General features: G+C 35.4%; 13 protein-coding genes, 1 long non-coding RNA gene and 1 pseudogene across 30 annotated transcripts; 8 read left to right on the forward strand and 7 right to left on the reverse strand.

Moving 5' to 3' along the window:
• The first annotated feature begins 17,428 nt into the window (after positions 1-17,428).
• On the forward strand, positions 17,429-20,556 carry LOC113496096 (facilitated trehalose transporter Tret1-like). The gene is made up of 4 exons (XM_026875212.1): positions 17,429-17,637; positions 18,243-18,378; positions 18,878-19,023; positions 19,270-20,556. The coding sequence occupies exons 1-4, from the start codon at positions 17,593-17,595 to the stop codon at positions 20,455-20,457; spliced, it is 1,515 nt and encodes a 504-aa protein (XP_026731013.1). The 5' UTR covers positions 17,429-17,592; the 3' UTR covers positions 20,458-20,556.
• Positions 20,557-20,769: 213 nt separating this feature from the next.
• On the reverse strand, positions 20,770-22,517 carry LOC113496097. Its single transcript, XR_003400781.1, has 2 exons — positions 21,859-22,517; positions 20,770-20,998 (listed from the first exon to the last, which is right to left on the reverse strand). It is a non-coding gene; the product is annotated as an uncharacterized LOC113496097 (long non-coding RNA).
• A 3,407-nt stretch (positions 22,518-25,924) lies between these two features.
• Positions 25,925-37,274, reverse strand: LOC113495818 (facilitated trehalose transporter Tret1-like). 6 transcript variants are annotated; one of them, XM_026874782.1, is made up of 4 exons: positions 37,028-37,274; positions 34,478-34,610; positions 27,887-28,022; positions 25,925-27,637 (listed from the first exon to the last, which is right to left on the reverse strand). In XM_026874782.1, the coding sequence occupies exons 2-4, from the start codon at positions 34,517-34,519 to the stop codon at positions 26,301-26,303; spliced, it is 1,515 nt and encodes a 504-aa protein (XP_026730583.1). In that variant the 5' UTR covers positions 34,520-34,610; positions 37,028-37,274; the 3' UTR covers positions 25,925-26,300. The 6 variants fall into 6 exon arrangements, with proteins under 6 accessions (XP_026730583.1, XP_026730580.1, XP_026730581.1 ...); XM_026874779.1 differs by having other exon boundaries at positions 34,478-34,705; XM_026874780.1 differs by having other exon boundaries at positions 34,478-34,705; positions 36,994-37,274.
• A 3,585-nt stretch (positions 37,275-40,859) lies between these two features.
• On the forward strand, positions 40,860-47,263 carry LOC113496260 (facilitated trehalose transporter Tret1-like). Of its 2 annotated transcripts, XM_026875435.1 has the most exons (3): positions 40,860-41,099; positions 43,074-43,209; positions 44,235-47,263. In XM_026875435.1, the coding sequence occupies exons 1-3, from the start codon at positions 41,076-41,078 to the stop codon at positions 45,512-45,514; spliced, it is 1,440 nt and encodes a 479-aa protein (XP_026731236.1). In that variant the 5' UTR covers positions 40,860-41,075; the 3' UTR covers positions 45,515-47,263. The 2 variants fall into 2 exon arrangements, with proteins under 2 accessions (XP_026731236.1, XP_026731235.1); XM_026875434.1 differs by lacking the exon at positions 40,860-41,099 and having other exon boundaries at positions 42,951-43,209.
• Positions 47,264-47,340: 77 nt separating this feature from the next.
• LOC113496259 lies at positions 47,341-53,131 on the forward strand (annotated as a pseudogene).
• Positions 53,122-60,286, reverse strand: LOC113496261 (venom protease-like). 2 transcript variants are annotated; one of them, XM_026875438.1, is made up of 10 exons: positions 60,268-60,286; positions 56,714-56,796; positions 55,967-56,076; positions 55,600-55,667; positions 55,240-55,403; positions 54,856-54,968; positions 54,615-54,767; positions 54,266-54,392; positions 53,837-53,968; positions 53,122-53,381 (listed from the first exon to the last, which is right to left on the reverse strand). In XM_026875438.1, exons 1-10 carry the CDS (start codon positions 60,278-60,280, stop codon positions 53,124-53,126), a joined length of 1,221 nt encoding a protein of 406 aa, XP_026731239.1. In that variant the 5' UTR covers positions 60,281-60,286; the 3' UTR covers positions 53,122-53,123. The 2 variants fall into 2 exon arrangements, with proteins under 2 accessions (XP_026731239.1, XP_026731238.1); XM_026875437.1 differs by lacking the exon at positions 60,268-60,286 and adding an exon at positions 57,373-58,598.
• A 347-nt stretch (positions 60,287-60,633) lies between these two features.
• On the forward strand, positions 60,634-84,239 carry LOC113496262 (solute carrier family 12 member 9). 3 transcript variants are annotated; one of them, XM_026875439.1, is made up of 20 exons: positions 60,634-60,827; positions 63,559-63,706; positions 68,136-68,258; positions 70,819-70,953; positions 71,374-71,508; positions 71,963-72,165; positions 72,526-72,730; positions 73,339-73,518; positions 73,905-73,994; positions 74,609-74,810; positions 75,492-75,693; positions 76,455-76,586; positions 77,064-77,171; positions 77,617-77,765; positions 78,219-78,410; positions 78,981-79,177; positions 79,918-80,042; positions 80,682-80,776; positions 81,360-81,483; positions 82,691-84,239. In XM_026875439.1, exons 2-20 carry the CDS (start codon positions 63,574-63,576, stop codon positions 82,769-82,771), a joined length of 2,811 nt encoding a protein of 936 aa, XP_026731240.1. In that variant the 5' UTR covers positions 60,634-60,827; positions 63,559-63,573; the 3' UTR covers positions 82,772-84,239. The 3 variants fall into 3 exon arrangements, with proteins under 3 accessions (XP_026731240.1, XP_026731241.1, XP_026731242.1); XM_026875440.1 differs by having other exon boundaries at positions 79,921-80,042; XM_026875441.1 differs by lacking the exons at positions 60,634-60,827; positions 63,559-63,706 and adding an exon at positions 65,995-66,217.
• A 1,314-nt stretch (positions 84,240-85,553) lies between these two features.
• LOC113496263 (facilitated trehalose transporter Tret1-like) lies at positions 85,554-89,940 on the reverse strand. Its single transcript, XM_026875442.1, has 3 exons — positions 89,631-89,940; positions 88,643-88,778; positions 85,554-87,738 (listed from the first exon to the last, which is right to left on the reverse strand). The coding sequence occupies exons 1-3, from the start codon at positions 89,679-89,681 to the stop codon at positions 86,405-86,407; spliced, it is 1,521 nt and encodes a 506-aa protein (XP_026731243.1). The 5' UTR covers positions 89,682-89,940; the 3' UTR covers positions 85,554-86,404.
• A 1,876-nt stretch (positions 89,941-91,816) lies between these two features.
• Positions 91,817-99,616, forward strand: LOC113495841 (serine protease snake-like). Of its 2 annotated transcripts, XM_026874833.1 has the most exons (10): positions 91,820-92,169; positions 92,533-92,615; positions 94,960-95,075; positions 95,333-95,400; positions 95,603-95,766; positions 96,278-96,387; positions 96,951-97,103; positions 97,591-97,729; positions 98,696-98,827; positions 99,399-99,616. In XM_026874833.1, the coding sequence occupies exons 1-10, from the start codon at positions 92,085-92,087 to the stop codon at positions 99,564-99,566; spliced, it is 1,218 nt and encodes a 405-aa protein (XP_026730634.1). In that variant the 5' UTR covers positions 91,820-92,084; the 3' UTR covers positions 99,567-99,616. The 2 variants fall into 2 exon arrangements, with proteins under 2 accessions (XP_026730633.1, XP_026730634.1); XM_026874832.1 differs by lacking the exon at positions 99,399-99,616 and having other exon boundaries at positions 91,817-92,169; positions 98,696-99,391.
• Positions 99,617-99,673: 57 nt separating this feature from the next.
• Positions 99,674-113,485, reverse strand: LOC113495840 (keratin, type I cytoskeletal 9-like). 2 transcript variants are annotated; one of them, XM_026874831.1, is made up of 3 exons: positions 112,570-113,485; positions 110,651-110,752; positions 99,674-102,278 (listed from the first exon to the last, which is right to left on the reverse strand). In XM_026874831.1, the coding sequence occupies exons 2-3, from the start codon at positions 110,711-110,713 to the stop codon at positions 99,936-99,938; spliced, it is 2,406 nt and encodes an 801-aa protein (XP_026730632.1). In that variant the 5' UTR covers positions 110,714-110,752; positions 112,570-113,485; the 3' UTR covers positions 99,674-99,935. The 2 variants fall into 2 exon arrangements, with proteins under 2 accessions (XP_026730632.1, XP_026730631.1); XM_026874830.1 differs by lacking the exon at positions 112,570-113,485 and adding an exon at positions 110,925-111,493.
• LOC113495839 (keratin, type I cytoskeletal 9-like) lies at positions 104,933-109,893 on the forward strand. Its single transcript, XM_026874828.1, has 2 exons — positions 104,933-105,986; positions 106,489-109,893. The coding sequence occupies exons 1-2, from the start codon at positions 105,972-105,974 to the stop codon at positions 109,480-109,482; spliced, it is 3,009 nt and encodes a 1,002-aa protein (XP_026730629.1). The 5' UTR covers positions 104,933-105,971; the 3' UTR covers positions 109,483-109,893.
• Positions 113,486-114,061: 576 nt separating the features above from the next.
• Positions 114,062-115,690, reverse strand: LOC113495842 (probable small nuclear ribonucleoprotein G). The gene is made up of 3 exons (XM_026874834.1): positions 115,546-115,690; positions 115,050-115,197; positions 114,062-114,545 (listed from the first exon to the last, which is right to left on the reverse strand). Exons 1-3 carry the CDS (start codon positions 115,575-115,577, stop codon positions 114,495-114,497), a joined length of 231 nt encoding a protein of 76 aa, XP_026730635.1. The 5' UTR covers positions 115,578-115,690; the 3' UTR covers positions 114,062-114,494.
• Positions 115,691-116,210: 520 nt separating this feature from the next.
• LOC113495892 (transcription factor EB) lies at positions 116,211-225,770 on the forward strand. 5 transcript variants are annotated; one of them, XM_026874891.1, is made up of 14 exons: positions 161,129-162,148; positions 202,654-202,936; positions 215,801-215,903; positions 218,131-218,238; positions 218,624-218,725; positions 218,978-219,103; positions 219,429-219,600; positions 219,892-220,133; positions 220,594-220,746; positions 221,097-221,220; positions 221,632-221,756; positions 222,066-222,180; positions 222,635-222,757; positions 223,247-225,770. In XM_026874891.1, the coding sequence occupies exons 2-14, from the start codon at positions 202,881-202,883 to the stop codon at positions 223,429-223,431; spliced, it is 1,734 nt and encodes a 577-aa protein (XP_026730692.1). In that variant the 5' UTR covers positions 161,129-162,148; positions 202,654-202,880; the 3' UTR covers positions 223,432-225,770. The 5 variants fall into 5 exon arrangements, with proteins under 5 accessions (XP_026730689.1, XP_026730690.1, XP_026730692.1 ...); XM_026874890.1 differs by lacking the exon at positions 161,129-162,148 and adding an exon at positions 185,537-186,470; XM_026874892.1 differs by lacking the exon at positions 161,129-162,148 and adding an exon at positions 185,537-186,335.
• A 3,271-nt stretch (positions 225,771-229,041) lies between these two features.
• LOC113495894 (phospholipid scramblase 2-like) lies at positions 229,042-232,285 on the forward strand. Of its 2 annotated transcripts, none has more exons than XM_026874893.1 (5): positions 229,042-229,390; positions 230,271-230,470; positions 230,821-231,074; positions 231,532-231,667; positions 232,003-232,285. In XM_026874893.1, exons 1-5 carry the CDS (start codon positions 229,277-229,279, stop codon positions 232,097-232,099), a joined length of 801 nt encoding a protein of 266 aa, XP_026730694.1. In that variant the 5' UTR covers positions 229,042-229,276; the 3' UTR covers positions 232,100-232,285. The 2 variants fall into 2 exon arrangements, with proteins under 2 accessions (XP_026730694.1, XP_026730695.1); XM_026874894.1 differs by having other exon boundaries at positions 230,271-230,437.
• Positions 232,286-240,117: 7,832 nt separating this feature from the next.
• Positions 240,118-243,482, reverse strand: LOC113496150 (zinc finger protein 628-like). Its single transcript, XM_026875280.1, has one exon. It carries the CDS (start codon positions 242,442-242,444, stop codon positions 240,573-240,575), a length of 1,872 nt encoding a protein of 623 aa, XP_026731081.1. The 5' UTR covers positions 242,445-243,482; the 3' UTR covers positions 240,118-240,572.
• Between the last annotated feature and the right edge of the window lie 44,876 nt (positions 243,483-288,358).

The following is a 288,358-nucleotide window of genomic DNA, read 5'->3' on the forward strand; positions in this document are numbered from 1 at the left end:
TTGGGTTTACATGAGAATTTCGCCGCTCTACCCAAAAAAGGTATTTACGGTATTTTTATCATCCGGTTCCACTTCCGAATAAACGATACCTAACTACCTAAGCATAACTGGGTATGACATGAACTTAATTTATTTAACGTATCTCCCTCAGACTATTTTGAGGAATTTGTCAACACCAGGATGTTAAATACTAACGACCCATCTCGACCTAAAGAATCCTCATTTTACTTCACACGTATATAGTCCTCCGCAAACTACAATTACATCAACATTATATTTACTTAAAGAACATCATCAGTTGTAATGAAGTTTGACTGACCGACTGACTGAATGAAATTTATTTAAAGAAATAGACGGAATCAAAACATCCTTCAAAATAAACCTGAACAATAACAGCCAGTGTTCTCGTGGAGGCGTGGGGCAGAGATAACTAAATAAGGAACTTTATATACGTATTCAATAATATTATGAAACGGTAATCAATCAATACAGACGTTTGTTATCTTCAGAATTACACGCGTTTTTAATGTTAAGGTTGAATGTCTTGATAGTAAGTCATTAGCGATTTATTTATAAAAATATTGTATTTTCTATAGTAGCTTGCTGAACAGATAAATTTTATCTGGTTGAATAAAATAGATTTACCTTACTCAAGAGCTGATGAGCTCTATTCGACTCGCGACCGCGCCGCCGCGTTTGCTCATCATCGCCGGTTAGATCCGAAACCAAAGAACTGAGTAATAACCTGCTCACTATTCTGTATTGATTTTGATTTATGTTTATTTTTACTCATGTACCTGTTCAATATGGATCTCTGTTGTCCGAATAAATAAACTTTAATATTAATATTAATAGTCCATGGATTCTACGCTCGGATTATCATCGTCATTATGGCCTTTTCCCAACTATGTTGGAGTTGGTTTTCAGTATAACCAGATGCAGCTACGTACCCATGTTTAACAAGGAGCAACTGTCGCAATTTTTCTCATTAATTGGATAGTCGTGTAATAAAACCTATAAACATGGTGTGATGTGTTTGACGTCACAGTTTATTTTAACTTGTTTACACAGTTAAACTGTGGTTAAATCCAGTTATAGTTAAACCCGTTATACGTTTTAACGAATTCATTAAATTTAATTTGTTTTCTTCAACTTGAGTGGTTTGTTTACATTTTATAAAAATTCATGGAATGGAGTTGTGAATCAATTAACTTTTAATTAAACTGTCATGTACTTGTTTGTTTGTTGAGTTTCATTATAAAAAATATTTATTTATAGAATAGAAGATATCGTGAGAGGCGAAGGACATATGCAGGGCAAGAAAAAGGCGCGAAAAAAAAGAGTGAGATATAAAAATGATTACTAAGATTTTTAATCGTCATCCATGAAATTAGTGACGTAACATTAAAACGTAACTGTCACTTAACATCGATTTTATTGATCAGATATACATTATCTGTAAAAATGTAGCTCTATCTAACTATCATGGTTCGTGAGCTACAGCCTTATGAAAGAGGAACAGACAGCGGAGCCTCAATAATAGTGTTTTCACCGCCATTAATATATTTAAAACAAATAAAGTGATATCATAAAAGCTTGGAATCATCTCGTGCTGGAAGTCGGACAGTATCGGCAACCATTACTAAGAAACTATGGCTTTTTATCAATTGTTAACCATTAAGGAAGAACAACTCTCATTTTGTATAAGTTTAAACAATAACGTTTATTGTTATAATTTATCTCCATTCTATTTTGCAGAAGTGAAATCGCGTGTCACCCTCAATTCTCGGTAACGATAAGAGAATTGACAGCTGCTGTTGGCAAGAGCTTTCGAAGTGGAGCAAACAAATAATAATTCAACTTAGGAATATATTTTACTTGAATAGTATGTCTATCGAAATAGGCAAGTGTGTGTTTCAAGTTGCCTGTAAATGTGAATGGAGGCTTGCCTAAGAGCTTTATTATCTTTTCACGCTATTTTTATGACAGGTTTGGTAATAATCTTCGATTAAATTGTTAGAATGATTTAAGAGGTCTATCGTTCGTAAAGCAACGTTATTTATATAGCTGCACCTTATATATACTCACCAAATATACGACCACATAGATACTACTTAAATAATATATTTAATCAAAACATGTTAGTAATATACTTTGCCTATACGTTACAATACAAAAGACACGTATGGGCTCGGACCACAGTAGATATCACTCCACTGCGCTCGTACCTAGGAAATGCTTATAATCAACAAGTCTAACTAATTAAGTAATTATTGCATTATTTATGCTAACACATTTTTTTTTCTTTACATCTCACATTGACAATTCGTATAACGGAACGGATTTATACAAAGAAATTAGCAATGTTATAAAGAGAAAAAAAAATATATGAACAATATCAACACTCCTACAACGATTCGATTTTGGCTAAATAGCTTTTGTATAACCAAAGTAAACGAATATTATGTACAATCTACTAACTAATATAAATCTTCGACAACTAAGTAATCTCTATACAACTGCGTTTTTTTTTTTTTTTTTTATTTGTGTCTTTGATATATTATCAAACTTTTCCAGTTAAATTTATTTCTAGTTTCCGACTTAGCTGAAATTGTGCAAACATCGTCTCAAAAATTTATTTAATCCTATAACAAAAAAAGCTGGAAGATTGTTTATAAGAATCCTAATTTCACCGGAACAAACCAGTCAATTAGTAACCAACAACTTAAAATCACAGTGAAATCCTGACAACGTATCGAAGTACCTCCTCAACATCGACTTAACATTTCTACTTTCCCTCTAACCACACTGAACTTAAGTACACTTTATAACGTTTCTCAGAATCATGATAATTCTAAATCTAAGCACGTTCAAGAGGATGACTTGACGATTCTTAATATAGTTTGTGATCACTACAGTTTTTTGCCTAAAATATTTTACTCACTCTACAAAACTTACGTAATCAATGGTCAATCTGGTTCTAAGCCTATTTTTAAATATGATCAAGAAAAATTAAGCAAATCACTTAAATAAGGACTTTTTTCCAACTTTAACCATCAACACCAAATACCATATCAACAACTCGCTGATGTCAAACTATGAACTGAACGGACAAAATATGTAGATTTTAATAATAATAATAACTTATTTAATAAGATTTCGTCTACATTGGTAAGATTGCCCAATTGATTTATAATTTGATTAGGATTTAGGACAGTACTATTGTATGTAAAACAGCTTAATTATTACCTAACTAGTGTAGGAGGGTAGGCAGAACAATAGGAACTGTGAGTCAGGGAAAGATCCTGAAGGTCAGCATTACATACTCGAGGTTAGGTTTGCGCTTTCTAGTAACTGTTTGAGACGGTAAGTGTCAAGGATAACTTTTTTGGATTGCTTTTAATAGGGGCAGAATCTGATAAATGAGAACCACTAGATAACTTACTTAACTTAGACGTTATAATCAAAATTCATTTTTGAAAACAAAAAAAAAGCACCCTGTATCGTGTCCTAAGTGCTCTATCATATAATACTTGACTGCACATCTGATTCGAAGATAAATCTCATAAAGCTAAAGACAAGACAATAATTTAAATATTATACTCCTAATTTTCAAGTATTTTTTTAACTTTACTTATCTGCTACAGGTCTACTACACCTAATCTTCTGCCTATCCTGCTGAGATTTTCTCTTAGGTACTATCATAAACAGCTTATCATAAAATCGTCGCCTCAGGTGTAAAAACAACATTAATTTAACATACAATACAAAAATTGATTTTAATTGCCCTTTACAAAGTACACGTGTTATATTTATTATTTCTAGTAAGTATGTCTGTCTTGCTGTCAGGTTAATTAGTCGGTAGACTTGTTAATCAACTTATCTATGAACGAATAGTTTTTAATCGACCTGGTTCATGGTACTAGGTGTCAACCACCCCTCATATGATTGCAGTTATGGACGCGTAAAAATGCTTAGAGTGGCGTAAGAGAGACGCCTCTTTAAGCTGTTGGAACACTCACAATAGATAAATAAATAAATAAATAATAAATGCGGACAACATCACATACATTGTTCTGAACCCAAAGTAAGTTGCTAAAGCACTTGTGTTATGGAATTCAGATACAACGAAGGTACCACAGACACCCAGACCCGAGACAATATAGAAATGTGATTTTTTTACATTGACCCGACCGGGGATCGAACCCGGGACCTCAGAGTTAGCGACACCTTGAAACCGGTGCGTACACCACTCGACCACGGAGGTCGTCAAACGCGGCGATAGTTCTGTGGAGATCATTAGGGCTGATTGTTAGCCTCAGACGGCAAGATTGTCCTTAACGGGTACTGCGGCCCCAGTACACAAAAGTTCGGGCTTATGTCAATAAAAGTATGTTCCATTCGCTTAATCCAAAACGGATGGAGTCACTTCATTTCCATAACGTATGTAATATGAATCTGTGCCAGTAGTTAGTTTGTTGCTAATAACGAAGCCCCAGGTTAATTCGAAGCTGTTGATATTCAGTAAACAGAATGGTTGAATAAAAAGTCGAAACTTTTTTCTTGAAATACCTACTTGTTATTAAGTATACATGTAATAGAAAGTGCACTTACATTCGCAGACATTTTACATTAATATCTGTCAAGATCGAATTTAAAAAGTAGGTCTGTAATTTGTTTAGTGTATTTTAAAATTTAATATCAATTAGTATAAGCTAATGGGTGTTTGTACAGTCAGTGCCAGAAGTTGGTAGCCAGTAATTTATAGTGACATGTGGAAATTGTTGTCAGGTATGATTTCGTAGGTAATATTTTCTCCCGATGGATTTTGGTTGAAGCGGAAGGGAGTGTCACACCTACTAAGAACCTAACCATCTCTCCTCCCGCCTGATCTAGTGCAAGTACCTTCCGAATCAGCCGGAGAGGACCTGAATCAGGCGGAAAGTGAGGATGCCGTGGCGCCTCATTAGCGTATCCTCAAAAGGGAAACTTAATGCCAGTAGGTATAATGGTGTCTCCATTCTTTTTTAACCATTTTTTAGTCCACCTCGAATAGAAGTAAAGTTACTAACCTAGACTTCCCGCATCCATTAGGCCCGACAATCAGCAGATGAGTGCCGTTCGATGGCACACACACACAAATATATTCACTTAAGACACTTTATGTGAGTGTGTATGAAATACTTCTGTTCGTGACTGTATTTATTGATAACAATTGTAGGACAAAACGCTTTTACAAATATTGGTCTTACAATAACAAATGTAATTAACTAATTGGTAAATGTAGTTTTATATTTGGAGTTCAGAAAAGAGGTGAAAGGAAACCTCTTTGCTTTGTTGTGTTAAGATGTTGAAAGCTTTCAAATGTTGAAATGTTTGATAAATATGATATTCAATAGCTAACAAGTAGAGTATGTGGACAAGTTTAAAAGTATGATATTAACTAGTTAGCGGCTAGAATGAATGAGTTTGCAGATATTCCATTACATTATAAAAGGCATAGTTTTAAACAAATCACGTGCTACCTAGTGCCTTAAGGATACAAAAATGGATCAAATTTATTTCTGTAATTTTTGCTACTTCGTCTAATTATTATTTGTTGAACTAGTAAAAGATGATTTAAACTAGACAAAGGAGAGAGTGACTTCTTTATACTTTATTTAATGACCTGTATAGTCGAGCGTGAAAGAAATCGGTCAAGTCGTTTCGGATAAGTTCGATAAAAAATCGTTTATAACTGAATGGTGGCCAAGACTGGACGGCAAATCCTATCAGGTCGACAATAAGATGAGCTGTAGACTAGCGTAATATTCTACCGCCAAAAAAACCATTGACAACCTCCTTTCAAATAATAAAGACGGCGCGTCGACTTCGCTCCTGGTACGGGCTCTGCTCATTCATACTTTTTATTAGATTAGCACGATTTAAAAAAAAACGTGTCGCGTGATGCTAGCAGTTTTCCCAACGCCGATAAAGAAGTTAGTGTCTTCCAAACGTAGCAAGAATGACAAGGGACGGTGGAGCACACGAAGCATCAAACCTACTACAAGTCAGTGCTCTGTAGCTCAGCTTAGCTATGCGTACCTACAGGTCGGCACCCGCGGCAGTCCGCCACCTGAAAAAAACAATTAGCAATCAGTTAAGAATTTGCAACTCACGTGATTGGATACTCACTGGCCCCCATTCCTTGAGCTTTTGATCTCGTGTGGTAACATCTTACTCAACATTAAGATTCATTTCATCATACAAGTGATGCAGGTAAATTGAAGGTGTTACAACATCTGGAGATGCTGTGGTTGAAGTTATACATGACCCTGACCTTATAAAAGTGATGTGTGGAAGATTTTGTTTCGTGTTGCATCATTTTGTTTCATGATCTTTTAAAAAATATGATTATCTGATTTCATATCAATAGAAGCCTTTATGGTGACGAGACAACTGACACATGTACTTATTTCAATAAAGTAATGCCTTTTAATGGTACTTAATATTAATGAATGCAAGGATTGGACTTGAATAGGTCTCCCTAGATTCCTGAGTTTGGTAGCCAGTAAGAGAAAAGTTGACTCCAGCTAGCTTAAAAAGTCACTTGATCATTAAACCCATTTGTTACCTAAACAGTTTCATTTAATTTCGAAATATGACTGTTTCCACATTGCAATAGCATTCGAGACACCGGGCTTCTACAGCTACATCTTAAACAATTATTCTAACAGTTTTGGGAGCGTGACAGCGCACTACATGAAAAGCGGCATCTCCCTTACACCACTACAATAACATTACTTCAAGTGGTGGCAGTGGTACTAAGGCCCTCAAGACATACCTGTAGAACAATCATCATCATCATCGGCCTAGCCTTTACCCAAATATGATGGGGTCTTCCAGTCTAACCGAATTCAGCTAAGTACCAGTGTTTTACAAGGAGCGACTGCCTATCTGACCTCCTCAACCCAGTTACCTGGGCAACACGATACCCCTGAGTAACGACTGTCAACTATGTATGAATAACAGCCGGGACCCACAATTTAACGGTTCTTCTGAAACACGAAAACCTGTAATATAATACCTGTAGTATTTTAGATAAGACTAATAAAGGTCGAGTTACGAGTCTATAGGAGATACGTTTGTCTGGCAGACCTTGCGAAATATTGCCTTGCTGATTAATTCCTATCTTATCGGTATCTTGTATATGTAGTTTGTATTTCAATGTCTTACGTGAGTCTGGGTGACGTCAGTGACGTGTGACTCTGTTGGGGGTTTGTTAACATTGTTGTAGATTTGAAGTAGGTCTGGGTGTCGTTGGGCATGTAAATTGAATGATTGATACGAGGATTAAATTGATTAGAGTAGAAGTCCTTATTTGATCCCCGATGCAAAAAGAGAGGTGTTATAAGTTTGAAGGGTCGGTTTTGCCCATGACGTCATAGCTCTGGAACTTCTTATACGATTTTACCTTCGTTTATTGGAAATATGGAATATATCGAGATGAATTATGTGGGAGTGTTTTTAGTCATTTTTGATAAATTCGGTGTAAGTTCGTAAGAAATTATTTTACAAATTAATTAATTATCCCTTAGATATTCGCCGTTTATATTTATTTCCAAAAAGAGCTATTCACAGGTATTTTGACTGTTGGATCTTTTCTAATAAACATGGTTATATAGAGCTTTGGGAGAAAAGAAGTCCTTTCCTCAGCTGTGGGATCGGACACAGGTTATATAAAAAAAATGTTATCAAACCAAATTGACTTAACTCAAAACGTATTGGCTGTTCTTATAACATCAATAACAACTATTGCGGTCTCACAAAAACCGGTAAAAACCAAAATGATCAACGTTTTCTACAATATACAGAACAATGTTCCATATTTCCGAAAACTGGTATAAAGCTGATAATTGAGACATCACATGACATGATCTATAATGAAAACAGTCGTAACTGCGTAGTGTGAATTATAACGGGTTTGTTATATCACGTGGTCTGGGTATAAACATATTATTATAATAAAAACGTAGGCATCTGAAAGCTGTGCATTGTAACGTAATTGCTGCGTAAAAAATAAAAAAGTTCATAATCCCAAAATGTAGAATCACGTAGTTGACGAAGATATTTTTGCCCATGATAGTCCCAAAAAATGCTGCCCAAAGTCACTTGTCGATTCGAGCAAAGTCGTCGGCATAGCTAGTAGGTTATATACATTTGAAGACTGTTTTATTTACTTCTACGAAAGCTTGTCCTGAGTCTGGGTGTTGTGCATATGATTTATTTGTGAAACGCCCCGCGAGTCGCGACACAAGGATGAAATTCTTAATGCCGGTGGGAAAAAGACTATTTTATTTATCAAGTCTGTTCTTATCATAACAGACTTGATAAAATATAAAACCTTTTTCATCACATACGTACGTATTACCTCAAATTTATTTTTTACAACTCATAGGATATCGCCGAGTACTTAGCGCCACCATTCTAATTAATTTCAGGTTATCAGACCTGCATGCTGCCATAAACATTGCTGAAATACATTCTGTGAATAACTAACGGTAATTACTATTTAATTTACACCTATTTTACTTGAAACAGAGGCACTGTTGTCAAGGGCAATAGGGCAAATAGTGGAGGTGGCATAGTATGAACTAGGATTATAATAGCTCGCTGTCTCTGAGGTCCCGGGTTCGATGCCCGGTCGGGTCAATGTAAATATTCAAATTTCTACATTGTCTCGGGTCTGGGTGTTTGTGGTACCTTCGTTATATCTGAATTCCATAACACAAGTGCTTTCGCACCTTACTTTGGGTTCAGAACAATGTATGTGATGTTGTCCGCATTTATTATTTATTATTATTTATAGCTACTGACAAATTTTGGCGAACATCATACTAATGTTATAAATGTGAATGTATTTGTGTCTCCTCTTCACACTTAGACAGTTGGACCAATTTCGATGGAATTTGTTATGGATGTAGCTGACACCTTAGATTAGCACAGACTACTTTTACCCTTTTTATTAATAGAGGGTAATGTTTTGCAGTTGAAACCGACACCTAAGCAGGCGAACCTTGGTTATTAAGCGGAATGTTTAAATACCGGACTCATTAGCCCATAAAGGTTTTCGCCTAAAAAGCTATCCTAAAATGGCTATCCTAAAAATATTACAAATCGATCATTCTCGTATCTATGACTAAGATTTCGTTTCTATATTGACCTAAAGCTTTTGTAAGACATTCAAGCAGTTATTAAACCTAAGATTTGTAATGTGAGAACTAATTCTGCCATCTTCGGCGAAAACCAGGCCAACAGTTGGCGCCAAAATACCTAAGAAAAAAACAAATGACTGACGCATTGATGAGATAAAAACAAATACATTCCCAGTAGTCACACAAACAGTTTCATGATAAACGCACTTCACAATAATTGATCGATAACGTACCGGCGCGTGCGCACTATCAAGGCAAACTTATTTGTCTCAATCTTATTGACAAGTTGGAGATGATTGCGTCATTTTTGATAGGCGGTGAGAAATAGTTGATAATGTTTGGCGATTATTCGGTCTGAGTGGGCAGTTAGATACTGGATTATATTTAATGTTATTTCTAGTGCGTAAATATCTATATCTATCTATCTAGTCCGCTTCTCTGAGTCTGGTGACAGCGACCGATATTTTTTTTCTTCGTCTACTCGTAAATATGTATAATGTTATAAAACAATTCGCGGTTTAAAACATCGCGGTTCCTGACATACAGCTTGGTAACAGACGGATAGACAGCGATGCCTCAGTCATAGGGTTCCGTTTTTACCCTTTAGGTGTCACAACGGACTCTTTTAAATACCATCATAGGTACATACATGTATTTCCGATTCTTGAGTTTCATTTTCATTAAACTGTCAATGTACATAACTTATTACACAGATAGGTGAAAATTTATTTTGCACTTTATCATACTCTCATAGAAGAATGATATTTTTAATACATGCATATTTTTTAATGTTTTATCTACTCCTCTAACGTAATTCAGTTTGACCGAACTACAATAGTATTATTATAACATCGCAGGCGCCGTTATCATGTCTTCCGATATTATTTGTTTAACTTTTTACGCTTCTTATTCGATTTGCGTCACGTTTTATTGGACACTTTATTTTTTTATTAAATGACGTCAGTAATTTAATTTGTTATCACTAATATTCGCATGTCCACCCCCAGCAAGGCTGGGAACAAATGATTCCTTCCGCGCCTTTGTAAGTGAACATCTTTAACTTAATACTCGTGAAAGAGGTACCCATTATTATGGTTAAAGAGTCATTCTAGGATGTGGTCACCAAATGTCTAATGCGTGTGGTAAAAACCACGTCCCTGTTCACAGTGCAGTATTACTTTGAAAGAGAGAAGTTAAAAATTTACTTCAAAATACAATTTAAAGCTTTCTGCGTTTGACCTTGAAATTAAAATAATTAACTTGCTTAAAAGGCACTTTGAATATATTGCAGTTTTAAAAAAAACTCAACACATCTTAGCCGTCGTTTTAAATTATCAAAAGTGTTCATCTAAACAGATAAGGAAGCCATGTTAACCTGCAAAACGAAATAGAAATTTCGTCTGTCAGACTGACAGATTGCTGGCGTATCGACTTTCACTGCGCGTGCGCAATTTAATCATTTAGTATTCAAATATCGGGTGATCATCAATCAATGTAATCAAGTCGTTCTAGACTGTTCCAGTCTATACAATAGTATATACTAAGATACTAACATACCTACTTAGGTATGGTCTTAAATATCAAGAGCTTGCTTCCATAGACTTAGTCAGATAAAAAAAATGATGAATCATCACAGTAATGTATCGAAAGTGTGTCAGTTTGTTTGTATGTCCGTTAATAGTATTTGATACCTCTACAAGCTTTAGTAGGGGCTGAACATTTACATGAAATGTGGTATGGACTTACTTCGTATCCCGAATTAATACTTACTCATTGACGCAACAAAATGCAAAAATAAATAAATGAGTAAAAAATTTGTGTTTGGAGAGTTTTTTTTTTGTGTGCTAGTTTGTAGTTTCGTTTGTCAGTGTATCTGACAAAGGGTAACGACGCGGAGTACAATCTAGTCTAGTGCTTAGCGCTAGGTCCCTGTATTTTAAATGAGAGTTAATTTAAAGATTACATTTCGTTTAAATTTATATTATGTGTTTAATTAAGTGTTGCTAGGGTGAGCTTGCGGTGTCTGCTTTGTCATCCACGCAGTCAATGCGAAGCCACGACAAGAAGTTACTCTAAAATAATTACACTTTGGGTCTTGGGCAGCGGAACCTGCCCTCTTAGCATCTGGTCGACCATTCGATATTTTAGACTGAGATGGACATGAGATAGTCGGTCCTTGTTGTCAAAGGAGACCAAGAAGCGATAGCATCGTAACTAGATTCATTTATAATTGATAATTAATCATCCGAACAGACGAACAATTTGTTTTATTTAAACCTAGACTGTAATTAGATATGCTAACGTTCTCGCGTTACAGCAGACACTACAGATTGGTTTGCATCATCACTTAGTATCATAAACGGACAAAGGGCATAGTGACCTGTTTTGTGGATGTGTAACAAGTTAGAGCAGATTTAAAAATACTAGGGAATTTAAGTTGGACTGTCAGCTTTCTAAAAGTATTTAATTAATGATCAAAGACCAGCACTTTCCTTTCCTTAATTAGATAGATCGATCCCTTCGTTCATTCTGCACGTAGGACAAGCGTTTGGGTGATCCACCAATGCCTGCATTCAGTCTGGATGTCTTTGTGCATGTGATATTAAATGTTTCTAAAAAACCCTCGCGACATAAGTAGGTATTAATCCTTACTGCGGGAAAAATCCGTTTAAAAATAAATCCGGCAATAATTATAATTACAGCTAATTGTTACATAAGATGAACAGTTTACACCTTATGTAAAGCCTTAGCCTTGTTCATTTCCCACGATTACTCTAAGGAGCCCCTTAGAGTAATCGTGGGAAATGAACACAAACCCTCACTATGATGTAATACTTGCTTCTTAAGTACTTACACGTGGTCATTTTTTGCGTGACTTACAAATGCTTCGCAATTAAAATGTCAGTAGAAACTAGAGTTCAAATAAAGATTAATCGATCATCTTATGTTTTACGATTGACAATTAAGACAAGGACTTATGGCAACGCACGCACAAAATAGATTGACCTCATACATCTGTTGATTTGACTCAATCTAGATCGCGATCATTGATTTTGGTTGGGGATCGCGATCTAGATTGATAGGGAACGGGGTAAAAAGAAGTTTCAAGAAAGTTTTATTTTTGGATAGTGAGAGAAATAGACACCTTGCCTTTGCTACTATTCTTAGTTTTACTTCTATTTAAGTACTACGTTTAATATTGAATTTTTATTATTATTTTTTATATTAGGGGTGGTTTTATAAGATTTTTATTTTTCTTTTGAAACTCTGATGCCATTTCAACCGAATACACAGGTAATGTCTTTGTTATAGTAAGTATGTTTTTAATTATTTGCGTAACATGAAGGGACATTGACTCGATAAATATTTCATTTTCATTTTTGACAGGGGTTGCAGGTAGTTTGAAAATCTGACAACCACTAAGGGGTAAAGGGTGAGGAAGTCAGATAGCCAGTCGCTCCTTGTAAAGCCCCAACCATAGAAATCTAAATAACAACTTGTTATTTAGATTTCTATGGCCCCAACATAATCTGGAAAAGGCTCATAAGTATTGACTGCAGTAACTAATTCCAGAGCTAATGTGGCGTCTTCCAAATTCAAGATCAAAAAAGTGGAGCTCTCCAATTTATTTCAGAACATTTCGATCGTTCGGTAAACTTCGGCATTCTCCGCCAAGATTCGGATCCTTATGCGACGAGGTCGTAATGTTGCCTGCTAACCTACTCGACCGTTACTGAATAAATCAGGCCGAAATGTAGCCCAAGGATTTTAGTCTGGCTAAATATAATATAAGCCAGTTTTTGTTAACCTTTAGCACTTAGTAATTTAATAAGGTATTTGAAATTAAAGTTACGGCGCACCTAAAGGACTATTTATTTTAGTCTCTTATTAAATAAACAGAAGAGAGGTTTTAGATAATTTTATTTTAGCCCAATCACACTCAACCTGAGGACTGCCGTTAAATAAGCTGGCCTGTTCGCTACACATCAAAAACATTAAATCTGGAAAAATATCCTGTGTTAATCCGACTCTGCTATTTACAATGGCAATTGGATTAAATTAGAAACCTTTTTCTGTTTCTAATTTAATCCAATTGCCATTGGTTCTCTTAAGGATTTGGAAACACAACAATTGTCATTTTATTATTATATTCCGTGTTCCGCCCCGAACTGAATTTCCAATTATTGTGTTGACAGAATGCTTAAAATAATACGAATATTACCAATTTCATTGAATTTCCATTCATTCATCAGCCATTGTAAATAGCAGAATTGTGGCTTAGGTTAAAAACTATCTGCGTACCAGGTCTCGTCAAAATCCGTTCAGTGGTTTTTGCGTGGAAGAGTAATTAACATCCCTACATATTAACTTTCGCGTATATAATATTAGTGGGTTATACCTACCTTATATTTGCAGCGCAAAATATTACTACGGCCATGCGTTATTGTTTAAAGTACTCAGATCATAAACAATAGGTAATGCATAGACAAAGTGATCACGTTTGCGTGCAGTTGTTACGAGATGAGTTATCCTTGTTTATGGTCGGATTAATCTTTTATGGAATATAAAACGATAAATTATCGTCAACGTATTATAATGACTTGTGACAAAGGTATATAGATATCTTCAAACTATTTATTCTGTTAATAGGATCATCTTTGCGTGGATTAGTTACGTGTTTTAATAAAAATAATACTGAATATATATCAATAAATGTAAATAATTGTGTCACTCAACCATGAATGAATTCTCTATTTTTCTAGCTTACTTTATTATAAGTTCGTCACGGACAGCCTAGTATTTGAGCTAGCTGCGCCGAAACCAAGCTCGAGAGCGTAACGTCGCGGGTTCGATCCCCGCATAGGACAAGAGTTTATGTGCTCTACGAATTCTTGTCTGGGTATGTTTGGATATGAGGATATGTTTTTTGCAGGGGCGACGTTTTTTACATTTTTATTTTTTTACGAAGACATCAATCTATGTCTTGATCAGTTCAGCCTTATCCAACCTACTTTCCAGTAGACTTTTCCTTCCGAGACTTACACCAGAATAAAAACAATAATATCTATAAAAATTTGCCTAACTCGAATTTTATCGATATTTTAATCAATGAGTTCGTAGTTGTACGTAACTAATGATCACTGATCAACTCTTGCGCAATCGAATCCACTTTCCCTGAGCAGGAATCTTATAATGTTTTGTAGGTATGCGAATTTAAATACATTTGCATATAGTATTAGTTTTAACTATCCAATACATACCAGTTTATTTATTTCTTTCTATTAAAAATACTACAAAATTATTCAATGAAAAGTCTAGATGATTAAAACACATTCTGGGATTTAAGTCTAACAGAGAGTCCTTTTGTATGTAGTTAAACTTAAATCTTATATTCCATTACCAATCTTGGTGTTACCCACAGCTGGACGAAGCATCTCTCTTTGCTTCCCTTTCCCTATTGGTTCTGGTCATCTTCGGCCTATTTTAATTATTGTCCAATCTCTTTATATGGAAACTAGCTGTTCCGGCGAACTTCGTTCTGCCGAACCTAAATCATCTAGGCACAACACTACACATATACAAAAAACATTCGAATCGGTCCAGCTTCTATTGCCTATAATATATCTTCTTTATAGTGCATAAACCATATTGTTATGTCATTCAGCTTAAACCAACAAATCTAGAAAATTCCTGATTGCAATTGTTATTATCATAACAGACTCTTAGACGAGATGACCTAAATTAATAGAGCACATGTGCTCCAGAATGTTTAGCGATCTCAATTAAAGTGTCGCGGTGGAGAAGTGTGTCATGATCACAAATGATCAACTTCTAATTACATGTCAAGGACAGCTGAGATACAAATGTCTTAGCGAGGAGTTAGACTAAAACACTACTACGATATAAAATAAAGTATCTTCATACAATACAAGCTTACTCTTACTTAGCTTAATGTTTTTCTGGGAATTTGTGTTGTAGAAAACTCATACAACACTTTCTAGTCCCCAATTAAGTAAAGGCCTGCCGAAAATACTTCGACCATTCTCCATCCTAGGCCACTTGGAATCATGGATTTATATGGAAAAATATGTCAAAGCTAGCTTCAAAGTACCGCAGAATTTTCATGTCTTCATGCTTTTATTTCAAATTGATACTAACTAGGATTATTGGGGGAAAGAAAAACAATAAAAACGAAGACGTTTCGTCATCATACCACACATCATTGATCTTGTTAATTTTAAATCAAGGAGAAATTCACATCTAGACTATTTTGCTGTAACAAATGCCGCAGGCGTACTTATAAAGTGAAGTGTGTGAACACACCGCGAGCAATATTATTATTGTTGTTATGGAATCGTGACAGCGCAGCAGAAGGCGTAGAGCGGCATTTCCTTTTCTAAACTGCAACAACAAATCTTTGATTGGTGGTTAGAGGTCATCTGAAGTAATTCCATCTGAAAATAAGGACATTGTTTACATTAAAAAATAATCAGAACGTTTAAAATAAAGCAAGCCTTTATTGCTGAGTTTACAATTTTGTTATGAATCGGTATTTCTTACCCCAGCTTGTCCTTCGACATAGGCCTGATCCAAAAATTTCCATTTACTATCCCTCGCGATTCTCATCCATTCTTCAACAGTTTTCTTTAGGTCATCTTAACAGCGTTTTTGTTGTCGCCCTTTGCTCCTTTTTTCTGTTATTGTCCATTTCCTTTTTCCTAGCGGAACGGTTTCTGTAAGACTGGCATTTGATCAGCTCTGGTTCATCCCAGGAACAAAATAATCGTGACGAACCAATTGATAACTAGGTCTGTACAAAGTTAAGTCGAGGTTCTTACTTATTTGCTTAATATTATGGACTGGTCACGTTTGTAACTTGACACTATATTGATACATTATGAAATAGTCAGTTATTGTGTAAGGTACCGACACTTGAAGCATATTTAAGTATATGATGTGATCGTCATCTGTGAAGTGCGTGAAAGTTTCGAAGGATCATATTATTTTGCAGTGCCTACTGTAGTATTGAGGAGCATTGTAGTGTTATCTCGAAATAATTATACTAGCAAAAAAGTTAGAGTGTGAAACAAACGTGTTATTAATTTTTTAATTTAAGTTCCGGTAACCTTAAATTTAGATTGTTAAAGTTGCACAGCGACAGCACCCTCGCCTTTTATATCTTATTGAAACTTATTGGCGGAGAGGGAAACCTGTTTTCCGACTAGCTAACAGATTAATATGTGGTGTAGTCACCCATCAAGAAGTAACTGTTTACAGGAATTAGACCAGTCAGAGTGATATGCGCGAGGGATTACGTAACTATGGGTTCTGTAGCTGAAAGTTTCAAGGTGAAAAGTTTACACCGTGTACGGTTGAAGTTATTATCTTTTCACTGCTAGAGAAATGGTCTCTAGACCCTTAATCCGAATGGGCCCACGCCGTGTGGGTTTGAAGTCAGTAGCTTTTTACCACTGGAAAACCTCTAGACTCTTAATTTTATCCATAATCTAACCATTATGTAATTTTTTTTTAATCAGCAATCCGCATAGAGCAAACGTAATTATGTATTTTCTACATCTTTATTTTTTTATATCCTAAACACAGCCTCAAATGCTTTTTCCTATTTGGTCATTGCCTTCGGCCTATCCTGTTACAACGTCATGAGATACTACTACCGATAGTAGCGAATAGTAATTTCTTTTATTGTCACCACGAGACTGTCCTTATCACGAACAGATAACGTAATTTATAGAACCTAAAGTTTGGAACTAAAACTAAAACAAAATTTATAAAGCCGTGTATATACAATAGGGATGATGATAATATTCATTTGAATTTCCATCGTATATTATATTTTTTATTTTGTCCCGCAACGAATGAAACTTACGCATGACGTCACCTTTCTGTATAACTTTTGCGAAAGCATTACGCCACAACTCACAAGCTTCCTCTCGCAAACCTTAAGGCAGTTTCTTTTTTAATTTAATTCTGATATTAAGATAAGAATATGTGTCTAGTATTTCAATCAAAATGTCAAATAAGACATGACTTGACGAAATAAAAAAATCGTAATAGAAGCAGATTTCTCGAATTCAAACACCAAAAAAATCATTTGCTTTGAAGATTCGAGTTTTTTTCTATTATGAGTAGTTAGTTCTTGATATATCTATTAATTAATACATTAATAATGAATACTGTGTAGATAAGCCCTAAAAATATTCAGCTCAACAATAAACCACACAATTTTGATAAAAGATAACTACAGTACAACAGAATTATTGCGAATACTTAATATTTTATTGTCATTATTTAACAATTAGAAATAAAAACTTTATCCAACGAAACATGTCATGACATAGGTGGATAATAAAAAAAATAAGTGTTAAATTAATTTGTGATGTCGACATCAAAGAGAAGTAGATACTCGCCGTTTTTAAAACAAGTAAGTAATGTATTTTTCTATTTTTAACTCCAACTATACTGGCATCATATATTTTACCTATAATATGCTGAGCTGGCATTTTGTCATTTTTCCAAGATTTTGTCAAGGCTCCGCCCGATACATATCGAAAATGATCCCAAGAGAACATGGAACTGGGCTAAAATCTTTCCTATGTGTTAATACAGTAATATAAACTATCTATGGGCAAAATTTCATCCAAATCCGTTCAGTTTTTGGGTGAAAGAGTGTCAAAACATCCATCCATACTTACAAACTTTAACGTCTGTAATATTACGAGTAGGATACTGTCAAAGCCTTTCTTATTTCATGACTTACGTATTTTATTTTCATACTGTTGTTTTTTGTTATTTATTTTGTCGCTAGTTCTTGTCAATATCTATGGTTAGTTTTTCAAAAATACACTATCCTACCCTACCCTATTCAACATTTCGTATAAAAACGTCTCATACATTGAAAAATTTAATCTTTGTGTCGCGGGGCGTAGGAAAAGCATTTAAGTACGTACGGATTCGACGGACCGGGTGACCTCTATTTGCATAACCGTGCATTATAACAGTCCTTAATATTTATAATACATTTTCCAGTGCTTCGTGACAGCATCCGTGGGTAGCAACATCATCGGGCACGGGTGTGTGATTGGCTACCCCGCCATCCTGCTGCCACAGCTGCAACTCGCCAACTCCGAGTTCAAACTAGATGCCGTGTCTGCATCATGGATTGGTAAGTACCCATAAGTACTTAAGGGCCTAATTAACTTTTGAATTGAGATTGAACTATTAAAACTTTCGTGAAGCTTATTCATGACGCGGCAGTGAGGTTGTGAGTCAAAGTTTTGACTCAGCTCATGATTAAGGATTCCGGGTTGTTCCAAAAGTAGTCGTGTTATCCCGATAAATACGCGTGAGTGAAGCGGTATAAAATAAATAATAGTTTGAATTATTTATCTTGCTATTTGTTTAATGTATTTTTTAATGGGGTTCCCTGATACCATTCTATATACGTCCTACTGATGAGCACAGGTTTTCTTGCTGATAGGGAAGGTTTCAGCATTGATCGTTGAACACTGCGGGCTGGCGATCACTGATCAAAATGTAATGATACAAGTAACAATTTAAATCGATTGCATTTAGGACTTTTGTTTACCTACCTTTTACTCTATGTTTATTAAAGTAGAGTTCAAAGACCAAGTAAATAGTAAATACTAATTACTCTTTCGCAGCCTCAATCCTGGGCATCACTCAGCTGGTCGGGAGCTTCATCTCGCCGCCTATCATGGAGAGGTACGGCAGGAAGATGGCGCACTACGCAGCCACAATACCTAACCTGATCGGCTGGTTCATAGTTCCGATGTCTACTAATTTCGGGGTAAATGGAAATTATTGCTTTATTTAAAGGTTTTTTTTACAGTTATCTACCAGGTTCGTATACAATCAGACATCCTTTAGGTGAAGTTGTTAGCGCTGAAAAACTTTTGAACTGACACTTTTAAAATCACGTCATGTAATCGAAAGTAATATTATTGGTATACATTTAAAGTTTTCTATTTCAATGCGATATAACAATCGCTTGACATTTCTCTTCTCTTTTATTTACAGTTCTTGTTGCTTACAGGTTCTATTTGCCGCGAGAATACTTCAAGGTCTATCAATAGGAATGCTGTCACCTCTCCGATCCGTCCTCATCGGAGAATACGCCAGTCCCAAGAATCGAGGAGCCTTCCTCACCACAGTATCTCTATCCCAATCCTTCGGGATTTTCTTCGTCCATCTTATAGGATCCTTCCTAAGTTGGCAGCAGACAGCCTTGGTCTGTGTGTTCTTCCCATTTGTTAGCCTTGTAATGACTATATACTCCCCTGAATCACCCAGTTGGTTAGTAACCAAAGGAAGACACGAAGATTGTAGGAAAGTCTTCCACTGGCTAAGAGGTGACGATGAAGATGAAGAGTTAGAAGAAATGATTCATGGTCGAATACTCTTCGAAAAGGCAAGAATCTCAGAGAGTTATGGAAGAAAGACAAATAAAATTCAAGACATGATTTCTACGATTAGAAAAAAGGAGTTTTACAAGCCCATCATTTTGATGATGCATGCTCATGTACTAGTAAACTTCGCAGGTGGTACTACAATGTCTGCCTATTCTACACTGATTATAGGCATGGTTATGGGCCCAGAAGTAAACGCTCAGTTTTGGATGATCTTCTTAGGAGCTCAAAGATTCATATCCAACGCCTTAGCAGTCTTCGCCATCAACAAATTCAAGCGACGGACCATGATGTTCGCTACTGGAGGCCTTTCGATCTTCATTCAGTTTGCTCTCGCCGCTTACGTGTATTTCAAACAACAAGGAACTTTACCATACGATGCTTTATGGATACCAGTTCTACTCATCAATCTGAAATTCTTTGCCGTTGCTACAGGGATGCTACCATTACCAAATGTGATTGGAGGAGAAGTATTTCCTCTAGAATACAGAAGTATTGGAGGCACCATCAGTCTCGCGTCCTTCTCCGCCACATTCTTCATCGTCCTCAAAACCTTCACGGGCTTGGTTGACAGTGTGGGCATGCACGGTACGTACATGGTGTATGGTGGGATCATCAGTTACTGCATGGTGGTGATTTGGATCCTTCTGCCAGAGACCAAGGATAGGACTCTGCAGCAGATTGAAGATGAGTTCCGAGGTAGACCGCTGGCTCCAGAGGAGATTGAGGCCAGACAGTCCTTGCAGGCAGACCCTATTATAGCGTATAAGAGAAGAATGTCGGCTAGAAGACCTAGTAGTCCTATACCCTTCTAGGTTTTGTTGATTTATACTTAAGTTTATTTTAAGTAGTTTATTGCAGCTATGTCATTACGAGTTAATGTTCATGTGGTTGTAAAATTATTTATTTCCTAATTAATGTCTTTTAATTTTGTTCCTTTTTATATGATGTTCTCAGTTCAACTTAACTGTCGGTTTCCTTTAACTTATCATCGCTTGAGACTTGATAATAGATTATAGTAGGTAGTTATTTCAAAAAATGTCAGTGCTTCTATAATAATAAAACAGACAATTATATGTCATGCAGATGCTGTACTTGCCAAAAAAAATACAATGAAATAAACAGAAAACAGTTAAAAACTCTTTATTTAACACGAGTTATCAAAATTGTTGAGGACAGTTCAGCTTCAGACGTAGAAGTCCATTCAGTCAAGGTTCACAGTGCTGTTGACCTTGGGCCGGAACTTGGAGCTGATGCGGCTGCTGTTCCTGAAGGCCGTGGCGCTGAACCAGCATAGCACCACCACCAGAACGAAGACGATCCTGGACACGTTGCGACTGATGCTCTCCATGATAACTGTAGAAATAATAAAGTAATAATATTTATCGATTAAAGTTATTGATCGGAACTGGGGGGTTCTTACTACCATTTCAAGTGAGGCTGTTACAATCGTAATACTGATGGTGGAGGTTATAGGGGCCGATGCCTACCGGGGAAGCGGGCGCATTAGAAAGGGCAAAATAACATGGTCCACTCATGTTATTTAGGCGGTAAAAGTTTGAAACTCCCTTTCGCTTAACCCAAAGTGGGAGACGTCATTTAATGATTTCCCATCCGGAAAAAAAGAATGGTAGAGAGACAGCAGTCTACAACTTTCTAGAATTGTAATGATAGAAAGATATACTATTTTTCTTTCTTTTAAGGGAGGTACGCCCCTAAGAACTTCATGCAATTCCGATGATCGTTTTCCTATTGTACTCGACAAATATGGCACGCAATAAAGCACTGATACGACATAAAATATATTGATTAATATGTTTAAAAGAGGTAGGTTTAGGTAATACTAAAAGGTAGTTACTATTATAATTAATAGGAGTTTTTTCGTTTAGATTATAATTTAAACATTTACTCCAACTCAGAACGTCTATTGTTTTTTACATAATACTTCTACGTCAGAATAAACTGGATTCTACACAATTTTCGGTCATTGCACTGTGCATCGTGCACTGGTGAAACTACAAAACAACATTTTTCACGTTTCATCGCCGATCGCCTATTTAATAACATTGTAACGAATTTACGATATAAATCGATCCATAAAATAGTAAAATTTTAGGTGCCTACTGATTTTCGCTCAGCTAGAATTTACGTATAGACAAAAATATTTGTTATAAAGACTCTATTATAGTAGCAGTTCTTAAAGTAACGTTACTTACTTGACTTGATGCACTTGTTTCAACTTGTTCGACTCTCACTGACACACTGTTTGATAAAGCCTCGGCATCACCTTATAACTTGTTCACATAAACTTGGTTTTATTTTAATTACATCCGCCTTACATTTGCAAGTCGCAGTTTGTTGGTTGCTATTTAAATAAACTTATTGTTCTTATTGATTGTATTATGCAATTCTTATGTAAGATCCTTGTGGTCTCTCAGATGTGAATCGTTTGCTACTGCGATATTGTATGAATGGACTTTATCTTAAATATGCCTCAGATTGGCTTCTTGCGAAATTTTTGTTTGTAAGGCTTACATTGTGCAGTTTGGTACTTAATTATCGTCCTTCTCTGATCGGGAATCCCGTACTCCTCCCAAACTTTACAATGCGATTCAAAGGTTGTATGATGCATGATTTTACAATCTTGTGTATTTAGTATTGTATTGACGCTCGTAGGTAGGTCACCTATGAACAGTCAATAATCTGAGGTAAATCTTGACGTTTCAAATGAGATTTTAACTTGATGATACAAAGATTAAATTCAAACCCTAGACAGGACTAAGTTAACTAAGCTACTGTAGTCTGTTGGTTCTGGGGAATCCATTCAGATGTTGAATTGGTCTTCCGACATTAGACCGATATAAAATATGTCCTGCCCGTTTCCGTTTCAGTATTGTGGATTTATTTCCTACATCATATTTGTGTTAAATTGGTATAATGCGTTTAGTGTCTGTCTATTTAATGAAACAAAGTTTGTTGGATTTAAATTATTAAGTACAAACATATGGCGTAAAAAATATTTTTCTAGCTAACTCCACTAACAGGACTTGAATTTTTTTTTTCTTTGTTCATGCAACTGATTAACAGGCCATTATATGCCATCATTAATTTAATAGGATAATAAAAGCAAATTGTTTTCGATAATAATGTATTAAATCGTCGTTTTTGGACCGTATTTTAAATGCAACGAGCCACATGAACAAGTTTTTTTTAAACAAGGTCACTGAATTAAGTGACGTCATGTCTTTCTTTTGGATGATAATATAAGTATTATGCTTATCAATAATGGTTTAACCCAGAGATAATATTACCGTGCACTAGAGGTCAGTCCAATTAAGGTCTCATATTGGGTGAAACTGAAGGTGAAACCAGTCATGCAATCCCGAGAAAACGTGTGAGTAAACTGTCGTTGATAAATCATTTATAACATAGAGGTAAAATCCTCGAATTAGTGATTCGTGGGGGTAAAATGTGGAATTGTGGATTGGATTTTGAGTTTTTAAACGTATTTCAGGCCTCAGTGCTTGTCAGAGTTAGTGGCTAAATAATAACCTGAACTTACAAAATAGACACATGCCATTTTGCAGTTTAGACTGCACGGATAGTCTATTTAGCTATGACAAAAAAGTACGAAAGTTTGAAATAGGATTAAAATTAATATTTTGTGTCTATTTTATCCTGCCAAGCTAATCTACTAATAATTCACATTGACGGAAACAATAAATAAGACCACAGTCATAGTTTACTTCGTTTTTATTAAAACATCTCTAAATATGTTTTTAAACAGTTTTATTGGAAGAATATTCCACGTTTGATCTTGTTATATCTCAGAAACTTATTGCAAAAAAAAAACAGACACATCATCCTCTTAAAACTCTTCACAAAAATAATATCATAAATAATGTTTATCAATTCCTAGTCAATATATTTGATACTTTTTCAATAGGTGAGTCCTTTTTAAGTAATCCCTTTCTGTCGCAAAGCCCAAGTAGACGTATTATAGTATGGTAGGGATCGTTGCGATTCCGATGAAGAAGACAATCAACAAATAAATACGCCTGAAACAAAAATTAGAAAGAGTTAAATATCAAAATAGTTTTTAGTACTTATTTTAATTGTGCATATGTAGATCCTTAAAAGCAGCGTGCCGTTTCGCTTTCACAACTGCAATAGCCTAAAATTAAGGGGTGGTAGATACCCAGACATAGCGAGTTAAAGATAGCTGACCAAGAATCAGCTGAAGAAATATCTGCTACTGATGAACGACTTGGTAATGGTTTTCATTGTATCCAAAGCTTCCAGAACCCAGATCAAGAAGCTAGATAAACAAAACTGACTATTACCCTACATGGATAAGAATTTAGTAGTGCACTTTAATATTACAAATGTCTTAGGCTAAGTAGCCGAAGTAATTAGCGTAATCGCAGCGTCAACGTTGCATCATTTTACATACATTGATAACTGATCAATTTATGTAAAACGCGACTTTCCAAAGAAACAGATAGAAAAGAACCGAACAGATCCGCGTAGACCCTACGACAACACTCCGTGTTCAAGAAGCAACATAATTAAAAAAAAAAAGGAAAATCATACTCGTTGAATACTCATACCTGAAATAAATCGTTAGCAGTTTTCAAGTTGTTCCCCATAGGTCCTGCTATTTTATTGAATATTTCTGATGTTATCTCCTGTTGGGTTGCTACTTGACAATGCATCAAAGTAATTAATACCACCATTAGGATCACCCTTGTGTAGTTCATCCTTCTCATTATTAGCCTTGGTTTCTGTAAGATTTGTTTCAAGACGTCCCTTTGCAACTGTATCTTCTCTAAATATTATTTTTCGTGTAGTTTAAGTTTTCCTATTTATATTTTAATAGTTATTATTTTTAAATGCTTGTTTTTTTATATACACTTCTTCATGTAACGGATTGTCTAAGGTATGAGATATCTAAGTACTCTGTATTTATTTGTATTAATTTGGAACGAGGTTAGTACATACTTAAGGCATTTTAACTTATTCTAGCTATTAATTCGGTTTTATTTGTTCTTACTTTTGTTTTATCTATTTGACACACATTTTTTGGCATTGCATAATTCGTTAGCTAAACAGCTGCATCTTATTTGGTAGTTTTTATAATGATATTACTGACTTGGTGTTAGATGGTAAGTACTTGGTGTTGGATGGTAAGTACTTGGTGTTAGACGGTAAGTACTTGGTGTTGGATGGTAAGTACTTGGTGTTAGATGGTATTTATTTGGTGTTAGATGGTAAGTACATTTATGTTGGATGGTAAGTACTTGGTGTTAGATGGTATTTACTTGGTGTTAGATGGTAAGTACATTTATGTTGGATGGTAAGTACTTGGTGTTAGATGGTATTTACTTGGTGTTAGATGGTAAGTACATTTATGTTGGATGGTAAGTACTTGGTGTTGGATGGTAAGTACTTGGTGTTGGATGGTGAGTACTTGGTGTATATGGTAAGTACTTGGTATTAGATGGTAAGTACTTGGTGTTGGATGGTAAGTACTTGGTGTTGGATGGTAAGTACTTGGGGTTGGATGGTAAGTACTTGGTGTTGGATGGTAAGTACTTGGTATTGGATGGTAAGTACTTGGTGTTGGATGATAAGTACTTGGTATTGGATGGTAAGTACTTGGGGTTGGTGTCACGATGTTAGTAACCGTACTCCTCCGAAACGGTTCGACCGATTTTTATGAATTTTTTTATACATATTGGGTAGGTCTGAGAATAGAACAACATCTACTTTTCATACCCTTAAGTGATAAAGGTTGCCCACCCTAATTTTTTTTTCTCATTTTTTGCACGAAAATTATTGTTTTCTTTAATGTGGCATTAAAAAATACATACAACTAGTAATAATTCACTAAGCAAAACAACGTTTGCTGGGTCAGCTAGTATTAGTATAAGACTAATTCACCTATTTTCTAATCATAATTCATTTTGTTATAACTTTTTAGTATCGCTCACTACTTGTATCAAATTAATTATTTATCGCATATAGAGTAAATAGTTAGCTAAGTTAAAACTCATAAAAAGTGAAAGTTAGTCTAATACGAAATGCTTGTCTCAAATTTAAAGCATGCTTCAACAGAGTACTCATGACGTGTATTGCATAAATATTTTTAACTAAAATATTATACAGACAATCCAGAATGGATAGGGCCAATAACATGGCCTTGAGAAAGCCCTGAACATACTATGTGGAAAACTATTAAGTACTCCTATTGACGAATTATTTTGTAAGGAAACGCAGGAAAAATATCAAATTGCTTTATTATGTTGTGAACTTAACCTAAATTAACAGGTTATTCATAAATTAGTTACTTAATTAATAATACTACTATTGTCAAACGCTATTTACACATCTACTTATTACTTACAATTTTGTGTCCCATAACTTTTATCAAAAATATCATATGAAATAATACTGTGTCAGTATTCAAAATAGGAAGATTTATTATCACAAGACATAATATATTAAAACCTTAAATAATTAAATAAATTACGCTGTCATACATGACTGGCTTTAAAACATGATTTATTATCACACATTCGAAGCCATCCTTGAAATATTATTAACAGTTAAATATGCGTAAGATTCCTTTCAACCAGGACGTAAAATGGAACTTAATTTAAACGACAGGACTGCTACATCTTCTGTCCTTACTATGCAGTTTCCATGAAGCCAAAGATTGTGTAGACTTCACCTCATCAGGTGACAGAGGTCTTCCTCTAAACTCATTCTCAATGTCCTGAAGCGTCCTATCTTTAGTTTCTGGCAAGAAGAAGTAAGCTACCACCAGACAATACCCAACTACAGCAGCATAAATACAATACGCTCCATGTATTCCCAGGGTACCGAAGAAGAATGGTACAGTTTTGACTGTTATAAACAGATTGGATGAAAGGAACAGAACACTAATACCACCAGCTAAGCTCCTATATTCTAGAGGGAACACTTCTCCAGCTATGATGAAAGGCAACGGTACAGTTCCAGTTGCGATCGTGAACATGTGGATGTGGATAAGAGCTACTCCAACTCCTGGATGGTCAAGGAAAGGCGGTAAAGTGCCTTGCCCCTTAAAGTAAGTATAAGCAGCTGTAGCCAAGAAAGAAATTATATTAACAATCACGGTTGAAAACAACATCGTTCTTCTATTAATCTTCTTTATAACCAAGACTGCTAACGCATTTGAAATAATTCTCTGACTGTCCAAGGTAATGATCAAAAGAGCTGTATTAAATTCTGTGCCTATAATATTATGAACAATGTCTGTTGTATATGCGGCTAATATATTAGCACCAGCCCACTGGCCTAAAGTGTAAATGTGCATCATTAAAAAAATAGGTTTGTAAAACTCTTTCTTCTTTATAGTGGCACTGAAGTATACGACACCACTTTTTATTCTTTTACCAAGAGACTGAGATATATTAGCTTCCTCTTTAGATTCTCTAACTATAACGCTAGCTTCTATCATTTTCTGTAACTCTTCTTCTTCGTCCTCATTCCTAAGCCACCGGAAGACTTGCTTACACTCTTCGTATCTACCTTGATCTGCTAACCAGCTAGGAGATTCCGGTGAGTAAATGATAATTATGAGATCGACAAAAGCTATACAGCCACACACAAGAGCAGTCGTTTGCCAATGCATGAACGATCCCATAGTGTGGACTGTAAGCACTCCGGTTGCTATACATAAAGATATCATTGTTAAAAATGCTCCTCGGTTTTGAGGGCTTGTATATTCTCCGATGAGGACGGGTCCGAGAGAAGCGCTGATGCCCATAGCCATGCCCTGGAGGAACCGCGCGACGAGTAAGACAGGGACACTTTTCGCCAGGATGATGGAGAACCAGCCGACGAGGAGCGGCGTGACGCTCACAATGTTGGCAGTCCTCCTGCCGTAGTTAGCCATGATGGGGGGGACGATAAAGTTCCCCGCCACGAGTGCAAATCCAATGATAGAAGCTGAAAAAAACCAGTTACAACTTGAATGACTTGTTATCGGATAAATAGATAGACTGAACAAGGATTAGATATCGATAATTTCTAAGATAATGAATCGGCTTAACTATCTTTATTGCCAAATTTAGTGTTTCATTAAGTTGCCTAAATAACTATATTGCAATATACAAGGTCTTCATAGTTTATAGGGGGTGTTATCTCTATATCTTTAAGGTCAGGGGGTCTTTTAAAAGTGATGGGAAGATGTCTTACCAATCCATGATCCGGATGTATCATCTATGGGTATGATGGAGTCTGGTTGTCTAAGCTGCGGCAGGAGTATAGCATTGAAGCCCATGACGAGGCCGTGAGCCGCCATGTTCAGGCACACGCCAAATGTCACGAAGCACTGGAATATGATCAAAGAACTGTATTAGTTGAAGTTAAAAGTCATTATTACGTCTGAATGTTGCCTGAAAGTTGAATGATGATTCGACAATAAGTCAATATCAGTTTTTATTGAATGCAAAGGAGAAGATTATTTTGTAGCGTCAAATTTTTTTTTCCTTCTCTGTATATTTTTTCAACTCATTTATTTTTGCCAATTTAACATTTTCCGTTATTTAACGGTCCAAAAACTGTATAATGACTAAAAAAATATTTAATTCTTTATTTAGTTTATAGAATACGTGTGGATACATTTATGTATATATACATGTATGGATATATTTTTATCAGGGTCTAAGTCCTCATTCAAAGATACAATTAAGCATGACTGGATTAGTTTCCTAGATATCATATCCTAAGTCTTGGTGTTAGATCATTTTTATCATTGATACGTCTTAATGACTTAGATGTATACAATGATATCGAATTAGCACCTTCAAGGCCATTCAAATAACTATCCAACAATAATAATAACGATCCTCACGCAGGCACCTGTTACTTTTTTTCAAAGTAATATTTACTTTCTTAGCTATTATCCAAAGCCACTGACAATCGTTGAGGGAAAAAATCACGAGTAAACCTGGATTCCAAATACCGCCAATCCGCAGTGTGTTGACGTGGTCATCAAAGCTCAAACCTTCCCTATACAGGAAGGGCCCTGAGCCCAGCAGTGGGACGTAGGTGGCTGGTATAATTGTTATTTTACAAAAAATATGAATGTTCCAAACAGTGGCTACAAAAAACGTAATCAAGTAAAGAGAGCAACTCTTTAATTTGTTTGTCTCTCTTTCATTGACATCATAATGTACGTAACATTGACATCATAACGTAAGATATGGCATTGCTGGTGATGGCTATCTGACCTATCTGTCTATTGATAAATATACTCACTGATGGTCTGATATAAGCTATCATGCCACACGTTTAATCACAATATCCGGCTGATTATGTCATTGTATCCTTGTAGTTTTGATGCCTACTGTTTTTGTAGAGTTTTTCAATTGCTTGTGACATTTTAACACCCATGAAACAATAAAATGTGAGCCGGTTTCATTGACTTTATTCCAATTAATTTTATTATTTTTAAATTACTCCTGCACTAAGTATTATTTTGCGAGGGATTTAAAAAAAACAAGTCACGTGCACAAGACACTCAGACTCAGATCAAGCCTTCGTAGATCACACAAATGCTTGACCTACGCGTGGATGGAACCCGCGAAACGTGCACAGTGGATTTGCACGATGGTTACCTTTATCACTCGGTTATCCGTGCAGTCGTTGGTTATTGAAAAGACTATCCTTTTCTTAAAATGATTCTGTAAACTTTCTGAAATTGACAACTGTCTAACTAAGACAGCGGTTCATAAGATAATGGGTAGTGACGGACGGGCAGAAAGTGCTTCAGTAATTGGCATACATTTTGGGTACAAAACTCAAAGAATAATGTAAACTATTCAATATTTAAGTATCTCAAATAATCCTAAATCGTTGTCTAATTTCATTGCAATTCCATTTAATTAGCTTAGTAAATCTACCGTACACATTCAGTCAGCATAGTAAATAGTTCTAGAATTTATTTTGAGCTGAAATAAGCTAATATAATTGATTACTTTCAGAAGATTTCCACAATGTCAATATATTTCGGTCTGCACAGGAAACCAGCGTAGAATTCCTAAATAGTTTGAGTCTTGACGATTGATGCGCGTGATTTCAGCACATGATGGTATGAATGAATCAGTACTTATATAATTAGTATATTATTAGACGAGTGTAGGGTTCCGTAGTACGTACGCCGTAAACGTGACGGAACATTTGTCTCCTTGCCATAAACATTTGTCACGATTCCAATAAAATATTATATCATAGTAAGGCCTTAGCCGTAGTTTACTCAGTCGTTCTGAATGATATAAATACATTTACGTTAACGTCCAGGTAATTTAGCATTGTTCCTCGAAGAACTCCATCCTACTATCTTACCTATATTATAATCGCGAAAAATTGTAGGAATGGATGTTTGTTCCTCTTTCACGCAAAAAAACACTGAACGAATTTAGACGAAACTTACACGGATAGTTTAAAGCCAGGATTGACACATGGGATAGTTTTTATCCCGATTTTATATTCCCGTGGGATCATTCTTGATGTGTGGCGCGCGGGCCCGCGGTCACCTAAATAATTTCAGACAAATGGCAATCCTTGAAGTCCGGTATTTCTGTTTCAAAGTATTTTTGAGGTAAACACCTCAAAAATACTTTGAAAATTACAGGTAATGTTTTGAGGTGTTTACAGGTTTAACTATATGAAGTAACAATTTGACTGTTTAACCATTTAGTTATGGTACTCTATTCTCGCGTTAATATTTGGCACCGGCACCGAACCTGTGGTCTTTTGTATGCTTTTCACATGGTAATGTATGCAGCTTGTAAAATTACTCTAAATATAACCTCGTCACACGGCAATCTTCACGGTACTTGTCAATCTTTGAGAAAGCAAAAGAAAATGACTGTATGATAAAATATATAACGTTAAATTATTGCGTTGGGAGGCTTTGATCGGATTTATATGGACAAGGTTGTAGATTTGAACTCAAATATCCAGAGGTCTTTTTTAATACTTTTTATACATACGTACGTGTACGTAATAGCACTCCTCCTCAACGGCTCGAAAGTTTAGTTTAGTAGTCGATTCGACTATTTTCAATTTTGAATATTTTTAGGGGCAGATTCGCCCGAGACAAAAGATTACAAAATTTTGGTGTACCGGATTCGCGGGACCCCTTTTTTTTAATACTTACTTCCCCAGTTAGTGAAAATCGTGGAATTAAAAATACATTAAGAACTTTATGCCTTCGGAATTAACAAACGTGGTGTTTTTTTATATGGGAAGTTTAAGAAGAACACTTTTCCAAACGCTCTAAATAAAACCAGTACACCCTTGATATTAAAATGTACAACGTTACAAATCATTATTGTTCTATGTCAAGAATATCTACTTGACACACGCTGTACTAGGCGTTCCCAGCAAAGGGCTTTAGACGTTGTATGAGACAGATAGTGCTCTATACTACAGATAGCCGCATCTCACTCGTACAACGGCATCAGTTGTGTTATTAAGCTTCTGATACAGGCATTGACCATGTGTATAGGTTACATTGACGTGTACATTAATGTAAAAAATATGTATTTACCTTTGAATAACATCAAGTATGGCCATAGGTTTTGCTAATATGTTAAAGTTCAAACACACATGTGAATTAATGTTTTAAATTCAACTTTAGTGCTTTGTAATAGAGCTTACTTTTGAATTCAAAACGTTGGTGTAATAGGGTACACTGTTTATGATATTGGTTAGTTACGCTAATGATTGTTTTGCGTGCATTATGATGTAATTTACGGCTGTGATTATTTACTAGGATACATAGGTAGCCGTTTTATTTGAAAAATAATGAATCAAGTTTTGAGATTAACCGTAGGATATTGAGTGCCAAAATATTCTTATCCAGGAATCAAGTTATTAGCAAGGGATGATGGCATTTTAAGGAAGGAAGAAACACATTTTTTTTGAGATATCGATTAACACATACATATTGAAATAGCGAAGTTTTATGGTTAACCGTGACTTCATTTATTTTTGAAAAAAATATAATATCATTATCTATACTTCTATACTAATATATAAAGCTGAAGAGTTTGTTTGTTTGTTTGTTTGAACGCCCTAATCTGAGGAACTACTGGTCCGAATTGAAAAATTATTTTTGTGTTGAAAAGACCATTTATCAAGGAAGGCTATAGGCTATATAACATCACGCTGCGACTAATAAGAGCGAAGATACAATAGAAAATGTGGAAAAAACGGGGAAAATTCTAACCACGTGGACGAAGTCGCGGGGAACAGCTAGTATAAGATATAAGAAATGAAGTCAAAAGTTTTTATTTCAAGTAAGCCGTTCCTCAGCCACTTTTAAAACGTTACTATAACTACTTCCTGTGCACTAAGCTTTGATTATATAAAATATCCCGATTATCATCACCATCTACAGCCTTGGTCCTCCCACTGCTGGGCACAGGCCCTTCTTTGATTCCCTATCTTCAATATCATCATGAAGACCGCTTAGGAAGACTGATAGTCAAACTTCAGACATTGTGTACAAGAAGAAAAACAAATAGTTGTTTTAATATCAAAAAAACAAATGTTTCCTAAGTACTTGATAGGCATTTTATCATTCGCAAAAGATTTTCACAATCTTATCTTTACGAGAAAAAAGATGGTAGTAGTCCTACTATCTTCATAAACAGCTGATTATATAAAATATCATATTATACAAAAATACGTGACGTGAATTGTATAATATGTATAATGTTATGTAAAACTTGCAAATAAACCTCTACATGGACGTAAGTTAAACATTTTTGTGCTCGAATAACCGAGTGGTTGAGGTCATCACACCGAAGTTATGTGTCGCGGGTTCGATCCCCGTGTAGAAAAAGAGTTTGTATGATCCACGAATGCTTGTCTTAAATCCCCCTGTGGCTCTAAGATTAGTTTTGTCAAGGATTAAATAATCGAACACCTAATTATTTTTTTCAAACAAGATTTTTAGCTTTCTTTTTTATTCCTTGGGATGAATGATTTCAACGATAAGAGCCTTAACTGGAGAGGATCTCTGTTGTTTTACAGCCAAATCCCTACCACCATACAACTCCAGCATCTGATTACTTTCCAAAATTGCAATTGCGAACAAATATTGCCATAATTATAAATTCTATACTTACATCAAAAATATTTCCTCATGTAACGGGTTAGTTACATCACTATGTGATGTGCTTTTTGCATGATACTGAGAAAAACCAGTCAAGGATACTTGACTCAGTTCTAAAACTTTACTAGCTGTTGACCGCGACTGCGTCCCTGAGGAATTCTGTCACAGAGCGCGGTGGTTGCCCTCCAACCTCCATTAAAATCTTAATACCCAAAAACCAGTGCCTACACATATTATAGTACTTCAAGTATACCATATTTAAACCAAATTTCAAAGCCGTAGTCCGTTCCAAAAAATGTCTGACCCCAGTTACCTACGTCATTTTTTAGGCTCCGTACCAAATTTCATTACAATCGGTTCAGTAGTTTTGCCGTGATAGCAAGACAGAGATACTATCGCATTTATAATATTAAGTATTTATACGTAAATTATGACCTTGGCAGTACAAAAAGTATATGTATTGATGATCACTTTAAGTTTTGTTTCTCGTCTACATATTTCAAGGCCGATAATTAAAGACATTTGATTAAAACACTGCACTATTATTTAGGTTTAATAGCTTTAATAAAAAACATATTAAATGAGACATAAGGAAAATTGCTTGAAGATACGAATAATTTATTACCGTTCGGAGTAAGCGTCTTTAATACATGATACCCCTTTTTATGACACTTTGGAACCGTGCAACTAGAGTCAGTAATGTAACGTTTTAAAAGTGCCTGAGAAACGGCCTATTTGAAATAAAAACTTTTTGTTTATTTTTTTGATTGATGATTATTACTTGTCTAAAAATATCACACAAGTGTGCAAGGGTATTGAAATCGTCTTTTCCTTGGTTAGATGCAAAAAGAGATTTTATCTAAAGGTATGGTTATCTATCCCGCTGGTCAAAAATGATGTCCAAACTAATTCTGTCAAAATAATAAAACTTATGAATTCTAATATTTAAAACTTCCAGAATGTGTCAATAATTTCAGCCAGCCATTTTATTATTACTTAATCCCACAGCTGGACACAGGCCTCTTCTCATGCATAGAAGGATTGACCGACACCATACTAGATCAATGCCGACCAATATAAATTACAATATTCGATCAAAATACAAGGTTTTTTTGAGCATGACGTCCTTCACCGTTTGCTAAAAGTTTTATAATTAAAGAAAGGACATATAACTTTAAAAACATCACATGGGTACTTGTTTTATAATAAAAGACTTCCGCACCAAGGAGTTTAATCCTTGTACCGCTGCATAAACATTCAAGTCACATCACAGTTAAAGACACCTAGACTCAGGGCCCCGATTCTGCTATTTTACAATGGTCGATGAATGAGTGGCAATTGGATTAAATTTGAAATTATTCCTATTCTTTTAAGCTATTTGTCCATGCCTACTATAATTGCAACTTAATTGTATTGACCTTGAGTATATCGTCCCTTACTGAATTTACAAATATTGTGTAGAAAAATGCTTAAGAGGATACGAAAATTGTAATTTTAAGCCAAATTTCATTCATTCATCGGCCACTGTAAATAACAGAATTAGGGCCCAGGACAAGCGTTTGTAAATTACACAAATGCTTGTCCAAAGCTACTGCATTTAAATAAAACTTGTTTTACAAAAATCTAAATTAGTATAAAATATAATTAAATTATCTCACCTGCTTCTTGAACGGCGTTATCCATCCCTTATTTTTCGCCATTTTTGTTCGAATCACATTAGTTAACACTTGTACGTCCTGCGTGGAGGTCAACACTACTATGCGATCCACTCGAGCACATTATCACTGATACCTTTGATAACATTTATTTTATATTCTTAAGTTTTTTGATACGGAACGCACGTGGTTGTGCTGGCATGCTTGTATTTGAGCAAGGTTTTTGTTTATCTGTTGGGGTTTATTGTCTTAATGAAGTAATAAAAAAACGACTACTGCAGTAAGGAATTTAATCCTTGTGTTGCGGGGGATAAATGTCAAATACTCAAGTCACATGCACAAAACATTTGGCGCGGCATGAAAAACGCATTTGTAAGATCACACACGTCGTGGAGTACGAAACCGTGCTATCTTAAAGTGGGTTTGTCGTGGTGTCTTTTATTACAGGGTCATCCAGTACATTACAAACTCACTACCCAGCTTTTACATAACTCGGTTCTTTGTGATGAAAATGTATTATTGTAATCAGGTCGTTTGGTATTGTTTGAAAGATTAATTTTTTTATGTATACATAAGTAAACTGGCAGTCATCATACAGATGAAATTGACTTGCAATATCTGCGTCTGGGTATCAATATGGTCAGGGCAGAAAAATAGGCATCAACAATAACGAAAACAAGTTGACGTAAATTACTCTTAAGTACCAAAATTGCTCTTTAACAAGATACGTGATTAAATTTAATGTCACCCCAACGAAACAAATAATAAAAAGCTATTTCACTACTTCTAAGAGATCCCACACCCAGAATTGATCCTAATGAGTTACAATTAAAATCATTTAGAGAAATCTTAATTAATATTGTCTGTTAGGTACATTTGATGACTCTATCTGAGGACTGGACACGAGGAAATCTAATACTAGACAAATGATCACGAGGGCATCCATTGCGTCTGCGCATAACTTTGACTAATATTATGACTGCGTTAATTTTAGATTTAGTCTCTATCTATACCAGTACAAAGTAAAGATTTTAAGCTTCTGTACATGACAAACTTATCTTTATTTAAGCTTCTATTCTTTTATCTTCTTTCTTTTATTTTCATTAATCTTTTTTGTCTTTACTTTCGTATTAGAGTTTGAAGTTATCTTACTTGTCAGGAAGTACTTACTGATCCGATCGAATCGAATCTTTATCAATAGGAAACAAAGTTATTTGTGGGTGTCATACATAGGCTGTATATTGAATTAACCCAAAAATTCCGCCTAAAGAGAATGGGTACAATTTAGCTAGTCAAATTTATAAGTACACTAGCTGTTGCCCGCGACTTCGTCCCCGTGGGTAGAAGATATAAGTTATGATTTATATCTGCCCTGTTTTTTTCACCTTTTCCATTGTATCTTCGCTCCTTTTGGTCGCAGCGTGATGGTTTATAGCCTAAAGCCTTCCTCGATTAATGGTCTATTCAACACAAAAATATTTTTTCAATTTGGACCAGCAGTTCCTGGGATTAGCGCGTTCAAATAAGCAAACAAACAAACTCTTCAGCTTTATATATTAGTATCGATATGTTAAAGACTAAGAAAAAAAGGCCCTGCAAATTGAATGTCTTACTATTGAATCAGTAAGAAGCCAGGGACCGGGATAGCTGAAATTAATGTAGGGAGGTTTTTGTATATCAGTGCTTTAGAGCTAAGCACAACAAAATCAGTTAGGTACTTAATATGTATAAGGTAGTATGACTTAAATGAACATGAATTAAATTGCTTCAAATATAGATGAGGACAGCTTTTGCTTGATTAAATATCTGCTATGAATATTTTGCAAGGAGAAACATATATGTTATATTATTGCTCGCTAGGATAATAATTATTTAACTTATAATGCAGGTATATATTACTTGCGAAATAAAGGACCTTGGAATTCCTTTATTCAAGGGTCAGGGGTCAAGAAACAAACAAATTCAAATGTTTTTCTGAATAAATATTATGACGTCATCTTCAGCACTTCTCCAGTATTTAAATTGCATATGTATAAGAAAAAAATCGAAAATTATTTATTAAAATTTTTATAAACGATAATACTCTCGTCAATAAAAGGCATTTTCAAAGTTTTAATATATTTTTAATACAGAAGGCAAGAGTATACGTAATAGAAGAAAAATAAATCTTTGTTTAATTTCTAACCGCCATAGAATAATACTATAGCACCATTACCATTACACACATTGCTATATGTTTGTGTCAATTATATTTTTATAAGGTATTATATATTTAAGATCCAGTTTAAACAAAATTCATGCTCTTGCCCATCTAAAATGTAATTGTACTCCAGTGCAGCAGCGATTTAAGCCAGTAAGAGTCCATCCCCACAACATTAACGACCCATAATTTATGTCACGGATTAAAAAGATATGATGAGACAAACAAAGCAATATGGGGAGATTTCACAATTACGCCCGGTTAAAGTTGTCTCACGCAATAACTTCCAGATAAATAAAAACCTTACTCAAATATTCACCACAGTATATTCGGTACTTAATATTTATTAGTACCTAAAAAAGACTTCCGAGATGTCCATTCAGGGAAAAATACACTTCACAAAGTTAGAGCCAAAAAAATGTCACTACCGCATCAAAATTTTCCACTTAGCGAGTAAGACCGAAAATTTCCTAAAACGACTGTATAAATTTTAACATTCACGCACATATCTCTAGAATTAATTCAAATATTTTGAACAAATAAACACTGTCTTATACGGAATTTTTTGGACAACTTTAGGTTAGGTGGGTCAACCACCACACTTTGTTAGGAACTAAGCATTGACTGTGTACTTCACGATCGTAATTTTGCAAAATGTATATTTAGAATAGTTCGTGGCAAAATGCCATTTGACTGTTTTGAAACGGTTTGAAGATAGCTTCACATTTGTTTATATTTACAGTAAGTGGAACTAAACTAGAGTTAGCTGTGTAAACAATGTGTGATGTCTCATTACATATGAAACGAGCTGACAAATACCATGAACTAACCGCCATATCTATATCTATACTCTATACTAATATGTAAAGCTGAAGAGTTTTTTTGTTTGTTTGAACGCGCTAATCTCAAGCACTAGGGGTTCAAATGGAAAAATTCTTTTTGTGTTGAATATACCATTTATCGGGAGGTTATACACTATATACCGTCACGCTGCAACTAATAGGAGCGAAGATACAATGGAAAATGTGCCAAAAACGGGGAACAATATTCATCTTCGAGGGCTTCCGTTCAAAAATTCTAACTTATATCTTCTAACTACGCGGACGAAGTCGGGGGCAACAGCTAGTCTTTAAATATTTTTATTAAAACGGAATACAGAAGCGATAATGCAGATACATTTTAAGTCCGGACTAGTTTAGGAACAGGTTTTAGAAGATAATGACTATGTTACATATTTTGTATTCAAATGACACAAAAAAAACTATTCAATTATGTCATTCATGTACCAATGAAATACCAAAACGGAAGTTGTAACGAAATATGCAGCGATAGGAGAACACTTTTTTTTGTAATTGAAAAATTAACAGTTCAATCTGTTCATAATAATCTGTTTAATAATGATAATATTTATGTCATAAAATCAAACTGTAAGTAGTTATTTTTCTTTTATTTTAATGAATCCATTTACTTACCAAGTGCAGTCACACGTGCATTTATATCTTACAATCTAAACTAACAAACAAGTTTGTCTGTTTGTTTGACCGAGTTAATCTAAGGACCTACTGGTCAGTTTTAAAGTTTTTTTTCAGTGTTACAAATTCATCAGGAATAATGAACAACTGATAAACCGACTTGTGTACTTTTCAATACACTCATATTGTAGACATATTAAACCCAGACTCATAACACAAACAATGGTGCTGGGTGGGAATCGAACCCACAACCTCCGGTAAAGTACCTCTAACCACTTGTCTAACAGGCCAGTCATTATGAATTACTAGTGGTATTAATATTATTTATATCCATAATAACAACAATGCACTTTTATGGATAGATAAGTTTATTTATGTGTATTAAGTGGATATAATTTCACCTCTGAGTGACGTTTCAGATTAGATAAAGATGGCTGAACGCGACCTGTCAACGTCAATGCTGTCTGTCATCCATCATCGATGAGGGCCCCAATTCTGTTATTTTCCAATTTCCATTCATTCATCGGCCATTGTAAATAGCAGAATCGGAGAACAGGATTGGATTATCAATTAGATTTATAAGTTTGTTGTTTTAAAAAAAACGACTCCTTGTGTCTGAAGGAGAAAGAGTCTAAGAGTCTGAAACTAACTATTTCCTCCCCCGAGGGAACGGGTGTCCATGAGCATTCCCCGCCTTGCCGTGCCGAACTTGAACACGGATCGCTAACAAAATGAACTCATAGATACCCAAACGTAAACGTCTATCTATCTCTCTCTTTCCACCCTAAAATAACAGAGATAGCATAAGACTTGCAAGCTTACAGTGTAAATATTCAATGAAACATTTAATTAAGTCGTAACACTATTAATTTTCAAACACCAATACAGATTTAAACACATTTGCTAGTCTAGCGGATGTTATTAGCCTGTTACAAACAATACAGCCTTACTATATAGGCTTCCCGCACTGACTAGCTCGGGTATTGAACGGGCGACCCCTGCCCCGCCACCCGCTCCCGTACCGTGCCCTACAACGCACTCAGCCTGTAGACGTGTTCAATTTTTCCAACCGCTAATTCTCACGTAACGCTCAAATAGGTATCTACAATGAATTAGATTGGTTGACAAACTGTATTCTCCAATCTCCATCGTTGAGTTATCGCTTAAATGTGAGTAGTTAAATGTAGCTAGTTTCTGTTACATTTCTCCTAGTAATAACGCTGAGGAAATAAACAAATGTATTGAATAAACAGGTCAAAGTCAAGTCACTTTTCTGAAAGGAATATTTTCTCGTATATTTGAAGTCACAACCCCTGGCGGGCAATTCAAAACTTACATTTTAGGGTTGATTAACCAAAGGCAAAAACAGTAAGCTTATTTTCAATTTCCGTCTGTGAGCACACTCTACATCACGAACTGCTAGACCGTTGAAATCTTCAAGATGTAATTCAGTAGTCTAAATATAGAGTGACCAATTTTGTTACTTTTAGGCTATTTGTAGAGAACCTCATACGGTTTCAAATGATGTAACATTGCCATTGTGACAACAAGATTTATGAGAGCCATTGTAAAACTAACATAATTATTTATATAAGTATCCACGTGCCGACTCATACTATTACTGAAGCAAAGGGAAAAGTAATAATATTGTTTAAGAAAAAAATCGACTTCAATTAAAAATTACCTTCTAATCCAAACTAGAACGTTTGAAACGTTAGAACGTTACAAAGAGCATCTAAAGTCCACCCTGTGACACCGCTTCTTAAGCGCTCGATCAAGGGGTGGAGAAGAAACGGCTCTAGAAACTAAAGTGCACGCTACCTCTCATTTTACAAAACAAATATTCAAATTAGATTACCAAGTTACCGCACCAAGATAAGTGACCGCTTCCTTTCCAATTAATTTCTTGACTTTTAACAGGATATACATTAAGACGTTTTTGACAGTTAGATCCTACAGTCGACTGGCCTGTTGGTCTAGTAACTTAAGGCCAAGTACTTACCATCCAACACCAAGTACTTACCATCCAACACCAAGTACTTACCGTCCGACACCAAGTACTTACCATCCAACACCAAGTATTTACCATCCGACACCAAGTACTTGCCATCCGACCCCAAGTACTTCCCATCCAACACCAAGTACTTACCATCCAACACCAAGTACTTACCATCCAACCCCAAGTACTTACCATCCAACCCCAAGTACTTACCATCCAATGCGCATAAAAATAGTAAATACATTTTGATACTAGATGGCTTTGTGTGAAAGTTGTGAGATATTATCGTGTGATTCAAAGCTTAAATGCACAAGCCCCTATGGCTGTGTGACTCTATTTTATACATTTCACAAATGTAAATCAATCATAATTAATTAAAAGATAATAAACCACGTCAGTGCTCTTTGGAGCGATAAATTAGTAAGATTTATTTTGTTGTGATCATTTACAATAATAATTTAGTTTTAATTTGAGACATCGAGGTTTTGCGGCCACTCTAAGTGAGATAATTCCAGTTGTGGAAGACAGACGCGGCTCCATTCAGTGTTGCATTTCGGTCCTATCACCATTGTCTTAAAGTACTCTTAGAAAGGGACGACGCTATCACGTGTAGTGCGCTGTCACGTTCCCACAACTGCTATAATATTATTTTAAGATGTGGAAATGCGTTACCAGTACGTAATTATTAGTATATTTCAAAAATGGGTTTCGCACTTTATAAATTGAAAATTATGTCCATTTTATGCGGGAGTTTTTACATTATATTCTAATCATATTAAGTCAGAGTTAATTATCCAAATACACATAATTTTCATTCTAAAACCAGTTGACCGGTGATGACGTAGATTACTTCAGTTTATATAAACGCAAAGTTTTATAAATCTTGTCATAATATAATGTGGGTTTGTTACAGTGCAGGATGTTGAGAAAATGGACTCACCATTATTAAGACAGGTTAGTAAACGTATATTTAAAGTTAATTTAAATAATCGTATCAAGTAGACTGTACTAGGTTTTTTTTAAGCCCCGACGCAAAAAGACGTTTGTTATAAATTTGACGTTTCTCTGACTCTCTGTGGCGTCATAGCTCCTTCTTTTCTTTTTAAGGTAAATTATTTATGTGTTCTTGTTTGATAAAAATCGGTCTGAAATTAAAAAGTTGTGCGGGGGGGGGGAAGTTATTGCTGTCCGGATTTCTTTTTTCTTTTTCACAAATTGGAAATAAATCCCATGAAAGAACGGTTTATGAAAGCTTACAGCTTCACACCATACAGCTATTGTCTCGTGAATGAACTCAAGTGAAATGGTTTGTAGAGGTCAAATAGACTGTCTAGTGATCTAGCATTTTTTATTAACAACTCAAACACTAAGGACTTGGATCCTTGTGTCAAGGGGAGTTTAACAAACGTATTTCATTAAACTATGCGTTGGCTTTAGATTATCTAGGGGGAAATTTATGGGTGAAGCTTAATGCGAGCTTTGGATCAAATCTATATTAATATAATATAAAGTTAAATTATAAGAGTCTGTAACGTTGTTGGTGTCTTTGAGTCTGTAACTTTAATGTTATAATGGGACTTAGCCCGCCACACATGCCCGTCATTGCAACTAATGTAAGTCAGAAATTACAATGAAACCAACGAAAACCACCGAAAATCTTGAGTACGATGTGTCCTAGGGGAAACTCAATTAATTGCCTTGGAACCGCAACGGAATTAATCAGAAATAGTAAAAAGGAGGAGTAAGAAAATTATTCCACTTCCCTCCATAGCAAGCGGGTGAAAAAGAAGAAGAAATGATGTTTAATGTTTGTGCAAGCCCTACGATAAAGCTTTAAAGATTAGCACTTCAGTTTAGGTTAAGTCAGCAAGAGTCTTACTCTTCCAAGGCGGGGTACCCAAGTACCAAGTAACCCGCCATAGCGCGTTCACACTATATTTTGGCTTAACATCAGGATCACCACTTAAAGTAAAGTGCTTCTTATTACAGTAATTCGATCTAAACATTATTTAGAAAAAAAATTCAACAAGCTTGTAGCAAGGTTCTGTCGCATGCTCTACATTGTATGAAAATATCTGCTCGAATTTAATGAATAATATCCTCATATAAACACCGAGATTATTGTTAGATTGAGGTATAATGACATCGAACAATCAATAATTGCTTCAATTATAACAGACTGTTATCCTAGAATGCCTAATTAGGTTACATTGTTGCAAGATTACTTTGTTATTTTTTCTTGGAAGAGAGACATTGCTGACGGAGCAAGAAAAAAAATTGGTAGTTGATCGTTAATCGTTAATGGTTTGCTTCAATAAAGAACTCTCAAATCTATAGAAATGACATTTCGTTTCGATAAGTCATGTGACTTTGACCTGCCATCTTCATACATTCATGTTTTCTATTTAAGTTCATGATTGAAGACATATCTTGACTAGAAGGTTTAAACTGGCATGTCAAAGTCACGTCACTTGCCGAAAAGGAAAATCACTTTCACACTACTATTTAATAGTGAGAATATCGTGGCTAAGCTATAACTACACAAGGAATCGATCACAGGTTAAGCTGGCGCGGTTAGTCCGTAAATGAGTGACCATCTTTGTCATAACGAGGTCACCCGTGTTTCGGAAGGCACGTTACAGGTAGTCAGAAGCTTGAAAGTCTGACAACCTATCTAACTAAGGGGTATCGTGCTGATTCGTGCTACCCAGGTAACTAGGTTCAGAGAAGGTCAAATAATCAGTCGCTCCTTGTAAATCAATGGAACTAATCTAAATCCGGTTAGATTGGAAGCCGACCCCAACATAGTTGGGAAAAGGCTAGGCCAACGACTACTATATACTTGTCACTTTAATAGTTCCATTCTATTACGAAACAACGACATTCTAAATGATCTCTGGTGTGATGCCCAATTACTTCGTATTCCAGACATGGACCATGTCAGCTGTGCTGATCAACATGTTTGGGCAGGGCATGGTGCTCAGCTACACGTCCAGTCTCCTGCCAGGCCTCAACCACCCAGACTCACCCATCAAAATTGATCTAAATACAGGATCATGGCTCGGTGAGTAATCGGTAAAGTCGTTTTTTAAGGAAAACGAATGAACAACATCGTTTTATTGACAGAACATCCCAAGACTTATCCCAACGACAATAAATACGTCTAAAAGAAACCTTCGATTTAGCCAGCAATAGCAATCATCATTAACATCATCCACAGATTTTGTCCTCCCCTTTATCGTTACATTTCTGCAGTCTTGTGTTTACCTCATCCAGACTCGACAAGACCTTAACTACGTCATCGACTCATCTTGCTACCATGCCAGCTTGCACTAGCAATACAAAACACAAATGTTGTATAATTAATACTTAGACTTCGCCGCCGAGGTCCATTGCGTACTAAGAACGGTAGTCTCATAATCCAACCACGACCCCCTCCAGCTTAAACTTGGTGACCGTTGCTAACGTAGTAAATACTTTTATCTCTACCCTGTCTGAAGGCTTTTTAGTAAGGCTAACTAAAAAAAAACATAATAAAAAATAAATTTGCGTGTTCTTATATGAACGCCATAAAAAAATTAGGTAAATTAAACAATGACAAGTTAAAATTATGACATCAGACAATTAAAACTATAATTATTTATGTCTCTAATTATTATTCATATCTAATCTACGAGTAGTAATTATACGTAACCTAAATGAATATTTTTATAAAACCTAATCTGTATAGCATAGTGACGAAGATTAGCAAAAAAATGGGAGATGTAAGACTAGAATGCTCCAAGGACAACAGCATCCATGTTCTCATTCCATCAAAAAAAACAAATCAGTAGATTGATTCTACAATTGTGACCTCGTAGCATATTCTATATTAACATAATTCGATAAATATACGGGGAGCACTGTGCAAATCTAGTACGTAGGCACCCCAGCAACAAATACTATCATATCTCTCAATCTTGAACTCACAAATTAGACGCGATATAAAACAAAACACATTTACATAATCTTATCATTTTATATCATCATCTTATACTCATAAAATAAAACACTATTACATAATATATAAATTTTACTTTATATTTCCAGGGTCCATCGTTGGTGTGTCTGGCATCCCCGGTTTCCTGCTGTCCTCAGTCCTCATGGATCGACTTGGAAGGAAAGCAACTCACTTCATCATAGTATTACCGGGAGTAGTCGGCTGGTTGCTCATATACTTCGCGAACAACGTCAAAGCCATCATGATCGGCAGGTTCCTTGGCGGGCTGAGCAGCTTGGGCACCGTTTCTCTGGGGGCAGTCGTCATAGGAGAATACACATGCCCCAAGTACAGGGGAGTGTTTCTTTACCTCAAAAATGCCGCGGTGTGCCTCGGAGCTATGTTTACTCACATTATAAGCCGCTTTCTTCATTGGAGGACTATCACCTTAGTTGGCCTGATCCCTATGCTCATCGCCCTCACCATAATCTACACATGGCCCGAAAGCCCTGCGTGGCTGATCTCCAGAAAACAGTACGACAGGAGTAAGGAAGCATTCCTCTGGCTGCGAGGAGATAGTGAAGCTTCTAAAAAAGAATTAGCCGAAACAATCAATGCCCAAAAAGAAAGGATGCGCACAGCAAATCGAAAAATAACTTTGTCGTTCTTGATCAAAGACTTTTTTAGAAAATTTACACGTAAGGATTTTGTAAAACCGCTCAATATAATGATACTAGCAGCGCTTGTGCTGGAAATGAGTGGGAGGCATGTGTTCCCGGCATACGCTCCTCTGATCATGGCGGCGATCACCGGAGAATCTACACAATCATTCTACTACACTTTAGCATTAGACTTAATTATCACAGTGGCTTCCCTTTTTGCATCTATCTTAGTCAAACTGATGAGTAGACGAAAACTTCTTTTTACAACCGGATTTTCAGCTTTTGGGGTACTTACGTTGGTATGCTTGAATTTGTTTTTGACTTCGCAAGACATTATAGCTAATCGTCCGTTAACATCTGTTTCTATGTTAGTAGTTTACTTTATTTTCGCTAACTTGGGTTGTGCTCCTATTCCTCTAGCATTGGCTGGGGAAGTTTTCCCCTTAGCCCATAGAGGGGTGGGGTCAGCTGTAACAGGATTATGGATATCTGTTTGTCTGATAATAGGGTTAAAGTCCACGCCACACCTGATTGTCAGCATCTCAGTGTCCGGTTTTTTTGCAGTTTATGGCCTAGTCATGGGAACCTCGCTTGTCATCCTGTATTTTGTAATGCCCGAGACGAAAGATAAAACTTTGCAAGAAATTGAGAATTTCTTTAATCACGGGACTTTTACTGTATTAGATATAGTTGAGGAAGCGGAGGAACTGGAAATGATTCGGAAATGAGACTGAACGGGATAATGCATGTCTTTTATTAATGAAGTTGTAAATAGTGTAGTTAAATTAATTGCTGTGATTTGTCGATGTAATAAAGTCTCTGTTGGTAATAAATTCTCTTCATTGTTTATCTGTGGTCAGTTGTATATTTCGCCAATAATACATCCGACCAAAGGGATGAAGACAACAAGAAATACCGACCAAATTAAGAGCCTACTCTCTTTGAAGTCGTTTAAAAGTTGAAGAAGTAAAATTTCTTTGTTTTGACATTTATAGTAAGTGTGTGGCATTAAGGTTTTTAATGGATGGAAAAAATAAATACTACTTATAAGAAAAACTAGTTTATTCTTTCTATGCCCTTCATTCAGAACAAGAACAAAGAATAAGGATGACACCGCTGGTGATTGCAGAGTGCACCGATAATTTCAGATAAAATATAATAGTCATCGTCGTACACTGATTCTTCCTAGGACTCAAAATGCTACCAGACACTTTAAACGAGTTGGACTAACAATTCTACATTCCGTTTTATAGGAGAAGAGACTATAATTCACAAAAACAAACATCTACCACAGTATTATTAACTTGCAATGGTCGCGTACTCTTGATGATTTGTTGCTATAGTTGCAATAGAAACACACCATCTATAGAATGTTCAATGGTCGAACTATTACAGCCCTTGAGACACAGCCTGGTGACAGATTGACGGAATAAAAAACAACGGATCCTTAGAGCACATTTTAGATGTCGCGAGAAAAATCGTGTAAGTTGTAATACATAGCCGGCGATTATATACCACGGTAGATACCCGAGCTGGACGGCTGCACAATGTATTGTAACTGGTACTTCTTGCACCGTCTAAATGGGCCCTTAGTTATAGGATATCGCTTTTAAATTACCCTTTCCGTACGAAACTTGAACTTTTGAGCTACAGTTACCGAGGTGTAACTACAAAGGCATCACTGATAGTATCGTGTGAACATAGAGATTTTAGTTCAATTTAAAAACACTCAACAACTGCATAAATGTCGTGAGAATCTTTTAGACAATTAACTGAAAGTACGACGTTTGGATCATAAATTGTTTTATTCGTAACAATGTAAATGATGGATTTAATAAATATGTTTGAGGACGAATTTGACTGGTATATTATGTAGCGGTTAGTGACCCTGGTTCCTACGTAAGTTACCTACATATTTTTGGAGTTCCGTACCGCTCCGTTAAACACAAACTTGGTACATAGATAGGTTATAACTTGGACTAAATCATAGGATGGTTTTTTTCCTGTGATCACTGAGTTGGACATGGGAGTTCTTTCGCTATGACTAGTTTCCTCGGATTGGTTGTTTGGTTTGAAATTGTAAGCATTACATACAGGTTAGGCAGGGAGATGGATACTACACTGGAGATTAAAAATAAACACTAATATTTTTTATGGAAAATATAGGGACTTCTACGGAAGCGTATATAATCTTTGTGTGGTTTCACAAACATTCAAATCACTTGATGCTTGAACTGAATCAAGGTGCCCTAGACTCAGAACAAGCATTAGTGCGGTTTGTGGTACCCAATCACTTTATTTATCGCCCAACAAATTTATAACCTTTAATATCCAATATTTTTTTAAATTACTAATGGAGGACGGACGAAAAGACAGGCTGACGGACTGAGCTTATTAATAGGGATCAGTTGTCCAAACACAATGAAAAAAAATACGGGTTCCACCCGTATGAAAACCTTATACAATTAAATAAAACGAATAATTATTATAATATGAACAGACATACGAAACAGAACAAATCATAGTAGCATAGTTATCATTATCATTTTATTGTAGGCAGCTGATACCTGTCGACTAACCTGCGCTTAGTCGTCAAACGTCAGGCAAAGAGAGGCGTGGATTATGGTTCCTTATTTTTTGAGACAGGTAAACAATCGATTTTTATATTTAGCTATAACAAACAGTGCAAGAGAAATAGGTGAATATAACATAATATATATAAAGTGCCAGTGTTGTTCAGTGCGTTGATTTCGTGTGGGTTTTGTTTTAATAGCGCAAAAGCATATTTTATTGAATTTCGATAGTACTAAACATTGAAATAACTCAACAACACAGTGGGTTCCGGACGAAGGAAAAACTAATTTGCAAACAAAATAAGTCACCTATTAAGTTAAGACCGTGCCAACAGTCGCTTAACCTCGATTTTTATTCTGATTATTATATCAAATTTCTAGTTTTAATGGTTTTAGACTTACAGCCTGTTGATAGACGGTCAGGCAGGCAGTGGAGACTTTGTAGTAGTATCCGTTTTTACGGGACCCTAAAAAATCATATTGCGAATAAGTACACAGGGCTAAAAAGAGCTTTACAAGCCAAAATTAACTCTAAGTATGTAAAACTAAATCTAATAAAAATAATACTTATTACTCCGATACTTAAAGCGGTTAACAAATAATAACAATAAATTGTTTTTGTAATAACAATAGGCAAGTAAACAGTTAAATAATGTTATTGTTGAAATGAATGTTTAATTGATATAACGAGTAATTAAGATAATTTTATTGTACACACGTGTACTGTACATAAACATATACTTTATCCTTACTAATAACATAGTATATCTGTCTGTCTGTAGCGCTTTCACGCCGAAACTACTGAACGGATTTAAATGAAATTTAGTTTCGCTGGTATTCTAGAGCCTAAGAAAGAATTTAGACAACTTTATAATGCGCGAAAAACCGGCCAAGTACTACCTACTGTACTAGTCAAACTCGTGACACTGCGGGATCCATAGAAATCGTCTAAATAAAAAATAGTTTTATTAAACATTTGAGAGTTGGTAAATAATTAGCTGTTGCCCGCGACTTCGTCCCCGTGGGTAGAAGACATAAGTTATGATTTATACCTGATTTGTTTTTTTCACATTTACCATTGTATCTTCGCTCCTATTAGCCGCAGCGTGATGGTTTATAGCCTAAAGCCTTCCTCGATAAATGGTCTATTCAACACAAACAGATTTTTTTAATTTGGACCAGTAGTTCCTGAGATTACCGCGTTCAAACAAACAAACTCTTCAGCTTTATATATTAGTATAGATATAGATAAGTATAGAAGTATAGATTGCTCACCTACCAACAAATATAAGAAAGTGACAAACGTAGCTTAACCTCGATGTTTATAATTTGTTGAAACAGTGTAGTTATCACCACTGGATCAGCTTAGTGACAATCAGAATGACAGAGAGCGGATCCTTAATAGGTTTTCGTTTTTGTTTTTCGTGAAATGCTGACAAACATAATTAATATTTACCGTTTTGGATAAGAGATTTATGTTTATGCGAGTAATAATAATGATTTATAAGGACCTTATTTACAAAAGATTATCGCTAATCATGTAATATCGCAAATATCACTGAATCTCTTTAATGTACTGAAAATAATTCTGAAAAAAACTTATAAAGGAAAAGTTTAATATAAATATTTATCAAAGCCTAGTATTCTCAGGAGTGCGTGGCTAATTAAATCGATCGCAGGTTAACCTACGCTTGATACGGTAGGCCGTGGATGGGTGACTATCTACGTAATAACTCCTCCAACTTCCCTTTTATTTTGAAAGGCATGATAAATTGTGGCTATCGGCTGTTATTCGTACATCTTTGACAGTCGTTACAGGCAGTCAGAAGCTTGAAAGTCTGACAACCAGTCTAACCAAGGGGTATTGTGTTGCCCAGGTAACTGGGTTGAGGAGGTCAGATAGGCAGTCACTCCTTGTAAAACCTTGGTACATAGCTGAATCTGGTTAGACTGGAAGACGACCCCAATATAGTTAGTATAGCAGGCCGATGATGAAGTAGTCTAGAGCTTGACCTCGGTCTGACTCTGATCGTGCTATTTTCAAATCCTCGTAACATCGTTAGTTTAAGATAACAAAATACAACTGCCTAATGTGTTTGATAAACAACACAATAAAACAATCAATATCCCTTATTAGAAGCTAGAAACTGTTGATGTCATTGATATGGAACCGAAACTAAAAAATGTCTCAAATAAAATATACTCTGAATCCAGAAGCGATATAGGTAGATCTTTTGGATAATTTTCAAAAGGGGTGGAGTTTCAATAAATACATCACCATGACAGGCCGTTTTCGGCTGAGCCTGCAACAAAGGGCTAAAAATATTACAATTCATATTATATTTCGGTCGAAACAATCAACCCACAACAATAATCCCAAAATATTTATTATTCTTATAATACATCTGAAATCGAAATGACCAAATGAAATGAAAAAATGGACCAAAATATGTTTATATAAAATTTTCCTACCGCATTTGCGACGGATAAATTCATGTTGAAAAATAGCCCATTCAGGTCAGACTTGTCAAGGGCATAACACATAGCAATAATCTACGGTTAATCTCTATGATAAGCGAATTTTTGCGTTCAAACCAATAAATAATAATCTTAAACAGCTCATAAAAGTTATAAATTTTATGACTGTTCTCAAAGTAAGATTTACTATGCCGCTCAACGTAGAGCAGATTAAGGGAACACGGAACGACTTGTGTCATATTATTTTATCCCAATAATTATTTAATTACGGAACGGGTATATTTCTTTCCAAAAAGATCCCCGTCTTTTTCCTATTCTACTCCTTTCCTATGAAGTTTCCTGCCGGTTCTTCTCCATAAAAATGACATTTTAGAACCGCACTACAAGTGTCATTAGTTTCATAGTTTTAAAAGTGCCTGGAAAAGGTCTCCTTGGAAAAAGACCATTTTGAACGGATACCAAGAGAAAAACTTTATGTACCTACATCCATTCACTCCTTTAGAGAACTATATTGTTGTTAATTCTCCATTTTGTTTATCAACCTAATTCACTATAATCTCGTCTATTGTGTCTTATATCATAATAATATTATTACAATAAAACGATAACATTAAGTAGACGACTTCAATAAAATAAAGTAGGTCTTAAAATAGAGTTAACAGTTCTCTGGGTTTTGTTTTTCTCTCTAGTCATATTCCTGAGCATTTTATTAGGTATGTGTGAGACTCAAAGAAGAGCTAAGGCATTTTTTGTGTATAAGTAATTGCATCTCATCTAACTTACCACTACCTTAAGAGTAACTTTCTAAGCTACCATATTAATCAATTTTACTAGAATTGTATGGATCATGTTATCTATACTTCTATATACTAATATATAAAGCTGAAGAGTTTGTTTGTTTGTTTGTTTGAACGCGCTAATCTCAGGAACTACTGGTCCAAAAAATATTTTTGTGTTGAATAGACCATTCATCGAGGAAGGCTATAAAACATCACGCTGCGACTAATAGGAGCGAAGATACAATGGAAAATGTGGAAAAAAAACAGGGCAGGTATAAATCATAACTTATATCTTCTACCCACGGGGACGAAGTCGCAGGCAACAGCTAATCTGAAATAAAATGCTTTGAATTAATAAGGTCCTGATTTTGGCCACGACGGGTACTGTCACAATACACCAGTCAGGTAAACTGTCGCTTTCTTCACTCTCATCAGATTAGGTGCAAGACCCTGAGATTTACATGCCTTCCAAAATACATTAGCTCGGTCGGTGTAAGGTTCGAATAGTTGTTCGTGCCTTGGGATCGAATTATGTCTTGGCAATCTAATGGTTTTAAAACTAGACTATCAGAGCAACATTATCACACTTCATCTGAAACCCCTTTGTTCGTTTCAGTGACAACAATCTGAACGATATCATTCCGAGGTTTTAAGGTGCCCATATTCTTAATCTCATTAATTCGGAAGTGATTTATTTCAGGCATGGACCGTATCTGCAGTGCTGACCAACATGATTGGCCAGGGCATGATGCTGGGCTACACCTCCAGCCTGCTCCCCGGGCTGCAGGCCCCTGACTCAACCATCAAAACAGACCTCTACACAGCTTCGTGGATAGGTAAGCTTTGCAGCAAGTTAAAAGTTGAATCGATAAGAAAATAGTCATTAGCTAGCTTTGAAATAACACTCACCAAAATTACAAATTTAAAGAAAAATACAACATTCTTGTCTTTAACCTACTTTTTCTTCCACTGCGACGATGAGAATATTGATTTTAATTCCTCTAAAATGTATTTTCTTTTTCAGCGTCATCCTGTGGCCTGTCCGGTATACCAGGGTTTCTTATATCATCATACCTCATGGACGTATATGGCCGCCGGCTAGCTCATGGCCTCGTCATCCTTCCAGGGATTATCGGCTGGTTGTGTATATACTTTGCTACTGGCATCCCTGCTCTCATGACTGGCAGGATCTTGGGTGGTATCACAGCCGGAGCGACAGTCTCTTTGGGTGCCATTGCCATAGGAGAGTATTCCGATCCTAAGTACAGAGGAGTCTTTTTAAATCTTAAAACAGCATCAGTATGCTTCGGTGGCATGTCTGTCCATATTGCCGGGCACTTTTACCATTGGAGAACTGTGGCACTTATCGGCGCAATTCCTAACATCCTTGCGCTTTTAGTTAACTGCACGTGGCAAGAGAGTCCATGCCTGGCTAGCGTCGAAAGGAGAGTTTGAAAGAAGCAAACGCTCATTTTACTGGCTCAGGGGAAAATCAGAAGCATCCTGCAAGGAGCTGGATAAACTGATTGACGCTCAAATGGAACGACTCTCAGTACCACTTAAGGAATCAACAATCCAGCAAGAAATCATTGATTTCTTCTTAAAGTTCACAAGGAAAGATTTTATTAAACCTCTCATAATAATATTCTTTGGCAGTGTCCTTCTAGAGAGTAGTGGACGACACATTTTTCCCGCGTACGCGCCGCAGATCATAGGTGAAATAACTGGTGACAAGTCACGGTCTTTCTATTATACTTTGGGAATCGACTTGATAATTACTGCAAGTGCTGTTTTCTCCTCAGCTTTAGTCAAAATCTTTAAGCGAAGGACTTTGCTTTTCTCTACTGGTTTTAGTGCAGTTCTAGTCTTAATGATTGTCTGCACCTATCTCTTCTTGGTAGCTAGAAACTTGATTCCAAACGACAAACCATGGATACCAATAGTGATATTTGTCTTGTACTTTATTCTTGCTAACTTAGGTTGTACTCCTATTCCCTTAGCTTTGCTAGGTGAAATATTCCCTTTGCCTCACCGAGGAGTAGGATCAGCTGTGGCTGGAATCTGGATATCCCTAAACGTCATGATAGCACTACAAGTTACTCCATACTTCCTTCTCAACTTAAAAGTTTACGGAAGTTTTGCAGTGTTTGGTACGGGAATGGCAGTTGCCCTCTCGGTCTTGTATTTTATGCTACCGGAAACTAAGGATAGGACTCTTCAAGAGATTGAAGATTATTTCAACAATGGAACGTTTAAAAAGACTGACGACAGAGTAACGTGTGATGATGATGTCGAAGCAAAGGTACAAATGATAAAATAAGAACGGAAAGTGATTGGCGTAGTTAGCAGTTACCTTAACAAGACTCAAATATTTTTATGATTAGTAAAACTGAGATTAATGTTGATATTATCACTTCGAATAAGTAGCAAGATAAGAAGATTTCATTCTAAGATTTAAATGTAATATAAATTAAATGTAATCTATTTTAAAGAATAAAAGTACAATTTTACATAACAGGTTTTATTTCTTGCGACAAATTTGAGGGTTTTTGTAACCATTTGTCCAGCCATTCATCGTCCAGTTTCTTCTGTTGCTCAAATTCTACTGGCCATACGATGCTCTCGATCCAGGGCACGTAGTACGAGACCCTGGTGTACATGCCAGCTGAGCCGGGGATTCCACAGTCTTTGCCATATGATGTTATTCCAATAACGGTGTACAGGCATTTAAAACGATGAATTTGGAGAGGACCACCGCTGTCGCCCTGAGGAATACCAATACAACCTTTTTGAAACCTAATTAAAATCATCTTTTTATTAGGTTCCTGATAATTTTAAATTAATTTGTTGCTCGTACAATGCCCTATGCAACAAGGGTATCCAACTCGCATTACACTCGCACCCTTACATGTGGCGCTTGTGCAATTACTATAGTTATAATAAATAATAATAATAATATTGTTTTAATAAAATGACTTCCGCAGTCAGGAATCCTTGCAACTCGGGGGTTTCACAAAGACTCAGGACAAGCATTCGTTGATCGCCCAAACGCTTGACCCACACGGGGATCGAAACCGTGACCCGTCGCGCTCAGTGGGTTCGGCTTGGTGACCTTAACCATTCGGATATTCTTATTATGACAAGAATTCTTGAAAAATTAAATTTTAATATCATTGTGATACTAATGTTAGCAGTTGATGTTTTTCATAGTAAGAGTTACCTCGCACGTGTCAACAGCTGCATTATAAACTCCGTAGCACATCTGAGTCTTCCGATCATAACCATGCTCTAGCAGTCGGTGAGGCTTGTACATAGATGCACATTCTGAATCGTTATACTGTGTTATTTCAACCTGAAAAAGAACATAATATTATTTTCCAGTTAATTGACTAAGCCCAAGTGATTTGAATGCAATTAATTCGCCTCATAATCTGGTTGTTACGTAATTTATTTCAGTAGTTTGGCTCGTATTTGCAGTGGCGAGTATTGTGTTTTCCTGTAAAATTGAAGAATCATTCGCCGGCAGACTAAAATCATGAAATATTTAAGTTAAGTGGATGTGTGACAGCTCACTAAGCGGCATATAGTTGTGCGGTGAGACATCTTATCTACAATTAAGAGGCAGTGTTAAGCTGTCTCGTATACTCACTACTTGCAGGGTATTCGCTAAAGCCTGTCTGTATCCCAGACGCCCCCATCCCGAAGCCTCAGCTGTACTTATTTCTTCTGTTCCCGTATGAAGGCATGCTGGCAGCAGATCATTGCCAAAATTCATCCTGCAAGATTTTAATAAAGATTTAAACTATCTTTTTTTCTCCAAAGAAATGTATCAATTAGCACCTGGGTTTGGGTTGCATTTTCTACATTTTTAATAAAAAAATTGATGAAATGAAAAAGTAACCAGTGCGACGGTGAACAAAACCAGTAGTTTTTACAAGCAAGCTTCGTAAGTGCCCGCGCCATGATGGGAAAAGTAATACTAAAAACGTAATACTTACTCAGTCTCAGTCTCCAGGAGAGCTATATCATGATATTTGGAAGGTGGCTTATGCTCAGGGTGATTTATAATTCTCTTGACATTATGTATTTTCCAGTACTTCTTAGGGTCTGTGCGTTTTAACAGGCCGAGTGCCGCAAATTTTACGCTGCCCCTGAAAACACATAGTTGTCATAAATTGCTACTATTTTTCTTAAGGCACTATGATACACATATTTAGTTCTGTTAAAGTATTGACGTACAAAGCTCCAGCCGCTGTGCAGTGAGCTGCAGTGAGTATGAACCTCTCGCTGATGACGGAGCCTCCGCACAGCCAATCCGCTGTCTCCACATCATCGCCATACCCGATTAATGCCTGACAAACAAGTTTAGCTCAATCATCTGAAGTAATGATCGAAGATAACGGCAGAGTAAGTTACTGGTGAAGTTATAAATTAAAAATAAATGACGCGGTTTCTACTTTTTCGATGTGGCTTTTTTGAACAATATTAAATAACCCTCCTGGCAGTCGGGTAAAAATCAGCGGTTGATAGTTTGGAGTCTTGGGGCGATTTTTGTTTAAGATGTCACAAAACATGAAATTGATATTTGGATTTACTTTATCCATCAGTTTAGAAACAACGTACCGAGTGTGGGAACTCCCATCTCTCAGCGTCGCGTCCTCCCACGCCCAGAGCTCCATATATTTGTATATCGTAACATTTCTTCTCGTCATTCCAATCCCTCTTTACTCCGGCTACACCACTCCCGTGACATTTGTAAGGTAAACGCTGGAAGTAGTCTATGCATTCTGAAAAATAAAATAGACAAGAAAAAATATAGTTTCTTATAAATTTTATCATCGTCTAGTTTTCTTATGATTAAGGATTCCTGTTGTGACCGACATTAGTCTGGCAACCGAAACTAGGTTTATTATTGATAAGTTAAACTTAAATTAGTTCAAGCTTGAGAGATAGTGCAAAAGTAAATGAAAGTCGATTACTTACTTTTCCACGCGACTGTACCTTCTTTAGAACCGAATGTCCCTAAAGGTAATAAAGCAGTGTCATAGTATCTGAAAGAAGATCAAACAATTTTATTAAATGTGCTAGAAATAATTACGAATAGTTCTGTGATTAACAAATGCTATAAGTCCGAAGAAAATCAAGAAATTTTAGGTACATTCAAATTATTTTATAAGGCATGAAACAATTAATTAGTGAATTTAAAAGAGTAGAAGAGTTTAGACTTTTTGCAACTTTCAAATCTAGGTATTTTTTCCATTTGTTTTTAATTGCCTGCTAAAGGAAACTTTATTTTGCACATACATAAGCTTACGACAAATACAATCACAATGACAACAAACGAACTCACGGTTTTTCAGAAATGCTACAATCTGTACAGCACACAACTGGCAGCTTGCCGCTGTACGAACATATATCCGGTAACTCAGGAAACTGACTTCTTGGATAACCTGCTGTCAACTGAAAAGTATAATGAAGGAGTATGCCAAGGGTGTACGATAAGGCCCTTCTTTGAGTTCTGATAGTTACAGAAATATTGTACAAAAAAATATAATTTGTCGTAATCGATATAATGGGCCCCAATTCTGCCATTTACAATGGCCGACGAATTATTAGAAATTGGATTTAATGTGCACTATTGGTATTATTCTAAGAATTTTTCCAACACAATAATTGGAAATTCTGTCCGGGCGGATCACACACGGTCAATTCAATAAATTTCCAATTATTGTATTGGCAAACTGATAGAGAATAGGAATAGTTTCAAATTTAATCCACTTGCCTCAGCTGCCATTGTAAATAGCAAAATCGGGGCCCAGTCACGCCTACTTATCATATTTACTGCGTCGTCGGCCTACTAGATAACTAACTAGGCGAACTCTCCCGATAAATACGCCTGAGTAAACCGTTATTAAATAGATAATTAAATATAGAATATTATGTAATCATATAAGCAGTTTGGGTGTCAATAATATGTAAGAAACAAGGACATTAAATTGTTTTGAACAAAGAGTGGTCTGATGACCAAGCAGCCGTCAATGCCTGTGAACATTTTGTGGTTAGAAACTGATTGGTCTATAGATATAGGTACACTTACGAATAAATTAATTCTATTGGCTGAAGCACATCTGCCTAGCTCGACACATGTCCCGTTGGCACCCTGTGTGAAGCAAGACGCACCTGAAATTTAACATTTAATGTTGATGTTATATCATGTGCGTGTGTGTTCTCGTAAGAAATTTTGTAACATTTTAATACTGTTTGTTACTAAGCTACAGCTAATTATTTTCAAATGGTTTTTGGCAGTTGAAAAAAAATCTCTCTACAAATTGCTTGATTTCAATCATATTTTAAAAACATGCTTGAATTATCAATAATTGTACTTGCACGATTTCTGTTAGTACCCGCCAGTCAGCCTGGCATTGAGAAAAGGCTAAGAAGTGACTTCATTATGTTATAGAAACTTCTAGGAAGTTTGTTGCACTGTTTCTCTAGAACCAGAAGTCTTTGGAAGCTGCAGGGCATGAGCGATATAGGTTCTGTCTATTTGTCGTTGTTGGCGACTAGTAGTGTGCTTAGTGGCATAATTTGAATAAAAAGTTTGGTAATATTTTGATTGTAATTGATAAAAGTTTAATATAGTTCATATTCCTCATGAGGTAAGTACCAATGAAAAATGAAGCGGACATTTACTTATTAATGTATTTAAACCTATAACGCTCTGTTAAAACATGTTGGATTGCTAGTATAACTCACCCTCCGGCAGTCCGAGTTCGCAAGAGACATAACAGAGACTACACAGGATAACGACCAATGTTTTAACTTTATCTAAATACATGTTCACTAGACATGCAAGTCAGACCACTCAGAAACGCTCACTAAACTTTATTTTCCTTGACATTAACATATTAAAGACAACAAGCACAAAAACAAAAGTGCGAGCTCGTCTCCTTATACGGGTTTTGTATAAATCGTTTTCTTAAAAGCGTTATTATTTCGTCGTCTTTTCGAGACAATTTTAGACCAGGGCCTCGATTCTGCTATTTACAATGTCCGATAAATACATGGAAATTTGATTGAAGACCTCAAAATTTTGCCAGCTCAATGATTTAAAATTCATTGTAATGACAGTGAGTGTTCCGGAATTTCCATTCATCGGAAATTGTAAACAGCAGAATGGGAGCCCTGGTTTTGGCCAGAGCTTTTGAGCGGGCAGAATTTTCACCCCAAGTGAATTATTAAAATGAATAAGAGTATAGAGTTAAAAGTTCCAGAAAGTCTACTCGAGAAATAAATGACAAAAGGCATTTATTTGACCAGGGCCGCAATTCCGCTTTCAACATTATGTACGGGGCGGAACACTCACTGTCAATACGATGAAATTACCAATTATTGAGATGGCAATATCTTAGGAGAAAACGAATTTTGTCATTTTCGTTCTCTAATCGTTATGTAGAGGAATTGGGACCCAGAGGCAGCAATAAAGTATTTACAACGAGTAAAGTTCTAAAATATTTTATTTAATTCTGAAACACCTATGTTAATATGTTATATAACTCAGAAAATAAAGCAATACCGATTAGTAGTACAGTATGTGAGTAGAAAAAACATCATCAAAATAATCGAGAGATGAGATGGCGTCATTAAAACTCCGACGGAACCCTAGACAGCTATTCAAACTTAACTCCGTGTATGAGTCATGAGCTTCGAAGATATTATAGAATTGGAACAAAAAGATAAAGGTCCCTTTAACCTACTGTATATATTCTGTTTGAAATTATTTAAGAATACTTTTAGAAGAAACTGCTTCTGGTAAATGATAAATTCAAGTTTATAAGCCTATTTTAATAACATAAATATCTGTAGATGTTAGTACCAAGCTTCCAAACAAAACTAGTTGTACGAGAGCGATTAGATCCAGACTAGAAATCCTTACTAACCGGTTTGCCGACCTTCAGATGTTCTGTACGATTATGGTTTCTATTCATTTGTTTATAGTTAGGTTAAAATGTCAAAATCAAAATCAAAAAGTTTTTATTTCAAATAGGCCGTATCTCAGGCACTTTTAAAACGTTATATTACTGACTCTAGTTGCACGGTTCCAAAGTTTCATTCTTATGGAGAAGAACCGGCAAGAAACTCCATAAGTTACTCTTTTCTAAATAAAATTTTACAGTAGCATTTTACATTAAAATGAATGTCTGCAAAAACAGCGTAAATTAGCAAAACAAGTATCAAATAGCAAAATGATTATGATTTTCTATAAAAACTGACCTCCAGAGAAGAAAAAATAAAATAACGTTACAATGAAGTAAGTTTTACTGAGGTTTACACTGTTGATACATATACAAAGCATATCTCATAAAAAAAAGAGGAGTGAGGAGGAAAGTGTAAGAGACTTGTGAAGAGATGTCTATCTGATATGTGATTTATTATTAATTTACGTTTATTTTTCAATATTAATTGACTTTTACTAAAATATAAAACATTAAATTAACTAAAATATAAAACAAAAACTAGACTATTATAGTGTAGACAACACTTCAAATTATATAAAAAAAATTGCCAGAATTTTTTGAAGCGTTTTTGTCTTAGGGCCTAGACACCACTAACAAACGACTCCAAATATCGGAATCTGAACTTCCTCCCACCCTCTTTCCCTGATCGGCCCTGGGTAACCCGCTCAACTCAGTCCAGCTCCGCGCGCTCTAGATTCTTCGCCCTTTTCACGTAAAATGGATACTAAAATTAACAACGCTGGGATAATTAAATTAGCTAGCTAAATACAAAATTAAGTAAACGAAGTCACCCATCTTAAATGCCAACCAATACCATCCACCATTTTTATTATTCTGCCATTATGAACAACACCAGTTTGGACTAATATTTGTTTTTTTTTTTAAACTAGAATTGATTTAATAAGAGATGTGGTAAAGGTCGAAACGTTTATACTTATCATTAACTTTTAGGTCGAATCTAGAGGAAACTGACTTACCTACAACCAAAGAGGATATTACAAAAAGGGTAGAAAGAAGATAAATTTATAGTTTCCCGACATTGGCAGGGATGAGGATGTCTTTTTTGACGCTTTTTATATTGATATTTTTAAAAAGGTTTGGTATTTTATATATTTGCTTTTGCTGTATATTTAGATGCTTTTATGTTAAAAAAATCGTACAGTTTAAAGTCAGGCTTAAAAAAACGAAAAGAAAAGTATAACGTGTGTGAATACTGATAACCGTCTTGTTTGAGGGAAAACCTGAAAAAGTGTTAGCCTGTAAACGGCAAATGATATTTCGAACACTCACCAAAATAGCGGTAATGTAGGAAATCGTATGAATTGCAGGTGAAATAAGTTGGGATGATTTTTTTTTACTGTTACCGTTAAGAAATATCTGTATAATATATATTATAAATACATACCTAGGTATTTAAAAATGTGTCATCTTTCCTTTTTATATTTGAGTATATTTGTAGCGCTCATGTTTATTCCACTTGCTACTACAGCGCCCTCTAAATGAAATTGGTTCTCAACTAGCTCTCAACGGTTACTATTTACTACACTGAGACGGTTGGTTCTCCTTACCTCTACCCTCCATAAGATACCCACGAATATTAATATCACAGAGTCTGGCTAAAGAAATTACCTACTCATAGTACACATTTTTCAGCTATTCTATAAACTCTCAAAAAATAAGTCCAAAAAGTTTAAAATGTTATCACCAGTGGTTCAAACTTTTACTGTCAATTTTCTGTTTTGGAATCGGCACCTACTACAAAAAATAACTGCACTGAACGCGTTCGGGCGTCGCTAGTGCTGCTATGCTGTGTAACGCAAAGATATTTCCACTTCCAACGTATCTTGACTTTTAAATAACTGACTAATTATTTTCGTTAATATTTACCTGTATATAGACTTATAGAAATGCAATGATAGAATATTTACTTTTTCCGTGAATAAAAAGACGAAATTACTATTATCTTTAACCTAAACAAAAAAAAAAACAATTTGACACACTTCATTCGACTTTGACAGTGACACAGTTAACGTCAGTTCGGCGGCTGTGTTGTCGATGTGTGGTGTAAATATTTCCGTATTTAGTTTCTTTGTTAAATAACAAAATGATCAGTCACGAAGCCATGTTATAAGCAGATACAGATAATATTAAACATAATTTTAGAAGGAATTAATCTATTTGACTTTATAAGCGGTGAGTATTTTTGTTATTATGATTCATGCTAACAATAGTGATTGTTAGGTATAAATCCGTTATGCTAACTACTACCGAACAATTGGTGAACACCTGCTGAATGTCTGCAAGAGGGTAAATGTATAAAGCTAATTATCTATCTTGAGAATTGTCTGGAAAACTAAGTTAAAACTAATCCCTAGGCACAGATTCAGCCTTGATGATGTCACTAGCCATAATTTAGGTCAACAGAGATACTTATCACGCCAAATCGCACTAAAACATGATCTGTATGTTTATTTGTAGTTGTTACAAGTATTACAAGAGCCTGCTAATAGCTTGTAAAACAATGACCTAAGTTAAACTTTTTGTACATCTGTAGAATCCCAACAAGGCTGCCTGCCTTAAATATCTTAGATTATTTGTAGAAGTAACTAGATGAATAGGATTTGGTCTATTTAGAAATCAACAATATCATTTAACAACTTTATTTTTATTAACAAACACAAATTAAAATCTGAACTCTGGTATCTCTGATCATTTTATACTAACTATTGTGAGAATTATTCCTTATTAAATGATGCTACTTAGAACTTGATTAAGGACTTCAGTTGGGTCTGAAACTAGTCAGACAACCCTGAACCGCTAGAGTAAACTGTTGCATCATTTAGTAATCTCTGATAATGTTTTTCTTCAGGACATCTGCACTTAAGAATACATACGTATGCAAATCTAATTATGAAAGCAATAGAATAAGTACCTACTAAATATTAACAATAATGAAACAATACATAATATATGTAAAGTTGTTCAGTATTGCCTAGTTCACATAACTATTGTTTTTAAAGGAAGTGTTTGCGATTCATTGTTAATATTGTATTAAAGTATAATTCTCTTACAATTTTTCTTTTTATAATTTTTATAATACTCATGAGTAAGCTGTTACATCATTTAATAATCTCTTACAATTAAATAATAACTGGGAATAATAAAGGAATTAGGTACATTAAATAAATTTTAAGATTGTTTTTTTTTTTTCTATAGTTGATGTAGTACGTGAAATTACAGTTTTAAATTCCATGTAAGCATCTGATGTAGTTTTACATACCCTTAAACCCAAGGTTTTCTGGTTTTCTTATGAAGTTTGACTTGCATGTTATTGCTATGGCATATGCACATGAATTTCAAACAATTTAAAATGTAATGTTTGTGTCACATTATCATTTTTTGAATTATCTGCTCCCACACTAAGCTATTTAATCCTCGTGTCACAGGGAGAGTCAGATCCTCAAAGACTATGCTATGTCATATACTTCAAAGTAAATGAGAAGCCAAAATATTTTTTTTTTAACATTTGGGCAATCTCCTACCCACTAAGTTTCTGTGATATCAAAGTTGGGTAGGCTACTCAGTGTAGTATCTGTCGAGTGTAATGTTGATGTTCAAGAAGTTTAAATAGGGAGCTGTTTTTATAATAATAATAATAATAATAATAAAACTTTATTGGCATGAAATGTACAAAGCATACAACAAAATATTTAGTAAATCTAAATGAGGGTATACACAGATATATAGTTCTTTACCTCCCGTGCTAGTCAAGACTGTGTTACGGCAAGGTAAGATTCTCGCTCCAGGAAATACCAGTCGTATTCATAAAGACTTACAGAACATTTTTCTATGAATGTTCTTTCTATTGACTAATGAATAGAATGAATGCCGATAACAAAGTTTGCACAAACAAGTAGTATATGCAAAGTTAACAGACAAAAAGTACAACGCAAATCAAAACAATAAGATATTAAAATTAATTGGGTAAAAAAACTAATGTAAGCCACGTTTTTTTTTTTTTTTTTTTTTTTTTTTTTTTTTTTGCATTATTATTATTATTTATTTTTTTTTGTGTATGTATATATAATATACATTTTTTTTTTCTTTTTAATTTATTGTTTAATATTTGCATGTATTTTGGTAGAATTTATAATTTTAAATGTGTAATTATATAATGTTTTTTTTTTTTTGTATTATATATGTAATTAAATGTATATTTGTATATAGTTTATATATATAGAATGTTCTTTTTTTATATAGGTTATTATTTGTTAATATAAGTATGTGTTATGTGTATGTATTATTTAATATTTATTTATATATTTGTAAAAGTTCTTCAGTCCGCTCATAGTCTAATTTACACAAAAACTCTTCCAGTGCCTTTCCACAAACAAATCTTGTCATGTCTTTTAGCGGTTTAATTTTACTTATACGATTGTACAAAAATGGAGCTAGAAAGAAGGAAAAACAATGTGCAAAAGAAGTGTTACATGCTGGGACATCATATACTTCATGTGACCTTCTAATCGATTTGTTACAAGGTCTTTCACGGTAATGTTGTCTCAGGACTATGTTTTTAATAAATAGTTGGCGAATGTTAAGGGCTTCAAACTCCTTATACAATGCAGTCGTAGGATACCTAAAATTCTTAAAATTAATCACTTTTAATATACATCGATGAGCTCTTTCTATTTCTAAAAGGTTACTTTTCCTAGCACCACCCCATGCCGAGATGCCATATGTTATTATAGATCGACAAAGTGTAAAGTAAACAGTTTTGCTTATAACTTTATCCTTTAGATAATACATTAAAATTAGATTGACTGTGTAGAATATTGTAGTATCCCAAATTGAAATACAATCAACAGGGTATTACAAGTTACAATTCCGTTTTATATCAATTTAACACAATTCTTGATTTCAGTGACGAAGCCAAAACATGGCTGAGACCTTGGACCCGCTGTCGCCCAGCGTGAACAGTCAGGCGAATATATCTAGACAGGCGGGCCTTATGAACAAACTGAGAATGAGGATAGGCAGAGGAGGACCCTCCAACAGACCTGTTGGTGAAGGTAATATTAGAAATCAATTTACACTTTACAATCACTAAATAAATTGCTAAGAAATTGGTCTAGTGCAGTGTGATCTGATCACACCAAGGTTTTTGTACAAATAAGCTAAAGAAAAATATTTCTTGCAAAATAGTTTGTATTCTATCTAATATATGACTGTAACAACTGTTGTTTAAACTCCATTTCTATATGTTAAAGAGGCAATACAAACACAGTGTCTCTGAAAAAATTGTCATTGTATCAATTATGGCTTCAAAAGATACAGTCTGATGAACAAAGGATAGCGAAGACTTAGCATTAGGGTTCTTATTCAGGTATAGAACTCTATCTAATAGTCAAAATAATAAATCCCTATGTTCCCTAAGCTATTAATAAATCTATTAAGTCTAGTATGTTCCTTGAAACTTCATAGGTATATTAAAGAACTAGAGTAAGAAGCCATATAGTCCCAACATAATTATTCAACTAATTTGTCACTAAGGTTAAGTGTAATACCGTCCTTGGACTGCAAAATCAGCAGAAACTTTAATTTCGTTTTTGTTACTTATATTGTGCAAAACAACGAAACGCCAGTTGATTGTCCAAATGACCTTGACTTGGCAGCTGCAGTTTTGTACAGTTTGACTCTTTTAAACATAGGTACTAGTATTTTTTTACCGTAGTAAACTTGTTGGTAAAATATGATTGAAGGCTAGTATAAAACTGAATCCATGAATATCTATTTAAGTTTCATTTGAAAACAAATCCGTTTGCGACAATCGCGGCTCTCGGGTTCCGTAGCCGTTAACAGCTGTTAATGCCATTGACATGAATTAAACAAGAAAAATATTAAAAATTATCTTTAGCAGAATTCCCCACCTCCTATTTTATCATCAAACAAAACTGAGAACTCTAATGATTAAATCAACGGTATTTTATTTCGGTGCTCTTTCATACCCCACTCCTATTTACCCCACCCTTTTTAACGGCTCGACGGATTTTTATCAGAAATATCTAAGAACGCTCACACATAATTCACCTTTTTTAGAAAACACACTAAATTGTAATCCCTCAATCCATTAGGAACCCATGATACGTCAAACTTATAATACCCCTGCATTTGCGGTGGGGGTTAAGAAGGCATTGGTGCGTGATTTGAACCCACGACGGTCATACCACTTGAGGTTTAGTCATGTAACACAAGTCTGTAGTCATAACACACCAAGAATGCAGTAACAATTATATCAAAACATGATACAGAATTATGTCTTAACATATCCGCCATTTGTGACTCACATTTGACCGCTACATTGGAAAATGAACTCTAAACTTATATACATAAAGTGCAAATTGGTCTATCTATCATATTGCAGTGCCTAGTTATGTATTTTCTCTTATTTTATGACGTTTTTACTAGCTATTGTAAGATTAAATAATCATCATCATTAACACAGCAAAAAGCCTATGGTAGCTAGATAAGGTATTCAATAATATTTGACATTAGAATTGTTCATCTGAAATCGCTAACCGGCTGAAAAAGTACCTGTTAGGTACTGTTATTCCCTCAGAGATCCTGAATATCTGGGGAGAAGACTATGCCCAACTATTTTCCTTACATCGACTATCCTTGCATCGCGGGGATCTTTACAAACATAGTCACATGCCCAAAGACACCCAGACTCGGGATACGCATTCGATTGATCACACAAACGCTTGTCCTATGCGGGGATCGAAACCGCGACACGTCGCGCCCTCTAGCTATGGGTCAAATACAGGCTGATTTATTAACATAGAAGGTCTCCAAATAACCCCATTATAAACTTAACTTATAATTACTTTACTAGAGTTGTTCCGCGCGTTTTCTCTTCAAATTGGTGTGACATCTGTGCATTGTCCGACCGAGGACGATAAACATTACGTCAAACTCGTAACTGTGATCAACTGACCTCTTATTATAGTACGCTTCACCTGTCCAATTACTTAATCACTTTTTGAGAATCAACATTTTGGGCCTTAGCAGTCAAAGATCTGTAACCAAAATTTGACAATTAAAGACATTTACGCTATTTACACTTAAACATTTCAATGGATATTTATTCAAATTCTTACTATGGAAAGCTGTCCAATTTTTAGAGTTCCGTAACCAAATGGTAAAAACGTTATAATATTACTAAGGCCCCGCAATCTGTTCCGTCTCTTACCAGGATGTATCGCATAAACCGCGATATAAAGACGAAAAATAAAATCAAACAGTTCAAATTTCTTTCGAAGACGTATTTCTATTGTTTTAACAACAAATAATTACAGTCAAAGTTAAGTTTACAGTTATAAATTGAAAGGATGACTGTCATAAATGTTTCTTTAGCGTATACGTACGTAACGTTGATCGTCTAGCTTGCACTTAACCAACCTAGAGCAGCGTAGTTTAATAGAGGTCGCAGCTGTGATCTCTAGCTTGTAGTTACTATAATCAGTAGTGTTGTCGAGGTGAGTTAGTGAACTCGTTCGATATGCCGGAGAAATGTGTCGAAGGTGAGGTTTTAATCAAAAATATAATTTTGTATTAAAAAAAAGTGAGTGACAAGAGTTCAGTGCTACGTATCATTAAGGTATGAAATTGGTTTTAATTTTGCAAGGGGTAGGTGAGTATACTTTAAAAATACTGTTAATATTCAATACCTATACAAATTGCAGGCCTTTTTGTAAAGAATTAATGTTTCACTACTGATAAAAAATCAATGTGCACTTTACTGTATTTAATCTTTCAGTATCTTATCTCATCTTTTGTAGAGTATTTTAATATTTTTACGATCGTATTTGCGTTATAAGAGATTTATGCAGAATATATCTGCATTTATATAATGTTTTCAGTGCATCTACAGTAGATATAAGCTAGCTGATCCTTTGAGCCCTGTAATCAGTTTATCAAGATACAAAGTGTGAAAGAAAACAATTTTTAATGAGTGCTTAAACATGGTACATGCTATATGGGGAGAAGTCCTTTGCAGTAGTTTGCGATCTATAGGTTGGTCTTATCATTAATAGAATTGAAACTAGCAAATTTTATGATGGGAAAATTCTGCTAATCGAACGATACTATAAATAATGAATCGTCACACCATTACTGTCCACATTAGTCTTTCAAAGGTAGTTCACAGGGCTATGTCGGATACAATATGCATGCAGTCACTTATAATATTCTCAAACATTTCTGTGTATTCAGATTTACGTGAATGTTTCGTATTAATCTTGTTATCTAGATTTAATGTCAAAGTTTGCACGTGTCTTAACAAAATTGCTGACCTCAGAACATCCGAAGGTCCAAACACTGTTATATGGTATTGATAAGAAAACTTCAAATGTACGGGATTTTATTGACGTTCATGCAGTCGTGTAGCTCTTCTGTATGTCCAGACATTACTATGACTATCTTATAATTTCACCTTATATGCATTTAGTACGATAATGTGTGTTTAACTGCACATTAACATTTACAAAATTGAAATATACTATTTTAATTATGACGATTAGTGAATGTCACCACGCCAATTAGTGCTGTTTGCGATGTTCTGGGGGTTCAATACCCGTATAGGTCAAATTGGTGTTACTCATGAATACTTTTTCTAAATAAGGGTGGTCTTTGTATGCCTACTATTTGGAATCCCCCTCGAAACTTAGATGAATTTCTCTATACTAGATAGTTTAAGTGAGGCCTTGCTTTTACAATTTGAGGAGGGATCAAAGGGGCTCCTACCGTTACGTCAAAAACCAAGACACATTGTTGAAGATCAAATAAATAAATAAAATGCGGACGACATCACATATATTGTTCTGAACCCAAAGTAAGTTGCTAAGGCACTTGTATTATGGAATTCAGATACAACGAAGGTACCACAAACACCCAGACCCGAGACAATATAGAAAATGTGATTTTTACATTGACCCGACCGGGGATCGCACCCGCGACCTCAGAGCTAGCGACACCTTGAAACCGGTGTGTAAGCTATTCGACCACGGAGGTCGTCATCAGGACAATAAAACGTTTTTGTCTCAATTGGTGTATTACTCTCAATTCTTAGTGAATCTAACTATGTTTAAGTGTTTGTTATTTGCAAATTATTCGTGTACTTGTACTATATTTTATCAATTTTAAAGAATAATTTTGTGCCCATCCCTCTCCGCAGGCAAAATATTTTATTGCTGTGCTCGAAGAGACATAAGATTTGTCATAATAAACGTTTCTAGAGTATTTTTCGATACTGCCGGAATTAAAAACGCTTTTGATGTTGGTTTTGAGAAAGACGCCACTGTTTGTCGTGAAACGAGCTGTCACTCTTCCCCAACGGCAATAACACTTTAAGAATTGACGATATGTCCTCAGGACTCGCTAAAGTAAAACCAAGAACAATCAACTCCTTATCTCATTTGTTTATTCTGTTCTTCTTCCAAGGTTATGTGGAGTTCGGAGAGTTTCGCACGGACCGACCCGGCATCAAGAAGGTCGGCACCTTCGCCGGCGTCTTCTGTCCCGTCGTGTTGTCCATGTTCAGTGCGCTGGTCTTCATACGAATGGGTAAGTAGCAAATCTAATCTACACTAATATATAAAGCTAAAGAGTTTGTTTGTTTGTTTGAACGCGCTAATCTCAGGAACTGAGATTACTGGTTCAAATTGAAAAAATCTTTTTGTGTTGAATAGACCATTCATCGAGGAAGGTTTTAGGCTATATACCATCACGCTGCGACTAATAGGAGCGAAGATACAATGGAAAATGTGGAAAAAACAGGGCAGATATAAAACATAACTTACATCGTCTAACCACGCGGACGAAGTCGCGGGCAACAAATGGGTTGTGTAAGTAAGATAGGTAGTCGCATCGAAACACAGTGTTCAACGAAACTGTTAAGATTAAAATGATCATATACCAATTTTTACCCTGAATGGCATGAACATAAAACGAACAAATAGCTTTAGATATCTCGGGCATATACTTGCAGACGACCTTAAAGACAATGCAGATGTTGAGAGGGAGCGTAGGGCGCTGGCGGTCCGAGGTAATATGTTGGCACGTAGATTTCACCGTTGTACCGATCAGGTTAAAATTACACTGTTTAAAGCGTATTGCCAGGGTCTGTACACGGGGGGTCTATGGATCGGCTGTACCAAAGGATCGCTGGACGCCCTGCGTGTCCAATATAATAATATCTTTAGGATGATGTTGGGACTACCCCGCTTTTGTAGTGCATCGGAAATGTTCGCGGAAAATCAAACTGATGACTTTTACGCTTTAATAAGAAAGAAAACGGCATCAATAATAACTAGGATTCGGGCGAGTAACAACAGCATCCTAAAAACAGTGGCGGAGAATCTGTACTCTCCTATTTTTAGGCATTTTGTTAAATTAGTTGTGAGGAAGGCGTGAAAATCGATTTGTGTTAAATTCTTTTTATGTACTAACAATAATTATAAGTTGTGTTTTTACTAACAAAATGGACTGTATGTTGTCTGAAAAATAAAGATTATTATTATTAAAATCCGATCTAATCACCCACTGCTCGATAGTCAAATTCCCCGCCTTCTTTTACAAACCTCTCAAACAAGATTTTAACACAAAGTTAGGCAAACAATATATTTGATAGTTCAGTTCACCTGCTAAGATTTTTATTATAGCAATTTCATTCCTATATCGTAGATATTCTATATATGTAAAAAATATCCTCAAAGGAGAGCTTGAGGATAATGTCAATATTTCCTCATACCATTTTAACCCTCTGTTCCAGTCCTCTACGCATTTGTATTTAAATATTATAATTCAGATATCTAACTAAACAATGTAACGAAGTGACGTCACGTCACAATTTGTGTATTGTTTTTGTTTGAATACAAATCTTATCTGTCACATGACTCAATGACCACAAAGTTGAATTATCTAGCGTTAATTTACGTATTGGCGTCAAACGATAATTATTTTATAATTGTAATGTTGGTTTTAAAATGTCAAAGCTACGACTACTATTTGTACTGTTCCGTATGTATTTTTTTGATAAAAAAATAGATTGACATATTAAGTAAAATAAAAAGTCGAAAGTCAGACTAAGCTAACTTTGAGCATACTAGTAAGGAAGCGTCAATCTTTCTTTATTTAAAAATAGGTCTGTGCCCAGCTGTGGGACATATCAAAGCTGTTATTATGATTATTTGAACAAATTCCGTGGTTTAATGTCCTTCTCAAAAGAAAAAAATATCAAAAAGGCCAAAACATGATATTATGTAATACTAAAATTGCCTATTTAATTTATTTTCTAACCAATTAAAAATGCTGTCATCCTAACCTAAATACAGAATAACCGTTATTTAAAAACAATAAACCTATTGTTGATTTACAAACTTATCAATGCGGGTGTCGAAAATGAGAACTAAAATCTTACAGTACATTTTAACGTCAAAATGACAGTTTTATTAGACAGTAGCGCCACCTTGACCTGCGACTCCCATTGATACTCAGAGGTATGAAAATGGGTAATTGTTGCTAAGACAACAATAGTTATTGTCTTGATAAAATGCAATAGGTTTGTAGTTGATTAAGTCATTTTATGGAAGTTGTACACATAATTAGAAATATTATGAGTTTTAATTGGTTTTGGTATTTGTAACGTTAGATTAATTTAAACTTAAACCATAAAATATCATGTACCTACCTGCCACCTAAGTTCACATTGTGGAATGCAATAAACGTGTTCCGCATTATGTATTAATATAACTATAAAATTATTTGCAAGTATTTAACCTTCAAACCGCTAAACGCCTTTGATTTAAACTGAAGCTCGAAATATTAGCTTTGACTAATAAATGAAGAATCTTAAGGATCTCTTATGAAACTCTCGTGTCAGAATGGTAGTTAAGTTACCATAATCCTCCGAAACGACTTCACCGATTTCCACAAAATTCTATACGCAAATTAATTATCGCACTATCTAATATTCATACCCTTGTGTGCAGGGGTGTTGTATGTGTTGTCCATCTCGTTTTAATTGTATGTACCTGCAATTCCCTATTGCCAATCATTTGGCAATAAAGCGTTTGTTGGGACACCAAAGTCGACTATAATAATGTAATATATTTTTTTATTCCAGGTTACCTAGTAGGCAACGCTGGGCTATTGGTGACACTCGCGCAGTTCGGCATGGCGTACCTCATCGTGATATTCACCGTGACCTCTATCTGTGCTATCTCCACTAATGGTGCTGTTGAAGGCGGAGGTGTTTATTGTATCCTTAAACAAATATATTGAGTGTCGTATTCAAGGATGGCTGTAGGATAAGTGATGGTCGGTTTGTGTTACAAATATACAGAATATTCTGTTAGGCTCACGTATCCAAAAAGTACATTTAACTTAGGCTCCGCTATCTATCCGACTGGCCTTCAGTCCATCTGTCACCAGGCTGAATCTCAGAAACTATAGTAACTAGATATTTTTTAACTTAATTATGGCGGACTTCCGTTGCCGCTATTACAATAAATAACAGTTATAGTTAGGTTTCCTTGGATATGACTATATAATAAATGGGTGAGCATCTTTATCTTAATTTATTTTCCTTTAATCTGTTTACTGAATCCTTGATGTCGCTAGTCCAACTCACATTTCAGCGGTATTTTTTGTGTGCTATATACCTTAACTATGATCACAGTTATGATAAGCAGGACTCTAGGTCCGGAGTTCGGTGGCGCTGTGGGAACATTGTTCTTCTTTGCAAACGTCGTCTCCAGCGCCCTCTGTATATCAGCTTGTACGGAAGCTCTAGTTGAAAACTTTGGACAAAATGGTGAGTTATTACAGAAGTTGAGAAAATTCAGTGCATTTTTATTTTATTTTCTTGTATTTCTTTTTCATATTTCTCTCATACGATCACATTTGTAATTCTTTCCAGTGCTGTATTATCTATAAGGCACTTTATTCCAGTGCCTAGGGGCCCACTATGACCAGGGGACCAGGGGACCCGGTGAAAAAAAAAATGATACCACGGTAGAAGCCCACATTATTGTCACTACGCATCTAAGAAAAGCTCGATAAATTTTTCACTGAATGAAAATAGCTTGAACCAAGGGGGCCCTCACTCCTTTGTTGCCTCGAGGCCTCGGGGCCCCTAGTTCCGGCCCTGATTCTTTTACTAGTTTCTCAGACGGGGTGTCCAATTTATCCCACCAAACGCCTCACTTTAGAACCAAATATGACTAACGACGAAACAGCTTCTAAATAAAAACATTTGCCTATTTTAGGGTACCTAGTGGGTTCGAACCCGGGCATACCAGACGGCTGGTGGTACCGCTTCCTGTACCGCTCTTGCCTCAACGCCATCGGTCTGGGCGTGTCGCTGGCCGGCGCCTCTCTCTTCGCCAGAACCAGTCTGGCGATCTGGTTCACCATGCTGGTCTGCCTCGGAAGCGCTTTCCTTAGCTTCTTTGTGACTCCATTCGCCTCAGTAAGTAAAGCTGTCAGCATAGGCATTATCGCAGCAGAATAGAAAATATTAACACCTTTATCTCTTCACCCATGTTAGGTAGATAGTTTCAATTTTTAAAGACTTATTCATTAAAATATTTCAAAGATTAGATACAACAAACAATAACTAGAATTCGGAAATCAATGTTTAGTACACCAATTTTTTGCGAATTTTCTCTTCAGCCTTTTTGTACAGAACCCTCAATGTCGCTATAACAACTCGCACTCAACCGTTTTATTAAATATAATTTGGTCTCCTTAGCAATAAAACCTGTTACTAAATTATCCGTATATGCTACACTCTTCAACTGTAACTCAAAAACCACAAATAATTTTCCAGATTGACAAGCCAGACACAAACCACATCGTGAACGACACAGTATTTTACTACACCGGTCTGAACTCGACCACTCTCTACGATAACCTGTACCCGAACTACGGACGGGACTATACCACAGCTGACGGTCAGATGGTGGACTTCGCATCAGTGTTCGGAGTCCTATTCACTGGAGTCACAGGTGTCATGGCTGGAGCTAACATGAGTGGTAAGGAGTTATGAATGGTAATTAATTGATGAATGTATCAGGGTTGGTGGTATCTGCCGCATCACGAATGACCTTGGGCAATGGCAACCACACACTGGGATGTAAAAACCTTGTGGCAGTCCAAAATTGGTATAATAGCTAGTAATGCTATAATAAGGGATATTTGAGCTGGCAACTCACTACCTGGCAATGTAATTATAGTGTATATTATATACCTGGCAATGTAGTGAAAATTACATAAGCAGTTTTCCAGCAGTTTTGATTTATAAAAAGTATTCTTGCAGGACCTAACCTAGAAATGTGGTATTTTACCATGCTATACAATAGTTTTCAGTGCCATGAAATAATTAATAAGTTAGTTAAGTCTCAGGAGATAACGTTAAGACGAGTTTTCATTTGTCAGTCGGCTGCGTGGAAGTCGACACAGCATCTCGGGTGCTATTGTAAGTAGACTAGATTTCCCTTATGTGGAAACTAGTACAGCGGACTAAGTCCCTACTCCACTACCTCACTATTGTTTATTAACTTGTGTATGGATCTTGGTTTTGTGCATAACTAATTTATTATTATTATTTATGGTATTCTTCTATAACTATTATATCTTCTAGGTGAACTAAAGAACCCATCTCGCAGCATACCGTTCGGTACCCTAACGGCGTTGCTGTTCACCTTCATATCGTACATAGCGCTGAGCGTGCTGACCGCCGCCACTTGTACCAGAGACCTGTTGCACAACAACTACGTGTACCTACTGCCTATCAATATATGGCCGCCATTTATTGCCGTTGGTAAGTGATTTTGTGATTTATTGGAATGGAATATAGTTTAGTTTGGCTCGACAGTTCGTTTATAGATCTTTCTTTAGCATGGGAGTAGTTGTAAAGATCTTTCTTGAGTTCAAAATACCATTTTTTTATACTATATATGGTGTTTGTAGGTCCAATAACGCTATGAATCGCATTGCATCTGCAAACATACAGAAAAAAATGTGAAATGCAAACAAAAAAAAATCTATAAAACATTCAAATCTGTCCAGCCGTTTAGGAGGAGACAAGTAGAATGAATTTTAAAAACCTTTTTCTAGTAGTACAATCTCAACGACATAATGATGATGCTCTCATAGATTATTATTACATTGATACATTATAGTTAAATAATATTATTTTCCCCCTAGGTATGCTCATGGCCACATTCTCAGCTGGTCTGTCCAATTTAATCGGAGCTTCAAGAGTTCTGGAAGCATTAGCTAAGGACAATATATACGGTGAGTAAGAGTCTATTGATATTATAGTTATAACAGTTCGTGAAGATAAATTCAAAAAGATCTTCACTTCGAAGACAAATAATATATCTGCTTATATTTGACGTAAACGCTAAATAGTTAATTTTCAAAAACAATATATGTAGTCACAAACTTAACCCACGATTGCAACTTTGACTGCACGGACAGCTGAGTGGATGAGGTCACCACTCACTGAAAGCGACATGTTGCGGGTTCGATCCCGATGTAGGACAAGCAATGGTGCGACCCACAGATTCTTGTCCCGGGTCTGGGTGTCTTTGTGCATGTGACTGAATTTTCGAACAACCCCCGATATACAAGGATTAAATTCCTTAATGCGGGAGTCGGTTAAAACAAGTAAAATTACAAATTATGAATTCAGACTCTTTTATAAATGAAAAACTCAACGTGCATCATTCTCTTGGACACCCACTCCCTCGGGGGAGGAAATGGATAGTGCCAGACTTTAACTGACTAAACCTGAACCGCCGTGCTACGTCATCCGCGTTTTTGTGTCGGTGTATGGCAATGCTTTGCAATCCTTCATACACCGACCGCGGGATTATACTCTACTACACCTACCGTGTATTCCCCAGGGTTTATCCTGAAGCCCATGGTCTCCCGCTCCGGGAACCCCGTGGTGGCCGTCATCACGTCCTGGCTGCTGGTCCAGGTGGGCATCATGGCGGACTCCCTCAACGCTATCGCCCAGGTCAACTCCGTACTCTTCATGACCAGCTACTTCGCCATCAATCTTGCCTGTCTTGGATTGGATCTCGCTTCGGCACCTAACTTTAGGTAAGTTTTCTTGTTTGTAAAGATTTTTGAGGATTAAGTTAATTGAAATGAAAATGATTTTTGTTGCGTTTTCGTCACATAGGTGTGCTTTTGAAACTAAAAAAATTGTCTTCTAGTGTCCTGAAAGTCTACCGAAATGCATTTCCTTTGAAATCAAGTAACTAACTACTGCAAAGTATTTAAGACTTTGTCGATTTGTTTTCTCTACTCATATCTATTTCCATGCAACATTTTATGTTCAGTTTTATTACGTATGTTTTTTCATTGCGCTAATATGTATTTGGTTACGTGGCCAGGCATACAAACAACAACAAAATTGAAACAACAACAACCTTAACATATCTATTAAATAATAATAAAAATGACATTTACTGTCCAGCCCTCTGTGTTCCATTTCTGGGCAAAAGGTCGCCCCTAAATTCTTCCACGGTTATCTATTTTGTGTCACATGAAACCAGCCGACACATCTTACCGCATTTAGATAGTTTCCTAGGCGCCCTGTCACTATCCCACTGTCCATATTGGTAACGTGGCCCTAACAATGCCATTTTCGCTTAGCAGCTTTTTGCCGACGTCTGCAATCCTACCTTTGAAACACAGCGTGGTGTTCTCAATTCGGTCTTGTAACTTGACAGCAAGACTGCCCCGTTCCATAGTTATACAGTAGTAATATTCGCGCAGGCCGTCGTTCAAGCAGTTCTCGTGGGTGACGTCGCTGCTGGGGCTGGCGGGCTGCGCGGGGCTGATGTTCGGGCTGCGCTCGCTGTACGCGCTGGGCGCGGCGCTGGCGTGTGGCTCCCTGGTGGTGGCGCTGCACCTGCTGTCGCCCGCCGCCGCAGACCCCAGGTGGGGCAGCCTCAGCCAGGCGCTCATCTTCCACCAGGTACGATACTAGACACAGGGGCTGCACCTGCTGTCGCCCGCCGCCGCAGACCCCAGGTGGGGCAGCCTCAGCCAGGCGCTCATCTTCCACCAGGTACGATACTAGACACAGGGGCTGCACCTGCTGTCGCCCGCCGCCGCAGACCCCAGGTGGGGCAGCCTCAGCCAGGCGCTCATCTTCCACCAGGTACGATACTAGACACAGGGGCTGCACCTGCTGTCGCCCGCCGCCGCAGACCCCAGGTGGGGCAGCCTCAGCCAGGCGCTCATCTTCCACCAGGTACGATACTAGACACAGGGGCTGCACCTGCTGTCGCCCGCCGCCGCAGACCCCAGGTGGGGCAGCCTCAGCCAGGCGCTCATCTTCCACCAGGTACGATACTAGACACATTCCACGCTATGCTAAGATTTAATGATGGCAAAAGTGATATTGTAAGACTTCATGGTGATATGCTTGTTCACAAAAATATATATGCACAAAGAGTCTTCGTAATAATGGAAAATCTTTAAAACAGCCATTTTGCATATAAAGAGAAACCCAAAATCATAAGACCATTAAACAGTAGTACGTTTAGGGTCACTTCAATATTGTAAATCGTTTAAATGTTATTATACTGTATGCACCAGAGTACTTTTTTCTCATATACAGCGAAAATCTTTCTGCTTATTATATCCTAGTGATATACCACATCAATATTTCCACTTCACCAGATTATTTACTCCATCAATACCTTCGACCCTAACTCCAGCCATTAATTCCAGGTCCGCAAGTACCTGCTGCTGCTGGACCCTCGGCGGGAGCACGTCAAGTTCTGGCGCCCGCAGATGTTACTACTGATAGCCTCGCCGCGGCAGTCGGCGCCGCTTATCGACTTCGTTAATGACCAGAAAAAGGTATACTCCTAGTAAAAGACCATACAAATAACAATAATATTTCACAACTATCACACCACGACGCCATCTAGTACCAGACAACTGATAAATATACCTAATAATTATAAATGCATACATAGTATAGATAAATTACACCCAGAAGTAGAATAAATGATCGTGCTCATCACACAAACATTTGTCCTAGGTGGGAATCGAACCCAGCACCTCCGATATAGCAGTCAGGGCCACTAACCACTAAATCAACAAAACAGCTTTAGTTAGTGTGACACACAAATACAAGCTTTATTAGTACTCAATATCGACTTACTCGACGCTTGCTTACTTTCGACATCTGACTATACCTTTGGTTTAAACATAACCAAAAGTTTTAGAAATCTTTGCAAGTATCATAGTACAGGGTCGTTGTTTTCTCTCCATCATACCCCTTACCACGATATCTTCTAACCATTACTTAATATCTGTAATGTCTATGTTCAGGGCGGACTGTTTGTAGTGGGTCACGTGAGAGTGGGCGAGCTGGACGGCGCGGGAGACCCGCTGGCTGATGAACACAAGTACTGGCTCAAGCTCATCGATCATCTTAAGGTAATGAAGCAAGAAAACGGGGATAGTAATCATGTATAGTCGCATGCAGAGAGTAAAGAGAAAGCGATGTCAACGGGTATAGGACAGAAGAGAATACCACTATAAAGGGAAGCCCAACAGTGGGACGATAAAAGTTGTTGTTATAGTAATTTCAATGCGAAAACATACTGTTTGGCATCAGTTTTTTTAAGTGGAATTTGGCCAGTTATTCATCAAAAAGCAAAATAAATAACAACTCATTGAGCTTTTAGATCCTTTTTACTTGGTAAATTGATGTAGAAGTTCCGGTTTTTTGTCGCAGAGTCTTTCAAAGTCATGAAATTGTTTCTAAACTTAATTGACTTGTTACTTGGTATTAAGATTATCAAGCGCTACCTTTATTTTGTCAATGACTTTATACAGAAAAGATTCCATTCCATATAAAAGTGCTTTCAACCGTATCCAGGTGAAAGCCTTCGTGGAGCTATCCCTGTCCCCGTCCGTCCGGGGCGGCGCCGCGCAGCTGTCCCGGCTGGCGGGGCTGGGCGCCATGAAGCCCGACACCGTGCTGCTGGGCTTCCGGGACACCGCGCCGCCCAGGGACTTCTTCAGGGAGTGAGTCACTTTTGCAACTGGGCAAGCCCATTATAATCGAATAACACAGATAGGTCTTTTATTACAGGTTTCTCAGTTTGTTTGCGTTTCTTTTTTCAAACAAAATTAAAAATCTATTAAAATGTAGAGTCACAATGCACAACTCTTCTCTGTAAACCAGAGCCCGTAAGAAGATACTTTTGTACAAGCGATAGAAATCGAATCACTAAAATATACGGAAACGACATTGCTTTTTGATTGTCGAGGCGATTTTTCTTTAATGACAATTAAAAAAAATTGATCAGCAAAAATTGCTATTACTGTGGTAGTAAATTACTGATGCAGAAAAATCGATTAAAGGGTCGATAAGTCCCAATATTCATTTGTTTAATTACGCAACATTGCAAAGATGGCAACGACCGATAAAGATACTTAGTTACATCACTCTAAACTCAACTAACTTGTTCTCCTCAGCACCCTATCACCATACAAGACGGATATCTTCGACCTGGAGTCCGGCGAGGTGATATTCCCGACTCGCAAGCCGACAGACTCGCGCCTGTCCGCCTCGGAGTACGTGAGGATAGTCTCCGACGTGCTCTGCGTCAACAAGAACGTGTGTCTCTGCCGGCACTTCCATAAACTGGACATGGGGAATGTGGAGAGGTCAGTTTTGTGTTTGATTCTTGAGTTAATGTGGTATGAGTTAAGTAGGATGTTGATTTTTTTATTTTTTGTAGTCCAAAATAGGGATTTATCGTCTTTTCTACTCGGTCAGGTAGAATATTAGAAAAGGTTTTAGGGCTGTATCTGGACAAATAAACATGATAGAGATTAACTGCATGAAGACTGACGTTTACACAAAACAAATTTTCTACAAGTGTATGAAATGTGCAACTTAATTCAGAATTGCTACGAATGTTAAACTCCGTTCAGATTTGCTGCAAATATTCAACTTTGCTCGAAATTGACTAAATTACGCAATTGTTTCAAAAGTTCTAGGAATGACATACTTGGTTCAAAATTTTCTACGAAAGGGAACACCCTTACAAATCTGCTTCGAATATCCAAGTCTGTTCGAAATTGCTACAAATTTCAAACTTGGTTCCAAACTGCTATGGATGTTTCATTAGTTCCACGCATCGATCAAACCTGTGACTATGCAGTATGCTTAAGTAAACTGCAACAAAAAAAGGTTGTTCTTACGTGGTCTTACTTTGAGCACTACGTTGACAGGAAGTCCCCCTCACTGAAGTACATAGACGTGTGGCTGGTGGAGGTCCTGTCGCCGTCGTGCGAGGACCCGTTCTCGGTGCGCGGGCTGTTCGCGCTGCAGCTGGCCGCCGTGGTGCGCTCGGCGCGCGGCTGGCAGCACCTGCGCCTGCGCCTGCACGCCGCCGCGCTGCCTGCTGCGCAACACACTACCATACATGGTGATTATATACTCCAACTAGCTGACCCAGCAAACGTTGTTTTGCCTAATAAATTAAGTTATTTCTAGTTGTATGTATTTTTAATGCCACATTATAAAAACAATAAATTTCGTCCGTTGTAATAAACTACTTTTTTTAGTGTGGGCAACCCTTATCACTTAGGGGTATGAAAAATAGATTTTGTTCTATTCTCCCTTTCCAATATGTATACAAAATTTCATAAAAATCGCGCGAACGGTTTTGGAGGGAATTTTATATATTAGATACACTTATGTCATACACGGTGACACTAGACTCCAATATCCATTACCTATAGGGATTGTAAGTCCCAACAGTGACGATGCTGGGGTTGTAAGACCCAGCAGTGCTTGTTTTGGTAGAGTTTCACTATAGTGATTGTTTTGATGGAATGAGTAGAAAACCTGGAACCTTCTATTGGAAAGGATCCTATTACGCAAGTATGACTCGCACTTGATCGGTTTTCGCATATATATTGGTTCTAACATTCGTAATTTCGCCAGCCCTTACAGATAGTTCAACTCATTGATACCCGCGGCGCTATGTGTGCGAGCGCGAGACGGCAACTATTTATTATGGAAGCTTTAACTTGTGTGACAGTGACACAAATCAAAGCTCGTAAACACACAACATCACTGTGTTCACAAGAGCTACCCACACATGACACCCCGCACAAATATGAGTGAATCTTCTTTGAATTGACTATATCTTGTTGTTACCAGAAGCCGGTCGCACGGTGACGGTCGGGGAACATTCCGCGCTGGAGTCGCTGGCAGCCGGCCGCCCTGTGGAAGAGAGATTGGATAAACTACTCAAACTGTTGAGAATTAATGCTACTACACACATTGTAAGTATGACGAAATAAAGCTGAATAAAATAATGTAATCTTATGTGTAACTTTATAACGTTAACTAGCTGGCGCTCGCGACTTCGTCCGCGTGGTTAGAAGATATAAGTTATGATTTATACCTGCCCTGTTTTTTTTCACATTTTCCATTGTATCTTCGCTCCTATTAGCCGCAGCGTGATGGTATATAGCCTAAAACCTTCCTCGATGAATGGTCTATTCAACACAAAATTTTTCAATTTGAACCAATAGTTCCTGAGATTAGCGCGTTCAAACAAACAACCTCTTCAGCTTTATATATTAGTATAGATTAAGACAACAACAAAAAAATACATAGTTAAATATTGTTGGTCTCACCTTGTAAAAATTGTTCATAGAATTTTCTTTACGGAATTCCTTCCTGGTTCTTCTCCATAGGAGAGAGAGTCATTACCATTACTATAACATTTTAAAAGTGCCTGGAAATCGGCCTATTTGGAATAACAACTTTTGGATTTTTTATGCTAACTGAATATTAATTTGTATTCATAACCTGCTATCAAAACGTTTATAAACCTGTGTATGTGTATTGGTAAATAAACGATTGACTTAAGACTAATAATAAAAGTCTTTAAAATTTTCTTTCACTATTTTTCTCAGGTAACAGAGTGGCCGAAACTGGACGACTACAGCAGGTTTCAGAATGAGGACGACAACTCCATGTTCCAGAGAGTACCAGTCAGCTATCTACAGATGTAAGTTATTAATTAAAGTTGCTTAGCAAGGGGATTTACCAAAGAATATTATTAACTGAATAGGTTATGTTGGACAGATAGTGGCTCTATGTAAAATATGGTACTAGGATGAACCTTGCATGCAAATTGACCATAACACGACTTAAAGATAAATAAAAGAAAATACATATTCAAGCGACTTCAAAAATGGAGGATCTCATGTGTTTTGATCTTGATCTATTGCTAGATAAATATTTCATATACAATACCTCATCATTACTATTCGTCGAGAAACACACACTCATAAATACCGTAGCCATGTTTGTATCTGAAACTAGTCGCCTGACTCGTTTCAAAGTTAAAAATAGTTCTTCCTAAAATTTCACTACGTTACGTCGATAAAACTAATATAATATTATATTCCACAACTTTCACACAACGCCATCTAGTATCAAACTAAGCAAAGCTTGTATTAAGAGTACGAGACAACTAGTCAATATACTCATATATTACTAAATACAAACAAACAATTAAAAAAATAACACCCCGACACAGAACAAAATTAAACGATCATGCTCATGACACAAACCTATTTATATTCCAGTGTGAACAACATAATAAAGCAGCGCAGTTCTGATGCGACGGCCGTGACCTTCGTGCAGCTGCCCGCGCCGCCCAGACTCGCCTACACGCCGGACGACGAGACCGTCTGCCAGCAGTACCTCAAGGTAACACTCACTATACTTCGAGACCCTCATACTTAATAAGAGAGCATAGAATGTAAGCATATCATCATCGGCCTTTTTGCCCAATATGTTGGGGTCGGCTTCCATTCTAAACAGATTCAACTAAGTACCAGTGTTTTACAAGAAACTGTATCGGACCTCCTCAACCCAGTTACCTAGGCATCACGATACCTCGAAATTAAACTGGTTGTCAGACTTTCAAGCTTCTGTTGTAACGACTGTAAAAGATGGATCTCGTTGTAACGGCCGGTGCCCACAATTTAAACTTCTCTCGCATTTAGAAATTAATTCCTTGTGGATTTCACAAACATACAAATCACATGCACAAAGACACCCAGACTTAAGACAAGCATTCGTGGATTACAAAAATCCTGTTCTACGCGGGGATCAAACTCGTGGCACGTTGCGCTCAGTGGGTTTGGCGTGGTGACCTCAACAACTCGGCTATCCGTGCAGTTATACTACGAGACCCCGATAGATTTTAGGTGGTAGTTGGAACACGTGACGGACTAAACAGATTTATATTATTAGATTTACTCAAAGACCCTATTACCTCAAAACGTGCAGGAATAATTGCTACTAATAATGTGTGTCCTATTATACGCTCCAATTGATATCAATTTTTATAACCTCGTAATTGATACCCCAATTTGTGCCATGTTCAAATCATTTATTTTTATTACCTTTTAATAATTTTAGTCGTAATGTAAATGTTGCATGACCAATATACTTTTAAATTGCTCAATTTAAACCGTATTTGTAGCAACTGTATTAATTACGATGGTATGTGAGGGCCTGACCGAGCTATTCATTCTGCTTTGCTCCCCATATTCTTGCAAATAAATATCTCGCTCTTTTACTACTTCACTCTAATTTTAATTTGTAGGTTTTCTTGTAGATGATGGAGTATTCAGGACAAATACTCTTTGGACTTCATTTTAAGTCTTGCACGAGAACAGCTTTTGTTTTAGGCTCATAAATATATAAATAAATCTTTTTGTCAGCCAAACATGAGTGATGAAAATAATTCGTTGAAAGATTAAACTATGTTGTAAATTGTAATCAACTCCGAAAAAAGCAACCAATCCATTACAACGTTATTTTTTACTTATTCCTACTTTCCAAGATACTCTACTATCTGATAAACTATCCTGAAACATGTTTAATGTATTACTTTGTCTAACTACAGGTACTTGATGAATTCACAAAGGATCTCCCCCCAACTATTCTCGTCCGAGGCCTGAAGTCCGTCACATCGACCGCTTTATAACCGGCCTACAGCTAAGCATACGTTAATATATTTATTAGATCTCGTATCATAGAAAATGGACCAATTATATTCAAACTCTAAATGTAGGCAGACCAGTATTGCCATCGCCTTTTAAAACAAGACTTGCAGTTGTTGGAAAGAGATGGCGCTCTACTCCGTGTAATGCTGTCTCGCTCTCACAACTGTAAGTGGTGGGGATACAAGAGATAAAAGATAGACTGAGCGTATGGAGTGCTTAATATAATAGTTCTGACTCAATTGCATCATTTAATCACGGAAGGGACTATCGTGATCACTATGAAACATATAAATCCATGTTGAAGATCGACGTATAACAAAATGTCGCCCTTAAACTCCCGTTGTTTAAGTAGATAAAACAGGTAAACAATTTTGGTGTAACCTTTTTTTTACAGGATATATTATACATAGTAATAACGACTGTTATATTTAAGCGGTATACTTGATTTAACAATCTTTATGACTGTTTTACATTGATTTTTAAAGGCAGTTTATTTTTGAACTGATTTTTTAGGCAAAATGACACCAAGATTGTTTACCTTTTTTAACTTCCTAAGCAAATAGACACCTATATGTCTTGCGTTGTCCTTCATGTATTTAGCTGTTAGTGATTAGGGTAGGCCCTTTTGACATAAAAAAACAAAGCTATGAAAAGCACTATGTTCCGTCTATTTTCTATCTGGTCTGTGGTAGTTAGTAAAATGTTGGTGCAAACATGCGCTTGCGCACTCTGTATTATGACTTAGTGTTAATAGTAAAATTTACGCTGTTGTTGAAATGTATGTAGACAAATTGACATGCTTTTATTCTGTAAGGTTTTTTTTATATAATTTGTACTTTTTTTTCAAGATTATTTCTAAACTACAGAAGAGTTTTCGACTATTTTAATATGTCTGAGCTTATACCAAAAATAACACAAAAGTTGTATATCTAAATAATTGAATATGGTATGTAGACATTTATCGAAACATTTTTCATGGAATACGAATTTATATTTAAATTTCAAAATTAACATATTCATTTGATATTAGATTTCTCTCTCAATACTCTCTCTTTCATGACTCAATATCTTTCATTTAACAAATATTGTATCTTTTTAAATCGACTTCAAAGGCATACCGATATTCACATCTGTGAATATCGTAATAACCATTTTTTAAGTATATTATAATTTTCATTTTCATAATAATTCGTTTTGCTACATTATCTCTTATGTAACTGTGTATTTTTAATTGGTTATTATGTGTTAATTATTTGATATTATTATAAGCTATATTTACGAATGGTTATGAATTCGAACAACGCATTGACAAAGTTTTTCACTCTTGGATTTTTGACTAATTTCTTATACGGTGCGAGTCACAACTTTTGCTACGTGACTTCAATTATAAATAAGAGGCCTTGTTACCTAGAACATAAAGTAGATAATAGCTTAACCCATTCTTATGACGTTGAAAAAACACCATTTACTCGAACATTTAAAAATAACTTTATTTAACCCGTAAATGTCCATTACTATTCTATTTTTATGGCATTTTTCTTTATTTTATGCGGCATTTGCGGGTTAAAAATTATATTTCTAGTTTTAATTTATTTTTTATTTAATTTTAAGCAATTACCATTTTTATTTTAATTATTTTATTGACATTCATTATAATAAGATTTTTTATAGGACACATATCATTAATTAATGCAATCGATATTTTGTACTTTATATTTAATCAATTATAATATTGTTGAGATACATTGATAGACCTTCAAGTTTCTAATAGGCTGATCAATACAAAGATACATCTATAACACTTAGCTGAGTGACTTTTCTAGAATATTATTTTTCAATTTATATTTGTACTAACATATACAACATAAAATATGTAAAAATAGGGAATGACAGAGCCAACCCTTAAGTGCAAACATGTTTTGACATATATCAGCATAAAAAATTAACAATTATAATAAGCTAGAACTTATTGAACTACAGAATTGATCAGCCACCTAGAAACGGAAGCACTGTGTAATATCAATTTAGATTAATGAGTCTCACTTATTCTTAACTATATAGTACACGCATACACGTTGCTGTAAATAATTATTAATTATAGACAAATATGCACGATGTAGCCAAGCACCGAATTATATATTTTCTGAAGACAAGAATAATATGTAGGCGGAGTGCAAACACATAAGTGGAAAATATTCATATTCATCTATAATGAAGAGCTATTAAACCTTTTGTAGTTTAGTAGTCAATCACTGATTCTCCCCATCGAAATGAACTGTTACAATATCTTTCATAAAGAGGAATGATAATTATTGGTTCCCCTCGCGTCAGCTTCTTGATGGCTCAAAGTCCGAAACTAGTCGAGCGATACCGAAAAATATACATGAGTAATAAAACTAATAATTTAACTGACCGATGACCAATACTAGTATTTTAAGTATGATTTTACATGGTAACGTTTTGTAATGTATAAATTAACTTGTATATTTAAAGCAACTATATAAGTTTTAACAATGGCATTAAAACTGCTCCGTTTTCATATTTTTCTGATCATGTGTTATGCTGTACATAAGTAATGGTAATTTTAAACAGTATTTTATATCTAACAGAAATGTGATATGACAATAAATCATTGATATTTTTTTTTATTCTGTTTTATTTATATTGCGTAAGTTTATTTTACCCCCTTTTTATTCTTCCTCTGCCTAGGCGGAATAAAAGTAAGTTGGAGTCAGGGTCAGGTGATAAATAAAACAATCACGATTTTCAGGAAACATCATTTCTGTATTTGGTAATGTCTAAAATTATTGGGAAAAAAATGTGACGATGTTCATTAAAAATCTTAATCAAGACAATTTAACCTAGTCAAATAAACGTATCTTAACATGGGTAAACAAATAAATAAAATATTTACAAAATATCAATAAAAATAATAAGTATGAATTATCTTTAGCACTAATCTTAAAAGTATTTCAAAGTCATTTAGTTGTTAGCAAGTGTTAAAATTAAATTAAAAAAAAAAACAAAACAACAATTTGTTAAGCAGCACAACGGATAACGAAATTACTCAAATATTTTCTTAACATCGAATTGTTACTAATTAATTAAGTACCTAACTTAATCTTTTAATCACAACCCAATACCATAACATTGGAATGCAATTCTAAAGTAGCAAAAACCTTTAATTCCCGTTCATTCCATTTTAAGTCATCTCTACTGCTACCAGGGCCCCAATTCCGATGATTGGAATTTCAGTAAGGGGCAGAACACTCATGGTCTACACAATATATTCAGAATTATTGTGTTGGCAAAATGCTTAGGAGAATATAAAAAGTGTCAAATTTTGTCCAAATTCCAATCATTTCTCGGCCATTGTCTTTCTCTCTTACCAGCTATGTATCCCACATGGTGGTGGGATCAGTTTTCCAAATGTTTCTTCTCCACTTCGCTCTTTTCTTGACGGATAAATTCGCTTTATTCATCGTCCATTGTAAATAGTGGAATGGGGGCCGTAAAACTTGGGTGAGACCATAACAGTTGTAGAAAAGCGACAATGCTCTACGCTTGCAAAAGTGTTACGTAGACCTTGGCATCATCACTTTTTTCAATAATACCTATATAACGACAGTACCACTACACCTCCTATCCGGAGTATAAGCCCTCATTGACGCAATAGACTGAACCGACTTCAACTCCTTAGGAGACAGCGGTCTGCCTCTAAACTCATCTTCTATATCCTGGAGCGTCCTATCCTTAGTCTCTGGTAACAGAAACCAGACCACAAGGAAAGCGTACGTCATGCATACAGCGAAGACAATATACGTCCCGAATAAGTCTATAGTCGTGAGCATTAACGGCACTGTCTTCATCGTAACAAACATGTGTAAAGAGTAGAATAATACGCTGATGCCTCCAGCCAGGCTTCTGTACTCTAAAGGGAATATTTCTCCAGCAATTATGAAGCAGAGTGGCAGAGCGCCCGTGGCTACTGAAAACATGTGAGCATGGACCAATGCGACTCCAAGAATGTATTCATCGGGAGGTAAAAGTCCTGTATCCTTTGCGTAAGTGTAACCAGCACAGGCTATCACAGCCAGAATGTTCAAGCACACAGTCACTCCTAAAATTGTCCGTCGTTTCACTTTTTGTATCACGTACAGCGCTGTTGTGTTCGCTATTATCCTATGGATGTCTAGAGTCATCACCAGTAACGGCATGTTGGCGTTTGTTCCAACCATCTTATTGAACATGTCTATCGGGTAGGCTACCAACATGTTTATGCCATTCCACTGCCCTAACGTGTAGATATGGATCATTATGATGATTGGTTTCAAGAACTCCTTCTTTATGACTGTTGTTTTGATGTAGTCCACTTCACTTGCTATCTTCTTTACTAGTGATGTTGGTTTTATTTCCTTTGCTTGTTCTTCCTTTAGAGCTATGCTCGCGTTAATAATCTCTCTCAGTTCGTCTTCTTCGGTATCCCCTCTCAACCATCGGAAGGATTGCTTACAAGCGTCATACTTCCCTTTGTTTGCCAACCAGCTAGGCGATTCGGGCGAGTAGATGACAATGAACAAGTCTATGATTGATATTACACCGCATACCAAAGACGTGACTTGCCAGGAAAGGTAGGAGCCTAAGGAATGGACGAATAACACGGCGGTTGCTATGGAGACGGATATTGTCATTAAAAAGGCTCCGCGATACCTCGGGCTGGAGTACTCTCCAATTAAAAGTGAACCTATTGATGTACACATGCCCATGCAGAGGCCTTGAAGGAGTCGAGCCATTATAAGTACGGTGATGCTCTTGGCGAAGTATATCGCAGTCCAGCCAACGATCAGCGGTACTATTGTGATCAGGTTAGCAATTTTTCTTCCAAACTTTGACATTAATGGCGGTGCGAGGAAATTGCCGACGAGCAATGAGATGCCAATTATAGCCGCTGAAAAAGAAAATCATAATATTTAGAGTACCGTTTAAATTTTAAGACATTTATGTCGAAGTTGCGTTTGAAATCAAACGACCCACGGGTCACGGAGAACGTGTAGATATTACTACAGTCATGTGTTTGGGTAATGCCATCTGATAAGTAGACATAAGACTGATGGAAAATTAAACAGATGAAGGTAACAAATACATTATCACAATATCATAAAGTTGATAATTCAGTTGCATGATAGTGAACACACCTAGAGAATCTATTATATTTTAACGCAAAGAATGAAAAAAAAATTAAGCAAGTTTTCAATATCTTGGTAGGTTAATATAAAACGTTCTCTATGAGAAGATCGATTTTATTCAAGAGTGCAAATGTGAAATAGTCGTTAGGTACGTACTAGTATTATTAAATGTATTACAACAATATCGCGATATTAAATCGATAATGCAGTTTAGGTACATAGATCGCGATAGTACAGATATTGGAAACAGCCTGTTTATTTTTAAAAACTTAACAACTTTAAATTATTGACTTCCTGGTTAGCTAAATGGCATAAACATATTAGAACTGCTTGAGAATAAGTTGATTCTATCTCTAAGATAAACATTTCTACTTTTGTAATAGGTCTAAATCTGTGTCAGTACTGAGGAGCCCCCAGAGTGAGGCTGTGACCAGAGCAAAAGAGAGACAGCGTATATCTCCACACGTAGCGTGGTCACGCTTGCACAAACGACAGCAAAACTTAATGACCTTACAGTAAGCGGGGTATTTTAAGAGCTTTATGGAAGGAAGACCGTTTTTTAATTAAGTGATAAGGACATCATGACACACCTGAGATCCATTTAACAATGCATTGTTCTTGGCTATAGATATAATGTCCCTAACTTCAAAACCATTAGGTACTAACCTATCCAAGATCCGGAGACCTCATCGATCTGGATGATAGAGTCTGGAGCCTTGAGCTGCTGCAGGAGACCAGTGGTGAAGCCCACCACCAGCCCTGAGCCGGCCATGTTCAGTGACACGCCGGCTGTCACGAAGCACTGGAACATCAAGGATCAAAAGATATTAAAAGAATGCTAAGCAATATTGCGAAAGTGGGTGGTGGAATTAGAGAAATCCGTTTAAGAGAAAATGGCATAATACCGAGCCCCTGTACATGTTAAATTGTTCGCTCACATTTTGAGCTGAAAAGACGAAGTCACACCCTCATCGAAAAATAATGTCATTCTCAGACATATTCAGTTTTCATTTGGTGAACACCTTGCTACATTGTTCTGGCCCTCAGCTTCAAGTGAAGAGAACCGGTTAAACAACCTTTCCTTATTTTATAATTGAAAGATACATAAACTTTTAGGGAAATTGTCTCGAACACCGAAAACGAGCGTTAATTTGGCTGTGACATCCACGCACCCTGTACTGTATGGAAACAGTAGATCCATCATCGACTGCATACACTATTTCCATGCGGGAATGGGCAAAGTTCATGGGCAATTAATATTCCGTCTTTGAAATGTAACACATGAACTGTAACATTATTTATTTTATTAACTTGTGCTCTCAGCTCTGATCTTCAACTCGTGCCATCATATTCGTACCTACGTGTGTGAATAAATATTAGATAGGATCATCTTATTCGGGGATAAATGGTATAACCTCCATTTACCAATATGAAACTGAAAATATATGACACCAACTTTATATGTACGTATTTAAATGATATCGTTTATTTTCTATGTAGGAAATTATCATCATTTTCTCTTTTTCTTTTAAGCTCGCTTGAGTAGACATTCTCTATCTCATTACCCTGATGAAACATCGAAACAAACTATATTCACAGAGGTATTAAGACATATATCAATTTCTTTACAAAAAACGAAATGTTTCCCACATACCTGCTTCATAAACGGCGTGATACATTGTTTTTTCTTCTTCGCGTCCGCCATCACAGATTCAGCTCCACCTCACACAAACACGACTCACTGTTTTAAAGTTTGATTCACATTTAACCGTGATAAGAGGTCAATACAATCTGTCTGATATTAAAACGTCATTGGTCTAAACATGGCCACTGTAAACTCATTCAATTGACCTTGCTATTTTTAATTCTTACAAAAATCTACGCAAGATTTCATTAGTAGAGTTTAAATAGAACACCAGATGTTGAGTGTTATTGTCACTTGTGCACGCAGAGAGAGACAACTGAATTACAGCATCCTAACTGTTAAGATATAGTTCTAAATATCGCTAATGTTTACATTAATATATCTACAATATAAACTGCAAGACAAAATTTACTTCAGCATTAGTTTGTTTGAAAATGTTAGTTCAGATAAATGCTAGTTAATAGATAAATGCTAGTTCAAATAAGATAATATTAAAAATAGTGAGGCGTTTCATTTGTTGATGTATGGTAACTGTGTGCTGAAGATTTTAAAATGAATCAGCTGATCTGAAGTGTTACACGTGTTATTGCAAAGTTTTTACAACATGTATAATAATAGCTTACGGAAAATACCGTGAGGTTCTTCTTACGCAACTTTTACCACAGTTATTGTCACATTTATTGTCGATGCCTGCCGGGGCAGCGTGATTGTCTGAAAGGCTTACCGTGAACGAACCCGATATACCAAGACTAAGGAAAAGAACATGGATGACACTTCCTTCTGCTCAACCCAAAGTGGAATGTATCACTTGATGATTTCCCATCCGGAAAAAAGGAACTTTGTTTTCACATTAAAAATAAACTGGTCTGCTGGTCAGTTGTGGCCTGTAGACCCCTTGATTCTACCTGGAAACCGGAATGGGGAGAAGATACCACAAGAAACTACGTGATAGGACTATAGGATAGTCCAACTAGGATGAAGGAGTAATAAAGATGGTATCAGAATTGGCGGAATTAATATCTAGGTTGCTGTAATATATATATTATTATGTTAATTTTCATTTTCTTATAGTTCCAGTTCCGTTCAAACATACAATGTTGTATTCTCATATAATTTAAGACGATTTAACTCAGTCACTATATTTTTTTGGTATTTGTTGCTTTGTTGATATTTTTTTTATTTTAATTGACGGGTTAACTTCATGAGAAGAGACGTGGTCCTTTTTAAAGTTGTGCATGGAGACAGAGGTCCAATGTAAAGAGGTATATTAGGAATGATTAAATTATTTTTTGTTCTTTACAATTTACACATATCAAAATATCGACAATCAGTATGACAGTTTGCTGGAAAGATTCCAGTAAAAAGCAGGAGAGAAGCTCTCAAGTTATTTCGCCGCTCAGATAGGTATCGATATTCTACATTTGTAAATTTCCTCTGCTCTGTAAGGACCATATATGGACTATATCATCAGGGTCATAAACCATCTAACATCATATGATATCCAATATTTGTGAAGAGTGCGTGTGTGTTTTGGCGGATTTATCTGACAGAACGGATAGAAGGCACGGTCAGTTTAAACCAATCTTTTTAAACATATAACAAAAAAAAACTGAGCATCAAACAAGGACCGTCTTGTTAACAGTCGCATATTCGACCAAAAAACCATAAGTAAGAACTGGATGTAATCGTCCAAATAAATAACCGTTATATAAACAATGAGAGCTAGTTATCACCACAATCACCACGCTTGCCGCTTGGATTACTGCTTATAGAAATCTGAATGTTGCTGACGTACTATAAAATATTATAATATAAAAAGTTGCCTATAAAGTACTGGCAAAAATGGATTTTGCTTTTAACTATGTATTTAATGTTCTCGTGATTATGCATCTGAAGAAGTTATCGCTTTATCTTTTAATTCTCTTCCTTCTTCCTAGTCTATCTTACAAGGTTTAATTAATTGTTTTAAATATTTGTGTTTTAAGATCAGTTGCGAGAAATTTCTTGTCATTGAATTTAACTTGCAAGTTGTCTTAGGTAATTATAATGTATGATAGTCAAATTTTCTAATGTAAAGTAATTTGCTATTACAAAAACTTTTCAGTCCATTCTTGCTGTTTTCCTTCCACCTCACATCTGCTTTTTCATCGGGCTAGGAGTATAGGAATACAAATTCAAAGTAATTATGAGCCATTCAGTAAAGAACAAACATAATTCTTAAAATTGTGCATTGATCAAAACCAAATTGGTAACTATCGCAAATCACTGAGGTTCACACAATCTCGGCAACAATTACACTGGGGATTGGGTAATAATCTAGTAGCAATATAATGTATACACAAACTTACACGTCCAGCTAATAAAAGCGAATCGCTAAGCTGTTGAAAATTAATTTGAATTAGGTTTAACATAATACCTAGTCTTACGCGCGCTTACACTGCGCAACACGCATGCGCGGACAACATGGCGGACCATAGGTTTTTTGGAATTTTACTGTGCTTGTTTAGTTGTTTATACAGTGGTTTGAGTCAGCTTAATTTAAGTGAAGGTAAGAGTTAAAATTATGTACTATTTATTGGAAACAGAAACAATGATTTTTCTATCTAATGAGAAAAGCTAAATCCGCTGCAAAACGCTTACATAGATACTTTACCGACAGTTTAAAAAAAAAGGTAAAATAAAATAAACACCTCACACCATTTGAAACCTCATACAGCGAAATATCAAGAACTCTTCCTCTTACTAACTGAAAATCTTCCTTTTCAACAATACTGCCAAGTTAAAATGGAGGTAAATACAGAAAATTGTATTTCCACTTGTGGTTTCACTTCTAAAAACCACGTATCACTTAGTAGTTCACCTTTTATTGCACCTATATATAAGTAATAAATAACTTTACTATGTTTTTTAGGCTCACGATGCATAAACAAGATACACAACGGCACGTGTGTCCGGTTGTTCAGATGTGGGTCAGCAGTCTTAACATATTTATACGTAAGTACTTTTACCACCTTAATATTAAAGGAGAGAGAGGATTCTGCCAGACTCTTAGCGGGTGAAACTTGAACTTAAAGAGATTCCCTTTTCTTTTGAGGTAAATCGAAGGGCATTTGCAATAAACTTGTTAATCATCTGTCAAACTTCATGTAAATTGTTGTGATTAGTTGTTTCTGAATGTTGCTGTTTTGATCTATCAATCACATTAGTGTTAACATTGAGTAGCTACATCAGTCACTTACTAAACAAATGAAGTTACAAAATGAAGCTCAAGGTTCGCGAAGAGCCAGTGGAGCGCATTTTACTTCATGTTAAACTTAGTATTCGTGTTTGAATCGACGCTTTTATGAACTAAAGTAGAAGTTGGAGAAAAAGACCAAGCTTATGTAGGAGTAGATAGGTCACGTCTCTTGGCAAATGGGCAAAAATTATTACCCAGATGGTATTTTTAGGTGGTTTTTTTAGGCATCGGAGTTGAAACTGACGTTTTTGACTGTTAGGTGCAAACTTAACTAAATAACTCGAAAGACAAAAGAAATTCAGTAACTACTACTAACTGTGTTAATGGAGTTTTTTTTCCAGTTGTTCCCCATAAGAACGACATTCTGGAACTGTGCTCCTAGAATAATAACTGCAACGTTTAAAAGATGCCCGGAAGACGGCCTACATGAAATAAAAACTATTGAATTTGATTTAGACTGTAGCATGAATCATACAAACAAACGAATGGGAAAGGAAATAAAAGAAAATTCCATTGTTTGAATGAAGTACCGTTATTTTAACTGTAACTGTAGCAAATATACATAATATAGTAAATTGAAAGAACAATATTTGATATGACGCGATCGAATTCTAAATTACATAAGTAAGTTGGTTTTGTTCACACCTACTTTATCAAAAAATTTAAACCCTTGACAAATACATACACACATTCTATAAATAATGTGGAAGTCATCCTACATTACGTAATTGAATGTTTTTAATGTACATATGTCGAAGACTTTAATTTACGTAGTTGCCGTTATTTATTTTATTGCATCAGATATCAAACAACCTATGTTTTCCAGCACATTTATAAGAACGTGTAATTCTACAGTTTTCGATTCTTGGCTGATATGATACGGAATAAAAAAAAACGATTATGATGACGACTATTCCTGAACTAAGGAGTTTAATCCTTTCGCAACTTTCGCGGGTTTTACAAACATTGACAAAGAAACCTAGGCTCAGAGCAAACATTTCTAGATCACACAAATACTTGGAAGGCGGGGGTCGTGGAGATCTATACCACTTGATCCGTATAGTCAGCCATAAGTCCAGGGCCGGATTAACCATCTCGGGGCCCTTAGGCACAGTTCGTTTCAGGCCCTCCTTTTTCATACCGTACGTCGTTCAGTGAAAAATTTATCAACCTTTTTTTTAGATGCCTACTTTGGTGGTGGGCCCCTGGTCTTAGTGGGCCCCTAGGCACTGGCCTAAAGTGCCTTATGGATAATACGGCACTGCATAAGTCATGCTCATGTACGCTGAATGAACCTTCTGAAATGAAGTCTAATAAAATTCTGAACTGAGCTTATACTGAGTTAAATTACCAAGGTTCCCTAAACCTCTTTAACCCCCGACAGAAAAAGAGGGTGTTTTAAATTTGGCTTGTCTATCTGTCTGTAGCATCATAGTTTCCATACGGATAGAGCGTTTTCAATTTAGGTTATTTTGTAGGTATTTAAGTACAATTATATGCGAGTTTTCCTAGACATGTTTTTGATCAAAATCTGTGAAGCCATTTAAAAGTTGTAGATCTACAAGTTTTTACTGTCCGGGATTTTTTAAATTTATCTTGTACATTTAATAGTTAAGAACAGGCTGAACAGGCTTAAACTTTAACACTTCATTAACGTTTTATGTATTAGTAATACTGATTACTAGTACTATCAATGGTATTTTACATATTTCGAATATCATTCCATTCCATCCAAATAAACCTAGCGCCATATAACCCCTGCATTATGTTTATCAAAATATATCATAATTGACTATAGGCACCGTATAATCCGTCGTGTAAGTTAGGCATGAATGCACTTTGTTATGCATGGTGTGTGACGTAGCTCTGTACAATCCACGTAGTTGCAAGCCTTACTGAAAAACCGTAAAATTCAAATGTGCATGCCAGTTTACAATATTATTATTTGAAAAATTTACGTCCGTGAAAACAGGTACTAATACTCTTGGTGCATACCACAATGTGACGTTTCTTAAGGAATGCATCGACATCTTAGGTATAACAGTTTCCCTTATCAGTCAAATCAAAGCAGGCAAAGTTATTTTTGGTACTTTTTTCCAGCGCAATGCGGGTTTCCTTGAGGAAAATCAGCTTCCTGAAATTCCTGAGATTTGCTCCAACACTAACAACGAGCCTGTTGTGTGCTGCACCGACTGTTTGTTCAGTGAACGCGACGAGTAAGATATTCTCTTATTAAATGAATGACACAGGTCTGTAAAATACAGGCTTAGAATAAAAAGAAATTGTATAGTCGAAGATGTATATTTATCCAGGAGATAGGCCAAAAAGAATAGGATGGGACCAACGCGGTACAATATGATAATAATATGAGAATTTTTCGTACGACCAGTTCTTCTTATAAACTAAATCTACTAGAATAATTTTTCAATTCTTTTCCTGTTTATCACGTATAATGTAAAATATCTGTTTTCAGGTTCAGACACTCCGCAATATCACCTAATGGAGTTCTAGTCAGTAGACGTGGACGCGTGGCTTGGAAAAGTAAGAACTTTGCCAAAGTTAATTAAGTATATCAATCCTTAAAATTCTCATTTTTTTATACTTACTTTAAAGCTTTTTGCTCGGCTATGCCCGTATAGCTGCTAAAACATTTCCCTTCTTCTGAAAAAGTCGAGTACAATTTGCTGATGTATTGACCTCCTTGAAAATATGTCTGCGATATGATGAATAATTGTTTTTTCAGAGTGCCTCGATTACTTCCAAAGATTGCCCTACCCGTGCCGGGGCAAAGGTAACATCGAACTCAGAAAGAGTTGGAATATGGACGCACAATGCCATGACGTCACTTTAAGAGTAGCAGTAAATATAGGAGGCCAGGATCCTCACCCGTGGAAGTTCCCACACCTGGTACGAATCTATTTCAAACATTTATGATAAAAGTACTCACGTATTGCTAATAAGATTAAAAGTGGAAGAAAGTAATACCTTGGAAGATACCGAATAGGATAGCAAATAATGCTTGAATGTTAGACTTTTTATGACGTCAGATTTTACCTCATTAGAGTTTTAAACTGCCATCAGTATCTACATAACGTACTGAAGCAACGTAGTGAATTCGTAATTGTAATTTTCCAATCCGTCACTTGGCATGTCTATCAAATGCTTGCCCCAACTCCAAGTGCTTAGACAACAGTTTGTAGTTCGAAAAAGCTTGTAACGTTTACAATTCTCTATTTTATTGGATATGTTAGATATATTTTTTTCTTTATTCTATACTTTTTGTCTAGATTAAGATATCGCAGAGTAGACCTAACCTTAATTTTTGTGGAGTATTCTTATTTATCCTCCTTTACTGGTATTGAGAAAAATGTTCAGTAAAGAATACTGATGCTGTAACACATAATATTATTCCTTCCAGGCGTTACTTGGGTACGGCGACCCCGATTCCGTGCAGTGGCTTTGTGAGGGCACTATCATCAGCGAACGATTCATTCTCACAGCTGCTCATTGCACTAACGGCGGTGTATTGTAAGTTAATGTAAAATATCACGCATAACTTATGGCCTTTTTTGAAATTAATCTTTAGGGCAAATTAAACTTATGAAGGTGGTTTTTGCATTGTTACTCAAAAACCTGGTGTTAAGTGCTGTAGTAATATCCAGATTACGCACCACTATTCTATTCCTCCCCTATCAATAATAATGAGTGTCTTAAGAATACGAAGACAAAAATCATTAAAGATATTAAAATGTATAGAAGCGGGAGCTTGTAGCCCTTTAAATAACATCACACGAGATGTTAACTCACTGTGTCATAGGCATGTTTTATTAAAGCAATAAAAAAAGTTCTCATATTTTTAGAAATCTATCGTACGGACGGATTCACTTGTAGTCATTTCATGCATATAACAAACGAGTGTGTTTGTGAAGTTCGAAGTTCCTTCATCCATTATCAAAATTGTTTCCAAAGTTAAGAAGTTAAAACGCTACAAACAGACACATACATACATTCTCTTTTCCGTATTTATATTATTGGCTTGGCCTTTCCAAGTGATTCCAAATTAGTATAGAAGATATACTTTTTTCTTTCAGTGGTAATGCGGCATTCGTAGCGGTGGGTACCCAAAAACATGTAGACCGCGAGAAACATTGGAAGATATACAATGTAAAGAGGATTATCAAACATCCTGAATACAATGAACCTTCATGGTACCATGATCTGGCTCTCTTGGAGACGGAATCAGAGTAAGTTTCAAAGTGGTCTTATAACATTCAATTATGGTTATTTAATCCATTTTTAAAGAAGTCTTATGTGTAACTTATTTCTAATTCCCGGTTCAATTTTCATCAAGAGAGTATTTTCAATACATACTACATAATAGTAGACCACAGGACTACCACGACGAGCCTGTTGGTCTAGTGGTTAGTGACCCTGAATGCTATACCGGAGGTCGTGGGTTCGATTCCCACCCAGGACAAATGTTTGTGTGGTGAGCACGATCATTTGTTCTGTTTCTGGGTCTAATTTATCTAAATTATGTATGTATTTAGAAATATATAAGTATGTTCATCAGTTGTCTAGTACTCATAATACAAGCTTTGCCTAGTTTGAGACTAGATGGCGTTGTGTGAAAATTGCGGAATATTAAGTAAAAAGTCCCGAGTTTAAATGTCTTGCGACACAAGCCGTCGTGGTCGAAAGTCAGGACCTTATTAATATTTACATTTGTAGGATACGATTTGACGAGGAAATCCTCCCGGCATGTCTGGACGTAGGGATACGTGATGCTTCTGTGGCTGAAACAGCCGGCACATATGGACCAACCGAAAACCAAACGCAGACGAGACGGACGGGGGACGACCTACAAATGGTCAGTATTAACCTTGAAACTAAAATAACTATTTCAGGAATACTTCCTTTTAACGATCAATTTGTAGATCATGGAGGTTTGTGAGCTTGTTTTTTTTTTATTTTGCCATAAATTGTCCACTGCGTCAGTTATAGGCCAACAAGCCTTCTTCTACTTGATGAGCGAGGCTCGTGATTGAGGGAGAGTTACCAACTTTGGTAATTAATAATGTAAATACCAATTTTTACCGGCTTACGACTGCTAACGGTGTGATGACACATTAGCGATGTCTGCGTGACGTGCGTGTTTTTGCCACAGCCCTTTTCTCACAATCGTTATATAAGTAATACTAATGCAGGCGTACACGTCACTAAAGTCCTCCTAGTTGGACTAAGTAGTCCTTTTGGTTGCCATTAGTTGGCTCCTTGGATAGTTTTTACTATGCGAAGCCGTCAGAAGTCTTTTTAACATTCGAAAACATTCTTGAGGGTTGCAACTTTCTACTTTCTACTTAATACTCGCGCTGTATAATGACCTGATAGGCTTAGCGCCACGTCTTAAAATAATATTATTGCCTGCGTTTAAATAGTTGTCACGCTTCCACAATCATAGTAATAATATTTAAGGATTACTAATGAAAAAAATATATTGGCACAATTTAAGTTGCCATGACGAAATTCAGCGTAATGATCGTTACGCATTAGTGCTTTTGTTTATATATACTTCCTGCATAATAACAACCAAACCTAATCTTTGCATTAAGCTAAATTATTAGGTATTATATGACTATATTATTACGCAAACTTATGCTAAACCATATTAAGGTCTATAATTGTATGCTAAGAAGATGTTGCCTACTTTAAGATCATCAGGTGCTTCATTACTAAGAACTAGTTGTAGACAGTGTCTTCCAGACTCCATTTGCCTACGTTAAACCGTGATGGGCTGAACAGGAATCCTTATATACCACGAATTTTAAAATTCCAGATTTACGTAGACAGATTACAATGGGTGGACTGTGCGTTCGCTTACAAACCAAGTAACAGCTTGATGAAGGGGTACGATCATAAGATACAGACTTGCTACGGAACCCATTCACAGATGGATGATACTTGCAAGGTAAGGCTAGACGTCTCTATTTTTTTTTGTAGTTTTCTGGTCTACCAAGTTTTACTTAGGCGTCATATACTTGATAAGAAAAATATATGCCTGCATAGATATGTTACCACGACAGAGGTAATCAATATAAAGAAAAAACAGATAAAAAGGGGTCGGTGGAAAATGAACAAAAGCTTAAATGGTACAGCAGTACAAAATTTTGTAGACATGCCATGATTAGATTATAAATAACGGGGAAGCTCAATATATTATTATCTACCATACATGCACAGATGAACCCTGAAAACATTTTACTTTTTGGGAAGTTGTACCAAAAAGACACACACCACTTTTTTTAAAATGCTTCCCATCCTTAAGATGTTTTTCTTACGTCGCGATGTATTCAAGTCATGAGCACACAGAAATCCAAGCACAAAACTTGAACCCACTTGTCCTGCGCAAGGCTCAGACTCTTGACATTTTGCACAAGTGGGTTAGGCGTGATGACCTAAACCACTCAGATATGCCTTTTCCATTCTTCTTCTTCCGTTCTCGTAATTGGTACTTGTTAAGAACATGTTCCTCATTCCAGCGTCTCAGTGGCAGTCCTCTCCAAGTAGACCAGTTCCACTGCCAGTACAGCGTGGTGGGTGTGACGTCACACGTGAAGGACTGCGGCGAGCCCAACACGCCGGACCTGTACACCCGGGTGCTGCCCTACCTCCCGTGGATCGAGCGCATCGTATGGCCTGAAGACTGAACAATTATTACCTATACTGTTACCTACTGTTAATTATAAATCGTAAGGCAGCGGCTTGTTTTATTTTTACCTTTTAGTAGTTTCCTCTACCTTAATTGGAAAAGTATTGGACATATGTTGTTTTGGTTTTCCGCGTGAATATGTGGCCCGTTGTATTTGTCGGTAAAAATGTCCAAAAGATAACGTAGAAAATGCACTCAGCGATTCGTCAAGATGTTTGACGCTTTCCTTATAACAATGAAAGCGCAGCTATAAGTCTTAGTTTAGGATGTGGTGGAAGGACGCCATTCCCCAAAACTTATTCATCCATAATGAGATTAAAGTGAAACAGCATTATAAACAATTTACAATTTATTACAGTGTTCTATATTACCGGCCATTCTGATAAGGACTGAAGTTCTTTTGTTTTTGATTATTTAAGGGGACAACGCCGTTAAGGACGGCACGGTGGTAATAGGGATCCTCATCGTTAACATTGTGACTCCCTTGTCCCAACAAGTTGTAGTATGCAGGCTCATAGTAAGATGCATACAAGTCCTGCGGTTTTTGATGTTTGTTGTCATTGTACCGTAAATAATTGTCGTTCCAGTCGGTACCTGGACCGAATTGTTCTTGTCCTTTAGTCCTCGATGCAAACTCCCCATGGCTACTTGTTAACGATCCGAATATACTGCCACTCGAAGAACTAAATCCCCCGCCACCACTAAACCCTCCCCCTCCACCACTGATAGTACCACCCAATCTTTCCCCACCAATCAATTCGTCAAGACCTAGGAAACTTTTAGGTTTTGAAGCTCCTACAGTTATAGATTGCATTAAACTGCTTCCGCCAAACCTATCCTTTAGACTGCCACCTATCCCACTTGCCACACCAGCAGCGCTACCAGTTATCCCACCTAATAGACTACCAGCACCATTGGATACCCCGCTCAATAAACTACCACTACTACCGCCACCGCCACCACCAGTTATCCCAAGACTGATAGCACCGATTCCAGAATTGAAGCCAGTGTTGTATCCACTGTTGAAACTGTTCACAAATCCGCCATTAATATTACCATCTGTACCTCCATCAACATTCATACCACCATTTATTTCACCATGGATACCACCATTCATGCCACCGTTCATGCCGCCAGTCATGCCGCCATTCATGCCGCCATTCATGCCGCTATTCATGCCACCATTCATTCCCTCATTCATGCCACCATTTATTTCAACATTCATGCCACTATTCATGCCGCCATTCATGCCACCATTCATGCCACCATTCATGTTACCATTCATTCCCTCATTCATGCCACCATTTATTTCAACATTCATGCCACTATTCATGCCACCATTCATGCCACCATTTATTTCATCATGGATGCCACCGTTTGTACCACCGTTTGAGTCGCCATTAAAGGCAACATTAAAATCGCTCTCGAAGCCCTCATTAAAACTAAACTCGGAATCAGAACCCGTGTCACCGTTGAATTCCTTATGAGACTCAAATGTAAAACCGTTGTTTAATGAGTCGAAATTAATTGAATTACCGTCATTACTCATGGCTTCATATTTTAAAATCGCCTGTGTCTTCATTTTATTAATAGCCTGCAGTTGAGCGTTGAGCTGGGCTTGCAGTTTAGCAGCTTTCTTTTTAGAGACCTTTTTGATTTCAGCTATAATTTTATTTCTAGCTTGTATAAATGCTTGGAGTTTCGCTTCAAATTCAGCTCTTTGTTTTGAATTAACTAGACTGTCAGCCGTAATAGCAAAGTCATTTATGTCAAACACAAAATTCTTCATACTCCATTTTATAATAAAGGATTTCATAGCATTTCCATTCAGGAAACCGTTCAAATCGAATTTAAAGTTCTTATCGAAATTATTGACATCAGTATTTATGTTAGTCTCGATCTTCATATCAACCTTTTTGTTAGCCTTTTTATCGTTCTTACCTTTGTTCTTGTTTTTCTTGCCTTTGTTGTCCTGCTCGTTAGTGTTTTGATTGATTACCAATGCGGTATCAGCTTTGAAATTCATGGCAAACTGTTCACTTAATGTATTAATAGCAGTTATTAGTGCGCTTACACTGAACTTTGAATACCCGTCGTAAACTATTTTGATATCACCATTGTCACCGATGGTCTTGAAGCAGAGGAATCCACCTTCGCTCTCAATATTCGATGTCGCTTCACAGCTGCATTCAGCACTCGCTGAAGCTTTACCGTCTACCTCGGCCAGCGAGTTTATACCACCGGCCATATTCAGAGAACCTTTGCCTTTACTGTCGAAATTGAAATTTGCACTACTACTGCTACTGCTACTACTACTGCCACCGCCATACCCTCCCAAACCTTTAAACCCATAACTAAATCCACCTTTACTGAACATGCCGAAACTAGGCATACCAGTAACGTTGACTGACATTTCTCCATCGTCGTCATCATCATCGCCATCATCACTTTCAGAGCTTTCTTCATTTCTATCTAATGGACGCAGAGGGTAGAAAGAGTATCGATAATTCCTGTATTGTGGGTATAGATTTCTAGTCCTGGCAGCGGCTTCCGGGCCATAGTTAGCTCGATCAGCGTCATAAAGCCGGCTTGCTTGAGACAAATACGCGTCGTTGTTAAGCCCTGTGTTTTCGTAGCCAGCGTCTCTGTCGTATCGGTCCCGGGGTGTGTTATCTGCTCGACATGTTATATGTTCTATGACGGCCATTAGCTGAAATTAAGCAAATAATATTTTGTTTAATACTCGTAATTTAATACTCATTAAATTCATCTTTAATTTATTATAAAAGCTTTTTATCTCACCATGTACTGACACAATAATAAAGAAATTGTGTTCATTATTGCGTTATTCCTGAAGCCGAGGCGAGCTCCAGCGGCAAGTTTCCGTGTTTATACCGAAGCAAATGACTTTAATTAATAAGGCAACACCAAATACATTTTTCATTTAATGCGGTAGATATAAAATCGCCATTAGCCACGGTCGCCAAGCAAATAACTATTTAATATAAGTCTGATAAGAATTAATTAGCAGCGAGTTAATCAAAATGTTTGGGAAATAAATAGGAAACATTTTACTGCACTTGATTCAATATGAAGTTTCCTACAACTATTATCGATTGGTTTGTGGTATACATTTCATTCACCACGGTTGCTCTTGGTATATTCGTTTCAGATAATGCGATTGGGTTTGATATTTCTCGACGCGGCTCTACGGCTTGTGAAGGGTTCCACAAGGGCCCAGGTAGTTTTGTTTGTGCATCATAGTTTTCACAGCCAAGCCAAGTCATATGATATATTCGCAAGTATCAAGTCCTATGACATGGGAGTCTTGGGTTGGTCAACCGTACAGAATTGTGAAATAAATGCTTTTTAATTAACAACATTAATTTAATTAATCCCTTACTTATCTAAATAATTGAATACACTACGTAGTAGGTTTTCGATTAGTTTATTACCAATCAACTGTGAGCAATGGAAGAAAAGGATAGGTTCTAGATTAAGATATCAATTTTAAAATATACCCCTAGTTTATAAAAGCCGTCAGTTTTCCTGCCCAAATTCATTTTTTTTGCCCTCGTTTTTAATCTAATTTCACGCTTCGAAATTCATCATTCTGATCAGGGTTTTTGGCATAACCTGTTCTGGCTGTTGTTAAGTGTCTCAATTAACTTGCCTCAAATTGCTACGCTACAAGAAAAAAAGCCGTGTGAACATAGTTGCTTGTTGACATATAACTATCTTCCATATATTTGACATGAATCATTTGAAGTCGATAAACCAGTATTGCTTCTTTTCTACCGCCATCTATTGCAGATTTATTAACCAAATGGAAATAAATAGCAACTACGTCCTATCCATCTATGTATATAGCTGTGTGTTGTTTATTCGATTCGATATATCAGATCAGTAAATGGCCGTCGTCGCTAGATGGCGCAATTTCTTTCATTTCATTACTTTAGCTTTGAGCTTATCGGTGAGACAGGTTTCAATATTTATTCTCCACGTTTTTACAAGACCGCTGAAACGTGACATTTTCATCTAGTCATCCAGTGTCACTTTGAACATCATCATCTTCAGCTTTGCCTTTTTCCAGTTATTTTTCGGCCAGCCTCCAGTCAAACAGAATGCAGCTAAGTACCAGTGTTTTATAAGGAGCGACTGCTTATCTAACCTCCTCAACCCAGTTACCTGGGCAAAACCATACCCCAGTAAGACTGATTCAACTGATTGTCAGACTTTGTAGCTTGTAACTACCCGTAAAGACTGCGAAGATGTATAAGTATTATCCGGGACCCACAATGTAACGTGCTTTCTGTTACACGGAAGAACTCTTTAAGACTTAGTCACCCATCCACGGAACGCTTTAGCTTAAAATCTGTGATCTATCAGTTTTTATCGTTGCAGCTTAGCTACGAGCCAGCATCAATCCACTACCCAGCCAAACCTGATGATGTACCAACACACGCTTCACCAATGATCAAAACCATCTTATTAACCTGGAATCACCCACTATTCCCAGTTACGATAAGTTACACAAGTGTTTTCTTTTGTGTTTTTAGTCAGTTTGCAACCCTCCAGAAAACTTCTCCCTTACCAAGAGACGATTTTTTACATCCTCAAGTCATATCAGAGAAAAAAATAGGTAAGGAATTGTGGAAAAAAGGAATACTTATGAAATCTAGCAAAAGATCAGAATTTACCAAACTCTTCGTACAACATCCAAAAATCTTTGTAAGCGTTTCCGGACATTTAGACTTTTTGATCTTATTTATTTAAATAAATTTGATTTACATTTATTTAGTTCAACTGAGATGTGGCTCTCATCACTTCGTTAGAACTAATTGGTACAACCCGATAAATACGCGAAGCTGAACTATCATGTAAAATGATTAGTTTAATAATACCTAATTGTAACGAACGGGAAGAGCTTTTTATTTGCTACACTGGGCATAAGAAAACTGTCAAACAAGTCACAAAATAAGTGGGGAAAGTGTTGAGGCCATCTTTATTCCATAGAATGCGTTTCTTACTTTTGTAGGTACAGTGTGCTAACAAGTGCCATGGAGTACAGTGCCCTCGAATACCTAAGATTTCTCGCATCCCTGAATATGAAAATTCCAAATTGTGTATGATTTATGAACTAGCATTCTCATGTGGAAGTCTCAATCACAAATACACGTCGGTCTCATACGCCATTTATATTGCAATTTAATGACCTGTCAAATTACCCAATAAAATCACAAGGGAAACAAAAATTAAAACATTTTCTTCAATTATTATTAACAAATGTTCAATTATGAACACTTGTTTCATAGAAATAGTGATTGTAATTACTCAATTAAGTAGATATCGGTGTATCAGAGAGTCTAGCAGGTCTAGCAAATTATATAGTGGGTAGCTAATACCTGCAGGTATTAATATGCAGTAGGCACATAACAGCCTAACAGACATGACATGATTTACCGATCGACGGTTTACTGTAATTTGCTTTGGCTTGCAGTCTTTGCATATTCATTTTATGAGTCATTTAATATTATATAATTTTTTCTAGAGACTGAATTTTGCAAAAGTGATTTTTGCAAAAGTTAGATGCTCATCTAGTCGTCTGTCAAATCTCATATAAGTCATGGATAACCAATAATATCCGTTATCAGTAGATTTGACGTTTTTGTTCACCATTGACCATTTTGTATTATCAACTCACGTTGGAGTCAATTTAGCAAATTCAAGGCATCATTTCGTATATTAGTTTCGTTCAGTCCTGAACAAAAAATATTAAATATCTATAAATATCTCTACTAGTGGGGATTGCATGTTGTTGGGGGCTTCTGAACTCTCCATTAGGTTTTCAGGTATTTCGATGAAATTTAATTTTTGGATGATCATTAATATTTTGAGAAAGATGAAGAACGGCTTAATAAAAATTGTAGGCAGATTTTTTTTTTATAACTCAAATAAAAGTGTCTGACTTTAAGAAATCTTAACAAAGTCTAAAGTAGCTCTAACTTGAATGCCGTCTGCAACAAGCTTTATAACCGCAGTGCGACAATAAAATATGTCTAACCAGTGCTCACTGGGTGATAAAGTTGTACCTTAATCCGCATTCAATTATCCACGCTTCAAGTTTATTAGAAGAAATTTAATAACCCGGTCGAAACCAGGGAAAACAACTGAGCATTGTATATTAATTGTAGACATGTTTCGGAAAGTGTTCAGGTAGAAAACATCGCAGTAATCAGTCCTTATCACGTGTAAATGAAGCAATTATTTGTTGGGAGATCGTGACAAATTGGCGCTGTGTAACATTGTTTAAGGTTGCTATATTGGCGCCTTATTAAAGTCGCCCAGTCTTTGCCCGGCGCGCCATTATGTACTGAACCTCGGCGCGGATTTGGAAACGATAATGAAAATACTCCTGGTAAGTGAGGAGCACCCACTCAATTTAAAGTTTAGGTATTTACAATTCGACGCAAGCAATTAAAGGTACAAGTGCGCATTCTAATCATGGCAAAATTGATTAAAAGTTTTTAAAGATATCAGCCAAAACAGTCTTGGACAAACAGGAGTTGAATAGCTGCGATGATGCCTTAAAATAAATATGAGACTTCTACAAATATACAAAAAAAATCAAACAAATCGGTTCAAGTGTTCTTGAATTTCAGAAGTTATATTAGAAAATCATTTTATAAGAATCCAATTAACTATTGAAGTGAATTTGTTAACAAAATGATTTATTGCTTAGATCGTCGTAGTTCATCTGCTTTGACCATATTCGATACCTTCCATTCTGCTATCCCGTCTGATTTCAATAATTTTAAGTGAAAAACTTTGCAGTGTGTGTTAAATGTTTTGTAATGCTTTTAATGAGTGCTATGACCAATAAATAACAACTAAATTAAATCATCTGTTTCACTTTTTAGATATTCTGCATCTCTATACTAAAAACGTGCCGGTCAGATGTGCAGCTAGGACAACTGGAAGCCAGTGCCAAACAGGGACTAAGAAATGGTTTTAATAGAGAAGCTTTTCTTGATAGAAGAGAAAACAGAGACCAAAACATAGCGAGAGCTGGAAACATCGCTAGAGCGCCAAATATTGAACATGCGGAACATGTGCGAGGAGTGAACATCGCGAGACAAGGCGCACTTGGTGAAGTTGAACTCACTCACAGTGCAGGCCCTAAACAGGTCGATAATGTAGGAACGTTAGGTAGTATGGCTGGTAAATTGCCTTCCGCAAAAAAGAATCGAGAAGCTGGAATGAATCAATACGGTCAAAATTTAGTTCATAAGCCACCTATCGAAACTCGAGCGAGTGAAGCCACCACAAAACCAACAAATTTCGAAAAAGAGCCTCCCGATGTTAATAATAATCAAAGAAAAGCTGCCATAAATCAACGGGCTAATTTTGTAAGAGCATATGACTACAACAGAAGAGTACCTCGTGGTAGAGCTGAAGACTATGGTTTTGGGCCCTATGTTAACAGAGTTGATAATGTTAATCGAAAACCTAATGAGCCCGGTAATCCAGATATTGCCAGGTTTGGTAAGTACGTTGAAGTCCTGCCTGTGGTGGAACCGAAATACAACCTTCAACGACATGGTTACTCACATCCAGACCCAGAAATTGAAAACAACCTTCGGCAATCTTTTATGCCGACTGTGGAAGCCCTTCCAGATATTAGTCTTACTCAAGACGGCAGTAAAGGTGGTCGTACTGTCAATAGTGATGCAAATACGGCCATTGACGACTTCGAATACGTCTTGGCTCCTGACTATGAAAACGAAAACATTAATCCTCTGAACAATAATGTTGCCGTTGGAACTTTTCCAACATATCCCACATTTAACGATAGTAACATAGACAAAGGTACTGATGTAGACAATGACACCTATGCCGACCAGAGTGAAATTTCAAATCGCATATTTGGTAGTATGAATACGAATGATTACAACTATGAGGACGACTCGGGCTATCAGGGAGTTCTCAATAATATTGCTAAGATGTTTAAGAAAAAGAGCCAAGCGGGTAGCGGTGGTGGTGGCTACGGTAGTAGTGGTGGCTACGGTAGTAGTGGTGGCTACAGTAGTAGTGGTGGCGGCGGCGGCGGTGGCGGATCCAGTGGTTTTAATGGTTGTTGTGGGGGTTTTAGTGGTGGTTTCGGTGGTGGTTTCGGCGGCTGCGGCGGTTGTTGGGGTGGTTGCGGCGGTTGTTGGGGTGGCTGCGGAGGAGGCGGTGGTATGAGAGGTTGCTGTAACAACATGAAAAGTGAAAGTAAAACCTGTAAATTTAATTGTAAAAAAGAATCATCGAACAGTTGTAATTGTAAACCTACACAGATATGCTATTGCGTTGACAGAACCGAAAAGAACTTCATCGAGCACAGCGAACATCATTACAACCACAATTATGACCACAATTTCGACCATAGTATAAACCACAACTCCGAACACAATTTCGACCACAGTATAAACCACAACTACGACCACAATATTAACCACAACTACGACCACAATATTAACCACAACTACGACCACAATATTAATCACAACTACGACCACAATATTAATCACAACTACGAACATAACTACGAACACAACTACGAACATAACTACGACCACAATTATGATCACAATTTCGATCACAGTATAAACCACAACTACGACCATGATTTCGACCACACTATAAACCACAACTACGACCACAGTATAAACCACAACTACGACCACAATTTCGACCACAGCATAAACCACAACTTCGACCATAACATTAACCACAACATCGACCACAACTACGACCAAAAAGTCAAACACAAGGTCGAGCATAACATTAACCACATCGAACACAACTATGAACACAAAGTCGTCAACCACAAAACAGACATTCAACATGAAACTGACTTCAACCACAATATCGAGTTCAACCACAACCAGGAAGATATCGACATCAGAGACAACGAAATCGATACCACTTGCCATAAATGCATTCAGGAGAAAAAGATCGATACTACTTGCCATAAATGCATTCAGGAGCAAAAGATCGACACTACGTGTCATAAATGCATTCAAGAGCAGCATAAAACTGATACTACTTGTCAAAATTGCATTAATGAGCACAAGACTAATAACTGTAATCAATGTACCAGCATTAAAACACAAAAAACCTGCTCATGCACAAATGGGAATTGCAAGTGTGAGAAAACTACTTCTAATAACGGTTGTAATTGTGATCTTAATAATGCGCACAAAATTACCACCAACCAAATTATAGATGCCAACCAACATTTAAACGTTATTCAAAATCACAATCATCAAATAAAAACTCAAATAAATCATCAAATCAACCAAATGAATAAAAATCATCAAATGAACTACAACCACATCATACACCCCAATAATTGCTGCGTCAATCAGCAACAACATTCAAAAACCATTAAAATGAAGAAAACCTGCACTGTCTGTAACGACGTGAATTTAGAAAATGATGGACTAAACCACGGAACTTTCGGTCACATCTTCAACGGCGTTGCAAATGGGCCTTTCCAAGCTATGATCCCTGGCGCGCCTTTCAGCAATTTGTTCGGAGGCTTTGGCGGCGGAATTATCACCGGCCGAGGCTCTAGCACTGGAGACCAAAGCAGCTCTAGTGCCGGCTCCTCGGCAGGTGGGACCGCCATCACCACGTTGACGGACGGGGGGACGGACGATACCAACAGTATTACCCTCACCTCTAAAAAAGGCAGCAAGAGTGGCAGTACCTTAGGCAGTAGTAGCTACGGCAACAGCTTGTTCTCCGCCAGTAGCGGCGCAAGCAGCGGCGGCAGCAGCAGCAGTGACTCCAGCAGCGGCAGTGGCGGCGGGTACGGCAATCAATTACTCGGTGGAGTCGGTGGTCACGGCAGCGTTTTTGGATAAGTTAGTATAGCGTCAAATAGTAAATGGTGAATAAATTGTTTTTTGAATTCGTTTCGTATTTTTTGTTACATTTAATGACGCTATTTCTTCTTTGTTTACTAGTAGCTGAGGAAAATTATCCATTCTGCACGGCTTACGCATTACTTACTTACCTTTTCTTTGAACAGATCACATCCCGATAGATTTACAATGTATTTTTTCAGTTTAGCTGTTCGTCATAGATCTCGAGGTATAAAAGGTTTTTTTTTTAATGTAATTAGGTATAGATAGTCTTTGATACTTTTTGTCTTCAGTTTTATCTTTTGTACTGCATAGGTATAGGCCTTCTAGAATTGTATGTTCGTGAGAAATAGTGTGCCGCTGACTGTAGGTTTTTCTTTATTCATATGTGAGAACAATGGAAGGATATTAATATAAATAATTATTTTGTTTTATTTTATAATAATAATTAACCCCAAAATTAGATTTAACGCATTTTACTTAAGCCCTAGTTTAACTAATTGGCTCACATTTAAAGTGCTGTAAACAACAATCAACTGAGTTGCATTAATTTGGACAATTATTCCCAAAAGTATGGGCGTCAATAACATTTTTTTTTGTTTTTTTTATACCTACTTTGTGCTTAGTTAATGGTCATCTTAATCTTCTCGAAGGTGTTTTGTTTTAACTACTTCTTCTGCCAAATCTTTATTCCAAACGAAGTATTTTTTGGGATTTGACTAAATAGGTACCGTATTATAAATGACGATCACTGAAAATGTTATAAAAAAGCCTCTAGAATGCTGGGATTTGTTCTAAGAAATGTCACTTGCTTTCGTCGTAGCAAGACAGTGTGATGGAATATTGTAGTACGATATGTAGAAACGTACGTTTTCATCCGGTCTAGTGAAAAATAATGTAAAATACTGATGTAAATTATCTGAGCCCGGATTGTGGACCGCTAAACAATATTTTTAGAATAGACCCAGCTCCAAACATCGTATATAAAACCGGTCAGTAATAACGTTCAATCACTCCCCACAACAATAATACATCTTTTAAAGAGTCGACCGATTTTTAAATCTCTCGATCTGTATAATGCCACAGACAACCATTTCAAACTTATAACACCCCTCTTTTTGCATCGGTTCTAATGAACTAGGGATTGATGATATTCTTTCAGAATTACCTTCAGTAGGCTGGTATTGCCGCCGTGTCTGGACATTGACAAAGAGTGGACGTCTTCAGCCATAGGGTTTGCACCCGGCTGGGGGACTGGGACACAGGAAACCTATAGAAGATGCATGCAAGTTGTAAGTACTTACTCATTTTAAGTAAATTACTTAGTAGCCTAAGACTGGCCTGTTGGTCTAGTGGTAGCCAGAGAAAAGAGAAAAATATATTATATAAATAGACTTCAGAAGTAAAATTAATTATACAAATAAACAGTGTCGAAAACTTACAAAGGTTTATTATCCACAAAAACTCCACAAATACAAACTTAACCATGAGTCTAAATTGTTGTGACTTTGAAACAAATACGAATAAAAGATAAAACCTCAAATATTCTCCTAAAATAATATTACACACGCACAAACCCTAATTTTATTGTACGTTAATTAAAATAATAATCACTAAAAACCTATCCTGCGAAAACGAACAGGCAAAATGGCCGACATGTACGTGAGTGCCGTCTATAGTTTAGTCATAGATTGACTTTTTTATTTTATTTTTTTAAATTGCTAAATATACAGTTTCGGCACACTCTTTTTTAAATCATAAACGGTCATTTACTAATGACGTGTACATAAAGTGAATTGTTAATGGATAATTAACGGGATGCTATTTCATCACGTATTGTGTCCCATGGCAAAAAATTAACAAGGCATTACTGAGGGCCCGTTGTTTGATCGGTAGTTAAACATACGAATAGTTAAAATGCCTTAGTTAAAGTAACCATTTGTTAAAAATTGCAAATTCACGGTGTTTGATAAATAAGTTAAAAATAATTAAAAATTTGACCATTTGTTATGAATGCTATGAATGACTATAAGAAAGTCATTCATAGCATTCATAACGAAAGTAAGGTAAGGAAGAAAGTAAAAGTGATAAAATATCCTATTTGCACAGAATAAATGATTTCATTTCATTACGTAATCCGTAAAAGTAGTTTCATTTCAATACGTAAATTTTAACTATAATTAAAAATATCATCAAACAACATAATTATTAATTTTAAATTGGTTAAAATTAATAATTGTTTCGGCGCTATAGTCAAGTGACAACTGGTCAAATTGACTAAACTATGTTACGGCCCCTAAATCTACCATTTAACTGAATGACAGGCAAAGCATTTGCTCGTATTTAAAGCAACCAAATTGAAGTGTTCCTTTCCGTGTCATTTATAATTGGATGACATTTTACATAGTCCTATAATACGTCGTTTGATGTGCTATGCGACCAATTTCAAACGTCGTTTGCTGCAAGTGATACCAATGAAACTGTAACTACTCTTGATTTTAGTCGAATGAAATGTCAAGATATCGGGGTATTGTTTGTTTTGATTAGTTGTGCGATTTTTATAAATAAAGAAATGTCGAAGAAAACACGTGGACCGAATTTAACCGCACATGAAAAAGAACTCCTCATAAAATTAATTTCACAACATAAGGATATCGTGGAAAATAAGAAAACTGACGCCGCGACAACTGCAATAAAAAATAAAGTGTGTAATAAACTGACAGAAGAATTTAATTGTTTAAGTTCTATTCACGTGCGTAACGCTGATCAATTAAAAACCTGCTGGGGCAATATCAAACGCATCACACGGAAAGACAAAGCCAGTAGGTGGCATAGCTTTTTTAAAACATGAACTAGCTATACCCTATTCATCGGGGCTTGAGCCAAAGTGTAAACAAAGAAATCAATGTTCCCCAAACTTTTATTTTAGTTTTTATTTTCATTTAACTATCTCTATATGATTTTATTTATGTTTCAGTTTATCTTACATACTTCACATGTTCAAATAAATGCTCAAGTTCTGTTAGGAGGTACTCAACTATGAGGATAATAAAAAATAAGAAAAAAAATCTAAGAAGAAGTACAAACATTGCTTGGCCCAGGTTCAGGTTCACTTATGTTATTACACGAAAACGTCAATATAACTAAAACAAAACAATTAACAAATAACTTTAAACGTAACAAAATAATAAACCTAATGAAAACAATAAAAGTAACAACGGAATAACATGAATTTAACGAAAATGTCTGCAGTGGGATTTCTCACATCAACAAGTTGTTCGATAGTAAAGATGGCGGTTATGACCCGACCGATGAAAAAACGTCACATTTTGATGTAAAATGTTCGCACTATCTGTGGTCTTCATTTAGTCGTATTAAAATGCGTTCCAAGTTTGAGAATAGTTTCTTTTTTAGGTTCTTTTACATGTAAACTATTTAATTCATAATTAATTAAAATTAAGAAAATAATTTAAGGCATTTATGATATTTGATTTCAAATAAGTCTGAACGGATTACAAACGTTTTATAGACTTCGTACTAAAATATAATTTCTTATGTTGTCTGTGTATGCTTCCGTAGTTATTTTTATAAAATAAGTTCAGTACATCAATCGTGACATATAAAGAATCCTTTTTATGGTTTGTTTACCTTTTGGCTCATGGCTCGTTGAATAGGGTATAGGTCTCAAAACAAGAAGAGCACAATATACTGCAGCTAGGTACTACATGCATCCAATGATTGCACGTATAGCCGAGTGGTTGAAGTCATCACGCCAAACCCACTGTACGCCGTGTGTCGCGGTTCCGATCCCCGCGCAGTACAAGCATTATTTCGTGTGATTCACAAATGCTTGTTCTGAGTCAGGGTGTTTTTGTACGTCCCGCGACTCAAAGATTAGATTCTTACTATACACTTAAACTTCCATAGAGCGAAAGTCATTCAAAAAAAATATTGGTCAGATGTAGTCCAAGAAGTTGTGCTTAGTATTGTTTTTCTTTGCAGGAGGAGGCAAGCCTGACATTCCACCACCAGGACCACTTAAAGGACACTTGGAAATGATACTTTGCCCAACCTTGGATGAAGTTGATAATCCTTATGACTCTAATATTCATTTTTCTGTAATTGAAGTTATTAATAAAAAAGTATATTTAATTAAAATCTATGAGTTTGAGTTTGTTAAATTGAGTTTCTTTAATCATGTAAATTTGAGGGTGATTGAAATGATTGGATGATGAATCAGCCAATACGTCTTCATTACCAATATTTAAGGATTCCAATATGTCTTGAAGAAGACCCAGATTTTTGCTAGTTATGTATTATTTAGAATTACTTTTATTTTTTCATGGAAATAAACAATTTCAAATCAATTGTGGCATGAAAGGGAGACAGGCAGAGATACTGTGGCATTTATAATATTAAGTATGGATTGTGATTAAGGAATCTTCTACTTCTTGCAAGTTTTTCAGTATATAGCGAGATATCTACTAGTAAGAACTTGATTATATTTAAGTACAACTGTCTACATATTTTTCTACAGACTCCCAAAAAACATATCTACCAAGTGAATAAAAAACTGTACTGTTATTAAGAAATATTTTACTTTTAGAATAACACGACATGTTTATCTTACATTATTCAATTCTCAACACTTTTATTACAATACAAATGATTTTTTTGTTACCCTCGAGCATATCAGGTTTTCTCAGTATTCTGCAAACATTGGATTCATTGTTTAAATTTTAAATAGTTTTTGGTGAATGCCGGCACATAAATATGCATGAGACTTACATATCACACACACATTGACTACTCCATATCAAAACACAATATAATCAATCAACATCTATTCCCCTATGTTTATTAGGTTTTCTTAGTATAAACATTTACAGAATAAATAAAAGCTGTAGATTTTCTTATTTCTAGATGTACCTTCAATTTTATTTGTTAACTATTGAGTTTAGATATGGTGCAGTGGGTATTTTCCTATCTTAAATTAGGGAATGAATTTATTACTATATTCTATCTAGTGACTCCAACATCACAATACTGTTCCCTCGAATGACCTGGAAAACAAATAATATCCATGTGACTAATGTAAGAACTTAGATCAGTACATATTATGATGGCTTAGAAGCAACATAATAAATTATCCAGATATCCCTAACATCCATGACTGTGCTTTGGCTTTTGGCTATGAATTTAATTTATTTGAAGAAATGGTATGCCTTCCCCTGGATTACGACTGAAGAGTACAAAACTGACAATGGTCTATTTTTTTACAATCGTTTTTAATATAATAACATTCATTTTAGACAAATAAGTACCATATCATCTCAGATCCAAATGCATTATGATATGTACCTATTAGTTTTGATAACCAGACTGATGCCAGGCACGGGTTTATTCTTATTCTGTGATGTGCAACGGAACCTGGTCAGTTGACTTTGCACTAGAATACCTGTTTCCAGATACTTAAAACAATTATCTGAGCAGAACATCCAACTTATTACCCAGTCACAATCATATACTATGTAAAAGGGTGTTGATGAAAAGGATATTTTACTTACCACCATGCCAATGTTGTTTCGCTGACCATCTTTGCATTCCTCGACTGATTCATCCAGCACTAGGTTCATGAAAGGGTCAAATCCTCGGAGGACTCCTGTTACGGCGCGGCCAGCATTTAGTTTAATTGACAGTTTCTTGTCCATGAACCTAGAAATTGTCACAATGGAGCATTAGGCACAAATGCATGTATAAATAGCTCGTGTATTATTTAGCTTACTTGTAGTAAAGTTTGTATATGACCTACTCAATCTAATGACATAATAATTATAGGTACGAAAATTTTAAAATTTTAATCAGATTGTGGGAAAGTAGTGTTAACTACAATTCAATAGAATACTCACACAAATAATAATCTAAAACTAATCAAAAATTTAAGTAAATTAAAGCTTACGATAAATAAAAATACACTGTAGTGTAGGTTATCTATCAATGGCGCGCATGGGACGCCAAACAAATAGTTCCGTAAATGTTGGTAAATACGAAAAGAAATCTTACTTTTTCAATTCCGGAGGGTGAGCTTTCGACATTTTTACCTTTTTTTATTTATTTTCTCTATAAAACAACCGTTTGCACAAAATTTTGCAACCCGGCACAATTTCACTTGTTTGGATTTGATTGAAGAATCACTTTTTTTTTACTTTTCTACGGTAGAATATTATAGTTGCCAGGTAGCAAAAATAAAAATTACCTGAATTATTATTTTAGAGGAACAAAATATTAAAATTATGAAATTATGGGTACATATATTTAAAATAAAAAACAAACAAAGGTTTAAAATAAGTAAATTTTGTTTAGCTTTCTTTCTTTATTCCAAAATTAATTCCTGAAGCTTATTTGTTTTATTCAATTTCGCTGTGGTAATTATTTATTCATTAAATTATTGAAACAGTAAGACATCAGTACTTCTTTATTTTATTGAAACGTAACATAAAATGTATCCAAGTTTAAAAATATTTTTGGTATTCGAACGGACTTTATTTCAGTAGGTTTGTGTCAGTAGCCATTCGTAAATAAAACATCTTAAACTTAGTCAATTAACTGGAATTAAGGAGATCTTCATTTGAGTAACTGTCAAGTCAGTAATATATCTATAACAATTTATTCTTACTAGAAAGTCATGGACAATAATTTATGTAAAAATTAATCATATGATCATAAAAATGTTCAGCATATTGCCATACCAAAAAATATATTCGTAAAGGTAACCCAGATTATTTTAGAAACTTACAGATCCAAATTGTTTCTTATCACAAGATAGTTCCTGAACATAGTTGGGTTATAGTCATTCCTTTTATCACACGTCAAAATATGTATAACCAATAATACAATAGCAACAAGTAGACAGCTGGGAGGATGGATGTTGTTGTGATATTTGTCGTATGCCCCAATAAATAGTCCGATCGGTTTTCGAGTATGAAATATTAGCATTTTTTTTTAATAATAAAAGTTATTAGTGAAAAGTGTTTGTGTATCACATTAAATATGGATGAGTCCGGGATCGACATGGGTTTCGATCTCGCAACGTTACTCACGAGAGATTTTAGTGTGGATCAGAAAGTGTTGGAGGAGATGACAGCCGCTCAGCATCACCAGGACTTTATGTTCTATGAGCTCAAGTCAAAGGCAGTGCCGATCACTGAAAGGTTAGTGACAGCTTTTTATAAACATGAAGTGTGTCGATGATGCGCTACTACGAATGTGTCTATACGAATATTTTTAGCACATCATGAGGAACAATTTCACCGTAGTTCGAACGCCCGCGACCCTGAAAGCTGGACTTGGCAAAGCCCCCAGTTTTACCTCTTGTTTATCTTTGGTCTACACAATTTTGCAAACATTCCATGGTCGGATGTAATGTGTGCAAAACGAAACTAACACTTTCTTTAGCCTTATCAGTGTAAACACTGACTATTCTGTAATAAAACTATAATTAAGTGAGCAATAAGTCGGTATTACAATTACACCAGCGAGTTCGTCAATTGTTTGTGTTTCCCGCCATTTTCGGGACTACGTTCGCTGTCGGGAACTTTTACTAATACTCGCGTTCAACTTTATGGCTCTTGGGATAAATGTTAACGAAGGAAGCGTCAGTATACTTATGTACAGAATTACTTTCAAAAGTGACCTCCTTCGTCGCGCATTACGAGATGGCCGACGATTCTTATCGAGACGACCTATCTGTTTGCGATCATTAGTTAGGTACATACATGTTACTTCTTTTTAAACCACCGTGAACTATGTTGCTGTATATGTTTCATAGCCGTAGTTCATTGACGCGTCTTTGTACCTGAGTCGCGCAAAAAATATTAGCAAACACACTTGGCTGTTTCTTATAGGCATCTTGTTAGATCGTGTTATGTGTAAATACCTAACTGTAATTGCATATTCTAACTGTACCTACGTTGCTTTTAGTTTTAATACGGAGTTAAAATTTGATCAATTTAAATTACACTACACAAGAAAGATATTTCCTGTTAGGTACTGGAGACTTGATTTCCCATTTGCACAGACGGGTGGCGAAACAGTATAAGCCGAAGAGGAATCTACAAATATAATTAGTTTTACCAAAAATATGTAGTTTCTAACTGAGTACCTACTTTGAAAACCCTTTTAATGGTACTTATTATATTCCTAGTGTAAGTAACCTCTTATAAACTGAGATATGATCGTTGAAATGAAATATTTGTAATGGGTTGGGGGCGTAACTTTTGCCGCCCGCCGTAGAATTGGTTATTCTTGGATAGGTACTTTTATTAACGAAAAGTGGTACGACTTATATGTAGAGACACTCATGGCAAAAAATTACTGCAGAATATGATTTCTGAAAAGATTTGATCTTGAATCAGAAGAAACTAATTAAAATCATAAGACAATTATTGTTTAAAACTTTGCTACTCATGCATTATATTGAAGCTATTTAAAACTGTTAGGGTTATCAAAGCCGATACACCTTCGCTTTGTTCATAAAAAAAAAACATTGTCACGTGAATTCAATCACTGCCAGTGTTGCCAGTATTAGTTTATTTTAATAGGTTTTTTCTAATGATCGTTTATAATAAATCCTCGGTGTGTTAGTTGTGTAGTTATAATTTTCGTTCGTAGGTATTTACCAAATATTTGTTGAGGTCTTTTTTTTACCAAATACTTAATAGATTTTTTCCTTAGCCAGGATTTTTTCAAAAGTTGTAATGATGTCTTGTAACATTCTTAGTAATTGGTCCAGGGTAGACCTAGACCAAAAATCATTAAACATTTTAATTGATTCAATTAATATGTCAATACCGGCCCTGATTCATTAATGCTCGTATAGATGCAAAGACAGAATGAGTCGATAATTGTTATCTATTTATTAGTTTGTACTGTACAGTACATGTGAATATTCTAATAAGATACGACAACCTATCTTTGGAATTTTGAAAAGTCATTCAATAGTGACGCGATTACTTTCGGGGTTAAATGATGGACTTGTCATTTTAAAACATCGTCGTATGGACGTAACCTTTTTTTTAAAAAAAAAACGTCTCCGGCAATAAGGAATTCCTGGATCACACAAATGCTTGCCCTACGCGGCCACGCGGGGATCAAACCCGCGAAATTGCTAGTTTTTGCTTTCCAGCGTTGCATAGGTTTCATCAGATCGGCAATTTTAATCAGGCAGGGTTTTGAAAAGCAGGACAATTTTGTCTTTCGTGTTTTCTTTACTATATAAAACGAAGAGAAAGCTAAATACCACGCGGAAAATATTGTAGGTAATACTCGTTGAACTAGTAAGGCGTGGTACTGTGAGCAAATGTACCTACTGTTGTGATAACAGGTTAAATTGCGTTCTATAGACCTGTTATTTAAATATTTTAAACAATTTTTTGAACCAAAATACCTTTTTTTCCATTACCTCTTGCCGCAGCCAAATAAGATGCTGCCACAACCTGGCTGATGCCTGCCGGGGCAGTGGGACTGTTCGGAAGGGTTCATTTGGCCTCGGTACACAAAGGTCTAGGTATGAACATGGATGACGTTTAGTCAGAAGAAGTCTGAAACTCCTTTCTCCGTAACTCAAACGGGAGGAGTAATTGGATGACTTCCCATCCGAAAAAAATCCTCTACAATAAAGGTTCGAGACTCGAGACTAATTTCTGTGGATAGGAAGGTTTTCCAAGAAACGTTTAACGACATTCAATTTCACTTAATATAATAACGTTAAATATGTCTAATAAATGCACTTAATGTAGCTTCCACGACAGGCCAAACAGTTCATGGTCATTTATTCATATAGTGGTATTTCTACCTTAAAAAAAACTATTTTTTGTAACCAAGCAATCGCGATAGTACTACTAGAACAGGATCTTAAAAAAGAATTTGTAGTTTACTTAAATTCGTCGATCACGTACCGGATTGCAAATCGTAAAAGACCTGATTTAAGAATGTACTTATATATGTAAGCTTCTATAAGTATGTTTCTGTACCCAAAGGGTATAAAAGGAACCCTATTAATGAGGTAAGGCTGCCTGTCCTGTCCGGCACTGGGCTGTTTCTCATGATCCGTGATGAACCTCTACACAGGTGATATTTTGATGATGACTTAACACTGGTTGTATTTCTATTGCCACTTTAACAACAAATATTAAAAAAAAAAACGAACTTTAGCAACATTCGTACAATTCTTTTATTTTGTTGTTCGGTGAAAAATATTGTGTACCGATTTCTTTGTCTTTATTAGCGACTCCGAATTGCACTTGACCGGTTTTATACAAAAGGTACAACCACCAACAAAATAGTTCGTACGATAAGAGGTGACGCAGTGGATTATTTTATTTACAATTTTCAATCAACTTCAAGATACCATTTACGTTATTGCAGTGGCAACAACCGATAAGATTTTAACATATATTCGTAGAGTGTACTTTGTCCAGAATTGTTTGGAAATCTAGTCGTTTCTTTTTTAAACGGTTCTCCCGCTGTGATGAATTTAATCCTTGTGTCGCGGGGGAATCCACAAACATTCAAGTCACACAAGCGAGAGGAAATCAAAACCTACCTACTTACAGTGAATTCAAAATCTTGAAATTTGTCATATGTAATAAGTTGGGTAGAACGTGAAAGTGTTATGTATAAGAAACTTGTTGTCAATCTAGTATTCAAGGTTCGTAACCTTTGTTGTGTGTAACACAACATTAATTGACCTTATAGACCAATTTGGCACTTTTTATTTGAGGCAATACTTACCATGTTTGTGAATTACGCTGCCACAGTAGCTAACTGAAAAAGGCATTAAGTCTTGTACCAATTTTTTTTGTAAGACCTTTTTACACTTAGTTTGCAAATAATTAATCATTTTGACTTTGCCACTTTTTAGTTAACATTTTGTATTATGCCCTTTTTCCAAATCGTTAGGGGTCCGTTCTATGTGTTCTTACAACTATTCCATACAATTGGCTATAATAAAATTGGTTATTACTTATTATTATTACATAGTAGAAATAAAACGAATTAGTTCTTGGTACCTATTTAGTTTACTTAGAGTATGTTATCCAAACATTTTGGCATGTTATGCGACTCCTGAAGATATCACTTAGAGATAAATCTTACCTGAATTAATTAATTCTGAACTTCCACTGTTGGATAATTTATCTCGTTGGGTTATGTGATCTCGTACATAACAATGTTATAAGCGTTATCTCTATCTTATGTGATCATAAATGCATGTTTAGATAACGATCTTACAGAGCTACAAGCTGCAACATTATTTCTGTAACACGTGCCACAATTTGTATATAATTATACTGTATTATATTGTTCTGGTTTTCTTATGGACAAGCTAGATTGTACAGCTTCTCTTGGTGCTCTTCTCTCTCCAGCATCTATATCAAATTTCCATCAAATTATATTTATTTTTTCGCTTGTCCTGGCATTCTTTTACCAAGCTTATTGTCAAGCCATTTTATTTCGCTCAGCCTAGCAAGCTCAAATTCATCCTGATACTAACCTACTTACTCCGTTGGCTCAGCAACCCAAAATGTGTCTTTGCCTCGGATACGAGAGAATACCACTTTACCCGATCTTTGGCCAAGACTGACAAGAATTGGTACATAATTCTCTTAACATAAAAAGGTCACACCCATCGAAACAATATTTACCCTTAGACCATTGCTTACATTAAAAATCGATTTCACAAATTATAAGCCCGTAACGTGAGGATCCCTCATCGTTTGAATCATCAACATGTATTTTCCTAAGTGATTAAAAGCATAAAAATGTAATGTGGCACACCTATATATAGGCAACATTAGTATTAGGTTTCTTGTCGCCATTTTTTGGGCAAATATCCAAACATCGCACGTCTCGTTTTTTTGACAAGAGGAAAAAACTGCTCAAATTTTTAGACGTAACATTCGTAACCAACGAAATTAGGTCTTTGTAATAATATAAACAAAAGTGAATGAGCTTGTTTAATATTGGCCAAGTCTTCTGTATTTAAGGCAATTATGCGTTACGAATTTAAATAAAATATCGTGATTGGATGGAAGCCAAGTTCACCACTTCGCTGTTGTACGCCTCGTTTAAGAAAAGTAAGAGACAAATCGTTTCCTTTCTGTTTCATTTGAAGGTCACAAGTTTCCCCAGATCTATGTGCCATGTCTGCTGATGGTCTAGCAAATAGGAAAGTGTGGTGAAATCATCCATTAGAATCATGATCCTTATTTAATTGTGTTTTATTCGAACTCTAATAAGTATCACATAAATACTTAGACCTTTTTTTAGTCCTAGCTACGCATTACGTCAAGTAACCTGTAATGGTAGATTAGTGTGATAATTAAATAAATCACACCAGGTCAATTTTAAGGGGAGCGAATATAACTATTTTTAGTTTTTGTTACTGAAGGAACTAAAATTGCTTTCTCACTGGTATTTATTAATGAGCGGGGTCTGAAAGATATAACCAAATACCGCACACTGGGCAACGTGATATTTTTTCTTATTTATCCTCAAAATTAAAGGTAGCCAATCATCTCATATTTTTTTTGCCATCTCTATCCTTGCGAATTGTTTTGGGATGCAAAAAACCTGATAGAAAACTTATCTTATCACAATAACATTAGCTTTATCTTATCTGATGGGTCGCGGCTGTCGCTACCGTACATAACATTGACTTGTGAGGTTGTTTCGCACGCTGCGATCTTGATACGAATATTTTTTTTTTAATGGAAATTTTTGTCCCAGCAGGTTTGGTCAGCTCTTGAAGACAATCATGGTCTCTGTTGTTTTTATTCCTAAACAGTTCAGTTGTTGCAGTCAAAAGTTTTGTCGTGACGGGTGATATACATTTAGGCAATTTGACATGTTATCATTGGCTGCATGAAATAAGGATTACAACTGTCCTCATCATGCATGCTTGTCTCAAATGTCCTTCCTAAAATAAATATGTGTTTGAGATGAAAGATAAAAGCGTAGAAAAAACAGTCTGCTGCAATATTTAAGTAACTTTTATAATAATTTAATATACCCTAGTATAATAGCAGCGGAAAGCGACATTCAATATATAACTAGTAAACTGAACGTCGCAATTGAATCCGGTAAAAACAGTCAACAAAAATTTGGTTGACGGAGTAAAATACACGCGAATATAGTCCTTACGCAAGGCAGTTAAAGGTCATAGTCACTTAACAACTTTAGTACATACTCATGGTGTTAATATTTGGAGTATGTGTGAGAATCGTGACGTCATACACGGACGTAAACATGTACTTTCGAAGGCATTTTCTTCATTATCAACATCTGTTATCTGTTTCAGGTATTTTAAGGTACCGTTTTGGATAAACAAAGGCGTATTGCATAACCTCTTTGATTAAATTAATGCGTATATTTGACGTCATTTTAGTTGGTCGTTTTTTTGCTCGTTAGTTGCAGATTTACCGTGAGCGAAAGTGTCTTGACTCTGGTTTTTTAGGGGCAAATGGGGATTTTCTAAACGATCTGTTTCTGAAAAGCGACCTTAATTTATTTGATAGATTGCGAATGTGGCCAAATATAAGGTAAAACCTTGGATTTCCAACAGATGTGTGCAAATACGGGGTAAATGCGTGGATTTCCAAAAGGACTCGTCAAAGTTCTTGAATTCTTCCCCATGTCCACTTGGTATACAGAGGAAGTCCAAGGGCACATTTTTCCTTAGTCAAAAAAGTAATTGGAAATCGCTATTGTTATCACGTAAAACCAAATTACTATCATCTTAACCTCTCGAACACACCTCTTCAACAGTCTAAATAAGTTTATATGTCTCTCAATACTTGTTCAGTCCCAAAGCACTGAACACGCGTCACGCCACGCGATGCTCCTCACCTCTGCCAAGACTGCCAACTATTCGATTCCACTGATTTTCCTAAGGCATTAATGAAGTAATGGTCTGCGTCGCTCGTGCCAATTGCCACTTAATTCTTTAATATTGAATGAAAGACTTTTTGATGTCTGTCTGCAGTTTTAATGGGAATGGGTTTCATTGTTTTTGGTGTCGATTGGTTTATCAGCATGGGTAGGAAATGCCGTATAGTGAGATGCTGCTGGATGGGTAGATACATTTGATACTATATTTGTCTATTTCAGACTATCTATACTACTTTCTCGTCTGCACTCTTAGGCTGTTCTGGGGGAGAATATTAAAGGGTGAGACATAAGGTTGATGTATGCTACTGTTATTCTACACTGTACTAAGTATAATCTGTTTTGTTATATTTGTTCATATAAGAGAAAAATACTAGTGCATTAATAAACTTAGTGCCAAAGAAAAATCTTTTGACATGCATCGCAAATTACCTGATACTGTCCTACATATCGTGCGTAAATTCAAAAGCAGTTAAATCATTATTATTATACATCATTATTGATATATGGCAGGCTATTGTCTCTAGCAGAGCTCATTAATAACTATTAAGAGATAATTTATCAATTGCAGTGCGCTGATGTTGCATACGTTGTATTGAAATACCTCAGTTTAATTTGCGTCGATGTGGATATTTAGCGAATATTTGTTAACATTTTTTAAGGTCCTGTATTCAGGTTCAGGTTAAAAATGGAACCCAATTACTGAGAGTACGCTGCCTGTCTGTCTTGCCATTCGTCTGTTATCATGCTGTATCTCATGAACCTCGATAGATGGACAGTTGGCGGTGTTAAGAAAATTATTGGTTACTCAACCGATTTGTTTTTCTCTATCCTTTCTACGTAATTATTTGTGCCATGAGTCCGAATCGCACTTGGACAGTTTGATTGTAAAATAAGGACAAGTATTTTCATCCCCAACAAAAAAAGCAAACCAAAAAGCTTGTTGCTATTATTTTTTATGTTAGTTTATCAACTTGATTTTTTCGTGTCACACAATCACGTCCATTCTCTAAACGCCACAATAAAAACAAATCTACGCGAAACGTCAGTTGACAGTCATTTAACCCTTTCGCAGTCACGTGAAGACCTCCTCTCCTCTCCTCGTCGCCTGGCCGCATCGTCCAATGGCCGGCGACTCCTGAATTGATGGCAATTTACTGTAATGATACTTTGATAAAAGTAATAGTTGACAAATTGTTATCTTAGTGCTCTGTGGCAGGATCATAGAGCAGTGTTGTCGGTTCGTTAGATTAGAGATTGTTTATCACTAGTTGATTGAATGTTTATGAATAAGGGTTCTTGTTTATTTAACGTTCTACTCAATATATTTAAATTTGCGATGTTTTTTTGCCGTTTTTTTGTATGAGACAAAAATAATATACATATTAATTTATTTCTGAACGGTGATCTTATCAAGGAAGAGAAAATCTGGGCCACTGAATATTACTTTTGGTTCCTGAAGCCAGACAGTTATGTTATGATTACAGAGGCAAAATAAAACCCTTTTTACATAACATAACCATAAAACAAAACTTAAAATATATAGTTACCTCAAATAATATAGGTAATACATATTTCAAGTTAATTAGGTATCTGTAATGTGTCTACTAGTGGCTAATGTAATATTAACTTAATAAGGAAAAAAACATTTTTGCTTATCTATTCTAATAATCCGGCTGAGATATAGCGTAAGATGCAAAACCGTAACGAAGATATAACCTATTAAAGAAAAAAAATTCCAAGACGCTGTCACCATCGGTTCGCATGCAACTTACCCAACATTACTAGTGATAAGAATTACAAAGTCATCTTTGTTTATTAGCCAGGTTTGGGTGATAAATTCAGATTTAACTGTCATTACATTTAGCAGAGATATATTATAGTTATAAAATATCTTTATGGCTCGCTAAGTGTGGGTTGGGTTAAAATAAACATCCTATATTTCCTATATCATCTGCTAATCTTTAACATAACTCTGTAATTTGTAGTTTAATCTTACCATCTTTTAAGTTTTCACCGGCTGATAACTCCGTTTATCATTTATCATTTTGTAGTAAGGTGCCGTGATCAAAGGTTTGAATGTGGTGGTTAACCCTATTACTAAGGTTCCTACGTCTGTCTGTCTGTACGTCTGTAGAGGGGCGACTCACTTTCAAATTTGAAAAAAAAAATAGTTGGGTCCTTAGAATGCAATGCAATAAATGCAAAAGTTTGCATGTTATGATTGTTTATCTTTCACGCAAAAACCAATGAACGGATTGAGACGAAACTTGGTACACAGGGATTTAATTACCAGGATTAACACATAGGAGACTTTATGTTCCCGTGCGATAAGTTTCCATTTGTAGCTGGCGGGCCCGCAGGCCGCAGCTAGTACCTCCTTATTGTTTGCCATCTTTACGTGATTGCATCACGTGAAAGGGCCACACCAATTCTAACCTAAGCTTTGTGATTTCATCTCAACTCTCTCAAGCAGTATTAACAAAATCGCAAATCTTTATGTCACTACAGCAGACAGACGATCACACACAATAATAAACCATCATCAATTGTCATTGACACAACACAACGCATAAAGGCGTCCAGTTTCTTAATTAATTCATTACTATGTGAAGTTGTGTGAACACGTTGAATACTGTTTAATTACAGTATATTTTAGGTATGTACATGTCTATAAGCCTGGCGTATATGGCTGTTATGTATATGGCTATTATGTATGGCTATTATATATGTATACTTATGTAGCTATAATAACTGCATCGTGAGACAGTTTCAATGTTAGCCATTATCGCCCTTTATAACTTCGATTAAAATTCGTTAACAAAAATAATGAGACAAGTCATTCATATCAAATTGTTTTAATTCTTCTACCATTGCTTGCTACCTAGTAACCGTTTTTCTATAGTTTAGTTGGTTCACTTCCAGTCTTACCGTCAACTGAATGCCGTTTTTATTATATAGTATAGTAACACAGAGTGACCCAGGAAATGCCTGACTTCACGACTTTGGAAGACCAGTGGTCTATCTTGCTTTTTTGTAAGGTGGTGTGGAAAAAAAGTTCACAAAACTGGCAAGATTTTAAAAATATCTGCTTATCCGGTACCGATTCGGTCGTAAAGAAAACTGTTTATGACTTATTCTAAGAAATCACTTATTTCGACTTGTATTCGTCACCTCTTGGCAGAAAAGCAAATAATAAATAGTTTCCAAGAATCACTTTACTCAACTTCTAGTTTATAGTGTACGCTGTATCCAAACATTCCGATGATCCCTAAACACATTGTCCCTTTCAAATTGAGCCCATCTTAGAATTTGAAAGGTAGGTGTTGCCTTGGTGCTTCGTGATCGACCAGTTATTGCCTTCGCCATTTTGTTATTGCCGTCTTACAAGGACACGACATGAAAGAACTCGTGTTTTGATTTATTTTGGCGAATGGGTTGTTCGGGTTAGATGGCAGATTCCTTGTAATTTTTTTGCCGCAAATTAATAGATCATTTTCGACCGGTTCGTCTAATTAATATTTTTTGTTGCATGCAATTAGTTTTACTATTTTTTACCATGATACATTCTCAGAACACATGTTTTCTAACCATCAACTATGTAGTATCTAGTCGAAAATAATACGATAATAGTATGTAAGAAAAATATAGTTGTGCGTAATTCCATAAAAAAACGTGATGATTTTTCGACACAATAACAAAATGAGCAAGAATTCGGTAAAAACTACACGAATGAAACACTTACTTAATATGGAAATGTTTGTAACGTTAAATCCCGTTATTGACTAAACTATTATATTGTCACACAGCACCACGTCTTTATTTATATTTGTTGAGAGATAAGCATCTCAAACACGCCAAATAAGGCGTCACCACATGTATTTGCTAAGATTATGAAAATATTCTGTCACGTTTTTCTTGTGCCTGAAAACGCGAATGTAGTACACCTATCAACATACATGAAATTCAGTTTAATTAATGTGTTGAATATAATCTTTTTTTGAACCGGTTACTTAACCATTTAAAAAAAAAATTGCCAGGCTGAAATAATAAATTAAGATTTTTTTTATTAAATTAAAATATTTTCGTTCGTCCTTATGGATTGTTCAGGAAAAGCTGATAAAATATGGGAAAGTGCATAACCGCCAATTTTATTTGCTTTTGTCTAACCATATTCTACTAAAAATCAGTATTTGCACTGTCGAAACCACAAACTAACATTGAGGAAAAATTTATATGCCCTAAGTTAACGTAAACTCCATTCTGTTAAAAGCAAATTTAATTAAATGATGATCCATAGCTTCCCATCCCGACTTGGCAATGTACTCCCAAGCCCTATTAGTCAACACGGACAGACACATGTGCCGTCCACGGGTATCCTAGTGCGTTTACCGTGTGTTGGCTGGCCGCCATTATCATACACAGCATACACAACATTCCAACACAGCGTCAGCCACGCTCCAACACCCGGAATACGAAACAGAATGTTTTGTTTCCCGTCCATCTTAGTCAACGGGTATTTATGTCTGTCTGTTAAGTTTTGTGTTACGAATTCTTTTTGCTGGTTAAGTGGGTTTGGGGGAATTTCCATAAACTATTAAGACTGGCAGAGTGAAGGGGATGGTTGAATTGAAATGTTATCCCAGTCGCGTAGTCCCAGCTTGCGGTGAAAATAAGTCGGAATTGAATGATGCTTTGGTAATGTCCAAGTCTTGTACGTTACAAAACACCATTAAACGGGTGTATCGTAGTTTTCGCAACATGCTTAGGGATCGTGCGACTGCGACGGTGTTATGTTGTACAAAACAATGTTCTGTTATGTCTAGACTGTGCGACAGTCTAGACACACGATGCTAGGAATCCTTCAAATGTATGTTTATATAGCTTTTTTAAAGAGGGCTGGAGACATATATGAAGTTAGCGTTAATGGATTAAAACTCTAAAGCTCAAGTGAATATTTCTTTTCGAGCTTGAACGATTGATCAGTGTTATCGTCGATAGAGTTTTGGGGGTCGGAAAGACCATAAAGTTCGTGTTGACTACAGTTGTGTGGTCCTGTAGACTTATATAAACTACATTTGAGGTAGCCTCACGATACAACTTTTATGTATAGAAGACTAGAATTCTATTTGATCAATAATTATTACGATGATCAACTCACGTCGTATCGTTGATTAAATAGCGTTCATTTTTTTAATAAACGATCTTTGTAATGTTTTAATATTTTGTGCTGTTATTAAGTAATTTCGTCGTCACATCCGCTTCTGTTCTTCGTACATAGACTTAGTGTTTCATTGGAAGTTCAGTCTTAATCTGACCAAGAGGTACAACTCAATTTTTATCAGGGTGAGATGTCGCTAACCCATACAGAGCATCATCGAGCTCATTTTGCTACTTCCAGACGAACGAGGATATGTCAGCTAATTCATATATTCATTTCTGCTGGGGAGTTTGTTGCGTCGTTTCTTCTCACACAGCAATAGCACTTAGGAAGCGGTGAAGGATGGGCGAAACTGGGTGCTGTCCAGTGAATTCTGACCTTCAAAAAGTGCTACTCAGTAGCCTAATTTGAATAAATAAATTTTGATTTTGATTCATATCCTTGTAAATTCCTTGTTTTTTGTTAAACATCTACCAAAACTTAGTAAATAGTATCCTCTATTTACATAATTCATTTACGCAGTGTATTAATGACTCATTGTAACTATTATCTGTCTTTCCATCCGAAAATTGTGTTTAACTCGACAATCAACAAAAAGTAAACATTTACTTAATTAGCCCACTAATTGAACAATGATAGTTAAATTGTTAGCGAAGAAAACAACGTTGTTTAAATAAAACGTTTGGTAATTTCGTTCAGATTCAATTTTGAGTTTACGTTTTACAAAATGATTCTGTAGGATGTTTTTAATATTATTATATAGTCAAAAGTTTCAAAAGCAGATATTATGTAGCTAAATCAGTGAAGTTATTCCTTATTTTAATAAAACGAAAAGCGACACCAGTATCTTTATTTCAAATGATAGTGAAATACCTAACTAACTAGGGTAATTATAAAAGAGCTAAATTGAATCTAACTAGCAATAATTTAATTATCATTCCTGAAATAAACTGTCTAAAATTATAAATTATCTTTTAACTATGCAAACTTTATAATAAAATCAAATAATTAAGATGGTTGCCAACCGCATAGCTATCTCATACAAATTATGGTTTTATTATAAACTATAAAACTTAAAGACTTAAAAAAACTCGTAATTAAAAAAAAATCCGGCGAATGTACGGTCGCCAAAAAGAGTCCGGTAGAAATATAATTTTACACTGACTGTCTGAATGTATACAATCACATTCAAAGAGTACCTGTGGTGTTTTTAGGTGAGAAAAAGGGCCTTAAATCTAGTATAGTTAAAACATAGAAGACACCTAGAAAAGTTCTCTGGCTCGGACTTTATGCGGAAGGCGACGGGCCCGGTGGTCTTGTAATGGTACTTTTGGGAGGCCTATATCCGGCTATGGACCTCAATATGCTTCAATAATTAAATTCAAACACCAATAAAAAATGCTATCTTGTTTTTGTTAATTGTAGTGTTCATCAACTTCTTATGCCGACATTACTTAATGAGACTTTGAACTAATTAAGATTTATACAACAAAGCGATCTTTGTTAAATATTAATTTACGATTATTGGAAGTAAAGGTTATCTCAGCAGTAATATCACTGTTTACCTCATCATACTCGCTGGCTTTGAGACTCTGATTACTTGTATTGCTAAGTTAAATGTTTAGATTCTTACCTACCTGTTTGGTATTTAGCTTTTGGTATTTCATTTTCCTTATAACGGCGCCTGGTGACCTGGTAATGAGGTTTTTAATTTGATTTTTAGTCTGCTCACGATTTTTAATTTGGAAATTATTTTAGAAGAGATATCCTATAAAATTGGTGCCGATCTGGTGACCAATACCACTTTCAATATACTTATTAGTTCTAGGTAATAAGTATATTGAAAGTGGTATACTAGTCGCTACATGTCAATCTAAAGATATTGGCGCTGGCAAAAAAGCGGGATAAAGGGCGGTAAAAATGATATAAGTGGTGTATAAAGTTTGAATAATAAATAATGTACCTAACTCTACTTTGAGGATATCCCCGAAATTATCATGAAAATTGTCTAATAGGCGCTGACAAAGTAAATAAATAACTGCGACTTTTGAAGTCCTGTTTAGCAAACTAAATGAGGGCTTCATTTAATGAAGCCGCACGTAATTATGTCTCACCCGGTGTGACCACTCAAAAAAGACGTGAAACAATCCCATCGCAATGCCTAGACTAATGGGGTGTTGAATTGAGTGATGGCTATACACTTAATTAACGTGACTAATATTAGACTAAGGCTACTTGTACACGAGGCAACACAACTCCGATAGCCTACGATATTAGTTTTATGAGGCTCACCTACGGAGCAGCTATTTAATATCGCGATGATCGCTCGGACAATAATATCGTCGGTCATCAGCATCTTGTATTTCCTAGTGTAAAAAAGCCTAAACAAATATCTCTCATAGTTCCTTTTCGTCTTAATGACACCCACATATCATAACGACGTTTAGAAATGTTATTTCGTTGACCATACATCTTCTTGCTGGCAACGACGTTTGATAAAAGTAACGTTGAAAATGATTCACTTTTATTACGTTATAAATCAGATTCAGTATTTTTATTTGTAATTTATAACGACGTTTACAAGGTTAAGTGGTCATTATTAGTATCTGTCTGAGAATTGAATAAGAATGGTTTCTTTCTCTGTAAATCCGATGCAAGAAATTTTGCAGAGCTGGAAAAAGTAGGAGCTCAGTTATCAATTGGGTCAGATCAAACGTTTTGGTACACATGTTTAATTAGAAGAGAGTTCTGTTACTTGAGAAGTGTTAACTATTCAGGCTAGATTTATCAGATGGATTCAATTAAGTAGATTTTCAAATGGCCTGTTTTAGAGGATCGAAATAACGGGATAGGAATAGAGCGATTTAGTGTCTAAATATCCCATGGGACAGGTTATGCTTAAAAGCATAGTTTGGATTAAATCCGTAGCGTTTTTCAACTTAACACCTCCGCACTCGAAAATAAACTATAGGATTTGTATATACGAAAAAAGGCAAACGTATAACGTTCGTATACACACACAATCTTGGCTTACCATATCTACAAATAATTTAAAGTGAAAAAAAAAACCTATTTATTCCAAGCAATATGTTACCGCATTTTAAATTCCACTTAACATCGTAATAAATGACAGGAGTATTTCGTTAAAAACATAAAATTGAGGACATGTAAACAGAGCAAGGCTACATAAGTGAGTAGAGTAAATATTATTGTTCTTAAAGAGTACTTCTAAATATACAGGTAGTTTGAAATCATAATGAAATATCTCTTTATGACACACTTTGCGCATGTGAATTTAATGTTTGTGAAAACCCCCGCGATACAAGGATAGTCAATCATTAAGCAGAGAGTCGTGTGAAGGAAAATGGTCACTGATGATAAATTAGCGGTAGGGATGGTCTTACTATATGTACTTATTTTGGGTATAGGTCTTAATTTGCAAATTCGCAGTCCTTTCGTGCACCCGGTTTGCTTCTATAATAATATCCCTACGAGATCGAACGAAGTCTTCTTTGCATTGCAAATTGTGCTACCTAAAACATTTAGCGATACTAAAGTGTACCCAAAATTTTTATGAATTTTATTTGTAATACATGTTTACATAGATGTGTCGACATTAAAGACAGTCTAAAAGTTCCATAATTAATTTCATTCATAAGAACTTTTCCACTCAAATATATACCTAATAAAAAATAATTGAAAATACTACATAATCTTTTAATTATTCAAATATTTCGTAAGCGAGATTATCAATCATTCCGGTTCTATATATTGACGTGTATCAATATATTTTAACTACTATAAAACAGAAAAAAAAACAGATCTTCAACTTTATATAATTTACACGGTTCCTACGTACCGACTTTTCATCTTTATTTTATAAAAAAAAATATTCACCTGGTCTAACGTTTACTAAATACCGTTAATTAACCACAGAACAGACAACAGACAGTTTTCCTAAGCCATAACACTCGGGGCCTTGAACTTGGCTGCGCATACGCATCTAAAATAGTCGGCGCGCGGATAAACACGCACTTGTTTGCCAAATCTACATTTACTATGGTCGAGCCAATATTATTTTTTCGTTCATAAAACATTTGTCATTATTACTTTAGTTTTTTGTTTCATTTCTTTTGATGTTAATGGTTGAGGTTTCATTATTTGTGAAGGGATTAATGGTTATGATTTATGTCAGTCTATAAAACAAAGACGATGTAATTTGTTCATACATGTGTTATTGCGTTGCTACTTAAATGCTGCTAAGAGTCAGTGCTTTACAAGGAGTGGCTGCCTATCTGACCTCCTCAACCCAGTTACCTGGGCAACACGATACGTCTTAGTAAGCCTGATTGTCAGGCTAGTTTCTAATTACGGGTAACGATTGCTACAGATGTATAAATAACAGTTAAGACGCAACAACTTAACGTGCCTTTGCAACACGGAGATAGATGGTCACTCATTCACGGACCGGCCGTATGAAGTGTAGCTTAACTTCTGATCGGTCGATTTGTGCAGTTGTAGCTTAGCCCTCGTGGCTAAGCTTCTTTCTTCCTTCGATTCTATGACCATTACATATGACATATTACGTGAAAAGCTTTAGAAATTACGTCATAAACAGTGTTATGTGTACAATTGTCGTCATCGAAGGGTAATTAGGGAGTGACGATCATAGTATATTTAAATTAAAGCATTTTCGTGTGATGACGTACTATAACAGTATTAGTTTGTAGTAAAACAAAACACAAAGAATGAAAGTGAAGAAGTTCTCTCATATTCAGAAACACAAGTCAGATCGTTTAGATGGTGGTGTGCAAATAAGGGAACCATTATAAGTAATCTCGACATCCAATAAGTGTTATTTGGGAATCTAGTTAACCTGACTTGAATTTTTATTTGAAAAATAAATATTTTAATTTTAATATACTTAAGCTGTTCTATGCTCACAGCAACCAATTTATGTTCGTTCTTGTATGTTTTTTCAGACCGGTCTTTTATAGAAGAAATCATGTACGATAGTCGATATGAAACAAGTCAAGGCTGACGTCATGGACACTTGAAGTCTTCTTATTAAGTGTATGTGACTAGTGGATTTAGATAAAATTTGGTACACGGGTAGTTTATAACGAGGATTAAAATATAAGATAGCTTTTATGCCGATTTCATGTTCCCGTGGGACTATTTTCAATTTGGGTTTTGGGCCAAATTTTGGGCCTTTCAATTTTGGACCCGCGGGCACCAGCTCGCACATGATAAAAAGAGGTTAGAAAACTTATTACAGAGTTGGTCAGTTTGTAAACACCCATTATGAGTAAAGTGCTACATTTTATAGTCACTAATAACCTTAACACGATTACATTATGTGCAATTACGATACAGCTTAATGATACATTTATATTTTGTGCTAACATTGACAGTGGCTTGAATTAGTACTGAAATGCTAATGATTTGTTAGTTTTTTTTAATGTAGGTGAAATCCCCGTGACACAAGGATTAAAGTCCTTAGTGCGTGTTTTTTGTAAGAAAATAACACTTTTACCAGCGTTGACGCTTATTGTAGAAGTGGAAGTGCCACACGATCTCCATTATTGCTGACACTCGTTAAAATGCTTTTGCCTGGAGCCAGGTTGATGCCAATTCAGGGTTTTCCGCACTACGTATGTCTCTCCCAGATATTTTATTAGATCTATAAACTGTTACATGGATAGCAACTGTAAACTAATTGCTTAGGTATAATATGTAGATTGATTGAATGACTGCATGCATTTCAGTCATAAACTTTAATCACGTACTTGATACAAAATTATGTTATTAGGGGTCTTCAAGAAATAAAAAAGAACGGTGTTCTAGTAAGGTTTGTTTTGAACTGCGGTGCACCGTACACTTTGCGAGGCTTTTGACAGCACAGTGTCAGAATTTTCCAATTGTTGCCATTCTTGCATACCGAGCAGTCAGGAAAAGTTTATCAAAGAATAACGTTCCTTGTTTTATTGCCTATCCCCGTCTATTTAGAACTATTTACACTTAACAAGACAGACTTGTTTCAGACGGTTAAGTCATAGTCAGTTATTGTCTGCACCTGTTTCACAACACAGCGCTCAATATCAAGGTTTACCACAGACCAATCACAATTAAGGTCAAAACAAACAGTGTAGATTTATTGGTTATATGATTGTTTTTTTCTTTTGCAAACAAAATCTGGCATAGATGGCGCTAGCGTATCTTCTCTAGGAGCATACGTACCTAATAAGAGAGTACGCGACTTAGTAAAACATGTTGGTATAGTTTTCTTGGCGTGTATTAAATTCTTAAAAAGAAAAGGAATAAAATTACTAACCTAACAACTTTCTTCCTAAAAACGAACCAATCCAGTTAAACTTTCTACCTTTCCCTGGGTTCTATTTCTCTAAGTTGTAGGTATCCTGAGGTTATTGCTGCCATCTTAAGTCCGTATATTAAGAGCCGCCATATTTGCGATTCATGGAAATAAACACATTGTCACGAATACAATTTACGTATATTTCAGACCGCGGAGGATTTGTCGTCAAAATTCGCACGTTTATGGAGGTTTTCAGTTTCATTAGCGTTATTTACATAACAAATGTGTAAACTTGATGTCTGCCCTATTCTGATGTTATTTGAATTATGACGTTTTTTAAGATGATTCTTTAAATTGTACATCATTCACCTTTTTTGACATTTTGTGTGATTTAGTTCCTATGACAAAAATAACTTTTGGAAGACTTTTGCATAAGGAAATGAAAACAACATTAATTGCAATAATGGCAATGAATCTTTAGTACTACGACGTAGTACTATTTTATATTCTGTGACTTAAAGCGAAAAAACTTTCTTAGTCACACCTGCCTATCTATTGTAGGAATACTATCGTACTGGTATATTTTCTGACTAGCTGCTGCCCGCGACTTCGTTCCCGTGGGTAGAATAGATAATAATAGTAATAAAAAGTTATGATTTATACCTGCCCTGTTTTTTTCCCATTTTCCATTGTACCTATCTTGATGTGATGGTTTATAGCCTAAAGCCTTCCTCGATGAATGGTCTATTCAACACAAAAAGAATTTTTCAATTTGGCCCAGTAGTTCCTGAGATTAGCGCGTACAAACAAACAAACAAACTAACAAACTCTTCAGCTTTATATATTAGTATAGATAAACAGCTTCAATGCCTAAAAAAAACCTTTCATTGCCCATTCATAAACAGAGTGAGAGAAGTCTAGAGATTGTAGCTGATTGTAAGAATGTTGCATCAAATGTGTTTTCATTGTGATAGGAGATAACGGATGAGGTCAGCTAACATAATACTGCGTAAACGGACTTAGCTGGTATAGTATGTATGTACCTTCTTAATTTGCAGGTGTGACTTAAGAAGTGGTTTCGTCTTTATATGTACGTTATGCCGACCCCAACATAGTTGGGAAAAGGCTAAGCCGATAAATTATCCTAATACCGTGATCACATTGGCGTCTAGTCTCGATTTTAATAACCTTCACTTATGATAATGGTCAGAGATTTGTTAATAATTCTAAATTTAGGACAAATAAGAATAATCATATAGTATGTAACACTTGTAAAGTCATTACATGCCATATATAAAGCCCCTTCAAAAAATCATGATCGCGCACAAAAACCTGTCGCAATCTGTTCTTGAGAGATTATCACAATTATGCCAATTACATGATTAAACTTAACTGTTTACATGTAGCGCCAGTTTAGAACTTCCTCAATTAAATACTCTTTTGTTTGTCCTGAATAAACATTTCTATCTCTGTACGTTACTCGACATTCACTCTTTCTTTAGCTAGAGCTGTAGATACTTTAATTACCATTGTTATTCCAATTATTCAAACCATTGACAAATGACAGTTCAATTTAATAAGCCATGTCTTTCGATACCTCAGATAAATTAGCAAGTATTCTAGCCCAGACTGAGTATATTGCCCTCATCTCTCTGTCAATCAATAAGATTGAGCTGTTCTTGATACAGGTATGAAAGGTGTTCGCAAGGATTACTATGACATGTATTACTGATAAGTAAAATTTAATATCTCACCATTATTCAGCACATGGGAGATTTAGAGATTGCTGAATTAATGCTCTTTGAATTATTCCGAAGTTGTGCCTGTACTGCGAGCCCTTGGCTTGCTATAGTCGGCGCTGTTGATGTAGAAGCGAGACGAAGCTAATCGAAGGATAGTGTGTTGTCCCGCTTCCACAATTTAATACTGCTGCTTATAGAAGTTGCAGATTTTGCGGTAAATGCGCTAGCCACGGAATGCGTATATTTTATTGACGTACATAAAGCATTGATAAATACATAAAATTTATTGTGCAATGCGATGTATCTTCAGTAGGAGGAGAGCCAAATATAATTCGCTTCTATTTGAATCTGAATGATTTCTTACAAAGTAAGAATAATAATTTGAAATTGAAATTTTTGTTAGTAAATACGCGTTGATTGTGGAGGTCAGACAGGCAATAGATAGTTAGCAAGAAATTATGTAGATATGTTAGCAACATAACCTGGAAAAATCTAAGAACTTTTACAAGATCCGAAAAAGATTTATTTTCTTCATATGTGACTTATACTGCATCCGTTCTTTTTTCAGACCTTTGCTTATATTTCCAGTCTCACCAGCTGAATATTGTTTTTACAACCAAAAACATTATATAAAGCGTATAAATAAAGCGAGATAATACAACGATATTAATAACGTTATCGGATAACGAGATAATTTGGCGCAAAACGACAGTCATTTAGTAAATATTGTGTCCATTGTATCTCGTTTGAGCATATCAGTGGTGCAAGTTGAGTGATAACGAGTCCTTGAACCTTGGCCCGGCACAGGAACCGAAGATCGGCCATGATTCATATTGGATAGCTTGACAGAATACTTGGACCTTGAAAGCGTTTCTTGGATTATTGTACTAATTTTGATGTGAAATTGAGGAACCTTTTTGATAATTTAAGGTTGTTCCTCAAAGACTCGCTACCTGATCCACCCCTCAACGTCTCCCCCAGTTTTATATTTTCAAAATCAAAAGTTTTTATTTCCAGTATTCTGTTTTCCAGGCACTTCCAAAACGTTACAACATTGCCTCTAGGTGTACAAGTGTACCTTTTTTGCTTCCATTTTTTGATCTCCTAGGTACTTATAGTCGCACTATAACCTTTATTATTGCTTAATATAATTAAATCACCTAGAGATTCCTTACTATAATATCGCATATGAAAATTCTCTTACAATAATTGTTTCGTCATTATGAATGTTTGCCTATTACATTTTGTTTATCATTTGCAGGACTGACGCATTAGATATTGTTATAAATTGCAGTATTGTCACTGTAGTTAGTTTCGCTTGATCGACAATTATTTGTCCTGTCCTTGACTTGTAGTTTTTGTTCTCAATGCCGATTGCCATGTTACAAATGCCACTTTACGTTAAAGAAAAATATCTACTTGTAGTATTATTTAAACCTTTTCGATCACGTTCATCAATGCCATACACATGGTATCTATCACAAAACAGGCTGCTACAAGATATAAGACGACATTCTTATACCCTATTTCGATCCTGGTAGGTAATATGTGGTGGCAATGTATGCTCAAAGGTCGATACAGGTGGTGACTTTATAAGCCTATTTTCCTTAATTACTAAAGTCCTTCGTATACCAGGCAATGAAAATTTGCAATACCCAAAAATTTTAGTCTGCTAACGATTTCTGCCATGTCTGCTATACAGAACCCAATAGACGTTTAAGTAAACGTCTTTATATTCCACGGGTTACTTTTCGATACGATTCGTCCGGGACACACCACAATGTAAAGAATTAAAAGGTATCCTAGACCACACAAGTGAATAAAAAAAAACCTATGAATTATTAATTTAAAATCACACTCATAAATCTAAAATAATTTTATTTAACTGCGAATTGTAATGACACATCGAAAACATTGATGCCTCTGACAGTTATGTCACGTCTCAAAGACAATGAGAGTTAACTGAACTGTTTTGTAATGGTAAGCTAGATATATCGATAATCATAATATTATTGTGGTAGACGTAACTTTATTGGGATTCGAAGAACGAATTATTGTTTCATGAATCTATAGTCTGCACTAGAATAAAGTTATGCGAATACAGCGAATGGGCGAGGAAACCCAAATGAAATATGAATTGGTTAATAAAGTAAAACAGTTAAACCTGTAATAGCTGAAATTATCCATGGATGTTTTCTTCTGCAGTAAATTCAATTTCTGTTCCTAATAGCAATAAATTCCTAGTGCTTTCTATGCCGTTTTATGTAGCGAAAAACTTGTATTACAATGAAAAACCGAAGCTTAGTTTGTCCATGGAAAACAATTCATACTTTTTTCGATTCACAAAAACATTTAGGTATCAGGGAAGTGGAGTGTGGGGAAGAGAACGTTTATAGGTCAGCATTTTTTAAACCACTCCCGTGCTCGTGAATTTAATACTTGTTTGGCGGGGAGTTTCCTAAATACCTAGATTCAGTATTCGACCGAAAGCCAGCTCAAGCTAATTTGTACAACACATTTCTTGAGCCAACTCGAATAACTGCCACTAGTGCCACTTGTATAGATAATATTTTTACTAACATTAAGCCGTTTTCTTATTCAGTTATTAATGTACTAGACTCTGATCACTGTGGCCAGCTAGTCACGTTGCCTAAAGAGAGTGTTAAAAGTCAAAGGAAAACTGTAAATTTTGTTCCTGTTAATAAATATCGATTAGAAGTTTTTAAAAATAACTTAGACCAAAAATTGTCTGGTTTGTCCTATCACAGTGACCCAGATCAAGCTTACATTTTATTATTTAATCTTATTAACTCAGAGTTTAAGAAGGTTTTTACTTCTAAATCAACTTCTGTAAGTGATCGTTTAGTGTTTAGTGGTTAGGCAACACCGGGTATTTTCAAGAGTAGACTAAAATTGTTTGAACTATATAATGAAAAGAAAATTAATCACAGCGATTATTTTAAAGAATATGTAAAGCATTACTCAAAGCTGTTCAAGAGAGTCTGTGCCTCAGCAAAATCAATACACATTAGAAATAAGATAAAAACATCTGGAAACAAAATTAAAACTACGTGGAATATAATTAATGCGGAAATAGGAAAAAGTACAGTTAAGAATACAGATTTCCACTTAAAAATTAATGATGTAGATGTAAGAGCGGATATGGAGGTAGCAACGGAGTTTGAAAAGTTTTTCACAAATATCCCGATCTTAACAACCAGAACTCTGTTGTCGTCTTCCAGCTCCGCATACTCGATACTCCAAGACTGTGTACAGGAGTGCGGCATAGATTTTGAATTCACGTTTGTTAGCGCCAAAGAAATATTAGAATCGTTCAAGGATATTGAAGTTAAGAAAACTGCTGACCTGTGGGGACTCTCTGTATATATTATATCCTCAATAATTAAATCGATTGCCCCATTCCTAGCAATAGTGTTCAATTCTTGTGTCGCCTCCGGTGTGTTTCCAGATCTAATGAAGTTAAGTAAAGTGATTCCATTATTCAAATCAGGAAGTACCACCGATCCAACTAATTTTAGACCAATCTCAATTTTGCCCACTTTGAGCAAAATTTTTGAGAAACTAATTTTGAACCAAATGTTAAGACATTTCAATAGACACAATCTTTTTCATTCCAAACAATTTGGATTTACCAAGGGTCGGTCTACTACTGATGCGGGTGTGGAGTTACTCAAAAGTGTGTATGAGGCTTGGGAGAATTCACAGGATGCGTTAGGTATATTCTGTGACTTGTCCAAAGCCTTTGATTGTGTTTGTCACGATACATTAATCAGAAAACTGCATCACTATGGCATTAGAAATAAGTCTCTTAGCCTACTAAGCTCTTATTTAGAAAATCGAGTTCAAAGAGTAGATGTAAATGGCAAAAAATCTGAAGGAGCTCTTGTAACTATGGGCGTTCCGCAGGGTTCAATACTAGGCCCTTTTCTTTTTCTAATCTATATTAACGATTTACCCTATCATGTAAGGGATAATCACAAGATTTTATTATTTGCTGACGACACATCTCTTGTTTTCAAAATTAAGCGTCAGCTTCAAAACTTTCAGGAAATTAATGTTGCCCTTGCAAAGGTTGTCCATTGGTTCAATATAAATAATCTTCTTTTAAATCCCAATAAGACTAAATTAATTAAATTTTCAATGCCGAATGTAAGGCAATTAAGAACCAACGTACAACTGAATGGGCTAGAGTTGGACCCTGTTGAGTCCACTGTCTTTCTTGGCATAACTGTTGATGCCAAACTACAGTGGGGCCCTCACATAAACAAGTTATCCGGCAGGCTCAGTTCAGCCGCCTATGCTGTAAAAAAAATTAGACTGATAACTGATGTAGATACAGCCAGAATAGTTTATTTCAGTTATTTTCATAGCCTTATGTCGTACGGGATTCTCCTCTGGGGAGGCTGTGCAGATATTCATTCCATCTTTGTGCTTCAGAAAAGGGCCGTCCGCGCTATTTATAATTTGGGCCCAAGAGTTTCTCTCCGAGAGAAATTCAAAGAGATAAACATTCTGACTGTAACTTCCCAGTACATATTTGAGAATTTAATGTTTGTTCATAAAAACGAATCCAACTTTGTAAAATTGTCCGATGTCCACTCAATCAATACAAGGAACAAACATAATTTAGCCGTACATGCTACTCGTCTCCATAGAGTAAGCAACTCGTTCATGGGTCAATGTATACGTTTCTACAACAAGCTTCCCATTCATGTTCGTAAGCTACCGACTAAGAAATTTAAAACTTTTATTAAATTAAAACTATCCGGAAAAGGATATTACAAAATATCAGATTATTTAAATGATAAAAATGCTTGGGATTGAACTGCTCGCTTATACAGCTATCATTATTTGTGTACATAATTATTGACATGTTTTGTGCTTTTGCATATAATCTTATACATATGTGACATTTTTTGTGCTTTTGCATGAATTTATTTTTGTTAATATTAATTATTATTTGATTTAATAACATGCAACTCATTTGCGTTTTTATTTTTTAAATCTTTTTATATTTTTTTTTTTGTTAGTATAAACCTTATGCAGGTATATTATCAATTTATTGAAATACTCTGCATTAGTTTATACACTCGAATTTGAAAATTGTCTGGACTTTAAAAGAGACTGCGACCCCTGAGTTTGTTTCGACATTTCTTCTTAGGGTAGTCAGCTAGGAAATGTCGGCTCCATCGTTCTCAAAAAAGACATGTAAAAGTGATAAAAAATATCCTATTTGCAGAATAAATAATTTCATTTCATTTCATTTCATTTCATTTCAAGTATTCGTGAATCACAAAAACGATTCCCTCTAACGCGTGACACGTCGCGCACAGTAGGTTTGGCGTGGTGACCTTATCCATTATGCTATCGGTACAATTATAAAAGGATATAAGATTCATGCCTTTGGTCCTGAAGTCTTCTTTTGTCAACACCAGTAACATCGGTCGCCCTCCCTTTTTTTTTTTTTTTTTTCCGGGGTGAAACGCTAATGTCTTCAACCCACGTCGAGGGCACGGCGTGGGGATATGTCGGACTTCCACCGACTAAAAACACCCCGGGCCCCTTCTACTGCTTTAGCCAGAGTCACGGATCGGTCGCCCTCCCTAACTTATTAAATTAACAAGTTGATAAATCTACTCAATAATTTAAGATTAAAGTATCAGTTAAAACTACAGTTTTCCTAAAGTGAAAGTGTCCGGTCGAGTGTTTATCAACAAATCTAGCTTCTGACGTGGAACATGAACGGTAATGTTACGTCACTTGGATCAAATGTTGTAATACTCTGTCATGTGACAGTTTTCGTCTGGTCACCATTTCTCGATTGATATTGAGCTAGGCTTTCATCCTAAGTCGAAGTAGTGGGGATATGGCTTGGTCAGTCTATATCTAAATTATTATGTGTTGAATATGAAGGATCTTTAAAAAAAACAAACACTAGCCTATGCTGGTTGTTTTCTAATCAAAACATTTGATAGCTAAATATGGGTTTACGTGAATCTAAAATGTAAAGAAAAATAGGCATGACACGTATATAATTGTTTGTTGTAATTTTGTCCTGTGTATTGATGGAACCTGCAGCATGTCGCTCAGAGATAGTTGTTATTTATGTTATGGTACATAACAGAAGAGGCAAAAGAAGGCCAGGAAGGAATTAATAGACCACCGAATGAAGTGAAAGATATGGCACATGTTTATCTGCCCGATGAAGGTGCAAATAGCTTCACCGAAAAGGCCAGCACTTAAAATTTGATGAAAATAAATGCAAAAGTAAGGTTTTGTAATAAAATGCTTTGTTGTTAAAACGACACACACCTCTGTAGGACCTCGCTTTCGAAGCGTAGATTCTCACAACGTAAACCAAACGTGTAATAGATAATAATAATTTAATAATCAAAGCGACATTTCTGTAATGCCAAGGTTGTAAGCCTAAACAATCCGTGGGAAATATGTGCGAAATTATTAATAATGTGAATTAATTAATTTAACATAAGACGAACATCCACCAACTGACTAGTAGGTTTCTTCTTTGTAGGTGTGAACAGCCTCAGCCTAACCCTTGTTGTTAGCTGTTTCATTTGAGTTGGCTAAATTGTATATTTGTCTGTTAGAACATTAAAATGTTAAAAGATTATGGCCAAAATATTTTCGGGTTGACTATTACCCCTTATAGGCACTGTTGACTGTTAATACTTTAATGACACATCTTATTCAGTTATTCGACTCTCAAAATAATGCGATTACAATGTGTAAATGAGAGAACAGTCAACGCAACAATCTGTTTAAAATTCGCAACAATTAAAATTCACATTTTGTCTGTCCATTCAATTTAAATATGCCTTACAAAGTCGTTTTTATTACCAGATAATACTAATAAAGGCGTTGTGAAAGTTATTACGTACATTAAATCATAAACATGATAATTGATAATGTTTGGTATGCCAACTAGCTCTATCTATTATTACATCGACACATTACTAAGATCGATCTTACCAAGTTTTCATCTTAGTTCGAGAGTAATCCGCTAGATGGCGTTAGTAGCGCTGTGTCGGCGGGAAAATTTTAGACAATTTAATGGCTTGTATTATTTTTATTAGTTGTTTGAAGTTTATTGTTATGATGTACTAAGTTTTTATTACTTCCGGATTCATCTTATTTTGATGGAATTAAGTTTTTATGGTAGGTACCTTTGAGTTGTGGTTTTACCATTTTGTATAACGATGAAATCTGCCTAGATAGTTTCGCTAGTTTAGTAGTCTTTGAAGTAAGTATGCTAATTAAAATAAACTTAAATCCTTTAAAATTGCAGTGTGTGTTTTTACGCTTCTTTGGATTTCATATTAGATTCAGTTGTCATTTTTCACTATATTACCTGAATAATTTATTCTGCGAAATGATAAATAAGGCAATGCTTTCAATTAATATCTGCCTACCTCTATCTCACCTTCACAAATCCCCTTTTCCTTTCTAGTAGGTTCTAGGAACAGCGTGACGTCACTCAGAACCGGTCTAGCATTAGTATGTAAGGGCGTCTTTCGTCTTGACCTGATTGTTGTGTCCTTAACCATGCGCCGGAGTTTTCCATGTGCGCATATGTGCACATATAAATGTCTGCAGAAGGTTTACAGCAAACATTATTCGTGGCAGACTTTTGCCGGTTACAACCACTGGAGGAAGCGCTCCAGTGATGGTAGAAAAAAAGTAAAAAAAAATGTACGATTAAATTTACGTATTTAAAAATGATTAAGATATCTATTTGTAAATTAAATGATAGTTGTTTTTCTGTTTATAACTTGTATAATGTCAATCTAAACTGGCTGTTTAATAAGACGGGATGTCGACCATTGCGTGTCATGTATCACTGTTTAATTAAATATAGAGATATATGGATATACTAGTCTGTCAGCTTTTTGTTTGTGGTCTGTGCTTAAATTGACATTTTCTTATAATATGTTATTGAGTCATTTACTATGGATACAAGCAAAGAAATAATTGAAACGTATTAAAATAACCGTTTATTGCTATTTTATAGGTCACGTGTGTGCAAGTGTGCGGGGTGTAAATTATTTCATGAAAAATCTCTGACATCAGATGATCAGACCTGCGATAGGAGAAATGATGGTTACTACTGGGTGGTTTGGACTTTAAAATTTTCATTTATCCTTTGGTAGTTTCGTGGAGTAAATTAACGATCATGACTACAGTGGAAATTAAAAATGTTTTTACTGATACACCTAAGCCAGACCGCGATTTCAGCAAATGAAATCTAGATATAGCACTAAGCCCTATATTTCATAATTCCTCTTATTTGTATGAGAAACGGGACTAGTCTAGTCTTGTCTAGTAAAACCGCGGGTCCCTACTATAACAAAAAAACTATTTATATTACATCAAGAAGAAGAATTAGTTCGTTGCCATTGAACGCACCGGTTAGCACTGATAGTAGAATAGTAGCTAATAATACGATTGATAAGGAAAACTAAACAATATAGGTATTTGCTAAAACATGAGGGCGCCATGAATAGATATCTATAATTATCTCCAACGGCTACACAAATAACTGCTTAATATATATCTTTAAGTCTTGCAAATGAGTTTTTGTTTAATTAGAAGAATAGCTGTTGTTATTTTTGAACTTAGTAGTATATAGGAAAACTGGTTTAAAGAAAAGAAAAAGTTTTCTGTCTGAAGGTATGGTCTGGTATTCTTGTCATCGTATTTGTCTTTAACAGTGAGTCCTTATTAGTATTCAGTAAGATTTGCAAGGAGCATCAATTCTTAGGAGTCACGAATTGAAAGAGAAAACGAAAGCTCAAGTAATGTAATTTAATATGTATAATACCAGCCAACATCCAAAAGTGCAAGTAGTTTCATACATTCTGGGAGTCCTCCATACTATGATGACGTTTCGCCGATGACATTGATTCTAAGTTAATGGCAGGTCATTGAAACCACTAACAAGCTGAGGAATTAGGTCGGCTCATCAAAACGCCCGCTCCATCTAATAACAGATTAGCTTAGTAAAGCCCTATTTACACTACGACGCTTGGTTTACATTAATGCAGAACTAAGAAAGGTATATTTTGTATATTAGTAGCTGAAGAAAAACGTCACTATCCGCAGTTTGATGGATGCTTACCGTCTTCTTTCATGATAGCTATGGTCTCGCTTGTCTACCCACAGCTTTCTCTAATATTCGCGAGGTAGATGTGAAAAGTGCGTCAGCCTCTCCCGCCTCATTCAAGGACCATATCCCCTTTAAGGAATATGTCTTTACATCGGGGAGGCTCTGTGGCTATCGTATCTTAAACTAAGGCTGGGTTAGCTGTGGAAGATACATGCCACTCAGCACTTAGCAGTACTTATAGTCGTGGTAATAGGTCCACAGATTAAACTAACGTGATGGCGAGACAATCTTATCGCTTACCACGCGGGCTGGTTCCATGACGTGACGGTCAGAATAGAGAATCGTGGAAGGATTTGGGGGAGGCCTTTGCCCAGCAATGGGACACAGTGGGCTAGATAAAAAAAAAGATAGCAGTATTTTTTCTTGCGATACAGATAACCAATGCCTCATAAGGCTTAGTACTGTGACTGTTCATTGCTCATACTAAGACACATTTCGTCCGTATAGCTTATGTGCGTCAGAAAAAGTGTCCTCATTGCAGACATGTACCTACTATAGTATACTAAACGTATGGCATATGTGTCATAGTGTAAACACACCATTATAGTTTTTTGTAATTGCGTCGCAACAGTGGTGGTAAGCAATTAATACTAATTAAAGTTTTGATTAATAGAAATTATAGCTGTAACGTTCGCACGGTCAGTTTGACCGCTAGTTCAAGTCAGGATGCCCAAATAAAAAATGTATGTTCGTTTGTGTTGCATTGATGGGTATGCAGCTCTATCTGTTGTATCTAGATATGTATAAATTGTTATATTTTCAGGATATTTGTTCGGACAGCGTTAATTTTTTTTCCTAAAGGATTTGGTTATTATATGTCTGACGACCTCCGTGTTCGAGTGGCGTACGCACCGGTTTCAAGGTGTCGCTAGCTCTGAGGTCCCGGGTTCGATCCCCGGTCGGGTCAATGTAAAAATTCTTATTTCTACATTGTCTCGGGTCTGGGTGTTTGTGGTACCTTCGTTGTATCTGAATTCCATAACACAAGTGCTCTAGCAACTTACTTTGGGTTCAGAACAATGTATGTGATGTTGTCCGCATTTATTATTATTACTATTATTTATCACATCTTTATTTCAAAGTTTGTGAGACCATTCAATCTCAATTTATCGACCTCTATTAAAATATAGTTTTTAATAAAGCTTTCATACTCTAGTATACTTTAGGTCAAGACATCTGACATCGCAATCTTTTATCTTTATTGACACTAACACAGCGTTTTTTTTACAGGTAAGACGTCATTTTGTAAACAAACATTAGACACCAGTCACGTGCGGTAAGTTAATTATTAAACAAACGTACTATGTAATTAACATCGTATGCAGAAAGCTTAAAAATTTTGAAAGAAAAAATATCTGTCGGACATTTTGACAGTTCGGCAAACTTCGGCTAGCTTCGGCCATGTTTGATAATATAAATATTTTGACGTTGGAGAACTGTTCTACTTTTGAATTAAAAAAGGTGGCGGAATAAATAAATGTGGGTCAACTTTAGGTAGTCATAGCCGTCATAGGTGTAAAAATTGAAACATAAACCCTTGAAAGGAATGTTTTGAAGTACTTGAAATAATCAATTTGCTCTTTGACTATTTAAACATTAAAAAAAGATCATAAATCTTCGACTATTTTTATCAGGTGTTTCTAACTGAAGCTATGTAGCTTCTAATAAATACCATTAAGTACAAAACACTGTATGTACTGTTTATAAAATAGTGTTTGTAAATTATCTTCGATAAGATAATATTATAAGAACTAAATCCCACCTTTTTGATAACCGGTAATTATTGGTCGAAACCTGTTAATGTTACTCAATAAGTAAAACAATAACAAATATTTATTCTGTATCGATGTTATAAGGTAGAAGGTTAATAACCAATCGACGAATATGATGACTTTTTGGGAATCGAGACGCTTGACGTTCGTTTGATACATTCACATTCTTGATGTGAGGTTTATAATACATCATAATCGCCAGCCTTGAATAAGCCACTGCTGGGCATAAGCCCCATCCCTATGCTCAAGCCATTCTCCTCTGACTCTTGCCCTTCGCATCCGTCCTTTTCCAGCTATCTTTCTTGTATCATCTTCCCATCGTATCGTCCCATATTCCCATCCTGGAATAGCCTCATGCAAAAGTACTTCTAAAATTTTCTGTACTGTCATCGCATCATGGCCACGTAAGACTTGGTCTTACGCACGCGAGCAGCGAGTGTCACATCACATTTTGTTTTCTACTCCAACGTTATCACCTGTCACAATTATCACTAGAATGCCTTCGTTTGCGGTGCGCTATCTGATCTTATTCAAATAACGCCTTGTGTACTTTATAAGGCATTTTGTTAAACGTTTATAGTTAATGTTTTAACTGAAACTTGGTGGAAATAAGTTTTTGTGCAGTTATCGCTATGATCTTAGTCTTAACTCATTTTAACACTGCGTATATTAAAATATAAGATCGATAAACTAAGTAATGTATCCCAAGACTGAATGACGGAGAAAATAGGTCGTCCCTGTCATATAATATTATGATCAGGAGATTCCCAATTTTACACGGCAAGAGTAATTGTTTCGCTATTTAGTACTTCGATCTTGGAGAAGTTATGCATTTCTGTGCACATAAGCGGCATTTACTAAAGGATAACTATTACCACAAGCTAAATATATGAGTTATATCATCAGCTTGTAAACAAGAAATGCTCCATGTTTAAAACCTAAATATCTGGTATTTTTACTACTACCGCATTTCTACGGTCACGTTTTCATCCATATGCAGCAATTGATTCCGGTCAACTAAATTTCAATGTCCCATTTTTATTTTTAGCATTCCCATTGTATTTTGAACAAAAATTAATATGCAGCGCTCCATAGTATACTGCAAAAGAATTCTAATACGCTAGGATGAATGAAAATGGAAAATGTTAGTGATGACAATGAGGAGACTTGGTCATGCGAATTATATTTAAGAGTTACTCGTATTTACTATATTGTGCAAATTTTATGTAACTTACTACCAAGTTGTTAAATTCAGTTTCATATGTATCCTGTATTTGTTTTGCAAATAGCGAGAGCAAGTTTATTTACTTTATTTACTCGAAAAGTTCACAGTGGATAAGAGAAAGATATTTTTCTTTTACTCTCCTTTCCGATCCTGAAGCTTCATTATATTCTTATCAGTCAAGATATTCCGTCATATTCATCATATTTATTCTTTACTAAAAGACTTTCTATATGAGAACGAGATATTGATACCCTAGCTAGTCGTCCCAACCATTCATTACCAACCATCCCCTTATTATTCTAGACTTTTCACCAATTCTCTAGACTGTCTGCAAATCTACAAGTCTTTAGAATAGTAAGGTGTTGTAATGAGCTATTACAATTTCTTATTTATGGTGGTCATGTACCAGAGTAACCCGTTTCTCACATGTCTGTCACGATTGAGGCTGTTTAGAATTTATTTGCATGTTGCCATGCCGTGCAATCAATAGAATCCTTATTGAATGTCATTACTAGTTATTTATCTAAAGAGATAAATCTATAATGATTTAACATTGATAGTTGTTGTTAATTTATAGCCTATGAACAAAGAGGAACAATGTTGAAATGACGTGGTTGTGGCAAGAAATGATAATATTTCACAAAATTGCTGTTTTTGAATAGTCTTGCAGCTGGATTTTCAATTTGATTTAATTTTTAGTTAAGCCTTATACTGCGCCTAACATTTTATAATGTTAAATAGCTATAGATATGCATGCAAAAAGTCACAAAATGTAATTACAGTATATTTTCCAGTGAAACTTCAAGTAAAACCCTTTTTCTATCGCTGCCTTTAATCCCCGTTTTATTTGAGTACAATAGTATTTAGGTCCAATACTCGTTGACGCACTTGTATTGTGTGTACAAACTACTACAAACTACTTACACACGAACTCGTCTCAATAAAAAACTGTACAAATCTCCGATCTGCCTTCAACCGGCTCGATCTGGTCACTAACGACAAGGAATGTCTCGCTAATCGTAATCGTTGGAGGTCATTAAATTGTTTCAGACCCTACATCTGTCCGTGGGATTGTATTGATGAGTAACATACACATTACTTCTATAGTTCTTCTAAATAAACATATTTTAAACTATGGAGTTCTACTGGGGAGTGGTTTATGTCCTGTCTTCCTGACAGCTAGATCTCCTAGGCAAGGTGATGGCAGATGAAAGCTCTTCATGCAAGTTAATATAACAAAATATAACGTTCTTAAAGTAGTGTGCACATTGAACAATGCGCAGCTGAAAAAAGCAAACAATGCAACGGAACGAAAACAGAAATCTGTCCAGTTAAGCCCGAGTGTCATTACCGCGGTCTTACATCTCAATATTTAGACACACCTTAAGTCTCCTTAGCACAAACGATTAAACAACCAAATTCTTCCAAGTAATCTTCTTCATAATGACGCACAATGTATAAACAAATACGTATTATGTAGTAAACATGTATTTTATAATTATATTTGCGTATCTCAGTAGAAGATGATTCATTATTTGTTTGAGGTCGTTTTTATTGCTGTAGATTATGAGAAACGGTAGCTAGGTGTTATTTTAATGTCAATTAATCCTCAGAAACCCAACAGTTAAGTAAGTTAGTGTAGTAGTTTAAAATAGACGTTTTTGCTTCTCCCTATTGCATTTTGGAATTATATTATTGGATACTCCGTCATTCCCTGATTCATCTGTCACGATAGCTAACCTCACTTTTTAGTGTAGAGTTTCGACGGACATTTTATCACGTCTAAATGATAAGTTTCGTTATTCGGGATTGTTCCTGTTTGAATTTCAATTGTTTCAAGCTAGATTACAGATGATTGAACGAATTTCGAAGATTGAATTAGATCGATAGTGTATCTGTGGAGATCTATTTCATTATATTATGAAATTGATAACACTGATCGTGTATCGTTTTTAGTCAACTATATTTTTGTTGGCCTATTTTTTGTACTAAGTATCACAACAACTTATTGATTTTTTTTTGTGTAAATTTGAATAAAAAATTCCATCGTGTAGTTGCTATGCTGACTGCTTTGTGCATTTTATTATAACTTCACGAATTCCTCCATCACTACCCAAAAGAAAAAAAAAGAAGTACCTAAATTACTCATGACAAAAATATTCAATATTACGATCGGTATTCACTTTACGTATTTTTTTTGGACTGTTTCTAGTATTTTTACGGCAGACGTGTTACGAAATAAATATGTAAGTTGTAAGACGAATGCTAATATTTATTGTGTTTGTGACGTATCTTTGTTTTCTTTGGTACTTGGTTAGTTGTATAAAGGAAACACATAATGTTATCTCTATGTGCGGGAATTTTGGATTGCTAGCTCATTTCAAGCTAAATGTCGTGGTGTGGAGTTGTTGGCGAAGTAGTCTATGACAATCATAGGCGATATTGACATAAAATCCCACCGATATGATAAAAGCGAAAGTTTGTATGAATGGATTCATGTTTATTATTATTTTACGCAAAAACTAATGCACGGATTAGGACGTTTTGTACAGATAGTTTAGAACCTGGATTCATGCATAAGTTCCTGTGGGACCATTGTGCATTTGTAGCGTGTGGAGTCACTGACCAGTAAATATCTCTAAAGAAAGACATTGTCAAAAAACTTGGACAAAAAGTAGAAATCTGAAATTGACATCCGAGCATTAAGCAGATAAGGTGAATAATCCTCGTTCTTTCCCTAAATGAAGTGGTTCCTTCTTCCTGTAGGTAGAAAATGAAGATCTAATATTATTGTAAAGATTACGACAAGCTACGTCAGCACCCAAACAAAGTTGTTTGATAGCAGTCATAACAGATTTTAACCTTACATCTAAAATTATGCCGCATCTATTTCTGGCCTCAAAACACACGTCACAGATCCCTACACGAGACCGACCGGTGTCTTCTACAGTGGGCTCTGGAGAAACCCGCTTTTTATTGAGAGAGTGTATTTCTTTATTATAATACGTTTTTATACTTTGCTAAGGCTTTGCTGTCTGTCTGAAAGTCTGCCTCCAGACTGATCTGTTGAACCGTTATAGCTAGGTAGTTAGAAGTTTCACCGATGGTGGACTTTTGCAACCGCTATAATACCAAATAATGTAAATAAACATCGAAGTTAAGCAAATGTTGGTTCAGGCACAAAGTTGATGAGGGACCATTTTTTAAAATAATTTTATTTTGCCTATGAAGCCTCATTGTCGTGAGCCTGACTCGCACTTGACCGGCTGTTTATTGTAAATTTGTTTAAGTTGATAGTGTAAATAGTAATAAAGCAATCGTAGTGAAAGGAAAAAATATTTACCAAACCACGTCTTGCTGCTCTGAAGTGCGAATTCCTAAAAGCCTTCATAGACTGTACATAACCTAGTAAGGACTAATTACTTCGCGATTCACACTAAATCAGATTTTTCTTAAGAATTCTCAGTGTGGCATTATTCTTGTCTAACCAGTATCTGTAGTAATCAGAAACAGTTTCTATGTTAAGGACATTTTTTCCTTTAGTTCTTTTAAAAATAGTATGTTCTCGTCTAAGAGCGTAATTACCAGGTCCGTTAAACATTAACAAATTAACAACAAATCAAACTAATTAGCGAATACTAAGTGGAACATTGTGACGTCACTTTAACGTGATGCGTGTGAACTGAAGTGCCTTGTACTATGATATCTTAAACCAGAACTGTTATGAGTGCGAGAGCGGGATGGCGCGCTACACTGCGTGATGTAGCGTCTTGCTTACACCACAGTAACAGAATTGTGTTATATCTCTTGATAAGTGCTCTGGTGTCCATTTCATGTTCAAGGTTAAATATCCAGTATGATACAGCAAATATTGTTAATATATTACACCTCACGCCCGAAGTGTACAGTGAGTGAGACTTGTATTTGTAGTAAAAAAACTGTAAGAAATTTGAGACATCCGTGAAGTGATTTTTTTTAAAGATTCATTAACAAATGAAAGCAATGAGTATCAAGCACCTGTGGCTCAGATTACTAAATAGTTCACGTCTTCACTTTCTGCCTATTATTTATTTTTGACTTTTTTCTATTTATAAGCAAAAACTGTCAAAATCATAACGCTTTTATTTCATGCAGCCTTTTATTTGGCACTTTTCAAAAAATAAAATTTATCACTAGTTGCGGGTTTCCAAAACAACATTCTTGTGTCGAAGAACATTCAAGAAACTCCATGAAGAAATCTATAGAAAATTAAGAGCTTTTCATTGTATTTAATTTCTAACGTCTAGACAACAGGAACACTCCCTGACGTCAACCCGATGACGCGTGTGACGTCACTCGTGCAAATGTATGCTAAATGATCTGCGTATACGCAGCGGCGTGCCAATCGCACTTGCGTACCTACGTCTGAGGAGAACACACATCTGGTACACATTTCCACTAATGAGTAAGCTTTGGTTGTCTGTAAATACCGGAATACTCTGTATACATAGACTAGGTATTTGTGGGGACTGGTGGTAGTGGTGGTATGCATCTCTTTGTCCAAACAGAAGAGTAAATTGATCAAAACTTCGTTTACGATGAATTTTTGAAGTAGTTCATGTGCTTGGAAATTAAAGAACCTAATTTTTCTACTTAAGAAATAACAGTTCTTTTGTTAATAAAAAAATAGTCTTACTATACTAAATTGCCTTCAGTTTTGTATGAGAGAACGGGGAAGTATTTTATGGCATGACCAATAATGACCATAATGTTTTGGTTGTGATTTTCCTATTTATTCTTGCATGTACAAGGAAAAACGTTTTCCTGTGAAAATTAATGAAACTCTAAATTCACAGATGCTATGCAAAAAATCAGACTCACTTAGAAAAATATCAGTTTCGGCGCCCAGTAACACTAATGATTAGTTTACTCGCCAATTATTGTCTCCTAGAAGTATAGTAGGCATGTTAGATGCGCAAGCGCATACACTCTCACACGTTCGTGTGCGTATATTAGTGATTCTCGGAAATGAATCATTAAGTTCTTTGTTCTATGAAATTGGAATGTTAGTCAGGATACGATTGGATACTATTTTATTATTGTAGGCATTCTTTAGGGCTATAGTTTACAATTGTAATATAATAATGAACTGTAGCAAATAGTCGCACCTATCATTCACATAACTGGGCGTAATTTATCTTTATTTGTGTTAAAATGAATACATAAGGTATAAGTTGCCAGTTTTAAGGCAAAACTTTGCAGAAGATGTATGACAAGACAGCGTGTCCCTGAAGACGACCGACGTTTTGAACAGTGCCGTTCTTGAATAAAGTTGGAACGCTGTGATACCAGACAAGATACATGACGTCACTAAAATCCATGGAAAAATGGAATACTTACATATATTTGCTTTCCATGCAAATCGATGAAGCCCTCCGTTGCATTTAACGTGGATGCATTAATCTGTGTTCAATTGAGATGTGGAGTCTTGAAGGATGCCGTGTTGGCTGGGCGCCAGGAATCTGTCAGTCTCTATTTTCCACGTTATTTCTGAAGGTTCTCGTGTCTCGATCAACTGTGTCCTTGGGATCACAATCTCTGTTTACAAAAGGCTGGGAAATGAACTTCAGTGGGAATCATACTAACCGCTACATGTAAGCGGTAAAATGTAATTTAGGCAAGAAAAAAATATTATGTGTCATTAAATAACTAGTATGAAATGTAAATGTGGACTACCACACTTACAACGCGGCACCTCTTTATTGTGCTACTCAACACGCCTTTGGAGTTAAGCTATTACTTAATAAATAAGACTCTATAACTCTACCATTAAACTTATCGAGAGTGAAACATATGCAATACCCACGTGTAATAAAACATAAGTGATCCTTAATAATCAAGAAACACGTCATTAATATACTCTTTTGTTTATATAATCATCGCCAATATTTTTTACTATGAACTGAATTAAGGACAACTGGCGTTGTAGGAAAAAGACGTCGATAACCGCATTGTAATGCGCTTTCTCGCTTCTATGGCATCAGTCTAGCTTAGAGGGCTGGTAATAAATGCACTGATAGTAACATTGTTACATTGTAAAAAGTGAAGCACGTCCTTGATGTTACAAATACGCCGCGAAGAAGTGGAAAATAAAATTGTAACTTGTATTGTTTGGAACCAGTTTTTTAAAAGAATTTATCGGGAATTCATGATAACAGGAGTTTAGAAAAAAAAACAGATAGTATTAAAAAAGAGAGAATTGTTAAAACAATGTTGCCACCTATTTTGATATGTTTTAAACTGTATATACTTGTTTGAGTATCAAGTACACAAACAGTCCATGTCATTGAACCCACACGTATCGAGTGTTATTAGATACTTCATTCTCTCCTATTACGATGATTATGCTTCACTGACTAAGTTTGGATCATTATTGTATACTTATTTATAATTTCACATGCTTTGGACTGCGCTTGGCATGGTAGTTGTAACGATGAATTGCGAAAATTGACCTTATGCAAAGCTATGCACAAATCTCTATGCCCCTCTACCTTTCCTATCTAGGGTCGCGGAAGTTTAGAAGGATATAAATAAAAGGATTGTGAACTACAGAAAGTATAATGACAAAGGTCGCATGTAACTTCCACACGATGCCGATGTCCAGAGAAGTAAACTACAGTGTTCAGGTAAACTGCATTCACAATTAAAAAGAAAATCGTTCCATGATTCCTTATTCTTGGTCAAAAGAATTTCCTCAGTGTTGTCGTTAGCACAACTTTCACGTATCTGAGAGTGTTCACGACACTGCTGGAATTAGGTAATACAAAGCGGTGTAACGTAACGTTATTTTTAGGGCTTTCGCCGCCTTGGACGTGCGCGTTTAGATGTAAATCTTCTCGGATCTAATACATAATTTTAGCTTCAACCCTAACGTCTGGCCGTCTGGCCAATTAGTTTTTCTATTTTGGATCAGATCGCTAGCGCGCGTGCGCGGCGCCGACCGCCTCTACAATCGCTAATAACACCAGTTAAATATGAATAAAATGCGCTATAAACGTGTAACGAGCGGTTTGGATATAAAATGGTGGATGGTGACATAAATTTTCGCGTGTGCTACGGTTTCGGCGATCAATGCCTGCGCATGAGTGCCACCGTTAATCTTAAAGTGCAAACAAAAAAGTGATTTGTGTCACCGCCAATAAGGTTGAAGTTACAGTGTTGTTGTAAAGTGTTATTGGACTGTCTTTGTGTTCGGATGTGTTTTGTTATGATGCGCAGGTCGGCGCAGTTGTTTGTTTTGGACGAGGAATTACGCGAGCAAACCATGAGGTTTTAGCATGTTTGTGTTTTTGTATCGTCTTAAATTATCGTCAGAGACGCAGTTAGGTGTTACAGGTACCTCATTAAGATACCATTAATAGATTTATATTGAATTCCAACTTACAAGACCGATAGAGAAGTTGAAAAGTTTTAGACTCCATAACATCCAGGATTAAAAAATATATATTTTCAAGTGGAGAATCGTTTTTTTACTGAGTAACAATAACACCATATTTATAGCCTAATAAAAGGATACCAGGAACTTTATAGTCTTACTTTAATGCTTCAAAAGACATTTTTAAGTCTTTATTACACGTAAGGTATCACAGATTAAAATATTCAGTGTTTTCATTTAAACTTTTAAATAATGATGATGATGTCATCCAAACCAGATTTGTAGCATTAGGAGAGTTGTTCTTCCATTTTACGGCGAAGATCCAATCAACTTCTAACAGCTTTTGGTAGAGTTGCTTTACTTTCCTTCAATACTGACTGTATACAGAAGAGTTGTGTTATTTTTTCTCTGCTCATCCCGCCTTCTCCACCTGACCCTGAATAAATTCACTAGTAGCATATCAAACAAGTATGACTGATTGCAAACACCTAAAAACCATTTCTATATACATACCTAATCCATTTCAAAAGCAGAATTTCGTATAAATATAAAGGCTCTGTCACACGCAAGTTTATTGCATTATTCCCCAGCTATTTCAGAAGTAGTGTGACACAACGATTATCGTATCGCAATAAAAGCGTATCGCATCTGCGTAACGGAGATATTAACTGAAGTGGTACGTTTACGATATCATATGTTTTTGCGCATGTAGCAATACTGTATTTACGACGAGAAAACTGTAGCTTGGCAACTGAATCTTGTCCGGAAATGCCAACGGACACCGAGATTATGAGGACTGAGATAAAGTCTATTCTCTTGGAATCTGTAAGTCTTAGAAGACTGAATAATATGCAGTCCTTGCTAGAGATGCCACAAGACATTCACGCATGTCATTAAAAGAAATATAAACTAAAATCTGTTGTAACTGATTAACTCTATTGAAACACGTAAGTACACTTTGAAATCAATTAAATAAACCTGCGCAAGAGGTGTAGGAAAATCATTGTCCACTTCCTACCTCTCAAGCGTAGGTCAAAAGAATAGAAAGTAAGAGGCAAATAAAAGCTATCAGGAATTTGGTAAAGCCCGTTTCCTAAACGTCACGTATTATTGTTCCTAGACAACAGTCTTTATCTATCAGAATACTCACTTAATAGTCTGTTGGCTTGAGCATAAAGAATACCTAGACAAATTACCTACTGTTCAAGCAAAGTGGCGTTATTTTATGACTAATACAAGTAATTATGTTGATTTATCCACCGATATTTAAATTCGAGCGTGTTGTACCTACTCTATAGGTGTATTATGGTATTAGGTATATGGATGGTACAGCAGGTGAGCGTATCGTTAGCAATAATCAAATATATTTAACCTTATATTAATGTAATTATTGGAAATAAATGAAGAGCGTGGAAATAATAGACTGTATGTATTGCTATAAATAGCACCATCTTTATAAAGGTAATAAGTCGTTTGATCCAATAATCTGGCTGTTTTTGTAAAAGTTATTTTCGCATCATCATTTTATAAATAGAAGAATAAAAATAATTCGATGCTATCTTAAGCATTTATAACTTGAAGATAAACTTATCAAGATTGGCTTAGTCAAGCTGTCAATCTTCAAAATCGATCATTTCCATGGCGACCTGATTGCGATAATGTTAGTGTCCTTCAAGACTTTTAATATGTAGAGCCGATAATGTAAATATTACAAAGAGAGGTAAATTTTCATGTTGACATGCCTAGAACATTTTCTTTTACCCCTTTCCCGAAAATTACCAACTGAAGAAGAAAAGATTGGCTGATAAATACAGTATGATCTGACCTTTAAGGCTGTTTTTCCATCACAGATGTGTACTTTAAACTTTCGGCCACCTACAAAAGTGTTCGTTTCAGGTGTATTTTTATTTGCTTTTGTAATAAAAATTATATTATTTATTATGATTATTGCAGTACTAAGGTTATTAACTTCAATCCACGTGTCTAATATCTAAAACCTGCCTATCTGAGTAGTTCTTGAAGCGGCTAAAATTGAATATCAATGGTTTAAGAAACCTCGGCATTACAAACATGTCATTTATATCAGAGATTACTTGAGATCTGTACATGTCTACTTTATCTTGATAAACCGTTAAGTTTGGTACCTCTACTTCATAAATCCAAGTGATTATGTAAGTTGTCATTCAAGTTATATGACAGGAAAAATCCTTCCTTTTTCGAGGATTTTTACTCTGCTTTTTACTCTGACCATTTGGAAGATATAATACTTTGAAGTTTAATGTCAAACAGGGTTTTGAAAGTAAAAAGCATCCCGATTTTTCTATCTAGTCAGTTTCAAGTCTCAGAGCGCACAAATTCATTGATTTTGCGGATCCTTGTTGATCGGCCATGTCAAATTCTTATCCCATCCTCGCAGGCAACAGCGATTAGCACTATCCTTTCCTTGCTTCTATATAATATTTTTTTAAGTACTTAATTTTAATATTCACTACAGTTTCTGCCGATCCCTTCCCCGGCAAGGTCGCAATATTGCTACCAAACATCACCAATCAACATTTTCCTCATACCAACCTCATGATTTTATTTCACAAAGGGTTCGGGGAATACTCGACAGGTTTTATGCCGTCAAACAAAAAAAAACAGTAGGACACCTCAGAACAGACTTTGTAAAGACCAAAATGGAATGTATGTATGTATTTGTTTGACATGTATTATGATGGCGATTAACTGGTTTACCTTCTGATTCATACCTAGATAATGTTTGAGTGTTATGTTTTTGTGGAATTGTGTTTTGTTTATTTTGTCTCTGTTTGTTTCGAGTATACACAGGTAGGTGGCGCTGTGGTTTTAGAATATTTAGATGCTCATTTTTAGCTTGAGGAACATCCTTATAGTTAGCTTTCATTAACATATCCAAAATCAAGGAACTTTTTTCTTAACAGAGATGGTAGATTTCCTAGAGGCTTAAGCGCTAAAAATATTTTTTTTCTTCATTGCTTTGGTACCCAAATTTCAAGGAAGGAGAGTTATCAAGGTGCTCCCAAACACAACTTCTTTAGTTATTACTCAACAGTACGCAAATATTGTAGCTTTACTACATCGAATCAAATTCCTTACCGACCGTTGGGTCTCACTCGACCCATCTGCCACGCGATATTTGCAACCCAATCCGACGTCTCAAATTGTCCACTGTCAAAAGAATTGATCGCAATGATGTCATACAAGTGCGTTCGTACGCGAAAGTGGTATGACACTAATTACTTCATATCATTTTGAACCGACACGAAAAAAGGAGGTTATCAATATGAGCATGATGTTTAAGGCTGTTTGGAGAGTGGGTTTTGTTTGTGGAACAGTGGGTACGATGTCGGTGGGTCGAATATTGGTCGAGTAATTGTTTTCTAGCTCTATTATTGGGTAAAAGGAAATTTAAATAGGTTCAAGGTGGTACGGGAGAGAAAGTCAGGAAAAATGAGGTTTTAGCTTAAAATCCAAACTCCATAAAAAAGATTTTTAACGTATGGACAGTTAAGTGTATTGTAGGTACTTAAAAGCGTACGTTAGTGTTTATTATTCAAGATAATCACTCGTATATTTATATTGGCTCATTTTACGACTCACTATGGAAGAAACCGTAGATTTGTTATCTAAAGTTTTATGAATCAGTTGCTGAAATTATATTAGTCTGATAATGTTGCTTTATCTATATTACATTTAATACTGCATTAGCTTTACGCATTGCGTCTCAGATTGTGCCGGTTTTTACAATGACTAAGAGGTTATTGCCCAAATTGTATCGAGAGTTTTAATGGGGTCTTAAAATGGTCATGGAAAGGTTTACCGATGGCAGCATTTATATTTTGTTATGATCCGTAAGTTCGATATAATCTCAACCTTTTGCAGAAATGCTATCGAAAGAGTATTGGTAATGATTACGTTTAAATTAGTACACAAAATATAAGAAATCAACGACCCAGTCCTAAAGACAGAGAGAGATAGAAAATAAAGAAGAGGAAGCGAGGCCTCTACCTGGAAGTGGGACAGAGACGGTTATAAACTAAAGATCCTTAGTCTTAATTCTAATCTTCTATACACATTAATAAATCTTCACGATTCTGTTGACATAATTTTTGTTAAGTTCAGTGTCAGGCTTAACCGCAACACGGAACAGTACTCGTCAGTCATATGTTTGTATTTTGGGTGTATATTAAGCGCAGTTGTTGAGATGTTAATATGTGCCGAATAAGCTAAAATATTAAAGAGACTTGTGACGACTATATGACCAGTGAATTAGCCTATTGTTGAAGGTTATACTTTACAATTAAATATTGCCTTATAATATAAAAGATATTAAGAAAGTTTTTGGAATGAGTAGCTTCATGCAAAATATAAGATGCAAAATGATTGTAAAATCAGACTATGGGTGCTTCAAAAGGAAACTAAAATAAACATGAATGATGATAAATCAGACCCATAACAGAATCGGACGGCAATAGTTGTAACTGACAAAGATTTCCACAATCTTAAAGATAGGCAACAACAATAAAAATATTACAGTAGTAACAAGTTGAATGTGTATGAGAGCCCTAATGATCGATGGGCGACACGCGAGGACGCCGGCGCACGCGCACCGTATTGAAACAATTGAGATAATGGATGTTTGAGCGCTTCGTCGTTTCGGGTTCGAAAGGTCTCCGGGGGAATATGATGGTAATGAGTTAGTTACATCTCGTAGTTTTATTGTACATGTTTTTTTTTTATATATATGTAGATACGGGTAAGCCTAGTAAAGCTTAAAGGATAAAGATCAAATTTTCATATTTTGTGTGTAGCGTTTTCTTCCAAAGGCGAGCCTAAAATTGTTATGTTCTGCGTTTGGTAATAATATTTATACATGTGTATGTATCGATCTGTAGGTCCCGGAAATATCTTTTGTGAATGTGAATGTTTGTCCTGAATATTGTAAATACAGAATTTATACTAATAGGCTGTACACTGATCCAATTTTGGCACATTGATGTATTAACTCAACAAAATCATAATATTGTAGAGATTGATGCGATCGATCAATAAATAAATCCAGTACATGAGTATTTTTACCCGGGAAAACATATCCTGATAACGGCATGTCCTCGACAGCTCTCGGGAGTCACCCCAGTCACTCCAGAAATGTCAACTGAAGGATTTTAGGAAAATATAAAAAGTAAAGATTTACGTTAATATTCGTAAAAATACTCGTCTCCTCTCATTGCCGTTCAAGTATAAATATTCACTGATAATGCGAAAAAAAACTAACAAAGAATTACATAATTACGTATTTCATTTGTTTTTTATCGCTTTTGATATCTTAGTGTTTTTATAACAGCCTTTAATGAGACACCATTTTCTTATCTCATGATATGTTCGTAATACATTGTTCTGGCGCTTCCTTCGACATTTACTGCTACAACTTTCCATTTCATTACATTCAACTCACGAACCTCACTTTTGAAATCTGTTTTGGCTACATCCTCGAAATATAAACAAAGTCAAATCAAACAGTACATTATGTTCTGAGAAGATGGCGAGGAACAGGCATGGTGATTGCATCACGCATCTATATATATTTTCAGAGGCAATTTACCTGCTACATACCTGATTACAGTGATAAGTAAGCGCGGGCGCCGGTTCGCATCCACAACCATAATGTATACGCCAGTTAGTGTCACTGTGAGCGCCGCCGCGCACGGACGCCCCACGCCGCGCCTTCTTATAACGCCACGTGTTTTTGTGAGTAAATAATCAGTGGTAACCAATCACAAACAATTGGTATGGACTGTGTTTGTGAACAAGTGTCCCCAAACTAGTGACACGATTGGATTGCACCCTTTAAGGATTTACACACACGGTACGAAAATCGAGTCGCTTTGTTTATTTACGTCTTAAGGAAACATACTACATCAATTATTTTCTACGAATCTCTTGTAATAAAACATAAAACAAGTACGACATACATTGCAGCTATGAGATCGTCTTCGCCTGTTTTAATGGTCTCAAGTTGTCAATGAGAGTCGCTATTAAATTGAAAGATGTGTTACACTAACTGACTCTTATTGCTCTACATATAAGGATGACAATAGAACACCGAATGCTATACACTTAGATAATACAATTGAGCAACTGATAGTGTTGTATCAATAATCAATGGAAAACAAACAGGGTTGAATGAAATCAAGTGGAGAAACTCATTGCTCAAAGTAGTGCGTCAGTAGAGGTCTCACAGATGATAGAAACTTTAGTAATCAAAGCTTAAAGAAATCAACGGCCTTGGATCGAATAGTTTTTATATTTGCATCGTACACTTTTTGTTGGTCGTGCAAATTATAAGCTGCCTAGAAAACTAACCAAATATTGATTGGCTTAGTTTAACAATTATGACTCGTTGATGAATAATAATTCGGTCTCAAAGTCGTATGTTCGTATATGAATAAGCGTCGAATCAACACTAATTAGGTACAATAAAACAAGTCATTTTTCATTAACAGCTTAATATTCGCTGGACAATCAACTTCCTTTAAAGATAACTAAAGAAAGAACTACAATACTCACATCATACACAGCGTAATCGCTATTTACCAACCGAATTAGTCATTGGCTGACAAAAATATGGTTGATGATAATCTTAATCTGCAGGATTTCCTCAGCACCACTCATCTAACATAGAAACCTGATAGCAAAGTCAGTCCTTCCGAGGATGATACCGATAAAGCTTGCATCATATCGAAGATACCGTACAATACTGGAAGTTTCATTATTTAGAGGCATGTAAACAATGAAACACGTAATACTAATGATCCTACATGTCATGTCCCGGAAGACGAAATAGTAATAGGAAGAAATAATGTAAATAAACATCTTATACATACAACTGTTAAGATAGAACCTCGCTAAACGTCAATGTAGATGCTAAACAATTTGGCTTGGTTCACCTCAGAGTAAATAGGTATTATTTTGTTTTAATATAAACGAAATAAGATGTATTTATTCAGTTGGAATTTAATTACGTATTACGATCTCCATGGGATTTGGATGCAGAAACTCATTCAGTCACTATAGTAGCGTCTGTCGTATCTAAAGTAGGAAGTCGAAACTTATTGTTATCATAATCATTTTGAAACGCATACTAATTTCATTGTTATTTGTGTTTGAATTTTTAATATGTGTGTTTGATATTTGGAGTTTAAACATCTCATTCCTATTGGCTTTATTTTGTTATTTTTGCTTATCAAATTCTGCGATACTGTTTTGTTCTCAAATTTTCATTTTTTTATCTATTTTATGAAGTGTGTTATCATTAACCATTGTACATATATTGTAAACTTTATTCTTAATAATTTTGTAAGTCTAATACAACTACAAGTGGCCAATGTATAAAAACTAACTTCGTAATACCCATTCAAGCGTTGCAAATGTTTGTGACTTTCCAATCAGTCAATGACACAGCCATATCTTCAGGCTTGCATGCATACGTTAATAACTTTTAAACTGTCAACATTTACACACTTAACCGGTTGCTAATTCTCTAATTATTATAATTAGTACGACAAATAACTCATTACTTCACTGCGACACAGTAATTGTTACGAGTCCTATACAATAATTTATTTTCGTAAAGACGCAATTCTTCAGAGTTTTTCATGACCTTTCAAATTCGCGTGTTCAAGTGTTTTAATCCTTGACTTTAGTTAATGTTCGTTAAATTCCACTTTACTAAAGTTTCAGCAAATATATTAGTTTAAAAATATTGTTATCAGTACAAAACGTCGCTCGTTCAGTCGCACCGCCATTTTCGTTCGGCAGCTAGACCTAACTGTTAATTATCTAAACAAGCTAAATTAGCTATATAATTATACCCGCCGCCTGCCACTGCGACAGTCGCTACAATTGTGTTTATGGTATTTGTTTTATACTGATGGGAAGTTTCCGTTTTGTACTCCAAAATTCTATAAAATTTGAGGATGCCGAAGAAAGTTTTGGATTTCGGCCAATCCTCGCGGTTGCTAACCTGTTAATCTGTAACTTTCTCTAAACGCAGTTTAAAATGTTTTGATGTATCGCCAATTATGTTGTTATTCTTATTTCTATTCAATTAACCACTCGATTCGGATCTATAAGTTATTAAAACAGTAAATCAATTAGCCTTTAAAGGCGTTAAAACAAAGTCCAAATTCTCCGGGTCGAAAGTATCGAAATAAAAATATTGGAATATAGCTGTTTTAAAATGAAATAAAGAAAGTGAGACAAGTTTTCTGAAAATGGTCATAATTGAAATTTAGTCCATTTCCAAAAAAATGGTTGACGCTATCTTTGTTTCTAGGTGTTCACTATTCTTGCTTTAATGACTTCCATATTTAATTGGAAATAGTGTTAGAAAAATAATTCAACTTAAACCACGAGATAAAGCATTTGTTTTTAAACCACATTCAGAAAATATAAATCCATCTGATGCCCTTAAAATTCTCTAGGTAGACCTAAGTAATGTTACACAGTTAGTTCGACCTCCCTGCGACCTTGACCCACAGTTACTCTGTGTAAACAATTGATTATGATCAGCTAGTAACCTGTTCTCAAGTTTATATTGTCAAGTGCCCTTTTTAGAGCGTTTTACGCTAACATTTTACCAAGAACGAACGATTCATATTGTCTAAGCGAATGTCACAGTTAAAGACACAATTTCTAACCTCACTTAATAACTTCCTTTCTTTCTTTCGGATGTTAACTGGTTCTGCCAACTACGGTTTTATTTATAACTTCCATTTTTGGGTGGCAAAACCCATTACATGCTATTGAATTAAGAATTTTAGCATACTTGTAATCATCGTCTAGTATTTGATCTCATTTACTGCTTACTAATTAATTTGAATATTTCGTAATAAAATGATAATTTAGATGTATTAGATTAATTAAAATCATTTTAGTAACATGATACTTGGAACATGATTCAACAACGTTAACAATTTAGAAACTTTCCGTTCTACTTAAATCTAAATGAATTTAAAAACATTTTAAATTTTTTGGTCTACTTGGACGAATAAACAGTTTTCCTACGATTGACCTTATGTAAGATGTCACAGCGAAAGGACCATATAATATCAGTGTCTACATCTTAAGCTGGTTCGTATTAGCCTTGTGTATGTGGGGTAATGGTTGACAGTAATAATTCATGTCTAATACTCGTTATGTACTCATGCGAACGAAAGTTACTCTTAAAGATTATATAATTATACCGATGGAACTGACGTTTGATTGATTTTTAATTATTAACGTTTAATTCCGTAAGTGTTGTACTTATGATTAATGTTGTATTACTAATGTTATTCATGTGAATGGGTTTTAACGGTCAGATAAGGGATCCATAAAATGTTTATTTGGGTTTTCGTTTAAGATAAAATCAATTCAGGCATCTGGAAAAACTGAAACATGCGTTGTCGAATGTGACTGACATTTTCATTTTTGTCCAGAACAAAAATTAAATTGCATTATTTAATTGATAAACTAGGCAGTTGAAAGAATTCATCTTAGTGCAGCCTTCTTTTATTTTCATCATTACCATTGTTTTTAATACAAATCGGCAATGCATATTTAATATTTTTTGTTTCATGACGTTCGGTTTATTCCTCGTTGGTGTGATGACTAATAATGTTAACAGTTGATTAGTAAGCTAATACCTACGCTACAACAGTGTTGTGCGAATATGGAACTTAACGGTCACCAAGCAAGAGTGGACTAGGAAAATAAACATTATCGTATTTGTAGGTTTATGTTTTGTTTTTTTTCTGAAGTTGAATATAATGTTTGACAAAAACTCATCAATAGATTATATGGATTCAAAGGCTTTAGTAGGTCTTTGTGGTTGTTTTTGTACTAGAATTTCTTAGTATTAATAAAAGAATCAGACGTTTTATTCATAAAGTTTACCATGAAGATATTGCAACGAATAACATTAGTCGATAGGTAATCAGTTTTGGTTCTCCTTATTTATTTGTTTTAGTTATTTTATATTTCCTGGGGTGTATTAAATATAAAAGGAAAATGTTTTGAAATAACTTAAAATTATTGAAGTGAGTAAAACATACTTGCACCAGAGATAACCGGCCGCCATATTGTGAATCACTCTCAACATCTGCGCGTGCGTCGTTATTCCCCTTGCACAGGAAACATAGGATCTCGGTCTGGGTTCATTGTTACATTGTCATAAATAATATATTTAGGTGGCATGGCAACACTATTAAGGAAAAGCCAATATCATATTTTTTTTTGTAAAAGTTATTTTTCTGTCCGTCTATTTGTGACGCTTGCACAGCTATACTACCTGATTTTAATTAAATACAGCACGGGAATAATTTGAACTTAGAGGACAGACAGGCTACTTTGTGCAGCTTTAACCTAAATAAAAGGGCCGGCAAAGGTTGTTATGAATATAAATTAATGATTGCGTGCACAACAACCGCCTGTGAGAAATTAGGTAAGGATAGATGTCCATAGGGAAATAATTGAAGTCTGAAAAATGCTACGAGGAAAAATAGTTGCATCCTTTGTAATAACAAATTAAAACATTTGCTATAAACTTTACTGATAGCTAAAGCTCAGAGTGAAACTGTCTTAAAGTGAACGCTAGGACTCTAATCGTTTTAGTTTCTAACCACTGTCAATAAAAAGTGCTAAAAATAACTCCACAGTTTATGGTTACAAAGCTATAAATGTATTTATGCCCCTAATTAATTTTGCAATAAATAAGTTATTGTTATTTAGGCCTCAGTAATAAAAATCATATAAATGTTCATGGTTCATAAATATCCAGAGGCCTTTTTTAAATTAGTTACACTAATATATCCTTATTCTATCAGGGTTTTCATTATTATCGAGTGAGACTACCTTACTGATCTCAATTGCCCATTTTACAGGAAAATACCTTGTACCTAGAAATAATCCTTTTTCTTCCCTTGCCACAAAAACACCCTGTAGTGAGGAATTGAATCCTTATGTCGCAGGAGGTTTCACAAACATTCAAGTCGCATGCATAGGCTGGTAATACAGTTTAAGTCTGCATTCAGGTTAATTTCATGTTCCTTTCAATATGCTGGATGTATACGATCCTCCACTCATTACCTTCTACCATCCTGACAAAGACCAAAGGCTCCAAGAAGCAAATACTGTAACAATTTTTCACAATAAACACCTTTTTACTGAACATTCTCGTATATTCTAGTGAAGTCCTTATTGTAGGTCAAATCGCATATGGAAATAATTTGCTGACGGCTAAGGAAAACGTGTTGAACTAAATAAACATGCAACTTGATAGACAGTTGATTTAGTCTAGATAAACTAGGTAATATATTCGTAATTGTGTTTTGTCTCACGTCTGAATGTCTGTGCTCTAGAATACGTTACACCTATGTTGCTGACATACTTGTTGCCAGATGTAGGTTCTATGTAAAATAGTCGTGTATGTTTAGTATTAACAGTATGCGCATCCTTTGTGCTCAGAACCAAAAACTTCTAACCAAGCCAAGTCTTTGATGATCAAAGATTTTAATCACAAACCTGCGTATGTATCAATGACCTCAATGTTTTTTACCTCTGGGAAACATTCGCTTGGAGTCCGAAGTGTCCCATTTATTTCGTCAATTTTCTAACATTGCCTATTATAACAAGGTTCTATTACCTTCATATCATCCAGCTATCTTACATTCCGGTAACTTACAGACAGATCTTTGCAGACCTAAATTATCTTACCATCTTTTCCCCGTAACTAGCGTCATAATATTATCTTTATCTCTATCATTCAATACATAATTGTCAAAATTACAGTGTTTAGTGATAAATAAATCGCAAGCAAACGACTGGGCTTCCCCTGAACAACTAACCAATTAATATTTATGTAAATTTAAAATGATTATATTAACTTGTGTAATACTAAATTGGTATCGGTTATAGCAATTCGTTTACAATTTATGCGCAATTTACGCATTATGCGTTGGGTAACACATTCGACATTGCGAATACTCCAAATAAGTTCTAGTTTCAATGTTGTATGACAATCGCGATTTATGTGTATTTTTTGACTTCTGTTCTTGGAAATCTTCTGCTAGTTCTTCCATGTAGAGCTAGGCGAGCGGTATAGATTTCGATACCAAGAGCACTGTGTGCGGGGGAATGTGGGTTCAACTCTTGTCTGAAAAGAACATTTTATATATATGGTCCCCTATACAATGATTTTCCCTATTTATCGTTTTATAAAACAAAAACATTCTTTTTTTCTCATGACCCGTTGCCTGAAGCCCTTTCTTTGACTCTTTATCGATTAAACGTTATGTCATACTTAGAAATTCTCCCATGACGCACATAATTCATATATTGAATATTGAACAATAAATAACTTTGATAAACTCTCTGCTACTAGTTTCAATGACCATCCTGTTGTGTTGTTTTTTGATGGAGTGTCATTATCTATCTCTCAATAAGTATGGGGCGTACAAGTGCATTGTGTCTTTGGATTTTGATTTGTTGTAATAAAAGGTTAATAACTATTTATTTGGTCTGGGGGAGTGACGAGTAATAGGATAGCATGCGGGTATTTAATTGCTTTATATTTTGTTTAATAAGCAGCTATTAGAGTGTTTTCTTTGGAGGGTCTTCTAAACTTTGCCTTATAGTTAAAATATATGAATAAGCAGAAATGAGAGAAATTATAATTTTGTTGATTACTAACTCATTATTGTGATCGGGGCTTGGGTGAATCAGAGTGGAAAACGTAATACTTGAGGAACTAAAATTCTTTCGCATTTATTTTTATTTGAATGCAGAAAACCTTTGGTTTAGCCTGAAGCTGCGTCATCAAAGTCGAAAGCATGACGTCATTCTTATAGGACTACACGGAGAACCCGTTTACATTTTATTACTATAATAACATATTCTTTAACCCTTTTGAAGGCGCCACAAGTTCAATAACTTGTTTTTTACCACGAGCGTACAAATCGTATGCTCTACCACATCCAGTCGGTTAAGATATTCACGACGACCGGTAACTGTGGACAAGATTTATGCGTCCTGCTTATTACGCGAATTGAGACGGGAACATCATTTTCCTAGTTTCATCGTAAAACTAATGCTCTAGTAATAAGAGTAGATGTTTGAGATGCTTTGTCGAACACTAACTAGAGTTTTGCGACTACATTCGCATTTTCCCGATCATACTGGTTTAGTAAATATAGAATTAATTAGATCTTTTTGTAAATAGAATGGAATTTTTTTCCAGTTTTGTTTTTGTGTTGTTTTCCAAATGAATGATTCCATCAGTTTTTACGAACCATATTTTCATGTTTTACCAGTATTCTAAAACAATGGTACTTTATGATGTTAGTAGAGATTGTAGTTTTATCTCCGGAATTATTAATGTTCTTTAATCAATAAAACAATCAAGGCTGAGTATTTAATCTTGATTGAAAATTAACTTCATTATCGACTTGTATGACTCACTGTTCGGTAAGTAATTGTTGGATTGTATGTTTAATTACAATTTGTGTGCGCAATGATGATTTTAAGATAATAAAACCAAGGTATAGGAAGAATGGCGTAAAGGACAAGATACCTATTCCATGAAGTATATTGATGAAATTTGACCTTATCTGATCTGAAAATAACCAAGAACCCTATGGAACACTTTTCCAGTTCTTTTCACGGAAATGACATGCCGGAATCTTTAGCACAAAACCTACCTTAGCATAAGAAATTCAATCAACATAAATTTCAAATCGAATCAGAGTAAATTTTCTTAATCCCACTTTTAAATCAAAAGCTAAACCCATAACGATTTCAATATTAAAATTCCTTACGGATGTCAATGACACAGTTCACCCTGGTTGCGCGTATGCACGTCCTTGTGCGCTTTCGCCGAATATCCGAGCGGCCATGTTTGTGCCATGGCGCGAAAACTTTTGTAGAGCCGCCATTGTTATTGGCTATTGCAAATCCTATTTGTTGAATGACGGTAGTTAGTGATTACAGTTTTGTTACGTTTTGAAGTTGGGAAAGTAATTGATTTTTATGTTTGCCCTGTGTTTGTTACCTTCGATGTAAGAGATTGCTTTTATAGGCCTTCAATTATATTTCTCATGGTTTCAAGGTTTCTTCATGTTACATTTTTGTGTTTCTAAATTTACTTACTTGTGTATTTACTTTATCGAAAAGTATTCATCACCATATTACTTACTATTCTACATATATACGTGTTTCGATTTACATTTGAGTGTCCTACTGCAGAGCAGAATCCTTCCTTGCGTTCTTCCAATATGGACGATTTATTTTATCCCAAATGTTAAAATGTGTACCTATACAGTCCATTCCGCCATCTACACGGAGAGCCTTTCTGATCACCGCTTTGTATTCAATGGTCTTCCATAAGTTGTGATTACAGTTTGTGTAGCTTTATTTCTTATGTACCTACACCAAGTTTTAATTCTTAAGTCCTGTTTAATCCTTGCTCAGATGCACAAACTCTAAGCTCCAAATAGTCTAACGGTTGCTATTGACAGTTCACCGTTATCACGTCACTTGTCACACGCTAAACATTTACTAACAGGATTATAAAACCTGTCCTAATTCAATAACATGTAAGATATCTTAATTAGAATACTTTGGATCGAATTCTAATACCTACCTTTTGCTTCAATCCTTGGTAACTACATTATTTTCTGCATTATAAAGGTTGTACGATTTTATTTGTGCTTTTCGATTCTGTGAATAAGGGAATTTACCCTAAGAAGAGAAAATGTATGAGTATAAGGATATTTTTTGTTGGTCATTTTTAAGATTTTATCTGTTACCTACTACTGCAAAAGTCATGTTGTTAAGGTACATTATGAAACTAGGCTTCCTGATTTCAAGGATATGGTATTTCTCGATTCTTTAAAAACATTCTGTTACGGAATTCGTAATGTTTTGATATTTTTTTCCAAGCTTTCAAATATCTTTTAGATATTTAGTCATGACATTCTCAGTGTCCATCGCCTTAAACACCTGTCTTCAACTTAAACAAAATCGTTCAATGACCACAAGTTTTTCTGACAGTCGGCACGCGTGACTTAGCCGATGTATTCGTAAACAAGTTTGACATAATACATATACTATAACATATACGATAGCATTCACCGGTACTTACCTACCGCTAAATGTACTTTAAATAAACCTATCTACTTTCGTATCTCCAAAATTTAAAGTAGTGTTTGCGGAATTGACACACACTTGTTTCCAAATTTTTATTGCTTTCTGTTTTGTACAAAAAGTCCTTAACGTGTTATTTAAATCGACAAAAAATACACAATGCGATACGAAAAACATATTTTTTAATTTAATTAAAATTCCATTCGATATCTATTTATTTACCCTATGAGTGAAGTATGTAAATGATATACACCTGTATGCAAATATAAAACAGTAGAAATAACTATAGATAAACACTGTCTAGTTGTAGAGTAGGAAAACAGAAAGTAAACAATTTTATTTCCGGAGAGTAAAATTAGGACGAATGTTTCTAACTCAGGAATGAGAAAACCTATTTCAGAATAGTTGAAATCCAATTAGGTACATGAAATGTGACTGACATTGGAGCACTTCACAAATATTGAACCCATTCAAAATCACCAGCCTCACTAATCGTATTCCGGTTAAAACATCCATTACTGCACTTGTACACCATAGCTGAATTGCTATCTGAATAATAAGTAATGCATCGATGGATCGGATGCGCACGCGCCAGCCAGCAACCGCTGCGCATCAGATACCTACGTCACACAATGGCAGATGATGTGTAACCCAGCTGTCATTACGCGGTGGGCGTCAAATAACGTCATCTACTAATAATTATAAATATCTTTGTTCATTAGTATAGATTTAAAATATTCTTCAGTGATTGATATGGTTTCAAGCAATTTGTTTTTTGAACGCTCTTCATTAACTTATGGATTGGATTCTTCTAGTTTGAGCTGAAATGTACTTAAATTGTTGACCTATTTGTTGAGACAAATACATCTGAGAATGTAAACAGATTTTGCGTAGCTACTAAATTAATTCACGATAAATAACATCGCTCTAGAGCCCGTATGATAGTCATAAAAATACTAATGCAAATTTTCTAGCAGTACTAATAGCCGAGTGGTTTAGATCACTGTGCCTAAATTACTAGCGCGTCGTCGTGGGTTTGATAAATGTTTTAAGGGCAAGCCTTTGTATTGTACAACGAATACTTGTCTGGGTGTCTAAAGATAAGATAACCAATACTTAAAGAAACGCATATCTCAAAATTACAGAATAAATAACATCTGATTAGGTGAGGCCCCGAATCGTAACTTCAAAAGATTTTGTAAAAAATATAGAGTAGTGGTCCATGTCACAAAAATAGATACCAGTAGTATTATACAAATTGATAAAGTAATTGCAAATATTATCTTACAGTATATAATGAGCAGCAACTGTCATAACTACACTCGTCGCGTGGTTCTTAAAGTAAATAATGATTCGTGTCTTATTCTTGCATTAACTGGCATGTCATTAACTGATTAACCGCCCCGAACGCAATGCACTGGTCAAGGCCAGTTTAACTTCTTTTTGCTTAAACACTAACTAAATAACTGTTTTTGAGGTAAGATTACTGGTTGCTTTATCGTCGTATTTTTGTATGGGCTAATGTCCATCGTTTGGCTAAAAAGATGTTCGTTGTAAGTTTTGTATTATTATAAGATTGAATATAAGAAAAGAAACAAATGTGATGATGTTTTAAGGATAAACAAAACGAAATGGTGATACAAAATAATCGTAAAAGTAAGACTCCACGTCACCGAGCATTTATAACATGTTCGGGTTTTAAATTACTATTATCCTTTAGAACATAAAATGGGAACCTGAATTAACATGTTAAATTGTTGATAATCTCAAACAAGCTAACAACTTAGTTTCACCCCGTAACGACAGACTTTCCTGTTAACATTTGTGTCACGGAAATCCAGTTTCGTAAACTGCGGATTTACAGATGCAACCGAGTGAGCTCACGCATACGAAATAGAAAAAAAACTGCTACTCGTAAGCGCAGATTCAAGATAACACTTTGCAAAACTTGAGAGTCCTTGAAACTGATCTTTACGATTATAAAAAATCATATTTTGAGCAATTACTTGTTCAGTGTCCTTGGGGTTCGCTCAAGGTACACAATTGGGACCATGTACAGAAATAAATATAACTTCAAAACCTGTTAGTTATTTTTCTTCTGAACTTGTTTGAGAATTTACCAAACACAAATATTGAGTGTCACAATCAAATGCGCAGTTCATACATTACAAGTATTAGGTAACATTGTCAGATCAGACTGCTAATATTGTAACTCAGGTCATTTGGCTTTGAAAAACTGCACGAGTCTTACAGGGTAATAAAACACCATTGATACGAACTTGTATTCTTAGGAACACGTACAACGATAACATATGCAGATTATTAAAGACAGGTTTGACTTAACTACGGTGCAAAAGATGAAGGTTTACATACGTTTAGATTATACTTATAGATGCGAAGCTGCAGCAGATAGATTAACGATGAATATAATTTCGATGTTTCAGACACATTTGAAATGAAGAAGAGAAATAACAAAAGCGATGATTGTGTTTCTGCACTAATTATGATAACGTTATTAATCTCTTTAACACCTGAAACAGCTGTATTTAAATATAATCATCTCAAGGACGATCTTAACAAAACATTTGTTTCATCTCTACTTTTACTTCGTGAGTCAGGAAATTTGTAAAGTGTACAAAACATCGTTTAACCAACATATTGTTAAGAAGTGTTTGTTTTCGCCGACATTATGTCTGGTTAGTATCAGATCTGATCATATTTCATTTTATGGTTATAAATTATTTTAATACTGTTCTTGTCGGCGCTCCATCAACGCTTAACGTTCCTGAGTCAATGTGAATAGTATTGATCTGGTAGTACAGTTATTGTAAATGTCACGTATATATGTTCTTGGTGATAATGCCAATTTTATTCTAATGAATTGATATATATCTAGATTTGATTTGTCTTCTAATGGTGATGAGCAAGATTTCTATCGTTTTAATGCTTAGCTGTTGATTCTAAAATTAAACGTGATTGCTGTTAATATCCGGTGAATTACCAAAATATAAGTTAATTGTGATAATTAATAGATATTGACGTATTAATCGTACGCATTGCAGTGTTTTATTCAGTTTCGTTTTTATTTATCATTGTTTTAATAAATAATACCGCGGCTTTTGATAATGTTGGGGGCGTTACGCGCGGACTATCATGGACCATTCGTGTGTTTGTCTCTACCCTCGGTCGTGTCAAGTTTTTTTTCTATTATTTTAGATTAAATTATCTAAATTACTGGTGACCTGTGATGTTGTTACTGACTAAATAGAAGTGTTGTATAATGTTTATCTGTTAATTAGGTGATTAGGTGACTTGTATTAAATTCTTTTGGTTAAGATGTTGTTGGGTATTTAGTGGGTATTGTTTCTTTATTATTTTTCTTAAGTTATACAAAAACTTGAGTACTATCAATGTCTGTCTTTAACTCTATGGTAATTTAGTTACTCATATTTGTTATTAAAATGTGACCAATAGTTGGATACCACTGAAGTTGAAATTGTATTGCGTCATGACTAAATTGTTACTATCATCGTACAATGCGATATTTTTGCCACAAAAAGCAAGAGTTAACTTATTATTGAAGTGTTAGGTAATACTGACTCACAAACAGTTCGTGTAAACGATTTGTGTGTGTGTGTCCATTATTATATCTGGAATAAAATTGACGTGACTGATGTATGTCGGAGCTTCCATTTTATTATTAATTTGTTTCATTTAATTTCATTCATTTTTGCCACCACTTTACATTTGTAATAGTTAAAAATTCTTCAAACCGTCAATGTATCTAAACATTACAAACAAAAGCTAACATTCAATCCCGGAAAATTGCAAGTGCCGTCCTGTAAAATTTTTAATACGGATATAGTTCCAACTCTTTCACTGTTGGAACAATGCCTATCTAATATTTATGTATGTCTGAATCTGTTTCTGTATCCTGTCTTATCAGTTTATTTACAATGGATACTCACCCACCATTGATTGCACAAAACAAGTGTAGTGAGTGCCGCCGCTGCGCCTGCGCCGCCACCTGGCCCGGTTTCTTTAAGGTGAAGGTCCGATGCTGCCCCAAGCTCAATAACTTATAAGTAAAGTGTTGTTTTATTACCTCACCTTTTATTTATTGTTTCTGAAAACTCCATTTTGTTAATTCTGCTGAATTGTATAATGTTGTCACTTTGCAATATTTCGTTTTATTTACGGTATGGACGGACATTCAATTACGTTTAGTTTATCAAATATCTACGCATAATAGGCTTAGATTGATTCTATTAAATCACGGTAGCTTCAAAACTTTTTAAATGCTGATTAGTGTCTTGCATGGCAAGAGGCATAAGTATCGGAAATCCCAACTACTGAAGTTTTTGCGAAAACACAAATATTCCATTACATGAAAGAACAAAATTTCCTAAACATAAAATATACAAGCATTTGTTAGAAACATAGGAGGGTATTAATAACTCGGGTGACTTGACTTATCGTATAGATAGGCTATCAGATTGACATCAAATACAGTATCTGTGACTTAGAAGGAGTATTAGATAGTTCAAACTTCAGTGATAACATTGTAGCACAGAAAGTTTTGTATCTCTGTTGGTGAATAGATAAAGAACAACAAAACTAACACATGATACAAGAACATTAGTTTTTATTAGAAAAAACGAATCTCAAATTGCATCAAGTTTGAATCATATTCTGCGAACCAAAACAAAATCCCAAAGCAACATTCGTTTGCAGAGGTCAACAGGAAAATTGATGGTGTCATACGCAACTCTGATCTTATTCTCATATCTATCACTCAGGCAAGTGCCAGAGCAATACATTGAAACAAACCGAGCGAGCCTGCATCACAACCCGTCGCCCATGACGGGTTTTAAACCGTCAGTAACATATCGCGAGCAAGAGCCCAAAATGACTCCACTTTCTACGACCTTCGTAATAGTACTGTCCCCGATTTGCCGAACTCTTGCGCAACGGTTGTTTGCGCACAATTAGACTGATGTCGGACCTCCGGACAAATACACCGCTATCAATCAATTCTATGGCCAATAGTTCCATTAATAGATCTTTAATAATTTAGATTTCATATTAAGATTGCTGTTTATCCGTAAATGGCACGATTTTAAAAACTGCACTGATTACGATAATATTAATTAATGTGACAACTTTTATCTAACCTTGGTTTGCTGTCGTCTTAACGTAATGTGCCTAATGAGCGAGCTATTTATTTAATACGCTTGTTTTGTCCATGCCTCCGAGGCCTTAAGAAAAACTATTCTTCTTATACCTTCAATCCTTCATAGTCATCAAAAAATATAACGACATCAATCAAAATCATTAAAATTTATCAAATTCTGATTATTATGTAATGTTATCATTAAAATGCCATTAATGGAAGTCTGATGGTGGAACATGTCGTTCTCAACGAATTCTGCAGATTGTTCATTAATTAAGTCATAAAAACCAATGATGAATTTAATTTCATGTTTTTTGTATGGATTTGCCGAATTCAGAATTTCGAGTATCTCATGTAACCCAAACATATTTTTAGTGCCATGTTTTATAATTACTGCGGTCTTTCAATAAAGGTAATTATTATATATCAGGCTTCCATCTTATGCCTTCGTGTTCAACGTTCGTGTCTCAAGCTTTATTCATATTATTGCTACCATAATGACTGCGTTTAGTTCTTATTAAATATACAGATGATATTTCTCATGCATTTGTTAAGTTTTAAGACGATATGTCCAGTGATTCATAGCGAAAACTACGAAACCTTTTTTGATTAATGATTTTTGTTGTTATTGTAAAAGAAATATGGGAAAAATAAATTGGTTTAATTTATGGCTTATGATTTTTAACATAATTATGAATGTGTGGTTAGTCCTTTTACTATGACATTTAATCCATTTTAGTTCACTCCATTTTTCTGTTTAATTTCAACTTCTTAATTTCATTTATAAGTTACTTTTGATAAAAGTTTACATAAATTGGTTTCTGCTAATCAGTAGGTCGCGTTAAATCTTCTTTTTTGGTCTTGTTCCTATCATATCTATCCGTATAAAATTCTGCTGGCTTATAAACTACAAGAATTGTATTATTCATACCACTGGTAAGTAGTGCCTTGATGTAATTTGATTCCCTTGATATCACATCTTCATCTTTACCATTATCTTTAGCACGCCAGTCAAAAACTGCATTGAAAAATATGCAAATATTAATAAATAAAATAACGAATGCATCGGTCGTGTCTTGAATACTAAGCAGTCACCGTAACCTTGGCATTGTTAACGGGTAAATTAGTTCCGGCGTAATGATTCCCTTCCATTCTCAGTTATTTGTTTGTTGGTAACCAATCTAGAAAATTCAGTGTCTCTAATCTTAGCTGTATACTAATAATATGATGTGGTTTCGTTTGGGATAACTTTACTTCGGCAGATTGTGAATTATTGAGGTCTTAATTAATTTATAGATTTACGAACATATCGTATTTTATTATTATTTATTTATCTATTAATAGAATCTTATAACTTATTTAATACAGAGCCCTCATAAAACTGAGAGTGTCGGTATAAATAGGCAAAACCGATTAGATATCATATATATCGAAACATATATTTTAAATTGACTGTTCGAATCCTATATTATGAGATAATTCATTATAAAAATGTATACTTCAACAATAGTCAATAACTCCACTGAATAACTGTCGCTTGGCAGATAATACATACTTCAATTTTAAAACAGCGTCCATGAACCACGTTCAAGAAATCCGATCCTTACAGACGCGGAAACCTAGATCAGTTATATCCAAACAATAAATAGTAAATGGAGCGATAAGCTTTGTTTTTACATAAATAATTGTTTGCCTAAGATCACCTTGGCCTTACTTTTTATCATAATACAGCCAAAGTTTCAATAGCCAAGGATGAGTCTCATCTAAGAAACTGTTCTGCTTAGCCTTATTTTTATAAGACTTTATGAAGGTCGTCCTACAAAACTGAACTATTAGAGAACAGTTCAATTAAAATTACTTCAGAGGTTGTATCAATAAAACTATGCTGATCTATCTATATAAGTATGATTGGCAGGCTTTCTGCTCAGGTTTAATTAATTTATTTTACGACCCGAATGATTGTTAATTTACTAGCCCGCTCTTGGAAAATTACAAGGTGAGTTTTTTTTTGCGTTTTGTTTCGCTAGTTTATTATTACATATGTGCTGAATTAACTTAGACAAGTCATTCTGTATTGAAACCAATATTGTTCCCTTCTATGTATATTTAGTTTGACTTTTATAACCATCTTTTCATGTTGTTGTTTATAGAAAACCATATTATTATCAGTAGCGACTGTTGATAGTAAGAAATCAGAAATCGACTTTATTTCGTGGCTGCTATAATTGTATGAATTCCTTTTCTTTCTTAAGCTCCCAAAAGCTTCCTAATTGAATTGAAATTGGTTGGTTTTTCAGTATCTTATGAGCTGCCTCCGACTTAGCACGCTGAATTAAAACCTTTTCGATGGTATTATTAGTACTTTCTTCCCAAGCCATACGCTATCGATTCGTAGTAACACAACCGTCTCGTTTCTCATCTAGCCGCGACACGTGCGCTCCATGTGAAGTGATATATGGGTTATTGTTCAAACGACCTTCGGGCGCGAATCATCTTGCTGCGGTGCTTTTCCTTGTTCGTCACTCGTCAAATATCGACGAATAACCGACTTGTATCGATCAACTAACGTCTATACGTGTATTTTGGATTCGAAATTTTATTTTTACTAACTGATCTTACATACAATTAAGAGTATTGGTACTTTTTGTCTGATTCTGTCTCTTTGCAAATTGAGGAAAATCCCTGTAGGTCGGATTGATCGAAGGTCGATCGACAATACTCACCGAAATTGACTTGGAGATAGATGTTCATTGATCTCAACTTAATTTGAGTAAGTCGCGTTACTCATATAGATGATATTTTGAAACTTTAAGTCATGGGTAGAAGAGTCTTGGTAATAAACCGCAAATTACTGAATATGGTAAGACAGACATGTTATTTTCAAGACCACCGGTAGGTTGATAGTAAGTTTTTGATTTGCCTGATATAAGGTATTTACTTTAAAACGTCATTTTAATTAGCAACCTCAAGCGTACTATTTAACACCCGGATTTCGCCATACGTATGTAATTGACTTGTAACAACAACGTCACTCAAATTTTACGTTTACAAACGGGCACTTACGCGCATTTTTTACAAACGTCACTCGTGCCTAATCACTAAATTAAAATATGGCTCCTTATTTCACATCTCTATGCAAACTTTGTATCTAATATTTTGGTATTATTTTTAGTTACTCAGTTATTAATTAACGTGGTTTATGTGTTGATTCATGGCGATTAGATGGCCAGTTGTTCCATGTAAATACGATAAAGATTCCTTTAGAGATTTAAGAATGGGGATGGATTTTTACATAACAGACCAATATACAGAAGCTATATAAGTTTGTTTTGCTGAGTTTTTAACCGACTTCAAAAAAAGGAGGAGGTTCTCAATTCGACTGTATTTTTTTTTTTTTTTACGACATTGCTTCTTACTTTAGTCAGAGAGGAAATGTCGACTCCAGCGACTCTCGATCTCACTAAAAGTCACATAGAGTGATGATATATCCTTCCGAATAAATGATTTAATTTAATAAATATGGAAGTAACAATACAAATAATAAACAAACAAGACATACCCGTCAAATCCAACTATATATAGTTCATTGTTACATAAAATGATGTCCACAGCAACGAGGCGCCTGTCTACATAGCTGATGGTCCACAATCTGACAGCCTCCGGACGATAAGATAACATTCAGTAACAACTCAATGTGTGTCTGTGTAATTACGACATTCAAGAAAACGTAGTACTCAAGTGCTGGTTTTGATGTAGATTTCAAATTACAAACGAGTATGTCCGACGGTCTACGAAGTAACATATCATCATCATCATTCACAGCCTTTATCCTCCCCGATCCCTACTGTTGGGCATAATACTCCCCTTTCTCGTGACAATTTCTAAGGTCCACAGGCCTCATCCAGACTCGACGGTAGTAACACATTTGCAGTTTTTTTTTCTCAAATTTGAATGTAATATTTGTGGGTTTCACAACATTCAGTTCACAGGCACCCCAGACTCAGAACAAGCAATCATGAATCAGACAAAATCTTGTACTACGCGCACATTGGGTTTGTTAATGCCTTTACCACTCGGCACAACACTGAAAGCTTCATTTAGTTAGCCAGTAGCTTAAAAGCTTCAGTTTTAACTTAAGTATTGTATTTCAATATAACATGATTTCAAACAAAACCCAGTCTACAATCTAGACAATGTGCTCAAACAACAGCACAGACAGACAGTAGTACTATATCTGACCTCAATGTAAGATTAAATCAAGACTGATTACAAATCGTTACACATGTCCTGAACGATAATGGAAATTGTTTACATGTATGTAAGCTGTTTTACATGAGTTGCAAAGTAAGTAAAATGTCCCGAAAAATTTAAGACTGGGTTTATTAATACGATTAAAAACATAGCATAAAACCAGGTGAAAATTAGTATTAAATATTATAGTCTAAAATCAGCCTAAATTCAATTATTGAGTTGACTCATGAATATTTTCCTTTTAAATCTCTCACTTAAGATAACCTGTTTCCCTCAATAGCGCGTAATTAATTTCAAGTGTAACATGCACAGCCACACACATACAAACTTAATACAACCAAGAAAACCTGAAAAACGCCTCCAATTGTCTATAAGAGATATTGGTAGGCTCTCTGAACAATACAAGACAATATTTAATAACACACAGTTGTAATTCAACTAATAAATTACTAAGATAGTAAGTTAATAAGAAAACTCGAACAATATGGCACAAGGCAAATATTGTCTGCTTGTGAGACGCCGGCTTCGGCGCCTGCGCCGGTGACGTCACGACCTGTACTGTTCATCGAAGACGTATAACAAAGAATACAGAAGGTTTACTTGAAGTACGGTGAAGTATTTAAAGCCTTAATTTCAAGGCCTCAAGGTCTCATGTTTACTGAATTAGTTTGTTAGAAAATAAGAGTGCAAAAGATTTACGAATTTATCAAAGAAAGTTTTGTTCGTAGTTAGATTTCTGCTATTTTATTTTGTAACGTACTATTTAAGAATTAGTCCTAACGGTTTAATATCTGTTAATAACATTGTTATGTAAATAAACTAAGGTCAACCAATATTTTAGCCTTTCGTTACCCGTGTACAAAGAGACTTATAGTTAAAGTAGTAGTAGGGCCAGGTAGAGACAACAGTTACATAAAGCATCAATCGTGTGCTTCAGATAAAAGAAGTGATTAAATAAATAGAGTGATTATGTTTTTAACTGTGCTGTCAGCTCGCTTAAACACGTGCTTCTAAAACAATGATAATAGATACCACACGACGCTACAGCTTCCTTCATTTACTTGCCCAATCATTTTTCATGTTGCTATTTGAAAATCTTATCAAATAATGTCTTCTTAATCTTGATTTGAAACTGCCAAAACATTCAGAATTTAGATTATTGCTGGCGATCCATTTTAGAGCCCTAAATCTTTTTATTTTTTTCTGGAAACCCACTTCAACGTTGTTTGGAAGAAACAGTAGAGTTCTTCAGACAGAAAGCTTCGAAAGGCTCCCAGAATTATCATTTTTAAGACCACGCAGGAAGACGGAAGTTTTCCTCTCTACAACAAACCACCCGATTATTCATCATCACCGTATTTTTCTTACCCATCATCTCCCATCCCATCCCATCCCATCATCTAAACATATTATTATATACTTTAAAAATATATTTTTTTATATAGCCTGTTTTAGATCCCACTGCTGGGCAAATTCCTCCCCCTTTCTCTTCCACACCTCTCTATCTGTTGCGATTTCTTTCCTGCGTATTTGACTAAGTCATCACACAGTTTAGGTTACGTTGGGGTTGTCATGTCCATGGAGATAAATGCCCCTAAATAAATAAAGATTAAAAAAACGTCATCACATCACCTTCGTCGCGGACTAAATGAATATTATGTACTTCCAAATCTGAACATTCTCGGTACAAATGTACTTACACCTGTAGTAAGTGCACACAGCTACGTTACATATTATTTCTACTTGAGTCCGTGAGGCACCGTTTCGCGCACTTGTGTTACAAACGTGACTTAATTCCAAATGTCTCGTACTACCGAGTGTAGTACACTGTTATGTCATAACGTGTCAATTGTGTAGCTACATATACTTATGAAAGTTTTTCACGTTTTCATGTAGGGAATATGTTAGGTAAGGATTTTTTTGTTGGATTATTATGATTGGGAAAGTTATTGATTATTAAGTTAGAGGTTTTTTTCTGAATAATTGGGGTATGAATGCCTTGTTTTTCGTTTTCACTTGTCCCATAATTATGTTGAGCTTAATGCTATATGGGACACCTTCGCCAGTAAAAATGAAATCAGAATATTGTATTCGTAAAAATAGGTTACATAGCTATAATTAGGATGATTTCAAAAATGTGAAATATTTTACCTTAAAAAATTATTATACCTATCTAAAGCACTACCTTAATGATTTATCGAAAAGTGTCATGGATACTAAATAGTTTTAATTACGCTTTTATCACAAGCAATTGCAATAATTAATTGATGTCTATTATAAAATCACAGACATAAATACTGAATAGACTAAAAGGGTTATAATTGCCGTTTTACGATGACGGCCTGAAAAGATTAATTACTGTGCTGAGTTTAACTTCTTAAGACTGGTCTTGGTTCAGACGTGGATTCTAATTTATTTTTTGTTATTATTTTCTTTGTTTACGTTTTTAACTCCTAAAAAAGTCTTAAAGGTTACGCTAAAGTCAGTTAATACAAAAAGTTTTTTGAGGTTTCATTCAAATACTGTTTTATTGTCAGATAAACCTAAATTCATTGCTCTTGTAGACAGACTTGCAACGTCGGGTCATGATTTCGGACTCCGGTTAGATGAGAAACTATCCGGAAACTCCGATAAATACTCGTGAAATCTATTAAATTATGTACTCGAAAGTTTTACAGAAACATTGTTTCAGGCGTTACCTGTCACGATTACAATCCTTGGTTTCATAACGTGACATAGAGACTTACAAATTGGTCCCACACGGCCACTGGGCCTCTTAAAGCACCGCTAACCGGCCGCCATCACGATTTTCATGATTTTTACATTTGCTCAACTGCATGGCGGTTGCAACACGGATGAGTTTCACTTGGTTTCGGGCTCAAGGATGGGTGGACACTTTCAGTTTTCATGATTGTTTATCGTGCTCTGTATGCAAGCTTTCGGTTTCACTGCAGCTATTTATTTTTCATGGAGCGAAACCTACCAGACAGCCTATTTTGTTGTAACACTGATTCCAAAATTTTGTGGACAGATTTTATCAGGCTTCATGTTCTTATGTTACGATTAAGTATCGTTGCTGCACTATTAAATCTGTATCAAGTAGAGGTTCTTTCTTAAACTGTTTAATCAAAACCTCGTTATTTCAACGAGCCTAGAATTGTTAAATCACTTAAAGTTTTATCTGCGTGTAGATATTCATCTTAAAAAGAAAACAGACAGTATAATTGTCTAGACAAACAATTCAATTCAAATCCTAATAACAATAATTCAATTTACCTTCCACCTAGCAAACACCCTAGTTGCTAGCACTTCGGAGCTGCGCCGGCGCACGCGAGCGCCGCAAGTAGCCGGTAATTGTCACCGATATTCATGAGACCTTATGGGGACAACTAATTGTTGTAACACCTCGATATTTATTTACTCAATTATATTTAAACTATAAAAATTGTGTTGAACCCGTAGCGAAATGAGTGTTTTTCGCACGCCGTAGCAGCCTTCATATAATGTCATAATCTGTGTTTTTCATCAAAAAATTTGATGGTTAAGCATTCTAAAAAAAATACAGTCGAATTCAGAACCTTCTCCTTTTTTGAAGTCGGTTAATAAATAATGTCATTTCTTGCACAAAAATAACTGTTTCAATTTACTGTCACACAACTTTCCTTTTCTGTAATCTATTCTTTGAAAACTGCGTAACATTGTATGTAAAAAAATAATTTATTCAATTTGAGTCCAAAATCTAACAATTCAAATGCTAAAACATCTTTTCATACAAAACATAAATATGTATTATTATTGTAATATGTTTCCTAAAAAATAAAAACAAAAGAATAATATAATAATCTGACGTAAACAAATCTAATTAACAACGACGACAAATATTAAGAATTGTGTGATTATAATAAACCTATTATCAAATACATACAAAATAATTGAGATAACTCGTAATAAAAATCTTTATATTCAAGCGAAGTTAGGCAGAGTGCACACCAGAGTGAAATGAAATCATTTATTTCGGCACATTATAACTTTAACACTTACATTTTTAGGGTTTCGTACTCAAAGGGTAAAAACGGAACTCTGTAACTGCTGAGGCTTTGCTGTCCGTCCGTCACCAAGCTTTATCTCATGAACCGGGGTAGCTAGAAATTTGTCATTTTGACAGAAGATTTCTGACATCGCTTTAATAAAATCAAGATTAACATACAAGAACGCTTTAAGTAGCACTAAAATTCATCCAATCATTTATTTATTGTTTCTAAAGGAAAATATAATTAAAACCAAATCAACACTAGGCTTATATTTTTTTTCATATATCCTATTGTGTTAAAACATTTACGCAAGTATGTTAGCGTCGTGTGCGGCCTGCCTTAACAAGGCCTTGACGAGTTAACAGAGACCATTATATTTCTCGTATTACTGCAAAATGATTTAGTTTTATATCACCGTAATCTATTACGATCTGATTACGGCTGTAATTAAACATATTTAAGATAACGATGTTTTTCCTTCATACATGTTACAATTGTGTATTCTGACCTTAATTGCTTTCTGAATAGTTGGTAGTATTTTTTTTTAAATTATTACGGCTCTAGGATTAAAGCAATTGTCCTGGGATTGTAAATAAATCAGGTAAAACCATTCGTGTCTTAAACAACATCGAAATTTTGGTACACAAGTTACATATAAGTATAACATAGAAGTAGAAGATTTCAAATTAAACTATTGTTAATTGCAAAAACGTAATGTCAATCACCTCTCTATCAATAATAATTTATTGACAATTAAAAAAGAACAGTTCCTAAAATAGCAGAGTTAGCAAACTGTACAAGCAATTTGTCAACGTATTTGATAACCCAAATACACACACAGACACATCTAATAAGAAGTAATTAAATTCCTGTTGCTCGATAAAAGTAATTAACTAACAGTACTTTTATTTACGCGCGTACTCTTAACTAAACCGAATGATTGAACTATTACGTTTATTTCTCGTAGATGAGTATTCAAGTCTTAGTGGCCTTGATGGTAAATAATGTCGCGACTAACTCATTAACACCTCACAGATTCTGTTTAATACTGAACCAAGCTGAAGCGAGATTATCTTTACCAGTTAACAAACAAACAACTATTAGAATAAGGAATTCATTAAAATAAAAGAATATCTTAAATATTTGAATAAAAAAAGGAACCAACATACCAACCGTCACAAATCCTCATTCAAAGTCGAATTCCATTTTCAAAACCTAGCAGACGTCCGTCCAGTCCAGCCGTCCGTCCTCGACTGGCGTTACCTGTAGCTTTATCACAACGTTGACATTATTTGTGTTTTTTTTTACGCGATAATACTCGCGCTGTAATCAGTCCCATTCGGGTTGTAACCGCGGGTTGACGTAGCGCATCTCTACGCCCATTCAATAGTGTTGTGATTTTACAAACGTACTTTTGCGTGAGTGTTTTTTTTCTTCAATCGAGTCGCAATTGTGTAGGGCGTTGTGTTTTCGATGTGTTGTCATTCAGTATTTGCTTTAGATGTGCTAAAGTTGTATACTTATCTATAGTTAATGTTACGAGTATGTTTCTAGTAAGTAACGGATATAATTAAGTTTAAACGACGTTATGGTGTAGATCATAGTAATGATAAATGTTTTTCCATGATATTTATTTGTTGAAATTGTTTTATGTATATAAAACTTGAACTGAAACTTAAAACACACAATTCTTACAGCAAAAGTATGAGATATACTTGACGTAGTATCTCTTATCAAGTATTTCGACATACGAAATGCAACCTTACGTCTTTGACATAAAAGTGCTGTCATTTCGAAAACTCACACGATCCCTCATCAGTTTATCCCTAATCAATGTCTTGTCTGCAGCTTTTGGGCAAATTGAAGGATGTAATATCTGCTGTAACCTTTATTGCCTGCTGAACCGACCTCGTATCAGCCCTCTACCAATTACAGAATTTTTAACAGTCAAGTTTTAAATCGTAAATATCAGTTCGTCGTCTCTCAAGGTTGTCTCTGACACTTCGGATCAGCTCTCCTTGTCTATCTCTTCAATTTCACTGTAACCTTCACTGTACACCTATTCATAATTTATAAATATAATGTTCAATAAGAAAACGTTTTGTTTCTCGCATATTACCTAGTTAAGTCAATCGTGGCAGTTATAACTGAAGTATATTAAGTATTATCCATGAATGGCTACGTTGTTCACGCATTAGTAAAATATCACGTGTATAAGTCTCGGTCACGCTATTTCCCATTGCGACGTCTACCACTTAGAGTCAGTACAAATACTCAATTGGCATAATAAACTTAACGATTATTGAAGTTTTATAAGCGTTTGTTATTTTGTTCCTATGTAATCTATATTTCAAACAATGTTGGAACATCAGAAGGAAATCTCGGTCGACGCAATGAGCAAGCGTAGTGATCAATACCTATCTATAAATATATTTTTTTTGCCAACAGTGGGACAGTTATAGTCTGCTTAATTAATTATTATTTACAATAATAAAGTTTTGTTATTTACCTGTTATTTTAGATTTTGTAAGAGTGTTTTTTACGGTAAGTTTCTTCAGCCCAAATAATTTGTTTACTAAATTAATCCTCTGAGTTTATATAGATAATATATTATATCGAAGATTATGGTTTCTAATGTCAAGCTTTTGATTGATTTTAGTTTTTTTATTCTACGTCTATCAATCAAGTAGAGTAAAATTACTTATGACCAAAAATTTATCTAGAGCCATTTGTCGATTGAGGCGCTATGAAGGCAGTACTATAATCTTATTATATACGTTCTTTTTGAAGAGCTTAGCCCCATCTTTTAGAGTGCAAGTGTGACACCGCAACACAGTATAGAGTTTTGTTTCTCTCATCCACCAACAGGTATGCTTACCTGTAGATATATTATGTACATAATATACCTACAGGTACAGATAGAAGTAGGTACATATTATGTATTGTCATTATGAGTAGCCACAAAACCTACGAAGGTGGATTATTTAGACGTATGATCACAAATTATCAGCTTGTCAACGTCATAAGTATACCATGCCACTATCACAGAAATATCAGTTAATTATGATGTAGAAGTCAATCAATCCAGCTTAATATCTTCATTTTTCTTGATAATTCGATAGCCTCACCCTATTTGCATTTCTAAAAAGCTTATTTAACTGTTTAGTATTTTCTTTGCCTTTTCGATCTTTGACCTTCTTGTTGTGTTTACTTTGTCTTGCATATTATACTAAACAAGACAAAGTAAACATTGTTGTACAAAAAATATCATAATTTTTGAACAACTTTAATAGAGAAGGTTGCACAGATGTGAAAATATCGCTCTCCATGGCGATGAAGCAACAATAACTTAAGTTACTTAAAGAAAAAGCAAAACAATAAAACGCTCCTATAAACAAAATTCTTTGGTAGATATTGATCAACTCACTACATAGGAAGGAGTCTGGCGCCGCATTGGCGCCTCGACTCCATAGAATTTGATTAAACCACCCTGTCCATCATCCCATCCCTTTTGTAACTTAAGGAAAAAAGGAAAATGCAGAAAAAGGCCCCATTGTCTTAATATGTAAAGTCCCAGCCAAAATTGTATGCTTGTTAAATCAATACATTTCTTTTCATATTAAGATGTTCTTTCTATTACCCTTATGAGAGCTATGTTAAAAATATTTCTATTTTTAGAACTCTATATTGTGGAAGTTTTCACCAGCCTTCATGGTTGTCCCATCACAACAGATGATTGATTGCGGCCTCGCTTTTAGCCTATTCCGAACTATACGCGTTATTGTTTTAAACATTACTTAATCTTTGTTGCAAATAAGATTGGTTTACTTTGTAATAAGTGGGTAACATTTGTTTTTCCATTAGAAAATGAAAAGGTATGTTATTAATGGATGGCACATCATTTTACCGAAAAAATATGGAAAGTGAAGAGTTTTAGGAGGTGAGAAAACAGTAAATTCGCATATTCGAAGTATTTGTACTGATATAAGTATAATATTAAAACAAGCCCTAAAATCTCGCAATAAGCTACCGAAGCCATCACATGGCAAAATTTAAAAAACTAAAAGAACATCAAGAGGACATTTTGTAAAATCCATTTTTTTTCCTTACAGCGTTATAAAGTCATAAACCACACTACATAGACGTTTTGCACATAAGCCCAACTATAACTAAGCACACCTAGCCGCCATAACTCAGTGTGAATGTATTAGACTATTATCATGCATCGTTCTGTTTCACGCTACTTTAAATAATTAGTCGAAACTTTGACCGACAATGCCCAAGCACATGTTAGAGTTCCGTGTGTGGCAGAATTAGGTTAAATCATTATTCTAGTCACCAGTTACTTTGCTTCGCTTTACCGCTTTTTATGATAGGAGAAAAGTTATGTATGAAGTTAGAACCCGGGACAATGTTATCAGGATCCGTACATGTCTAAAGGAAAATGCATCCCAGAACGCTACAGCAGAATGTTCATTAATTAAGATGTTAGAACATCGAATGTGAGAGGTTAAATAATTTTTGATATTCATGTCTGTTGTGCTGAAATGGAATACTTTGTTCCGTTAGTAGGATATATCATCCCTTTTTAATGCTTTTTTTTAGCTCGCTCGGAGTGGACATTTTATTTCTGACTGACCCGAGAGAAACAGTCGAAAGAAACACAGAGTTGTTACGCGACAAAAACCTCAGATATAAACCGAAGCTTAAAAATATCTTATTTACGTTATTTTCGTCCTAGCCATCTTAAAAGCCTACTCTCAATCTCCCAATAGAATCAGACTCAGTCTCATCGGCCATCTTGATAACATTTATCACAACAATTTATGAAATTCAGATTTCCTAAATATTTGTCGGCGCTATGACACCATATTTATCTTAAGAGTAATCTATCAGACACCTAGATTAATCTGTCAGTGATCATTTACAAGGGTGACGTATACAACTGTATCTTGTAACAATACTTTGATAAAGAAATCTAAAACTGTAGAAGAAAAGAGGGCTATATCATTTCTTACTTCGACCTATGTGCCTTTCTGTGTGCTCTTGGCACGGTCTCATGTTTGTTTTTACTTCTTCTTAGCTTACAAGAAAACATGCAAAACTTCTCCTTTCCCTAGCTAACCAACTATTAAAGACTTGTCTTCTTATGTCCCAATATCCTTGAACCACAAGGTTCATATTTATTTTAATACGTACGGAACCATCAAAATTCCTAAGTTTCAACAAATTCCGAAGTGTAGCAATTTCAGCAATTGTCCCTGTCGCCATTAACGTAAGTTGGTGACGTAATAACACAAAGATGTGACGATCAGTGGCGCCTCCATAGTCATTATTATACTTCTAATTGCCTTACGCCTGTTACAAGTATTACACCTAATTATTATAGGCCTGGTGGCTGAGAACGATCATAATTATACAAGTAACAAGTTTAACAAGTTGTTTTGTTTGACAATAATTCAGTTTAACGTATTGATGTTTACAATGACCCTGGTTGGAAACTCTTTTGTTTTTTGGTAATAAGTATGCATTTCACACTCCGACAAGGTAAACTGAACTTTTAGTAATGATTTAGTTGTTTGTTCCCCACATCGCAGTTTGTCTGTTTATTACCATTGGAGTATTCCAAAATGACTTGTCAAATCTAGGTATACGTTGGGACCTTACCCCCTCGTACTCACGAAAAATAAAATGATCTTTGCCCAGCAAAAAAATATCTGTAACTTGGTAATATATTCGAGATTAACTTTCAGGTATAGTGAGTTGATATTGATCATAGTGAGACAACAATATTAGTATCATAAGTCTCTCAATAGCCGTCTATAGATAAATGTTGATCAGACGTAATTTAGATGTAATCGGTGTTGTTAAAGAAACTCTTATCTGTTGTGCAATAGCATATCAATTCAGTGACACATGAAGAATTGTTCTTCAACTCATATACGCTCCCTTTTCAGAAATCTCTTGAATGTTTCCAGATGTAAGTGATTCAACAACGCTGTCCATGGTCCTTTAACCATTGACAGTTTCAGACACTGTATTTTTATCTATCTTCATTGCTTCAACTTAAGTGATTCGATCGATTAGAATTATAAGTACCTAAATTACCATAATCAAAGCTACAACCAGAACAAATGCACATAGTATTCTGCTGCCTACCGGACCAATACCTTACCTAACTACAATACAGACCATGTAGTAAGTTAAAATACCAACAAAAATGAAACAATAAATCATAAAAATCTTACTCGGTTCACATATTCCGATCACCTTGAAACTATATCAGTTTCTATCTTATACGTGACAGTTTATCATTGAAATAACTGCTTCATCTACAATAACTTGTCTAATAAGATAACTGTGTCACATCTTATCGAAGTAAAGTCCCTTACAGAATCTTCGCTCGCATCTGATACATTAGCAGTTCAACCGTGAAGGACTATATTATATTTATCGGGTGTTAGAAGGTCGTTGAATTCTCTTCGGATTCATAATATAATCAATTTCCTGTAACTGTCGATTCTGTTTTCTTCTATTGCGTATTTAACTTCCACTGTTAGAAGGAATTGTTTTAAAGGATCAGATTTGACTTGTAGACCCTGAGTCAATACTTACTGTAACGTTTTAAAAGTGCCTGAAAAATGGCCTACTTGAAACAAAAACTAGATTCTGAGCCTTGTAATTTTTGGTCGTGATGTAAATTATGCTTGCGTAGTATGGCTCTTGATATTTAAGACTTGCACTCCGGATTCTGAAAGATAGAAACAACGATCAAAATAAAATTCACAACAGAGAAATAAAGCCATACACAAATCATATCCATTTTACTCCACAAAATCTAGTCAAACAAGATACGGAATGAGAACACAGTAAAATATTTCAGTTGAAAACTGTGTTCTATATTGACCGTTACATAATTCACTGGCACAACAAAATCAAAATCTTCAAAAGCCTTTTATCGAGTGATAACGATAGTGTGTTTTAAAATCTGTCGACAAAACTCCCGTCGCGATAAGATTCCTGATTATCTGGCGACTGACCTCGGGCATGATGATGTACAAACTACCCTTGTTTAATTAATTTTTCTCGCCACTCTACCGAGTCCAATAATAGATAATTAATTAAATCATGAATTAGATTCGTTACAACATTAGCTGTATAATTAATCATCATTGACGTACAAACCTTTTAAATATTTTCCTTGTTAATCATTCTTGAATTGTTTTTAAACATTTTTGTTTAAAGTACTGACTGATACTGAAATTTTAGATTTTCCATTACTTGCTGACTAATGCCGTTGCTTTTTTTGCTTGTTTTATTATATCATGTAGTTGTTCGTGACAAATATTATTGATGCTTAACATAAACAATCCCATTAACTCCTTTACCTAGAATAAAACACGAAAAATAATCTTTTGTTTATTAACGATTCTAATAAATGTTGTTATCGTTAATCTCAGAGCCAGGAGTTGTTTATTGTTTATAATTTGTTTCGCTATTTTTCAAATTAAAATCGATTTATGTGTTCTCTGATTGTACTACGATTTATTGTTGTAACAAATAGACTAATAAATAAACCAGATACATAGAAAATATCCAACATTTTTGAGTACATCTCTTTAATTTTGAATAACCTAAATTATACTCATTTAGATGAGTCCCATTCACTAAAAGTATTTTCTTTAATTCGGCGTCTTGTCGTCAAATTATGATTAAATCTCCATCAAATACTAAAAAAATCTAGACATAGTGTCTAGTCTTATCCCCGACGATCTGGCAGCCTGGCACTCAGTCTATCTTTAGTCGTGTTTCTTTTAAAACTGAAAACACATTACCGATAGTTTATTTAGACACGCGTAGGTCAATGAGGTGAAGTTATTAGATTTATGATCTCAACAAGGAATTCTAATAAAATCGATATTTTATTTCGTTTAGATTTTTTGTTTGTTTCTACTCAATATGATTTAACATTTACATGAGCAAATAAAGACAAATCATTAGTTTTATTTGTGGTATCAAAATCTTCAATAAATGCGATGGCTGTATTGTTAAAATCTGGTTCGTGAATAATTACACCTATCTTATCGAAATTTGCAATGCGAACATTTGCTTCTATATTTTTGGCATCATCTTACTCTGTTTGATAATACGTACTTATCGTCATTCACTTCGTTTCTATGAACTAGGTTTCACAAATGTGACTAATTTACAACTGCACATCACTTGTATGCATTTATCTTATCGTTACGTATCATGGAGGTGTTTATTTGCCTATAGCCTGTTTTATCTGTATTACATTTAAATATTTGTCTGTCACACTTCTGATGTTACATTTTATAGGTCTCGGCGATTAACTTGACTTGGTTTTTATATTTCTTTTAATACCACTTCTACTTATCCTCTATTCATTTTACAACTGACCATGATGATCAACTGTATAATTTTGGTTCAGTATCCTTTAGTAAGACAAATTTGAAAATAATTGGGGTTAAAAATATTCACTGGGTTACTGCATAATATCCAGGGGTTCCACCTCTCCGTTTTCAGAATAGGAAAATATCAAATAACCTCTTGTTTTGGGTGGAGCAAAAACCAGTGTCAGAATTCACCACCCTTATGTTTTAAAGTACATAATAATATTGTACTTGTGTAAACACATGACGCTTATGACGTTGCCTCCAAAGAACTGTCTGAATATTATTTTATGAGGTAATAATAATAATAATAGGCCCTAAGCTATGTTTCACGTTACAACATGCTTCACCATCAAGGTGTGAAGCACCATTACGGTTAATACGTTTTCAATATTCCCAGCCGAACAAATTACCCATTACATTGTCATCGCGGTTACAAATCCTACACCCATTGTTAAGGTTTACGCTGGTATTATTTACACTGTTTGGTCTGTGGGTCTTCTAAACAACCTATTTGTGGATGAATGTGATTTGTTTTTCCTGATCATTGTGTTGTGTTTGGATTCTTTGTTGTTATGTTATCCATTAGTTTGTTCAATTTTTATTAATAATACACATAAATATTGCGTTTAAAATTTGGTACTTCTTTAAACTATTGCTTCTTGTATTTTCTAATTAAATCATAAATAAATTTATTTCGCTTTTACCCATTCACCTGTTTTTTTTACCTGTTTAATTTAATACTCATTATTATATTGAAATCACCATTGGCCTGTATTATGACACCTTGACCAATTTCTTTAATTTTTTCCTCGTTTTTAAACTCATTATATTCTTTGCTTTCGATTTAAAATCAAGGACGCTGTTTTTGCTACGATTGTCACAATTTAACGGCCCACTAATAAAACAGATTATTTATAGATTTAAGTAATCAGAGGTAAAGGACTCCGCTAATGGTTATTTTCCTCTTGTTTTGTAGCATCCATCTCATTATGCTTTTATTTCATTTCGTAATGTTCCTAGAATAAACATACGCTAATACAAGTTTTGCTTCTTCTAAAAACTGGTTTATAAAACATTTCTAGCCTATGCATGGTCATCAATAGCACATTCCATAATAGGAGTATCGTTACAATTCACATCAAATACAACATCTACAAGCCTTTCTTCGCTATTATCGTCTGTATCCCGTAATTCTCTATGACTCACATAATTGACAATAACAAACCGGTTACATTGTGCACCACGTGCAGGATTCAATTCAATAATAACTTTCTCATGTAATATGTTGAAGTGTCGGTATCACGTGAGTCCAGTCACATGGCTTGTGTATTATACTCCATATTGGTGTAATCAATTGGTGTTGACCATTATAGACTTACTACTTTACGAATAGGTTCAATTTTAGCCGTAGGTATACTGTCGCTCTTAATAATTTTGATTTACTGAGTAGACTCAGATGAGAATGGCATAAACAAAGGAAGGCCTATGTCCAGCAGTGGGTTATTCAAGGCTGATAACGATTCTGATGATTGAGGCATTTTATATTTCCAAGAATAAATTGGATACATTCAATAATTTCAATTTTCATAACAGCGTATTGTTGGGATGCATTATCATATGTATTCGAATTTCCTCTTTAAATGGAATTGGTGAAATCAATATTAAAATCCATTTCATACTGTTTCACAACTCAATATTAAAATATTTGAACGTGTATAAAACTAAAAATATAGTTAAAAATATGTTTTAGTTTTTTTTTGTTTATCCTTGCTCTATATCTCAAATACTATTTCTTAAATCTCGTTTGCGTAATGTTTAATATTAAGAATATGGCTTAAGTTTTGTCTTTATCCCAAAGCAACACTTATCATGACAGATAGTGTTGTTTATCAGCTGTAAACCTCTGTTTTATATCTGTATCATCTGTCAATGCTTAATCAATTGCAGAAACTTGAATTGCGTACTAGTTCTCTTCAACAAGTTTTTACGCATTACCCTTATCGTTTAAATATGTATCATTTTCAATGACGGTTTTATTTTCACTTATAGCTTTTCTTCTTGTCTCTTCAGTCAAAATAGTACCTTCAGCTTTATTTTTGTTTGATTTTCGTAGTTCTCTCTTTATTATTATTTCCCCAATTCCCACGAACCGCATGGTCAACTAGGTTCAACAAAACCAGTGTTTCATCCAATCAGTGTGCAGTGAACAGATTCCAAGGTCGTATCTACAACAATGCTAACGTGACACGTCACTAATGTTAATATTTTGCAACGGTGATTGCTTCTTCATAATTTACTAATTTACGACCAAGAGTGACATTTTTTTCACAGTTTTTGCCGAGGTTTTCAGGTCAATCGTTTATCAGGTTTTTTTTATTCTAATGTTATCTGAAATGTGTCATATTTGATTTATTGCATTTAAGGTGTACCTTTTAGATAAATCATATTCAGATTGTGGTTGGCTGTACAAGTGTCGAATTTGCGAATCCTTAAACTAAAATTGAAATACTGGTAATGAGTGACGAATTCGTAAAATCCACGAAATATTTAGTCTGCGCAAAAACAGAATCTCAAATAGGAATTCCAATTAATGAATACCGTGGTTAATTTATTACCCGTCAAATTTACGCTCCTCAGCATTGAGCCACAATTGACATGTTTAATGTGGTCGGACGTGGCAAATGCGCGGCCATCGGACGAATTCACGGTGAGTTAGCGGTCTTAAGTGAGGTCAAGTTGGACTGGAAAACCATTAACTGTAACATTGTTTGTACTTACTATTTCATTTTCTAGTTTATCGTTGAGCTCTGCTGTATCACTGAATTTTGGACTGTTGGAGTGAATTCTATCTAGTCTGTTCATGATTATGTTAATTCTCATGGTCATTTCAATTAGTAATTATTGCTAATTGGTTTATAGTATGTTTTTTTTTTGTTATTCATTAGTAAGAGTATCTTCTTTTAAGATCTTCTTAGTAACGATATTACAGATTTTTTTCAAGTATCAAGCATATTCAGATGCAACCATTTTAAGTCTTTGAATAAGGGCAAGATTGAGCATTGATCACCACGCTAGCTCACTTGTTATTTTAGATTCCAGATTCCAATGTTTGTAACCTGTCTTTAACTTGGTTATTTCACAGTTCTTATATCACGTTCGCCAAGCGTGTTGCCTGAATAATCTATAAAAAATGTGCAGGTAGAAGATCCGTATCTATAAAGCCATGTGCAAACAATTATAATAATATTGCATAATGCATCGCTGACTTGACGCCGACTGACGTTAGATAATCCTCTTTATATGTGTATATTTATTTCCACATTCCTTCAATATCTTGAGTTATCACTGTTGCTAACATTGTTAACTTAGTAATTGCTTTACTTGTAGTAAGTTTACAGTTTATTACGTACAGATCTGAGTACATATCATTAATTCTCTTTTATGGTATTTCACTGCTTAATAAAAACTCATAAGTAAAAATAAATTAGCGCGTGGCCAAGTACCTACATTTTCGTTTGACGGATAAGACCGGTCTGTACCTACTTCAGTCCACGAAAAAAATATTATGTGTCTGATCGAAATCTTAGTGTTCTAAGTTTTCATGTTTGGGAAATCTCTGATAAAAACAAATATATGAAAAGTCTTCTTTACAATTATACCTACTCTAGAGTCCTACCTACACCACCTGCATACATTTTCACACTTATACCAGCTAACGGTCAACACATTAACAAAGAATACAAACCGGGGACGTCACTACAATATAACAATCAGTTACATTTATATAACTGTTTAACTGAAAGACAAACCTGTATCGCTGAAGCTAATGCAGTTAAGGTAATGTGAGCAATACTCGAGCATAATGCGGAGATAACGTGAGAGAATAACGCTGTACAGGGTGTTGCTGTTGTGGGCAAAGTTGTAATATTGTACGAAGGATACAGTTAGCGTTTCTTGTAGTTTCATTTGAGTTATATAGATGAAAAGTTTCAATCTGGCTGTTTGGAGACCTTGTTTTTTATGTGTAACTTATCGAACCTTACCAAGCATAATAGACAGATTCAGCTTGAACTCGGATTCTTCGGAAAACGAACGAGCAGATGTATTTACACGCAGAATAAAATTTCATCATTTGTCAGCAAAATGGCCGTCGCCTTCGCTTTTCGATTCCCAAGTTTGGCTTCCATTTCTATATCTGTATTAATAAAGAGCTACCAATCAATACCACATTTACGTAAGAAACTTATACAATCCTAATCATAGACATAATATGGAAAATTCTAGTAAACCATTGAAATTCAAGCTCAACCCCCTATATATGTTAGTACACAACATATACGTCGTGCATGTGACAACAAGTAATATGATTATTTAACTGCCTTAGCGCAGGACACGACTTCATCACAATAGTTAAGACACCATTGTAAGAAAATGGCGCCACACATTATCTTAAAATGCATTTAACTCTGATATTCTCATATCCTTATCTTGTGTAAAGAGAAATATTAAATTCATCGATTGTATCGATATCCTTTGATGTCTTAGATCAGTTGATAACGATAAGTTGTTATAGAGGCGCCTAATCGTAAATGCATTTATACCACTACCCACAAATTATAATGTTTAATTTTACATATTTTCTATTACAAAATTTATTTCTATTCTAATTTATATCTATTATTTCATTTTATATTACGAAAAAAAAAAACAGTGGCATCATGATCCATTTTGAAATTTTAGCTAAGTTAGTTCTATGGATGAATGTTTGTCATGGCTAGTAGAGTTAGCGAGCTGAATTGGCAGAGTACTAGTTATGCCTGTTGAATGTCTGTCGGTGGGCGAAACCGGGTGCTTTCCACACACTTGTAGCCTAATTTGAAGAAATGACTTTTAATTCTCATTTCAGTTTTCAATTGGCTGCCTGCATTAGTTAATTTCCTTATCCATTTAGAAATAAACTCTATGCTTACGCCGTTAGTACATCATTTCGTTAGCATACTCCAGTGACACATTTCATTACAAATTTATCATGATTCTGACATAATTTAGATAAGGCTGCTCCTCTGACTGTTGACTGGTGAAGACAAACAATTATACAACAGATTTAGATACGGACGATGTAGGTGTTCAGTATTTGACTAAACTTGGCGCCGTTGTAAAATTATTTACTGACTTTCGTCATCATTGTTAAACTCCAGTATGTTTCTTTATACAAATATTTGTTTTTTAAGAATTTTCCTTGTTTTCTAACAAATCTCCATTTGTTGTATCTTTCCGATCTTTTTCTATCTGTGGGTCATATGGGTATTCATGAGGTAAATGCGGCGAGTTTATAAAATTGAAAAATAAAAACTAAAATATTTGAGAAAATAAAACATTTAAATCCAAGCGGAAATCACGTAAAAAGTTATACCTTGTAATCAAAACATTTGTCTGACTTTAAGTTAAATTTACACTGCACTTCACAGTATCATCTAATCACCAAGCAACAAGCCATCATTAATACTAAAATAGCTTGTAAAACAGCAATTATCTATTGAAACACAAACAGTAAAATCACAAAAGCTGTATGCCTGATCAGGTCTCGTAATCAATACTCTTTTGTTTATCTGATTGACACGTGTCACAATATCTTTTGTACCATATGTATATCACAATATGCTATCGTAGATATATGTAGGTATATGATATCAATCACTGTTTTACGATACATACTAAGCTCATAAATACGCACTAAATATTGGTTATTTTTGGTATTTTGCTTTCGATAATTTTTTAATAGAAGAAAACTTCCGTCATATCATATTCAATCGGCTTTGGTCTATGAATGTGTCTAGTTACGAACCTTCATGAGTTTCTATGACTTTATTAGCATTTGGATTTCAAAGTCTTCTGGTATCACTTCTGCGTCATGAGCTAAGGTCAAAAATGAGCCCAAAAATACGAAAACATTTGCATTTAAATCGACATTTCTTAAATAGTCCGTAAAATTATCATGTGTAGGTACTAAACTAAAGTAGACATGATAATATATAATTACGTAACGGATTATTTGTAAATGAACTTAATAGGTTTTTTCCAAAATTAAATATATTTAATCCCATCGCTTATAGCTTAAACGATTAAGTAGGTAAGACAAGTGCACAAAAATCGCGATTTAAAACTTGATCGATTGTCACGAATATCTAAGATAAAGATACTTTATTTATTGGGTAAAAATACTTGTAGCTTGGTATTTTATGAAATTTCTAAGTCCTAAACATAGTGCCCACTATAATGTTGACAGTGTAAGGCTGGTTCTAAAAGAGAGTAACGTTCAGAAAATCTATACAACTGTCTTTTGTTTGTGCGTATTCTTGCTTCAATCTAATATATTATTTTAATGTAGTCGGAAGTCGCGTGACAACTAATGGCGCCGCAAAACAAATGCCCATCGTAAATCATTAATTTCAGTCTAAAGCACTTGTTGTATGCGCTATAATCAGAGTTCTGTAGTTATAATTGACGTCATTAATAAAAACGACAATGCCTGCTTTATTCAAAACTACTATTATATCCAATTTATTGCACTAACGACCTAAAAATCACATTCAGATTTACTCGAGACGTCGATCAAAGTTAAGCCATATTTCATAATATTAGTTACGTGGTAAATGGTTCAGTAAATAATAAAAGTTACGCGTAATACCTGAACCTAATCTCTGACCTTGAATAAGTTGTGTTTATTAATAAACATTTAATGTGATGATCACAATCTTTTGATTAGAGCTCATAGAAATAGAATGGAGTTCTATAAAAATGTTTTACGTCTAGAAATATATGAAAATATAGTCACGAATTTAGTCAATGAATTAAGCTGTAGCCTAGTTTTATTAACGTCTGCAAAAAGGAGGATTTTCTCAATTCGTCTGTATTTTTTGAATTGATGAAGAGATATATATAAGCACACTTGATCGAAGTAAAAAAATAAATGTAATACAGCAAATAAATTGTATCACAGCACCTGAATACTTACGTCACAAACTCCATTTTTTATCGCAAGATGAAGATAAAAGTCTTACAGTTGACATAAAACAATAAAATATTTAATTTCGAAAAAAATCTGATGAATGAAAACAAAATCCGTTCGCGTAGATTATGTAGTTCAAAATAATTAATCTGTTTTTACAATGGAGGTCTTAGTCTAGATTATCTGGAAAGCTTAGCCGAGTTTACTGGATTTGTTTTTATTGGTTTCGTATTTAACTACAGTGATATACATTTTGAAAGTAAGCCTGAAGTATTTTCGTATTAATTTAATAGTTGTATTAAAATTTTGTAAAGCCTACCTACGGATTTGATAGTATTTGCTGTAGGGAAAGTTAACGCGCAGAAAAGAGAGATTGGGAAATTACCTACCTCAACGCGCAAACGAAATTTGCGCTTAGAGAAAATAGAAGCATCGTATGATATTTCATGTATTTCTTCTAGTATAGTTCGGAGTTCGAAAATGGAAAGCAAATACAATCATTTAAGTTGGACAAACTTTTTGTAATACAACGGACTTAAATAGCCCTTCAGTAAACCATACTAATCGATGATGAATGTTTAAATGATGGCTAATGAAGTCACACGCGCGTCCACCATGATATGACAGCGTCATATTTGATTTGAGATAAAAAGTCAAATGACATAATTACGATATAGCTTGAAACGTGAGATGCTAAATTGTACGAGATCACTGTCCGTTGACGAAATATTCAATTCAATTCAAAGTCTGAAATAATTTGAACTGAATTATTTTTATTTCCGTCTGTCTTAATAATAACGTATTTCATTTATGTATTAAAGGAGAAACGCAATGCAAGTCCGTCGTATTTATTATATCCAAAAAACTACAGCTTGAAGTTCTATTGCGGTTTCTATTGAAGTTAATCAGGATATTTTCCACCTAAATAAAATAGACAATTGTTGTTGAAATAGTGTCTTTGGCCTTGTAGTCTAAAAACAATAATAATTAAAATAAACCGGACTGTCCCAAGATTAGTAAAATAAAATTTACGACCAGGATTAGATAGAGCGTACTTTTTACTACGCCAGCGTATTGATTTAAATAAGTAAATACCAAATTAGGTAAAAACATAATGTTGTGGTATTAGTTATAATCCGATGATTAGCGAGCTTTAAAAGATAATAAGATAGAATGGTAATGCTCTTGACGCGTTAATATTTATTATCTTGATACTTACGTGTGAATATGGAAGGATATAGAACATATGGCTGGTCGGGTATAAATTAATTGTTTTGGTTAAGTACATTTCCCTAAGTCCCGTTACCGAAGTTATACATTAATAGGCTCCTAGCAACTTTCTTCGTACAATTTTAAATGTGTCTAAGACTTGCGCGTTGCATTGTGTACGAAAGGCGTTTATTAAGCTACAGTACTTTTTGCTGCATAATTATTTTACCCTACTAATGATCTACATAGTGAAAAAATGTTTTTACAAGTTACTTTGGTTAAGTTGTAATATTAAACCGTTGAATACAACTTTTGAAACACGTCACTCTAATTCAAACAGAGTCTTTGAATATCTTTCTTAAACAAAGACTTACATACTATCTCACCGCTGCGATTTAACCCATACTTTTAAAACAGCAATAACGAAAGCGTTTTACGATAAATATTTGCTCGGCCACTGTGATAACTGTTATCAGAGTCCTCACAATCAGGAGATACATCATCATTCATCATCATCTCGACGTCTAGCTCAGATTCTGTGCCACTTCGAGCAACCGAGCGCTCTCGACCACATGTTTTCAAGTTAAAAAATACTAAAATTATGTTATTATATAAGCCTGTTATATAATTGGTCGTTAAGTTATTATTTTCAAGTATTTTTGTAGTGTATTTAGATTCTGGATCACAGTGTTTTTTTTTATGTGAAAAGTTTGTAGTGGTACTGATTGTGATCAAAGGATTCAATAATTTAATTGTATCTAAAAAGGTATGATCTACACACATTGCATTTGATTTTGGTATATAAAAACTTCAAAAATTAATTTCCATATCGAAACAATTTCAATAAGTGTTTTTGAACCAAATTTCATGAGTTTAGTAGCTACTGTACTTATTTGTCTAATTTCCATTTATTTATTATCAAAGTGAAATGTTTATTATGTTTTCTAATTAGATAAAAGATATGATTTCACGTGTAAGGACTATCACCTAATCCGACTTCACATTAAAGAACCTGCATCGATCATACAATATCTAGTTATGTCATTAAAAAAGCGACTCGATTGACGATATCGATAACTTATCGATAATTTATCGTTACAGCAACACAACAGTATCGAATATCAGTGAGCGTGATTCTAACAGTATTCATGGACAAATTGTGATTTATATAAATGTGTTTTAAAAAGAAAAGGTGGACGTTATAAGTGATGTCAGTGAGGTGACGTAAGGACCAGCCGGTGGGCTGTGGTGTGTCAAACTGCCAAAACATTCCCCTACTAAAAATATTGTCCAAGGGCCCCGTCGACAACTCCAAGGATCTCTGCAAAATGACCAAGGGCCCTCGGAAAGTGAAGCTAGTCATTGTAGTCAACAATAAGAAAGAGTAAGTATACCATGTTATTTTGTATTCATAACTTTCATCATCTCATCTTAAACTGTCGCTTTGTTGGATAAGAGAAAAGTTTCAATGTGTCGCAGTAAGATCGATTTGAAATTCTCTATGGGTCGGCAATATTCAAATTATAAAATCAACTCGAAAAAAATATTTTTCAACTACGTATGTTCTTTTTACCGCGTTTGCACATAGTGTCATGTTCCTAGTGGTTATGCGCATTCACGAGTACCTTTATGCGTAGACTTAAAATACACTTATGACCTATCACAAATAATTTACATATATTATTTCTATTTACCTCGAAGGCTACAATAACACAATATTCTCAATTTAACTCGCAAATCTCGCAATTACGATGCCAAGCCATCTAGCACAAACGTGAAGAATCAACCATTTCATTCAAGTCATTACAAAAAATACTTAATTAAATGTACGTCAAACCTGTCATCCTTGGTAACCACAACGGATACAAGCGATTTTCTGCCTATTGTTGTGAGTAATTAAGATGATTTTCCGATAGCATTAGCATATAATGGGCTATGGCGGTTCATTCATGACTTCCATTCAAGATATCTGTAGTACTAGGTAACTGCGTAAGGGAAGTGACGTGTGTTAGCATAATCATTATGCAAGTGTTCTGAGATTAGACATCACACTTAAGTACTAAGAGTCCTCCATTGCCCTTTGCTTCATATTAGCACTTTTACCCGATATAGGAAAGCGATCACCGAAATAAAGTACAGCACAATTAAATGAGAATACAAAGTTCCATCAGTTAACACGAATTGATCTAAAATAAACCATCTCGATTTTAGGACCCTAAGAATATGTGGGAACTATACAATATTACCACTTAAATCATATGGTGATTACAGTTACTTGCACTGCGACATAACCTGAATTCTTCAAACGTCTAACATTTATTATAAATTGCCACCGTTTTTATTAAACTCACTTCAGATTGATTGAGTGGAATCCTAGAACGTTATTACAGATTTTTATCATTACCTAGTTCTATTAGAATAATAGTACAATTATAATAAAATTACGCAAACAAATTATATTAATGAGAGATAAGTATCGAAATAAAAAGTTTTAAATGACAATTTACTTGACGCCCCTAAAAAAATAAGAGTTTCTTTATTTCACCATGTTACCTGAATGCCTAAGCTTATCTCCATGATAAGTGGTAAGTCCTTGGTCTCTTTGCATCAGCCTGAACATCATAAACTACATTTACAAACCTTATAACAATTTTATCTCCCTCACATCCAAAGCTAACTTATAGTAAAGACATAGTTTTTAATTCACTTATTGGAATCCGCTAGAAAATGTATCGTAAGTATTTTATGTACGTGTTATGTTATGAGGGCAAGATCTGGGTCTAGGCCCAGGCTCAGGGTCGACAGCCATGAGCGGAGATAATAGCAACAAAAAAAAACACATTTTCAAAGCATTTTTCCAACACATCTGTTAGTTTTTTTCTTAAAGTTAAGTAAAATACATACCTAGTGATTGAAACAGATGAGAGTGGTATTAATTGCAGAAAGGTTATGCCGATTGATAATCCATTTAATAAGAATATGTTGTGTATGTGAGCATGATATTCGTAAAGCATTTTTTTGCTAAAATTAATTACGTTTTCTTTCCAAATGATAGTTCAGTTAGCTTCCAATTTTGCCGGATAAAGTTGAATACAATATTCTACGAAAAACGGCTACATACATACTTTGATACCTTAGTCCCGAAATCTCTCAAACTTTCATCATTATCAAAGCCATTTTATCCAACAACCAAATACTGCTTTCTAAAACGCGGAAAAATATATCAGACTAGCTGTTGCCTGCGACTTCGTCCCCGTGGGTAGAAGATATAACTTATGATTCATACCTGCCCTGATTTTTTCACATTTTTCATTGTATCCTATTAGTCGCAGCGTGATGGTTTATAGCCTAAAGCCTTCCTCGATGAATGGTCTATTCAACACAAAAATATTTTTTCAATTTGGATCAGTAGTTCCTGAGATTAGCGCGTTCAAACAAACAAACAAACAAACTCTTCAGCTTTATATATTAGTATAGATATATAAAATATGTCTTACGTAGTACAAGTCGTAATATCAATCTTAATGATCAGATAGATTTGATTAGCTGTATCGTTTATTGCTTAGCAATTATCAACTAACAAACACATTTAAGGAAAGAAGGTATATCTAGATACATTACGTGGGTCTGAATCACTTTCATAAATACTGTGTTATTAATTAAGCTGAAATTATTTAACGTTTAAAAAGACAGCTTCTGCACTAAAGTCTTTATTTAATCTTTGTGTACAAATAAAAAGTCAGAAACTGCACGTCATTTGGCATAAAACGAACCTTTACGAATGACATAAAATGTTCAAGCGAAAATCGAACTTGAACCACGTTGTTCACTGTGTAAAACAAAACTGCAATTATGGTCTCAGTAAAATCAATTTAGTAATATCATCTTCATAAAAATCACAAGAGGATGTAACTGTCTATTTCTTGGTAGTTCCACATAATCTGTTATCACATTTCCAACCATTGTTTTAAGATTGCATGAAACATGTAACTATTGTATTCATTGTAAATGATACCTCTTCTGCTATAGTATTTTCTCAGACATTTTTTTTTCGTTTCATTTACTAGATGCTGTATATTTTATTCTAGGTTAATATTACAATACATTTAAGTAGTCACATAGTAGTGACATATCTACCTAGTAGGTAAGTAGATATGTCACCACTGCAATCAACTTATTTATCAAAAACCTATTTGGGTTCCAACTAGACTTTTATGTGAAGATGCCCACGGTTTATGCTATTAGGAAACTACGTAAATGTGGGATTTCCGAGAAGTAGTAGACCTTAGCAACAGTTAAAAATCAAAACAAGTGGCTGTCAGTTGACACTAGAACTGTCAGCTGTGGCATCAAATGAGCGGTAATGATAGTCGTAAGTTACGCGGAAGTGTCACGGCAGAGTGGACGGTCTCTCACGCGATTTGCATGTCCTTGGTCCGAGGAAGAGGCTCATTTGCTGCGCTGACATGCCCGACTGACCGTGAGAGATGGGCATAGGATTAATAACCAGTGATTCCATGAATGGTAATGACGTAGCTATGAAATTGCTGTTTCATGGCTATTTTTGTGTAATAACTATAGCTAACGTAATACGTAAATATAGTGTACTGAGTGTACTTGCGTGAGATATTGGCGATGACTGGTTGGAATTTAAAGGGGCAATCTGGTAATGCGACAATGTTTTAGTCCTACTTTCTAAAGTTCCATAGCTGAGGGTTATAAACGGTACTCTATTACTACTGCTCTGCTGTCTCATCTCTTTAGACAATTGAAATGTTTACAGATCATATATTTCTGTTGGATTATTTTTGTTGCTTGCAATAGATATAAACTTTTTATCGGTAGATTATAGATACATATTTAAATTTACTAATTTATACATACTTAAGGTTTAATAAGTGATTTTGATGAGTGCCGATGTTTTGGTTGCAATAGTATTTAAACTGGCGTAATAATCTCAAACTTCCTTAAAGAAGTCAATTAGCTTTCCACCGTCTATGATTTAATTATAATAACAGTTCACGTATCTGCGACCTTTACTTTAATATGCATTTTATCTTAAAATAATAACTTCATTAACAATAAAATCATTAGAACGTGGTCATTACGATCGCGTGTGTCTCGTCATTACTGCCTGCTGGCTCTCTTAAGCTCGCCTCTTTGAATTAATTGTCATTATTCCTAGCAGTGGGAATCGTACCATTCATTCATTGGACCATGTTTTTATTAATGCTTGTAAACTTGAGTTTCGTGACAAATATTATGTGTTTTTTGCTGTTATTATTGTTTTGGAGGCATTATGGTGTTATTGTCGAAACAAGCCTTCGTGAGCAAAGAACCTTTAGTATGGTTTTATAGTTTAGAAATCGATTTTCATGGAAGATGATTCGATTGAAATACTTTTTCAATAGCGTTCGTACTATGTTGTATTGTATTCATCTTCGAAGTCTGACATCATTAGTAGATACCACTTTCTTTAATAGAAGGTCTTTTCGGTCTTATATAGAAGCCGCAATTTTTTATTTGATTTGTTAGCCTAGACACCACCGTAAATATAACAGCCGGTATTTATAGCACTAGAAATCTGTAGTACTCATCTCCTGTCTGTCAAAACTGTCACGTCATACTGTCCGTCATGTACCGTCAGTAGCGATAGCCCATATACGAAATCAAACGTATACAATACATTTTTTTTACATCTACAGTACGGAAGGTCTTCCACCAAGTGCAAGTCTTATTATTGTTGTGGAAGAGCAGCATCTCATTTCCAGTACTCTCCCGTAATAATATAACTTTAAGGAGTGTCGGTATATAAGTTAAAATTATTTATTTTTTAGTCTCAAAAGTAACTTTTTTATTTTATTGAGGACGGCTCCTCAACATCAGAATACAGTTGCCGGTGAGACAACAATCTTAAATAGAATAGAACATTTATTTATTTTCAAGACTATTGTTGCAAGAAGTGTTACATAAAATAAGATGCATAATATTTTGTTTTTTTTTCCGAACGTTATGGGAAATTACTAAATTAGTATATGGAAGAGAGATGCCGTTCTACACTGTGTATTGCACTCTCTCTCTTTCACAACTGCAGTATTTCAAGTCTAAGGAGAAATTGTTAGCCTCCAGATGAGATAGGCTGTTGTTGCTGACCATACTGTAGCGCCATAGTGCACCGTAGTTACTATAATGACGGGAAGCCACGGCTTCCTCGTGAAACACCCAGTCATCGTCATTTAGTTACCATTGCCACGTTATCTGCTGTTTCTATACACTACTGATATACTTCTGTTACATGAAGATACAGTTATGTGTACATGTCACTCCCTCTGTTTGTATTAGACTACTGTTGTGAAGATAAAGTTTTCTGTTTAATATTATGATTTAGAAGATACTCATAATTTGTTAAAGTTAAGATATTTCTAACCGATACGAGTCATTCAATTGTCTTGATGACTGTTTTACTTGACACGTCTCTCTTGCATTAACGCCCGAAATTTAAGGTCACACCGTGATGTAAAAATAAAGCATGAAACTAATTAAAATATATATATTTTTCTTAATCTTAGCACTAGAATTAACACCTTTTCTTTTTTTATATGGTAGCTTATCCTAGTGCACTGCTGATCACCTGAAAAACGTTTTTCTTTGAACATAAAATCCATACAAGGGTTGCGGTTCGCGGTAAAAGCACCTCGTCTATACGTGACTAGTTTATGTTTGTCAAATTCTACTCATCTTGAGTGCAATAAGGAATATTCTATCTTTTAATTAGTAGTTTTACATTTAATTTTTATTCCATAGTAGGTATACCTACTTATCTTTGAAATAGGCTTGCCAAAATCGCGTAGTATATAGTATTACGTCGACAGATTCCGATCGAGATATCTTTGATATTCGCTGTGGACTATCTAATCACTGCATTAATCTGTTTCGTGATACTTTGTGTGAGGTTATGTTAAAACATCATAAGCAGGAATTATCCATTTGTAGTGTTGGCAGAGTGTAGATGTAAAGAGAGCATGTAGTTTTTTATGGTTTTTATCGTAATCTTCTAGTAGGTAGATCAGTAGACAATTTTAATCACTAATTATTTGTATGTCTGTATGAGCTCCTCCATGGTGTGTTACGGTCGTCACCTGAAATTTCAATTCAATTCAATTCAAATTATTTATTTCAGTCTTAATAACACTAAAGTCACTAGTAATTAATAACACTAAAGATCTATATTAGTATTTATTTTAATGTATGTAATGATGACAACATCAACAAATGGGACTTTATTAATTTTTGAATCTTAAACATTAAAATAAGTTTGTTGCCTTTAGATAAGTTACGAAGTGTACATCAGAATAGAAGTCAAGCCACAAGTGGGCAAACTGATAGTGACTACGGTTTTAATTTCGGGTTTAGTTAAGTTCTTGGCAAATAAACGTTAATGGTATACTTATTCCAAAATTCTCAATGTTGTATTTGCATTTCATAATAACGTTCGTCATTTGGTCCGTCTTATCAAAATATATACAAACTTATTAAAATTGTTTTATTATTATGATAAAACGGCTTAGTTGCTTGGCTAAACACACATTCATCAATCTGCATTTATCGTGGAAATATAAGATACCGGATAATTAGGTTTATAATATACAGTACAATACGTCACTGTTCACTAGCCCACGTCACTTTGTAACGTGTTAGATATAGTTTCGGAAATTCTGGTTCAAACTTTGCACCTAAGTTTTTGCTATGACTTGCGTTAATAATTTCGTGACGTGAAACCCATTTACACTATCTTAGTATTTGGGGAGTTATGTAAAAAGTGAAAACCTTTCCGTCTGCCTGAAGAACTCGTTTTTCTATGTAGTTGTATAAAAGATCTCTCCTAAATTCCTGTCACACAATATTTATTTTTTTTGGAAATTCGAAAAATTAATAATAAATAAATACCATATGGGGGACAATTAGTAGCATATTTTAATTGCAAAAAATGTATATAATATAAGTACATAATCTGTTTCTATATAACGTAGCGAACTTGCAAAAAACAACTAGTTGGGCGCCAATAAGATGGGCGTATTGAATAAAAAAAATAAAAATATAGAATATTATTTATCAAAACGCGTGGGAATACAAATGAAATCAAAATTTTATTGCCAAATGATACTGGCGCCTGCTTATCGGTATTGAAAGTGCAGATTTCATAGATATAGGTACCAGCAAATGATAGCAATTATCACGATTAACTTCAGTTGGACAAATGTTACGTTGGAATTAATGTTTCATAATCTACACGGATGTTTAATTTTATTAATTAGGTTCATAAAAGATTCAGGAATGAACACGTAAATAAATAAAATAAAATGTTGTTACATTAAGATTTAGAGGAACTTCCTAGAGGGTTTATGAGATAAGTAGTTATTTGCTAACAGAAACTGTTATTGTGTAGTTTATTTATACCTTTTGCTCTATAATGAAAATTATTTTTTTATTTTCGTTGGCGTTTCGGATATATCAAAAATACTTCAAAACTTTAAGCAATACAATGTTATGGAAGTGGCACTTCCTACTAATCTATCATGTTTCACGTGCCTTACGCGTTTTCTTGCCTTTATAAAGTTTTATACGGAATATTTTAAGACATAACAAATAAAACGGTGAAGGAAAAGATCGTCTGAAATTGCCATTCCACAATAAACTAACATGGCGATCGATGCTCAAACTTCTCCAATAGGGGCCAGCAATGACACGTTTATAGGCTGGTATTTATTATTATATTAATAAAAAAAAGCGTTACAATGCTTGTATAATTAAAACAACGTTAATAACCTGACGAGCCGGATATTTGTAAAGGCATAGCTACACGATACTGTAATCGTCTCTTTGCACTAGTTATCTAGTAAGCTGTATATCTATTGTATAACGTTACGTCGTCTGTACGTCATCCAGTCATTACTGACGTTTGCTGTTGTTGGGCTCCTTTCTGTATATTGGTCTGCATCGCTATCAGGAGATACGGAGTGACGTCATTTAATCTGTGATTAATCTTTTCTTTAACTTTGTAACAATTCTTTGGTGTTTTGGAGTAGGCTAGCTATCTCTAAATTTTCAAACAGTCAGACACATTAAGGTCACACAAGAAGACACCTTTTGGTTGTGTAATGGTCCAAATACGATGTCAGATTTTTTTATGTTAAAAATTGTCATGTTTTGACAAATTTATATAATCAGAAGCATTCGGACGTATTACCCAAATAATATAATTCATTCCTGCAAAAACGCCACTTAAACTGTCTGTATTTTTAACTGTTGCTACCTAAACACGTAACGTGTATTGGAAACTCCAATCCACCAATCTTATTGACTGTCTACCGTCAAACCACAACTAAATCTTATCTCATACTATCAATACCACAACTCTCTGTAACAGCGACAATTTCCATTAACTCCAACTTATGATAATAGACAGTAACACAAAACGGGCGTCCTTGTCCGAGCGGCTAACTTGGCTGTCACGGTGCTCATGAAAATCACTAACACACGAACAGTGACGTCAGGAGCGCTATGTGTATAGTGATATGACAGTATAAACGATTTGTACTTGTGATACGTACTGCTGTAGGTGATAATGTTTATATAATTACGATACGGTAGCGAGGAGGTCGATTGAAAAATATTGGTTCAGTTTTTGAAGCTGAGATTGCTGTTAGAAATGAATGGAGGTTTTAGTCCAAGATTGAAACGACACAGATTAGTAATAAGTTGATAAAAAGTTATAGATTCCACAAATTAGGTCGTCATTGAACCTTCCGGGCAGCGGGGTAGTCCTCTTAGCCCAAAAGCAGAAGGAATCATCTGATGCTTTCCCATGCGAAGAAAAACATCGTCTTGAAGTAGGTAATGTAAAGTTTTTAAAATAAAGAGAAAGTTTAAAATTAAAACTAATACGTCGAGAATACTTTATTGACAGTCCCAAACAAAGTCATTTTATTAAGAACTAAATCAGTAGTCAAGTAACACAGCTTTCAACAATAATACAATAGTTCTCAAATGTACGCGCGTGGCTTGAATCTAAACGAACAAACCTACTTCTCAACAATGTTCACACTTACCTTAAGTATAAAGGCTGTTTTAGACGACACGAGAAATATTGTGTAAGTTTCATACATTGCGGATCCGCGCAAATATTACATCACAAGTGCTGCTTCTTCGCCGGCAATGTATTGCTATTTTCGTTTCATTTTATTTCTCGCGTAGTCTTAATACGAGTCTTGTTTTGGTGATCATGCACTAGAGCATTACCTTGTAATGTTATGTTTTTTTTTAATCTTCGGTGCTCTTTGGCGAAATGTTCACAGCTAATGGGTTTAGACCATACAAACAAAGAGTACTCATTTTTCTTTGTTTGTCAATAGAGTTTAACGGAAAGGGGAGAGACTAAGCAATGATTATTTTATGTAAATCGGCCTTAACAAGTAAATACTCACCTGTATCATCACCATTACAACTTCACAACACAGCCCTGAGAATCTATACTCCATAAAAATGTTAATTTAGAAAAATTCGCGAACGACAGCGATCAGTATGCAGTGCGCGTGAAATTTCGCGATTGTTCTCGATCGCGTCCTAAATATATTATTAATTGTCGAAATGTTGGTAGGACGGGGTCAAACTCATCGTTTGATCATGCATGCCGATAATTGGATTAGTATTCATATTTAATTTAGTTCTAATCATTACTTGAAGTCATAATTTGATTGATAAGTCTCATGACTAAAAAAATAATGGAAATCTACTTTTGTATGGTTTCGTGATAATTAAAAACTTATTAAGACCTGTTATCAGTTACGATTAAAGGTAATGCTGTTTTGTGACGGGAAAGTTATTTGGTGAAGAGTTATCGTCTAATGTCTATACCACAAATAGGTAAAAATCTGTTTAGACTTCTATTATTTGTAGTTTTTAACTAGGTAACTTGGTCATAACCAACAGCTGAAGTTCAGGTAATATCCTTGATAACAAGTAATCCTTAAATATCTTCTACGATAACTCTAACCTCTTAAAATAACGGACCCACTTCGTCTATCACATTCAAGTACACTAGCACTGAATCGGAAAATGCCCATCGATAAATCTGTACTGCAATACTTAATATTTTAATCTGAGCTCTTACTGTTATAATCCCAAAACATTTGTGGAAATAAAGATAAGATTATTGATAGTAAAAAATATTTATGTCAACTTACTGCAGTTTTGATAACAGAGTGTTACTGGTTTATTTTTGTAAATTATAATGCCTGGAAATATACAATTTTGAGCTAAATATCTAGTTTTTTTACAAGTTATGTTAGGGTTAACTTTTAGCTTTATCGAATATCATTGTTTTTTACTTTGATTAATTGTTTTTAGGGTTCCGTACCTCAAAAGTAAAAAACGGAACCCTTATAGGATCACTTTGTTGTCCGTCTGTCCGTCCGTCCGTCTGTCCGTCCGTCCGTCCGTCTGTCAAGACCCTTTTTCTCGGGAACGCGTGGAGGTATGAAGCTGAAATTTATATCAATTACTCAGGTCTACTGTCCCTTGAAGCTGTGAAAAAATCAAACTTCTAAGCCAACGCAGTCAAAAGATACAGCCGTTTATGCCGCAAATTTTCGACACTTGCAAGGGAATCAAAACCTACAGGGTGCTTCCCGTGAACTCAGAATCTTGAAATTTGGTACGAAGCAACGTCTTATAGCATAGATAAAGGAAAAATTACGAAAACCATAAATTTTTAGTTACATTTCAAAATATATATTTATATGACTCGATTGTCGTAATGAACGAACTTTGTAAACCTTGCAGGTTTGTACGGAACCCTCGGTGCGCGAGTCCGACTCGCACTTGGCCGGGTTTTTTTGTATATCTACTTAATTGACGGGACATTCATCAAGAAGTATTTTGGCGATTTTAATCAATGTGCCCCTCGCAATTGCCTTTTTGCGAATGTACTGAGATATTTAATAGGTATAGGATAGAAATGACATAATATGGAGATATAAGATACGTTTAAATCATTAACACATGTAGGACAATCGCCATAAACCTGACTGTCCATACATAAGTACTTAGCCTTTACCCTATACTAGCAGGGCTTCGCGGTTACACCTGCATATTTATCTTTTAAAAGTTTTATCATTAAAATAAGTAATTGATTAATTATGGCTTTGCCCTGATTTTATAATACATACCTGTGGCCCCTGAACAACTCTCCATAAGATGTATAGGTATTTGAGAAAATACATTTCAACCGACTACAAAAAAAGACGATTTTCTCATACGTCTGAATTGTGTTTTTTAGTACCTCTGAACTTTGGACTGGATGAACCGATTTTTTAATCAATTTTTCGTTGACAGTTGACATTGCTGTCATTCGGTCCCATAAAAATTTCGTTAAGACAGGTAGAGATTCTTTATTTGAAGCCAGTTTGAATGTTTTTATCGTTATCTTCATCTAATGCATCAATTCCGCATCAAACAAAGGCCTATTTGCAAAATGGTTACTAGTCAAAGAATGCCTGTTTCCCTGAAACTTGCTTTACCAAAATGCCTGTCTTGTCTCCGGCTATCGGCTCGCCCGCTCTTGGAGTTCAAACTATTTTACTAATACGACTTCGGTTTATATACATAGACTAATAACGCTAATAATATTTTAGTTTGTAATAAACATTTACCTATTTATACCCCTTTGCCTACACAACGAATGTATTAAAATTCTGTCAAGGTACTTATTAGGATGACGTTATATTTGATCATATTTGTTTTAATACGACAATATTTTTATGGTTTGCCATTTCACATTAATCCATACTAATTAGATTTTACTTATTCTACTATTATACGCTATTTGTCCTTTGGGGAAAACCAAGAATTAATATTTTCCTGCTAAGAAGAAAAGTTCCCCAATATGAAATATTTTTTATAGTCAACTTACTGACATGAGTTGGGTTTCATGAAGAAACCTCTAAAAGAGCAATACAAAACAATTTCAAATAAATTATCTCAAATCATTAAACCATTATATGAACAGAAATAAAACACATAATTAAAATGCACCAATCATTAAAAATATCGGCGCACAATCTAACAACGTATCCATTGGCATAATTTGCCCGTATCGACCGGCGCGTGCGCATGTGTGGCCGACAAGTGAGCCTTGACCGTTAATTCCCGCCAATATCAACAGAACGTTATATGTTTGTATGTAGATACAACAATTTTGACCCTTGTCATGTTGAAATTAGTTCTAATATAATGGTCTTAGGGGGTAAGCAGGACTTATGATAACACGGAATAGAGTGATGATGATGATTATGATGGTCTGATAATTTAGACTATGTTCATTTTTTAACGTTTTAAGGTTGTTTAGTAAAGTAACTATGAAATCTCTATATATATCACGTCCTCCCAGGTTTTATTTTCAAATTTTAAAGTGGTTTGGGTACCTACCCTATATACCTTCTTGGAAATGTGGTAACCATCATGCCAAAGATTTTTCCAAATTACCTTGTTCCATACATGACCATTTTAAACCATGGACTTTTCAGTCCAACGGGACTCGCCTTGTAAAATTTTAACAAACTATTACAACTCTAGACCTGCATGTGGTACACTAAAGCAACACTCCCAAAACCTAGGTCAGGTAATGGTAAGCCAGTGTCCATCTACAGCCTCTAATATTGCAGCTACAGCCATATAATCCAGCCATTAACATTCAATCCAAGCCCATATTAAATACGAATGAATCCATTCAATCGAAATAGAACATTTCTCACCTGTTGATGAAGCGACGCGCGACAGTGATCGGTATGCGCGTGCGCAGTTCTGGACGTGAGCTGGTGTACTTGTGGCGAGGATAAATGAATGTTACAGACCAACGCGTTCAACGTTATGTGATACCTTGTTGTGTTTGTTAGGTGTCACGGTATTTGTTTAAACTTATACCTGTCGCAGTACAATGCTTCGATGGAATTATTTTTGGCTTACTATGCAAAGAGCTTCGTTGATAAACGCGCTTGCACGCATCCTCACGACTGATTGTATTGAGCAATGTTTATTGCAAAATTATTGCCACTTGACAAATATCAAGGATTAAGATTATGGGGTTAATTACGATGACTGAGACTACAAATGTACTCGATTATGGTTACTCTGAATGACCCTACATTTGCCTAAGACAATAGTTATTAATGATCTGTTTTGTTTGTTACAGCCCGCCTACATTTAAGACCCTCACGCCGACGTCTCGCACCCAGCTGAAGCAGCAGTTGATGCGAGAACATGCACAGGAACAGCTGCGCAGAGAGTCATTACAAGTAGGTAGCCTTTAAACTTTATCATATCGGCCTTTGGTGGTCCTCTTCTGAACATAGGCCTCGTTGAAAGAGTGCCAACTACCAAGGAGTAGGACAGTTACAGCTGCTTCGTAAGTTATCGACCAGAAAATACATTTGAAATAGTCTTCATATATTTTCTTTTAATTACGTTTTCAATATCAAATTGAAAAGGTAGAGTCTTTGGAAATAAATCCACACCTTTAGTAAAAAATTTGGCGTATGAAAATCTTCGGTGTAGGATAATAGTAAAAACTTTTCTTGGATAGTATATTTTTTAAATAACACTCCTGTGCCATTTACTCCCAACTAAAAAATAAAATTACTACCAGTTAGGTTACTGGTACTGCTAAACAAGTTTATCATCATACATGGCTTATCACTTTATATTCTAAGCAATTATCCAGCAGATATCCAGGAAACCTTTAATACTTAACTTGCATTCCACTCTTGATAGTTCATTAACCCTTGAAGAGTATTCAACCTGCATTATCCATAAGAAACTAGGACTTGCGTGCATGAGTTCTGCTTGCGATGCCGCTCGAGATATCGGCTAACAAAGTGTATCTGCCGCTTGAATCCCACGCGACTGCCAGCGACGTAGGGAAATCCGGGACGAGTGTGGACCTAGGTTACTGAACTGCTTGAGTGCGACGATTATTGTCTAAGTAACACAAATAATTTAGAATATGACGCAGGAGTTTGCCATTAATAATAACATTTTTATGTAAGAGATGTTAACATATCAAACTTTCTCTTGCAGACAGAGCACCCATTCGAGAATTTTTTATTTTTGCCTCGTGTGAGAAATATATATCAGGAATACTTTCATCACTTTTCTAAATAAGCTGAAGACTATTATTTTTCTTTGTTTTTATTATGTATTGAATCTATAAGATCTAATTATTGTCTTGTGTCTTTTTTTTATGTTAAGGTCTTTTGCCGGGCCCCTAAAGTCAGTTTCATTTATTTTTCTCGTCAAGTATTAAGTCTATCTCTTCAATCTAATGACCTACATGCGCAAGTAGCCGTCTCGAACTCCTATTAAATCCTGATGCTCAATGCCAAATCTTCGTAACAATCTGTCAATTGGGTAGACAAACTGATTGAACTTATCGCCGACGTGTGCACATAGCTGTGTTGTCTGTCCGTTTGTCATCTAGCTTCTAATCCTATTAGCATCTCTCGTACGCCTTTGGAACAAATGCATATCGAAAATGCACCTTACTGCTTTGGAATAAAACAAAATAGAATCTTTTTGCACACCACAACTTACACTCATGTGGTGTGCAATAAAAATATTGTCCTTTTTGTTACTTTGTGTGGTTTACTTTGTAGCTACCTCAAGAGCTTTGTTTTCAATCGTTCCATTGCTGAATCGGTTTGATCCAGTTTCATCTATTAAGGCGCTCACGTTTTCGTGAATATTACATTTTGGTTTTCAATATTTAACGCTCCTTTAAAGGACGTTCAGATTTTCGAGTTAGTGATAAAAAGTTAATGGTAGGATCACGTGTTTAACAGTTTTTACTTCATGGTCATTATTAATAGCCGGATTTTCCAACCTCATGTTACTAAACAAAGAACATATTATTTTTGAAAAAATATAAATTTTCTTCTTTTAATTATTTTACATAATCATACCTTATATTTTCATGACCTACAAAAAATCTACAGCCTATTCCACTTATTATGTAGTCACTATTAGTGGCAACTAGTACCACTACTAGTGCCACTAATAGTGGTACTAACAGACTAGTATTGTAACATAAGTTGCAATATCTTTGTAAACGATCACGGCGTCCGAGTTTTACATGATAATAGATTTCCGTAGGTTACCTGATGACAGATAACAACTGTAGCGTCTTACTACATACTTACAATTTCAATTAGTGAAGTAAACAGCCAACACATGTACTGAAGATAGCGGTGCTTACATTGTATACATTTTTAATTTCATACTTATTATTGAACAGTTACAGACACAAAGTAATCATTTTAAGAATACCCAAAGAATTCTTACGTGACCAAATAAATACCTCGTAATACATCAATTGCGTTGCCAAAAGCAGAGCGAGAAAATGGCAAAAAAAATTGGAGTCCTTCCAAACTTTATCTAGGTCACAGAAAACACTTTCTACGGATACCGAATTTATTTTGCGTTGTCTATATACTTCAGAATTGTATCAAGAATGTCGTTTTGTTTCAGGCACAACAAGCAGGCCAGTCCAAAGACAATGAGGAGAAGAAGAAGTCAAGTCCGGCGGAGGTGCCGCGGATCACGCCTCACGTTGACTTACCGCCACAAGTATTACAGGTACGTAACAATAAATATAGCGCAAGCGTTAAGGACAAGTTAAAACCAATGAAGCATATCGAAGAGAAATTCGGTCATCAGACCAGAATTGGAACAGAAAGAGATTCCAAACGCAACCTTCAATTATAGGGCCTTACGGAAGTTTGGCCTACCATTCCATTTTGGCCACCTTCACTGTGTGGAAATTTAGACAGTACATGGCAAGGCGTGGAGCAGCATCTTGTTGCCATGACCGAAGCAGTTTTTCTTTAAGAAAGAGCTAGACTCCCGAAAAAGGAAAAAGTACTCAAAGTAATCAAATAGTACTCCGTAATCAGTTTATTCATATTTTCTATTTTGTTTTCTTCTTCTCCTATATACTAATAGTTATTGTATGCTGTTCCAGGTGCGAACAGTTCTGGAGAACCCCACCAGGTATCACGTGATACAGAAACAGAAGAGTCAAGTGCGCCAGTACCTCAGTGAATCATTTCAACCACAAACGCAGGTATTGTACCATATCTCTTTATTACGTATTTTTAGGACGTATTTTTAGGGTTCTCTTTTTTTAATACTATTTTTTATTCCATTTAATGAGTCAATTTTGAGACTAAATTCAATCCCAGTTATATTTTGGATTATATCCCAGCCTAGCACGGACTTTATAAATACTGTCTGGAGAGGATATAGAGTAGATCCTGACCATACCATACCAGGTATCTCCAGCTAAATTTGATCACCATGACGTTTTACGTTGTAGGTGTCACCACGATGTGCGCCCACGCAGTCGGCGCCGGAGATCAGCTCGCGCCGCGCCTCCTCCCCGGAGCGGCCGTCGTCGAGTCTGCGGTCGCCCGCCATGCCCTCCGCTAGTAATAACTCAGAGGTAAGGAGATCACTCGACTATCTCAAAAACTTATATGAACTACCATGTCCCTAAGTAGTTCATATAGGTTTGCTAATTTAAGTCCAACATGAAACAAATTTTTGTGTAATACTTAAATGTTCGATGATGTCTGGTTGTTTTTCGCTTATGGATTCGACATCCCTGCAACATAATCCCTGCAATATTTTTTTTCGTACTTTATTCACATCCAATCTGACTTCTTAAAAACTAAGTTGATTAAATTGCTGGATACTCGATATTGATGGTGGTGAAAAACACTCGACATATCAAACTATTCTTTAATAACAAAATATCATATCTTTAGGCTGACGAGTTCCTAGAAGACATCCTATCCTTGGACAGTGGCGCCGGTCCGCTGTCATCATCAGGGCCGCCGTCGGGCGCCAGCTCGGTGGCCGGCGACTGCGCGCTGCTGTCCGACGCGGACATGCACGCGCTCGCTAAGGACAGGCAGAAGAAAGATAATCATAATATGAGTGAGTAATTCATTGATGCCAGATAATTTGGTTGTTACCATAGAAGTAGAGGACTCTTGAAGCAAGATTGCGGTCATGGAAGATTTTATGGAAAGATGTGGAATGCATTTTCTGACTACCTCTGACATCGAACAATTTTTATTCCTTTCTACATCATTTCCATTTATTTCCGTCAGGATCTAAGAAAAAAATTGGTTGAATCAAGTATTGATTTAGATTTGGCATACGAAAGTATGACAGGAATGTAACGAAAAGCTAATCAAATTAAATAAACACTTTTGCTATTTTCAGTTGAAAGACGTCGCCGTTTCAATATAAACGATCGCATAAAGGAGCTTGGGACCTTACTCCCGAAGACCAACGATCCTTTCTACGAGGTGATAAGAGACGTGAGACCGAACAAGGGGACCATTCTGAAGAGCAGCGTCGATTACATCAAGTGCCTGAGGGACGAGGTCAACAGGCTGAAGCAGAGCGAGCAGAGACGGAAACAGATTGAGATACATAATAGGAAGCTGATGTTAAGGATACAGGTAATGGTGATGATAGGATATTCTGTTTATTGTTCATGTGCTTTGAGGTACATTGTTCCTTATTCTTTAGAAGTCCTACCCGTAGGATCGAATAAACAATATTCTAGTGTCACAGTGTCACGATGTACATAATTGAGCTTCTCCCTAACAGCTTGACCGATTCTCATGAAATTTTGAGTAGGTCTGAGAGTGTGGTATGAAGGATTGCAACGCGTTGTCATAGACCGACATTAAAGTGCGAATGACGTAGCACGGCGGTTCAGGGTTAGTCAGTGAGAGTCTGATACTAATCTTTCCCCTCGTCCATGGAAGTGGGTGTCCATGAGCCTTCCCTCGCCTTCCAAAAACAGTCTATGTCATCTATCATATTTTAATAATATATGGCAAAAAGTTTGGTGTGTTAGCTAGCCTATATAATATATTTAAATTGTCATTCCATTGAACACGTCGTGTCCCCCAGGAGCTGGAGCGGCTGGCGCGCGTGCACGGGCTGCCGCTGTCGGGCGGCGCCTCCCCGCACAACGAGGACTCCGGCGTGGACTGCGCCGAGCCCGCGGACTCCGCGCCCGCGCCCCCGCCGCCCGCGCCCCCGCGCCCCGCGCCCGCCACGCCGGTGAGGACTGACTGCTGCTCACTCACATGTACTCGCCAGGGCCGCAAGGGTCCACTTTGTGATGATGAAGCAATTTTGACACGATCGCAGTATCTACTTGTGTGCTCGAGGTGCTGCCCGGATAGCCGAGTGGTTGTGATCACCACACTTAACCCAATGTTCGCGACGTGTCGTGGGTTCGATCCCCGCTAGGACAAGCGTTTCTGCATATGCGAATGCGTGTCCGGGGAGTCTGGATGTTTTTGTGCATGGAATGTTTTAGAATCTCCATACCTCACTTTAGGAGTCATTGACTAAAAAGATAGGGTTTCCTTTATGTCTCAGTGTGTAAGCATAGCTATGTGTTGCAGGAGCTGGTGCTCCCGAAGACGGAGCCGGCGTCGCTGATGGAGTTCGGCGAGGCGCCGCCCGACCTGCTGCGCGACATGCCGGCCGCCGCCTGCCTGGCCGCGCTCGACGCGCTCGGTACGCGCGGTACGCCCCACGCCCGCCGCCCCGCTCCCTACTCGCTCACATACACTAACTTACAACCACTTACACACATACATACACACTACACACACACGGATACACACTTACTGCCTAATACACTCTTACTCAAACATACATACACTTACCCACACACTCACAACGCTCACATACACTCATGATACAACTTTCTTCTAAATGTCTCTCTGTCTTGTTGGTGCAGGACCTTTATCACACAGATTTGATAACGTAGAGACAAGAAAAGTTGCTGTGTATTTAATTCTGTCTGTGTCTTGTTTCTACGTTATCAAATCTTATCATTGTGTATGTGCATGCTTTATTCCATTGTCCTAATAACCCCTCGATATATTTAGAAAAAAAAACAACTTGTATTAAAAAAATGTGTTTATTTTACAGATGGTTTGAAACTAGGCTCGTGTTCGCCGCTCAGCAGGGACGAAGGGTTATCACTAGGCTGCCTTGAACCCGATCTTTGTCTAGAACCAGTGTCAGATCACCTCTTCAACCATAAAGACATTAAGGTAATACTTGATTTTTTAACCTGGTATTTTTTTTTCTCCAAAGAAATTCCAAAAATCTTAAAAAAAAAAATAACAGTGCAAAACAACAGCCTTTTAGATCCAACAGTTTAGTTTGAGCATCCATCAGTCATTAAGTCAGGCACTAGCTACATATACGTAAAGATTATAAACATCAGTTGATGTAAATCAGAGCAGTAGGTTCAATACTTTTTTTTTTGGAATAGACTGGAACAATATTCCTATCGAAAGTTGTCCTTTGTACTTATCCAGTACTTCAATCTCCATATATGTATCCCTGTTTCCCACCAGATGCGGTTGTCCCCGTCCCCCGGGCTGCTGGGCAGTGAGGACAGCGACGCCGTGCTCAACCTGGCGCAGATCGAGGACCTCATGGATGATGACTCGCATAACCCGGTCACGCAAGGTACCTACACATTTTATATTGGACATTTTTTTTAGTTTTCTAGCAAGTGTGTGACTCTTTATTTTTAGCCTTCTTAATATGTATGAGAATTTAAGGTTAAAACCGAACCAAAAAATATTTGAATAGTATACTAGAATCTTATTAGAAATTATATTATAATTGTATATTTCTCTTTTTTTTTCAATATTCCAAGGTTTATGGTAAGTTGGTAGAAGTTTTAGTTAGTAAATTGGCATTCAGTAACTTTGTTTGCCATGTCTGATCTAAAAATACTAACTTAATTTAATGTAGTATCTTGTTTCTAAATTATTCAAGTATTCCAATATTACCAAACGTACTTATATTGGGTTCATGAATAGATACAGATTCAGTATCGACTCACAACGACTACTTACTATGGACTATCATTTACCGATAAAGTACACTATATTAACTTACACATGTTGTTACCCAGGCGACCCCATGCTGTGCTCGTCCCCCACGTCGCAGCTGTGCCTCAGTAACGTGGTGGCGGAGGCCAACGACAGGACCATCTCCTCCATGCTGCACGACGACTCAGCCTCATACCATACGACAGGTACACATTATGTGATCATACTTGGGAGGCATATCAGACTAACTCACTTGGTTTTTGGAATGATATTAGTAGTTTTATATTTTTTTTATTTGATAAAGTAAAGAAAGTGCGTGCTAAGAATAGTTAAACAGAGGAACATATTTACTGATAGGAAAGGAATAGATGTTATTATAATGGAAAAAGAATGAGATCAAGAAGATTTCTTAAAATAATAATTTAGAATCGGAAGTCGGGTGGTAATCTTAAATTATGTGAAATGGCCACAGCTTTTAAGAATAATCCATTCTTAAAAGCTGTAAAAGTGTTGTATAGACAATATTCTGTGACAAATAGTTGGCAGGATATAGTTCGTATGGAACTTTGAGTCTGTACAGTATATGAGTGAGTAAATGGGCATCTGTGCCAGGTTTTGGGTGTTGTGGAGTTTCAATAGACGGTGTGTATGTTTCGGTTGATGCCAGTATATTTAATACTTTCTGTGTGTGCCAGGCGGCGGCGGGCTGCTGTCGGAGTCCTCGCTGGGGCTGGGCGCGGGGCTGGGCGCGGGGCTGGGCGCGGGGCTGGGGCTGGGCGAGGCGTGCCTGCCCGCGCTGCTGCTGGGCGCGCACCACGCGCCGCACTCGCCGCACTCGCACCCGCGCCAGCACTGCTTCGACATGGACCTGGGCGCCTGAACCAGTCTGTCTGCTCAACACGAGGACAACGGTAACTTCATTGCATTGTGGATTATAACCGGACTACAATTATATGAAAACCGGGATTTTATAACTTAGAGGAACATACTAACAGCGCCATCTATGATAAAATACCAGAAGCTCGCCAGTTTGGTTAGTGCAAAAGTGCCTTAAATGTAACAATAACTGACTTAAGATCAAACAATATAGATGTTATTTTACATGTTTTAAAGTTTACAATAAGAAAATAGCGAGTTACAGCAAACAGTTGTTTAAAAACTCCGACGTTTTATCATAGATGGCGCTGTTCTTAAAACCTTCTACATAAGAAAACCAATAGAATTTATGGCTAAAAGTAACGGTAGCTAACATCTTTGAACATAAGAGATCTCGACAATATCTAATTTATAAATATAACAAAAACTAACAGCTAAGAATTGCAAAGGAATTGAATACGCACATAACATGTCTGAGTTCCGTACCTTTCAACCGTTGTTCCTATTTGCATATCCATTTAGTTTTAAGATTCATACTTGAAAGGTAATTAATTGATGTATTGTTGTTGCATACAAAATGTTATGGGCATGTCCGAAGAGATTAAACCTTTTGCTATATAACCTAGTTTTGTACCTCCCATTTTCTCTTTTGGTTTAAATCGAACTTGGAGCCTACATAAAAAATATATAGTGAAACTTCTACCTGCACATTGTGTAATCGGTAAAAATGGTTGGAAATCCTTTTAAAAGTTTAAATGTATGTTCAGTACCTTAAGTTGTACGTTTAAATTTAACCGAACTACTGTTGACTCGAATCATTTTAATTTACCAACTATGGTTATTCTTCCTACTGTAGACAATCACAACATATCAAAAGATCCATAACATTGTGTATAGAGCAAATTTAAAAGCCATATTCTAGGTACGGAAGTCAATTTTATATAAAGAAGTGTTCGATACCGGATTTAAAACAAAACGATTTTATTATGTAATTAAATTAAAGCAATATATCTTGCAATGATATTAATATATATATATACAATACAACAAACAAGTTGACACTGACCACCACCTCGTTGTATGAGCGTGACAGCGCTATATAGAGTGTAGAGCGGCATCTCTTTTTCCACCCCTGTTATTATATAAGTTTAAGACGAGACAGCTGGTCTGCTTTATTATAAATTAATAATATACTGAACTGGCTTTCGCTACCACTCTGATATTATGTGAATATCGACATAATATTATAACAATTTCACAAAAATAAAGATGGCGACTCGACTCAAGAGATTAGTAAGATTAAAAAAATAATATTTAGTTAAAGTTAACTGTCCAACTAATATTTGACAATAAACGGTGGCCATTTACAGGATAATTACGTCACTGAAATGATGACGTAGGATAGCTATCGTTTTGTTAAGCAGACCCTTGAAGTGTCATGATATCGGTCAGTGTTTTCTTCTGTGTCTAACAATCAAACTACCTACCTTTCAAAGGTTAACACAAGCTACGTACAGATGTACGTATGAATTAACATATTTCCCAGTTTTAACCAAAGAGTTATTATGTAACGTTTGGTTAGCAAACTTTTTTATTCTGCTAGACTTAGTATATTAGTATTTAAATTATACTTTCTAAGCGTCTCAGCGCGAAGTACTTGCATATCTAGATCAAGTACATATAATACTAGATAGTATCATACCTAGTATATACTAACTAGTACTAAGTACAATAATAGGTGCCTTGTAAAACTTTTACAATTCTATATTTTAAATATTTATCATAAAAAATAATACTACCAACAGCCTAGAGTGGGGATGATGTTAATTACTCATATACTAATGTCTAGCAGAGCCATGTATCTTACTGATACATACCCATATTTAACGGTTACATAACCGATGTGATTGAGTAGTTACCTTTGTAAATATATATATACTACGTAAGTAGGCCATCGTCTACGCAGACTTGCAATATGAGGTCCAGAGACCTTAAATAAATTAGTAAATTGTATATAAACATGTAAAGAATATGTATTCTTATTGTTTAGCAGCTATTTATATAATACCCCAGATATTTTTGTAATAATTGTTGACGAAATTAACTATTAATTGAAGTTTTGATGTGGCCTGCATTCTTAATATGAAAAGCTGAAGTATAATTGTAATGTTTGTAAAAGCGAGACAATCCTTTACAATTTATGTCCTGTCTCGTTTTTGCAATTAACAATCTTGCTTCAAGACCTTATGGTATAGATACGGTTTTCTAAAAAAGGCTTTTAGAATTGTTGGAAGAAGGGGAAGAGCTATAAACTTTTATAGCACTATCTCTTTCTCACATAACTAAAATTTTAACTAAACCCTTAAAAAAGGCCGTTTTTAGAAAAGTTTATAAACTAAATTAAAAATTGTATAATATACAGAAATTGATTTATTTAATATATTACATTAAGTATAATGAAATTTAATAATGTTTTTGAAAATATAATAGTATTATATATGTCAGTTGTTAGAGGTGCTATTTTTTGATAAATCCTTTTATGTAATGAAACTGGGATAACGGAAGGACCACATTTTTGTACAGAACATTGTGATACAAAATATATTTTTAGAACGATATTTATTTAGTTATAAAAACCTTTACGTTTTGTATATAAACTTAGATGTTAATACGAAGTGCCTTGCTTTTTAGCCAATTTAGTAGAACGAGCTTATATTTTTTGTAATAAAAATATATGTAAATAGATTTTGATAAAAATCTAACACTGGTTAAGTAAATCACGTGTAATTGTTAAGTTTATGATGAATTTATGATATTTCATTAAATATGATATTTTTGAGACTATGTGACTATCGAGTTTGAGGTCAGTTGACTTATCGATTATTCCTTACTTATAAATACTTAAACAAAAAAGTATAGAATATCAACAAAATCAGAATAATCGATAAAATCAACTAAGTCGTATTTGGACTATAAACAAAACAGTCTGTAAGTGTTACCATATGCGAGAAAAAAACGTTATGAGTAGTTTTAGAAATGATGAAAAATATAATTATAGATATGGCAACTCTTACAGCTATCGTTAAGAATTACGAACAAACGTATTTCCTGAGTTAAGAAAAGTTGCGAATCAGTGAGCAATCACTTACTATTATTAGATATTATGTTTTTGTTAATAATTATTATGAATCGTGCGCCTGTATGTATTTAGTATTTCGCTCGAATTAGTTACATTCAATATCTGCAATAAGTACTATAAGTGTGTTCAGGATATTCGAGAAACTGGTCAAAACCTCCTTGTATTGGAGATGAACAAGTTTATCTAAGAGAGCAGCCAAAAAAGGGCTTAAAATAATTTCGTATGGAATACCATTTTAAGCCTATTCGATAGAAAGAAGATAGAAATGCCCATGTTACAGTTTCAAGAATAACTATAGTTCACCTAACTTAATTCATAATAATTGTTTGTAATGATTGTGAATGATCCTTTAGTTTCAATTTCTGTTACTATTTAGAGATTCACAAAATAAACTCAACCATTCGATTTAAGTATGATTTGTTCATTTTTAAGTATTGTTTGAGTGTCTTCTGTGAATTTCAAACTTAGTCTAGTTATATTTTATGAATTGTTGACTTAAATGTCTAACTACCGTACTCAGACATCTTAATGATTAAATCAATACTTAGGAAGTTGAGGAAGTATTTAGATAATTTAGTTTTTTCCCTGAGAACGGTAGTTAATAATTTATAGATAAATGTAACTTTTCATTCAAAAATATTTCAACATTTTGGAGTAAAAACAGATTAAACTAAATATTACTTAAAGCAATAATATGTCAATTATATTAATTGATTTGCCGCAAACAACCTCAAAATGTACAAGTTTCGGAAGTTTTGAAACAAAATAGGTTGAAATTAAATGTTCAATGTGACCCGGGTTGAAATGTCATCGAGCGAAACACAAACAAAATGTTTATTGTATGAATGTTATTTAATATTGTATGAGATTAAAAAATGTTGAAGTACAAAAAGTGAATAACAATGAATTTACAAAAATATATTCGTCTTTTATTATGATACACCACACCACCAATGCTACAAAGTTACCTATTTTTATCTAAAACTGTAGATTATTTATATTTGCGTTAACTGCCTACAAAGTTTTGAGTCTATTTTTTAAGTAACTAAGACATGTCCAAAATTAGTTTGAGACCCAACATCAAGTCCTGATCTCATCGCTGTTTTAAAGAAAATATTTCTAAAGTTGTAAGTTCTTATGAAGACAGGAATTAGAAGTTTGAATGCGGTCATGGACCCAACAAAGCAACAGTCATGGAATTAGCCAGCAACTTACAAACTGCGTAGGATGTAGATGATAAGCCTGAATACACATAAACAGGTAAATGGCAAATGAGTAACCAATAATAATTTGTTAAACCTTATTTAACTGAATACGGCTGTCACCCACAATACGCTGCCCTACTTTCCCAAACCATTCTCAATATAATCAATACTTTGACCATGCAAAAATCCCTATTAATTCAAAATGTCGCTTGCGTAAAAACTATCGTTAATTCTATTCGGCACACTCCTGCGCACAATGGCCAAGACTTGTGCAAAACGCATTCCCCCAAAAATTGAACTTGGCAACAATTATTTTTATTCATTCAAGCTGGCAACACAATGGAGCGTTTCAAATTTCGAACGAAATTTGCGTTTTTGCATAAAATGTTGCGCCGGCCGGCGCGTGCGCAGGCACATTAAAAACAGCGGTGACCACACGCAAAATTAAACGTAATGGAAAATGTTATTTTAGTTTTATTTAGGTCATTCGATGTTGACAGTAACACTTTTAAAGTCTCAAGTAAGTGTGATGTATACTCTCTATTCTTCATCAGTCCAGCGCGACAGTCGCTTCAGGTTCTAACGGCAGATTTTAAATCCTTCTCAAATTAATATTTCAACATGCAAGAAATGTCCTTCCAATAGTCAATTGCATAATTAGGATACGGCTCACCGCTCATATTTTTTTGTTGAATTAATGCTGGCTCATCCATTATATACTACCTATGAGGTACCATCTAAATTCTACTAAATTTGTTACAATAAAATTAAATTAGTTTCTCCCAAACCGCATGGACACCCTAGCGTCCATTGTAAGTGCGCCTATATTGTTGCATTCGATTGATAAAAGCGATACAGTTTCTCATTTTTTTACACAAAAATTTAAATGAGTTCCCCTATTTGTAATAATAATCCGACATTTGCATGAATTCAGATCATGTTAACTGTTATTTTATTTTATGGGTAAATCGGGAATCCATAAAATGCATTGAAAATGTATTGAAAGGGGCCGCATTAACTTTATTTTGCAAAGTTTTTGTTAACTTCCCTGTGGGGTAGTTTATAATGGTCAACGTGGAATACATATTACCTAAATATGCACATGTATAGGTAACGTAATCACAAATCACCTAATAAAGTCAACTCAAATATATTATGTTCTATGGATCCCTGATTTTATTTATTTTACTATATATAAACAATCCAATCTAAACAACTCCAATTGTTTATATATATAAACAATTGCAGTAAAGATACTAATGATTAATGATTTTATAATAGTCCGAAGTGCTGCTTAAAAATATATTTTCTTACAATTATACCAGTGTACTTAAGCAGCAGCCAAAGGAGTATGTTTAGCATCAACATACATGATAGCATTTAAAACCTCTTCATCTAGAACTCCACATTAGCTCAAATGACGTTTCCCGTCAGACATTTTCAACACATTTCACAATCATGCAATAATTTATTCTTCGTCTGTGAGTTAACGAGTTATCGACAAGATGATGATGCAAGCGGCTCCCATCCCTGTCCCGGTAGCCACACGCTACACCGAAATAGAGAAACCTGAGCCTCTAGTAGACATAGAAGCAGAGCCAGGAGCTTTAACACGAGAGGTGAGTTATCATAGTCCAAATATCACAGAACTGCAAGTTTTTAATGTTAAAGTAAGTGTCTAAGCAGACAAAATTTATAATTACTATTAACTACAATCTGTAAAGACCTTTTGTGTAGTGCTCTAGTCATTTATAACACAAGATCAAGAAACCAACGATTATAATTTTTCAGGCTGTTTGAGGCAGGTAACAAAAATTATGCCTGACAACCACTTCTTAAAATTCTAGAAGTAGGACAGCACTTATTTACTTTAGAGCGGTGTTTTTCTTTCTCTACTACTTTGATCTTAAATTAAAAGGTGACGTAGGAAATATGACGTTAATAAGATATTTTATTTTTAAGTAGGTATTTCAACGAACCTAGAACTAGCGTCATATTACAATACCTTTTATGACAATCTCTTTATTATAATAAACTATTGTAGTATAACATGACGTCATGGTACATTACCTACTCTAAAAAGTTGAATGTGTTCCCTTTATCCGGTTTATTAATAGAAATGCATCATAATTAAAAATAACACAACCTAATTGGGCAGATATACGACATGAGTATTGACTAATTATAAAATTATTATTGATTTATTTTAATTACTCATATTAAAGTTTATTTTTCTAATGTGACTGGTATATGGAAAAATCATTAAGCTGATACATTTTCAGACACTTTATAAATGCAGCAACCCACATTTGCCTATGTAAATAAGCAATTAATTAAGAAGAAAAAACTAGCGCTTTCAGTGTGAGTGTAAGTAATACTAAAAAGGACTGCAAGAAGCAGAAATTTGACATGCAGAGAATGAACCAACAATCAGGGCATAGGTTAGGCAAGCACTTGAGGATCTTCACTTTGCCCACTTTACCACCATGTTACCTGCAGGCGACTCCAGAGCCCCACATCCTCCACGACCTGACCGTGGTCGACCGGCTGCTCATCACGAAGCGGCTTCGAGTCAAGAACGTGCTGTTCCTGCGCGGCAAGAAGAACAGGTTCTTCGTCAGGACACCTGATCAGAACCTCATCTACACGATCGAAGAGGAAAATAGGCAGGTCCTGGGGGTCTGCAAGAATCTCTTTAAGTAAATTGTGGCACTTGTGGAACAGAGATCCTGTCTTACTTCCACAATGGCAACACTCTTACTTTATGTGGTGGAGGTAGACCCCTGTATCATACTATTTTTTGTAAGAAAAATAATGGACTTATGAAGGCAGATTATAGAAGTTTTAAATCTGATGATTTAATCAATTAAGTATACGACGATAAAAATTTATACATTCTCAAAATTAAAATGATAACATCTTAAAAGAATATTTATTCTATAATTTGAAATCAATAGAATCAATAGAGAACAACGATCAGGTTCAGTACGATATCTCAAACCTCCTTCATAACTCATCCACAGTTTCATGACATTCCAACTACTTCTAGCTGGTGGGTGGGCTACTTCTGCTACGGCCTGCGCCCGCTCCAGTTGCGCGTCATCAACAGTCAGGGCGCGGAGGTCATGAGGATACACCGGCCGTACTCGTGCACGTCCAGGGTCCTGCCCTGCCAGCTACAGCGCCTCCAGGTGTATTCGCCCCCCGGACAGCTGATCGGCAGCGTGGAGCAGCAGTGGACGGCTATCAAACCCACGTATCTCGTCAAGAATGATAATGGGGATCATGTGTTTTGGATTCGAGGTGAGGTGTTGTATGTTATATGTTTAAATGTGGTAGTGCGTAACCGTTTTTGTGCAAGGAATAGATACACTTTTTTTGGCATTCCAAAATGGACACGTAAATGGCTCTAAGCACAGACTTAATTATTTATTTATTTAATGATTTATGTACAGACACAAATAATATTTGTTATATTAAAAATAATATAACAAATATATAAATGATGTACAAGGGTACGGCTTATTTCTTAAGAAATTTCTGCCAGCAGACCAGATGATAACTTACATTACTCTACGTTTTCATCATTTTCAAAATCAAATATAATTGTTTCATAGGCGCTAGAATCATTTTAAGTACCTACTTTGAAAAAGGTTTTAATAAGCAGAACTTCATAGTCAGGCAAGCTTCGCAACCCAATATCGAATTCTCATATATCTTCTCCTCCATTCGTCCCTCACCCTTCCCTCTCCTCACCCAGGTCCGTACATAACCCTGAGCTGCTTCCGCGACGTGCAGTTCCAGATCGTGCGCGCTGACGGCGCGGCGGTGGGCGCCACCTGCAAGCGCTGGCAGGGACTCACGCATGCGCTGTTCTTTGCACCCGTCACTGACAAGTGAGTAGGAACCACCAGGTCTCAAAACGATTTCAAAATTATAGGCTTTTACTATATTTTTTGAGACTATAATCACATTTGAAAGACTATGTTAACTGGGTCCTAATTTGTTGAATAGGTACTGATTTTTTCATTACGATTTATATTTATTATCATTAGACACTTTGGATATTCAAATTAATGAAAACTTTTTGTATAACATAAATGATTCGTAAACTTGACGTTAGATTTGGTCTGTACATATTATCTACCTATAGGCACTCTAGTGCTCACTTAAACACCTTTTCATTTTCGGTATTTGTTCCAACTTCCATGTCAACTCATATCGCCTCCAGGTTCGGTGTGGCCTTCGAGAAGGACCTGTCGGTGGAACAGAAGGCTCTGCTGCTGGCCGCCACCCTGCTCATGGACTACATGTACTATGACGCGTGATCCAATATAACATATGAATAGCTAACACTCTTGTTTCATTCACATTTGAGAGTGTTCGTAATCTTGGGACAGATTTCTTAAAACTTATTGTGCCAGACCTAAGGTAAAGCTAGAGAATCGAGAATGTACTTAGTTATGTTAGAAAACAAACGACGTTCACGAATAATAATATGTTACTTAGCTAAATATCGTTATGTCATTACTTTTCAACCATTTCTAAACGTAATTTTTAGATTAACCGTTCAAAAAGAATGACAGTTTTATACAAGAGAATCAATAAAACGAATTCAATAATAAATTAACATTAAATCTCTGTATAACATCCATAAACTCTCAATAAATAATAAAAATCCAAAGTCGTAAAATGCAAAACAATAGCAAACCTCGCCACGCGACTTTCAACCTTAACGTAATTACATATCGCTCATTATGTCTTAAAGAATAAATACTCGGACATTAATATTGAAATGAGGGGGCATCGCTCCGTTATAGTTTAAATGCATTTCTCCATTTCGTGCCAAAAACGATGGTTTCACCCTAAAAACGTCGCGTCCCCCTATTTGCATTGTGAACTTTTTTTCTCGGCAGATGTCCGAACGTAATGGCGCGAAATTTTGACAGCGCGCATAATTTTCCCGCCAACTAAAACTTGGAAAAAAAACTAAATTACAGGGAATTTAGCCAACCCTTTTTCCAAAGGATTGAATTCAATTATGAAAAAAAAGTAATAAAAGGGTCGTTTTTTACAAAAACGGGGAAAAATATAATGTAGGTCACTGGGTGTACTTTAGTGAATTAAAGTTTTTTTACGGACATCAAGCGTGGCCTGCGCATGTCTGACAAAAAAGCAAGGGTTTAAAAATCACAATGGCTTTTTATAAAATGATTTAGAGAATTCGCGGCAGATTTGCGAAATTACATTTTTTTGTGAAAAAGTGTGTTTTTTACTGTTTTGTAAATAATAAGGTCGCGGGCCGCGTGTCGCGCGAGTGTGTGATTGATCGCGTATTGTTATTTTTTAATAAAATAAATGAGGACGTATACATTGATATTGATCTTCCGTACATTTTATACGGGCGACTAATTTTATAAAAATATCTAATCCCTATTTATGTATGACAGAAATTGCATTTCTACAAAAAACATGTTAACTTTGGTCCTAGTATTCGTAAGCTTTGAATTAAAAAAAACCTTGCAATATAACTATTAATGTAGTTATGTAACCAGGCTATTTAAATAATTTGTTCTTAAATAGTAATCCTATTCACATATCCAAAACAATGAGTTTAAACTGAGTTATTTGAACAAAAGAATGAGTTAAGTGGTTATTGCTAAAGCCATAAGTGTTGCCATGTCCTTCTAATTTCCATATAATTTTAAAATACAGAAACCACAATCGAATAACAACCAGAAGGTCTAAATGTACGTCATTCGCACGTTTTTCCTTGGATTTCTAAAGAAACTTTCAAAAACTAGAACTAAATGGTTTAGTCAGACTTATGCGAGGAATGTCTTAAATTATTGTGCTAAAAATGACAAATGCGTACCAACAAAATATAACATTTGTGTTAGTTTATTAAAATTTGTCCTCGTCTGGTCCTTGTTTAATAGTCATTTAATATTTCTTCTCGGGAGGAACACGAATAAATTAATATATCTAGTAACATTTAAAAAGCGTCTTATTTCCTTAAAGATAATATGTTTTATATTAACTTTAAAGGTAAACGACGAAATATTGAAAAGTCAATCATTGTAAAGTCGCTTTTATAACTCATACAGTTTCTTCTACTTTCAGTAGAAATTTAAAATCGTTGAAGTTTTTACAGATTTCCTAAATAGTGTGATAAATAGTCTTTAGTTTGGTGGCGTTCTAAATCAATTTTAGTGAGGTATTTTACAGATATATTATAGAATAGAATAGAATATTTATTTATTTTGAAGAATATTGGTACAATAGATGTTACATAAAATGAAGTCCATAATATTCTGCTGGTTCCAAGTTATGAATCATGGTGACGTCTTCAGAATAATCCTTAATTATTCAATTAATTATTTCAAGGACATGCGTAATGAAACCTATATTGACTCATTTAGATCACGCATTCTGTTCATATTTTAAAAATAATAAGAAGGAAACTCAATGTAAACACTTGCGTCATTAAACTCATTTATTAATTGACCCGACTTATTGATTGACGATCATGTTTCATGTTAAATATTATTATTACAATAAAAATCAATAGATGGATATATAGTTTGAAGTTTTCAACTGACAAACTTCTTATATGGTCTTTGCTTACTAACATTTCGTGGTAGAATTAGCTAAATTTTTGGCCAATTACCTAGGTACCTAACAATTACAGTTAATTACTTTATTATTGTGATAACATATTAATTGTTACAGGAAAACTAGCGTCAACCTAAGTTATAATGACGATTTAGGTTTAATTTGATGCGTAGTCAAAATAATTTAGGACAATAGGAGGCAAGTCAGAGAGACCACTGACAATTGGTGAAGTAACCTGGACCCGGAGATAAGGAATATATTTTTGTCGAAGATGATTCTTGAGATTAGTTTAAATGTATAGAAATGAGAAGTCAAGTCACGTCACTTGTTGAAAAATAATGTTCCCATACATTGATTGCACGGATAGAAGAGTGGTTGAGGTCACCACGCCAAACTCACTGCTCGCAATGTGACGCGGGTTCGATCCCCGCGTAGTATCTCCATTAATTAATAAACAGAATTTTTTTCCTTAAGTCAAAAGCAATTTACAAATTATAATATGAGCAATACTTATTATTTCTTAGCATTAAGGATACATTTCCAGCATCAAGAATTACTAAGTATTATTTCTATTTATTAAATCCTTACCTTAATTTATTTAACCACCATTCACATTTAATAAGAAACCCAATACAAACCACCGATTAAGAGTTCTCTTTAAATTTTAGCTTGTAAATATATTATTACAATGAAAACGGTTTATTCACCTTTATTTGAATACGTGAATTACAACACGTCACTGTTTAAGGATAATATTGTTTTAACAACAAAAACATATACAGTAAAATTTCAAACAAAAAACGACTGAACCATACTTGACGAAATTTTAAGGAAACGTATGACTCTTCGCGTTAAATGAAAAAATAGTCTCCGAGGTTAGAAACATAAGAAAAACAAACGACAGGCGAATTGAGAGCTTCTCCTTTTATAAGTCGTATAAACAAATTAATGTGTCTTTTAGGTATAGGTTTTTGGTCAATAATAGGCATCAAACCTAAATTTTTAAGACTTTCCTTTGTGGCAGCTACGCAGAGGCGCTTTACCAAAGACAACGAGACAAAATTTATACCACTTTCTATCAATATCAAAATAATGATATCAGAATTTATCCAAAAAGCTTACATTTAAAGTTCAAATAAATAGGAAGCGTGTCGGCCCGCGACCGGCGACCGGCGGGTTAAAACCCGTGTAATGTTGACACTGTCAACTTAACCCCTCGCCTGCTACATGTTTTGCACTTTTTTCTAACATTTAACCCATTTTTCAACAATTTTACTGCATTTCCCCTAAACTGAGTTTGACAGATGCGACACTACGACACCGCGTACCCCTCGGGATCGCGATTTTTAATGGATGTCGAGTTTTTTTCACAAAAACTAGTATTTTTGTCAAGTTTTTTTTTTATAAATCCAAAGTCGACAGTTGACGCGGATATAATCTTTAATTAAGACTATTTTTGGCGCGTTTTCTGTTAGGGTTGTAATGGTGTGATTTATTTATTTATAGATTAAATCTATGAATGGGTTTAGTAGATATTCACGTCCAAAGGAAAGTGTTAACTGAAATTATTACTCTTTTCATTTTTTTTACTCGTTTGATTGAACATTGAAACTGACATAAGAATATTTTTGACATTTATAAGCCATTAATATTATTTAATTCTAAAAGAAAGAGCGAATTGTAAAATTAAATTAGGTATACAATAAAAGGTACTGCTAAGAAAAGCATGCGAATCACGTAAGTAATATCTCTTAATATTCATCATAATTAACTAGAAATCCAGGATACTCCCCTTGCAGCATTAATACTTAAAGGGTTTTCATTGTGGTTTCTTCAAAGTAATGTCGAAAATCACAAATAGCAAAATACTTCAGTTCCACTAAATTCCTAATTACACTTAAATGCATAGATCATCGTTTTATAATGTTGGGGAGTCCCATCAAATGTAAATGTGCAAAATTGTGCATGCACAAATCATATTGTGCAACGCGCAAACTTTACGTTTCGATTAAGTTATTTTGTTGCGATGTTTTATTGCGAATATTTAGCTGCACCACAATCACTTATTAAACATGCACTAGTACCTATAAATAAAATTGTTATACTCAGATGGTATCATTCAAGTGCGTGCGAAGGGACGAAATAAGAACTCAACAATTATTTGTATATTTAATTTATTGAATACGGTAGAAATGCTTCGTAGTAATTAATGGAAAACAAATACATAACAAACAGACGGAGCTAGGAACATATACCGACCGCGAAACACTTTCTAGCGCTTAATACTCTGTGGTATATCTATAAACAAACATTGTTCTTCTAAATGTGAGACAAATATATATTTTTAAAGTGGTTTTTCATGTTTTGTGTTCTTTTAAAGTCAGATTGGCAGTTAGGCTCCTCTTTATCGGTATCTGCAATACAAAGCGCTAGAAAATGGCCACGGCATAAGGTTTGGCTTTCTCCTAAAGCCAGAATATAATTCTCTTTATATATTTTAAAATATTATTTTATCCAATGTGGATACCAAACACAACGCCGTCACAATTACATTTTGAAAATCAATAACGCTTCTCCTCTTTATATATCTTGTAATTCCCTAAATATATGTAATAATTTCATTATTTCTTCCCAAGTAATGGTTATCCACATTAGTAAAATTTTTATAAAATAATTTGACTAGAAACAACACAGTTTTTTTTTAATATAAATCGAAAAATTATTTTCACTTTTACAATATACAGTCGCACAAAAAATATTTTTAACCTAAAGTTACGAACGACTAGAACAAATTACATATTTTTGGAATCAAGGAACTTTTGTAAAGAGATCATAACAGTTCTGTCAACGTCAAATATTAATTTTAATAGTAAACTTCTTAAATATTTGACACTGACCAGAATGCTAACAGACGTCGCGGTACGCTTCGGATCATATCAAAATATTAAAACCCCGATCTGAAACGCACCGGGAAGCCAGCCAACTGTTATTATTAATACTTAAATATAAATTAGGAATGTTTTCCGCAAAAAATAGTTACATATACCCGTTTCAGTGTTACATTAAAATCTATTATTTTATAAACAGTTAAACCAAATACGTAATTCTAATCTTTTTGTTTCTTGTAAAGCACTTAATGGTAGTTTGATTATTGTTTTAACATAAAACAGTTAAACAAATAATACTACTATCTAAACCCTTAAAATATAAATACTTGTCTGAAAACTATTTGGTAACTGCAAATAAAAACCTTTAAACTGTTGCATCTAACTAGTGAAGTTACAGTTTCAAGTTAATTTTTGCAATAATTACAATAATACAAGTAAAAGTAATGACACATGACTATGTTGTAAAGTGCGACTGTATGCCCTGCTTATAAGCGTTGTACTTCAGTGAATTATTGTTAACTATTAATATCACTCCTGTAAACCTTTCAGCTAAACTTATTAATTAATTTGTACTGTTTAATTATTTGTTTACCAACCTCCGATACCTTACACTCTTTGGTTAACAAATTTGTACTATTGTTACGTTACGGCCGTAGCGGGGACAGGACACGTGGACTTGTCGAGTTTCTACATTACACATTAATATATAAAAACAATTATAGACAACTATATATTTATGAGACTAAGAGTCTTGGCTAACAAAAACTGCTAGCACCGAACTGTAACGTTATGTGTGGGACTTTATCACACGGAACATATTATAAATGAAGGGATGAGTTTCTGAAAGTACTATCATTATTTATAATTGACTAGACTTTTGTTACGGATTTTAAAAATGACTTATTTAGATGAAAATGCATTTGTGTAACAGTAGAATATTATATTGAATACCCGTATATTTCACTGGGACTGGAATTAACAGCATTTATATAAAGCTGATGTTATTCTAAATCGGCACATAACTCTTCGTATAATATAAGACCGACTTCTTATTACACAGATGATAAAAACGAAATTTCCCCATAACTGTAATCGCCTACTTAACATTTTATACAAATACAATATATATCGCCTATTAATAAAATCTCTGCGGGCCAAAATATTTTACCCTAACTATTTTATTAGCACAGTAAATACGTATGTCATTTAGTTATATTAAACTATTTTTAAGTGATTTCCACCAACAATTATAACAGGAAACCGCTTAACCGTCCTGTCCCGGCTGCGCCCACAACCTCATGGGTCCACTCGAAGCACAACGCATTCGTAAACGTAACGTCTCGAACACAAGTTTGATACATTTCACTACATCCGACGTCCACAGTGACCGTCCATTCTCCAAGTATAATAAACCCTCGCCACCCTCTACTATTGTTCCACGGATGCTCGTAGAGAACGGACGCTGACTGGAGGTCTTACCACGCGTACAATTGTATTAATTTGTTATTATTTAAAACGTTATTTAATATAATTTGTTGTATCGCGCGCCCCGTCTCGGCTCCGTGCGGGCTGTGTTTGGCTATCGTCTGCTCCCGGAAGACTACTGGAAGTGGATTTTCAAAATAATATCCGTTTTATTTTGAACGACTATGCCTAATTTTTTGACGTTTGAAATAGGAATCAAGATTCGGGAACTATATTTAGGAACTTTAAAAACGTTTAGTAAATTAGGGATATTTGGAAAAATTCGTTGTCTATAACGATAAAACTTTTTCAAAAAGATTTTTTTGGTTTCGACGAGTGAGTTTTATTTTTTGTTTCTCAAAAATAAACTTTACTTTCTTTTGTATTTCGATTATAAACTTTTTAACAATTATAGCCGCTTTTAGTTGTACCTTCTCTCGACGAGTTTGTTCGCGACCGTCACGTAAGGTATGTAAGCGTACTCTATTTCGTCATAAGGTATACCCTGATCCAACATCACTTATATTATCATTACATCAGGTTAGCTTCCCGTCCGGAGCCGTTACGGTGGCGACCTCTAGTTTCTTTAAATTTAAATTACAACTTACGTACATACATAGGAACTTTCTTTAGAAGCTGCATGGTTTGTACAAGCTAACCTCCTCACTGGTCTACCAATAATGAATTATTTAAACAAACTTTGTTACCATTTACCCATCAAATAAGTCTTGATTATCAAGATAATAATATAAGCGACGCGTGCTCCGCTGCGCTCTGCACAAGCCGTGATTTTATTTTAATTGTCAGTCTTTTTTGATGGCAGTAAATATAACTATTAAAATGTACATTTTTAAAACTTTGTGATCAAAATATTATTTTAAAATGTAAAGCGGTTAAACTGTTTTATATGAGCGCAGAGTGGAGCGGCGCAGGCGCCGGTGGCAGTAACATAATGTTTACGATTACAATACAAATAGTAGTCTGCAGCGGGCTGGGCGCGGGGCGGCAGGCTGGGCCCGCGCGCCCCGCTAGGACCCGTGTAGCTGGTGTGTGACACAACAAAACCCGTCTGACCGAGCCCCACGACCACATATCTAATCAAATTTAATACTAAAATTACGTTTAATGTTGATCACTGCCCAATAGTACGTATCTTTGTGCTTTAAGTCACTCGTAGACAACAATAAATAGTATCGAGTAGGCAACAGGAGCGCGCGGCCTCCGTCCGGCGCCGGCGTCTGTAGTAACGCACTAACTATATTTGTACTTTATTGTAACTCCAAAATATAATTTATACAATAACAGCTAATATAAAAACTAACGTCGTGAGGTAGAGCGGTAGTCGTAGTGTAGCCGCGCGGGCGGGGCGCTGGCGGGGCGCTGGCGGGGCGCGAGCGCGTCCCGCCGGCTGGCGGCGCCGGCGCCCTCAGTGATCAACATCGCACCGGCACTACGACGCTATCGTGAGCGCACACTCACCGATACAATACCTTTAAATAATAATTACTCCTAGGGTGTATTTCTTCTCCCGATCGAAATCGACGTTTCATAAACTCGTCTCGGACCGACCCGACGGAACATCGAGGAGATAATAATAAATAATCGAATTTATAAGCGGCAACGTTTCATATATCACCCGTTCAATATAATTCTCAATATATGAAGTTAGACTTTGACAAAAAAGAGGCCGCGGCCGCCGCGCGGTGTCGCCTCGGGCGGGCGGCCTGGGCGGCATCTCCCTTTACAATACGTCTCATAATATTAGCAATCGCTTGAAGGCACACAGCGTTAAATGTAGTTAGTACAGTTCAGCGATCGTATGCTACGTCGGCGGCTAGGCCGGCGTGAGCGTGAGCGTGACGGTGGCGCGGCGCGTGGCGCGGCGCCGCACGGGCAGGAACACGAGCGCGGGCACCAGGCTGAGCGCACCGCCCGCCTCCTCCACCACGAAGGGCTGCATGGTGAGCGGCGCCTGCGGGGCCCGCGGCACCGCCAGCAGCGCGCCCGCGCCGCCGTGCGCCGCGCGCAGGTGCGCCTCCAGCGCCGCGAAGCCCTCCGCACGGAACTCGCAGCGCGAGCACGAGTACTGCGCGTCCTCCGCCTCGCCCTCGCCGCTGTCCGCGCCCAGCGACCCGCCCTCCAGCTCGCTGCAGCCGCTGCCCGCCGGCTCGGGCGCCGCCTCCGCCGGCTCGCCCGCCTGCTGCTGCGCGTGCGCGCGCTCGTGCGCGAACAGGAACGCGAGCACGTCGGTGGTGAAGGGGCAGTACGAGCAGGCGTAGGGCTTGTCCCGCGCCAGCAGGTCGAGCGGGCGCGGCGGCGGCGGCGGCGGCCGGGCGGGCGGCGCGTGCTCCGCCAGCAGGTGCGCCCGCAGCGCGCGCGGCCCGCGGAAGCGGCGCGCGCACAGCGGGCAGGGCTCGGCGGGTGCGGCGGCGGCGGGCGCGGGCGGCGCCGGGATGCCGTGCGTGTTGTGCTTGTGCACGCGCAGGAAGTACTTGCTGCACAGCTCCTTGTGGCAGATGTCGCAGGTGACGCCGCCGAGCTGCGTGCCGCTCTCCAGCGAGATACCATGCATGCGCTGCATGTGCGTGCGCATGAAGTACTTGTTGCACAGTTCCTTGTTGCAGATCTCGCAGAAGCTGGAGCCGGAGGAGGAGGCGCGGCGTTCGTCGGGCGGCGGCGGCGACGCGGACGGCGGCCGCGGGCCCGGCTCGCCCGGCTCCTCCGCCAGCCGCTCCGCCGCCAGCTCGTTCAGCTGCGATATCATCGTCTGCAGCTTGCGCAGCTCCTCGCTGGCGCTGCCGGGGGACGCGGCGCCGCGCTCCTCCACGATCAGGTTGAGTGGACTGGTCTGACCGTCTCTGAGGGCCGCCTCGAGCTCGTCCTCACATTCTCGTTTGACTTCGGCCATCTCCTCGGGGTCTAGCGGGGGTGGCAGCGAGTGCGAGCGCGGCGGCGTGTCGGGTGGCGGGCCCAGCATGGCGGGCGGGGTGGCGAGTGGCGTGGCCAGCTGGGTGGGCAGCGGGGTTCCGAGCGGGGTGGCCAGCAGGCCTGGGGGCGTGGCGGCGGGCGGCGAGTGGTCGTGTGGGGGCGAGCGGCGCGCGGGCACACCGTGTCGGCGTTCGCGGTGCGTGCGCAGGAAGTACTTGTTGCAGTACTCCTTGCAGCAGATCTCGCAGAAGGCCTCGGGGTTGACGACGCCGAGGCGGCGCAGCGCGTCGGGCTGGAAGCCAGCGTCTCGCGCGCGCCGCGCCGAGTCCGGCGACAGGCGGCGCGGGGTGCCGCCCGACTCCTCGTCGGAGGCGCGGCGCGGGGGCGAGGGCTGCGCGGGGGGAGGGGCCGCGGGCTGCGGCTCTCCGCCGTCGTAGATGCCGTGCTTGTTAGCGCGGTGGGTCTTCAGAAAGTACTTGTTGCAGAACTCCTTGCAGCACAGGTCGCAATAGGCCTCGGGGTTGAAGATGCGCGGCGGCTCGTGGCGTGGCAGCAGGCGGAAGGCCGCCAGCGGGTCGAAGGCGGGCAGGCCCAGCTCCCCGAAGGCGAGCGCGCTCTTGTAGATGTCGGCCATCTTGGCGTGCAGGTCGAGCGGCGGCGCGGGCAGCGGCTGCGGCGGCGCGCGGCTGGGCGCGGCCTGCTTGCGGCGCTTGCGGCCGGGGCTGCCGCCGCCGCCCTCCAGCTCCAGCTCGCGCTTCACCGCCGGCGCGACTGACATCGCGTCACCGCCGCATCTGCAACACAACACCGCACTCGTTACTACAGCTCACCCGACACACAGCACGACACGACTGTCGTGCGGAAATTAAATACGATAGCGGTTCATTGTTCCCAAAACCAATATAATGGGGGAGTTAGTTTAGCGTTGATAGCTATAAGTAAATATTGTTTAATGTTTTATAGAAATAAATGGTAAAGTAAGTACTCAAGATATTATTTAATAATTTATTATTTCCGAAGTTATTGTCAGTAATCTATTAGGTACATTAATTAGAAAGATTTAAAAACTACAGCTGTTCTAGATACTGTTCAAAGAGTTTCTTTATATTTATGTATTGTCGTATTTTATTTATCACAGTACACTCTAGTTTCTCACAAATCGCAATATTCACATGTTTTCATCCCTGTTACAATATTCCGCATCGTTGTAATTTAGCATTCAGTTCAAAAAACTTATATTTAATTCCAAACCACTAAGATCACAATTTTTATTTTTGCAATACCGAATGAAGTTCTAGGGACTTATTATTTCTAGTATATGGTATCTACGGTACGGTAATACAACAAAGCCACTATCGACAAAAAGATTCCAATAAGAAAGCGCCTCACCTATTATTAGCTTGTCTAAGATCTATCGCCTCCATTGATCACCACACAACTCATCACCACATAGTCCTAATCACCATAATTGTGATCAACAAAACACGTTAACAACACTTATTAAGAAACAAGTACTATCATCACTAAAAATCCTCTACAAAAATAGTACAATCACTCGCGAAAGTGTTAAACAATTTTTCTAAAATATTTTTGGCACGTGCGATCCCGTGCGCGTGCGCGTATAAAACTGATGTTTTAAGTAAAAACGCGTGCTGTATTTCTAATTTTTTTTTCGTTAGAAAATAGCAAAATTATTGTCCCACCCTGCCACCCCTGGCGCACACGATTATTTGACAGGGGGCCGGTGCATTACCCCGCGGGTCGGCTCACATGCCGACACTGTATTTAACGTAGGCATAATAAAATGTGGTTCCAACTCACACAATTTATGACAGAATTTCTGTAAGTTTTTAAACAATAGGTACACAGTCACACTGCCTTGATACAGTTTTCATTTTGTTTGACATGATTTTTACTAAATATTTAAAATGTCTGATTTTAATAAAGTTTTATATCTATAATACAAGACAGACTTAGCAAAAAAAATGTTTTTTTTCTACAAAATCCTATCTTTCGAAATTCAGTCTTGTATTAAATATATTATGAATAAAATTATCGATTAATATTTCTCAAAAACAACTTATATTGCGCGACGCCATGTAAACCAAGCTTAACAACAAACAATACCCGCCGCTTTCCAAAAATTTGGAAACACTATCGAAAGGGCGGCAAATCACATTCTCTATCTCTTTCACACACACGTCGAGCCCCTATTGTCGTCTCTTTCTTGCCTCTCTCTCACTCTATCATAGTGCTGTCTACGCAATAGTTATCGATAAGTTATGGTATTATAAATCTAGTGTTCAATTTATATTTTTTTGGTTTAAATAAAAAATAGAAATGTGTGTAATTGTTTGATTTTTTTTTTGATTAGGTAAGGGGTGGAAGACCATTTTTTTGTAAGTTATTTGCTTAGTGTTTTTCACAGCTGTCACATTTACACCTAATCTGCATCTTTTCTTACCTTAAAAAGAGTCAATTTGAATAAAATTGTCTGTACTTTAAAAGTGACTGCAATGATGAAACAAACTCTGGGTTGTTTCGTCATTTCTTCTCAGTGTAGTCAGAAAACAATGTCGACTCTATCGTTCTCAAAAAAAGACATGTATAAGTGATGATGCATATATGTATATCCTACTCAGAAATTATTTCATTTCATTTCTTTTCAATTGTGAAATTGTAAGTATTCTAACTGATGACCGCAGTAAAATAACACATAAAAGAGAATCTTTTCCCAGGATATTTTTTCCGGGATTAAAGGGTTGAGGTTTATGATACAAAGTCATATTGCACCTTATTTTAACTCAATTTTGAAAAGAACAATTACTAACTTATAACTTAACCTTAACTGATATTATATTACCTAACTAAAAATCATTATCATTGTCTAAATGATAACGTTGAACGAGATCTTAGCAATTTTTTAATTAAAGTCTAAAACAGAACACAACCTAACGTCAAAGTTTAAAAACACGTAAATTTAAAAACGAACCTTGCTTGGTATAAACAGGCTTCCCGACGATGTTTCATGGCATTTTTTCACCACCAAAGTAAAAAGTTTTATATTAAAAAGTCGAAAAACAAGTTTAATTACTTCCTCAGGCTGGATGGACCGACATCAATTTGCCTTATTAAAGTGTTATTGTAATTTAAGATGGGTTCTGCTCAAATTCTTTATTTCCTAGCTTTTTTATGTAGGATATAATACAGGTACTTAGATGATCTATGACATGGTTTATGGTTACAGGGGTCATTGATCATGGCATGTAAAAAAAATTTGTAACTATTGAAGCTATAAAAATCTTGACTTTAAATGAGAGTATACAAAATAAGATCTGTTTGTTAAGTGATAGAAAAGTTAATTCCGAATAATCAAATTAATGTGTGACAAAATGTTACTAAAAACATTTAGTGCAGGTCTCTCTTTTTTTAGCACATTCCTAATTATAAGTTACAGTTATAAGTTATATTTTACGAAAAAAATAATAATTTGAGCTGCATTGAATAACAAATTAAAGTAAATTTTCAAAAGCAATCTCTTGGAATGCCTCGTGCGTATTATTTTCCGAAGCTACGTGAAATACCTTTCTGACCACTACAACATGTTCCCCTGGGTCATAATATTATATACCATAGTAAAATATACCCAACCACCACTTGTAAAAGTATGGTAAAAAATCAATCAACTGCTCCTTTTTTCAGTCTGTTAAAACGTTATAGCTTTTGCATCGGAAGCCTGATAACGCGTGATAAACTTCGTACATGTATTAAAAACTTCATGGAATGATAAAATTAATTGAAATGAGAATATAGGTTATCTTGTTTGTCAATTGATTTAGTTTTTATGGGAAATAGGAGTTCAATACGTATCCATTAAAGCCCAAGCCTTTGAATAATTTTCCCGATGTATAATATAATTTTTTAAAACAAATTGACGCGTTTAATGTACGGCGTGTTATGTAGCGAAGCCATTTTATTAATCATTATATTTTTTACGAATTTGACTTTCTAAGGTTTATATTATTTAAAACTTCAACGCAACCAAAACATAGACACCGCGGCGACGTGTAATGACAACTACAAAAAACTGTTCCTTATTTAACGAACGCCACTCAATATTCATTCACAATTTTTCGAGTCAAGTGCTATATTTTACGGCTAAGTCGTTAACTTTGAAATATCGGTCGCGAGGGTGGTGGGTGGTTGGCAAATAAAATAAAAATAAAGGCCGATTATGGCCGACATTTTATAATGGCCGACGAAATGACATGCGGGCGCCGGCGCGACGCCGACGCCCCGACTCACTTCCGAAATGTCAGCTTGATTTTTGACGATTTTCATTTGTTTTGTGAACTATTTCGTTAAAGGTTTTATGAAGTTCTGGCTAAGGTTAATGTTGAGGTATTGTTGCTTAGAGCGAGGAATATTACTGACTAATGACTGTCACTCAACTGGGCATTATTGATGATTTTTTTTTATTTGAAGTACTGAAAACTAGCTACGAATAGATTATTGAAAATGCCTGATAAGCTAAATTCGTAATTTTGTAAGCAATTCATGTGTAATACATAGTTACTATGCAAAATATTTTATTTTCATGAGAACGAAATGTACTCTTCATATGCCATTTCGTAAAGCTTGCCAGTCATTCAACATAAATTGTCAATCTACACAATCCCTCACGAAACATACACAAAGTACAATTTTAAAATAACATGCAATACGTCATCAATCAACTCTGTCCAGTGTCGTTTGTTGTGTATTTATATTCAATCAGGAGTGGGGCGGGAGTCGAACCCGCGACCCGGTCCCCGCAGCCCCGCCAGGTGCTAGGCCCACAGAATAAGGGCTAAGGGCTTATAATTTTATAATTGACGCGTGTGACTGACGTGGGTGTGCTTTAAAACTGCGCACTTGAATGCGTGACTATTGGCGATATCGATTGGGTTCTCCATATCAATTTATTTGTTAATTTATTGGTCCTAAAGTTAAACATAAATGACGATTAGAGTGAGATGGTTGCGGTAAACCCTGGAACTACTTTTTGAATAAAAGAAAGAACTAGCTTCTACAGATACTTCAGATATATTTAAAATGAAACAATCATATTGAATTTATTTACAATCTGTAGTGTGAATTTCATGAATGAGTCTGTCTGAATCTTGATAAGCAAACTTATTCTTGAAACTAAAACTTCAGCTATAAATTAAAGTGTTAACGTAAAACTATGGGTTCTTTAAAGTTTTCCATTGACCTGATTAAGTTTATAAGACCGTCTCACTAATTACAGTTAATTCCGGAGAACCCATATTACTTCTGTGCGTTCAGCCGCTTATAATGCAATTATTCACGTTTTACACTTTTAACTTATATAAGTGGAACGATTGACGACCTAATTGTAGACGATTAGCTTGGCGGTGTTTGATTCCCGGGTGGGACAGTTTAAGGTGTTTGGTAGTGGGTTTTTGTATTAAAGTAGCATTAAATTTACGTATTGTAATACCTATTGTTTTTGGAAACGGCTTATGTCCAGCAGTGGACGTCGAAAGGTCGAAAGTACTAAAAAATAACAAGTTCTATTAGAGGTACTGTAAATATTTAACACTGTAGTTTTAATTAAGATGTTATTGACATTAATTTAATTTTCTTAAACCATATGATCAAATGAATCTTATGACAAAAGATAAATCTTAGACTATAATATCAAAGTTTTCCGAAGGTTTTCCTCATCTCTCTGCGGAACCCCAAACCGCTAACAAATCAACAGTTAAGAGCGGTTGGCAGAGATGTCCCCACACACAAATATGGTATAATACATGTCCCTTTTATCGTGTGTAGGGTAAGCACAAGTAAACAAAACAATACATACTCGATGTTAATGATTTTATTTTTTTACCGTTTCGTTTTTGTTTTGCCCTCATTTACATATGTTGACAAATTGTAGTTATGAGAGCTATAACTTTGAACTCAATTGTACTCATGTTGTTGTTCTAGATTGGATATTTGCGAGCCTGATAAAACTGAAAGCAAAAAGCTAAATTAAACAATATAAAGACAACGTAAAAACTCTTTTTCTATATTTGGCCGTAGCGCGGTAGTTTTCTGGGCTAGATATTAAAAGCGTTTTAATCAAAATTGACTAAAGTAATGATTTTTGTTTACCAATACTGATTAATGTTCCATGCAAGTAGTGATGCCTGAAGGACAGACCGATTTTATTATACTGTGTTCACTCAGTTTAAGTCTAGAGGCAAAAAATCCGACTCTACATTTTATATTTACAAATCGTCTGCCATTAAAGCTGCATATCCGGATATTATTAGCAAGCGTGAATGTCTCAAAGTTAGGCGTCCCTGAAGCTATTTATACACGCGTAACGATATCAAAACAATCAAGGACAGACGTCTCGTACAGACGGACGGACAGACGCGATTCCAGAAACAACCATTAACAAGAAAATCTGTGAAATTCGAAGAAAAACGAGGGAAATATTTATATTTATTATCAATTTGTAGTCAATATGATGTAAGTGGTGGAGGTTTGAACTTGGTAAGGTATTCACTTTTATTTGTATTATGCTTGAATTTTAGGACTTCTGAGGGTCTGCACTCTATGTGTAGGTTCATCTGTCACCAGGCCGTATCTCATGAATTTGTGATATCTGCTATCTTCGCCGAAAGAGCCGAAAATATGTGCACAACTTTTTATCATTGCCTAGTCTAGTTACATATGTAGTTATAACATTCATACCATATAACTTAACTTCCGTATTCATGTGAAGAAGAATTCATCGAAATTAAGTCCATTCTCATAAAAACAAAAAATATACAACATCTCACAAACCACTCAAAATTCATAAGTTTACAATATCTTAACAACACACTATGTCACGCGACAAAAAAAATCGTCAATCAAACGAAAAAAATAGGCGATCTGAACGCGGCTTTAGATAAAAATCGGGAGCAAGTTGGCGGCCATACATCCATACATAAATATGTATGTATCATACGTTACCGAGGCGTATTGATTTTGTGTCGAAAAAATTTTTATTTTTATCTCTGCGCCTGGTTTCGATAATGGTACAGATAAGCTAAATTAAAAATGTAGTAAATCAAAGATTAGTTTTATCTATTTTGTTGTTGAGCTTTTTAATGTTAGCTTAGTTTCCTGTTTTGGAGAAAATGTTATTTTTTTAAACATTTTGTATGAATTCACTGTGTTTGGAAAGTTTAATTGCTGTTAATATAGCGTCAACAAATCCCAATTCACATAGATTGAGAATTAAAGCTAACTAAAAACAGAGAGTCACTATTCAGAGATAAGTGTATCTTAACTTGATTTTTTGAAGCTTATTGGTATAATAACTTAGCAGCTTTTTTTAAGTATTTAAACTTTCTCGATATTCGTCCAAAATTATTTTGATTGATAATTAACTTTGTATAAATATAGACGCGTAGTATTTCTTGACCTATTCAGTAGATAATGCAACGAATGTTTAGTTTACACTAAAGACGCATAGAATATATAACTAAATAAATAATATTGCGGATATAAATATCGTTTTAAAAATCCATCTTAGCTTAGAAATAAAAAGGTTATAACAATAATGTCCAACATGTCCGTCCGTTGTAAAACTCACAAACATAATGTTAGGTCACAGGTCAGTGGGGTCAGATATAACATCGCAAAAGGATCGAAGGTCACACACTAAACGATACGACGACCATTTCGCATTCCATTACGTATTTACAACGATTGTTTCAATAAAAATGTTATTGTTGTAGTAGCGAGCAAGCGATGGATCAAAATGTATCGGTACACTCGTATTGCCGTTTCAACTTTTTGTGTTTGTAGTACAACTTTTTAAAATAGAACTGCTTACAAATTCTTTACTATTGTGTAATTTGTTTTATAATACAAGAAACTTAGAAAATTGTTTGGATTAGTTATTTTTAAATTTTACAATTTCTAATTTGGTTTGTTAAGTTTGATAACATACGTTTACTTAATCGAATGTAATATTGAGCGTAATAAACTTTTTCAGGAAGTTATTTTAATCTTATTTACTGAAATCAAACTATTTTAAACATGGCTAAATACATATTTCATACTTTGAAGAGCAGTGTTTTTTCTGTATTCTAATTAACTTTACAAAGATATTAAATAATGGACTTTCAGAATCACACATACATATAGAAATTTTAGAAGTCCAAGTTTTAGAAGTCCATTCGTACAATACTATCATCACGTTATTCATCGTGCGTCTCGTATTAAAGCCGCGCCCGGACAGGTTTCCGGGAAGATCCGGGCATACCCGGAATACAAGGCTTCCGCGGTTATTGTCAAAGTGAAAAGAAGGAATGTTCGCTAATATTACGTACTTAATTAAAACTTATATCTATATAGATAAGTACGTATAGATACTACTTTTTCCTACTAATATTATAAACGCGGAAGTTTGTATGTATAGATGTTCATGTTTCAAGTAAAAACCACTCAGGATATAACTGAAAGTCTTCTGTTCTAAGCTGATGAGAATATCTTAAAAGAAATAGTGTTTTTTTGTAGTAAAGTTTATGATAGAAGAAGATTTCAGGAAGTTCAACTGCTTAATGCAATGCAGACTCTGCTCATATAGAAAACTATTCATGAAGATAATTCTTAATAAAGGTCCCTAACATTTCATTATTAATTCTTTAAGAAGCGTACTTTCTTAAACTCTTGTTTTCCTGAATATTCATCGTTACTGTCGTAATTAAATTATCATTCATTCAGTTTGATGATGCCTCTGTCAATTTCAAAAAGACATGAAGATGATTTCATCCCTCAGACCTTACTCTCTTCATGCACTGTGTAAAAATAAACGCCAAACAGAATAAAATCAGTTATTCAAGTTAATAAGTAGTGCTTTCAGAAAGACTACGTAATATAGGGAGCTCCCAGATTTGTGCGCCCTTCGCCGCTTCCTAGTCCTGTATAGATGTATCAGTACCTATTACATATCTGTATGAAAAAAGACCTTTGACCTTATTCGAACAGATACAGGGTGTTGTTATCGCGTTACACGTGGCTACTCTCCGCAGGTATCACACTGATTGACACTTCCTCAGTGAGACAATGACGAGCATTGTCTTACCGACGCCAGACCAGGAAAAAGAGGATCTCATTATATCGGCCGACATAATTATACACATATTACTAGCATCTTTTTGAAATCTGACACTCACCGTCACAGGTTATAAAAGGTTTTCATATCATTGTATTAGGTCGGCTGTCCGTCCTCAAATCATACGCCCCCCCCCCCGCCCGCCGCACCGCACGCACCCCCCGAGACACGGGCACAAACACACGAACGTATATTAATCTAATCACACTCCGTTTCGGCAAGAATGTGTGAGTATACGTCTTTAATAATATCTGGGGGGAGCGCGCCGGGGAGGCGCCCCCCCACCCCCCACCCACCCCTCCACTAGTGAAAAAATATATCCAAGGAAAACAATATTATAAATTGGACGCGGCGTATGTGTGCGCATCGTGTAGAAATGGCTATGTATTTCCTTCGCATGTCTTTTTATTTCATTTTACTTTATTTTATTCCGTATGTGATGTAGTATTTTTTTTTTCACTTTTATTATATTTTCTTTGACGGCGCGTTGCTCGGATGACAATGTCGCCGAATCGAATTTTGCGAGCGCTACATTTGTGACGCCGAAATTAACGTGAGCCCTAAAATATGGTTTTGGGCGTTTTGTGCGACGCTCATATGTTTTGTTCAAAATAAAACATTTCCTACGTAATACATTGTTCGACGATTTTCTGCGATTAGACATACTCGGAGCTATTTGAAGTATTTACGTAATTTCGTGTTTCTTTGAATTAATAATGAAAAATATAATATTACGAGCTGTAGACATCGCTTTATTACATTTTGTTTGGTTGTCGGAATGTTGCCCTTGAAAAAACTGACACGTGTAAGGAAAAAGAGAAGTCTGATATATTTATTTGGAAGTTATCGTCTGGAGGTACTCGCCCTACACGTGCCATTCTGTGGAGGTACCGAGGGGGCACTTCCGCCTACTACCGATGATTTTCATTTCAAAGAATATTTTAACACCAGCCTCCAACCCTATTTAGAATTTATTACGATTTTAGACAAGATTTAAACAGTTACTAGATATATTTCGATTTGAATTTTTACAACATGCAAGATCAGAAATCTCTTGAATGCATTAGGCGCGACTTGCTTAATTTAGTGACAGAGCCATAGTTAGTTTTATCAATTCCAACTGAGGTCTCATAAAATGAGTTGAAATAGTCTCCTCACTTTTGAAAAATATTCTCTAGGTACTTGCAGTTGAAACCAACATGTGCCTGAAGTAAACAATTTGAAAGGGAGCCTGTATCATGTTCATTATTATTATTAAATTCTTAAACTGTAACTGTAAGAACTATCAGTTATATTATCCTCTTACATTTATCTTATGCATTAAATTGTTATCCACGTGTAAGGTTACCGATCTCAGCCGAACACCGCTTAGGAACACTATAGTTGCTACATAACACAAAAATCAAAATAGCCAAGAAACAGTCCACAAATAATGACCACCAAACACTGACCTTGATAGCGTCGGCTTAACCTCGCAGATCTGATAACGTTTAACGTCGCCCAAACTACAGGTATTATAGTTAACAATAGTTTAATCTGAACGTTACATTACCCCGGGGGTTACAAATGTTTGACAATTTAGCCGCGCTCACCCGCGGTCCCGGCTCGCGGCCACTCCACTCTGAGATTTTGTTTTCAGATACATCCACTATCGAGTTTTCTATTTTTTATATCGAACCGATTTCCTTTTTTTATTGAGTACAAATAGACGTTTATTAGTGGGTAAAGTTTGACAGTTTTTAATAACCCACGTATAGATATTTGTGTGAGTTCAGAAACATTAAATTATCTCGTAGTCTTCCTCATTATATTTTGCAACTGTTCTGTAATTAATCTCTGCTTTAAAATACTCTTCTACTAGAGATAAGTTTACTTTATGCCTGAAAACCACAACGTCAACTGCAGGTTTACAATTTTAATTAAAACCGAGTTACCATACATATTTTTCCATTAAGGTAATTTCCCGAGTTAATAGTTTTAAAGGATTTAAGTAAGGATTGTAATCATATTTTGATCACTCTAAAAAATAGGCAAATAGAATTTTACTTGTTTGCTAAACAGGGCTAAGGTGTCATCTTTTATATTTCCATATTGTTAATAGTTTTTGTCTAAATGAGTAAAGCATAAAACAAAGTTAATACTATCTAGATCTTTCGAAGAAGAGGCGAAACCTTAGATATCTCATAGTTTTGGTGTTCAAGCAAAGTACAGAACTAACAAACACATACAGCTCCACACATAGAGACCTCTCAGGAGTCTAAACTAGTCAGATACTAAATACTTGTCCTAAAAACGAATGCTAAAATATACTATAACAATGTAATACGGGATGTTCTCATGTTTGAAGTGTAGGGTGACCACGCTGGCCGCAGTTGACGGAGGAATGGGATATTTGTTTTGTAACGATTTGCGGTCATGAAAGTTTAAACGATTTGATATTGTTGTCAAGTTTTTCTTAACTACCTAGACGATTTAAACCTCTATGTCTGGGTCGTAGTTAAAATAAATTGAATGTTAGTGAAATCAGTAACACAATCTGTTCTCAAACAAGATATTCTAAATATGTGATATAATAAAATGTTTGTAAAGGTAAGTAAACAATAATATTTGAAAATAAATTTATTTAGTAATCCAAACATACTGTATGTACGAAAGAATAGGAAGCGCTATGACAGACTAGCGCCGAAGGGCAACTATACATTAAATATAGGTGTAGTCGATAGATGGCACTGTAAACAGAACCCGACTTTTTTTTAATAAAATCAAGTTTCTAGTATTTACTATGGATGGTAATAGAATCATTCACATATAGACATTATTTATTTATAGTATTGTTTAACAGATTTTTTTTTCACAAATTCAACAAGCAATTATCCCAAAGTTTTCGTAATCATGGCCACCGCCTGACCTCGCTACCGCCCATACGTCTTGTCCGATCGCATCCACGATAGGCACTACTTGAAGCAATACATTTAATTGTACCAAAAGTAGGCTTCAGAGATTCCAATACAACGAACATGAAAGAAGAAAGAAGTGCCTCTATGTCTTCGGTCGCATTAAGGTATTTATTATTCTCGTAGCACTTTCACGCAATTTGAGTATATATTATTCCATTTATGCTATCTGTTCTATTCCATGTATCCTAGTTGTTCGATTAACTTTTACGATTACGACATTCAGGTATAAGAAATGGTCATTCGTAAAACATATAAACTCGATATAATGCTTTTTAATGTAAGCGTTGATATTTTAATTGTTAATTATTATTATTTTAAGTACTAAATTCGCTATTCAACTCCTGATGCTAACGCTTACGTAGCCTCAGTAGGTACCACTTCCTTCTACTTGTGTGATCCATGTTCTTTACTAATTACAGAAACCGCTACACTTCATGCTTTGATTGTTTAATTACAATAATTATAAAGATGAGTTGAAAAGTAAGGTCACGTTAGTTGACCCGGAAGTGAATCCACGAGTAGACTAGTTTTGGTAAAATACGTTAAAAGGCACATCATGTGGCAGGTGTGAACCATTCATTTTGACGCACAACCGTAAAATAGGTTTCAGAGTTCCTTAAAAGTGTAATATATAGATTTAATCTACGCTCTAAATTTCACAACATCAATTAGTAATGATATTTTCATCATAACACAATGGAAATGCTTATAAATGTCAATTACGTAAAACAATAGAGAATATTTTAGTATGGACAAGGAATTACAATCACTATGTCTCAATGTTGAAACCAAGAATTAAAAAAAAATAACTTTTAAACTACTGAATTCGTAATCACTAAAACGTACAATACATAAAGTTATCTGAAAAAAAAATCAATGTATTTTAATAAGAACAATTCTCTCTTTCAGCCTGAACGAAGGCCTATATTTATTTCTGTATATTTTTGTCTTACTCAGCATAAGGATACATCAGGGGAGCATATCTGTTCAGGCATTTCAGTGGATTACAGTCATACTGAACAAATGGAATGAAGTATATATAGTAGATAGGTATCTTTTGTTATTAATATACTTAGTTCTTAGGTTCCGCATTATTTAGCTATTACTTACAAGCCTTGACGCAAAAAGAGGCTTGTTCTAAGTTTGTCGAGTCTGCCTGTCTATCTGTGACAACATAGCTTCCGAACGGATTGAGCTATTTCAATTTAGTTTGTTTTGTATAAAAGGTGAATTATGTGTATTTTTACTATCTTGAGAATTAGAATTAGTGTAATGTGTTAAAGACCTATTTTCAATTAACAACATCTCTCTAACGCATTTTTACAATACCCGGAAATATAACCAGGCATAGGAAGTAGGAAGCGATGGAAACCAGTCCATGGAGATCATGATATACCGGTTAATATGTCGAGGGATAGGTAAGATTGAGAATAAAGCTACCACTGGCATAGAGGACCAGGTCTAAGTCTATGTAGTTAGGCCAAGCGCTATCACTAACTGGTTCACTGGACTTACCATAACGCGTGTCTGTTCGATACCCAATCAGTATTTGTAAGTCTGCATTTAATTAAAATTCTCACAATTTGGTTTTAACTATTGCTTCTAAATCAAATCTTGATTAAGCACACCTTATTGTTGAGGAGTCCTGAAAAGATCAAAACTAGTGATCCCAAGATATACACGTGAATAAACTGTTAGTTATTAATAATTACTTCAATTTTGCATATTTCCAAATAAGGTAAATTAGTTTATTTTGTAGTTGATTATTTTAATGAAATACAGTTGTGCCTACTATGTTGATTTTGTTGCTACCTAATAATGTTCTAAATAACACAAAACTACAGGTTTGCTAAACATTATCCTCATTTCTGAGAACAGATTACAATGTTACACGTGTTCCTCAAAATCTTATTAAAGTATAATTTATAATAACCGCCTTGTATATAACACGTAATGTAGTTCTATAAGTCAGCATTGGTAGTGAACAAAACGCCGGCATCATATATTAATTAAGGCAAGTTGAACACATCCAACACACTAACAAGTATATTGATTTTTTCCACCCCACGGCCGGCCGTTGCGAAAATTATCGAAATCTAACAAAAGCATCCCGAACCAAACTGGTAAGAAAACTAATAACCCGTCTTACACCGCCCTGTACGTACACACACGCACGCACACGCACGCGGCGCACGCACACGCGCCCACCCAAACTCTAATTATATACGTCCACGAAGAAAATAAAGATTGGGGAAAATTTTACAAGAAACAAGTGTGCCGGACCGGGGAGGGGACTGACCGCTCCCCGTCATTAAGCCCCCACCGCCTCCCCCCCCCCCGCCACCCCCCGCGCGGGGAGGCTAGTTCTCCCCTTGGATGTTTAATAATATGAAGAATTGGAGATAATTTGCGAGAAACTAAATAAGAAACGCCGGACGAAAATTGAAAGGTCGGGGGATGGGGGCTGTCTTTGCGGAAGCGTTAGTTCATACACTCGACGAATACTCGTGGAGTTTGTCATAAATAATATTCCGTATATTGAGATAGGCAGGGAGGACTTGTGCAAATCATATTGATATTGCATTTCGGATTTATTGAACAACTCTCAGAAAAAATGAATATTAAAAAACAAAACTTGCAACAAAAAATCAAATTCCTTGTTGCTTTATCTAGAAAATAATACAAACTTACCTACGAAAATACCAGTCTCTCAATTTGGCTACTGCAAATAATCTTTCACATACAGTCAATCACACATAACTAGAACCACTGACACACGAATATCAGCATTGTTACTTTGGCATAGAGACGTCATGAATCTAAAAAAAAGGCTAGACTTCTGCGGTTGACTGTATCACTGTGACTGTCAGCTCGGTCCCAATAACCGTCCCTAAGTAGGGAGCAGCGAGGCTACTTCATCAGACTTTAATGCTTAAAATTCTTTTACTTTTTAACAAAATATTGCATGAATATTTGAAGGAAGAGATTCATTTTGAGATGGTCTGTATTAACTACACGCGTGTTGGGAAGACTTGGCTTTATTAAAAGTAAGATTAAATGGGAGAAGAAAATGAGGAAGCCATATTAAATTAGAGGAATGGGTGATGCTGAGATGAAATAATGAGGACAATGGTGATACTAGAGAGATGTACTTGTGTAGTGAGAGACGTAGCACAGCTGACGTATAAAACCGTGGATGGTGAAAATAAATCTCTACAGCAATATATAGCTCACATGAACCTGGTAACTGATCTCCAATCATACCTTACGTAAGAGACAAGTAATTATAGTGTTCAGAAAGAACTTTTTTAAAGATGAATTTTTAGAAAATCACATTGGAATGGTGGTGAGTGGTAACCAGATTTCGAAATTCGATTTTTCCAACAACAATCGAATCTATCTTATTAACTAACTTTTAAGACAAACTCTAAACAGTTCCTTCACATATAGAAAATTGGAGCCATAGATTATAAGTCGATACAGACTTTCAGGCAATTTTCGTAAATCCTTCCTTTACCAAATTTATTGTCGAAAACTTTCGATATTTATATGTTTGCGTGAATGTACAATTAATATACGTAAACGTATCCGAGTTTTATCATAAGAAACACGTTTTTTACGAATGCCAATTGAATTTATAGAGATTGGCTGAGTAGATGAGAAAAGACAAGCAATTTTAATTTTGACCATAATTGACAAACTAGGAGGGTCTTAAAAATTCTTCTCCATGAAATTTTAGAAGACTGCTGTTCGTTTGACTTATCTCCGTTCTCATCATCTTCTTCTGTCATTTCTCCTATATAGTCATAGAAATTAGCATCCTTTGTATAATTTACATCACTTCCACACCAAGACATGTCAGTTACTAGCAAAGTATTTCGTAATACCTACAAGTAATACCTACATCTCTATCAGTCCCTCACAAGAACAAGCTTGAAGAATCCAAGTTGTTTCTTTTAAAAAGTTCCCTTCCCACGTCCACTTCATCTCAAGACGCTGGGGTCCAATCTCAGTTCCCCAATTAACAAGCACAGGATATCGATTGCCCATCTTTGGGTTCCGCAGGCACCTCATAAATATGTAGTTCTTGTACGGATCCTGTATTGTTAACCGGGGTACGATTTATGTCCGTCTTCAGGCTTCGATGAGGAATATTAAACGGTTCACAGTAAAACAAAAGGTCTGAGTATAGTATGTACCTTTAGCTGGAGATATGGGATGTAAAGGAACCCGAAATGTTTGGACCTCAAACGGAATCGGAGCCAATAGGTGACGTGAGAGTGGCCATATACCTAAAAGAGCTTTTTAACCCTGATTAGCTGCTTTATAAATACAAATATAGTTTTAATTGACTCACCACTCGATAAGTATTCGGAAAATAACCTCATCCAATCACTTTTCTCAGTGATATCCTTACGGATCGTAAATAACACATGAAACCTATATTATAAGAAATGATGCAACATTCCAATAATAACATCATTTTACCCATAAACATATTTAAGGTAAATTCATTGATAGTTATCATTTCGGAAGTTATTTCACATGTTCCATTAATTGGCCAATTACGTCACCATGGCTATGGGAATCCCATTGAATTCCCATACATGGGATCATAGAACGATACCGTTTGTAAGGATAACGTGATGTATGGCAAACGGAGATATTCTTAGAAAAGTACTTAACTGTTATTTTCGGTTTTACGAGATTATCTTACGAGATAAGACCAGACTAATGTGTTTGGTTGGTTAAAACATATCTATCTACTAGAATCATTTATTGCTACTGAGTATGACATAATTTTAAAGACCCACGTAATAATTCTTACTAATTTTGACAAAACTGACATATACCTTAATCAATTCGTTGTATTTCGAAATTTATTACTGGCTTAAGCTTTAATTTTATCATTTACGGCCATAGACGCAATAAAAAGCCTTAAACAGAATTTTTGGGTATACAATATCCAAGAAAATGATTAATAAAACTTCACTTCCTTACAACACAATCAATATTGACAAAGAATAGCAAATTAACAGAATGCAACAAAAGGAATGTCAGCAACAAAGTGGATAAGACAGACACTATCGGGCCTGATAATAACCAATCAGAAGTGCTCCGGATGACGCGACCCCACGATCGACCAATAGCTACCCTCCGTTCATTCAGTAGGGGGTTGCAGAAAGCCGGTGTAAACACTCCGTTCGTTTCTTAATCTGTGGTATCAGTTGTAGCGTTTAGGAACATTATCGATGTTATTTTTTTTATTCATAAACAATCGGAAAAAGACCAATATTATGTATTAAATTGATATTAAGATAAGTTAGAATTAGAAATTGACTTACTCTTGAATTTACTTTAACAAAAACCAAATGTTCAGATTTAACACAAAAAAACTATAATACGCAAATAATATTTTAACCTGTCAATCTATTTCTTCTATACGAAGGAGCAAGGACCGCAATAATTTCAATTCTCTGAAATGCTCTCAGTTTGTGGTTTCTACAAAGTGTTTAGTGTTTTGTACCATAAGCACGGATGTAATTAAAGCAAATATATGTGGATGGTAAACATATTATAATAATTGTTTAACTATTTAGGACATTGAACTTGGTAACTATGCGTGGGTGGTTGAAGAATACTACTTCACTAAAGTGTCCGGTAGTGACACCGGGCACTACCAAACATAACGTGTCCGGGACAAAGCTGGGGAGCTCGAAAAAGACTCAGATTTTTAAGTGAAAAAAATCAAAGAGACATGACGACAGAATATTATAAAATAAAACAAATAAATACACAAAGCTTACGCTGTATTTATAAGTAAATATCGATAAATAAAAAATGACAGCGCGTTCACATCGACGACAAATATTACAACAATGCTGGCAACATCTATGATCACATAACTTCGGATTACTCTTATAATTTAAAGCCTCTGTTGGTTCCTTCTAATCAAATCCCGCTGTATCTGTCGCATTGTAACTTAAGAAAAACGTGTTTATCATACACGATTCCCTACAATACGTATGTACAGCTCAGCTAAATACAAATGGCCATTTTCCCCAATTTTCCTGGATATTTTCCCAATAGTTGGCACACACACCACACAAGTTTGTGCGTGTGTGTTGGGGGGTGTCGGGGGTGCGGGGGGTGGGGGACGGGGGGGGTTGGGGGTGTACGAACACTGTTAAACTAATTATTGTGAGCGGCCGCGGGGGGAGCTACTAAGATTTTTCTACAGCCCACCATATATCTATGTGGGGGCTAAGCGTACGAGATTAATATTTTGCAGTAAAATGCTCCGAGATGTAAGCCTGATTATTCTATCATAATTAAGAAATGTTATTAGATCTGTACTTAAAATTAATCTAGGTTTTGTTGTCCTGTACGTGGCTGATGCATAGGTATTAAATAACGCTGTCGATAGGATGTAAAAATCATACACTTTTTTTAATATTTTTTTTCTAATTGCGGTTTTGCCGCTGACGTTACAGCTCTAGGTTCTTTTTTGTATTTCAAAACAGAAAGTCAAAAGTAATGATTAACATTCAACAGAGTTGAAATAGAAAAGTTATGAGTTACATTAACATTCTAAAGATTATTAATTAAAATGTCTACCTCTGATGCATTAGACTCGTCAACAGACAAGTGAAATAGAGTGATAAAGTCTTTAATTAATAAGGAGTTTTCTATTCCAGAATACATAGGTACATGACGTCAACTGAATAAAAAACAAAAATGACAACTTCTTTTTCGTGCCAATGTTTTAAACTTAACCTTACAAATAGCACCACTATTGCAAGGCCATTAAAGTGCGAGTGATGATTCTAACCAATTTCATTAAAAATTGGTAACTACAATAGTAAAAGCCTTTCCCACAGAGAAGCATTGACTTAACACGTCGTTGAATCCTAAAAAAAAATATTACAAACTTTTTACTAACCTGTAACACAGCAAACAACAAAGCGCGGAAAATCATAAAAAGTGACGCAGTCAATGAAAATAAGTTTCTTTTTACATGACACAACATTTTAAATTCAAATTCAAGTTTATTTTATGCCAGTAACATTTTTCATTCATTAAAACCTTTTTAATTATGCTTGTTTACAAAACGCGGCTGTCGACGTTTGTGAAAGTATTTTTTTTACGTGACGTGTAGTAAATGCATAATGGCCGACAACTTAATCGTCAATCAGATTTAAGCAACCGTTATGTATCATGCTTTTCATTCCGCAAATTCGCAAATCTTAAATGATCATTTGTGGCTTATTGTGTAGAGTAAAGACAGAATTAGACTTGTCTTGGAATTAAAACTGATCGACATTAAATATGCACCTATTATAATGTTTGCACTAGATTTTAGTTAATTCCCTTCGAACATATCTGTATCTCAGAAAGCAACTTCAAGTATATCACTTAGGCAGCCTAAATCCAATTAGCCTTTGCTTTAGAAACAATTAAGTCAAGAATAGTATAAACAATGCATAATCGACTCAGTTGTAAATTATACTAACCAAATAGTATTTTAACTAAGGGACCCGGTACATACAATTAAAAACAATAAACATTCAGATTAAATCTGTCCACAATCTTTGACCAATCGCAATGTGAAGAAATCAACAACAGAAGTATAATTACAGCTTTATATAATTACACGTAAAAAAAACGATAGTAAATCAGGGCAAATATTAATTTTAATTAATTTAAAATAACATGGAGTTAGTAACATTGTAATGGGCGGTTTTGTAAGTACAGTTAGTGTACGTTCTAACCGAGCACAAGTCACGCGACCCCTAATGTTACATTATTGAACAAAATACCTCAAACTTGCGAGTTGGAGTTAATTTTGTTTTGTGATTCTTGGATTAGGTTTATTTTTAGGATTTATTTAGATTTCAAGTTATTGCCTGCTTTGATTTCTTTTGAAATTAATTTGCTTAGACTACATTGTGTCCTACAATCAACGAAAACATTGTCAGTATAAAATTCAAAGTTTTAACAAACGCATGACAACTACCTTTCTGACTATGATCGTGCTTTGCAGAATAATTCCGGAACATTTTATCATTGACATTAAAAATAATGACCTTACTTCATAATTTTAATTGGGAAAGCAGTTGTTCATACTAGAACATTACTTGTAAATAGTTCGTCTTGCAAGGTCTTGAGCTACGAAAACAAAACTTCCTCAGTTCCTCTTGGTTCTTATTACAATTACAGACTTTCCAAAAAACGAGCGCGTAATCAAAACATTCATACATTTGAAACGCAAGATCCCAATAATAAAAAAACTTAACTGAACACTGTAAAATCCAACAAGCATATAATTAACTTGAAGATTTTCCCGCTGTGACGGGGAAAATCTGCATTATCAGCTATCGAGCTCGCATGCGCTCGTGTGCGCATGCGAGCTCGCCACAGGAGTATAGCGGGGCCTGCGCACGCGCCGATAGCACCCGCATGTGCGTCATGACGGAGTGAATCATTGACTAACGTCTATTACATGTGGATATTAATTAATGCATATTTCATAACTATAGTTTGAAAGGTGAAGGAATTAGATATATTTTTTTTCTTAGAATTAGATATATATTTAACTTTACTTGAGTAGACCAAATTTTGCAAACCATTTTTAAAAAGTGTTTTATTGGTGTACCCGCTACAAAATCTTGTTAGAAACAGAGCCAGAGAAAGTCCGGGAAAATACCAAACGGTCCCAGGGCCATGGTCAGTGAGTTTCCCTTCACCGGGGAATCCTCACATACAAAACCATTTCAATGATGTATGTCTATGTATAAAGAAAGTCGTTAGGTTATCAATAGCGACCCAATTGATAAGGCTAAAGTAAACATGTGTGTAAATACAGATTCTGACTATTTTTAGACCTTAAACATTATTAACAGAATCAAGGTTAAGTAATTGTTGTCAAGGTCGGGTTTCCGATGGGTCATCTTTCCACGAAAGAGTTGAGTTGTGTTTCGAAATTATTTGAAGACATATAGTGGGTATTAGTAGACTGTTGCTGTATGAAAAAAACTGTTATTTAGATATAAAAACAGTTTTCAATGAAATCTTTGTTATCACAATAATATTTTATATTAATTTTCTTATTCAAGGACGATTTGACTGGTTCACATGAAATTTGAAAACTGATGCTGGTAGTGGTACTAGTGCGGTTAAAAGTATTAAAATCATTCAATTTAATACTGGTCCTGAGACTAAACTCACAGCGTATTTCTACGAGTATATAAAACAAATTATAACCATCAATCCCTTTAACAATTCTTGCAACAAATAAACACCACAATTCTGGTGGCACAGAACTAGCACCCCCCCCCTCTCCACCCCGCCCCAGCCCCTCCGCTACCCCTCTGACGTAAGTTCCCCGTCATTCCGCCCAATTTCCTGGCTCGCCTCACAGTTATAATAAAGTGGAATTGCACTTTTATAGGTTTACCATCCATGTGATAACCAAGCCCTATTTACTTAATTTTTATGACTTACAACTGGTGGTGTCAAATTAAATACGAGTCATTTGGATACCAGACAAGTATTAGGTAGATTAACGGTTTTCTGCCTTTGAAGTTATCCCGTGACATAAATGGGATACGAATAATAATACCAGGCTGTGTACAGACAATAGCAAAAGAAGATGATCCAATCCCTATTTATGAAAAAAATCGAATATACCAGCCAGCAAAGTACAATTGAAAAAAGCGGTTCTGACGCCAACTCCTTTAATTAGTATTGAATTTCTGATATTTATCATATACTTTGGTTTTGATTGTATCTTTCACTGCTGAGACCCTTTCCGTATAGTGTAGAGCATAGATCACCACGCTAGCTCTCTGCGGGCTGGTGATGTTTTCTTTCATAAGTGTCTTTGAATAATTAATATAGAGATTATAAACAATAACTTATACTTTTATACACGATGAGTAAAGATCTTTTTTATAAGGATACCAGCCAATTCTCAGTAGGAAAATTGAATTTCCTATTACAAATTGTCAGGAGCTGATAAAATTTCTAGGGGAGGACCAATATTTTGTCGAAATAGACATTTCTTGCTTCCCTTTAAAAAGTTGATCGTTTCAATTCCTTACTAAGAAAGTTTTTATCCCATAAAAGGCTTCTATATTACAAAACCTTATCGCCAGGTTAAAAACTAACCAGACGCCGCCATACGCGGAGAAAGGAATGTGGCATCCGGTCATCTTTAACTGTGGGAATTAACTTTAACTGTAGTTATTTAGGTATGTTAAGGGCGTGGCAGGTCCCCGGTCTGATCAAGTACCATGTACCATATAGTCTTCAACAGGGATTGTTGCTGTTGAAGCGAGACAAAGATATATTCTGTAGAGCGCCGTCCCGCTTTCACATATGCAATAGTCTGTGCTTCAAGAGTTGGTGCTATAGACTGGCCCTAAGGCTAACCGGATGAGGATTAGTCAAGGAATTTGTATTTCAGATCATTTTATTTATATACTTTGTGTTGTTTACTGATGAGACTAACTCTATAAAAGTTAGAAGAGTTTGTCTCTTTAAACAGTGCATGCTTAATGTTAGATTTCAATTTGGACTTATTTTTTAAGAAACTTTCATTTCACATGCTTTCCTTTGATAAAGCCAAAGAGACATTTATATATATTACAATGAAATTGCAAATAAGAACTGTTAAGCAAAATTAATGATAGATCGGATACAAGAATGTATAGAATCACACATTCACGTAAAAACTTCTGATAAATCAAAGGACAGTCGTACGAGAACCTTAATCTTAATAGTATTTAACAAACAATTATATAAAACGTTAGAAAAGCCGTCAATGCACCAGACACCACAAATAAATTCCATGATAATCCTACATCACGATCCGATGCTTACCGGAAAATAATCGATCAGATTCACTATATTTATGCAACTGTGATCATAACAATAGTTAGGTACAGCGCTAATACTGACAGATTGTCACTTAAACCTAAATACTTATTGAGAACATTTGAAAACCATCATCGCGAATGTAAGAACTAAGTATTAATATTTTAAGTAAATCATTTTGTCAAACTTGCTTTAAAATAACAGTGCAATCTATCGTTAAATTAGGCCACACAAGAAAATTATAAATTTTCAGCAATCTCGTGCACCTTCCGGTCAAACCAAAATGTAAGTGCTTGTCAGTCAATCCTTCTTACAAACTGTCAATTAATCCTTTTTGACTGCAATTCAAAACAATTATTTTATTAAAGAAGTGCGGGTTACAATGTTGTTTGTCTTTTCTGTAGTTTATGTATCGAATACTTACACATATAAGTATGTTATACCCTGACAAGCACACGTGTTTTGTTATCAATGTATGTTGATATCATTAGAGTTACTAGAAGAAATAATTTTATGTAATTTGCCAGCAGGAGGGCGGCAATATTTGGCACAAATATTTGTAATTATCTGTTTTTCCTTCCTTCAGTACAACATAGTATCTATTGACCTTTATATGTTACATTTCATCTCAAATAATCTAGGTTAGGTTGGGTCTGGACCTATTAAACCTATAATTAGCACTATTGTCACTAGAAATAATTATAAAACCCATTAAAGTCACAACGCCCGGCAATTAAGTCTTAACAAAAACAAATAGTATCATCATAATGTATAACACGTATAAATAAACAATTGTAAGGAAATAAAAACTTGTAAACAACAAACTTTACGAGACATTATAAAAAAACTTAATCAAAAAAGTAAATGTCTACCAGCAAAATGTATTCCCATCCCGCACTTTACACCGACTAAGTAATTAATTAGCCGAGTATCAATTAAAGGCGTAATGTCTAACAAACAATAATTATAATGAACTATTGACAGTAGGTATCAGCGAATGACTAATAAAGTTGTATAAAAGCGCGCGCTCGAATAATTTGAATCATTCGAGTTGTGAACATCGTTCAGTAAACATGGCCGCCAAAGTGATCGCTACTTGTTTCCTGCTCGCTCTGGCTGTCGCGGCCGTCAGCGCGGAGGACGACTGCACCTGCGACCCTCAGACTGAGGAGGACAGCAGGGCGCTGTGGGACTACCTCAAGAAACTCTCAGGGAACGACCTCGCCGATGCTGAAGAACAAGAGATGCGCGCCGTCCTCCCCGGCGTGCTGTCCCCGCTGCTCGAGTGTAACTGCTTGGAGAAGAACAGGAGGAAGAGGAAGATCTCGCCTGAAGTCGAGGAGGAGAAGGTTGAGCTCGAGGTGCCCGCGTCAGCGGAACCTGACCCCATCAGGGAGAAGAAGTCCATCCACATCAAGACCACCCGCTGCGCTAAGGGCTTCGTCTGGATCGGAATCATGTGCGTGCCAGAGGAGTACCTCGACTAACAAGTGACAGTGATCCCGACCCCATCTGATCTGATGCAGGGTCTGTCCTGATCTCCCAGCCTGACAACATACCTGTGAATCCAGGGTGAAATAGACTAAGTTCGCACTGTTCTAAGTGTCGCCAACAACGCATTTATTAAATTATAATTTTATCAAAATGCCAAAACTTAATTATTGTTTTAAAGATTTAGTTGAGATGACTAAACGTTGAGTTATAAATTAATTTATTATGAATTTATAAATAATTGACGCAACTTGTCGGAGTGTTGACGTAATTTATAAATACTAGTCGTTCTATGTTGAGATTTCCCAATGGGATGGCACATTCCATATTTTAGTTTTAAGTTTTAGGAAATAAAATAACTTTACCATAATATATGTTTTTTTTTCAACCTGTACATCACTCAATAGTACTTGACAATGGTTACACATCACGCACAATTAATTACGTCACTAGTTTGTATATAGTTGTAAGTGACGTAGCCTTATTTTGTCACGTCATGAGTCACGGTGCGATGGGTATTTCATGTCGTTTATTAATGACTCTCACAAATTTGATGATCCTAGACTACTGTTAGTCATATTACTTTGAAAAACGATCGTCATATTGACTAAACGAATAATTTGAAATACACAGATGATGAATGCGTAATTAAGCTATTATGTAATTATTTGATAATCATTATGAGAATTAAGAATGATTTGTTTATTTTAATTATGGGAAAAAATACTGTTTGTTTTTATTGCCGTCAAATATACTTTTTGTTAAGATTGCAACATGTTATGTAATAAGTTTCAATTTCAATCTTATAACGTACGCGAACTTTGATCTTAATTGGACGAAAAATCTGCATTTTTTTTTAAACTTATAAACAAATATCTCAAATGACTCATACAACGTGTTTCATAGAGAAGAACCGCCAAAATTCTTAGTGATTCATCTGATTCGGAAAACTGTCATGGTACCGGAAAACCTTATTTACGTCGACATACTTAAACGAAAGCCTGCTTAAGTAGTAAAGTTGGGTAATTATTTAATACAATACAAATGTTGTTTGAGAAAGATGTGAACCTCAATCAGGACTCAAACCTGCACTACAGATTTTTCCGGATCAGTAACTGAATATACGTAAAGTTCTTGTATATTATTTTGACAGACACACTCAAACGTAAATTATTGTTGTTTTGTGGTCACTTTGTAAATGTGAATAAATAGGAATTACGTAGGTTTGAACTAATTAGACTTATCGTTTTTCTGAGTAATAAAATTCAGTCAACCACAAAATATTAGCTAAAACAATTATTAATAATAGGCTTTGTGACTCGTTCGAAATCAGTGCATAATGAGTTAAATACTGCGATTTTCCTTTACCTTGTTGACAGAGAGGAAAACATATACATATTGTATATCTAAAAACAGATTTACCGTTATTGTAAAAAACAGGAAAGCTTGTATTCAAGTATTGCGTTTTATGATCTATACCAACTTAATTTAATATAGCAACTCTATAGCAACTGCTTTGATTTGAGAAACGTCTTTTCCAAAATTATCGATTTTGATGTGACGTTTATGAGACAATACACCATACATGTGAAATACACCATACAGTGAAAGACAAGTGTCTAAAAACGAGTCCATAATTGTGACGGCGAAACTAATATGGGTACAGTCAAATTGTGAAGCTATGAGAGTCGACGCGCTAACTAAACTGTCACTCAAACAAATCTTACAGAGAAGTTTCAAGTATACATTAATTAAAGAAATAAAGAAACATAAAATACTAAAAAAATCGAAATCTCGTAGCAAACTGTCTGTAAGCTAAGATTAGCATATTATTATATATAAATTCTAGCTGTTGCCCGCGACTTCGTCCCCGTGGTTAGAAAATACCTATAAGTTATGATTTATACCTACCCTGTATCTTCGCTCCTATTAGTCGTAGCGTGATGGTTTATAGCCTAAAGCCTTCCTCGATGAATGGTCTATTCAACACAAAATTAATAATTTTTCAATTTGGACCAGTAGTTCCTGAGATTAGCGCGTTCAAACAAACTCTTCAGCTTTATATATTAGTATAGAAGTATAGATATGGGGAGTCTTTAAAGTGCTACGTATTACACGGGGGTTTTTCAATCTACGGATTACAATCTAATAAGGAAGGATAAAATCATAATCATGTATGTTTCCATATTGTTCTTTTTTTGTTTGTTTATTTCTACCTAAAATAATATACATACATACATATATTGTTTTACAAAATGAGATGAGCTGTTAAATGTCTGCTTAAAAGTCTTTAGCAAAAAAATCATTAGAAGTATGATCTAATAACAGTTTGACAAGTTTACATCAAACAAGCTACGAGCTGAACCCGCGGAACATTGACAACGAGAAGCCTGTCTGCTAGAACAATATACTAAACGCAATTAAATAACAGGAAGTTGTTAATTAAACTCAATAAGAGCAGTTATTATGTAACGCCTTTAGACTATTCAAATAAACACAACGCCGATTATAAACGCATTAATTTCATCCTCAGTTTTAACGCCAAACCCGTTTGCATTTTGGGATGAAAAAGTGGAGAATATCGAGATTATATGCTATCAGTGTGCCAATTTTTATCCAAATCCGTTTAATAGTTTTGATAAACAATTCACGCATCCACAACTGTCATATTTACGACACACGAATTTTTATTTTTTACAGTTTATTCTTCAGAAACCCAACTCTACTATAACACGTGCTAAAAGGTCTAACTGTCTGTACTTTACATCATAAAGTAACAGATATGTCAGACAGGTTAAATGCGAATCAGGCTTGACACTGGGGGTTCCGCACAAATATGCTAGAGGAAATAATAGCGGCAAATTTATGTCATCGAAAACAAATGTGACCGTAGCAAACGATGCTTAATCTCGATCATTATTAAGTTATTAAAGTTACATCAGCAACAGATCATCTGTGAAAATTTCAACTGTCTAGCTATCACGGTTCATGAGATACGCCTAGAATGACAGACAGCGGTGCCTTAGGGTTTCGTTCTCCGCTTTGGATAAGGAACCCTAAAAAGGCATTGATTCACAAGGATTCGGTCCTTTCAAGAGTTCCAAGTTTATTTTATTTCATTGTTTAGTTAGATAAAAATATTTATAATAAATTAGTATGTTCTATACGCCTGTATCTTTTTGGATACGCTACGCGATATCTTTACGCTATCTCTGCCAGTCGTAAACCAGTTTCGATAAGATTTTTAGTTAGAAGGATGTTTGTTAGTGTCCTACCAGGATCTAAATTAGAATGCTACAAGTATGTCACAGTAGAGTTAAAAAACAAATATTCGTTTGTTAAGAGTTCATAACTTTAAAATAAAAGAAATCCCTATAAGATCACTTTGTCGTCGATCCGTCTGAAACTATTTTATTTGAGACACAAATTTATCCAAAACCGTTACTCAGATGCTAACAAAATAAAATCAATAACATAAATATTATCCTTACTAGCTGTTGCCCGCGACTTCGTCCGCGTGGTTAGAAGATATAAGTGATAATTTATACCTGCCTTCTATCTATCTTGTAGGATTCAGTCAGCGTTTGCAATGTAAGCGCAAAAAATGTGTTTTTTTACGACCTCACATTAGAAACCTCAAAAATTGTAGCCTATGTGTTACTCTGATGTATAAGCTATATTGTGGTAAAGTTCCATTCAAATCCATTCAGTAGTTTTTACGTGAAAGAGTAACAAACATCCATACATCCATACTTACAAACTTTCGCCTTTATAATAGTAGTAGGATGTATTCGTATTCGTAACATTTTAAGACCAACAAATCAGTATATATAACTCACAAACAAAAACCTAACGCAAGTTATATTTCCCAAAAACACAGGAATTCGTTAATGATTACCCTTATTACAGTTTAATCGTTAAACATTTTAATAGAACACGCAATTTTAACTAAGTGTACCACTAAAATGTATGTATAACTATTAAGTAACGTAGTTTTAGAATTAAATAGCTCACTGGAATGCAGACTAAACGTAGTCACGTGATTTTTATGTGTGTAAACCACGGGTATGCCCCTACCTCACCTACCTAAAGTGAGAGCGATGCAGTCGTGAGAAAGTAACGACGATAGACACCGTGTGATGCGCTGTCTCACTTTTACAGAAGAAACAGAATTTCTTTAAGACGTAGTACTAAGATTGAATAAGCAAGAATTTGATTGCCGGTTAATAGGTTGTGCTTTTCAGATGAATAATTCACGTAAATTACGATTTTCAGTAAACTTTTATAACCTATAAAAAGTAGAGTCAAGTTGAGATCCTTCTAATTGAAAGATGTTGAATAAATTAAAAGTGTCCTTTATAACAAATAACTTGTCCTGTTAGCCTAAGAAAGTAATTGAACATACCTATTTTGTTACATGTTCAAGGACCTACAGAGAATCCGATTTCTTTTATTAATTGACCCAGAATTTATATTTTATTACGTCATATTACTGTTCAAAATAGTGCCATTTGAAAACTAGTTATTTTGCAATATATTACGGATAGATAAATTAATTTTGCATACGTCATCGTGACCACGTTTTTTCCTTACGAATGGCGTAATAGCATAGGGAAAAGTGTTGCTAAAACATCTTAAATTGACGCAAGAACCGTAACAATAAAACAATTATTAATCTTTATATAAATTATTAAAAAAATGGTGAGCTTGACTTAGATTTTTGAAATATTTTTAATTGCGTATAATTATATTTTTTTATAATTCAACATTATTTTTAGCATTTAATGTATAAGTTCCAAAAAGCTTGCATTTAAGAACACTGCGAAGCTAATTTTAAATAAAAAGGTATATTTTCTATCATTTTATATTTTCTCTTACATTTATGATACAGTTTCAAAAATACTCCTCTGGTTGCGAAAATGTTCTAGACATGTAATTACTTACTAATTTAATTACCTATTGCAAGATCTGTTAATAACTATAGAAATAATTGTTTCTGAACCGGGGAATTACCTGGTTCACACACCTTTGAGGTGATTTAACAACAGCTTTAAAAAAAGCTTGTAACTTAGTTTCAACTTCTAAAAATAACCGTTATGTAGAGGGAAAAAAATAAACTTTACATGTTTTTTAAACGCGTTTTGTTACGACACAACTCAGAAGTTACGTCAAACTACGTCAGTGGTTGGTAAAGTGATGTAAACTCTGACTTGTGGTATACTCTACGAATATCTTAACTTCGAAATAGGATTCCCCAAACTATGTTTTAACGTTAATTTCTAGAGCTGTTTGATCGTTTTAGAATACATTAAAAAGTACATAGTTTTGATGAAATCCAATAATTAATTCATCAAACAGGTTTTACCAGATTCCAACCTTCACAGCACGAAGCCTGATCGACAGGCAACGACTTATTATGATAATAGAAGAATCGCAGTCAAGGCTAGATTAATTCGATACAATTGCAAGGTTAAGCAACGTTTCACGAGACCGAGTTTTAGATAGGTGGGTGATCTAAATCTATAGGGGTTTAAAGGAAAAAAATACATGAGGAATAAGAGAATTAGTTATTTGTATTTTTTATCAATATTTAATAATCTGGAATCGAACTGGCAATAATGGGTAGTGTTCGCCGGATAGGCTACCCTCAAACATTTTAAACCTAAGAATCGAAGCTAGACCCTGGGCTTTACCGTCTGACACGGTTACATTTAAACCGTCTGTAGACGGGTGTGTAGGGTCACAGCGGTTCGTTGAACCAAGTTAATTTGAACTAAGTTCACGTTGACCCAGTTTAATGTCGCGTTTGATTCTTGTCTGAGTTAATTGAGGAATCTAGATTTCTAGATCGGATAATATCACCCTAATGTTGTGAAGGCGAGAGTTAGTGTTTATTTGTGACTTATTGACACTGAAACTTATCAACTTATAGATCCATTATGATAAAGTTTAGTATACTTTATATCAAAAGATAGCTTCTTGACAAATCTCACGATTCTAGGGCATCAGGAAATATCCTACAGATTTTAGTTCACCTTGCAAATGTGAAGGAAATGCATCTTAAAGTATCATCTTTGTTTTGAAAATTTATACCACTACATGTTCCTGAGAACGTACAAAAAGACCATTATGAATAATCAATTTTCGCTCAGAGATACAAAACCCTAAAGATAAAAATACCGATATAAAATACTTTTAACTAAAAAAACGAAAGTTAAGCATTATGTATAAAAGTATTATATTGAAGGTAGCACGTGCCTAAAAATGTTCAGCATTTCAAGGCAAACGGTAAATATTACTGAAAAGGCTTTCTAGGAAATTATTTACCATCTTTAAACACGTGTAACTCTGTTCGGGGAATAGGCATGTTCCATTTATTATGTAATGTTATAAATGTACATGTTTGTTTGTCTGTCTATTGTTATACAGTTTTTCAAGGATTTTGATGATCTTTGATTTCATGTTAAGTTAGAGATTGCAAATCAGTGTATCTAACAATCAATGTATTTAACAGAAGTTTAGCAATAGTTATTTTTAGGGTTCCGTACGTCTGAATACAAAAACGTAACCCTTATAGGATCACTCGTGTGTCTGTCCGTCCGTCGCTTACAGTCATTTATCTCCGAATCTATTAAACCGATTAAGTTGAAATTTGGTACAAATATCAATTCCTGTGACCCAAACACACAGGTGTGACGTGAGCAGATACAATCTGTATATGGGGGTCATTTTGGGGGGGAAGGGGAAAATTTAAAAAAAAAAACTGAAATCTGCACCGTGTGGCATATCAAATGAAAGGTCTTGTTGAGAAGATCTTCAATGTATTTTTTGTAATTTTAAAATAAATAGTTTCCAAGTTATTCAAGAAAATAGACGAAAATTGACCATCCCCCCCCCCTTATCTCCGAAACTACTGAACCTAAAATTTTGAAAAAAATACAGAAATTAGTTTTCTCCTTATAGATTATAGGAAAACCTATAAGAAGTCCATGATATTAAAATAACATGGTAAATCACTCAATATTGTGCGTACCAACTTACATTTGCAGGTGGAATGTGTGGGAGAACATATTTTTTAACTCCAAAAACATGATAGGAACATCGTACGGAATCCTCTTCACGCGAGTTCAACTCGCACTTATTTTAATCAGTTTTGAGTCAACTCTAACTATTCAGATAAGAGAGTGTTTTGTCATGAGTGCGAAATAAACAAAATGGCTTTTGAATTATAGAGTTAGATACATTTGGATCCCATGATGGACCTGAAAGCTACACTAATATTCTAACAAAAGGATCAAAACCCTGTAGGGCTTGCATCGTCAGGATTTAGTTTCGTAAGAACTTTGATTATAAATTAGTTGTTTCATAAATATATTATTGTATACAGTGTATAATAATAGGCTGTATGATGAGTAATAACTCCTTAAGTATAGATATCAAAGATAAAATATACATAAAATTGGAAACCAGCTTTTACGAGTTCATCCTGAAATAGTTTACAAGTATTACACAAAGTTAGTACCTTCTGTAAATGACGAATGTTATGCAATTTATTAGTATCCTCATTAATCGTAGTTTTAGGAGCAATCAGGTGAAATATACGTCCACATCGCTGTCAACTGGAAATGCAAGCAAAAATCGAAGCATTGTATTGTAAAATAGTTACCCTTTTAAGATTTCACTTTTTTTTTGGTTAGGCGGGGAATCCTTTTCTGAATTACCCTGACGACTCACTACATTCAACTGAAAAGTCAAATCCACGTCAGTTGTCTGACATCAATGTCATTCCCATACATTTGAAAGTATTCTATTCGTTTTCTCAAAATCAAAAGAAACTCAAGTTACGATGCTACACTTTCTGTGTATTTTACAAATTCTAAAGCTATCACAAAAATCCGATATACGATTGACTGTCTCAACTATAGAAATATTATAAAGTGGTCCATACTACATCTTGCTCCATCATCCATTGACCAACAGACGTAGATACAAACCAAGACATCAATTATTCATAAGTCACACGTCACAAACAACAGTTGTATTACGTATCTATAATAATCAGCATTCGGATTGCATCTTATCTGCGAAAACACGCCAACAAGCGAACGTGTTTACGTCATAATACCGCGGGGTTTTAGAATGAGACTTGAATAAGAAACAAAAAGTGTGTTGTGGTAACAAATGGCTCGTTTGAATGGCTGGTAAAACCACGGGCACCGGTTGTGGTGGCGGCGCGGCGGCGCGTGCGCAACCGTTTGACGTTTTGGGTAATGGCCGCCAAGTAGGTATACGCAGAAGTGCCAAGGAATTCGTTTATGTGATAAGTGATTCGTTTTAATTTGTATCGAGTACTTTTTCGAAGTTTGTTTTTTAATAGTGTCCAAAATCTTAATAATAATGGGTATCAGTAAGAGCAAATATAATTTAAATTAATGAAATAGGCAATCCAAAATCAAGTTTTAATTCCGTTATTAAACTTATTACATCATATAAAAATGTATTTTTGAATCCAAGTTCAATCCAAGGAGGCAAAATTAAATAGAAAAAAAATCTGGAGCAATTTTTGAAGTGAACCTTTTGCAATAACTTTTCAATACGTCACGTGTCGACGTATTCCAAAACGTTAACTAGATCCATTGCTGACGTCACGGATATCCGTCATACATTTAGCTATGGGTAATGATGATTGCTTGATTAGTCGTCTTAATGGCAGTCATTTTGTAATTATTTCTGACTGGGTTAAAAAGGAATATCGGTCATCAATTGTATTCACGGCAAATTACTTGTCAGGTAATTTTGTATTAAAAGATATCGTGTATAAACATTTCTATTTTAGGCTATAAGGACTTTTTACATGAGGCAAAAGGAGTCGTTGAAACACGATGTTTAGTATCCAAGGCACTAATGCGAAGCGTGGTCATAGAGGTTCGAACGCGGGCACGCGTTAGCGGACACTAATGTTGTCTGATATGGGGGATTTGTGTTGGTTGGTGTATGAAGGGCTTTAGAGGCTGGATTATTCAGATTTACAATGGTAAAGTTTTTTGTGAAAACAAAACATGCTGAAATGCATTTTCGTGACTTTATGGACAAAATGACAATTTCCAATCTTAGTAGGTACGAACACAAGACGTAATTTTGGCAAATTTGAATGCAATAATGTTGATCTTTGACAGGTCGGTTGTGGAAGTTAGATAGGCAGTCGCTCCGTGTAAAATAAGGTATTTAGCTAAATCCGGAAAAATGGAAGCAGACCCTAAACATAACTACGAAAAGGCAAGGTGGAAAGTAGAATTATCGATGACTATTTTATTAAACATGTAAGTAATGTAAATATTAAAAGTACGTAGTAGTTTTCGTATAGAGGGCTATATATTTTTTTTTTAAATAAATTAAAATTTCATCAAGAAAACTCAAAAAGCGACACACACATACAGTCGTATAATCAGACAGGTGTTCGATAAATTAACATCTAGACATTGGTATTACAAATTAATTCGTAACCGGACCTAGGTAGGGCCCGCGGTCTCGTCTAGTGCCCTTCAAAGGGCCTGCTTGCTTGTATTGTGAATACAAAGGGACAGGGAATCGTGGTCACGAATACAAGGCGAGCCATGCTATGCTATGCTAATGTTACATGCATGCGCGCATTGTTTAGTGTTGTAGACATGTGGTGTTTGGTGCTAAATGTCTATTGATGACCTACTTGTAGTAATAATACAGCCGAGCCAGTAATGCAAGTTAATTCATACATCTATAGAAGCGGCTATAGCATACTGCCGGGGTCTGTCTAAACCTATCCCCTAAACACATTGTATATGAATAACGTGTCCAGTTAAAATCTCTACTATTTTTTGTGTATCTAACATTATGCTAAATGGATAAAATTACCATTCCAAAGGACTTCGGGAATCGAACTCCAAACTATAGTTCAGTATACACATTTACGTTCTTGTAACGTTTGATGTCCACTTAAAAGTTTATTTTGAGTATTGTTACAAATTCAAAGAACTACTTATTTACAGTATACATCACATTTGTCGAGGCCGGGAATCGACCTCCAAACTCCATCTAGAAGGTCGCTGCGCCAATCAGATGAAAACCCTAATAACAAATGGCAATAATATATCCTAACTATATGTCTGTCTGTCTGTCTGCACGTGTTGGTCTTCACGTATCTAGTTCTCCATATGTTCTTTAACTACATATAAGTTACGTACGTTTGTCTGTATGTTTGTCTGCACGTGTGTTGGTTCATCACAATACATCAAGTTTGCCCAAATGCATCCCACCTGTTTATATATCCGGCTATGTTTCTACGAATATCTAAAATGTATGGGAATTATATTAGTCATAATTTTGATATCAAGTGTGGGTTCGACTCTTGCTGTGGTATGTTGCGTTATCTGATAAAATGGTTTTTGTAGGTCAGTGCGACACTCGTTTCTTAGCTTAGTTAGCACGGAGCTTAACAAGAGTTTAGACGGAAGATGGTCAAAACGTGGTCAAAACTTGTTCAAATTGGTACTTTCGTATGGAGACTTGCTCACAAATTTATAATATATTTTTTTTATATTTCGGTAAACAAATATTTCCGCTTAGAAGAAAGAATATTTGAAAATAAATGCAGTCATACCCGAAATCTGTAAGTAACGAATCGTTTGGTATAAGTTAGTTTCCAGGTTAAAGCGTTTAAGACAAGCTATGAAAATGAACCTCGAGTTTTAAAATATATTTTTAATATCTGCCTTCCCTTACAATAAGTAGAAGGCAATAGAAGTAGTTAATACGCCCACAACTCCAACAGTAATAATATCCTGCTTCAAAAAGTATTGACGTTTAACTTTCTTATCAAATTCATTAATATTAATGCCCGAACATCAGATACATTGAACTGATACCGAATGAGAATTGAATAAAAATAAACTTTCATTGAACAGTTACTATTACAGGAACATTGAAAATTAAAGTAATGACGTCATACAATCAAAACTGATGACGCTTCCTCAAGTACATGATCAATAAATAATGTTCTACAGTTAGACAAGTTACGACATTGTGAGATAATTGAGCTTCTCGTGTATGTTAAACCAGGAAGTGACGTCAAACATTGAAATCTAATTCAAATCTACCCTCCGACAGTGAAAATAAAATGTAGAGCCAACTTCCGGGTTCAACATACATCGCTTCATTTCTAGATCTAAGTTAAAATAAAACAGCAACGGGAAGCGCGATGAAATGCAAACAGTGCGTAAAGTCCGCGGCTCCGCGGGCTTCGTCCAATTTCTTAGCGAGGCTCCACAATGGGCATCGGCGGGCATTCGCACACGTCATCGCGCCGTGTCCGGTCTCTCCCCCAATAAATGAAATTTAACAGAATGAGGGAAAAAAATCAATACGTACACTAGTCAGCGGGTATCGGCTACTATCGCTGGCCCCTCTAATTTACTGCCAACGATAAAAACAATCTGACTGTGTGCGTGCGGACCGAACACCCGACCAGCGCTCCGCAGCCGACCTATCATATTAACTGCTACAATATTCATGCGACATTTATGAACGCGCCCTTATGTAATATATCGCCCATCAATAATTCCCGCCGATTGATTCGAAACGGAAAAATAATGCGAGGTACTCACGGATACAGCAGCTGTCAAATGTTATTGAAGTTGGGCATCGTTAGAGCACGGCGAGGTCGACGAACCCGGCCTCGGTGACAGACACACACCCCGCCATCTTCTATTTCAAAACGTCAATCTTTTTTTAAATTTTCCAATCGGCGAACTGTCAAACTCCGGCCGGCCGAAACTTGGTGGAACTTAACCGCGAATAGTAGAAATATTCCCTCCGATATATCCCGCGCGCCGACACCGCTCCCGGTGCAGTAACTTTATGTTTACGTTGTAATTACGCCTATCTATAAACACTTTATTATTGTATAAAACGGTATAAAAATATTAAAATTATGAACGATGGAAAACTTGTAAATTAAAACGAAATATAAATATATATTAATAATAATATAAACGTACTAGCGGCTCTGAGTGCGAGCGCCTACTGACTTAAAATTTTTGGGTATAAAAACATGCTACAATAGCCTCCTGCGGGAGCGAACTGTCTTGATACTTTCACCGGCCGGAAAAATCGCACGCGCGGGGGAAAACGGGGAAAAGTGCGGCGTCGCGACCGAACCACTTTGATCTTTAAGATGCGCGTCTTAAGATGGATTGTGTGCAGGCAGATGCGACTTCATGTTATTTATGTTATAGGCTATTTTTGAAATGAATGCAATAAAATTAATTTATTAATAACAGCATAACACTATTTCCATCTCATACTATCTTTCATTTTAGGAAATTTATAATAATAATGTTTGCAGTGGTTAGCTAGTCAGTAAAGATAAAATATTTTAGTAATTTAATTTTAATGCTATAAAGACAAAATCTCATAAATAAAAAAAATATATTCTTTTTTGCGAACTTCTTTAAAATGACCCACGATTATTTCCTTATTCAAGGTACTAAAACACATTAATGTCTTAAAGTGGTACGAATCAAAAAAGGAAACTTAATAGCGTATTGATAGCTTCTAATATTGCACTATTGTGTTTTATAACGCCTATTGACTATTCTTAATATCCGGTTTATTTTTTTATTTTATTACAAAAAATTATAAAATGTTATTTACCCCTGAACTCCATCAAAAAAAAACCTGAATCTCGACCTTGTAAACAGTTTCACTTAAAACAAACTCACATTTCACTGTTTCTACAAAAAAGCTGAAAGTAAAAGTGTTGTGAAAGTGAAAGCTCAAGACTGTTCGGTCGCGCTACACACACGCGTGTGTGCGTGTGCGAGGGGGCGCGGGGCGCGGGGGCGCGGGGGGCGCGGCGGCGGGGGCGAAATTTTTCGTTTTTCGCCCACTTTTCCGTCCCGCTCTAGTTTTTCGTCTCCCTCATTTTTTCTTCGCCCGCTTTCTTCTTCCTTGTGCCCCACCACATGTGTGCTAGCCACAGTACAAGCAAAACTCTCAGATCAAAATCCACTCGTTTCTGGTTTGCACTGCCTCGTGTTTTAGCTTTATCTGATATCGCTTTTTGTCTGTGTATTACTTATGACGTAGCGTTAGAATAACTTGCTGAAACTACATTCATCTAACTTCATGTATTATCTAAACTTTAACTGACTGAATATAGTTACAAGAAAATGGATTTCATTAGATAGCACAATAAGTGATAGCGCAAATTGAGGAAAATGAAAGAAAAACGCACCGCCATTTCCCGGAAATGTATACAAGTCACTTATTATGAATCAAAATGTCAAAGGTTAATTTTGTTACATTCTAACGTTTGATCCTCCAACAAATCTCTTTCCCATACCAGAATTATAACAAATATCAGTACGACACTTCTTGCATATCTCTCTTATAAAACATAATAATAGTATTTGTGATTGCTCTGAAGTCCTGGCGTGTACTGCGCCGAGTTCGCGGGCGCCTGCCTCCTTCCTCCGCGGCGCCTTACTGTTATACAGCGTGTAGTTTTATACGCAGCTATTTTTATTTTAATTAATTGTAATTTATTGCTTCTCTTGTGCCAGTGTATGTAAGGACGTTTTTATTATTGCGTCCGCGATTCAAGTTCTTCTTAAGTTTGAAATTGACAATTATTCGATGTTTATTAAAAATGAAAATCAATAGTGAAACCAGTAGTTTACAAGAAGGAACTATTATTACTATCCTGCTTCAAATATGCACTAAAGCATTTTAGTTAAAATAAGCTATCAATTCAAGAAGAGCATTTTGGAAACAAGGTAAGCTGCTAAAAATGCGCATACATTCGAAACGTTAAAATATTTGAATAAAACAATTAATTCATCTATGCATATATTACTTTTTTTTTAACATGGAAAGACCACTCATCGCAAGTGAAGAATAATTTGAAACCTCAAAACTCCAGATGCACCGCAACCAGCACCGCACACGTAGCAACAACGCTTATCTCATCACAAATCACTGAGCAACGAAACGCATAGCAGAGCACACCCTGTGTACCCGCTGAACTAGGAAACGAGGGAGTAAGTACACACACCCACCACCCTGTAGGGGGAGTACATGGCAAATACGCGAAAGCAATAGGACTTTTAAAAATTCTCCAGAAATATGATTTATGTGTTGACGGCAACGCGTTTCCCCCCTTCAAGGACGGGGGACTGATTCGATTTTTAAACCACCCTGTGAAGGCTGTAGGTTTTTGAATAAAAAAAATTATATTGTTTTTTTTTCGGCGTCTTTTTTAAAATTGAATTCGAATTGGTTCTGTATGAATTAAGATGGAAGTAATTGAACTGTGTTGTTACACGATGTTCAATACTACACATTCACGAATGTGACCTGTACGAGTGTATGTTTATGTGAGGTCCCTAAAGTAAACAAACACACATCAAACATGGTAATATATTACAAAATCTATTTTTATCGCAATACTTCTGTCCTCTCCTTCATTTCTGTAGAACAATCACATTTTGCTTTTTAACCAAGTTGAAATAAAACCGGTAACTTATCTGATGCTATCAGGTATCTAAATAAAAACCTCTTTATTATACAGTCTGGATATAACTCGTGTCTAGTGCTGAACCTTTTGATAGTTTCCAGAGCCTTCGTGAAATATTTTACGAGAAAACTTTTGTAAGATATCATTTTTGACTCAATTTTTAAACAAAAGTCATTGTTTGCTTGTTATTGCTAGCCTCTATGCAAACTACATCGATCATAGTGATAAATTAATTATGATTTGATTTAAAATATTTGTACAAGGCCTGTTGTAAGCACGATGACGAGCGCTAACGAAAAGCCACCTTAACTTATTTGTAATAAAGACGATATCGTATCAAACTAAACCTTTTTGATAGGAGTACTGTCTGAAACTACGAGTATATTCAAATCGGTCACAGATCGACAGATACTGCGTCGCAAAACAAAACACTCGCTGTCACAATCATGTCTTAATTATCATGTGTATGGTCTTCATTTTTTGTCGTCATTAGTCGGTAAATAAAAGTTAAACTTGTAACACTGATACAGGTAGTCGCAGTTTTCTTACTAACCTTTTAAAGATTGGTTTTTCATATCATAAAACCATATTATTAAATTTTGTTCAATACTCTCTTGAGTATATCACCTGTATTTTATGTTTTGTTTTATAATCTGTTGCTTCTGCATAACTTCAAGCAGTGCTGACCTTCTTAGCAATAAAGGCGTGAAATAAATGCAATATTTGGGGCTACGAAGTCGGCGATTTAGATTTTCTGAGACGCTGATACGGATAGATAGAGAACCTAAGACTACAGGTAGGCAAAAATACTAGTGTAACCTCTTCGAAACTTTGTATGACTTCAAGTATTGCCGTATTGTGTTCTTAAACTTGATTTCTGACATTATTGTCAATATAACAACACTACCGGGTTTATCACGAAACAAATATATCTACAAAGAAGTGTTTTCTTTGCCTTTTTCCAAGTTTCTTCTTCTGTTTTCGAGGTACAGAACGCTTAAATTAACAAATCCAAAACTCACATCGGTCATTTCGATACAAATGTAACTTTTGAAACGTCGCTGTTCTCATGGCCCCACCCTTACAAGGGGCAAACCCTTACAACGCGACCCTTTCGCTCCCAAGACGCTTATTTGACTCACTTTAAAAAATTCCTACTGCCCTATATTTCTTCGTATACAGTCACGCCCCAATTTTTTTTAAATTTTCTATAGGGTGTGGTTGTTCCGGCATTCATTCTTTATTGGTTATTATTTTCTTTTTATTAACGTGTTTTGTAAGTTAATTGTATTTTTTATTTTGAGATTTTTTAATGGGGTTACATTTATATAATTGTTGCTTTGTTAAACACATATTATAACTACATATATTACGGTTTTACCTAATAACTTGTGACTTCTTGATAAGGTAATCTTTAGCGTATGCTAATATAAATCTTTTTAAATGAGATACACAATACTCCCTTAACAGTATAAAACCTCGAATACAAAGTCACAAATAAAAAGTACAAAAAATCTCTAACTCAATCAATAAACATTTAACATTAAAACAAATATTACGTTACGACTAACAAACTGCAAGACATTTTTCTTGTCAAGTGTACCAAGGAGGTTGTATACACACACGTTAGCTCATACATATGTATGGTAAACACATTTAATGTTACATTTACATACCGTTACGGCGCTTGTAAACAAATAACTATTGACCGGGCGCTGCCATGTGTGGGTTCGATACCCGGACGGTTAAGTGTTTGGGAGTAAGTTTAAAGTACAATTTTAAAGTAATTTTACACAATAATGCAAAAACATTGAAAGAATTGTCAAACTTGTTCTCTGTCAGTTCTATAAATATTTAAATAAATATTATGCTAACGTAGAATGTAAATAAATTTATGTTTTTAACATTTCTGCTATCCAATCTTACAAATACTTACCAACGAATCCATCACCTTCTTTTTTGTGTAGTCGGTAATAAAGGGCACATATAAGAGTTTTATTCCTTCGGCTCTATTTCAATATAGTGTACATTTATAAAACATCAAAATATTAAAGAAAATGAGAAATTCCGTAGCGACTGCGTAGAGGGTCTACGAAATTTTCTACTACGGTCGTAGCTAACCTAACTCGTAGAAGTATGTTTCTCGTTAGTTTAAAAATAATGTCAAGTTTCCTTGTATAAAACTGATTATATAATAAGTTGACAATGGTAAAGTAAAGAAAAGGCAAGTAAAAACTCTCGATAAAATAGAAAATAGACGTAAGTTAAATAGCACATACACGTTGAAATAAAACTACCTTTACAGATTTTATCGCAGTTTAATTTTGGATTTTAGTTCCTGTCAAAACGAGCGCCATCTCAGTCTGCCCGTGACCATGATACCTGCAAAGGTGTCGAAACGTCAGGAACCAAAATCTAAAATTAAACCGCGATAAAATCCGTAAAAGTAGTTTTATTTCAAAAAGCGAAATAAAACTACATATTTGACATGATTTTTTTTACGCTTTGATACTAATCACAAAAATTACAGTCATTTTCATCAATCAATATCACAAATTTCGTTAATTCCTTTTCTCTCTCTCCGATACAACTTGAGACATGACTTCAATAATAAGAAAAAATATGAACTTGTCTATCAGTATATAATAGATGTGTTCCCTAGCAACCCCTGCACCCTCACAGATCTACCCTCGTGCGATATTTACGAACAAAATAATATATTTTGTATTCCACTAAAATTGTAAGGAAAACGAAATGACTTGCATGCGATGGAAATATTTGAGATATCTTCTCATTCTGAATGGATATTAATCATTCAATTTAACGAGAGTGAAAGGGGTAGATTTGGCGCCGATTCAATGTTAGCTTCATGCATCAGTCTGTAAAGAGTTTAGTATAAGAAATACAAGATTTTTTGTAACAATCAGACAAGATGGTAAAAATATAAATTAAAAGTTTCTTATCGAGTATTCACAAAACGCATGTATTAGGTCATGGTTTCAAAATTATTATCTTTTTTAAACTTTTTTGTCTACCAACAGTAGACTTACAGTTACAAAATATGAAATGACATTCAGTTTACAGGCACCATCACGTTCTTGTCTAAAGGTTTGAAGTAGAACCTGATATGAGTTTTCAGGATACTCCTGTTCCTGAACATGGTTATAAAGTGCTTAACATTGACATAATGCCCATATTTGAATACAGTCGCAGGAAAATTAAAACCGCACTCACTTTTACGAAGCCGATTAAGTCGGATTTCTGGGATGATGTTGGACAAACATTTAAAAGCCTCTTAAACTCAAGATGCTTTTCTATATTCGGGAATATCTATGGTAAATATTTTTCAATGAATATTGTAAAAAAATTGCTGAATGTAAAAAAAGGCATTTTTTACTAGACTAATAAATAAGTCTTTAAATAAAAGATAATCGCTACATGCATACAACACGCATGTCGTCGAAACTTAACAAAACGTACATTAAAACGGGTATTATAACTAGTACAGTCGCGAACAACAATCAGTTAGAGAATAATGTATTAAGATTATTTCTTATTATTCATCTGTAAGCGTCGTAACTCTACTATGAATTTAACTCAGTCAAAAAAGGAAGCGTATGTTCAGCTGTAGGTCAAATGGGTTACAGGGAACAATTGAAATAGTTTTAAAATGTGGTGAGAAATACGGCGAACGAAATAAGCAACGTTTTTTCAGGTTTCCACGACCACAATGCTATTAAGATTTGTATTTTATTAGCTTTATTAAGGTGTTACATAACACTGAATGTTTTTAAAATATCTCAAGATACTTGTGTCTCCGACAGTACTGAAGTTACCGACACACAAATAGCGATGTCGAGAATAAAATACATTTTGTATTAGTTACCGAGTTTATGTAAATATGAGCAGTTAAACTTTTATTAACGACGTTTATTGCTTCTCGTTAATATTGTTAAAAATCAACGTATCGTACCATACAACATGGCCATTAAGTTTTTAATGTCCTTATTTTCATTTTTTTATACAAGGTGAGTCTAAAATGCGAGGAAATATTTATATATATAAATATATAAGCATTACTTTATCAAAAGGCAGAGTCGAACCTAAAAATAAACTGGGATTAAATACATTATATCTATCCGCTTGTCAATGTTAGTTTGAAAGTTAGAGATTAAAATGACATAGATACACATATCTATCAACAATAATCGCGACTTTCCCTCGGGAAAATTGAAATGATCTTCGTAGGGAAGCCGCATGGTACACGTAAAGCGAGTTTTAACTCTTAGGGATATGATTTTACGGTAAAGATACATAAAAATCGACTAAAGATAGCACAATATACATACGCTAAATTAAGACGTTCTTTACCGTGAATCTAGCATAGCCTCCATTATATTATAGTTAAGGATCAGTTGCTACGGCTATAAATTTGCAGATGCCCAATGTTATAAAATTCATATTTTACCCACTTGTACAGAACCGTCAATTTTGCTTGACCGACTTGCACTTGACCAGGTTTTATACAATTTACTTACCATGAGCAAGAAAATATTACCAACTCGTGACACAAATCATATTAAACTATTTTATAAAATCCTCGTGTCTCGGTGTCCGAAATTGAGCTCGTCCGAAACGACTCGACCGATTTTAATGAGAATAGAACAACATCTATTGATTGAACCCCTTGTTTTTTTCTCCCTATTATTCATATGTATGGCAAAACAACGTTTGCTGGGGCAGCTAGTATGTTAATATAATTGTAACTTATTAAAATCAGTTACGTACATGGAACCAGTTAGATAAGTCGGTAAAGTCGTGTTATCGCTTAACGGGCTCAGACCTAACCCCGGACCTTCTCGGGGATATCCCACTCGATAAACCAACACTTTCACTTATAGAGGAAAATATTCATAAAAATAACTTTGAAAATCGCTGTCTAGTCATATTATTATGAGATTTTTTCATAAGTTTAGTATTTTTAATATCTGTCTAGATTGTTATACGTTTTTAGATCGGGAAATACAGATTTATTACCTGATCTAAAAATGTGGAAAACTTATTTTTGATGTATTATGTATCCTCTGTTTTTTATTGAATATTATTTTCTTAAAGAATTGCGGTCAAAAATATTAGTGTTTTGTTATATATTATTGTTCAAAAGAAAATGATAATCTACTGCGATAATAAAAAAAAAAACCTTCTTCTAATCAAAAGTTCATCAGCTGATAATAATTATAAATGCAAACTAGGTGATTGCTAAATCTAAACCAATCACGCGGCCCAATCAAACGTATACAAAAATCATTCAAATCGGTCCAGCCATTTAGGAGGAATTCGGTGTAAATTTGTATACACTTAAATATATTTACTCAAAAAATAATATGATGATCATAAATATGATCTGAGTCTTTACCCAGATTTAGATGATGTTAACGCCTGTGTTGTCTGTCTTTTGTCATTTTCAGCTCTAAAATAGTGACTTCAAGGTAAAAGCAATTACAATTCCAGATAAAATGGATACGGATACAAGATCACTTTTGATGGCTGAAGCCACCATTTTGAGAATACTGAAATACAACTCACGTTTGAAACGTTTTAAAAATCTCTTCGTCTTAAAGTGACAGAGGCATCACGATGCTTAACAGCAACTTAAATCCGATGGACGTTTCAGTTTTCAGTCATGAACTTAGTACCTATCAAGGTTACAGCTATCTACGTAAAAGTATAGTACTCGTACAGTTTGCGAGAGGCTCCAGAGCTTCTCATTAAGAACAGCGCTGCAAATGAAGTGTTCCCGCGAATCCATCGCAACAAACATATATAATATTTTCTTTCTCTAAAACTATCTACTATCTCCCCCTCTCCCCCCCACAATACGTCTGTGTGTGTGGAAAAATTCGTACTTGCTACCCTTACAGGGCCACCCCCTCCCTCCGTAGCTTTCACGGTTCTAATTTTTGGGGAATTTGGGGCATATTCGTAAATATGAAATGGAAAAAATATTTCTTATGTACATGTATTCTGAACCTTGTTCTAACGTATTAAGGTTCCGTTTCCCGTGTTCCGGAGTTGGAAAAAAAATTACTTCATATGTCGTCCTTAAGACGGAGCGCGGCGCGGTTCGTATGTGTGTTCGGAACAGGGGAGCTACGGAGACGCTGTTAATTATTAGTATTGCGATTATTTTAAACATCATTTTATTCTCTACTGTCAATGAAATTTACTTATTTCAGTCCCATTACTCTAAGTGGATTAATTGATGTAGAAGTAAGCTAAAATAAGACTTTCTGAAATTCGTGGTTTCAAAAGAAAGTAACTCAGTGGCTATTAAGTCCGGCTGGATGCAAAAGGCCTTTGCCACATGTCGACCTACTAAAAAATTTAGGGTCCAAGACGAGTGTCAAATACGAGTAAAGATTACCGAACCGGATAAACAGTTGAAGTCATAATCTAGTACGTGTTCAATATTATATTACTTCGCGATATTATATATGTTGAGACATAAAATATCCTGTACTGTTAATAAGAGTTACTACTTAGGTCACTCATTGTCATCCGACAAGATCCAAAAGTGTACTTTTAAGTATTTGAGGTTTGCCTTCTAACTTCCACTAACAGTAAAGAATGCAACAATAAAGTTAACCCATAATCATAAGTGACAAAATTCCAAATAAAAATATTCTCATTATTTTCTTCAAACCGGAAACGAAAAAAAAGCCTCAATTGAGCTCCTTTCATCCCGTATTCCATCAGCCAGCAATATATATAGCTCACGCCGTAGCTATACGAACAAATATATTATATTTTCCTATATGTTAGTTCCATCATTTATACTTTATTACTATATACTAACTATTTATATATCAATGTATTTGTTTGGCTGTGTGCGTGCACAAAGGGGATAAAACTCAATTAAACATTGCCTTAATAAGAAGCCTGAACATTTGCTAAGGAATTATATTTTCTGAGGGATTTTGGGAATGATCTCGAACGGTTGGATGTGTTCAATAGCTATTCGTTTATTTAAATGTGTTCTGCTCATCACATGTCGGGTTTGATTGACAGGTCACGAAGGTTGGGACGATTTTCCAACCACGTTTTGACTACTTTTGGAAAAGAAAATCTGTGAGCTTTAAAATTGTTTCCTCGTTATAACATGACGAATGACGATATATTCAAGGCAAGACCAGTCTTTACACTGGCTAGATGCGTTTTTCGTCGAATCTAGTTAGTCTCTTATTGAAATACTAGTACCTACCAACTTACATGTTTAAAAGACTAACAATTTAGGAGGTACAGTTTTAAGATGTAGCAATAAGAGTTACTAACGTTATAAACTTGTGACACAGTATTCGCTGTGTTGGAAATACTGCCTTGCGTAGCTAGCGTAGGTACTAGCTGCAATTATTAGGGAATTAAAACTTAATCTAATCGTTTTTTTAACATATTAAATGTTATATCAACGGAATGGATAGTTACTACAAGGACCAATCTGTAATATAATTCATGTTGTTTTTCGCTCATGTTTTGTAAATATATCTACTTATCTATAAATAAGTGGTTTAATTGTACACGAGGCAGCATAAATCTTCAACTTGTCCTTAAGCGACTACCATCATACCAACTTAAAGACCTTCATACACGTC

The sequence above is a fragment of the Trichoplusia ni genome, chromosome 7, assembly GCF_003590095.1.
Source record: "Trichoplusia ni isolate ovarian cell line Hi5 chromosome 7, tn1, whole genome shotgun sequence".
Classification (NCBI taxonomy): Eukaryota; Metazoa; Arthropoda; class Insecta; order Lepidoptera; family Noctuidae; genus Trichoplusia; species Trichoplusia ni.

Bases quoted from the DNA above. Each gene is read 5' to 3' on its own strand.
- LOC113496096 (XM_026875212.1), top strand. From the start codon at position 17,593: ATGTCGACATCAAAGAGAAGTAGATACTCGCCGTTTTTAAAACAA. The intron at 17,638-18,242 runs GTAAGTAATGTA...TACATTTTCCAG, and splicing joins ACTCGCCGTTTTTAAAACAA to TGCTTCGTGACAGCATCCGT. The intron at 18,379-18,877 runs GTAAGTACCCAT...ACTCTTTCGCAG, and splicing joins CGTGTCTGCATCATGGATTG to CCTCAATCCTGGGCATCACT.
- LOC113495818 (XM_026874782.1), bottom strand. From the start codon at position 34,519: ATGGCGAAAAATAAGGGATGGATAACGCCGTTCAAGAAGCAG. The intron at 28,023-34,477 runs GTGAGATAATTT...ATCATATTCCAG, and splicing joins TAACGCCGTTCAAGAAGCAG to TGCTTCGTGACATTTGGCGT. The intron at 27,638-27,886 runs GTAAGACATCTT...GGTTTTTTTCAG, and splicing joins TACATCCGGATCATGGATTG to CTTCTATCATTGGATTTGCA.
- LOC113496260 (XM_026875434.1), top strand. From the start codon at position 43,035: ATGATCTCTGGTGTGATGCCCAATTACTTCGTATTCCAGACATGGACC. The intron at 43,210-44,234 runs GTGAGTAATCGG...TTATATTTCCAG, and splicing joins AAATACAGGATCATGGCTCG to GGTCCATCGTTGGTGTGTCT.
- LOC113496261 (XM_026875437.1), bottom strand. From the start codon at position 57,454: ATGTATTTAGATAAAGTTAAAACATTGGTCGTTATCCTGTGTAGTCTC. The intron at 56,077-56,713 runs GTAAGTGTACCT...TATACTTTTCAG, and splicing joins CCAATAGAATTAATTTATTC to TTGACAGCAGGTTATCCAAG. The intron at 55,668-55,966 runs GTGAGTTCGTTT...ATCTTCTTTCAG, and splicing joins TGTAGCATTTCTGAAAAACC to ATACTATGACACTGCTTTAT.
- LOC113496262 (XM_026875439.1), top strand. From the start codon at position 63,574: ATGGCTGAGACCTTGGACCCGCTGTCGCCCAGCGTGAACAGTCAGGCG. The intron at 74,811-75,491 runs GTAAGTTTTCTT...ATATTCGCGCAG, and splicing joins GCTTCGGCACCTAACTTTAG to GCCGTCGTTCAAGCAGTTCT. The intron at 77,172-77,616 runs GTAATGAAGCAA...AACCGTATCCAG, and splicing joins AGCTCATCGATCATCTTAAG to GTGAAAGCCTTCGTGGAGCT.
- LOC113496263 (XM_026875442.1), bottom strand. From the start codon at position 89,681: ATGGCGGACGCGAAGAAGAAAAAACAATGTATCACGCCGTTTATGAAG. The intron at 88,779-89,630 runs GTATGTGGGAAA...TTGATGTTCCAG, and splicing joins TCACGCCGTTTATGAAGCAG to TGCTTCGTGACAGCCGGCGT. The intron at 87,739-88,642 runs GTTAGTACCTAA...TTTCTTTTTCAG, and splicing joins GGTCTCCGGATCTTGGATAG to CGGCTATAATTGGCATCTCA.
- LOC113495841 (XM_026874832.1), top strand. From the start codon at position 92,085: ATGGCGGACCATAGGTTTTTTGGAATTTTACTGTGCTTGTTTAGTTGT. The intron at 96,388-96,950 runs GTAAGTTAATGT...TTTTTCTTTCAG, and splicing joins TGCACTAACGGCGGTGTATT to TGGTAATGCGGCATTCGTAG. The intron at 97,730-98,695 runs GTCAGTATTAAC...TTAAAATTCCAG, and splicing joins CGGGGGACGACCTACAAATG to ATTTACGTAGACAGATTACA.
- LOC113495840 (XM_026874831.1), bottom strand. From the start codon at position 110,713: ATGGCTGAAGACGTCCACTCTTTGTCAATGTCCAGACACGGCGGCAAT. The intron at 102,279-110,650 runs GTAATTCTGAAA...GCTTAATTTCAG, and splicing joins GCAATACCAGCCTACTGAAG to CTAATGGCCGTCATAGAACA.
- LOC113495842 (XM_026874834.1), bottom strand. From the start codon at position 115,577: ATGTCGAAAGCTCACCCTCCGGAATTGAAAAA. The intron at 115,198-115,545 runs GTAAGATTTCTT...GACAATTTCTAG, and splicing joins CACCCTCCGGAATTGAAAAA to GTTCATGGACAAGAAACTGT. The intron at 114,546-115,049 runs GTAAGTAAAATA...TTTGTTTTCCAG, and splicing joins GAAACAACATTGGCATGGTG to GTCATTCGAGGGAACAGTAT.
- LOC113495892 (XM_026874888.1), top strand. From the start codon at position 116,533: ATGGATGAGTCCGGGATCGACATGGGTTTCGATCTCGCAACGTTACTC. The intron at 116,694-215,800 runs GTTAGTGACAGC...TGTTTGTTACAG, and splicing joins GCAGTGCCGATCACTGAAAG to CCCGCCTACATTTAAGACCC. The intron at 221,757-222,065 runs GTAATACTTGAT...GTTTCCCACCAG, and splicing joins TCAACCATAAAGACATTAAG to ATGCGGTTGTCCCCGTCCCC.
- LOC113495894 (XM_026874893.1), top strand. From the start codon at position 229,277: ATGATGATGCAAGCGGCTCCCATCCCTGTCCCGGTAGCCACACGCTAC. The intron at 231,075-231,531 runs GTGAGGTGTTGT...CTCCTCACCCAG, and splicing joins TCATGTGTTTTGGATTCGAG to GTCCGTACATAACCCTGAGC. The intron at 231,668-232,002 runs GTGAGTAGGAAC...TATCGCCTCCAG, and splicing joins TTTGCACCCGTCACTGACAA to GTTCGGTGTGGCCTTCGAGA.
- LOC113496150 (XM_026875280.1), bottom strand. From the start codon at position 242,444: ATGTCAGTCGCGCCGGCGGTGAAGCGCGAGCTGGAGCTGGAGGGCGGC.